This window comes from Coregonus clupeaformis, unplaced genomic scaffold (assembly GCF_020615455.1).
Source record: "Coregonus clupeaformis isolate EN_2021a unplaced genomic scaffold, ASM2061545v1 scaf0011, whole genome shotgun sequence".
Classification (NCBI taxonomy): Eukaryota; Metazoa; Chordata; class Actinopteri; order Salmoniformes; family Salmonidae; genus Coregonus; species Coregonus clupeaformis.
The window spans coordinates 1-288,358 of record NW_025533466.1 but is presented as its reverse complement, the minus strand read 5'-3'; the positions used below and the strand labels follow the sequence as shown (position 1 = coordinate 288,358).

Sequence of the window (288,358 nt, the reverse complement as noted above, 5' to 3'; positions counted from 1 at the left end):
CATTTGGTGATGGTAAATCACTGCTTAATCATACGTGTAATGGACAGTGTCCATCATAACATGTTAAGACTGGCAATATATCTAATGGCAAATGGATACTGTCCATTTGCTGTACATTTGCAATATTAAAATGCACCTAACTAATTGAAGATGGACACATTTCATACAGAAAATCACATAAAATCACAGAGATCACGTAGAGCTCCGAAACCTGCCTTAACGGATCCGCCTTAACACGCCTCAACTGGACCTATAACTTTTTTCTACAAAAAACTTTTTTTTTTATCATCACGAAGATGACGTTCTACGATTTCTCGTAAACTATGATAAATAAATTGCTGGTTCTGTCATGAGCCCTCTCACTCCACCGGGTTACCACCTTAATGTGTTTCCACTATCTTCCACTCTGCTCATCTCTCTCTCTCTACTCAGCCTAACGAGCTCCACCTGTCCCTGCTCTGCTCGGCTCTAATTACTCTGCCAGCTGCGCTGCATTACCCACTAACCTCTCCCAGTATTTAAAGTCCCGTCTCTCAGCTCTCCTTTGTCAGATCGTCTGCAAAGCTCACACCCGAACCTGTGTGCTCGCGCTTCTGGCTCACCCTTGTTTTGTGACCCCGGACCTGCCTGATTCTTGGATACTCTTCTGCCCCAGGAAAACCAGACCTGCTTTCTGCCATTACGACTCCTGACTACTCTTCGACCCCGGTAACTCTGACCAGCCTTCTGCCTTGCTACAACGTATTTGGATTTCCCTTGAACTGTACTTCTGCCTTGTTTCATCCGCCCGTTGTGTCTGTGTTTCCTCCCCCCAGGACTTCTGGACCACCAACCACCGGCGTCATCGGACGCATCGCTGCCACTGGGGGAGGGCACAGACCCAGCACATTGGACGGGATAACCCCTGGAGCCTTCACTCACTCCCTACTTCCCTTTCCCCTTAAGTTTTAATAAACTTTCTGGTGTGACGCAATTGTGGTCCTCTTGTCGTCTGTCTGAACCGTGACAGTACGATCTGACCATCATGGACTCAGCGCACACTTCCCCCGACATGGAAACCGAAGAACCTGAGCAACCCACCGCCATGCTACGCCTGGAAAACACTGAGAGAGAGCTAGGCCGCATGAGCGGCGACATCACCTCTCTGCTTCAGGTCGGCCACCAACAGCATCAGCAGTTCCAGCAGCACCAGCAGCAGTCCCAGCAGCAGCAACAACAACTCGCCAGGATCATCCAACTCCTCACCAACCTTACCCCAGCCAGTCTGCCCACCAGCCCTGCCTCCGAGTCACCTGCCCCGGTCATTTCAGCCGCTGCCCCGGAACCCAAGATTGGAAACCCCGAGCGGTTCAACGGCGATTCTACCCAGGTCCGGCCATTCCTGACTAGCTGCCGACTTCAGTTCTCCTTGCAGCCAAGGACCTTCGCCACGGAGGGGGCTAGGGTCGGGTATGCCATCACTCACCTGACGGGCCGAGCTCGACTCTGGGGAACAGCAGAGTTCGAACGTCAAACCCCCGCATGTGCAACCTTCGACCTGTTTGCTGAGGAGATGCTGAAGGTGTTTGACCTGGATTCACCAACCGCAGAGGCGTCTCGGGAACTGTTCAGTATTCGACAAGGCAGACGTACAGTCGCAGACCATTCCATCGACTTCCGAACCCTGGCAAGACGAAGTTCTTGGAACACACCATCGTTGGTGGACGCGTTCTTCCATAGCTTGGCTGACTATATCAAGGACGAGTTGGTCTCCCATGAACTGCCTTCCACTCTTGATGAAGCCATCGCACTGACTGTCCGGATCGACAGAAGGATACAGACCCGTCGCCGTGAGAGGGGGCGCCAAGGTCCACCAACTACCGGCATTCGGAGAGATCCGACTGGGCTCCTGTCAGCTACTGCCACTCACCCAAGTCAGCTTGATCAGTCTGAGCCTATGGAGATTGGGCGAGCCTCTCTCACTCCTGCAGAGCGCCAGCGCCGCTCACCTCAAACCTCTGCCTCTATTGTGGAGGTGATGGACATCGTGTGGTAACCTGCCCTTTAAAAGCCGAAGCTCACCGGGCATAGGGGGAGTCCGGGTTGAGCTCAATGACCATCCAGTCCTCCGACCGCAAACCCTTGCTGCAAGTTCACCTCCGCCTCTCTGACTCTACTCACACCCTGGCTGCTCTGGTGGATTCTGGCGCCCGAAGCCAACATAATGGACATCAAGCTGGCACGCCAACTGGGACTGGAGAACCTCCGTTTGACACCTCCTATTCCTGCCCGGGCACTGGACGGACACTTACTCGGATCGGTCACTCATGTCACGGCCCCGGTCTTGATGGGTCTGTCCGAAACCATCAAGAAACTATCCAGTTTCACCTGCTCCCCTCTCCAGGCCAACCTCATCCTGGGTTACCCATGGCTCCGCCCGGCACAACCCTCAGCTCGACTGGGTGACCGGGGTGATCAGGGGGTGGGGAGAGGACTGCCACCGAACCTGCCTGCTTGCTGCCGCACTACCCCCTCGGCCAGTACCTACTAACTCCGCCCCTGACCTCTCCCATGTCCCAGAATGCTACCATGGTCTCAGAGAAGTGTTTAACAAAGCAAGAGCCACATCTCTGCCCCCTCACCGACCGCACGACTGTGCCATCGACCTCCTCCCTGGAACAGCCCCTCCAAGGGGCCGTCTTTATTCGTTGTCTGCTCCTGAAAGAAGGTCCATGGAGGACTACATCAATGACTCTCTGTCCACAGGATTGATCCGTTCATCTTCATCTCCGGCTGGTGCTGGCTTCTTCTTTGTGGGGAAGAGGGACGGATCTCTTCGCCCCTGCATCGACTACAGGGGACTCAACGACATCACAGTGAAAAACCGTTACCCTCTCCCTCTGCTCACCTCTGCTTTTGAGTTGCTCCAGGGAGCCACTGTTTTTACCAAGTTGGATCTCAGAAACGCTTACCACCTAGTGCGGATCCGGGAGGGAGATGAATGGAAGACCGCATTCAATACACCAACAGGCCACTACGAGTATCTGGTTATGCCTTTTGGCCTCACCAATGCTCCTGCTGTGTTCCAGGCTCTAGTGAATGATGTACTGCGGGACATGTTAAACAAGTTTGTCTTCGTTTACCTGGATGACATCTTAATCTACTCCAGAAACCTGTCTGAACACACCCGCCATGTCCAGCAAGTCCTTCATCGTCTTCTGGAGAATTCCCTCTACGCCAAGGCAGAGAAGTGTGAGTTTCACGTCAAGACAGTGGCCTTCCTGGGGTACATAGTGGCAGAGGGAAGTATCCAAATGGATCCTGCCAAAGTATCAGCAGTCACGTCATGGCCAGTTCCGGAGAACAGAAAGAAGCTGCAACAGTTTCTGGGGTTTGCTAACTTCTATAGAAAGTTTATCCGGAACTACAGTACCGTTGCTGCCCCTCTCACTGCTCTAACCAGCACCAAGCAACCCTTCACCTGGACCCCAGCAGCCGACAAGGCCTTCAGTACCCTCAAGGTAAGGTTCACCTCCGCTCCCATCCTCCAGATGCCTGACGTGGACCGGCAATTCATTGTGGAGGTGGACGCCTCGGATGTGGGAGTTGGTGCTGTGATTTCTCAGTGGGCTGCGGAGGATAGGAAGCTCCATCCCTGTGCCTTTTTCTCACGTCGGTTGTCCCCCTCTGAGTGCAATTACGACATAGGGAACCGAGAGCTGCTGGCTGTGAAGCTTGCCTTGGAGGAGTGGCGTCACTGGCTGGAGGGGTCCACCATTCCATTTCTCGTTTGGACCGATCATAAGAACTTGGAGTACATCCGCACGGCCAAACGGTTGAACTCCAGGCAGTCCCGCTGGGCCCTGTTCTTCACCAGGTTTAATTTCACTCTGTCATACCGGCCTGGATCACGCAACACCAAGCCAGACGCCCTCTCCCGTCAATTCCAGAAGGATGACAACCCCCTCCAAGGATCCTGTGTCGATTCTGCCAAGTCCCTGCATCGTAGCAGCTCTGACCTGGGCTGTTGAGGAACAGGTGCTGGAAGCTCTCCGTAACCAGCCCGGTCCCAGCACTTGCCCAGCTGACCGCCTTTTTGTCCCCGAAAACCTAAGGTCCCAGGTCGTTCAGTGGGGACATGACTCCCGCCTAGCTTGTCACCCTGGCTCCACCCGCACTTACAACCTGCTCGCCCAGAGGTTCTGGTGGCCCGCTCTGAGAAAGGGGATGTACGGGAATTCGTCCAAGCCTGCCCCATCTGCAACCAACACAAGTCGTCCTGCCAGCCCCCAGCCGGATTGCTGCAGCCCCTGCCTGTGCCCAGACGTCCCTGGTCTCACATCGCCCTTGACTTTGTCACGGGGCTGCCCCCTTCTAGGGGCAAGACCGTCATTCTCACCATAGTTGACCGATTCAGCAAGATGGCACACTTCATTCCCCTCCCCAAGCTCCCAACCGCCAAGGAGACCGCCCAGGTGGTCCTGGAACACGTCTTCCGGATCCACGGACTGCCAAAGGATGTAGTTTCTGACCGTGGTCCACAATTCTCCTCCGCTTTTTGGAAGGAGTTCTGTCACCTGCTGGGAGCCACAGTCAGTCTGACTTCCGGATTCCATCCCCAATCCAATGGGCAGTCAGAGCGGGCTAATCAGGAGCTCGAGAAGGCACTGCGATGCATGACTTCACGCAACCCCCACTCCTGGTCGCAGCAATTGACATGGGTGGAGTACGCACACAATTCTCTGACCTGCTCTGCCATCGGTATGTCCCCTTTCCAATGTGTTTATGGATACCAGCCTCCTCTATTTGCCAGTCAGGAAGGGGAGGTTACTTGCCCATCTGCACTTGCGTTTGCCCGTCGATGTCGCCGCACCTGGTCACAGGCCCGAGCCACACTTCTCAGATCCGTTGCCAGCTACACTACCGGGGCCAACCGTCGGAGAATCCCTGCTCCCACCTACCATGTTGGTCAAAGGGTGTGGTTGTCGTCAAGGAACCTGCCACTCAGGGTGGAGTCGCAGAAGTTGGCACCTCGGTTCATTGGCCCATTCCCTATCTTAAGAGTGATTAGCCCAACTGCTGTCCGGCTCCAACTGCCTAATTCCATGAGGGTGCACCCCACTTTCCATGTGTCTAAGATTAAGCCCATTCATGAGAGTCCGCTGGTCCCTGCTGCGCCTTGTCCTCCTCCTCCACGGCTCGTCGATGGTGGTCTGGTTTACACCGTCCGCCGCCTGCTTCGGTCCAGACGAAGGGGTAGGGGTCTCCAGTACCTCATTGACTGGGAGGGCTATGGACCTGAGGAAAGGACCTGGGTGCCAGCTAGTCGGATTGTGGATAGGACTCTCATCACCGCCTTCCACCAACGGCATCCTGATCAACCTGCAATCCGTAGGGGCCGCCCCAGAGGGATCCCTAACCGTCCTGCCCGCCCGGCTTCCTGTCCTGTGCCTGATCCTGTCTCGGGACCTGTCCCATCTCCCGACCACGGCCCTCCGGCTTCCTCCGAGGATGAGGGCGTTCGCTCGGGACCGTTCGGAGGAGTTCTAGCCCTCCTCCGGCTCCCCTCCTCCCGCCCGGCGTGGTGTTGCTCTTGGGACTTCTGGGGCCGTCCCCTTGGGGGGTTCTGTCATGAGCCCTCTCACTCCACCGGGTTACCACCTTAATGTGTTTCCACTATCTTCCACTCTGCTCATCTCTCTCTCTCTACTCAGCCTAACGAGCTCCACCTGTCCCTGCTCTGCTCGGCTCTAATTACTCTGCCAGCTGCGCTGCATTACCCACTAACCTCTCCCAGTATTTAAAGTCCCGTCTCTCAGCTCTCCTTTGTCAGATCGTCTGCAAAGCTCACACCCGGAACCTGTGTGCTCGCGCTTCTGGCTCACCCTTGTTTTGTGACCCCGGACCTGCCTGATTCTTGGATACTCTTCTGCCCCAGGAAAACCAGACCTGCTTTCTGCCATTACGACTCCTGACTACTCTTCGACCCCGGTAACTCTGACCAGCCTTCTGCCTTGCTACAACGTATTTGGATTTCCCTTGAACTGTACTTCTGCCTTGTTTCATCCGCCCCGTTGTGTCTGTGTTTCCTCCCCCCCCCAGGACTTCTGGACCACCAACCACCGGCGTCATCGGACGCATCGCTGCCACTGGGGGAGGGCACAGACCCAGCACATTGGACGGGATAACCCCTGGAGCCTTCACTCACTCCCTACTTCCCTTTCCCCTTAAGTTTTAATAAACTTTCTGGTGTGACGCAATTGTGGTCCTCTTGTCGTCTGTCTGAACCGTGACAGGTTCCATTTTTCCTTACACCGTAGGTTTATATACTTTGACGTGCAGCGGTCAAATTAGTGCTGTATTACTGTTTTTGACCTTTAATCACAGAAAATGTGCAGTAACTCAAAGAGCATTGTTGCCTCGGCGCCATCTTGTTTTGAGGCTAAAAGTACATCTGGCCACCCCTCTGCTCACCGAGTCTCGTCTTTGAAGTCTGTTCCGTTTACGTTTGGTGATGAAATGTCCATTTGCAATATACAGTGGATCGCCACCCTGTGGAATTTGTCGGTAGAGCAGTAAAAATGACCCAACAAAGAAAAATTTATATCTCGGAAACCGAGTGTCCTGGAAACGTTATTTCGTGACTTCCCACAAGAACGGGCCTCGGCGGGCGACCCGAGGCCGTCAGCCTAAATGTAGCGCACCCGCAGACGTCTAGTTAGGGACCGTACATTTGCCATATGAAAGATCTCACCGATCATACGGCCACTGCCGATACGGGCCCTTATGTAGGGAAGACCCAGATGCAGACAGTGTCGAAGTAACAAAGTTTATTACTAGAACAGGGGGCAGACAAAACGACAGGTCAATGGCAGGCAGAGGTCAGAATTCCAGATCAGAGTCCAAAAGGTACAGAACGGCAAGCAGTCTCAGGGCAGGCAGAGGTCAGTAATCCAGTGTGGTGGGACAAGATAACAGGACGGCAGGCAGGCTCAGGGTCAGGGCAGGCAGAATAGTCAAAACCAGGAAAACTAGAAAACAGGAACTTTAGAAAAGACAGGAGCAAGGGGAAAAACACTGGTAGGCTTGACGAACAAAACGAACTGGCAACAGCCAAACAGAGAACACAGGTATAAATACACTGGGGATAATGGGGAAGATGGGCGACACTTGGAGGGGGGTGGAGACAATCACAAAGACAGGTGAAACAGATCAGGGTGTGACAGCTATCTACTGTATCTAATAGAACACAGAGGGTTTTCTTTAATGGAAGCTTCTCTAATGTTAAACTTGTAAACTATGGTGTATTGCAGGGCAGCTCTCTTGGCCCTCTACTCTTTTTTATTTTTACCAATGACCTGCCACTGGCATTTAACAAAGCCTGTTTGTCCATGTATGCTGATGATTCAACTCTATACGTGTCAGCAACCACAGCTAGTGAAATCACTGCAACCCTAAACAAAGAGCTGCAATCAGTTTTAGAATGGGTGGCCAGTAATAAACTGGTCCTGAACATCTCTAAAACTAAGAGCATTGTATTTGGTCCAAATCTTTCTCGACCTCAGCTGAATCTGGTAATGAATGGTGTTGCTGTTGAGCAAGTTGAGGTGACTAAATTATTTGGTGTTACCTTAGATTGTAAACTGTCATGGTCAAAACATATTGATTCAATGGTTGTAAAGATGGAGATAAGTCTGTCCGTGATAAAGAGATGCTCTGCTTTTTTGACACCACGCTCCACAAAGCAAGTCCTGCATGCTCTAGTTTTATCTTATCTTGATTATTGTCTAGTCATATGGTCAAGTGCTGCAAAGAATGACCTAGTTAAGTTGCAGCTGGCCCAGAACAGAGCAGCATATTTTGCTCTGTATTGTAAACAGAGGGCTAATATCAATAATATGCATGCCAGTCTCTCAAGAGTTGAGGAAAGATTGATTGCATCACTTCTTGTTTTTATTAGAAACAATGTGTTGGAATTTCCAAATTGTTTGCATGGTCAACTTACACACAGCACTGACACACACACTTACCCCACCAGACATGCCACCAGGGGTATTTTCACAGTCCCCAGGTCCAGAACAAATTCAAGGAAACGTACAGTATTATACAAGTAATTGATTGCATGGAACTCCCTTCCAAGTGAACAGAAAACCTGGTTTAAAAAAAGAATAAAGCAACACCTCACGGCACAACGCCTCTCCCCCATGTGACCTACTTGTTTTGTGTATGTACTGACATGTATGTGTAACTGAGATGCAAACACACACGCACACTACATGTTAATGTTTTTAAATGTATGTAAATTGTTAAATATTTTGTCTGTAATGTCACCACTGGGTGTCCTCCTGAGTGGTGCAGTGGTCTAAGGCACTGCATCGCAGTGCTAGCTGTGCCACTAGAGATCCTGGTTCGTATCCAGGCTCTGTCGTAGCCGGCCGCGACCGGGAGACCCATGGGGCGGCGCACAATTGGCCCAGCGTTGTCCAGGGTAGGGGAGGGAATGGCCGGCAGGGATGTAGAGCATGGCGTTTGCAACGCCAGGGTTGTGGGTTCGATTCACACGGGGGTCCAGTATGAAAAAAAAAGAAAAAAAAGAAAAACAACAACAACAAAAAATCATCATGTATGCACTCGCTCTGGATAAGAATTAATAAATAAAAAAGCTAATGGAAATCCTTACAAAATCAAAAACAAACAGGTGGATGGGCTTTCACCTTATTTGGGTATGTCATCAAATGAAACTCAAGGTTACTTTCGTAACCCCGATTCTCTGAGAATATGAGTGAGATGTATCACTCATGAGCTGGAGGTGGATCAATAACAAGAAGGACCAATCACACAACATCTGTCGGAGAACGACAGGTTGAGTGGCGAATGAACCAGAAAGTATAAGTAATTAAATACTATACTGACTGTTCTCTTGCTCGATAGAGAAGGTTCTCCATCAATTGAGCTGAGTTGCCTTTGGCTTGCCGAAATCAATCCCAAAAACCAAGTGGGCTAAGGGAGTTTCGTAGTGAGCCAAGAAAGCCTGTTCTCCTGGGAAACCAAACACATGAAGCCTCAGGGATGAATCGCGCGAGAGCGACAGGACTTCACCAAGAGAAAAGGGAAGTGTTATCAGGTTTTATTCCCTGCCTCGCTCAGCTAGAGTGATGGCACCCCCTGGTGGTGTTCCGATGAGGTGCACTCGTAAACCTGTTCTACTGTGTTAATGCAATAAACAGTTTTGAGGCAAATTACTGCTGGGCATGATAGATTCCAACTGACAATCTGTCATCCTGCTCCGTTGTCCGATGAGTCCGGAAGGAAAGCGGACATGCTGACTTCCACCCTTAGCTGGAACCTGAAAAGGCGCCGAGGGGGGAGTCTAGGAGAGGAGAGCTCTTGGGGGTAAAGTGCAGCTCCTCCCTTTTCCTGTGTGAGCAAGGCCATGAAAGTGAGATGCTGCACAGGGAATATATATATTTTTACGTTAAACCCGACAGAGAGGATAGGGCAGGGAGCCGTAGGCTTTGTACACTCTCCTCCTCTGTCGCCAGGGCTGCACCCTAGATTGGCCGGACCCTCTTGTTCCCCTTAGGGGCGATAGGAGGGCGTAACCTTGCTGCGGCTGCAGCAAAGGACTGTTTATCTCTAGGTTTGCTCTGGTTCGAAGGTTTAACCTGGGTATTAGCAGTCTGCTGCGTAGCCGGAGGTTTGGGTCCCCCCCCCCCAAAGCCAGCTTGTTGCCCCCTCCCAGCTGTGGGGCCCGGGTCTGCGGGGCTGGCAGAAGTTGAAGGCTCCACACGGCGGAGACAGCGGGCCCGAACAACTCCTTTGGTGTCACAGGGGCATCCACCATCACCAGGCTCATGGTACAACCACAGCCTTGGATGGCATTATGAGAGGTGCAGAGTAGGAGTGTGACCGTTTAAATGCTAAAACTTTTAAACATTTGGCTCCTTAAATCCCAAAAAACTATGATTCACCCTCTATTTCATTCACAAAGTCAAGGAGACCCATAAGATTAATCCTGTTGTCATCCTCTTCATCCCCTAGCTCGCTGGTGGGAGGAGCTATAGAAGTACAGGCTCATTGTAATGGCTGGAATGGAATTCATGGAACGGAGTCTAACATGTGGTTTCCATATGTTTGATGTGTTTGATACCGTTCCATTAATTCCATTCCAGCCATTACAATAAGCCTGTCCTCCTATAGCTCCCCCCACCAGCCTCCTCTGAGCCTCTTCCTCAAACCCGCCCTAGTCAGCATTTTGCACTGCTCAAAAGACTCTGGGTTGTCGAGTGTTGCCTGAGCATGTTCCTTTCCCAGGCAGTTGACGCATAGAAGGTGAAAATCCTTCCCCGCAATCATGGAACCGCAAGCGCAAGAACGTGTGGGTTCAACCGCTTGGCTTGGCTTGGCTCGCTCTGGGACGGACTGGCAGTGGCCATTGTATAGAACAGGGCTTGCTAATACAGAGACGCCTGTTGTAAAAACAACGTGGTAGCACGGAGGCTTTGAATAGGCGTAAGCTAGCTTGTTAGAAGCCTTGCAGCTAATGGCTAGCTAGAGTGAGCACAGTATGAACGCTATAGCCACAAGGCTAGTAAGGCGTTAGCTAGCTAGCAGCTACCATGCGTGGCTAAGGTGCGCAGTAGCTAGCACAGTGCTAGCCGAAGGAACCGGTTAATATTCTCCCACGACCGTAGAGCTGTGAGGATAAAACGGATGTTCTAGTTAACACAAACGAGTGAACGTACAGTGCATTCGGAAAGTATTCAGACTCCTTTACTTTTTCCACATTTTACGTTACAGCCTTATTCTAAAATTGATTAAAAACATTTTTCCCTCATCAATCTACACACAATAACCCATAATGACAAAGCGAAAACAGATCTTTAGACATTTTTGCAAATGTATAAAAAACAGAAATACCTTATTTACATAAGTATCCAAACCCTTTGCTATGAGACTTGAAATTGAGCTCAGGTGCATCCTGTTTCTATTGATCATCCTTAAGATGTTTCTACAACTTGATTGGAGTCCACCTGTGGTAAATTCAATTGATTGGACATGATTTGGAAAGGCACACACCTGTCTATCTAAGGTCCCACAGTTGACAGTACATGTCTGAGCAAAGGAATTGTCCGTAGAGCTCCGAGACAGGATTGTGTCGAGGGACAGATCTGGGGAAGGGTACCAAAACATTTCTGCAGCATTGAAGGTCCCCAAGAACGCAGTGGCCTCCATCATTCTTAAATGGAAGAAGTTTGGAACCACCAAGACTCTTCCTAGAACTGGCAACCCGGCCAAACTGAGCAATTGGGGGAGAAGGGCCTTGGTCAAGGAGGTGACCAAGAACTCGATGGTCACTCTGACAGAGCTCCAGACTTCCTCTGTGGAGATGGGAGAACCTTCCAGAAGGACAACCATCTCTGCAGCACTCCACCAATCAGGCCTTTATGGTAGAGTGGCCAGATGGAAGCCACTCCTCAGTAAAAGGCACATGACAGACCGCTTGGAGTTTGCCAAAAGGCACATAAAGGACTCTCAGACCATGAGAAACAAGATTCTTTGGCCTGATGAAACCAAGATTGAACTCTTTGGCCTGAATGACAAGCATCACGTCTGGAGGAAACCTGGCACCAAATGTGTAGACCTCCACAAGTCTGCTTCATCCTTGGGAGCAATTTCCAAACGCCTGAAGGTACCACGTTCATCTGTACAAACAATAGTACGCAAGTATAAACACCATGGGACCACGCAGCCGTCATACCGCTCAGGAAGGAGATGCGTTCTGTCTCCTAGAGATCAACGTACTTTGGTGCGAAAAGTGCAAATCAATCCCAGAAAAACAGCAAAGGACCTTGTGAAGATGCTGGAGGAAACAGGTACAAAAGTATCTATATCCACAGTAAAACAAGTCCTATATCGACATAACCTGAAAGGCCGCTCAGCAAGGAAGAAGCCACTGCTCCAAAACCACCATAAAAAAGCCAGACTACGGTTTGCAACTGCACATGGGGACAAAGATCATACTTTTTGGAGAAATGTCCTCTGGTCTGATGAAACAAAAACAGAACTGTTTGGCCATAATGACCATCGTTATGTTTGGAGGAAAAATGGGGTTGCTTGCAAGCCGAAGAACACCATCCCAACCGTGAAGCACGGGGGTGGCAGCATCATGCTGTGGGGGTACTTCGCTGCAGGAGGGTCTGGTGCACTTCACAAAAAAGATGGCATCATGAGGAAGGAAAATGATGTGGATATATTGAAGCAATATCTCAAGACATCAGTCAGGAAGTTAAAGCTTGATCGCAAATGGGTCTTCCAAATGGACAATGACCCCAAGCATACTTCCAAAGTTGTGGCAAAATGGCTTAAGGACAACAAAGTCAAGAAATTGGAGTGGCCATCACAAAGCCCTGACCTCAAGCCTATAGAAAATGTGTGGGCAGAATTGAAAAAGGAGGCCTACAAACCTGACTCAGTTACACCAGCTCTGTCAGGAGGAATGGGCCAAAATTCACCCAACTTATTGTGGGAAGCTTGTGGAAGGCTACCTGAAACATTTGACCCAAGTCCAACAATTGAAAGGCAATGCTACCAAATACTAATTGAGTGTATGTAAACTTCTGACCCACTGGGAATGTGATGAAATAAATAAAAGCTTAAATAAATCATTCTCTCTACTATTAATCTGACATTTCACATTCTTCAAATAAAGTGGTGATCCTAACTGACCTAAAACAGGGAATTTGTACTAGGATTAAATGTCAGGAATTGTGAAAAACTGAGTTTAAATATATTTGGCTAAGGTGTATGTAAACTTCCGACTTCAACTGTAAGTATGAGCCCAATCATGTACATTACATTATTGTCACCCTGATAAGCCTCAACGCTGACAATATGCCTGCCTGCCTGCCGTGCACACACACATACAGCATATGTGTTACTATACTTGTGGGGACCTAAAACTGACTTCCATTCAAAATCCTGTTTTCCCTAACCTCAACCCCTAACCCTAAACCTAACCCTAATTGTAACACTAACCCCTCATGCCTAAAATAGCCTTTGTCCTCGTGGGGACCTGTGAAATGTCCAGACGAGGGAGAATTTTCCTTGTTTTACTATCCTTGTGGGGACTTTGGGGGATATCTGGTATCCACAAGGATAATAATACAAGCCCACACACACACACACACATTCACGCACACATACACAAACACAGTGTGTGAATGGATGTTATCAAGTAGACAGACAAAGTTTGCCTTGAACATTATTGCCTGAGTGAAAATAACTTATGGTCGGAAATGAACAAGGCAGACTCTCAGACCTTGAGTGAATCTTTGGCTTTGATAAACACAAGAGAGGAAATGCTGTACATTCACTGTCCATATGGCTATTCCAAGCAATCACACACTCCCTAATCAGTCTTACTCTCCTTTCTCCCCCCCATCCATCCTCTATCTTTCTAGGAACTGCTTCTCCATCCCAATCATCTGTAATCTAAATTCCACCTTTAGTGGTGAGGCGGGGGAAATCAGTGGTCCTCGACTGGACTGGACACACACGCTCACGCTCACACGCGCTTACTCACACACATTTACAGTACACACAAAGCAGAGATGCAACCAGACAGTAGGTCCTTTAGATGTGATCACTGTGGACCTTATTATCTGCATGATATGGATTGTAATTACTCTTCATGCAACTCCTAAAGCTTTCCAGATACATTGCGTGTGTTCTGTTTGTTTATTCAGCCACTTATTTCACAGTAAGTAGGTGTGTCATAGTGGAAACAGAGAAATGTTCCTTCCTGAAATTTCAAAGAAGATACATTCACGATAAAGCATTTTCCTTAGCTTTGCGAAATTTTTTTATAAAGAAAAGTAACCTTCAGCAAAACTTTCATTTTCTCCTTACTCTGAAGACTTTGTTTATTATTCATTGAGATAAATTATAGACAGCATTGGTCCCCCATGTATTTGGCTTACACTCTGTCTACCCATCCACATCACTCTGGCCAACTGATATTTCTTCTCCATGATGAGTCTGGATTTGTCTCCGTCTCAAGGATCTTTATAATGCGAATACATTCTGACTGGTCTGATTGGTCCCAGAAACGGATTGATGGGTTACATTTCTTGGTTTACTCGTATCCCTATTAGCTTTTGCGAAGCAGCAGCTATTCTTCCTGGGGTCCACACAAAAGCATAAAACACAAGAAGTAACAAAACACTGATACACTGCTAGACAAGAACAGTCACACAAATATAAAACATAACAATATACAAACAATACAACTAAAGAATAATGTGTGTGTAGATTGTGTGTGTTAGAGTGTGATAGTGTGTTTGTGTCATTTCACAGTCCCTATTGTGCCATGAGATGTTGTTTTATAAAAACAAATGTAAGGTAATTTTGCGGTTTGCTTGACTAATTGGAGATGGGAGTTCCATGCGATCATGGCTCTGTATAATACTGTGCGTTGCCGTGAATTAGTTTTGGACTTGGGGACTGTTAAGAGACCCATGGTGGCATGTCTTGTGGGGTATGTATGGGTGTCTCGGCTGTAGGTTATTTGATTATGCAGGCAATATAGCATTTTCATCACAGTATAATTTCTCATAAAAACTAGACAAGAACTAGTCTCTTGTCAACCCTCAACAGAAAAGACTGGCATGCATGTTGTTGATGTAGTTCTGTATGTGCAGTTAAGGGCAAGGCGTGCTGCTCTGTTTTGAGGTCTTTCTTTGCTGCACTTGACCATATTACCGAACAGTAATCAAGATGGGACAAGACAAGAGACTGAACAACTAGTACAGTTGATTTTTGTGTAAAAAAACGCAGAACATATTTTTATAACAGATCCAACTCCAACAACTTTGTCAATTTGACTTGACCATGATAATTGACGTTCCAATGTTATACCTTGGAGTTTAGCTTCCTCAATTTGCTCAATGGTCACACCCTTTATGCACAACTACAGTTGAGGTTTAGGTCTTAGAGAATGTTTTGAACCAAATACAATTTAGTTTTAGATGCATTTAAGACCAGTTTATTATGAATCACCCATTCTGATACTGACAGTAACTCCTTATTTAGAATTTCAGTGAGCTCACAGGCTTTGGGTGCTGCATGTAGAGTGTGGAATCATCCACATAATGTGTCAATAAAGTATCATTTTGGAGTCACTTTTATTGTAAATAAGAATAGAATATGTTTCTAAACACTTCTACATGAATCTGGATGCTACCATGATTACGGATAATCCTGAATGAATCGTGAATAATGATTAGTGAAAAACCTACAGACGCACAAATATCATAACACCTCCTAAAAATGCTAACCTCCCCTGTTAATGGTGAGAGGTTTGCATGTCTTGGGGGTATGATATTTGTGCGTCTATTGGACAAATTCAGGTATGTTTATCCCCATTTCGTTCTGTTTGCTTCTGTTTAAGGAATGTTTTTCAATAGAATTGGAGGAATGAATACACCCCTGATCACACACAAACACAGTTCACTTTCATTGCAGCTACATACAAACAGTATGATCACTTTGCTCGTTGTAATTCCATCTCATATCTACGTGCTCTCCTCCTCTCTCACCTTTTCCCTTCGCTTGTGGACTTCAGCGCACAACACATCAGCTGTCTGTGACCAGGCGAAAAAACCTTTCCAAGCAAAACCTTCATATCATAACCGCTAACCGCTACACACAGCCTACATCGTTGTCTCCATATTACGTAACGTCATAGCCAACATACTGTCGCTATTAGAACTAATGCATTAGCAAACCTGCTACAATCATGCAGTACAGTGTACAGTCAGCAAGCACTTTATCCATTACACCGGCGGGCCCCAGTGGCAATACATTTATAAAACCAAAAGCTTACCTTGACTTGGAAGACTTCCAGTGTTGGATAGCCATAGCCCGCTAGCTAACATAGTATCCCTCTCTGTTTGAGCCGGGTGTTTGAGTAGGCTAAACAAGCTAGTTAGCCAGCGAAGTAAGTGAACGTGACAAAAATACTAAGAAATATAGCTAGCTCTCTCTCCCCCTCTTGCTTCTCCTTCATTTTTGAAGAAATGTATTTGTTCAAAACTGTTCAACTATTGTATTTCTATCTCTTTGAGTCAACTACTCACCACATTTGATGCACTGCAGTGCTAGCTAGCTGTAGCTTATGCTTTAAGTACTAGATTCATTCTCTGATCCTATGATTGGGTATACAAAATGTCAGTTCAGTCTGCAAGAGCTCTGATAGGTTGAAGGATGTCCTCTGGAAGTTGTCATAATTACTGTGTAAGTCTATGGAAAGGGGTGAGAACCATGAGCCTACTAGGTTTTGTATTGAAGTCAATGTACCGAGAGTAGGATGGAAACAAGCTGTTCTCCGGCTATACCATGATGCTACCCTACTGAGTGCTGTTAAGGCTACTGTAGACCTTCTGTTAGGCCTACTGCTGCTAGGTAGCTCTCTCTCTGCTCTCCCCCTCCCCTCTGTCTGTCCTTGATTGCAGGAGTGAAGTCTGGTGTGCGGGAGTCAGGGTTCCAGCTGCAGCTCATTCACCATAATCACCTCAGCCTTTAAGACCCGGTCAAACTTGCCACTCATCGTCAGATCATAGTCAAGACGACCATGTTAGTCTCGCTGTCGACTCAACCTGTTTGTTTTCGCTCTTTGTGTTTTTGGCCTGTTCTATTTACTTTTCTCCTGTGCCACAGATTATTAGAACCTGACTCCTGCCTCCGCTTCACTCCTGCCACCACCATCCTGCTTTCCACTACCGGACCTCCCTTTTGGACTCACCACGGACACTAGGACATTACGGTACCACACCTGCCCCTGACCTGGATCTGTTACCCTCCCTGTAACCTGGACTTGCTCTTCCCCTATTATTGGAAACCTGGACTATTGAACATTGTAAATAAACCTGTTAAACCTTCTCTGGCTTGGTGTAGTTGTCTGCATTTGGGTTCAAATCCAGTTAAATCATGACAGTATGATCTGACCAACATGAACCCAGCAGACAGTAGCTCGGATACCACCCCAGAGTGCACTCAAATTCAGACTGCCATAGCCAATCAGGGCATTTTACTTGGCCAACATGATACCCTGTTTAAGACTATTGCTGAGAACAGTCAGGTGCTGCTTAATCAGGTTCAATTACTCACCAATCAAGTGTCTGCCCTTACTACCCAAGTTAATAATGCACCCCTCGGGCATGGCATACAAACTGCTCCTTCTCCTGCTCCACCTGTGTTTCCTACCCCTTCAGCCCAGATCAGAGAGCCTTTTGTTCCTGCTCCAGAGCGCTATGACGGGAACATGGGAACCTGTGGCGATTTTTTTGACTCAATGCTCGTTAGTGTTTGAACAACAGCCCCTCACCTACGCCTCAGAAAGAGCCCGTATTGCCTACCTTATCAACTCTACTAGCGGTTCCGCTCGTGCCTGGGGATCCGCGGTCTGGGAGAGTCAGTCGGACATTTGCAACGCTTACGTTGCCTTCACCACTGAGATGAGGAAGGTTTTTGACCACCCGTGCACGGGGCAAGGAGTCTGCGAAACGGTTGTTTTCTCTTCGGCAGGGGGCTCGCAGTGTGGCGGAGATGGCAGTGGAGTTTCGGACTTTAGCGGCAGTGAGTGGTTGGAATGACGAGGCATTACAAGGAGTGTTCATCAATGCTTTGTCTGAGACTTTAAAAGATGAATTGGTGTCATATGATGAATCGCCTACGCTGGATAATCTTATTTCACTCACCATCAGGTTGGATAATCGGATTCGGGAGCGCCGCCGGGAGAGGAGTGTTAGTTCCAAGCAACCTGTCTGTCGTCAACAAACTCCTCCCGCATCTTCCCTACGGAGAAAGCCGTGTCTTCCCGAGTCGATACGAGGAGCACTGAACCCGAAGCCATGGAGGTGGGTCGTGCACGGTTGTCCTCAGAGGAGCGTGCACGTCGTATTCAGGCTCGGGTCTGCCTGTATTGTGGAGAAGCTGGTCATTTCATTCCTTCCTGCCCAGTTCGTCCGGGAAAAGGGCCGGCTCATCATTATTGGGAGAAGTTTTGGTGAGCCGAGCAGCGGATTCTTCCTCTTCTCCCCGCATTCTGCTCCAGGCATCCCTCCAGTGGCAGTCCCAGAATTTCTCTGTTAGTGCGCTGGTTGACTCTGGTGCCGATGAAAGCTTTTTGGATAGAGAGTGGGCTCAACAAATGGATTTGGAGACTGTTCCTATGGACTGAAACATCGCTTCGCCTCGGCTCCCATTCTGATGCAGCCGGACCCCGACCGCCAGTTTGTCGTGGAGGTGGATGCATCCGACACTGGGGTAGGTGCGGTGTTGTCACAACGTTCTCCTGAAGATAACAAACTGCATCCCTGTGCTTTTCTTTCAAGGAAACTTTCTCAGGCAGAGAGGAATTATGATGTTGGCAATCGTGAACTGCTCGCCGTTAAGCTGGCTCTCGAGGAGTGGCGACATTGGTTGTAGGGGGCGGAACAACCCTTCATCGTTTGGACGGATCATAAGAATCTGGCTTACATCCAGTCAGCGAAGCAGCTCAACCCCCGTCAAGCCAGGTGGGCACTATTTTTTGGGAGATTCAATTTTTCTCTGTCTTACCGTCCTGGGTCACGCAACGTCAAGCCTGACGCCCTGTCTCGTGTTCATTCGGCTGTTGATACTGGTAGTAACCCTGAACCCATCTTGCCTCCTACCTGCAGTATTGCGGCCATCACATGTGACATCGAAGGGATTGTTAGACAGGCTCAACATCATCAAGCTGACCCTGGGAGGGGTCCTCCTAACCGGTTGTTTGTCCCTGAGTCTGCTCGCTCCCAGGTACTTCAGTGGGCTCACTCGTCTCCCCTTACCTGTCACCGTGGAGTTTCGCGGACCCTTGACTTTGTGCGACGGAAGTTCTGGTGGCCCACGATGGAGGCGGACACTCGAGCCTTCATTGCTGCTTGTACGGTATGTGCACGAAGTAAGAACTCCACCCAGGCCAGCGCTGGTCATCTATGACCTCTACCTATACCCAGCCGGCCCTGGTCGCACATTGCTATGGATTTTGTCACTGGACTTCCCCCTCGTCTGGAAAGACTGTCATTCTTACTGTGATTGATCGTTTTTTCTAAGTTCGCTCATTTTTTGGCCCTACCTAAACTGCCCACTGCCAGAGAGACGGCTGATATTTTGGTTGAACATGTGTTCCGCTCTCATGGTCTACCCACGGATATTGTCTCTGACAGGGGTCCCCAGTTTGTCTCCCAGGTATGGAAAGCTTTCTGTAAAGCTTTGGGCATCACATCCAGCCTGTCCTCTGGATATCACCCCCAGACCAACGGGCAAGCCGAGAGAGCGAACCAGGAGATGGAGACCGCTCTCCGCTGTGTCACAGGGTCTAACCCTGGGTCATGGAGCTCCATGCTCCCCTGGGTGGAATATGCTCATAACACCTTGACTAACGCTTCCTCTGGTTTGTCTCCCTTTCTGTGTGCTCTGGGTTATCAACCTCCCCTGTTCCCTTCTCAAGAGAGGGAACTGGCGGTACCCTCGGTGCAGTCCCACATGCGCCGCTGCTTCAAGGTCTGGAGGAAGGCCAGGGTAGCTCTGTCCCGAGCTTCGCGTACATGCAGAGGCAAGCCAACCGTCACCGGTCCCAGGCTCCCGGTTACTCTCCTGGTCAAGAGGTATGGCTTAAGTCACGTGACCTTCCATTGAAAGTGGAGTCTAAGAAGATGGCGCCTCGTTTTATAGGACCGTTCAAGATACTGTCTATTGTTAACCCCTGTGCGGTTAAGCTACAGCTTCCTGCCTCCCTACGGGTTCATTCCACCTTTCATGTTTCCCATATTAAGCCTGTGTCGGTTAGCCCTCTGTGCCCGCCCTCTCGTCCCCCTCCTCCGCCCAGGATCGTGGGTGGGGTCCGGTCTACACTGTCCGGCGACTTCTGGATGTTCGCCGCCGGGTCGTGGTTTCCAGTACCTGGTGGATTGGGAGGGTTATGGTCCTGAGGAACGTTCCTGGGTGCCCAGGAGCTTCATTGTGGATCCTGCTCTGGTCCGTGAGTTTCATAAGTTACATCCTGATAAACCCTGTCGGCCGCCAGGTGGCGTCCGTAGAGGGGGGGGTACTGTTAGGCCTACTGCTGCTAGGTAGCTCTCTCTCTGCTCTCCCCCTCCCCTCTGTCTGTCCTTGATTGCAGGAGTGAAGTCTGGTGTGCGGGAGTCAGGGTTCCAGCTGCAGCTCATTCACCATAATCACCTCAGCCTTTAAGACCCGGTCAAACTTGCCACTCATCGTCAGATCATAGTCAAGACGACCATGTTAGTCTCGCTGTCGACTCAACCTGTTTGTTTTCGCTCTTTGTGTTTTTGGCCTGTTCTATTTACTTTTCTCCTGTGCCACAGATTATTGGAACCTGACTCCTGCCTCCGCTTCACTCCTGCCACCACCATCCTGCTTTCCACTACCGGACCTCCCTTTTGGACTCACCACGGACACTAGGACATTACGGTACCACACCTGCCCTGACCTGGATCTGTTACCCTCCCTGTAACCTGGACTTGCTCTTCCCCTATTATTGGAAACCTGGACTATTGAACATTGTAAATAAACCTGTTAAACCTTCTCTGGCTTGGTGTAGTTGTCTGCATTTGGGTTCAAATCCAGTTAAATCATGACACCTTCATTGCAAAACACTATATTTTAATCAATTATTTGGTGATGTGAATATATTTAGTATAGTTTTATCAAACAAATGATAGCTTTTTTAATGTTTTCTTTTTATGAAATTCACTGAGGAGGATGGTCCTCCCCTTCCTCCTCTGAGGAGCCTCCACTGACGTGTAGGTATGTATGGCAGGACTAAATCATCGAGATAGGTAGGAGCAAGTCCATGTAATGTTTTGTAGGTTAGCAGTAAAACCTTAAAATCAGCCCTAGCTTTATAATATAATATGCCATTTAGCAGACGCTTTTATCCAAAGCGACTTACAGTCATGCGTGCATGCATTTTTTTTTTTAGGTATGGGTGGTCCCACGCCATGCTCTACCAATTGAGCTACAGAGGACCACCCGTACCTTAACAGGAAGCCACTGGAGTAACATGATCCTCTTTTTTTTCTGATTCTAGCAGCCGTATTTAGCACTAGCTGAAGTTTATTTAGTGCCTTGTCCGGGTAGCCGGAGAGTAGAGCATTGCAGTAGTCTAGGCTTGAAGTGACAAAAGCACAGATGAGCTTTTCTGCCATTTTTTTTATAAAAAGTGTCTGATTTGTGCAATATTACAAAGATGGAAGGCTGCTGTTGAAATATTTGTTATATGTTCGTCAAAAGAGATCATGGTCCAGAGTAACATTTTTATTTGAGACAACTGTATAACCATCGAGATTCATTGTCAGATCCAACAGCAGAACTCTTTGTTTCTTGGGACCTAACTCTGTTTTAAAGTAAAACATTTGCCACCATCCACTTCCTTATGTATGACACAAAGGCTTCCAGGGAATGCAATTTTGGGGCTTCACTATGTTTCATCGAAATGTAAAGCTGTGTGTTGTCTGCATAGCAGTGAAAGTTGACATTGTGTTTCCGAATGACATCACCAACAGGTAGCATATATAGTGAAAACAATAGTGGTCATAGAATGGAAGCTTGAGGAACACTGAACTTACCATTGATTTGTCAGAGGACAAACCATCCACAGAGATGAACTGATATCTTTTTGATAGATAAGATCTAAACCAGGCAAGACTTTTCCGCATAGACCAGTTACGGTTTCCAATCTCTCCAATAGAATGTGGTGATCGATGGTGTCGAAAGCTGCATTAAGGTCTAGGAGCACGAGGACAGATGCAGCGCCTTGGTCTGACACCATTATAAGATAATTTACCACCTTCAAGAATGCGGTCTCAGACTGGAACGTTTCATATACATTATTTGTTTTCAGGAAGGCAGTGAGTTTCTGAGCAACAGCATTTTCAAAAATATTTAGAGGAATGGGAGATTTGATATACAGTGAGGGAAAAAAGTATTTGATCCCCTGCTGATTTTGTAAGTTTTCCCACTGACAAAGACATGATCAGTCTATAATTTTAATGGTAGGTTTATTTGAACAGTGAGAGACAGAATAACAACAAAAAAATCCAGAAAAACGCATGTCAAAAATGTTATAAATTGATTTGCATTTTAATGAGGGAAATAGGTATTTGACCCCTCTGCAAAACATGTCTTAGTACTTGGTGGCAAAACCCTTGTTGGCAATCACAGAGGTCAGACGTTTCTTGTAGTTGGCCACCAGGTTTGCACACATCTCAGGAGAGATTTTGTCCCACTCCTCTTTGCAGATCTTCTCCAAGTCGTTAAGGTTTCGAGGCTGACGTTTGCCAACTCGAACCTTCAGCTCCCTCTACAGATTTTCTATGGGATTAAGGTCTGGAGACTGGCTAGGCCACTCCAGGACCTTAATGTGCTTCTTCTTGAGCCACTCCTTTGTTGCCTTGGCCGTGTGTTTTGGGTCATTGTCATGCTGGAATACCCATCCACGACCCATTTTCAATGCCCTGGCTGAGGGAAGGAGGTTCTCACCCAAGATTTGACGGTACATGGCCCCGTCCATCGTCCCTTTGATGTGGTGAAGTTGTCCTGTCCACTTAGCAGAAAAACACCCCCAAAGCATAATGTTTCCACCTCCATGTTTGACGGTGGGGATGGTGTTCTTGGGGTCATAGGCAGCATTCCTCCTCCTCCAAACATGGCGAGTTGAGTTGATGCCAAAGACCTTGATTTTGGTCTCATCTGACCATAACACTTTCACCCAGTTCTCCTCTGAATCATTCAGATGTTCATTGGCAAATTTCAGACGGGCCTGTATATGTGCTTTCTTGAACAGGGGGACCTTGCGGGCGCTGCAGGATTTCAGTCCTTCACAGCATAGTGTGTTACCAATTGTTTTCTTGGTGACTATGATCCCAGCTGCCTTGAGATCATTGACAATATCCTCCCGTGTAGTTCTGGGCTGATTCCTCACCGTTCTCATGATCATGGCAACTCCACGAGATGAGATCTTGCATGGAGCCCCAGGCCGAGGGAGATTGACAGTCCTTTTGTGTTTCTTCCATTTGCGAATAATCACACCAATTGTTGTCACCTTCTCACCAAGCTGCTTGGCGATGGTCTTGTAGCCCATTCCAGCATTGTGTAGGTCTACAATCTTGTCCCTGACATCCTTGGAGAGCTCTTTGGTCTTGGCCATGGTGGAGAGTTTGGAATCTGATTGATTGATTGCTTCTGTGGACAGGTGTCTTTTATACAGGTAACAAACTGAGATTAGGAGCACTCCCTTTAAGAGTGTGCTCCTAATCTCATCTCGTTACCTGTATAAAAGACACATGGGAGCCAGAAATCTTTCTGATTGAGAGGGGGTCAAATACTTATTTCCCTCATTAAAATGCAAATCAATTAATAACATTTTTGACATGCGTTTTTCTGGATTTCTTTGTTGTTATTCTGTCTCTCACTGTTCAAATAAACCTACCATTAAAATTATAGACTGTTCATTTCGTTGTCAGTGAGCAAACGTACAAAATCAGCAGGGGATCAAATACTTTTTTCCCTCGCTGTAGGCCGATAGTTTCTTTAATTGTCTGGGTAAAGGTTTGGCTTTTTCAAGAAAGGCTTTATTACTGCCACTTTTAGTGAGTTTGGTATACATCCCGAGGATAGGGTGGCGTTTATTATGTTCAACATAGGAGGGCCATGCACAGGAAGTAGCTCTTTCAGTAGTTTAGTTGGAATAGGGTCCAGCAGACAGCTGGAAGGTTTAGAGACCATTACCATTTTTGTGAATGTTTTGAGAAATACAGGATAAATAACTTACGTGTCTCCATTGATCCGAGGTCCTGGCAGACTCAGGACAAATTAATTTAGGAGAAATAGGCATATTCAAAGAGGAGTCTGTAATTTGTTTTTCTAATGATCATGATCTTTTAATCTAAGAAGTTCATGAATGTATCACTGCTGAAGTGAAGAGCATCCTCACTTTGGGGTCTGTGAACCTCTCCATGTGAATATTGAAATCACCAAAAATTGAATATTATCTGCCATGACTACGAGGTCCGATAGGAATTCAGGGAACTCAGTGAAGAACACTGTATACGGCCCAGGAGGCCTGTAAACAGTAGCTATAAAAAGTGATTGAGTAGGCAGCATAGATTTCAGGACTAAAATGCATTCATTAATCTTTTCATAAATATATATTTGCTGTCATAAATGTTAGCAACACCTCCGCCTTTGTGGGATAATAATAATAATAATAATATGCCATTTAGCAGACGCTTTTATCCAAAGCGACTTACAGTCATGTGTGCATACATTGTTACGTATGGGTGGTCCCGGGGATCGAACCCACTACCCTGTCGTTACAAGCGCCATGCTGTACCAATTGAGGGATGTGTGGGGGATATGGTCACTAGCGTAACCAGGAGAGGCCTCATTTAACGCAGCAAATTCATCAGGCTTAAGCCATGTTTCAGTCAGGCCAATCACATCAAGTTTATGATCAGGGATTAGTTCATTGACTATGACTGCCTTGGAAGTCAGGGATCTAACATTAAGAGCCCTATGTTTTTTATTTTATTTTATTTTATTTCACCTGTATTTAACCAGGTAAGCCAGTTGAGAACAAGTTCTCATTTACAACTGCGACCTGGCCAAGATAAAGCAAAGCAGTGCGATAAAAACAACAACACAGAGTTACATATGGGGTAAAAAAAACATGAAGTCAAAAAATACAACAGAAAATATATATACAGTGTGTGCAAATGTAACAAGTTATGGAGGTAAGGCAATAAATAGGCTATAGTGCAAAATAATTACAATTAGTATTAACACTGGAATGCTAGATGTGCAAGAGATTATGTGCAAATAGAGATACTGGGGTGCAAATGAGCAAAATAAATAACAATATAGGGATGAGGTAGTTGGGTGGGCTAATTTCAGATGGGCTGTGTACAGGTGCAGTGATCAGTAAGGTGCTCTGACAACTGATGCTTAAAGTTAGTGAGGGAGATAAGAGTCTCCAGCTTCAGAGATTTTTGCAATTCGTTCCAGTCATTGGCAGCAGAGAACTGGAAGGAATGGCGGCCAAAGGAGGTGTTGGCTTTGGGGATGACCAGTGAGATATACCTGCTGGAGCGCAGACTACGGGTGGGTGCTGCTATGGTGACCAATGAGCTAAGATAAGGCGGGGATTTGCCTAGCAGTGATTTATAGATGGCCTGGAGCCAGTGGGTTTGACGACGAACATGTAGTGAGGACCAGCCAACAACAGCGTACAGGTCACAGTGGTGGGTAGTGTATGGGGCTTTGGAGACAAAACGGATGGCACTGTGATAGACTACATCCAATTTGCTGAGTAGAGTGTTGGAGGCTATTTTGTAAATGACATCGCCGAAGTCAAGGATCGGTAGGATAGTCAGTTTTACGAGGGCATGTTTGGCAGCATGAGTGAAGGAGGCTGTCATGATCGTCGTATGAGTGAGTAGACCAAGGCGCAGCGTGTGAAACAAACATGACTTTAATTAGTTAAAGTATACCAAACAAAACACGACTCGTGAAGTCCACGGTAAACAAATACCGACACGGAACAAAAACCCACAAACCCAAAGTGAAACACAGACAGTTAAATATGGCTCCCAATCAGAGACAACCAGCCGACAGCTGACACTCGTTGCCTCTGATTGGGAGTCACACAGGCAAACATAGAAACAGACAACCTAGAACCCCCAACATAGACATATCACACATAGAATAAACACACCCTGGCTCAACAAATAGAGTCCCAGAGCCAGGGTGTGACAGTACCCCCCCCCCTAAAGGCGCGGACTGCGACCGCGCCTAAATACGAGCAAAACAGGGGAGGGCTGGGTGGGCATTCCTCCTCGGCGGCGGTTCTGGCTCCGGCCTTGCCCACCACCCTCCAACAAACCCCCCATAGCGCCCCTGGTCCGGTCTGGCCCCGCTGGCTGGAGCTGGACTGGACGTAGCAGGGGCGGAAGGCTTCAGCTCCTTAGTGGAGCAGTTGAGCGGTACCTGAATTGGCACCGATGACCCAGGCACGGGTTGTGCCAGACTGACGACTCGCACCCTAGGCTTGGTGCGTGGAGCAGCGACGGGCCTTACCAGGCTGACGACTCGTACCCCGGGCTTGGTGCGAGTAGCAGGAACGGGCTGAACCAGGCTGACGACTCGCACCCCTGGCTTGGTGCGAGTGGCAGGAACGGGCTGGACCAGGCTGACGACTCGCACCCCTGGCTTGGAGCGAGTGGCAGGAACGGGCTGGACCAGGCTGACGACGCACACCGTAGGCTTGGTGCGTGGAGCAGGGACAGGCCGGGCTGGGCTGGCGACGCACACCGTAGGCTTGGTGCGTGGAGCAGGGACAGGCCGGGCTGGGCTGTCGACGCACACCGTAGGCTTGGTGCGTGGAGCAGGGACAGGCCGGGCAGGGCTGGCGACGCACACCGTAGGCTTGGTGCGTGGAGCAGGGACAGGCCGGGCTGGGCTGTCGACGCACACCGTAGGCTTGGTGCGTGGAGCAGGGACAGGCCGGGCTGGGCTGTCGACGCACACCGTAGGCTTGGTGCGTGGAGCAGGGACAGGCCGGGCAGGGCTGGCGACGCACACCGTAGGCTTGGTACGTGGAGCAGGGACAGGCCGGACAGGGCTGGCGACGCACACCGTAGGCTTGGTGCGTGGAGCAGGAACAGGCCGGGCAGGGCTGTCGACGCACACCGTAGGCTTGGTGCGTGGAGCAGGGACAGGCCGGGCTGGGCTGTCGACGCACACCGTAGGCTTGGTGCGTGGAGCAGGGACAGGCCGGGCAGGGCTGGCGACGCACACCGTAGGCTTGGTGCGTGGAGCAGGGACAGGCCGGGCTGGGCTGGCGACGCACACCGTAGGCTTGGTGCGTGGAGCAGGGACAGGCCGGGCTGGGCTGGCAACGCACACCGTAGGCTTGGTGCGTGGAGCAGGGACAGGCCGGGCTGGGCTGTCGACGCACACCGTAGGCTTGGTGCGTGGAGCAGGGACAGGCCGGGCTGGGCTGGCGACGCACACCGTAGGCTTGGTGCGTGGAGCAGGGACAGGCCGGGCTGGGCTGGCGACGCACACCGTAGGCTTGGTGCGTGAAGCAGGGACAGGCCGGACAGGGCTGGCGACGCACACCGTAGGCTTGGTGCGTGGAGCAGGAACAGGCCGGACCGTACTGGGAACACACACCACTGGCCTTAAACGGGGATCAGGAACGGGCCGGACCGGACTGGCAATACACCTCAGTACCTCTCGCCGTGCCTCTACAACTTCCTTCCCTCCTCTCGCCAATGGCTCCCGTAACCCGGTGGCCTTCTCTCCTCGTCTCCCATTTCGCCCCTGTGGCAGCCTCCTGCTGCCCAGTCGCCCATGCCGTGTGCCCCCCCCTAAAAAATTCTTGGGGGTGCCTCTCGTCCGTCCGACGATGGCACTGCTGACGCCGCTGCTCCTCTCTCGCCAGGGCCTTAATCCTACCCCAAGGTCCCTTGCCCCCGAGCATGTCCTCCCAGGACCACGATTTGCCCACCTGGGCCATCGCCAGCCTCTCCATCTCCTTTCCTGGCGCTTCCTCCCATGTCCAGTCTGCCTGCTCCTGGACACGCTGCTTGGTCCTTTTACGGTGGGTTTTTCTGTCACGATCATCGTATGAGTGAGTAGACCAAGGCGCAGCGTGTGAAACAAACATGACTTTAATTAGTTAAAGTATACCAAACAAAACACGACTCGTGAAGTCCACGGTAAACAAATACCGACACGGAACAAAAACCCACAAACCCAAAGTGAAACACAGACAGTTAAATATGGCTCCCAATCAGAGACAACCAGCCGACAGCTGACACTCGTTGCCTCTGATTGGGAGTCACACAGGCAAACATAGAAACAGACAACCTAGAACCCCCAACATAGACATATCACACATAGAATAAACACACCCTGGCTCAACAAATAGAGTCCCAGAGCCAGGGTGTGACAGAGGCTTTGTTGCGAAATAGGAAGCCGATTCTAAATTTAACTTTGGATTGGAGATGCTTAATGTGAGTCTGGAAGGAGAGTTTACAGTCTAACCAGACACCTAGGTATTTGTAGTTGTCCACATACTCTAGGTCAGACCCGTCGAGAGTAGTGATTCTAGTCGGGTGGGCGGGTGCCAGCAGCGTTCGATTGAAGAGCATGGATTTAGTTTTACTAGTATTTAAGAGCAGTTGGAGGCTACTGAAGGAGTGTTGTATGGCATTGAAGCTCGTTTGGAGGTTTGTTAACACAGTGTCCAATGAAGGGCCAGATGTATACAAAATGGTGTCGTCTGCGTAGAGGTGGATCTGAGAGTCACCAGCAGCAAGAGCGACATCGTTGATATACACGGAGAAAAGACTCGGCCCAAGAATTGAACCCTGTGGCACCCCCATAGAGACTGCCATAGGTCCAGACAACAGGCCCTCCGATTTGACACATTGAACTCTATCTGAGAAGTAGTTGGTGAACCAGGCGAGGCAGTCATTTGAGAAAACAAGGCTATTTAGTCTGCCAATAAGAATGCGGTGATTGACAGAGTCGAAAGCCTTGGCCAGGTCGATGAAGACGGCTGCACAGTACTGTCTATTATCGATCGCGGTTATAATATCATTTAGGACCTTGAGCGTGGCTGAAGTGCACCCATGACCAGCTCGGAAACCGGATTGCATAGCGGAGAAGGTACGGTGGGATTCGAAATGGTCGGTGATCTGTTTGTTAACTTGGCTTTCAAATACTTTCGAAAGGCAGGGCAGGATGGAAATAGGTCTGTAACAGTTTGAATCTAGAGTGTCACCCCCTTTGAAGAGGGGGATGACCGCGGCAGCTTTCCAATCTCTGGGGATCTCAGACGTAACGAAAGAGAGGTTGAACAGGCTAGTAATAGGGGTTGCGACAATTTCGGCGGCTAGTTTTAGAAAGAAAGGGTCCAGATTGTCTAGCCCAGCTGATTTGTAGGGGTCCAGATTTTGCAGCTCTTTCAGAACATCAGCTGTCTGAATTTGTGTGAAGGAGAAGCGGGGGGGGAGGGGGGCATGGGCAAGTTGCAGCGGAGGGTGCAGAGTTGGTGGCCGGGGTAGTGGTAGCCAGGTGGAAAGCATGGCCAGCCGTAGCAAAATGCTTGTTGAAATTCTCGATTATTGTAGATTTATCGGTGGTGATAGTGTTTCCTAGCCTCAGTGCAGTGGGCAGCTGGCAGGAAGTGCTCTTATTCTCCATGGACTTTACAGTGTCCCAAAACTTTTTGGAGTTAGTGCTACAGGATGCACATTTCTGTTTGAAAAAGTTAGCCTTTGGTTTCCTGACTGCTTGTGTATATTGGTTCCTAACTTCCCTGAAAAGTTGCATATCGCGGGGGCTATTTGATGCTAATGCAGTACGCCACAGGATGTTTTTGTGCTGGTCAAGGGCAGTCAAGTCTGAGGAGAACCAGGGGCTATATCTGTTCTTAGTTCTGTATTTTTTGAATGGGGCATGTTTATTTAAGATTGAGAGGAAATTACTTTTAAAGAACAACCAGGCATCCTCTACTGATGGAATGAGATCTATATCCATCCAGGATACCTGGGCCAGGTCAATTAGGAAGGCCTGCTCGCTAAAGTGTTTTAGTGATGAGGGGTGGTCGTTTGACCGCGGACCCGTTACAGATGCAGGCAATAAGGCAGTGATCGCTGAGATCCTGGTTGAAGACAGCGGAGGTGTATTTAGAGGGTAAGTTAGTCAGGATGATATCTATGAGGGTACCCATGTTTACGGATTTAGGGTTGTACCTGGTAGGTTCGTTGATAATTTGTGTGAGATTGAGGGCATCTAGTTTGGATTGTAGGATGGCCGGGGTGTTAAGCATATCCCAATTTAGGTCACCAAGCAGTACGAACTCTGAGGATAAATGGGGGGCAATCAATTCACATATGGTGTCCAGGGCACAGCTGGGGACTGAGGGGGGTCTGTAGCAAGCGGCAACAGTGAGAGACTTATTTCTGGAAAGGTGGATTTTTAGAAGTAGAAGCTCAAACTGTTTGGGCACAGACCTGGATAGTATTATAGAGCTCTGCAGGCTATCTCTACAGTAGATTGCAACTCCACCCCCTTTGGCAGTTCTATCTAGATGGAAAATGTTATAGTTGGGGATGGAAATTTCAGAATTTTTGGTGGCCTTCCTAAGCCAGGATTCAGACACTGCTAGAACATCAGGGTTGGCGGAGTGTGCTAACGCAGTGAATAACTCAAATTTAGGAAGGAGACTCCTGATATTAACATGCAAGAAACCAAGGTTTCTTTACGGTTACAGAAGTCAACAAATGATAGCGCCTGGGGAGTAGGAGTGATACTGAGGGCTGCAGGGCCTGGGTTAGCCTCTACATCACCAGAGGAACAGAGGAGGACTAGAATAAGGATACGGCTAAAGGCTTTAAGAACTGGTCTTCTAGTGCGTTGGGTACATAGAATAAAGGGGGCAGATTTCCGGGCGTTGTAGAAAAGATTCAGGGCATTATGTACAGACAAGGGTATGGAAGGATATGAGTAAAGTGGAGGTAAACCTAAGCGTTGGGTAACAATGAAAGAGATAGCATCACTGGAGGCACCGATTGAGTCGGTCTCCGCGTGTATGGGGGGTGGGACAAAGGAGCTATCTAAGGCAGGTTTAGCTGGGCTGGGGGATCTACTGTGAAATAGTACAATAAGAAATAACCGAAACAGCAATAAGCAAACCATATTGACATGGGAGAGAGGCATAAAGCACTCACAGGTGTAATTTGAGAGAGCTAAGACAACAGCTGGTAATGGCGACACAGTTTGGGCTGAGGCTAAACATAAACAGGATGCGGTACCGTAAAAAGGAACAGTCCAGCAGGCATCAGCTGTATAGCTGAGTTATCATAAGGTCTGGTGAACAGCAATAGGAGAGTTTGGAGGTAGTTCGGGGGCTTCTACAGCACTGGCGAGCAAGAGGCCACGGCTAGCGTGTGCTAGCGGGCCGGGGCTAGCAGATGGAATCTTCGTGGTCGACGTCGTAACGGGAAGCCTGTTGTAACCACATCAGACGATTTCGTCGGCAGACCAGTCGTGTTGGATTGGCGGGGCTCCGTGTCAACACTAGGTGGTCCCGTCCGGTTGACAGAGAGGTAGATAGCCGGGAGATGGGCCTAGCTCAGGATGATTAGCCAAACCACAACGTCCATTTTGTTGCAGCTAGCTGGTAGCGATGAATCCGGAGTTAAAGGTCCAGTGATTCAGTGATTCCGGCAGAAAAACTGATATGTTCTGGGTCGATAACGTGCTGTGCAGACAGTGCCGAATAATAGTCCAGGCTAGAGCTGGCTGGTAGGTGGTGCAGGCCACGGACAATGGTGAAAAACCGCTAACGGTAGCTAATAGCAAGTAGCTAGTTAGCTGGCTACTCCCGTCCGGTAGACCGAGAGGTAGATAGCCGTGATATGGGCCTGGCTCTAGGCTAGCTCGAGGCTAACTGGTGCTTGCATCGGGGGCAGTGGTGATTAGCCAAACAGCAACATCCATTCGGTTGTGGCTAGCTAGTTGCGATCCGGTGATTAATGTCCAGTGGTTAAATTATTCCGGCAGAAAAATCCAATGTTCTGGGTGAAATACCGCCAACTGTGGCTAATAGCAAGTAGCTAGTTAGCTGGCTAGCTAGTTTCAACTGGAGATTCTAGATAAAAGGTAAGTCAATAATAGAATCCGTTCCACATTGAGTGAGGCGGGTTGCAGGAAAGTATATTTTGTAGAAGGATGAAAAGTCTGATAGGGAAATATGTATGAAAAATACAAAAAAAAACAGGGTATTTACAGGCTATTTACAGACACACGACAAAAACAGGACTGCACTGCTACGCCATCTTGGATTCAATGTTGGTAGATAAAATGAGAGCACTTCTCCAGCTAGGATGGAGTCTGTCACTCCTCAGCAGGCCAGGCTTGGTCCTGTTTGTGAGTGAGTCCCAGAAAGAGGGCCAATTATCTACAAATTCAAACTTTTGGGAGGGGCAGAAAAACAGTTTTCAACCAGTGATTGAGTTGTGCGGGTCTGCTGTAGAGCTCATCATGCCCTGTAACTGGGAGGGAGCCAGAGACAATTACTCGATGCCGACACATCTTTCTGGCTAAATTACATGCTGAAGCTATGTTGCGCTTGGTGACCTCTGTCTGTTTCATCCTAACATCGTTGGTGCCGACGTGGATTACAATATCCCTATATCATCTACACTCGCCAGTTTTAGCCTCAGCCAGCACCATCTTCAGATTAGCCTTTACGTCGGTAGCCCTGCCCCCTGGTAAGCAATGTATGATCGCTGGATGATTATTTTTAAGTCTAATATTGCGGGTAATGGAATCGCCAATGACTACGGTTTTCAATTTGTCTGAGCGGCTCAGACCCTGTAAAGGGTGGAGGAGAGACCCGAGAACGCTCAAGCTCTGACTCAGACTCTTTGCCTAGCGGGGAAAACCGGTTGAAAGTTTCTATTTTCTGAATGAGCTACACCGGATGAGAATGCTGACAGCATTTCTTTCCAGAAGCCGTGAGAAAATTGTCCGGCTGCGGGGACTGTGAGGGGGGACTAAGCCTACTACCTGTACTTGCTGGTGGCACAGACACTGTTTCATCCTTTCCTACACTTAAATTGCCCTTGCCTAATGATTGTGTCTGATGCTGGGCTTGCAACGCGGCTATCCTCACCATAAGGTGATAGTTCTGCTGCATATTATCAGTACAGCGACTGCAATTAAAAGGCATAATGTTACTTATGTTTTTAGGCTGGTGGATGCCCTGCAGATCCATGTCCAGAAAAAGCATCCGGGGTGGAAAAGTTCAACGAAAAAAGTTGAGTGAGGACAAAACTAAGACATTGGTAAATTTGTTAACTACAGAGTTTGTTTAAACAGTTATTAAAAGTAAAAAGCAAAACCAAGTAGCAACAAACATCACAGCAGCACGGAGACAGCGGGGAAGTGTGAGGGAAGTGACGTGTGACTCTTCCTTTTTTGGGGGCGGGGGGGGATCAGCTTTAATATTGCAGATAAATTGTAATTATCTGCATAATATCCAATTCCCCATATATTTTTTTGTAAATATATACAGTGGGGAAAAAAAGTATTTAGTCAGCCACCAATTGTGCAAGTTCTCCCACTTAAAAAGATGAGAGAGGCCTGTAATTTTCATCATAGGTACACGTCAACTATGACAGACAAATTGAGAATTTTTTTTCCAGAAAATCACATTGTAGGATTTCTAATGAATTTATTTACAAATTATGGTGGAAAATAAGTATTTGGTCACCTACAAACAAGCAAGATTTCTGGCTCTCACAGACCTGTAACTTCTTCTTTAAGAGGCTCCTCTGTCCTCCACTCATTACCTGTATTAATGGCACCTGTTTGAACTTGTTATCAGTATAAAAGACACCTGTCCACAACCTCAAACAGTCACACTCCAAACTCCACTATGGCCAAGACCAAAGAGCTGTCAAAGGACACCAGAAACAAAATTGTAGACCTGCACCAGGCTGGGAAGACTGAATCTGCAATAGGTAAGCAGCTTGGTTTGAAGAAATCAACTGTGGGAGCAATTATTAGGAAATGGAAGACATACAAGACCACTGATAATCTCCCTCGATCTGGGGCTCCACGCAACATCTCACCCCGTGGGGTCAAAATGATCACAAGAACGGTGAGCAAAAATCCCAGAACCACACGGGGGGACCTAGTGAATGACCTGCAGAGAACTGGGACCAAAGTAACAAAGCCTACCATCAGTAGCACACTACGCCGCCAGGGACTTAAATCCTGCAGTGCAAGACGTGTCCCCCTGCTTAAGCCAGTACATGTCCAGGCCCGTCTGAAGTTTGCTAGAGTGCATTTGGATGATCCAGAAGAGGATTGGGAGAATGTCATATGGTCAGATGAAACCAAAATAGAACTTTTTGGTAAAAACTCAACTCGTCGTGTTTGGAGGACAAAGAATGCTGAGTTGCATCCAAAGAACACCATACCTACTGTGAAGCATGGGGGTGGAAACATCATGCTTTGGGGCTGTTTTTCTGCATAGGGACCAGGACGACTGATCCGTGTAAAGGAAATAATGAATGGGGCCATGTATCGTGAGATTTTGAGTGAAAACCTCCTTCCATCAGCAAGGGCATTGAAGATGAAACGTGGCTGGGTCTTTCAGCATGACAATGATCCCAAACACACCACCCAGGCAACGAAGGAGTGGCTTCGTAAGAAGCATTTCAAGGTCCTGGAGTGGCCTAGCCAGTCTCCAAATCTCAACCCCATAGAAAATCTTTGGAGGGAGTTGAAAGTCCGTGTTGCCCAGCGACAGCCCCAAAACATCACTGCTCTAGAGGAGATCTGCATGGAGGAATGGGCCAAAATACCAGCAACAGTGTGTGAAAACCTTGTGAAGACTTACAGAAAACGTTTGACCTGTGTCATTGCCAACAAAGGGTATATAACAAAGTATTGAGAAACTTTTGTTATTGACCAAATACTTATTTTCCACCATAATTTGCAAATAAATTCATTAAAAATCCTACAATGTGATTTTCTGGATTTTTTTTCTTCATTTTGTCTGTCATAGTTGACGTGTACCTATGATGAAAATTACAGGCCTCTCTCATCTTTTTAAGTGGGAGAACTTGCACAATTGGTAGCTGACTAAATACTTTTTTTCCCCCACTGTATATCTCACTAGACCAGGATATTTAAGCCTCCATTTACCCACTAATTCCAATATATCCATGATATTTCTGATTTCCTTATGTGCAAGAGGGTGATAGTTTGTAGTGTGATTTCCTTTATGGTCCATTGAGGTATTTAAACCGTATTATAATCTCCCACCATAATAACAGTCTTGTATTGCTAGTAAGCGTGATAAATTACTATATATATTTTCAAAGAAGTATGGATCATCATTATTTAGACCATATAGATTAATGAGCCAAATCTGTTTATAGTCCAATAACATATTTAAAATAATCCATCTACCTTGCGGATCTGTTTGGACAGTTTGCATATTCGGATCAAAATTATTAATTAATATCATCCCTTTTGAGTTTCTTTGCCCATGGGAGTATATTTCGCCCCCCAGTCCTTTTTCCACACAACTTCATCTAAAATTGTTGAATGAGTTTCCTTTAAACATAGATATTATATTCATTATCATTTTAGCGAGGTAAATACTAATTGTCTTTTCTTATTATCTGCTAAGCCATTATAATTATAACTGGCTATACTTATTTCACCATTTACCATACTGACGTTTCTAAACTTACCATTAAAAAGTACCATGATGATTGAGTGTCCATACAGCTGTAACATGATATTTGGACTGCTACTGAGTAAACCTCCAGTTGTTCTCCACTACCCACTAAAACCTCTTCCCCCATCCCAAGTTGGGTTGTCGTCCCAGTGACCGGCAGACCACCTCTGCCCACCCGGATCCCAGGGCCCTCCAGAGACAGGGACCCATCCTTTGAAAAGAGCACACAATGCCACGTACAGAACAGAAGCAGATCAACACCCAAAAGCATTTCTAATGCCCTCACCACGATTAAATTGTATACGGTTATAAAAAACATACATATAATTACAAAAATCTTGCATATCTTTATTTTCACAATTAACTAATAATATCCATAATAATGTAAGCACTTCCTACAAAGGATTGTTACCTATAACCAGGCCTGACATTACAAAAATTATATTTTCGGCGAGCAATTCTTATTTTGGCAAACAATTATTGTGATTCATCCTATACTGTGCCTAACATCATTACCCCATAGCAACAGATGTGGGATACATACAGTGCCTTCAGAAAGCATTCAGACCCCTTGACTTTTTCCACATTTTGTTACGTTACAGCCTTATTCTTAAAAAATTAAATAAAATAAAAAACTTTCCGAAGGCACTCTCCCCACCCCACCCCCACAAAACACCACAAGCTCAGATGTTCAACAGTTGTTCCAACCCCAACCCCAACCCCAGCTCAAGAGAAGACTTGATGTGTGTATGCTGTCGTCAAGGTTCTCATTAGCAGCTTTGAGAGATTCCTTGTATAATATGCTCACCCATCCAGGGGCTTTGGCTTTGTTGGACCAACCCTGCCAGGCAGGCTCAGGCTCTTTAGGGGGCGGTGCTGCTGTAGTGGGTCTCTGACCATGTTTATCTTTCTCTGTCTTGTCTGTGTATAGGCTACTTGCAGTAGGCCTATAAAACAGATAAGGACTACTCCTTAGTGTGTGGGTCGCTCAGGTGGGTGTCTAGGATATAGGATTGGGGACCGTTCCATCATGATAGGACAATAAATAAATATACTATATTTAACAAAAATATAAATATAAAGTGTTGGTCCCATTTTTATGAGCTGAAATAAAAGATCCCAGAAGTTGTCCATACGCACAAAATGCTTATTTCTCAAAAATTGTGTCCACAAATTTGTTTACATCCCTGTTATTGAGCATTTCTCCTTTGCCAAGATAATCCACCTGACAGGTGTGGCATATCAAGAAGCTGATTAAACAGCATGATCATTACACAGGTGCACCTTGTGCTGGGGACAAGAAAAGGCCACTCTAAAATGTGCCGTTTTCTCACACAACACAATGCCACAGATGTCTCAAGTTGAGGGAGCGTGCAATTTACATGCTGACTGCAGGAATGTCCACCAGAGCTGATGCCAGAGAATGTAATGTTAATTTCTCTTCATTTCTCATTTTAGAGAATTTGGCAGTACATCCAACCGGCCTCACAACCGCAAACCACGTGTAACCACGCCAGCCCAGGACCTCCACATCCGGCTTCTTCACATGCGGGATCGTCTGAAGAGGGGGATGGGGGGTGCTGAGGAGTATTTTGGTCTGTAATAAAGCCCTTTTGTTGGGAAAAACTTATTCTGATTGTCTGGGCCTGGCTTCCCACTATGCTCTCCCAGGCCCCACCCATGGCTGCACCCCTGCCCAGTCATGTGAAATCCATAGATTATTGAAAACTCTTCCTCTGTCACAACTCCTGCTCGCAGACACACATTGGCACTGGCTTTTGCAACCATTTTCCTTTTTCACACACTTCACTCATCACACTTCTAATCACACAAACACACACCCCGTGCCTTCTATGTCCCCTCTTTGGTGTGTTTTTATCTCTTCCATGTTGATTCCTGCCTAATTTTGGGCATTTTAGTACTTTTGTGTTCCAGTTCCTTATATTTGAAGATGTATTATTTCAGTAATTGTCCTTTATTCTAATGCTGTCTTTTATCTATTTATAAATACTATAAATAGAAAGTCAAATACAAATTAGGATGGCAGTTTCAGACTGAACGTATGTAGAGATCGATAGAGCAGATGAATTAAATTCAGGGTGAGTCGTCAGGCAACGCTTTAATCCATTCTTTGATTTATTCCATGAGCCCACTCATCTTATTCTGCCTGTCTCATGGGTAATCTTGATTTACTTATCTTATCTTTATTTAAATATTTATATTTGCAATGTTCTTGACTTCATTCTCATCTAAAATAACTTTTTCTCATTGTCCTGCTCCTTGCATAAAGAGTGTGAGGAGAGGATAGGAGAAGTAAGCAGGGCAATGCTGAGAGCACCTCACCCCAGACAGACCGAGATGTGTAAAGTTCTATCCTTTATGAGTCCTTTTAACAAAGCTATTTACGCCTTAGGTCAAACAACCTACCACTTTAAACATTGGAACATGGATCTGTGGATCTGTTTGACATTTTGAGAGTATCTCAAACTCAGCTCAAAAAGAAAATCAAGGAAAATCTCAGTCCCAATTACTGGAGTGTGTCGGTTCAGTTGTTCAACACTCAGAACAGAAAATGTGCTATGCTTGGCAGGCGCTTTTTCTCTTGCTCGTCAATCTCTTTAAAGACTGATGTTCACAGCCCAAATGACTACTCCGACATAAAGTGATTTACAGGCTGGATTGGCATTGTCTGATTTACAGGTTGGCTCACAGGCCCATCTCCAATTATCCTGCTTATAAAACCTAGACAAGATCAGAAGGAAAGAGATGAGGTGTGTGTGCGCGCACGTGTGCGCGTGTATGCATGTGTGTGTGTGTGCAAGCGTGCGTACGATGAGAGAGATGCAAAATTGTTATGTGTCATTTATACAGTAAGGTTAGCTCAACAAATTGGGTCATGGGCTTGATGTGAATTTGATGGAGAGGACGCCTCCTCTACTCTAAAAATGTCAATCTCTCCATTACCTTTGATGATACTAGTTCAAACTATTCAAATGACAACATCAACCTGAAGCCATCCAGGATTTTATAGAGGTCCTAAATATGGCATATACATTTTGTAATTCAAGGCCTTTTTCCCATTCACGTTTGTGCTGTATAATGTCTTTCTTTCAATTTCACATTTGTATTCAAATAGTTCCATGAAATAAGTGGCGCTAGTGTATTCTCAGCAGGACAGCTCCTTTCTCATTAGCCTGTAACGATCCCTGCAGTCTGAGTCGGTTTCTGTCTGGGTATTAGTTTTTCTGCTCGGGATCTCCAGTTTCCCGAGGGTTCTGGAACGCTCCCTACCTGGTTGCCGGGCAACGTTGCTAGGCGGGAGCTCTCTTGATTTCCGCACCTGCATCCCATCAGCAATCTGCACACCTGGTCCTGATCATCACCCTTCTTAGGCTCTGTCCTAACATCCATTCCCTGCCGGATCGTTAGCCATGAACAGTATGTTTGTCCGTGTATCAGCCTTGGAACTTCTAGCGTTAGTTTTGTTGTTTTGCACCTTTTTGACTTGCTGTATACTTACCTCCGTTTTGTTCTATCTGCAGTCACTCACCCGAACCTTCACCCAACCTCTGCCTGATGGTCGGCGGCTGCCGAGCCATTACTGGACCTACCACTGCACCCTCAACAACCCATCCACGCCACCCGCTCTGTTCCCTGGATTATTCAGCCTCACTCGTGGATCTATTAAATAAACACTCACCTTTGTTTCAATTTACCTTGTCCTGGTCTGCTTCTGGGTTCTGGCTTAGTAAACCGTGACATAGCCTTTAAAGGAAGAACGTTAGGACTTGTCTATCTGTGTGTGTCTTACCTACAGCTGTCTCACACACCCCTCTCTGTTTCCTTCCTCCGCACTAACCCTTGTTTCCATGGCTTTATTTCTATGAATATATTGGGATGCAAGGCCACAAACAACCTCAGATGAATGAGTTTCTCTCTGAAATCCAATTACTCATATTTGTTATTATTCTCTGAGAATATTATTCAGAAAGGTAAAGCAATTTCCAATTTCTTATCTGTGTGTGTGTGTGTGTGTGTGTGTATGTGTGTGTTTTGGGTACCTGTTTAATTGTTTGTGGTTGTCTGTGTGTGTTTGTGGTTGCTTTGGGTTGTTTTGGGTACTATGGGGTTGTTTTGTGTGCCTGTTTGTTGTTGTTTGGGGTTGTTTTGTGTACCTGTTTGTGGTTGTTTGGGGTTGTTTTGGGTACTTTTGGGTTGTTTTGTACTTGTTTGTGGTTGTTTTCTACTCGTTTGTGTTTGTTTGGGGATGTTTGTGGTTGTTTTGGGTATTTTTTGGTTGTTTTAAGTTGTTTAGCATTGTGTTGGATACCTGTTTGGGGTTGTTTTGGGTAATTTTGGGTTGTTTGGGGTACCTGTTTGGGGTTGTTTTGGGTTGTTTTGAGTACCTGTTTGTGGTTATTTGTGGTTGTTTTGGGTTGTTTTGGGTACCTGTTTGGGGTTGTTTAGGGTTGTTTGGGGTTGTTTTAGGTACCTGTTTGGGGTTGTTAGTGCTTTTTTGTGGTTGATATGGGTACTTTTGGGTTGCGCCCCTAGTTAAAAGCACAAACACTTGTGGGAAAACACAATTTTTAACTGCTAACTGCAGAGGCTACATTCACTATCACATTGTTACTATTAAAATGTTACAACGTTGCGCTCCCAAAACTCCCAAGAGTCGTATGTCACGATCGTCTGACGAAGGAGCAGACCAATACGCAGCGCGTTGAGTGAACATGATGACTTTAATGATAAAGCACGTAAATACAAAACAAAAGACGATAGTGAAGTCCAACAGTGACTATGACTGAAACGGAACAAAAACCCACAACACCCACAGGAAAACATACAGATAAATATGGCTCCCAATCAGAGATAACGAGCCGACAGCTGACACTCGTTACCTCTGATTGGGAGTCATTGAACCCAACAAAGAAATACAACACATAGAACCACCCAACCAAACAAAACACCACGAAACGAACACACCCTGGCTCAACACACAAAGTCCCGGAGCCAGAGCGTGACAGTACCCCCCCCTAAAGGCGCGGACTGCGACCGCGCCTCAATAAGGCTAAACAAGGGAGGGCTGGGTGGGCATACCTCTTCGGCGGTGGTTCTGGCTCTGGCCGTGGTCCCCACCCCACCAAAGTCACTACCCGCTTACGTAGCCTCCTCCACATGACCACCCCCCAACTAAACCCCACTGGATTAAGGGGCGGCACCGGACTAAAGGGCAGCACCGGACTAAGGGGCAGCACCGGACTAAGGGGCAGCACCGGACTAAGGGGCAGTACCAGGATAAGGGGCAGCACCGGGCTAAGGGACAGCACCGGACTCAATGGCGGATCCTGGCTGGCTGGCTCTGGCGGATCCTGGCTGGACGGCTCATGGCTGGCTGAAGGATCTGGCTGCTCATGGCTGGCTGACGGATCTGGCTGCTCATGGCTGGCTGACGGATCTGGCTGCTCATGGCTGGCCGACGGATCTGGCTGCTCATGGCTGGCCGACGGATCTGGCTGCTCATGGCTGGCTGACGGATCTGGCTGCTCATGGCCGGCTGACGGATCTGGCTGCTCATGGCTGGCGGAAGGCTCTGGCTGATCCTGTCTGGCGGAAGGCTCTGGCTGATCCTGTCTGGCGGAAGGCTCTGGCTGATCCTGTCTGGCGGAAGGCTCTAGCGGCTCCGGTCTGGCGGACGGCTCTGAAGGCTCATGGCAGACGGGCGGCTTTGCAGGCTCCGTACAGACGGGCAGTTCATGCAGCGCTTGGCAGACGGACAGTTCAGACGGCGTTGGGCAGACAGGCAGTTCAGGCGCCGTTGGGCAGACGGGCAGTTCAAGCGCCGTTGGGCAGACGGGCAGTTCAGGCGCTGTTGGGCAGACGGCAGACTCTGGCCGTCTGAGGCGCACCGTAGGCCTGGTGCGTGGTGCCGGAACTGGAGGTACCGGGCTGAGGACACGCATCTCAGGGCTAGTGCGGGGAGAAGGAACAGGCCGGACCGGGCTGGCGACGCGCACCGTAGGTTTGGTGCGAGTGGCAGGAACAGGCTGGGTCGGGCTGGCGACGCGCACCGTAGACTTGGTGCGGGTGGCAGGAACAGGCCGGACCGGGCTGGCGACGCGCACCGTAAGTTTGGTGCGAGTGGCCGGAACAGGCCGGGTCGGGCTGGCGACGCGCACCGTAGGTTTGGTGCGAGTGGCAGGAACAGGCCGGGCTGGGCTGGCGACGCGCACCGTAGACTTGGTGCGGGTGGCAGGAACAGGCCGGACCGGGCTGGCGACGCGCACCGTAAGTTTGGTGCGAGTGGCCGGAACAGGCCGGGTCGGGCTGGCGACGCGCACCGTAGGTTTGGTGCGAGTGGCAGGAACAGGCCGGGCTGGGCTGGCGACGCACACCGTAGGTTCTGTGCGTGGAGCAGGAACAGGCCGGGCTGGGCTGGCGACGCACACCGTAGGTTCTGTGCGTGGAGCAGGAACAGGCCGGGCTGGGCTGGCGACGCACACCGTGGGCTTGATGCGTGGAGTAGGAACAGGCCGGTCCGTACTGGGAACACACACCACTGGCTTTAACTGGGGATCAGGAACGGGCCGGACCGGACTGGTAACACACATCAGTCTCTCACGCCGTGCCGCAACAACTTCCCTTCCTCTACTCGCCAATGGCTCCCGTAATCCGATAGCCTTCTCTCCACGTCTCCCTGTGGCAGCCTCCTGCTGCCCAGCCGCCCTAAGCCATGTGCCCCCCCAAAAACTTTTTGGGGTTGCCTCTCGTCCATCCGACGATGGCCCTGCTGACGCCCGTTGCTCCTCTCCTCCCAGGTTCTCCCCCTTCATCGCCCTCCGGTACCGGACGGCCTCCTCCTGCGTAATATGTCCCCAGCCGAGGAGGACATCCACCAGCGTTCTCTCCTGCGGGTGTTCCTGTGTACGCTGCTTGGTCCTTTTGTGGTGGGTTTTTCTGTCACGATCGTCTGACGAAGGAGCAGACCAATACGCAGCGCGTTGAGTGAACATGATGACTTTAATGATAAAGCACGTAAATACAAAACAAAAGACGATAGTGAAGTCCAACAGTGACTATGACTGAAACGGAACAAAAACCCACAACACCCACAGGAAAACATACAGATAAATATGGCTCCCAATCAGAGATAACGAGCCGACAGCTGACACTCGTTACCTCCGATTGGGAGTCATTGAACCCAACAAAGAAATACAACACATAGAACCACCCAACCAAACAAAACACCACGAAACGAACACACCCTGGCTCAACACACAAAGTCCCGGAGCCAGAGCGTGACATCGTAACAATGTAGAAAACTCTACATCTCTCCTGCGATGTGAGGGGTTTTACAATGTGCCCTTTATGTGATCTAGTATCTTAACTGAAAAACAATGTTCATGACTAAGCTAGCCACACGTCAGGATTCCACATGTTACATTACAGTCAATACCTGTAGCTAGGAAGCTGCTGAGTACTGTTTTGTAAAAGCCACTTTCATCTCCTTCCTACAGACACCTGACCTTACTAAATGGAACAGGACACTCTTACATCATAGCCCCATCACTCACAATTAATTGTACATTACAGGCTCTTAAAGTCTACAGATTGCACTCCTTAGCCGTTATGATCTGTAATCATTCACCTTTATGACAGCTGACAAAAATCCATCCCTTAGGGGCCAATTATAACACACTGCGCATGTACTGCAACTGTACTGCAAGTTAGGTTTATGCCTTAATTGGGGAAATACAGATACAGAGTCGCTACACTGCAATCTCTATGCACAGTGTTGTTCTGTGAAAAAACAAACCACATCAGAGGGAGAGAGAGAGAGAGACTGCTGATGCTTTTAGGGGCCGATTCAGACAAGACTAAATTAATGCCTTTCCTATGCACGCTATTCCTATCTACTTTTCAGTATTTGGTATTCAGACTTACCTTATTCAGTTGCGTAACACACTCTGCAGGTGGGGCTACCTTGCGCACTCTGAATAAATGTCATTTAACAGCTGAAAACGCTCCCACCTGTTGGCCAACACATTCTCTTGTGGAGTTTTCATTCACTAGGGTTTTCAGGATATTTATCTTAAGCCATCCCATACCTTTTAGTTTTAATTTTGTCCACAGACTCACTAGAATATATTGAGAGAACGGGTTCAGAATATTAGGGATAAATGAAAGAAAGCCATCTAAATATATGCATATTCATCTCCGTTTCAGCGCCAATTGGTAGATTTCAAAATACTCTGATCTTGTAGATGATTTAGTTTTAGGAAAGAATTTATGAATCATAAAAAACAGGTTTGGAGAGCCTTTACGCACGAAAGAAAGAAAACTGTGGATTATTTCATTCTGAAAATTGCCACATTGTTCTTCAACCCATGGTAACGTTGGAAGATTAGTGTACATAGAATTATAATAGGGTGAATAGTGTACAATAGTAGGCTATACCCTCGTCTATTGCCTGCATTAAGCATGGAACTGTGTGATGACACAGCCAAGTATTGCGCCATGCGTGGGGTTCAAACTGTTAGGGCTTGGTCTGCGCTCCATAACAATTTAATTAGCCTACATGTATTTGTTCTATATAAAATATATATATATATATATATAATACAAATATATAATTGACAATATAATATTTAAAAAATAATATATATATATATATATATATATATATATATACAGTGGGGGAAAAAAGTATTTAGTCAGCCACCAATTGTGCAAGTTCTCCCACTTAAAAAGATAAGAGAGGCCTGTAATTTTCATCATAGGTACACGTCAACTATGACAGACAAAATTAGAAAAAATAATCCAGGAAATCACATTGTAGGATTTTTAATGAATTTATTTGCAAATTATGGTGGAAAATAAGTATTTTGTCAATAACAAAAGTTTCTCAATACTTTGTTATATACCCTTTGTTGGCAATGACACAGGTCAAACATTTTCTGTAAGTCTTCACAAGGTTTTCACACACTGTTGCTGGTATTTTGGCCCATTCCTCCATGCAGATCTCCTCTAGAGCAGTGATGTTTTGGGGCTGTCGCTGGGCAACACAGACTTTCAACTCCCTCCAAAGATTTTCTATGGGGTTGAGATCTGGAGACTGTCTAGGCCACTCCAGGACCTTGAAATGCTTCTTACGAAGCCACTCCTTCGTTGCCCGGGCGGTGTGTTTGGGATCATTGTCATGCTGAAAGACCCAGCCACGTTTCATCTTCAATGCCCTTGCTGATGGAAGGAGGTTTTCACTCAAAATCTCACGATACATGGCCCCATTCATTCTTTCCTTTACACGGATCAGTCGTCCTGGTCCCTTTGCAGAAAAAACAGCCCCAAAGCATGATGTTTCCACCCCCATGCTTCACAGTAGGTATGGTGTTCTTTGGATGCAACTCAGCATTCTTTGTCCTCCAAACACGACGAGTTGAGTTTTTACCAAAAAGTTCTATTTTGGTTTCATCTGACCATATGACATTCTCCCAATCCTCTTCTGGATCATCCAAATGCACTCTAGCAAACTTCAGATGGGCCTGGACATGTACTGGCTTAAGCAGGGGGACACGTCTGGCACTGCAGGATTTGAGTCCCTGGCGGCGTAGTGTGTTACTGATGGTAGGTTTGTTACTTTGGTGCCAGCTCTCTGCAGGTCATTCACTAGGTCCCCCTGTGTGGTTCTGGGATTTTTGCTCACCGTTCTTGTGATCATTTTGACCCCACGGGGTGAGATCTTGCGTGGAGTCCCAGATCGAGGGAGATTATCAGTGGTCTTGTATGTCTTCCATTTCCTAATAATTGCTCCCACAGTTGATTTCTTCAAACCAAGCTGCTTACCTATTGCAGATTCAGTCTTCCCAGCCTGGTGCAGGTCTACAATTTTGTTTCTGGTGTCCTTTGACAGCTCTTTGGTCTTGGCCATAGTGGAGTTTGGAGTGTGACTGTTTGAGGTTGTGGACAGGTGTCTTTTATACTGATAACAAGTTCAAACAGGTGCCTTTAATACAGGTAACGAGTGGAGGACAGAGGGGCCTCTTAAAGAAGAAGTTACAGGTCTGTGAGAGCCAGAAATCTTGCTTGTTTGTAGGTGACCAAATACTTATTTTCCACCATAATTTGCAAATAAATTCATAAAAAATCCTACAATGTGATTTTCTGGAATTTTTTTCCTCAATTTGTCTGTCATAGTTGACGTGTACCTATTATGAAAATTACAGGCCTCTCTCATCTTTTTACGTGGGAGAACTTGCACAATTGGTGGCTGACTAAATACTTTTTTTCCCCACTGTATATATATACAGTGAGGGAAAAAAGTATTTGATCCCCTGCTGATTTTGTACGTTTGCCCACTGACAAAGAAATTATCAGTCTATCATTTTAATGGTAGGTTTATTTGAACAGTGAGAGACAGAATAACAACAACAAAATCCAGAAAAACGCATGTCAAAAATGTTATAAATTGATTTGCATTTTAATGAGGGAAATAAGTATTTGACCCCCTCTCAATCAGAAAGATTTCTGGCTCCCAGGTGTCTTTTATACAGGTAACGAGCTGATATTAGGAGCACACTCTTAAAGGGAGTGCTCCTAATCTCAGCTTGTTACCTGTATAAAAGACATCTGTCCACAGAAGCAATCAATCAGATTCCAAACTCTCCACCATGGCCAAGACCAAAGAGCTCTCCAAGGATGTCAGGGACAAGATTGTAGACCTACACAAGGCTGGAATGGGCTACAAGACCATCGCCAAGCAGCTTGGTGAGAAGGTGACAACAGTTGGTGCGATTATTCGCAAATGGAAGAAACACAAAAAAACTGTCAATCTCCCTCGGCCTGGGGCTCCATGCAAGATCTCACCTCGTGGAGTTGCAATGATCATGAGAACGGTGAGGAATCAGCCCAGAACTACACGAGAGGATCTTGTCAATGATCTCAAGGCAGCTGGGACCACAGTCACCAAGAAAACAATTGGTAACACACTACGCCGTGAAGGACTGAAATCCTGCAGCGCCCGCAAGGTCCCCCTGCTCAAGAAAGCACATATACAGGGCCGTCTGAAGTTTGCCAATGAACATCTGAATGATTCAGAGGAGAACTGGGTGAAAGTGTTGTGGTCAGATGAGACCAAAATTGAGCTCTTTGGCATCAACTCAACTCGCAGTGTTTGGAGGAGGAGGAATGCTGCCTATGACCCCAAGAACACCATCCCCACCGTCAAACATGGAGGTGGAACCATTATGCTTTGGGGGTGTTTTTCTGCTAAGGGGACAGGACAACTTCACTGCATCAAAGGGACGATGGACGGGGCCATGTACCGTCAAATCTTGGGTGAGAACCTCCTTCCCTCAGCCAGGGCATTGAAAATGGGTTGTGGATGGGTATTCCAGCATGACAATGACCCAAAACACATGGCCAAGGCAACAAAGGAGTGGCTCAAGAAGAAGCACATTAAGGTCCTGGAGTGGCCTAGCCAGTCTCCAGACCTAAATCCCATAGAAAATCTGTGGAGGGAGCTGAAGGTTCGAGTTGCCAAACGTCAGCCTCGAAACCTTAATGACTTGGAGAAGATCTGCAAAGAGGAGTGGAACAAAATCCCTCCTGAGATGTGTGCAAACCTGGTGGCCAACTACAAGAAACATCTGACCTCTGTGATTGCCAACAAGAGTTTTTCCACCAAGTACTAAGTCATGTTTTACAGAGGGGTCAAATACTTATTTCCCTCATTAAAATGCAAATCAATTTATAACATTTTTGACATGCGTTTTTCTGGATTTTGTTGTTGTTATTCTGTCTCTCACTGTTCAAATAAACCTACCATTAAAATTATAGACTGATCATTTCTTTGTCAGTGGGCAAATGTACAAAATCAGCAGGGGATCAAATACCTTTTTCCCTCACTGTATATACAGTGGGGAAAAAAAGTATTTAGTCAGCCACCAATTGTGCAAGTTCTCCCACTTAAAAAGATGAGAGAGGCCTGTAATTTTCATCATAGGTACACGTCAACTATGACAGACAAAATGAGAAAAAAAAATCCAGAAAATCACATTGTAGGATTTTTTATGAATTTATTGGCATATGATGGTGGAAAATAAGTATTTGGTCAATAACAAAAGTTTCTCAATACTTTGTTATATACCCTTTGTTGGCAATGACACAGGTCAAACGTTTTCTGTAAGTCTTCACAAGGTTTTCACACACTGTTGCTGGTATTTTGGCCCATTCCTCCATGCAGATCTCCTCTAGAGCAGTGATGTTTTGGGGCTGTCGCTGGGCAACACAGACTTTCAACTCCCTCCAAAGATTTTCTATGGGGTTGAGATCTGGAGACTGGCTAGGCCACTCCAGGACCTTGAAATGCTTCTTACGAAGCCACTCCTTCGTTGCCCGGGCGGTGTGTTTGGGATCATTGTCATGCTGAAAGACCCAGCCACGTTTCATCTTCAATGCCCTTGCTGATGGAAGGAGGGTTTCACTCAAAATCTCACGATACATGGCCCCATTCATTCTTTCCTTTACACGGATCAGTCGTCCTGGTCCCTTTGCAGAAAAAACAGCCCCAAAGCATGATGTTTCCAACCCCATGCTTCACAGTAGGTATGGTGTTCTTTGGATGCAACTCAGCATTCTTTGTCCTCCAAACATGACGAGTTGAGTTTTTACCAAAAAGTTCTATTTTGGTTTCATCTGACCATATGACATTCTCCCAATCCTCTTCTGGATCATCCAAATGCACTTCAGACGGGCCTGGACATGTACTGGCTTAAGCAGGGGGACACGTCTCGCACTGCAGGATTTGAGTCCCTGGCGGCGTAGTGTGTTACTGATGGTTGGCTTTGTTACTTTGGTCCCAGCTCTCTGCAGGTCATTCACTAGGTCCCCCCGTGTGGTTCTGGGATTTTTGCTCACCGTTCTTGTGATCATTTTGACCCCACGGGGTGAGATCTTGCGTGGAGCCCCAGATCGAGGGAGATTATCAGTGGTCTTGTATGTCTTCCATTTCCTAATAATTGCTCCCACAGTTGATTTCTTCAAACCAAGCTGCTTACCTATTGCAGATTCAGTCTTCCCAGCCTGGTGCAGGTCTACAATTTTGTTTTTGGTGTCCTTTGACAGCTCTTTGGTCTTGGCCATTGTGAAGTTTGGAGTGTGACTGTATGAGGTTGTGGACAGGTGTCTTTTATACTGATAACAAGTTCAAACAGGTGCCATTAATACAGGTAACGAGTGGAGGACAGAGGAGCCTCTTAAAGAAGAAGTTACAGGTCTGTGAGAGCCAGAAATCTTGCTTGTTTGTAGGTGACCAAATACTTATTTTCCACCATAATTTGCAAATAAATTCATTAAAAATCCTACAATGGGATTTTCTGGATTTTTTTTTCTCAATTTGTCTGTCATAGTTGACGTGTACCTATGATGAAAATTACAGGCCTCTCTCATCTTTTTAAGTGGGAGAACTTGCACAATTGGTGGCTGACTGAGTCTGTAATACCAACATGTTTCAAGCAGACCACCATAGTCCCCGTGCCCAAGAACTCTAAGATAACCTGCCTAAATGACTACCGACCCGTGGCACTGACGTCTGTAGCCATGAAGTGCTTTGAAAGACTGGTCATGGCTCACATCAACAGCATAATCCCAGAAACCCTAGACCCACTCCAATTTGCATACCGCCCCAACAGATCCACAGATGATGCAATCTCTATCGCACTCCACACTGCCCTTTCCCACCTGGACAAGAGGAACACCTACGTGAGAATGCTATTTATTGACTACAGCTCAGCATTCAACACCATAGTGCCCTCAAAGCTCATCACTAAGCTAAGGATCCTGGGACTAAACACCTCCCTCTGCAACTGGATCCTGGACTTCCTGACGGGCCGCCCCCCAGGTGGTAAGGGTAGGTAACAACACATCTGCCACACTGATCCTCAACACGGGGGCCCCTCAGGGGTGCGTGCTCAGTCCCCCTCCTGTACTCTCTGTTCACCCATGACTGCATGGCCAGGCACGACTCCAACACCATCATTAAGTTTGCCGACGACACAACAGTGGTAGGCCTGATCACCGACAACGATGAGACAGCCTATAGGGAGGAGGTCAGAGATCTGGCCGTGTGGTGCCAGGACAACAACCTCTCCCTCAACGTGACCAAGACAAAGGAGATGATTGTGGACTACAGGAAAAAAAAGAGGACTGAGCACGCCCCCATTCTCATCGACGGGGCTGTAGTGGAACAGGTTGAGAGCTTCAAGTTCCTTGGTGTCCACATCACCAACGAACTATCATGGTCCAAACACACCAAGACAGTCGTGAAGAGGGCACGACAAAGCCTATTCCCCCTCAGGAGACTAAAAAGATTTGGCATGGGTCCTCAGATCCTCAAAAAATTCTACAGCTGCACCATCGAGAGCATCCTGACTGGTTGCATCACCGCCTGGTATGGCAACTGCTTGGCCTCTGACCGCAAGGCACTACAGAGGGTAGTGCGTACGGCCCAGTACATCACAGGGGCAAAGCTCCCTGCCATCCAGGACCTCTATACCAGGCGGTGTCAGAGGAAGGCCCTCAAAATTGTCAAAGACTCCAGTCACCCTAGTCATAGACTGTTCTCTCTGCTACCGCACGGCAAGCGGTACCGGAGTGCCAAGTCTAGGTCCAAAAGACTTCTCAACAGCTTCTACCCCCCAAGCCATAAGACTCCTGAACAGCTAATCATGGCTACCCGGACTATTTGCACTGCCCCCCACCCCATACTTTTTACGCTGCTGCTACTCTGTTAAGTATTTATGCATAGTCACTTTAACTCTACCCACATGTACATATTACCTCAACTACCTCAACTAGCCGGTGCCCCCGCACATTGACTATGCAACGGTACCCCCCTGTATATATAGCCTCCCTACTGTCACTTTATTCTATTGTATATATAGCCTCCCTACTGTCACTTTATTTTTACTTCTGCTCTTTTTTTCTCAACACTTTTTTGTTGTTGTTTTATTCTTACTTTTTTGTTTAAAATAAATGCACTGTTGGTTAAGGGCTGTAAGTAAGCATTTCACTGTAATGTCTGCACCTGTTGTATTCGGCGCATGTGACCAATAAAATTTGATTTGATTTGATTTGACTAAATACTTTTTTTCCCCACTGTATATATTTATATACACTACCAGTCAAAAGTTTGGACACACCTACTCATTCAAGGGTTTTTCTTTATTTTTACTATTATCTACATTGTAGAATAATAGTGAAGACATCACAACTATGAAATAACACATATGGAATCATGTAGTAACCAAAAAAGTGTTAAACAAATCAAAATATATGTTATATTTGAGATTCTTCAAATAGCCACCCTTTGCCTTGATGACAGCTTTGCACACTCTTGGCATTCACACAATAGCCCATAATGACAAAGCGAAAAAACAGAAATTCTTTATTTACATGAGACCCTTTGCTATGAGACTCGAAATTGAGCTCAGGTGCATCCTGTTTCCCTTGATCATCCTTGAGATGTTTCTACAACTTTGATTGGAGTCCACCTGTGGTACATTCAATTGATTGGACATGATTTGAAAAGGCACACACCGGTCTATATAAGGTCCCACAGTTGACAGTGCATGTCAGAGCAAAAACCAAGCCATGAGATCGAAGGAATTGTCCGTAGAGCTCCGAGACAGGATTGTGTCGAGGCACAGATCTGGAGAAGGCTACCAAAACATTTCTGCAGCATTGAAGGTCCCCAAGAACACAATGGCCTCCATCATTCTTAAATGGAAGAAGTTTGGAACCACCAAGACTCTTCCTAGAGCTGGCCGCACATCCAAACTGAGCAATTGGGGGAGAAGGGCCTTGGTCAGGGAGGTGACCAAGAACCCGATGGTTAGTCTGACAGAGCTCCAGAGTTCATCTGTGGAGATTGGAGAACCTTCCAGAAGGATAACCATCTCTGCAGCACTCCACCAATCAGGCCTTTATGGAAGGAAGCCACTCCTCAGTAAAAGGCACATGACAGCCCGCTTGGAGTTTGCCAAAAGGCACCTAAAGGACTCTCAGACCATGAGAAACAAGATTCTCTGGTCTGATTAAACCAAGATTGAACTCTTTGGCCTGAATGCCAAGCGTCACGTCTGGAGGAAACCAGGCACCGCTCATTACCTGGCCAATACCATCCCTACGGTGAAGCATGGTGGTGGCAGCATCACGATGTGGTGATGTTTTTCAGCAGCAGGAACTAGGAGACTAGTCAGGATCAAGGGAAAGATGAACAGCGTAAAGTACAGAGAGATCATTGATGATAACCTGCTCCAGAGCACTCAGTACCTCAGACAGGACGAAGGTTCACCTTCCAACAGGACAACGACCCTAAGCACACAGCCAAGACAACGCATGAGTAGCTTTGGGACAAGTCTCTGAATTTCCTTTAGTGGCCTAGCCAGAGCCCAGACTTGAACCCGATCGAACATCTCTGGAGAAACCTGAAAATAGCTGTGCAGCGACGCTCCCCATCCAACCTGACAGAGCTTGAGAGGATCTGCAGAGAAGAATGGGAGAAACTCCCCAAATACAGGTGTGCCAAGCTTGTAGCGTCATACCCAAGAAGACTCGAGGCTGTAATCGCTGCCAAAGGTGCTTCAACAAAGTACTGAGTAAAGGGTCTGAATACTTATGTAAATGTCATATTTCCGTTTTTTATATTTAATACATTTGCAAAAATGTCTAAAACCTGTTTTTGCTTTGTCATTATGGGGTATTGTGTGTAGATTAATGAGGGAAAAATCTATTTAATCCATTATATAATAAGGCTGTAACGTAACAACATGTGGAAAAAGTGAAGGAGTTTGAATACTTTCCGAATGCACTGTGTATATATATAACAGATGACTGTTACTAATGATCCTCATCAACAAACACATGGCCCAGACAGCATTTAAAGCGGAAGCAAATGAAGGAAAACGAAGCAATTTAATTAAATTGGCAGTTGAATATGGTTATTATGCCTACTGACAGTCGATACTGATAGTGGTTAATATTTAATATGATAGAATTGGATACACAGAAAGTCAGGGTAGCCTATAATTAAGACATTAAAAAGTGCCCATTCCTGCAAGTTAAAAGGTGATACAATTTAAATTCTGCATAATGGCACAGCATTTCAAAAACTTTACTGTGGGAAAGTTGATACGCTTTAGTTTGCTGCCATATGTCTGGTTTTACATTTGTCTCTTGCGATTATAAGGTAAAATAGATCTAAAACAAGTGTCATTTATATTTGCAATTCCCTTATCCAAACGGACTACTCATTTACCTAGCTCTTATGAATAATGCTTATAAAGTTGTAAATTACAGTGAATGGAGAAGGGTTTTATTTCTATTTGAAAAAATAAAGTAGATGCTTTTTTCACTTGGAACCGGTAGGTTCGCTAGACAATATTTATGGTTTCCTCACGTGTAAAGGTGGTGAAATTATTAGGGAATTAAGTCAAGGTCAGAATACGGCGTATCTGTCGTCACACCTCTACCATTCTTCATTTATTCGATCTCCACCCCCAAACGAATAGCGAGTAAATAGCATGCTATTCTCATGCTTTAATTCAAGGTCAGAATATGCATAGAGAAAAATGTGCATAAAAAGGGAAATAAGTTCAATTTACGCACGCTTAACTCGGGTCGGAATTCCCCCTTTAGTGAAAGAGTGTTGCAATGTCTGGCACAGAAAGAAGGATCAATGGCCAGCTTCAAATGCCACAACCCCATCTTTGTTCTACAGCCCTGTGTTTTGTTTGATGCTCTTTTCATGAAGCATCTCTCTGTCTCCGTCTAAAAGCTCCCACTCAACTCGCTCCTGTTTGATTCCAGGCAGATGCCACTTCACATAATCTATAGAGGGACGAAATGAAAACATGACTGACAGAGGAAGTAGAAGGTCACGTGTTGTCTGTCCCTGAAAGTTTGACTTGTGATCAATGCTTTGCAGAAGTCCTGTGAAGAGAAATATCATATGTGGGTTAGGTACGAGTGGAAAGTTGAGCTTTCTTTTATTATGTGTATGAATAGGCTTAGTGCACATGGGAGATGTGGGCGGACTTGTAGCAAAGAAACAACACATCCATTAATGAATTCCGTAGGTATCAATTAATGATCCCCAAAACTAAGCAATCAACTACAAAAATAACTGAAATAAATGAGTAGCTGAAACAAATTAAGTAATTGAATAAGCATGCAAAGTAGTAAAGAGACAATTAATTACATATTGTAAGAAAACATTTGTCATTATTATTGGCTTTGAAGGACCCACACTAGGCATAATTAAGTGAATGATTGAATCAGGAGCCCAAAAGGGTTTCTATGGGTGTGTATGCAGCAAATGATGCAAATAATAACTTTCCAAATGTCTAAATGAAGCAGAAAAAGGGATTAACACAGAAAGGTTCCCAACTCCGCTCTTTAATCCTTATTTAATTTGCATTTCATAACATTACATATTGAAAGCTGTATGCTTTCCAGTTCAGTTTAATTTTGGGAGGTGATTACCTCTGCAATGATAACTCAGAAATAACTCATTACTTTTCACTACTCTGTCACTGTCAGGTTCAGATTATTCTGAGTGTCATATGCTGCGTTACCTGGGGAAAATAAATTGAATAGTGTGTTTGTTTTTGTTTGTCGAAAAAGCCAAGCTCTTGTCCCTCAGTGCAGCGGGATCAATCAGCAGTGCATTGGTAGAATAGGCTGTGGGGAACTGTGTGTGTGTGTGTGTGTGAGAGTGAGTCTGAGTGTGTGTGAGCATGGACAGAGACGATTAAGGCTGGAGAGAACAGTATGAGTTGTGACGGACATTTAGTTCAGCCAGATGGTCAATCAAGTGTCATTTGCCTAGAGTGGTACAGCGGCCTTATAAAACATCTGATTGATTACCTGACTGGTCAGGGGACTAATACATAATCTTAATCATTTTGAACAACACTCTGGAAGTGTCCAGGCCTTAAATCTGCGACTGAGAGGATGGAGAACACGCCCTAACCTTGAGTTAAAAGTGCTGATTCATGGTGATTTTGGGCTGGCCAGCCCACAGAGTATATTAGGCATGACTTTGATGTTAATCATCAAACATATGTGCGTGAAATTGAGGTTCAAATTAGGTTTTAATGTCTTGGCTGGCAGACAAACTAGCAGCAGTTACAGTCTGTTTCACTCTCTCTTGATGAACAGATTGAAAGAGTTGCAGATTTTCTATTTGAAGAAAATATGTATTTACACACAAATATGAATATCTGTCTATAGGCGATAGGCTGTCTAGTACATCACAGTGGTAGACAACACTCTGAGATAGAAGAAGCTCCTGTCTAAGATTGTAAAAGCAAATTTAGAAGATTAAATCATTACACGGGATTTAAAACATTATAACCCACATCTAAGATCCACAGTAGTCAGAACAGTATATTTAGACCCTTGTAGCATCTTTACAGTTTGCAGGTATATACTCCTTTCTTTTAAAAATGCAGCTTCAAACACTTGCTTGTCTATCATGGCTCATCAGTGGGTGTGGGAGCAAGCAGAGGCACAGAAACATGGTCAAAGGCAATTCTCACCCCATCACTGTCAATCTGACACACACACAGGAGTGTGCAAACACTCAAACATGTGTGTGCACACTGTCAGTCTGGCAAGGCCTCAGGGTCTAACACAGGAGCTGGATTGAGGTTCAAACACCTGTTCCTCCATTCCATCTGACTGAGAAAGGCTGCTGTGGAAGTACTGCGGAAATCAATTGAAGTCAGCCTGTTATAAGGATGTAAAGTCAACCGAGGACATTGACTAAGCCATTCCAGAACTTTAAATGTGTTGCTTTTCAGCCATTCTGATGTAGACTTGCTTGTGTGTTTTGGATCATTGTCTTGCTGCATGACCCAGCTGCGCTTCAGCTTCAGCTCACGGATGGATGGCCTGACATTCTCCTTTAGAATTCTCTGATACAGATCAGAATTCATGGTTCCTGCATGCGACCTGACCGTAATGCCCATGGTCATTTTGGTTTGACATTCAATATCCCTATGGGGCTCGTTAGGGACCATTAGTATATTAAACAATGTACATGGGACAATATTTTTAAAAGGTCAATAACTCCAAATTTCAATGACTTAACCTCAAACCAACTACAACTTGTAGAAATTCATATACAAATCTTGAAAGCATTTAATGAGACAACTAAAAGATGTGAAAAATGAAAATATTGTCCCATTTACATTGTGTAATTTATTGAAGGTCACTAACTAGCCCCAGAGATAGGCTATCCAATGTGAAACCCACTTTGCCACAGTCGCACACCAGCCGGCTGAAGCTAATTGGTGAAAGAAGTTGGCTAGCACTAGCTAGCCTAGACGACTTCAAGACACAAGACCTGGTTAGGCTGTTTCAAGTTATCGAGAAGGGTGAGTGACTAACTGTGTACTGTTTTGGCAGAGTGAATGTACAAACTCTTGCCATGTGCGAACACACACAAGAGACACCTTCATTCAAACCCACCCCCGTTTGGCTTCAGTCATAGCCGCTGCCTTTCTTAATGAGCCGGAAGTTCAGCCCCCCTTTAAAGACGGATCATTATAGTTTCACCAGGAGAGTCATCATACAGCTGTGTGTGTGTGTGTATAATGTCAGTGTTAAAATTATCACCAGAAACGCATTCATCAGTGCTATGTGTGTGTACCTCTCTCTCTCCCCTCTCTCTCTCTCTCTGACCACCTGCTGACTATTGTTAGAGCAGCTCAACTGTGGAGCAGACAGCTTTAATAACCACCAATCCTCCACCAGGTTCACCAAAAGTGAAAAAAATAAGTCTCAACTTTACTGCAGAGAGGATAGAACCGTCTAACCGTGATGTCCCTTATGATTGTACCATTGTCAGACCACTGTCTAAGAGGGGTGATGTCAATATGTCAATATACTTGTCATGTTTTATGCATTGAACATTATATCAATTCAATAGCACACACGACGGCTCTTATTTCTCAATAAATAGAGAAATGGTTGCACGCTATGAGCAGCGTAAAATGTAACCGGGATGATTATAAGTGTACAGCAGGTTGTAGTTCAATTGAGCAGCTGTCTATGAAATGATTAAATGGTATGTGTGTAGTTCTAAGCCCTTAGATCACAATATCTACTGAGCTAACATATGGAAATGTTTTAAGATGGTCATAAAATTGATAATTTAACCATTTGATTTTGAATTCTAGGATCCCTGTAGGTATTAAAAAAATATTTGTAAATGATTTGATGAAATGTTGAATTTGGCCTTTACTGCTATAGCCCATATAAACGCATTGAATAACACATTTGTACATGGCAAAACAGAGTAAAAACACATTCATAAAGAATAAGGTTTTGAAGTGTCTGTCCTCTGAGAGAAGAATTTTGGTCACTTTGTTTGTGGTACTTTCTATCCCCGTTGTGCGGTTTCTACAGCCCGGTACTGGGTTACCTTCAGACCACTCCCCTGAAGCTTGTGTGTGTCGTAGAGCAAAACAACCGACACCTTCGTGTTCGCGAGTCTCCCCTTTCAATATTGGTGACACAAATTTCGATAGCTGAAGTCTACTCCCCTTTGTCGCTGATTGGTCAACAGTAGGGATTCTTCAATGATGTGTTTGTTGTCATTGAACGACAGACGACTAGTTTTCATGCAATGTTTTTCACTTGAGAAATACTGTACCAAACATCTTAGTTAGGTGTAAAATTACACAACTAAGACCTCTGCAAAAAAAATCTAATTAGTTACAGATTTCTTGAGTCATTTTAGATTAATTCTGACCATTTTGAGGAAGTGTACTGGCTATGTTGTTGATACGGCATCTCGATAGCGACAAACAGTAATATTGCCATCGTTTTTCAAGCAAAAGTATTTTAAGGGAGTATGCGAGCACAGACGTTCACCTTGCCTAGCCGAGTTCTGCTAGGAGCAAACCGACCCTATGTATTCGGACACCTTTATTAGTTTGTAACTCAAACAGTTCAGGTTTTCCAGATGATTTTGTGACGATTTTCTTGTCCGGATCCTCTCGTGTAGAAAAAGACCACTTTCACAAGCCCCATTTTATGGAATAGGCGCAAGCTTTATATCGGCGGAAAGAGGGGATATACTGTAGCTGGAGACACTGCAAGAAACGGTAAGTCTCTAGCATATTAGGATCTATTCAATAGTCAACATTTTGTCACTGATTCAGGAGTAACCTCTCAGCTAGCTCATAACGTTCTGAGAACTATATGTTTCTTAAAGCTTGGTGAGAGCATGGTTGTCCTATGGTTATTTTGCATACTACCTTACCACAACTTTCTGGGAATGGTGCAGGATAGTTGCTTGGCTTTGGAACATTGTCAGCACATTTTGGGTAATTCATTACTTTAACAGAACGTTTCCTAAAATGTCAAACGTGGTTACATTTCATTTCAATTTCGATAATATTCTAGGAATGTTCTCCAACTGGTTTGACATTGAGAATGTTCTCAAATAGTTCTGAGAACATTAAGAAACAAAGTTCTTCATTGGGAATTTCAGTACTTCCACAGAACATTCCACACAAGTTCCGATGTGGTTCTATTTAATACTATGATATTCACGTCATAAGAAGGAATTCCCATGACCACGCCCACAAATTGGCAAAAACAAACATTCTTTCCCATTGACCCCCATTGTAAAAGCCGAAAAGCTGCTGTGTTGTTCAATGTACATGTAACCAGGTAAAACATCCCAACCTACAGTTCGCAATGCTCCCATGTGGGGAAATAGAGCCTGTTAGAAGAGCCCTATGGCTTCAAGCAATTTGGTGTGGGAGAGTGGGAAATGTGTCCAAGTAGCTATGTACAGTTGAAGTCGGAAGTTTACATACACTTAGGTTGGAGTCATTAAAACTCGTTTTTCAACCACTCCACAAATTTCTTGTTAATAAACTATAGTTTTGGCAAGTCGGTTAGGACATCTACTTTTGTGCATGACACAAGTAATTTTTCCAACAATTGTTTACAGACAGATTATTTCACTTATAATTCACTGTATCACAATTCCAGTGGGTCAGAAGTTTACATACACTAAGTTGACTGTGCCTTTAAACAGCTTGGAAAATTCCAGAAAATGATGTCATGGCTTTAGAAGCTTCTGATAGGCTAATTGACATAATTTTAGTCAATTGGAGGTGTACCTGTGGATGTATTTCAAGGCCTACCTTCAAACTCAGTGCCTCTTTGCTTGACATCATGGGAAAATCAAAAGAAATCAGCCAAGACCTCAGAAAAATAATTGTAGACCTCCACAAGTCTGGTTCATCCTTGGGAGCAATTTCCAAATGCCTGAAGGTACCATGTTCATCTGTACAAACAATAGTACGCAAGTATAAACACCATGGAACCACGCAGCCGTCATACCGCTCAGGAAGGATACGCGTTCTGTCTCCTAGAGATGAACGTACTTTGGTGCGAAAAGTGCAAATCAATCCTAATCATATTTAGGAAGTAAATTTCCTTGGAAACATACACCACATGGCCAAAGGTATGTGGACACCTGCTTGTCGAACATTTCATTCCAAAATCATGGGCAATAATATTGAGTTGGTCCCCCCTTTGCTGCTATAACAGCCTCCACTCTTCTTGGAAGGCTTTCTACTAGATGTTGGAACATTGCTGCAGGACTTGCTTACATTCAGCCACAAGAGCATTAGTGAAGTCGGGCACTGATGTTGGGCGATTAGGCCTGGCTCGCAGTCGGCGTTCCAATTTATCGCAAAGGTGTTCGATGGGGTTGAGGTGAAGGCTCTGTGTCAACCAGTCAAGTTCTTCCACACCGATCTTGACAAACCATTTCTGTATGGACCTCGCTTTGTGCACGGGGGCATTGTCATGCTGAAACAGGAAACGGCCTTCCCCAAACTGTTGCCACAAAGTCGGAATCACAGAATCGTCTAGAATGTCATTGTATGCTGTAGCGTTAAGATTTCCCTTCACTGGAACTAAGGGGCCTAGCCCAAACCATGAAAAACAGCCCCAGGCCATTATTCCTCCTCCACCAAATTGTACAGTTTTGCACTATGCATTCGGGCAGGTAGCATTCTCCTGGCATCCGTCAGACCCAGATTCAATCGTCAGACTGCCAGATGGTGAAGCGTGATTCACCCCTCCAGAGAACGCGTTTCCACTGAGTCCAATGGCGGCAAGCTTTACACCACTCCAGCCAATACTTGGCATTGCACATAGTTATCTTAGGCTTGTGTGTGGCTGCTCGGCCATGGAAACCCATTTCATGAAGCTCTCGACAAACAGTTTTTGTGCTGACGTTGCTTCCAGAGGCTGTTTGGAACTCGGTAGTGACTGTTGCAACCAAGGACAGATGATAGTTACGCGGTACGCGCTTCAGCACTCGGCAGTCCCGTTCTGTGAGCTTATGTGGCCTACCACTTCGGGGCTGAGCCGTTGTTGCTCCTAGACGTTTCCACTTCACAATAACAGCACTTACAGTTGACCGGGGCAGCTCTAGCAGGGCAGAAATTGGAGATTGCATGGCTGTGTGCTCGATTTTATGCACCTGTCAGCAACGGGTGTGGCTGAAATAGCCAAATCCACTAATTTGAAGGGTATGTAGAGTAACTGCCAGTGATTCTATGCCCATGCATTGGCAGCCTACTCTATTTCAATGAGACCACACATATACGGTGCCTTCAAGAAAGTATTCATGCCCCTTGACTTATTCCACATTTTGTTGTCTTACAGCCTGAATTCAAAATGGATTAAATAAAACAAATGTCTCACCCATTTACACACAATACCCCATAATGACAAAGTGAAAACATGTTTTCAGAAATGTTTGCTAATGAAGTGAAAATTAAATACATAAATATCTAATTTACATAAGTATTCACACCCGAGTCAATACTTTGTAGAAGCACCTTTGGCATCGATTACAGCTGTGAGTCTTTTTGGGTAAGTCTCTAAGAGCTTTGCACACATGGATTGTACTATATTTGACCATTATTCTTTTAAAATGCTTTAAGCTCTGTCAAGTTGATTGTTGATCATTGCAACATTCTATGTCGTCTTGGTAAGCAACTCCAGTGTAGATTTGCAGCCAGGTCACCCGTGATACAAGTCAGTACTTGACTTCCATGTCTGAGGACGTCGGGAGATGACGTGGAAACAGGCCACTGGGGCAACAGTGAGCACTGTTACCTTCAAGGTTTTTCTAGGGCGTTGTGGACGGGGATGGCAGATGGGTGTAAGCATCTGCCTCTGATTCCAAAGGTTGCAAGTTTGAATCCAGCGATAGAAAGTCATTTTTGTTTTAAGCCTATCCCAAACCTTAACACTTACCTTAACCATTCTGAGTTAATGTCTAACCTTAAAATGTCTGAGTTAATGCCCAAGCTTAACCCTAACCTTAACAATGATGAGTTAATGCCTAAAAATATCCTTAAACATTTTGAAATTGGATGTTTGCAACAACTTCGAAATTTGATGTTTGAGCAACATGGATGAACATCTAATTCTGACGTGAGACTGTGAGAGCTAGTTGAGATTTGGCGTTGTGTTTTAGGTTATTGTCCTGTTGAAAGGTGAATTTGTCTCCCAGTGTCTGTTGGAAAGCAGACTGAACCAGGTTTTCCTCTAGGATTCTGCCTGTGCTTATAGCTGTATTCCATTTCTTTTATCCTAAAAAACTCCCTAGTCCTTGCCGATGACAAGTATACCCATAACAAGATACAGCCACCACCATGCTTGAAAATATGAAGAGTGGTACTCAGTGATGTGTTGTTATGTTGGATTTGTCCCAAACAAAAATGCTTTGTATTCAGGACAAAAAGTTCATTTCTTTGCCATATTTTTTTTGCAGTATTACTTAAGTGCCTTGTTGCAAACAGCATGCATGTTTAGGAATATTTGTATTCTGTACAGGCTTCCTTCTTTTCACGCTGCCATTTGAGTTAGTATTATGGAGTAACTACAATGTTGTTGATCCATCCTCAGTTTTGTCATATCACAACCATTAAATTCTGTAACTCTTAAAATCACCAATGGCCTCATGGTGATATCTCTGAGCAGTGTCCTTCCCCTCCGGCAACTGAGTTAGGAAGGACTCCTGTATCTCTGTAGTGACTGTGTGTATTGATACACCATCCAAAGCCTAATTAATAAATTCACTGTCACGCTCTGACTCAGGGGACGCTTAAATGTTGAGTCAGGGTGTGTATGTTCTATGTTGGGTATTTCTATGTTGGTGTTCTATTATGTGTATTTCTATGTTGGCCGGTGTGGTTCTCAATCAGAGGCAGCTGTAGCTCGTTGTCTCTGATTGGGGCCCATACTTAGGCAGCCTATTGGCACTAGTGGGTTGTGGGATCAAATCAAATCAAATACAATTTTATTGGTCACATGCGCCGAATACAACAGGTGCAGACATCACAGTGAAATGCTTACTTACAGCCCTTAACCAACAGTACATTTATTTTTAACAAAAAAGTAAAAATAAAACAACAACAAAAAAAGTGTCGAGAAAAAAAAGAGCAGAAGTAAAATAAAATAACAGTAGGGAGGCTATATATACAGGGGGGTACCGTTGCAGAGTCAATGTGCGGGGGCACCGGCTAGTTGAGGTAATATGTACATGTGGGTAGAGTTAAAGTGACTATGCATAAATAATTAACAGAGTAGCAGCAGCGTAAAAAGGATGGGGGGGGGGCAGTGCAAATAGTCCGGGTAGCCATGATTAGCTGTTCAGGAGTCTTATGGCTTGGGGGTAGAAGCTGTTGAGAAGTCTTTTGGACCTAGACTTGGCACTCCGGTACCGCTTGCCGTGCAGTAGCAGAGAGAACAGTCTATGACTAGGGTGGCTGGAGTCTTTTACAATTTTGAGGGCCTTCCTCTGACACCGCCTGGTATAGAGGTCCTGGATGGCAGGAAGCTTGGCCCCAGTGATGTACTGGGCCGTACACACTACCCTCTGTAGTGCCTTGCGGTCGGAGGCCAAGCAGTTGCCATACCAGGCGGTGATGCAACCAGTCAGGATGCTCTCGATGGTGCAGCTGTAGAATTTTTTGAGGATCTGAGGACCCATGCCAAATCTTTTCAGTCTCCTGAGGGGGAATAGGCTTTGTCGTGCCCTCTTCACGACTGTCTTGGTGTGTTTGGACCATGATAGTTAGTTGGTGATGTGGACACCAAGGAACTTGAAGCTCTCAACCTGTTCCACTACAGCCCCGTCGATGAGAATGGGGGCGTGCTCAGTCCTCTTTTTTTTCCTGTAGTCCACAATCATCTCCTTTGTCTCGGTCACGTTGAGGGAGAGGTTGTTGTCCTGGCACCACACGGCCAGGTCTCTGACCTCCTCCCTATAGGCCAGGGGTGTCAAACTCATTTTAGCTCAGGGGCCACATGGAGGAAAATCTATTCCCAAGTAGGCCAGACCGGTAAAATCATGGTATATATAACTTAAAAACAACAACTTCAGATTGTTTTCTTTGTTTTAATACTATCAACATAAAACATAAAGCTGGAACCTGAGGACAGTGTGTCCAAAATAGTACAAGCACAACATCACTATTAATCATAAAACACCTCAAGTTTATTTGAAAATTCTAAAGAAAAAGAACACACAAACACACAATGCCTCAGTGATTCACAGAACTGTTTCACAGATCACAGAACTATGTCAGGGTGTCATTTCTCAGGCAGAAATGTAGATACAAATAATGAAATCCTGTTCCCCAAACAAGTGCAAGAACCACAGAGTCAAGAATAGGTTAAATATACAAATAAAATCAATTAAAAACAATAGCACATCAACATAAAACCATATAAACATAAAGCTGGAGCAGATCACAGAACTATATCAGGGTGTCTCATGCAGCACTTTAAGTGGGGTTGCATAGTTTATTTGACTCCTGATACCTGGCATCTTTTAGCTTTCACCAGCGCATCAATATCAGGCGTCACATCCTGAGTGGCAGCCAACTTCAGGATGTGATTCAAGTGCTTGTGCGTGAGCCTTGAGCGCAGCTTTGTTTTATTTATGCTCATTACAGAGAACTTGCTCACAAAGATATGTGGTTCCAAACATGCACAAGTTTTGCAGCGAGGGCTGTCAAGTTGGGGTAACCTGGCAAGAGATTCTGATCAAATGTGTCCAAGCCAGCTGCGGCAAATTTGCCCTTCAAATCCGAGTCACACTGCAAGTCTATTATTTCAAGTTGGATGCTGACGGGCAGATCAGAGGGATTCACGGTGAATGGCGAACAAAAAACGTTGAAGTCTTTCTCCAGTTCACCAAAAATCTGAAAGCGTTGCTCAAACTCCCTTAACAGTCCAGTTATTTTATCTTTGAACCGCTTCATGTCTGCCATATGTTGGGTCGCGCACACATTTTTCAGACAGGGGAAGTGAGCTGCATCACCACCGGCGAGTTGCGTCTCCCACAATGACAGCTTCAACTCGAAAGAACGTATGCTGTCATAATACTGCGTGGCAACTTTGTTGCGCCCTTGCAGCTGTTTGTTCAAGTTATTCAGGTGCTCTGTAACATGCACCATAAATGCAAGGTCCTGCATCCATTCTGCGGAATGAAATTCTAACACTGGTTTGCCCTTTTCTTCCATGAACTGTTCAATTTCTTCTCGTAAATCAAAGAAACGCCTCAGCACAGCACCTCGGCTTAACCATCTTACCTCAGTGTGGTATGGCAGGCCATAGATGTGGTCTTTCTCTCTGAGAAGGCTGTCAAACTGACGGTGATTCAGGCTTCTGGATCGGATGAAATTAACAGTTTGGATGACCACCTTCATGACGTTATCCATCTTTAATGACTTGCAACACAAAGCCTCCTGGTGCAAAATACAGTGAAAAGTCCAAAAATCACGTCCTCCATTTGCAGATTGCACTTTCTCTCTGAACTTTGTCACAACGCCTGCTTTTTTCCCGATCATTGAGGGCGCACCATCTGTAGCCAGGCTGACAGCGCGGGACCAGTCCACTCCGACCCTGTCCAGCGCGCCGACGAGTGCAGTGAAAATATCAGCTGCTGTCGTTGTATCTGTCATCGGCATCAACTCCACGAACTCCTCAGTGACGGTCAATGTGTCATCAACTCCGCGGATGAAAATGGCCAGTTGTGCAACATCTGTAATTTCCGTGCTTTCATCAATTGCAACCGAAAACGCAATAAATGACTTTACTTTTGCTTCAACTGGCTGTCCAAATCCACTGAAAGATCGGAAATCCTGTCTGCAACTGTGTTTCTTGTCAGGCTGATATTTGCAAAAGCCTGGTGCTTTTCAGGGCACACAATCTCTGCTGCCTTCATCATGCATGTTTTTACAAATTCACCCTCACTAAATGGTTTTGAAGCCACTGCGATTTCATTAGCAATGAGGTAGCTAGCTTTCACTGCAGCGTCACTGATGTCTCGGTTGTGAGTAAACACAGACTGCTGTTTCTTCAGACCCACCAACAGTTCATTCACCTTCTCTCTTCTCCGCTGTCCTTGAAAGTTGTCATATTTGTCGGCATGAAGACTCACATAGTGGCGACGAAGGTTATATTCTTTCAGCACTGCAACATGCTGTGAACACACCAAACATACAGTTTTCCCATTCAATTCCGTGAATAAATAGAAGGATGACAATTTTTCTTGGAACACTCTGCACTCTGCGTCCACTTTTCTCTTTTTTGACAGAGACATATTGGGGCAATGAGGGTGCCAAAGCACATAATGTTAAAAGTAGAAGCCGTAATAAATATCGCGGGCAAAACAAAGTAGCTCATCCAGACTGGCTGCACTTGCTTGACCTATTTGCTCTGCCCCGGTATAAACAGTTTGCTTGCTTAACACAATTGCTATTGCGCCATCCAGTGGACACAATTGGAACAGCAGTTTCTTTTATTGAAAAATTGCAGCTCATTTTTATACTTTACAAAATCATCTCGCGGGCCGGATTAAACCCGTTTGCGGGCCTGATCCGGCCCGCGGGCCGGACGTTTGACACCCCTGCTTTACAAAATCATCTCGCGGGCCGGATTAAACCCATCCCGCGGGCCGGACGTTTGACACCCCTGCTATAGGCTGTCTCATCGTTGTCGGTGATCAGGCCTACCACTGTTGTGTCGTCTGCAAACTTAATGATGGTGTTGGAGTCGTGCCTGGCCATGCAGTCATGGGTGAACAGAGAGTACAGGAGGGGACTGAGCACGCACCCCTGAGGGGCCCCCGTGTTGAGGATCAGTGTGGCAGATGTGTTGATACCTACCCTTACCACCTGGGGGCGGCCCGTCAGGAAGTCCAGGATCCAGTTGCAGAGGGAGGTGTTTAGTCCCAGGATCCTTAGCTTAGTGATGAGTTTAGAGGGCACTATGGTGTTGAATGCTGAGCTGTAGTCAATGAATAGCATTCTCACGTAGGTGTTCCTCTTGTCCAGGTGAGAAAGGGCAGTGTGGAGTGCAATAGAGATTGCATCATCTGTGGATCTGTTGGGGCGGTATGCAAATTGGAGTGGGTCTAGGGTTTCTGGGATAATGCTGTTGATGTGAGCCATGACCAGCCTTTCAAAGCACTTCATGGCTACAGACGTCAGTGCTACGGGTCGGTAGTCATTTAGGCAGGTTATCTTAGAGTCCTTGGGCACGGGGACTATGGTGGTCTGCTTGAAACATGTTGGTATTACAGACTCAGTCAGGGACATGTTGAAAATGTCAGTGAAGACACTTGCCAGTTGGTCAGCACATGCTCGGAGTACACGTCCTGGTAATCCGTCTGGCCCTGCGGCCTTGTGAATGTTGACCTGCTTAAAAGTCTTACTCACATCGGCTACGGAGAGCGTGATCACATAGTCATCCGGAACAGCTGGTGCTCTCATGCATGCTTCAGTGTTGCTTGCCTCGAAGCGAGCATAGAAGTGGTTTAGCTCGTCTGGTAGGCTTGTGTCACTGGGCAGCTCACGGCTGTGCTTCCCTTTGTAGTCTGTAATAGTTTTCAAGCCCTGCCACATCCGACGAGCGTCAGAGCCAGTGTAGTACGATTCAATCTTAGTCCTGTATTGACTCTTTGCCTGTTTGATGGTTCGTCGGAGGGCATAGCGGGATTTCTTATAAGCGTCCGGGTTAGAGTCCCGTTCCTTGAAAGCGGCAGCTCTACCCTTTAGCTCAGTGCGGATGTTTCCTGTAATCCATGGCTTCTGGTTGGGGTATGTACGTACGGTCACTGTGGGGACGACATCATCGATGCACTTATTGATGAAGCCAGTGACTGATGTGTTGTACTCCTCAATGCTGTCTGAAGAATCCCGGAACATGTTCCAGTCTGTGCTAGCAAAACAGTCCTGTAGCTTAGCATCTGCGTCATCTGACCACTTTTTTATTAACCGAGTCACTGGTGCTTCCTGCTTTAGTTTTTGCTTATAAGCAGGAATCAGGAGGATAGAGTTATGGTCAGATTTGCCAAATGGAGGGCGAGGGAGAGCTTTGTATGCGTCTCTGTGTGTGGAGTAAAGGTGGTCTAGAGTTTTTTTCCTCTGGTTGCACATTTAACATGCTGGTAGAAATTAGGTAGAACGGATTTAAGTTTCCCTGCATTAAAGTCCCCGGCCACTAGGAGCGCTGCATCTGGATGAGCGTTTTCCTGTTGATTTATGGCCTTGTACAACTCATTCAGTGCAATCTTAATGCCAGCATTGGTTTGTGGTGGTAAATAGACAGCTATGAAAAATATAGATGAAAACTCTCTTGGTAAATAGTGTGGTTACAGCTTATCATAAGATACTCTACCTCAGGCGAGCAAAACCTCGAGACTTCCTTAGTATTTGATTTTGTGCACCAGCTGTTGTTTACAAATATACACAGACCGCCACCCCTTGTCTTACCGGAGTCAGCCGTTCTATCCTGCCGATGTAGCGTATAGCCCGCTAGCTGTATGTTATCAATGTCGTCGTTCAGCCACGACTCGGTGAAACATAAGATATTACAGTTTTTAATGTCCCGTTGGTAGGATAACCGTAGTCTTAAATCATCCAATTTATTTTCAAATGATTGAACGTTGGCTAATAGGATTGATGGGAGAGGCAGTTTACTCGCTCGCCGTCGGATCCTTACAAGGCACCCCGATCTACGTCCACGATATCTCCGTCTCTTCCTCACGCGAATGACGGGGATTTGGGCCTTGTCGGGTGTCTGTATGATATCCTTCGCGGTCGCCTCGTTGAAGAAAAAATCTTCGTCCAATACGAGGTGAGTAATCGCTGTCCTGATATCCAGAAGCTCTTTTTGGTTATAAGAGACGATGGCAGAAACATTATGTACAAAATAAATTACAAATAACGCGGAAAAACACACATAATAGTACAATTGGTTAGAGGGCTGTAAAACGGCAGCCATCTTCTCCGGCGCTGTTCCAGTTAAGGTATGTTGTGTTGTGCTGCCTTGGACTTCACGTTTCATTTGTTGTTTTGTCGTTGTGTTTAATACTTAATAAACATGTACCCATATCATGCTGCGCCTTGGTCTGACCCGTCGATGAACGAACGTGACAGAAGATCCCACCAAACGAGGACCAAGCAGCGTGCCCAGGAGGAGCGAATAGCCATGTCCCAGGTGGGCAAATTGTGGTCATGGGAAGAGATATTCGCGGGGAAAGGGCCATGGGCAAAGGTAGATGCCCAGGCAGGAGAGGAGCAACGGCAGCACAGAGGAAGCCGGTCGAGGAAGAAGCCCGAGAGACAGCCCCAATATTTTTTTTGGGGGGGGCTAAGAGGGTGGTTGGCGGAGCCTAGGGTCAGAGCAGAGCCAACTCCCCGTACTCACGCGAGAAGGCGTATGACTGGGCAAGCTCCATGTTATGCGGAGCTACATACTGTGTCGCCAGTGCGCCGGTACAGTCCTGTATGTCCTGTGCTTGCACCACGCATGTGCCGTGCGAAGATGGGCATCCAGCCAGGACGGGGTGTGCCGGCTCAATGCTCCTGGTCTCCAGTACGCCTCCTCGGTCCCACGTATCCTGCGGCAGTTCTACGAGCTGTATCGCCAGTGCGCGTGCACTGGCGATATAGCACGTGTAGTGCGAAAGTGGGCAGCCAGCCAGGACGGGTTGTGCCAGCTCTCCGCTCCAGACCTCCAGTCCGCCTTCGCAGCCCGGCCCGGCCTGTTCCTGCTCCTCGCACCAAACCAGTGGTGCGTGTTCCCAGCCCGGCCCAGCCTGTTCCTGCTCCTCGCACCAAGCCAGTGGTGCGCGTCGCCAGCCCGGTCTGCTCCGGCCCCTCGCACCAAGCCAGTGGTGCGCGTCGCCAGTCCGGCCAGGCCCGTTCCTGCCCCTCGCATCAAGCCAGTGGTGCGCGTCGCCAGTCCGGCCAGGCCCATTCCTGCTCCTCGCATCAAGCCAGTGGTGCGCGTCGCCAGCCCGGCCCGGCCCGTTCCTGCTCCTCGCATTAAGCCGGTGGTACGTGTTCCTAGTCCGGTCCGGACTAGGAACACGTCCAGTCCGGCACGGCCCGTGCCTGTTCCACCGGTGCCTGGTCCGGCACCGGTTAGCTGTTCCACTCCGGAGCCAGAGCAATCCGCTCCACCGGGGTCCAGTCCAGCTCCGGTCAGCGGATCCACTCCGGAGCCAGAGCAGTCCGCTCCACCGGTGCCCAGTTCAGCTCCGGTCAGCTGCTCCACTCCGGAGCCAGAGCAATCCGCTCCACCGGGGTCCAGTCCAGCTCCGGTCAGCGGCTCCACTCCGGAGCCAGAGCAGTCCGCTCCACCGGTGCCTGATCCAGCTACGGTCAGTGGCTCCACTCCGGAGCCAGAGCAGTTCGCTCCACCGTCGTCGGGTCCAGCTCCAGTCAGCGGTTCCAGTCCGGACCCAGACGTCAGCCCCTCTCCAGGTTCGGGGTCTCCCACACCAGGGTCCAGACAGGGCTTGGTACTTCGTGGGAGGAAGGAGAGGGCAAGCAGCGCGCCGAGGTCCAGACCAGACCAGGGGCGCAACAGGGAGGCGGAGAATCGGTGGTTGCCCACCCGGCCCCTACCCTGTTATGTTTATGTTGTGCGGTCGGAGTCCGCACCTTTGGGGGGGGGGGTACTGTCACGCCCTGACCCAGGGGACGCTTAAATGTTGAGTCTGGGTGTGTATGTTCTATGTTGGGTATTTCTATGTTGGTGTTCTATTATGTGTATTTCTATGTTGGCCAGTGTGGTTCCCAATCAGAGGCAGCTGTAGCTCATTGTCTCTGATTGGGGACCATACTTAGGCAGCCTATTGGCACTAGTGGGTTGTGGGATCTTGTTCCAGTTAAGGTATGTTGTGCTGCCTTGGACTGACCCGTCGATGAACGAACGTGACATTCACCATGCTCAAAGGGCTATTCATTGTCGGTTCCCTTCATTGCGGGGCATTGAAAAACGATTAGTTACCGGAGTGTAACTCCAGTTCTATGAGTGGAGCGGAGCCCCATAGGGGAGCTCTGCTCCTATTGGTTTACCCTCTGCCCTAAGGCAGCAACAGCCTGAGACAAAATTATGCACACACCTACAGCCAATAGGAGTACAGGTGTCCCTATAAGAGGGGATGCCTCCCCTCAATCAGCCTCCCGAGATATTTTTCTTCAGCGAGACTAGAGAGGGTCGGCAGGGCCTTAAGTCCTATGGGGCTCCGCTCCACTCATAGAACTGGAGTTACACTCCGGTAACTAATCGTTCTATATCGTGGAGCTCCGCCCCATAGGGGAGCTCTGCTCCTATTGGTTTAAGGCGGAGCGTAGCGCTCCAAAATGTACTCCCTGCCGAGCCCAACACTTCCCATCGAAACGAAAAGATCAGGCCTAGCAATGGCAGGCCTAGCAAAGGTCAGGCCTAGCAATGGCAATGCCAAGTCCCGCAGTACTGCAACTAAAAAAAACCTACGGCCGTCACAATATACCGCGTCATCGGTTAAAGACCCGCCCCACCTAGTCCAATGGCAATGCCAATGACTAGTGGGCAGATCACCAGAATATAAGCCATACTACACTGTACTAGCAGATAGATGTGCCTCAATATCCTGTGAAAACACTACCGACCACTAATGGAATGACACAAAGTGTCACTCTACATTGTGAACGCGGTAGACCGCCCCACTCACTCAATGGAATCCCAAGATTAGTGGGCAGGAACTAAACATGAGTCATACTAAACTGAACAAGCAGATAGATGACCTCACATTCTGTCAATCAACACATGCCTCTACTGTACTGAACCTGTCAGTCAGGAGTCATGCCACAAAATATGTTTTCTTATCCAAAGCGGACCTGATGGTCCATAGTCCTGCTTTTTCCTCTCTTCCTAACTCAAGATCTCCCTTCAGCTATGCTGAGTACAGACCGAGCCAAAGAGTTAGAAAACACATCTGTCAAAAAACACGTCTTCCTAACGAAAGCGGACCTGATGGAAACCTGTGTCCACAGTCCTGCTTCTCCTCTCTTTCTTTCTCAAGATCTCCCTTCAGCCACGCTGAGTACAGATCGAGCCAGAGAGTTAGAAGACATATCTAAGAGATAGAAACGGATAAATGGAGACGGCGTCGACCAGGATGCTGCTCTACAGATATCCTCTACCCCTGTTCCTCTGAAAAGGGCAGTAGAAGCCGCTACTCCACGAGTGGAGTGAGCTCTGATACCCTGAGGCAATTGCCGCCCTGCTGCCTCATAAGCTGTCTCAATGCCTTCACAAAGCCAGTGAGACAACCTCTGTTTTGAAAGTGGTCTACCTAGTGCAGCCGCACCGTGACACACAAACAACTGAGGCGATGACCCTATCGCTGCTGTGCGCTCGACGTAACACGCCAAAGCGCGTACCGGGCACAGGCGATGGAGCTTTTCCTCACTCCTCTCTCTATGAGGAGGAGGAGAAAAAGCCCACAGCTACACGGTCTGTGACCTATATGAACTCTTAATAACCTTTGGCACAAATGCCGGGTTAGGACGTAACACTGCTCTGCTCAGGTCACCATTGATGGCCAAGCAGTCAGGTCTTGTCGAAAGAGCACACAAATCACTGACCCGCTTAGCTGTAGTCAAAGCGAGCAACAGTGCTGTCTTTATAGACAGCATCTTGAGGGGTATTTGATTCAATGGCTCGAACGGCGACTTACATAGCGCTTCGAGTACCAAAGCCAAATCCCACTGAGGAAGCGTGACTCTAGGTGTTGGCCTAAGTCGCCGCGTTCCTAATAGGAAGCGTTTCACTAGAGGGTGGCTAAAGACATTGTCTCTGCCAAAACCCTCATGACAAGCTGAAATCGCTGCTGCAAACAGTCTAATCGTGGCAGGCGATTTTTGCTTATCAAACATGAGCTGTAGAAAAGAGAGAATACTCTCCACCTGACAGCTCATGGGGTCTACACCTTGTGTGACACACCATCGTGAAAACACGTTCCATCTACTGGCATACATCTTAGAAGTGGAACTGGCATGTGAACCCTGTATGGTCCTGATCACTGCATCAGATAACCCACGGCGCTCTAGCCTGTCCCTCTCAGCAGCCAGGCCTTCAGTGGTTGGCCGATTATGGGCAATTTCCCTATCGTGCCAGCCGCCTGAGACAACGCGTCCCGTCGATGTGGAATTGGCCAAGGTGGCGCAATCAACATCTGACTCATCTCCGCAAACCAAGGAGCCCCCGGGCGATCGGGGCGCTATCAGTATCACTGACAGCCCCCCTGACCTCACCCTGGCTAGCAGTGGGAGAATGCAGGACAGCGGAGGGAATGCATACAGAAGAACTCTCGGCCACGGTTGGTGCGCAAGCGTCCCTTCCCAGTGGCGGTTTGTCCTGTTCCCTCAGAGAGACCACAGAGGACATTGCGCGTTCACGCGTGACGCGAATAGGTCCACCTCGGCTCTCCCGAATTGTTCCCAAATCTGGAGAACAATGTCTGGATGCAGACACCACTCGTCGTCTCGAGGACCCCCTCTTGACATGAGGTCTGCTCCTACGTTCAAGTAGCCCGGAATGTGTGCTGCTCTCAATGAGCGAAGGTGCTCGTGAGCCCACAGCCACAATTCCTCTGCCGCCCGATGGAGAGCAGGAGACCTGACTCCTCCCTGGCGATTTATGTGGGCTACTGTGGTCCGGTTGTCTGACCAGACCAGCACATCGCGACCCCGAAGGGTAGACGCGAAGTGGGTCAGAACCAGTCGAACCGTTTCCAACTCCAGGAGGTTGATGTGACGACCTGATTGAGGCCACACACCTCCTATCGCTTGTGTCTGACATGTCCCTCCCCATCCCGTCAGGGACGCATCCGTGAATACTGGGATGTGAGAGGACACCTTTCCTATCGGGACTCCGTGCGTGAGAACGTGCGAGTTTCTCCAATAGTTTAGGTCTGCACTGAGCGAGAGGGGAACCACCACCTACCGATGACGTTGACGCAATGGGTCTAGTCTTAGTTGGGCGAACCATCGCTGCATCCTGCGCATATGCAGGAGTCCCAGCGGAACCACAGAGTGGGCTGACGACATGAGACCCAAAAGTGACATGATCGACAGCGCCTCACCGTGTGATTCGGACGACACTTCCTTAGGGCTAGCAACAAGGCTACCCTTCGGGGGTCCGAAATTCGAGCCCTCATCCTCACAGTGTCTAGCTGTATCCCCAGGTAGACAATCTGATGAGTGGGCCAGGGCGCGCTCTTTTTCCAATTCACAGCAAACCCCAGACTTGTGAGATGCATCACTGTCTGTGTTGTGTGAGTGATCGCCAGCTCTGCTGACGGGGCGAGAACCAGTAGGTCGTCCAGGTAGGCTAGTAGCCGTATTCCCTGACGACGCAGCGGTTCCAATGCCGCCTCCACACACTTGGAAAATGTGCGAGGTGCCAGGGCGTACCCAAATGGCATCCTCGTGTATTCGTACGCCACCCCTTGAAAGGCAAACCGCAGAAACTTCCTGTGGGCGGCTGAACCGGCACATGAAAGTACGCGTCCTTTAGGTCTATGCTCGTACAAAAGTCCCCTCTCTGGACACATTCCAGCAGACGTTTTGTCATTAGCATTCGGAAGGGCCGTTTGGTTATGCTCTCGTTGAGAATGCGTAAATCCAAAATCGGCCTCACTCCCCCCGTCTTTTTGGGCACTAGGAAATAAGGCGAATATAGCCCTTTGTTCCTTTGCTCCCGGGGAACTACTGTCACCGCCTCCTTCGCCAAAAGTTCCGTAATCTCTGTCATCAGAGCGGCCACTGCCGTTTTCATCACCGTCTCCACCACTCCCCTGAACGGGGGTGGGGTCCGGTGGAATTGGAGAGCATAACCCTTCTGCAACGTCTGTTCTAGCCAGCGTGAGAGGGTGCAGCTTCTTCGCCACTGCCAGCAATGCAGAGAAAGCGGCTGGGCCCGAAGCTGTGGTGCATCCAGTAGGAAGGACCTGTATTCCTCTATGGCCCTTACCGCCACTGTTCCCCAACATCGAAGTGGTGGAACAGCCCAAGGTGGGCCTCCCGTGAAAGGGAGAGGAACCATCAATGCGTTCTGAGAGACTTAAACTCGTAACCGTCGTATTCCTGCCCTCCTTGAACGCATCGCGGGTCTGAATTGCGCTGACCGAGGTCACAGCCTGCGGCAGGGCACCATCCCCAGCAAGCGATTGCGTCATCTTAGGTGACTGCAATTCACTATCAGAGCCCTTCACTACAGTACTCCTAGAAGTCTGTAGTATGAGGTCTCTATGAGGTAAAACAAGGCGGCGCCTTGATACCTTCTTAACTTTCACCTTCTGTGTGTGTTCAACTCTGCACCCCTGGTGGGTTGATTCACACTCAGTGTGGTGAGTACTAGCTCGTTCTGTCAGGGGAGCCGATACGTTGGTTATACCCATAACCTTAGTAATCCGCCCCTCCGTGAACGTAGCATGGGTCTGAATCGCATTAACCGAGACCTTGGTCTGCGATAATGCGCCGTCCCCAGATAGCTGCTGTGTTACAATGCCTGGGGGCGCCGATACTATGGACACCTTCGTGACCGCGGTAATCGGGCCCTCCGTGAACGCAGCATGGGTCTGGCTCGTACTAGCGAAGACCTTAGTCTGTGCTAGTGCGCCATCCCCAACAAGCAGCTGCGTCCTCATGTCAGAATCTGACCGGGACTGCTGCCTGCTATGCAAAACACTTCTTATACGTGAAGTGTGATGTGACGACCTGATTGAGGTCTTATGGATACCTACTCTATGTGCCTGTTCAGCAACGCACCCTCGGTGGGCTGAACGGCTCTTAGAGTGGTAAGGAAGAGAGGGTGAGATTTGAACGCTCTCGGACGTATTATGGAAAAGGAGCTCTTTTTTGACAAAGTCAGGTGGAGCCAACTCTTTATTAAATACATCAACAAAGTCATTTACATCAACACCCATCCCTTCAACCGAAGGGGGGAACAGTGGGCGCTTTCGACACCATCGATGCGTCCTCCATCCACTCCCCCGCGTCCCGTCACGTACGCCTCCTCTTGCCTCCCTTGGAGGGCCAGGTCGACGTCCTCGTCACCTCCCTCGCCGGCTGTAGTGGGGCTACCGTAGCTGCTGGGAGGGCAGGGCCCGTTCCCTTGCTGCTCGTGACCGCCGGATGACGCCGCCTCGCCGTAGACCCCGGTCTACTTGGAGGGGCGGAGGTAGATGGCCTTTGAGATGGAGCGGGCCGAGTCGTCCTGCCAACGGCAGGTGCTTGGCCAGCTGTTTCTTCTCCTCCTCTAGCTTAGAGAAACGCTCCGTCGCCTCCTTGACTGCGACCCCAAAGAGGCCGTTGTCAGAGAGGGGGGCGTTCAAAAGAGACGTCCTGTCTGCCTCTTTCATGGATGTCAAGGACAACCAGGGGTGTCGTTCCCCGACCACCGAAGTGGCCATGGACCTCCCCGCGCAGACTGCGGACGCCTGTGTCAGGTAGAGTATGGCGCCAGAAATTCTGGACGCCTCCTCCACCTCCTCCGGTGCCATCTCTGTCTTGCCCGTGGTTAAACGGGACAGAGAGGCCGCCAAGAGGGCAATGTTGTTAGCTGCTGCTACAGCTTGGGCTCCCAAACCAAAGGACTTCTCTAACAGCGACGCTGTGAGTCGGTCCTTGTGGGATGGCAACGTGGCCTTCTTGGAAGAGGGCCAAGGGCTCGAACCCGGTACGAGATACGCCGCCATGGCGCTCTCTAACCTGGGGATTCCTGACCCTGGAACCTTCCTTCCACTCTCGTGAATGGGAGATACGCTTTTACAGGCGAACGCGCCGCTAAAGGTGCCTCCCACGAGCCCTCAACGTATCTAGCCAAAGAAGTCATGGCAGGAGCCACTGGCTCTGCCGCCTTCCTTGGCCTGGAATAAGGACCGCCCTCCATCATATCAACCTCCGGTGCGGAGGGAAGAGGGGGCAGCCGTGTGCCAGCCGTTGAGCAGCTCTCTCAATGAGACCCGGAAAATCCGATCTCAGAGAGGCTGCGGCGAAGAGAGAGCTTCTGATCTCTCAGAGCTCGTATCCCCTTCGCTATAAGGACTACAAGCCCTCTCGCTCTCCAAAGGAAAGGGGGGCTTGAAAATATGAGGGATGGGGTCCGACTGTTCCATAGGAATGCCAGACTCCTCCTCAAAGTCCTTATCTTCCCCGAGTCTGCACCGTCGGACGAGGCCTCTGAAGCAGAGGCTAGTATCGACAGCACGTCCTCAAGGGGGATGTCCTCCCTGAAAAACGCCCAACGCTGCTTCCTCTCCTTTAAAGAAAGGAGGGCGCAGGAGGCGCAATTGGGGGACTGCAGACGCCTTCCTTGGCATGCTGGGACCCCAAACACACGAAACACAGGTCGTGGTGGTCACCGGCCGCCATGGAAGTGCATCTGCACTGAGCTCTGAAAAGAGCTTTTGGGGGTGGAAAATCTCCCGGTGTGCTCATTTAGACGACGTTGATGACTGGAATATCAACGGCGTTTTTCTCGTCCTGAGTCTTGTGCTTCGTCTCTTCTTGGCTCTTCAGTCTAGTCATCCAGTCGCTGAAGAAAAAGGGAGGCTGATTGAGGGGAGGCATCCCCTCTTATAGGGACACCTGTACTCCTATTGGCTGTAGGTGTGTGCATAATTTTGTCTCAGGCTGTTGCTGCCTTAGGGCAGAGGGTAAACCAATAGGAGCAGAGCTCCCCTATGGGGCGGAGCTCCACGATATAGAACCTCCCTGGTCTTTGTGGTTGAATCTGTGCGTGAAATTCACTTCTTCGATTGAGAGACCTTACAGATAATTGTATGTGTGGGGTACAGAGATGGGGTAGTCATTCAAAAATCATGTTAACCGCTATTATTGAACTGCAACTGGCAACTTTATTATGCGATTGGTTCGGGCCATTTGTACTTCTGGACTTATTTAGGCTTGCCATAACAAAGGGGTTGAATACTTATTGACTCAAGACATTTCATCGTTTTATTTTTTATTAATTTCAAAAAAATTCTACAAATAAAATTCCACTATGACGTTTGTGTGTAGATCAGTGACACAAAATCTCAATGTAATATTTTTTTTATTCAGGCTGTAACACAACAAAATGTGGGAAAAGTCAAGGGGGGTGAATACTTTCTGAAGGCACTGTACTAGGCATACTTGATCTCACGAGCCCAACTAGAAGAGCAGATGTAGGCTACTGAAGTTGAAGTAGCAAATTCGGAGTGTGTGAATAATGCGACAAATATGTGCTTTTAACACAATAGGTAGGCTAACGCAAACAAAGCAAAAAGACGACTGTTTCCAAATAATATGCGGGACCACTCCGACCCGCATTTTCCATGAAATGCGCCATCATGATCTCTATCCGGACTCGCAGCCCTCTACACTAAAGTATTAGGCCTACGTCTTTCTAAGTAGTGAGAACGCTAGGGAGCAAGCAATGTTTTAAAAGTAATCTTTAGACATGTTGTACTTTTCTTAAATGTAGTTTTGTAATTGACTAAAACAAGCAGACAGCAAGAAAAATGCGTTTGAAAAAGGTAACGCTTTTCCGCACGCTAACTTCTACTATAGGCCTACCACAGAACAATATAGTCTACATGTCTATCCTGCCCTCTATCCACCATTCATAGTGAAAATAGTGGTAGGTGGATCGTTTGTCCACATCTGCAATAGGCTACCTAGCAATCATACCACACATAAATGCATTCAAAGCTGCATACATTTTCAATAGAACAAATAGGAATAGCTGATAGGCAGCAGAGAGATCAGGTGCACCATTGCGCATGAAATAACAGTGAAGAGATGAGACACGCAGCTGAAAAAGCTCCCCTATTGATCTTGTTTAGGGACAATACAATTATCATACATTGACTAGCCTAACACTACAATGCAATGAATAATTGCATTATTGTTTTCAAGTGAGTACAAAATTCTACTCTAGGCTGCATTGAAAATGTCATTTGAATAACTGCGCAAAAGCCCTGTGATTTGAATGTCTTGTTCCATTTGGATCAGTTGTGGGTCTACTCTCTGACAGTTTATAAGGTCTAGAAAGGCACAATAGCAGGCCAGTCTGGCTGTATTGTACTTCTGATACTGAGATGCGCTGTCTGATGCAGATCATCAATCTCCCAAATCAATCATCCTATGGCCACATATGCTCCTGGCAGGCCCAGTTATTGAGGAAAGCTTAAAGCGCGCTCTGCCTCTTCTCCAATCTGAGCGGCTATTCCTCATGCACCTAGAACCTAACGCTTCAATATAGCCTAAATATTTATCATTTAACTTTTTGAATGTATTACCTTTTATATGTGGCATAAACACAATCAGTCACAATGTTTGAATCTGATTAGGCTACTTCAAAAGACTCCTGTAGTCATGCGCATGTAATTCCACCATCCACAAAATGGCTTGACATTCACCAGGTTTCCATCCAACCTTTTTATACGGGTAAAGTAGGCCTACATGTCGGATAAAAAAGCAAAAAGCATACATGTAGTTTATTAGGCTACAGATTCAATAAATTATGATGAACTTCAAAGGGTGGTGAAAGTGCACGATGATGAGCTTGATGCTCCTTTCAATAAATGTTGAGGGTCTTATTCTGGTGACATGACATGCTTGGCTGCCATTTGACAAATAAAAATAATCTCGCACTTTTGTCCATAATAATCTTATGATGTAGTAGGCAAGGTTATGCCCGCACTGTATCTGCAAACTGTTGGCTAGAGCGCACGTGTTAATAGGCTACCTGAGTGGGCACATTCACTACAGGTCAGGGGCGCAACTTTGGTTTTAGAAGTGGGGGGGGGGGGACATTATATATATTGTAGCGACCCGCACAGACAGCTGTGTGTTATGTGTTAGGCTAGTAGATGGTTGTGTTGTACCTACCAGTACCCAGTGTTCGCGGGGTCCGACATGTCAATCAACCTGCTATCTGCCAATCACGGGAATGCCTGGAATGTTCTGATGCCGGGCATCCTGGCGGTTGGCGGAGTGGCGTGGAGGGGGGTTGGGCAGGGGGATGGAGCATTGGAAGTTAAGACCAGGTTTAGCCTTTGTTCTCTCTCTCTTTACGTCTGGGCTTGACAAGAGAAGGTCACGATTGGCTTGTGGGTTATCTTTCATTTATTTGGCGTGGGCTACGGCCAAACAGTAGCCTGTGTAAAGTTGGTTTAATAAACCGTCCATTCGTAAACTCAATCCTCTGTCTGGACAGTTGTTCTTTTATGATCTAGTCAGGTCATCACATTGGTGTCAGAAGTAAAAACGTTGATAAAAGTTAGCCAGCTAGCTAGCTGACTTCTGTGGCTAGCTACCGTAGGTGAGAACGGGGGTTGAAGATGCTTCGAGGGAATCCGAAAGTGAAGGTGGAGGTAGGGGACGATTATGGCCAAGGAGGTGCGTGTGCATGGACGTCGGGGGGTTCTGGCTGAGGAGATCGCCAGGGCATCGGAGCCCAGAGGCCGCTTGAGGGAGGACGTTAGAGTGATGGCGGCTGAAGCGGGCGTGAGTGCTTCGTCGACTGTGTTTCGCGCGGATTCTGGTGGGCGGACCGAAGGGGTGACGTCGACGCGGCGGGACGAGGAATCTGGGGCTCAGGATGTAAACAAACATGGCGGCGCCCAGTTCCCGGCTGCGTCCGTATCCATTAAGACCCCGAAGTATTCCGGTAAGGCGGATTGGGAAGCTTTTCATGCTCAGTTTGAACTGTTAGCTCATTTTAGGGGGTGGTCGGATGAAGATAGGGCACTGCAGTTGGCTTTATGGCTCACGGATGAAGCTCTGGCCTGTTTGATATTGATTAGCCCCGAGGACAGACGTGATTATGGTGCTTTAGTGGGAGCACTGAGGAGGCGCTATGGACAGTGTGTACAGCCCGGGCTACTGCGCTCCGAACTGAGTAATAGACGCAGGCAGCCTGGAGAGCCTCTACAGGTGCTAGCTAATGACATTGAGAGCCTCTCTCGGCGGGCATATGCTCACATGCCCCCCTCCGTGCAGAGCGAGCTAGCACGGGACCAGTTCATACAGGCGCTCTCTCCTACGGAGCTGCGCATACAGACCCAGCTGGCTCATCCTGAGTCATTGCAGGTAGCCTTGGAGATGGCTTTGGAGAGGGAGCTGGTGTGGGCTGGGGCTTCAGCTGGGGCTTTGGTGGGGGTGCAGGGAGACAGACCCTCTGTGCGAGCTGGGGGCAGAGCAGCCCGGAGCCGGAAAAGCCTGCATGGGTGGCTGAAATGACAGAACTCATTCGTGCTGTGTCGCTACAGGCGGCACGAAACACACGCCCTGGTCCCAGGGTCTGCTGGGGTTGTGGCCAGCCAGGCCATCTGCGCCGAGATTGCCCCATGTCCCCCAGAGCTCAGGGAAACGGCTCGGGGTCCGCATAGACCGGGTAGTGCGGACCCCTGGCTTCTATCCCAACCACCATCTTCTTCAGGAGGAGCCCACCGGCACAGACGGGGAAGCAAGGCTCCACTTCCCCCAGAAGCAGACGAGGGCAAGCGGATGGAGCCTGTTGTTGTGGTGGGCCGGACCTGTGTTGGGGACTTTTGTCATGTCCCTGTCACTGTGGAGGGGGTGCCCTGCTCCGCCCTGGTGGACACTGGGTCCACAGTAACCCTGGTGAGGCCAGATATTGTGCCAGGTTGGACTCAGTGTGAGCCTACAACTGTGCAGCTCCGCACAGTCACAGGTGAGCTGGCACCCTTGAAAGGGAAGGGAATAATGACTCTGACAGTAGGGGGCAGGACTGTGCGTCATCCTGTGTGGGTGGCGGCTGTGCAGGACCCTTGTATCCTGGGGTTGGACTTTCTTAGGAGCACAGGCTGCCAGTTAGACCTAAATAGGGGCACACTGAGCTTCCAGGGAGGGCCGGAGGTCACCATGGCCCCTAATGTCACATTCACTCAACCCAACAAACCCTTTACTCCAACAGTTAAAGCAGCAGAGACTCATGGCTGCCCCCCTCCCCCACATCTGGGTGTGACTTTTCCCCAGCCCCCTGTCACCTACGGCGTTGCGTTACATTCCCCCAGCTACCTCCACGACACAGTCCTCTGTGAGCCCGGGCGCGCCCCCCAGCCCAGCTACCCCAGATGGGAGGGGAGAGGACACTGTCTGCAGTGAGGGAGATATGGGGGAGGAACTGTGTTGGTCTTGACCCCGAGCAGCAGGAACGGTTGAGGCAGTTGCTGTTTGAATTCAGAGACAGCTTTGCGCTGAGTGAGGAAGAGGTGGGTCAGACTCATCTGGTGCAGCATGAGATCGACACAGGTGATGCTCGACCTATCAAGATGCGTCCCCGCCGTATCCCGCTGGCACGCCAGGAGGCGGCAGACAAGGCTGTGTTGGAGATGCAGCGGGCAGACTTCATTGAGCCCTCAGACAGCCCCTGGGCGGCGCCAGTCGTCATGGTTCCGAAGAAGGGGGCAAGCTGAGGTTCTGTGCGGACTACAGGCGGCTGAATGAGGTAACCAGGAAGGACTCATACCCCATACCACGTATCGATGAGTCGCTGGACCTGGTTAGGGGGTCCTCCTGGTTCTCCTCACTAGACCTCCGCAGTGGCTACTGGCAGGTGCCCCTCTCCCCAGAGGCCAGAGCCAAAACTGCGTTCTCCACTAACAGAGGACACTGGCATTTCAAGGTCCTGTGCTTTGGCCTGTGCAACGCTCCAGCTACTTTTGAGCGTTTGATGGACAGGGTGCTGGATGGCATCCCCCGACAGCAGTGTCTGGTATACCTCGATGACATCCTGGCCCATGGCAGCTCCTTCCAGTCAGCCCTGGGGGCGCTACGGTGTGTGCTGGAGAGGGTGGCTGCCGCAGGTCTGAAGCTCCACCCCGAGAAGTGCCACTTCATGAGGAGAGAGGTGTCCTTCTTGGGCCACCGAGTGGGGAAGGAGGGGATCAGCACCATGGAGGACAAGGTAGCGGCTGTCAGAGACTGGCCCACCCCCACCGACCAGCGTCAGCTGAAGAGCTTCCTGGGCCTGGCCTCGTACTACAGGAGGTTTGTACGGGGCTTCTCAAGCGTTGCTGCTCCACTGAACCGTCTGCTGCCGAAGGACAAGGCTTTCACTTGGACAGTGGAGTGTGAGGAGGCGTTCAACACCCTCAAACGTGCACTGATCGAGGCCCCGTGCTCGCCCCTGACCTCACATTGCCCTTTATCCTGGACACAGACGCGAGCAATGTGGGCATGGGTGGGGTGCTGGCCCAGGTGGGGCCAGAGGGGGAGAGAGCGGTGGCGTACTTCAGCAAAACATTTGACAAACATGAGCGCCGCTACTGTGTCACCCGGCGGGAGCTCTTGGCTGTTGTGGCTTCCGTCAAACACTTCAAGTACTACCTGGGTGGTCTGCCCTTTACTGTAAGGACTGACCACTCTGCTCTCCAGTGGCTCATGTCTTTCAGAGAGCCAGAGGGGCAGGTGGCACGCTGGTTGGAGGAGCTTCAGCCGTATGACTTCACGGTGGTGCACAGGGCAGGGGCACGCCACTCCAACGCCGACGCCATGTCCCGTCGGCCCTGTACTGCAGACGGCTGCCGCCACTGTGAACGGAGAGAGGGACGGGAGAGAGAGCTGTGTGCAGAGGAGGGGGTCTGTGCCACAGTGTGTCGGGCGAGTGGGCCTGTCTGCTGTGAGCTGCAGACTGTCGACGTGGCTGAATGGGGGCAGCAGCAGGGACGGGACACAGACCTACAGCCAGTGCTACAGTGGGTAGAGGCGCAGGTGAGGCCACCATGGGAAGACGTGACAGCGCTCTCACTCGCGACCAAAGGGTTGTGGTCAAAGTTTGAGCGACTGCGGCTGGCTGATGGCATGTTACAGCGGGCATGGAAGGAGTCAGCTACGGGGGAGGAGAGGTGGCAGGTGGTGGTCCCAAAAGCATTGCGGGAGGCTGTGCTCCAGAGTACTCATGGGGGGGTGGGGACTGGACACTTTGGGGTCACAAAAACACTGCGCCGCCTCCGTCAGGGCTTTTACTGGGGGCAGCACAAGAGGGATGTGGAAGACTTTTGCCGCCGCTGTGACAACTGCACAGCGAGAAAGGGCCCCCCAGGCCGCTCTCATGCTCAGCTCCAACAGTTCCCAGTGGGGGCTCCCATGGAGAGGGTGGGAGTGGATGTAGTTGGGCCGTTCCCCACCACAGACAGTGGAAACCGCTGGGTGCTCACTGCCATGGACTATTTCACAAAATGGCCAGAGGCCTATGCTCTGCCTGACCAGGAGGCAGAGACCATCGTCGACGCCCTGACAGCGGGGATGTTCAGCAGGTTTGGAGCTGCAGAGTCCATCCACAGCGACCAAGGCAGAAACTTTGAGTCCCGTGTGTTCGCCACCATGTGTGAGAGGCTGGGTATGCACAAGACCCGCACTACTCCTCTCCATCCTCAAAGTGATGGCCTTGTGGAGCGCTTCAACAAAACGCTTGGACAGCAGCTTGCCATCGTCTCTTCCAAACACCAGCGTGACTGGGACAAGCACCTGCCTATGGTCCTCATGACATGCCGCTCCGCTGTCCAAGACTCCACCTCCTGCACGCCTGCCCTCCTCATGCTGGGGAGAGAGATCCGTACCCCTGCGGAGATGGCGTTTGGTCGGCCCCTGGATAGCCCTCATGTTTCCCCGGGGCCGGAGTATGCCCGGAGACTCCAGGACCGCCTGGAGACAGCCCACACCTTCGCCAGAGAGCAGCTGCTGAATGCAGGTGTGAGGCAGAAGAGGAACTATGACGTGCACACCCGGGGAAGGCACTTTGTGGCTGGGGAGCTGGTCTGGGTCTACAGCCCGCTAAGGAAAAAAGGCAGATGCCCCAAGTTGGACAGTCACTGGGTGGGACCCTGCAGTGTCCTGGAGAGGGTAGGGGAGGTTGTTTACCGGGTGCAGCTTCCTCCCACGGGGAGAAAGGTGACACTGCACCGGGACAGGTTAGCCCCATATAGAGGGGCCTCTTCTCCCCAAACCCCAGGAACCCCCACAATTCCCCTCTCTGGCAATGACATTCTCCAGGCACCCACCCCCAGGTGCCGCAGACAAGGCTCCAGACAGCCCACTCCCCCTGTGTCACCGCGTGGTTCCCCAGAGCCACGGACTGTATCTACCCGTTCCCGCTTCCTTGTCCCCCATGTCCTTGCCTTCATCCCCTGGTTCCCAGAGGGGCACTCTGCGGCCATCACAGCCACGCAGGCAAAGGAGACCTCCGGGTCGCTTCAGAGACTTTGTTTGTTCCCTCGGGGACGAGGGACTTTGTGGTGGGGGGCTGTGTAGCGACCCGCACAGACAGCTGTGTGTTATGTGTTAGGCTAGTAGATGGTTGTGTTGTACCTACCAGTACCCAGTGTTCGCGGGGTCCGACATGTCAATCAACCTGCTATCTGCCAATCACGGGAATGCCTGGAATGTTCTGATGCCGGGCATCCTGGCGGTTGGCGGAGTGGCGTGGAGGGGGGTTGGGCAGGGGATGGAGCATTGGAAGTTAAGACCAGGTTTAGCCTTTGTTCTCTCTCTCTTTACGTCTGGGCTTCACAAGAGAAGGTCACGATTGGCTTGTGGGTTATCTTTCATTTATTTGGCGTGGGCTACGGCCAAACAGTAGCCTGTGTAAAGTTGGTTTAATAAACTGTCCATTCGTAAACTCAATCCTCTGTCTGGACAGTTGTTCTTTTATGATCTAGTCAGGTCATCACAATATATATATATATATATATATATATTATTATTATTACATGTTTTTTTTTTATAAACACTACAAACAACCTACCCGACCACTCGGAGGCGTCCGCATGGTCCTAAAGCATACCATTGCAATGATAAAACTGGGGGGGGGGGGACACAAATGCAATTTCAGAGTGTGGGGGGGACATGTCCGCAGTTTTAGAATATTCATATGAAAATCTGTCCCCATTTGGGTGGAAACCTACCTATAGACACCCTAAAGACTCTGGCAAGTTTGCTAGTCCAGTGTCACTTTGATTAGGCCTATGCCTGCACATCATGGTTCACCAGCAGCCCCAAAATATCTAAAGAATAGGCTAAGCTACAGACCAGCCAAAACAAGCTTGTAAGAATTGTACTTAAACTCCCCCCTCATACTCATTGGCTGGCAGCACAGTTGGTCTTAAAAAAGTTGGTCTTAAATGCAAGGTCAGTGTAGCTACAGCCAACATTGTGATTAGAATTTACACCTGTTGCACCAACCAAAAATAATACTAGTCATTGCTAAATCCAGCCTCAGGAATGCGCGTTCATGATATTAGAAGATCCCTTAGTGCCGGTTGCTAGGCAGCGCTCGTTGCTTAGTTACAATTAGTTTCCAAAAGTAAATAACGGAAAAATGGCTAGATACCATATTTGGCTGAATGCGGGGCTGCCAACTCTCACGCCTTGCAGGTGAGACACACGCTTTTGACCCTCTTCTCATGCTCTCACGGGACACCTCTTATATCTCACGCATTGAAAAGTACTGTTTATTTTATTTGTCCATTGTATAGTCAGCAGGTTAACTTTTCAAATGTGCTCCAAATCGATTTGAAATTGGAGCATCTGCACCTGCAATTTAACATCAGGAGCGGAACCTCTATCATTGTCCTGTCTTGCCACAGCACTGTGAATCGCGGCACATGGAAGCATATGATTGGTCTAGTTATGTAAGAGATCAAAGGGATTGGACGCATGTTTTAAAGAACGCCCCTCAAGATTAGTGGCGTTCTCCGCGGAGTTTATACAACTGTAAAAAGAGCAGCACGGTAGCGCTGTTTTATGTATGCTGCAATGTTATCAACAAATTGTTGCTTTTACTCCACTCCCTATTGCAGAATGCAGCCTGTTAACAGCGTGTACTAAAATCGATCTCATCCACACGTGCATTAGTCCATCCTTTGGTGATTGGCATTTAGGCTGTGACAAGCAGAGAAGTTTGGTAGGGTGACCTGATTTGTAACTATGAAAATAATTTTGTCAAACAGATTGTGAACCCAAATGTGTACGTTTGATTCTAGAGGGGGTACAATAGATAGACAAATAATTTGGTTAGGGTGTAAGGGCAGATTTATATAATCTTGTCTTCAGGCGATTTTATGAGGCTATCTATTGACTTTATTTAGTCTGATCAGTGGAACAATTCTCATTCTTAACAATGGATAAAAATATAGCCTAGGGTAATTACTGTGGTTGTCAGTAAAAACACTTATTTTATTATTCCACTTCTTCCCAATTTTGCCAGTGTAATCACATATTTGAAATCTGATATGCCTACATGTGTCTTTAAAAAATATTTTTATGAGGCTATGTATTTTTGCTGCCATTCATGGACAATTTGAATAAGTCATACATATAAGCATTGGATCGTAAATGCTCCAGGAATCAAATATAATTTTTAAATGCTACAGGAATCAAATATAATTTGACAGTTCAGTATTGTGCACATGCTAGGCAAAGATGGTGGAGGGACTCACAACTCATAAACACATCACATTTAGTCTATGTAGAGTAAGATGATGGCAAGGATTTTCAACTAGTAGGCATAAATCACCTAATTATTGATATTTATTAGATTTTTCTTGAAGGTTGAGTGATTTTGAGAAATCAGCCCTATTTTAAAGAGATAGTTCACCCAAATTACAAACTACAAATTGCTTGTGTCCTTACCTTCAAAGCAGTCTATGGACAAGGACACTGCGATCTATGATTTGGTTACCCACTGCCATCAACCATTAATATAAAAATGTCCTGTGCAGAGCCTTGGTGTAGTGGTAACACTCCCCAGCACGTTTCGCATACAACTTTCCACCTGAGAACCGGGATCAATCCCTGCTTCCAACCTTCCTACTGTTTCTAGCATTTGCCTGTCTCCCTATCTAATTTAATTACTGTCTGAATAAAGTGTCAAACCACCTAAAAAATATGTTACAAATATTAGCATACTTTAAATTTCATCCCCCCAAAATGTTTAAGTAACAAAGTCTTCGAATTTTGAGTGTTCATTTCATTTTCAAAGCATCCTGAATATACCTTCATTTGTGGTTCTTCTTTTTCTATTTTCCACCCTGGTCATAGGCCTAAGCCATGTCAAAATACGTAGAATTGCAGGAAAAGAGCTATAAAACAGTAAAATGTTCTTGATGGAGGACCCCCAGTCCCCCGTCTAGGGGTTATGCCAGCGGGCAATGAAATTCAAATAGCAAATCTCACTCCAAGCTTTCTTAAAAAGTTGTCAGCCAAGAAAATGAAAATTTACTTTTCAGACTCAGAAATTAGAAAGACAATATAGTTGTATAGCAAACGTGAAATTTTGACGTGAAATTTTGACAGCTAAATTCAACAGCACCGCTACAAACAGAGAAAAAAAATGAAACCTGGAAGCATAAAACTGATAAAGTAAATGAGCAGAGTGGGGAGCTTGGCTTCAGGACAGTGGTGAGAAAGAAATGGAAAGAGCTAATGACAAGAGCAAGAAAATATGCAGGTGCCCTGAAAACCCGACCTAGGGGAGGAGGTCCTGCTCCTACAAGATAGGCCCTTTTCACGATGACGTCATCTAACTTCCGCCTTTCCGCGTAGCAGGTTAACTTCACTTCCGTTCGCCCGTAACCTGAGACTTCTCTTCTGAGGTACGTTTAAGTTAAATTAGTAAAGTTAAGAGTAATAATGTTTACGTATATGCAATGGTTTGTAACTTGCTAACGTTATTGTTAATTCATAATTGTTCACTGCCTTAGTTACTTAAAAGTGGGCTAACGTTAGCTAACAACAACTTAGTACCAGATACCGATAACGTTAAAAGGTAGCGTTACATTTCTGCCTGGCTGTAATGTAACAAGTTTACTTAGCTAGCTATCTAACCCTTTGTTAGGCAGTTAGTTTATTCATGAATGTATAGTAACTCACCTATTCAAATACTGTTGTGCATGATAGCTAGATAAATATTGATTCCTGGTCAAAGCTGAATGTTAATTTAGCTGTTTCTTTTCTCCCGGTGTCTGTATCGCAACAGTATCCCATCCAACACCGAAGCATGGCACAATCTTCGAGAAGATGCTATTGCAGTGTACCATTTTGTTCAAACAACAAACAGAAATTCCCGTATCTTCCCGTAAAAATCTCCTCAGCTCAGCAGGGAGGACACTCTTAAGACCCAGGCCATCGCCCGGCTGAGGATTTTAGTCGAGAGGGCCATACGGAGGGTGAAGGAGTACCATATCTGGGATGGGCTTGTTCCTCTTTCCACAGTGGGTTCAGTGAATCAGCTGTGGGCCATCTGCTGCCTCATGTCGAACTATCAGGGACCTCTTGACATTAAAGGAGACAAACCAGTCTGATGTTTTTGTCAACTGGAAGTTGTATATTTCCTGAGTAAGCTAGATGGGCTGTAAATAGAAGTACTTTTATATTACTGTATTGTATGTACAAAAAAATGTAAATATGAATTAACTTTGTTGGTAATTTAATTGATCTAATGTTATACTGTATGTTTTTGTTAAGGGTAATAACTTTTTCATAGCTATTAATGAACCTAATGTGATATATTGTAAAAATATCCAACTATTAACCATGTTATGTGCTTATGTGTCATGGCACTGATGGAACTATTAAATATATGTTTGCAAGCAACTGCTTCCAATCCTTTTTGATTTTGGTAAGAGCATTTACAACATCGCAATCCTTTTCAAAATTTGTATTTCAATACATAGATATACAGTATATAACACAATTAAGTTCATTTGCAGTTAAAGAAAAACATGTCGACATTTACATCACAATCCTTTTCAAAATGTGTGTTTCAGTACATAGGAGATATACAGTATATGACAAGTTAATTTGCAGTCCCGTGCAGCAATTTGCAAATCCCTGGTTGTGGACGGATGTCTTTCAGTTTCTCAGCACTGGCCATGACGTGAGGATCCGGAATAGGCCCTGGCATGAAAGTGAGATATGTCAAGTTTAGATTTCATTAAATGCCACCTTATCTTTTTCACTAAAAAAGACAACCACACTCATCCAGTCTCGTACATGCTTCTAATACAAATAAAAAAATATCCACTGAAAGTCTATATAAAAAGTAACAAATAATAATCACTTTTATGTTTGTATTATTTTAGAAATGCACTAAAGTCTTTGTGCTCTAGTACAGGCGGGGGCTCATTCAGACTCACCATCATAGGCTCGGTACAGTGTGCAGTTCACACCAGCTCTGACACTTGTTTTTTTCTTAGCCGCTGGTTTACACACCGCCATATCATTGGTGGCCTCTGGTACAATTCCCTGTGATATAATAATGATGAACAATACATTGTCAAAAGTCAATACAAACTGCAAAGTTCTGCATCAGTGTAACAAATAATGTCTGACCTGTGTCCTAGGCCGGTGCCAGGTCTGCAGTGCGCTGGTGCATGACAGAGGCAATGGCACTGTCTTAAAGCCCATGGTAACATAGTGAGCACTTTGAAAAGAAGTGCTACTATGTGATTACATAGTGCTTTCCCAGCAGAGCAGGAACATGACATGTGATTGAGTACCACAGGAACCTCTGCAGAGTCTAGTGTAACCTGTTCATAGAGACATAACAATTAGTGCTGTACTTACAAAACATTTTTTCTGCGTTTCATTATAAACTACTGTACACAATTTTCAAAACCCAATTTCTTTTTTTAATTAAGAAAAATTGGCTGTTCTGAAACCTTTGACAAGTAGTGCCAACACTTATCGAAAATTTGAACATTTTGAGTTATCACAGAATCTTTCCCAGTCTTTATTGCCGTCAACAACCCACATCGGTTTGTTAGAATTTCGTTGTGTATTAAGTTTAATGATACAAAATCAGAGCTCAGACTGAGAAACAAACTGATCCACAGTGGAACATTGTGGAATCATTCTTATTAAATCTGCAACCGCAGCAAAACACAACAAAAAGAAAACTTATCTATCTTAACCTATCTTATCATAATGTTAGAGAACTGTTTATCTGAGAAACCTGAAGCCGATGAGCCTCCTCATTTTTCTTCATGGACCTGTAACATCGCCCTCTCACTGTCACCTCACCGTTAACTACACTTGAGACTGTTTCAATACAGTGATTGGGAGAAAGGGCGCAGCATTAGCCATTAATACATTACTGACTCTTATCTTACGGTCGATACAAACAGCAGTAATATTAAAAAGAGGCTGCAAAACAGAAACTCGTCAGCTCATAACCTTCGCTAACATAGGGCTAATTTAAGCTAAATAAAGATAAACACGTACCTTCATAATCAAACAGGTAACCTTCAACGAAGAACTTGTAGCCTTTATCAAGCTTCGATCTTGAAGTAAGGGACCACTTGTCAGCAAGTCGTTCTACGTCGTTAAGTCGTATTGGTGGCAGATGTGAAAGGGACTGGGTGAACTCCATAATGATGTGCTACTAGCTAAGCGTTCCTAAGCGACACCGGATGTAAACATAACCTGCATCGCGGCAGAACGGAAGTTGTCTGACGTCACGTGAAAAGGGCCTATTCCCCTGCATTCACCGGACTGAAAGGTGTGGACAGCACAGCATCACACCGCGCATCCACCCAGCAGAATGACAAAGATAATGACAGCTCAGCATCCACTAACAGCAGCCTAGTAGTGGAGATCAATAACGAAGGTAAAAACTGCAACCATTCATTTATCATCGACTGCTAGGTGTAGGCTATATGTGCTGGATATTTCAAGGCACTACAGTCCTCTTTCTTGGGCTTCTTTAGGTTTTTTCATTTATTGTGACCACTGTCTGCACGCAACAAGTTGTCCACCACTCTCTTATTTACTTGATATAATTTACTTGTTATATTTTACACGTTTGTTATCTCTTTTAGATACAAACTCGAGCTCCCCGAACACATCGTTTACAACCAGAACGCAGAGCCAGAGCCAGAGCAGGGTGCGTTGGGCAACGATACAAGATCTGCTGAATGAGATGCAGCTGACGCTCATGGAGAAGGAGATAGTGAGAGTGGAGATGGAGACTGAGAAATTGGGGGTGGAGAAATAAAAATTACAGCAAGATAAAAATAAATTAAATGTAGAGATTAGGTTCCTCAAGCCGCAGAAGCAGATCATTGTAGAGCGAGAGGGAGCAACATACACTAAACTGTAGCCAATAGATCATACGAAATATTGAATATTGATTATTAATTCCTAATCAATGATATATTTTACAATAATTCAAATGTCTTTCAATACCGGAAAGAAAGACAAGTATATGCTTTTTAATCTTTATAATATATATTTATGAATTTATTGTTTATTGATTATACTGGTTATAGAAGTTTTGACGTTGATATCTCATATAGCCTAGACCTATTATAGTAGGCTACATTTGATGGATGATCTGATTCCGGACCAGTCGACCTTCGATGTCCGCTGGAACAGCAAAAGGTTCCGTTTTGTTCTCCACTCTGGCCATGCGCTCTGGCTCAATCATTCAACCTGGTCTCAGAGCATTTCACATGATCCTGTATGTAAATTCGAGACACTCCATTTAGTGTGATATGTTACGTTTCATATGGTATGTACAGTGGGGGAAAAAAGTATTTAGTCAGCCACCAATTGTGCAAGTTCTCCCACTTAAAAAGATGAGAGAGGCCTGTAATTTTTATCATAGGTACACGTCAACTATGACAGACATATTGAGAAAAAAAAATCCAGAAAATCACATTGTAGGATTTTAAATGAATTTATTTGCAAATTATGGTGGAAAATAAGTATTTGGTCACCTACAAACAAGCAAGATTTCTGGCTCTCACAGACCTGTAACTTCTTCTTTAAGAGGCTCCTCTGTCCTCCACTCGTTACCTGTATTAATGGCATCTGTTTGAACTTGTTATCAGTATAAAAGACACCTGTCCACAACCTCAAAGAGTCACACTCCAAACTCCACTATGGCCAAGACCAAAGAGCTGTCAAAGGACACCAGAAACAAAATTGTAGACCTGCACCAGGCTGGGAAGACTGAATCTGCAATAGGTAAGCAGCTTGGTTTGAAGAAATCAACTGTGGGAGCAATTATTAGGAAATGGAAGACATACAAGACCACTGATAATCTCCCTCGATCTGGGGCTCCACGCAAGATCTCACCCCGTGGGGTCAAAATGATAACAAGAACGGTGAGCAGAAATCCCAGAACCACACGGGGGGACCTAGTGAATGACCTGCAGAGAGCTGGGACCAAAGTAACAAAGCCTACCATCAGTAACACACTACGCCGCCAGGGACTCAAATCCTGCAGTGCCAGACGTGTCCCCCTGCTTAAGCCAGTACATGTCCAGGCCCGTCTGAAGTTTGCTAGAGTGCATTTGGATGATCCAGAAGAGGATTGGGAGAATGTCATATGGTCAGATGAAACCAAAATAGAACTTTTTGGTAAAAACTCAACTCGTCGTGTTTGGAGGACAAAGAATGCTGAGTTGCATCCAAAGAACACCATACCTACTGTGAAGCATGGGGGTGGAAACATCATGCTTTGGGGCTGTTTTTCTGCAAAGGGACCAGGACGACTGATCCGTGTAAAGGAAAGAATGAATGGGGCCATGTATCGTGAGATTTTGAGTGAAAACCTCCTTCCATCAGCAAGGGCATTGAAGATGAAACGTGGCTGGGTCTTTCAGCATGACAATGATCCCAAACACACCGCCCGGGCAACGAACGAGTGGCTTCGTAAGAAGCATTTCAGGGTCCTGGAGTGGCCTAGCCAGTCTCCAGATCTCAACCCCATAGAAAATCTTTGGAGGGAGTTGAAAGTCCGTGTTGCCCAGCGACAGCCCCAAAACATCACTGTTCTAGAGCAGATCTGCATGGAGGAATGGGCCAAAATACCAGCAACAGTGTGTGAAAACCTTGTGAAGACTTACAGAAAACGTTTGACCTGTGTCATTGCCAACAAAGGGTATATAACAAAGTATTGAGAAACTTTTTGTTATTGACCAAATACTTATTTTCCACCATAATTTGCAAATAAATTCATAAAAATCCTACAATGTGATTTTCAGGATTTTTTTTCTCTTTTTGTCTGTCATAGTTGACGTGTACCTATGATGAAAATTACAGGCCTCTCTCATCTTTTTAAGTGGGAGAACTTGCACAATTGGTGGCTGACTAAATACTTTTTTTCCCCACTGTATTAATTTGTGGATGTCCATCACCCATTTCATATGAAATGTTATGAATTTGCAAAACATACTATATGTTACGAATTTGCAAACTTATGATAAGTTACAAATTCTAGCTAGGTGGCTAACATCAGCTAGCTGGCTAATGTTAGCTAGGCTAGGGGTTAGGGTTAGGTGTTAGGGTTCAGTTTAGGAGTTAGGTTAAAGGGTTAAGGTTAGGGGAAGGGTTAGCTAACATGCTAGTAGCTAAAAAGTAGTAAGTACTTGAATAGTTGCTATTTGGCTAAAATGCAAAAGTTGTCTGTGATGAGATTCGAACTCACAACCTCTTTGTTGCAAGATGTTCGCATTATATGCCCACCCATCCACCCCTACATCTTATGTAGGTCAGTTAGGATCACCACTTCATTTTAAGAATGTGAAATGTCCGAATAATAGTAGAGGGAATGATTTATTTAAGCTTTTATTTATTTCATCACATTCCCAGTGGGTCAGAAGTTTACATACACTCAATTAGTATTCGGTAGCATTGCCTTTAAATTGTTTAACTTGGGTCAAACGTTTTGGGTAGCCTTCCACAAGCTTCCCACAATAAGTTGGGTGACTTTTGGCCCATTCCTCCTGACAGAGTTGGTGTAACTGAGTCAGGTTTGTAGGCCTCCTTGCTCGCACACACTTTTTCAGTTCTGCCCACAAATTTTCTATAGGATTGAGGTCAGGGCTTTGTGATGGCCACTCAAATACCTTGACTTTGTTGTCCTTAAGCCATTTTGCCACAACTTTGGAAGTATGCTTGGGGTCATTGTCCATTTGGAAGACCCATTTGCGACCACGCTTTAACTTCCTGACTGATGTCTTGAGATTTTGCTTCAATATATCCACATAATTTTCCTTCCTCATGATGCCATCTATTTTGTGAAGTGCACCAGTCCCTCCTGCAGCAAAGTACCCCCACAGCATGATGCTGCCACCCCCGTGCTTCATGGTTGGGATGGTGTTCTTCGGCTTGCAAGCATCCCCCTTTTTCCTCCAAACATAACGATGGTCATTATGGCCAAACAGTTCTATTTTTGTTTCATCAGACCAGAGGACATTTCTCCAAAAAGTACGATCTTTGTCCCCATGTGCAGTTGCAAACCGTAGTCTGGCTTTTTTATGGCGGTTTTGGAGCATTGGCTTTTTCCTAGCTGAGTGGCCTTTCAGGTTATGTCGATATAGGACTCGTTTTACTGTGGATATAGATACTTTTGTACCCGTTTCCTCCAGTATCTTCACAAGGTCCTTTGCTGTTGTTCTGGGATTGATTTGCACTTTTCGCACCAAAGTACGTTAATCTCTAGGAAACAGAATGCGTCTCCTTCCTGAGCAGTATGACGGCTGCGTGGTCCCATGGTGTTTATACTTGCGTATTATTGTTTGTACAGATGAACGTGGTACCTTCAGGCGTTTGGAAATTGCTCCCAAGGATGAAGCAGACTTGTGGAGGACTACAATATTTTTCTGAGGTCTTGGCTGATTTCTTTTGATTTTCCCATGATGTCAAGCAAAGCGGCACTGAGTTTGAAGGTAGGCCTTGAAATACATCCACAGGTACACCTCCAATTGACTCAAATGATGTCAATTAGCCTAGCAGAAGCTTCTAAAGCCATGACATCATTTTCTGGAATTTTCCAAGCTGTTTAAAGGCACAGTCAACTTAGTGTATGTAAACGTCTTACCCACTGGAATTGTTATACAGTGAATTTTAAGTGAAATAATCTGTCTGTAAACAATTGTTGGAAAAATTACTTGGTCATGCACAAAAGTAGATGTCCTAACCGACTTGCCAAAACTATAGTTTGTTAACAAGAAATTTGTGGAGTGGTTGAAAAATGAGTTTTAATGACTCCTACCTAAGTGTATGTAAACTTCCGACTTTAACTGCATTTATTTAAGAAAATAAGGACCACAATGGAAATAAGTCCCCGACTTTGTGCAAATCCCGTCACATAAAAATAAATTGTACTGTGTGTACATATGTATTTGTTTTAACTGACAAATAAAATACATGAATCAATCCAAATGAATCAATGGCTATTTGATGAATGGAAAGAGATTAACAAAACACCAAAAAGTGTAATGATTATAAATACGGCATCAAAATTTTGAAAATCAATATCCTCCTAGCTGATCATTGTCTGCAGCCGGATGGTAGTGTAATGAAACAGGCAGAGAGAGAGTGAGCACGTCTGTGGTGGTCGGCGAACCCTCAACCTTTTGGCCCGTAGCCCGCCGTGGCATCGGATGTGCCACAAAAGCATGATGAAGTGAGAAATTCGCTATCCATATTTAAAAACTCAGGGTCGCTACAGTTATTGTTATTTGTGGTTGTAAACATTATTTTGAGTTAATTCTATGAGGGGGGAGGCTGTGCAATTTATTTTACAGTACAAGGGGAGCAGTGGCAATGGGTGCCGTTTAAGATGAGAGGGGACGATAATTTATGAGCATGGCCTTATTTTTATTACAGCATATTGGATGACTGTCATTCATATTCCATTCACCCAGCTCAATGTAACATCGATAGGTTTAGGTTACTACATGATACTCAAATGTTCCCTATACTCATCATGAGCTTGCTACAACCTAGCCTATGAATTAAAGTTTACAACATAGTTGCACAGGTCCAGAGAAACATTTGAGTAATCAAGGTCACAGACAGTGACACATTCAATACCGCCTTGCACACTGTTGCCTACATCTAGCTGATCTAGGGTGTACTCATTAGTCCAAAGGTTGCAAACTAGAGTTTCTATTGTACACATTCAGGTATGTTTATCCCTGTTTCAGTCATTTTGTGTCTGTTTAAGAAACACTTTTCAACAGGATCGGCAGAATGAATACACCCCTGTTCACACGCAAACACAGTTCACTTTCATAGCAGCCACATACAAACAGCATGATCACTTTGGTCGTTAATTCCTTCTCGCATCTATGCGCTTTCCTCCACTCACATTTTCCCATCGCTTGTAGACTTCATTGCACAACACATCAGCTGTCTCTGACCATGCAAAATAACTTTCCAAGCAAAACCTTCATATCATAACCGCTAACAGCTACACACAGTTGTTGTCACCATATTAGCTAATGTCATAGTCAACATAGCTATAACAACTAACAGGTTAGTAAACCCGCTACAATCATGCAGTACAGTGTACAGTCAGCAAGCAGTTTAGCAGTTACACGTGCAGGCCTGGTGGCAATAAATTAATAAAACCAAAAGCTTACCTTGACTTGGAAAAGTTCCAGTGTTGGATAGCCATAGCCAGCTAGCTAACATGGCCTCCCTCTCTGTTTGAGTAGGCTAAACTAGCTAGCTGTATTTGCTAGCTAAGTAAGTGAAAGTGGAAAAAAATAATATTACGAAATATAGCTCTCTCTTGTTTCTTCATTTTTGAAGAAATTAATTTGTTAAAAACTGTTCAACTATTGTCTTTCTCTCTCTTTGAGTCAACTACTCACCACATTCTATGCACTGCAGTGTTAGCTAGCTGTAGCTTATGCTTTCAGTACTAGATTAATTCTCTGATCCTTTAATTGTGTGGACAACATGTCAGTCCATGCTGCAAGAGCTCTGAGAGGTTGGAGGATGTCCTCCGAGAGTTGTCATAATTACTTTGTAAGGGGTGAGAACCTGGAGCCTCCTAGGTTTTGTATTGAAGTCAACGTACCCAGAGAAGGACGGAAAGTAGCTGTCCTCTGGCTCATGGTGCTACCCTACAGAGTGCTGTTGAGGCTACTGTATACTTTCATTGCAAAACAGTGTGTTTTATCTAAAAAGGATAACTTTTTTAATGTTTTAAAACATTTATTTTTATGAAATTCACTGAGGGCCTCCACTGAAGGGGAGAATCATGTGAAAATATTTTTGGGGAGTGGGGTGCATTTCTTTTAATTATATCCTTGATCCTCTAGCCAATATCCGTGACAGCGCTGGACATTATCTCCAACAGAAACACTTTGATCTCTGCGCTATCCATGCTATGAGCCGCTACAATACACTGATGTGGCCAATAAAGAGTGTGTGTTTCTGGGGTGGGGGGTGGCAGACAGAGAGACATAGAGAGATGAGGGAGAGAAAATTAGATATACAGTGAGGGAAAAAAGTATTTGATCCCCTGCTGATTTTGTACGTTTGCCCACTGACAAAGAAATGATCAGTCTATAATCTTAATGGTAGGTTTATTTGAACAGTGAGAGACAGAATAACAACAAAAAAATCCAGAAAAACGCATGTCAAAAATGTTATAAATTGATTTGCATTTTAATGAGGGAAATAAGTATTTGACCCCCTCTCAATCAGAAAGATATCTGGCTCCCAGGTGTCTTTTATACAGGTAACGAGCTGAGATTAGGAGCACACTCTTAAAGGGAGTGCTCCTAATCTCAGTTTGTTACCTGTATAAAAGACATCTGTCCACAGAAGCAATCAATCAATCAGATTCCAAACTCTCCAAGGATGTCAGGGACAAGATTGTAGACCTACACAAGGCTGGAATGGGCTACAAGACCATCGCCAAACAGCTTGGTGAGAAGGTGACAAAAGTTGGTGCGATTATTCACAAATGAAAGAAACACAAAAGAACTGTCAGTCTCCCTCGGCCTGGGGCTCCATGCAAGATCTCATCTCGTGGAGTTGCAATGATCATGAGAACGGTGAGGAAATCAGCCCAGAACTACACGGGAGGATCTTGTCAATGATCTCAAGGCAGCTGGGACCATAGTCACCAAGAAAACAATTGGTAACACACTACGCCGTGAAGGACTGAAATCCTGCAGCGCCCGCAAGGTCCCCCTGCTTAAGAAAGCACATATACATGCCCGTCTGAAGTTTGCCAATGAACATCTGAATGATTCAGAGGAGAACTGGGTGAAAGTGTTGTGGTCAGATGAGACCAAAATCGAGGTCTTTGGCATCAACTCAACTCGCCGTGTTTGGAGGAGGAGGAATACTGCCTATGACCCCAAGAACACCATCCCCACCATCAAACATGGAGGTGGAAACATTATGCTTTGGGGGTGTTTTTCTGCTAAGGGGACAGGACAACTTCACCGCATCAAAGGGACTATGGACAGGGCCATGTACCATCAAATCTTGGGTGAAACCTCCTTCCCTCAGCCAGGGCATTGAAAATGGGTCGTGGATGGGTATTCCAGCATGACAATGACCCAAAACACACGGCCAAGGCAACAAAGGAGTGGCTCAAGAAGTATCACATTAAGGTCCTGGAGTGGCCAAGCCAGTCTGGAGTGGCCTAGCCAAATCTGTGGAGGGAGCTGAAGGTTCGAGTTGCCAAACATCAGCCATGAAACCTTAATGACTTGGAGAAGATCTGCAAAGAGGAGTGGGAAAAAATCCCTCCTGAGATGTGTGCAAACCTGGTGGCCAACTACAAAAAACATCTGACCTCTGTGATTGCAAACAAGGGTTTTGCCACCAAGTACTAAGTCATGTTTTGCAGAGGGGTCAAATACTTATTTCCCTCATTAAAATGCAAATCAATTTATAACATTTTTGACATGCGTTTTTCTGGATATTTTTGTTGTTATTCTGTCTCTCACTGTTCAAATAAACCTACCCTTAAAATGATAGACTGATCATTTCTTTGTCAGTGGGCAAACGTACAAAATCAGCAGGGGATCAAATACTTTTTTCCCTCACTGTATATTGAGAGATGAGAGAGAAAGTGGCGCGAATGTGAGTGAGAACCTGTAGGAGAGGCTGAAGAACTGATTGCTGATCTCTGTTGGGGATGGTATGTGTTTGTGCAGAGGTGTCATGCTCATTAGGGGCACAAGGGCACGTGCCCCCTCAGATTTGTCCTGTTTTTTATATATATTTTATGTTAAATTAATTACTAAACTTATATTTTTTAATTCCACGTTTTATAATTATTTATAAAAACATATGTCAGCTGTATTTTGTGGCGGGGGCACACTGACTGCACCAGGCAAATAGTAGCCTATTGATTCCTTCTTGATGAATAAATACAATGAAAATGGTCTGATGTTTCTCTGTAATACACTGCTCAAAAAAATTAAGGGAACACTTAAACAACACAATGTAACTCCAAGTCAATCACACTTCTGTGAAATCAAACTGTCCACTTAGGAAGCAACACTGATTGACAATAAATGTCACATGCTGTTGTGCAAATGGAATAGACAACAGGTGGAAATTATAGGCAATTAGCAAGACACCCCCAATAAAGAAGTGGTTTTGCAGGTGGTGACCACAGACCACTTCTCAGTTCCTATGCTTCCTGGCTGATGTTTTGGTCACTTTTGAATGCTGGCGGTGCTTTCACTCTAGTGGTAGCATGAGACGGAGTCTACAACCCACACAAGTGGCTCAGGAAGTGCAGCTCATCCATGATGGCACATCAACGAGCTGTGGCAAGGAGGTTTGCTGTGTCTGTCAGCGTAGTGTCCAGAGCATGGAGGCGCTACCAGGAGACAGGCCAGTACATCAGGAGACGTGGAGGAGACCGTAGGAGGGCAACAACCCAGCAGCAGGACCGCTACCTCCGCCTTTGTGCAAGGAGGAGCAGGAGGAGCACTACCAGAGCCCTGCAAAATGACCTCCAGCAGGCCACAAATGTGCATGTGTCTGCTCAAACGGTCAGAAACAGACTCCATGAGGGTGGTATGAGGGCCCGACGTCCACAGGTGGGGGGTTGTGCTTACAGCCCAACACCGTGCAGGACGTTTGGCATTTGCCAGAGAACACCAAGATTGGCAAATTCGCCACTGGTGCCCTGTGCTCTTCACAGATGAAAGCAGGTTCACACTGAGCACATGTGACAGACGTGACAGAGTCTGGAGACGCCGTGGAGAACGTTCTGCTGCCTGCAACATCCTCCAGCATGACCGGTTTGGCGGTGGGTCAGTCATGGTGTGGGGTGGCATTTCTTTGGGGGGCCGCACAGCCCTCCATGTGCTCGCCAGAGGTAGCCTGACTGCCATTAGGTACCGAGATGAGATTCTCAGACCCCTTGTGAGACCATATGCTGGTGCGGTTGGTCCTGGGTTCCTCCTAATGCAAGACTATGCTAGACCTCATGTGGCTGGAGTGTGTCAGCAGTTCCTGCAAGAGGAAGGCATTGATGCTATGGACTGGCCCGCCCGTTCCCCAGACCTGAATCCAATTGAGCACATCTGGGACATCATGTCTCGCTCCATCCACCAACGCCACGTTGCACCACAGACTGTCCAGGAGTTGGCGGATGCTTTAGTCCAGGTCTGGGAGGAGATCCCTCAGGAGACCATCCGCCACCTCATCAGGAGCATGCCCAGGCGTTGTAGGGAGGTCATACAAGCACGTGGAGGCCACACACACTACTGAGCCTCATTTTGACTTGTTTTAAGGACATTACATCAAAGTTGGATCAGCCTGTAGTGTGGTTTTCCACTTTAATTTTGAGGGTGACTCCAAATCCAGACCTCCATGGGTTGATAAATTATATTTCCATTGATCATTTTTGTGTGATTTTGTTGTCAGCACATTCAACTATGTAAAGAAGAAAGTATTTAATAAGATTATTTCATTCATTCAGGATAGGATGTGTTGTTTAAGTGTTCCCTTTATTTTTTTGAGCAGTGTACTAGCCAACTAACAATTTTATGAAGTTGGCTTTAGCTAGCCAGATAGATAGGTATGAGGTTGGGAGATTGGGAACCTATCTACCAAATCATTTCAGGCTATCAATCAAGTAAGTAGCTTGTCTAACAGAGGAGGCTGGTGGGAGGAACTATAAGAGGATGGGCTCATTGTAATGGCTGAAATGGAATCAAAACATATTTAGGTTCTTTAAAAAAAGAACCAACACTCAGGAGGATACAGACAGCTCCAGAGGTATGCTTAGATATGCAGAAAAATACTTTGTTTAAAAGTAATCTGACACCTTATGATAATATCATGATATATGTGTAATATTTATGATGCCATGATATGTGCCTGTATTGATGTCTGTTCAATGTATGCACTCACTAACTGTAAGTCGCTCTGGATAAGAGCGTCTGCTAAATGACTAAAATGTAAAGTTCCCATGTACTGTGTTGTAATTTGGATGTAATATCTTAGGCATGTTAGTGCAGTATATTGAAATGTGTGATTTACAACAGTCAGAATGACACCCTCATTAAAATGACAATTGAACAGGTAAAGATGTATGCTTAGATATCCTATGCAGAAAAATAGACATATTTTTGACATAGAAATAGGCATAATGATTATGGCTCTAGATTGCAGGAAAAAGCTGTTTCAGGTGAAAAATTAGAAATTCTCCAACTTCCGGAAGGGGGCACGGACTCCCCCTCCATCCTCACGTACTTTGTGCCACCTCTAAAAAAAATAGCTGCATGACGCCCCTGTCACGATCGTCTAGTAGCGAAGTAGACCAAGGCGCAGCGTGTGAAAGAAACATGACTTTATTATATTAAAGTACTGAACAAAACAAAACACGATCGTGAAGTCCACAGTAACACTGACTGAACACGGAACAAAAACCCACAACCACAAGGTGAAAACAGACAGTTTAAATATGGCTCCCAATCAGAGACAACGAGCCAACAGCTGACACTCGTTACCTCTGATTGGGAGTCACTCATTCCAACAAAGAAATACAACCACATAGAACAACCCAACCAAACAGAACACCACGAAACGAACACACCCTGGCTCAACATACAAAGTCCCAGAGCCAGAGCGTGACAGTACCCCCCTAAAGGCGCGGACTGCGACCGCGCCTCAAAACCCCCAAACAGGGGGGCTGGGTGGGCATTTCTCCTCGGAGGCGGCTCCGGCTCGGGCTTGACCACCACCCTTCCACAATCCCCCCGTAGCGCCCCCGGTCCGGGTCTGACCCCGCTGGCTGGATCTGGACCGGACATAGACGGAGCGGATTGCTCAAACTCCGTAGTGGAGTAGCTGACCTGATCAGGCACCGGACTGACGACGCGCACCCCTGGCTTGGCGCGTGAGGCAGGAACGGACCGGACCTGGCTGACGATACGCACCCTTGGCTTGGTGCGTGGGCCGAACGGACCTCACCAGGCTGACGACTCGCATCCTTGGCTTGGTGCGAGTAGCAGGAATGGGCTGGATCAGGCTGACGACTCGCACCCTTGGCTTGGTGCGAGTAGCAGGAACGAGCTGGACCAGGCCGACGACGCACCCCGTAGGCTTGGTGCGTGGAGCAGGAACAGGCCGGGCTGGGCTGGCGACGCACACCGTAGGCTTAGTGCGTGGAGCAGGAACAGGCCGGGCAGGGCTGGCGACGCACACCGTAGGTTTGGTGCGTGGAGCAGGGACAGGCCGGGCCGGGCTGTCGACGCACACCGTAGACTTGGTGCGTGGAGCAGGAACAGGCCGGGCAGGGCTGTCGACGCACACCGTAGACTTGGTGCGTGGAGCAGGAACAGGCCGGGCAGGGCTGTCGACGCACACCGTAGACTTGGTGCGTGGAGCAGGAACAGGCCGGGCAGGGCTGACGACGCACACCGTAGACTTGGTGCGTGGAGCAGGAACAGGCCGGGCAGGGCTGTCGACGCACACCGTAGACTTGGTGCGTGGAGCAGGAACAGGCCGGGCAGGGCTGTCGACGCACACCGTAGACTTGGTGCGTGGAGCAGGAACAGGCCGGGCAGGGCTGTCGACGCACACCGTAGACTTGGTGCGTGGAGCAGGAACAGGCCGGGCAGGGCTGTCGACGCACACCGTAGACTTGGTGCGTGGAGCAGGAACAGGCCGGGCAGGGCTGTCGACGCACACCGTAGACTTGATGCGTGATTCTGTCAGAGTGGTGTGTGTGGATGAGTGAAAGGAATCAAGCGCAGGAACCAGGATGACTTCAACCGTCTTTAGTAATGTGCAACACATGAACAATGAGCCGCCAACCCAACCGGGTGGCGCAAACAAATTACGCACAAACACAGTGCGTATAACCAAGAAAAGCGCACGCAGTGCGAACTCTCGGAAAAAGCAACCACGAGAGATACAAACTCCTCTGAAGCAGGCTGACAAACAATCACGCATAACACCTGACCCAAACAAACGAAACTAAATAGGGAACATAATCAAACACAAACAAGGGACAGGTGTTACAAAGAGACAAAACCAAATGAACATGAAACATAGAACGGTGGCAGCTAGTACTCCGGAGACGACGACCGCCGAAGCCTGCCCGAACAAGGAAGAGGAGCAGCCTCGGCCGAAACCGTGACAGCCCCTGCGTGCATCTGTGTGCGTTTTGTGTATTCAGTCAATATTGAGCATAGAAGAGTCCCTCTCTCCCCTGTGAAGCAAGGTGATAGTGAGAGAATCCACTGCACCTGGTCTGGTACCCAGCAAGGCATTCACAACAGCATGGATAAATATCTATATGAATTGACACACCAGGCACGGCTCAATAAATAGCAATATCACATACCAGCTACATACAGTGCCTTCAGAAAGTATTCTCACCCCTTGACTTTTCCCACATTTTGTTGTGTAACAGCCTGAATTTAAAATAGATTAAATAGCGATTTTTTTTGTCACTGGCCTACACACAATATCTCATAATGTCAAAGTGGAATTATGTTTTTCGAAATGTTTACAAATTATCCTTATTAAAAATAATAAGCTGAAATGTCTTGAGTAAATAAGTATTCAACCCCTTTGTTATGGCAAGCCTAAAGACGTTCAGGAGTAAATATGTGCTTAACAAGTCACATAATAAGCTAATTTACCTCAACAGTTTGCCACAAAATTAATTAGCATGTGAAAATATGAGCTTGACACAAATTGCCCAAAGGTTTGCCACAACTGTTTGTCAGGAGCCTGTCTTTTTCAGTAAGGGGGTCTTAATTGCAGAGAAAACAAAGCTAATGGCCAATTCCACGCCAGTGGATTGTTCTGAAAATTCTAACATAGTAACTTCATTGGGAGGAAGGATGTATGACATGATGAGAATCATGATGAAAGTGGCCATTTTAGGCTCTTTTTAGACCTGTACATGACTCCTGTAAGACCCTATGATCTGTGAACCATTCATGATACAGACGACATCTTGGTGTCATTGATTTTTCAGCTATTCCTGAACCTGTGACCAGAAACAAGCTACAGTGCATTCGGAAAGTATTCAGACCCCTTGACTTTTTCCACATTTTGTCACGTTACAAGCCTTATTCTAAAATTGATTAAATTATATTTTCCCCCCATCAATCTACACACAATACCCCATAATGACAAAGCGAAAATAGGTTTTTAAAAATGTTGGCTAATTTACAAAAAAACAAAAACACCTTATTTACATAAGTATTCAGACCCTTTGCTATGAGACTCGAAATTGAGCTCAGGTGCATGCATCCTGTTTCCATTGATCATCCTTGAGATGTTTCTACAACTTGATTGCGGTCCACCTGTGGTAAATTCAATTGATTGGACATGATTTGGAAAGCACACCTGTCTATATAAGGTCCCACAGTTGACAGTGCAGGTCAGAGCAAAAACCAAGCCATGAGGTCAAAGGAATTGTCTGTAGAGCTCCGAGACAGGATTGTGTCGAGCCACAGATCTGGGGAAGGGTACAAAAAAAATTTATGCAGCATTGAAGGTCCCTAAGAACACAGCGGCCTCCATCATTCTTAAATGGAAGAAGTTTGGAACCACCAAGACTCTTCCTAGAGTTGGCCACCCGGCCAAACTGAGCTATCGGGGGAGATGGGCCTTGGCCAGGGAGGTGACCAAGAACCTGATGGTCACACTGACAGAGCTCCAGAGTTCCTCTGTGGAGATGGGAGAACCTTCCAGAACGACAACAATCTCTGCAGCACTCCACCAATCAGGCCTTTATGGTAGAGTGGCCAGACGGAAGCCACTCTTCAGTAAAAGGCACATGACAGCCCGGTTGGAGTTTGCCAAAAGGCACCTAAAGGACTCTGACCATGAGAAACAAGATTCTCTGGTCTGATGAAACCAAGTTTTAACTCTATGGCCTGAATGCCAAGCATCACGTCTGGAGGAAACCTAGCACCATCCCTACGGTGAAGCATGGTGGTGGCAGCATCATGCTGTGGGGATGTTTTTCAGCGGCAGGGACTGGGAGACTAGTCAGGATTGAGGGAAAGATGAACGGAGCAAAGTACAGAGAGATCCTTGATGAAAACCTGCTCCAGAGCACTAAGGACATCAGACTGGGGTGAAGGTACACCTTCCAACATGACAACGACCCTAAGCACACCGCCAAGACAATGCAGGAGTGGCTTCGGGACAAGTCTCTGAATGTCCTTGAGTGGCCCAGCCAGAACCCAATCGAACATCTCTGGAGAAACCGGAAAATAGCTTTGCAGCGACGCTCCCCATCCAACCTGACCGAGCCTGAGAGGATCTGCAGAGAAGAATGGGAGAAACTCCCCAAATACAGATGTGCCAAGCTTGTAGCGTCATACCCAAGAAGACTCAAGGCTGTAATCGCTGCCAAAGGTGCTTCAACAAAGTACTGAGTAAAGGGTATGAATACTTATCTAAATGTGATTTTCGGTTTTTCTAAAAACCTGTTTTTGCTTTGTCATTATGGGGTATTGTGTGTAGATTTGCATGTGCATAGCTCAATTACATTTCTTTTTTATCCTGAAAAACTCCCCAGTCCTTAACAAGCATACCCATAACACGATGCAGCCACCACTATGCTTGAAAATACAGAGAGAGGTACTCAGTAATGTGTTGTGTTGGATTTGCCCCAAACATAACACTTTGTGGGAGAGTTATATTTGGGAGTTTTGGTTTTTACTCTCTCCTTTCCCAGATGTTCAGTTCATTTCATTCCGATCTCCTCTGCATTATTGTAGCCATTTGCTACAGCCTGTCAACTATGCCTCTGCCTATCCCTGTTCTCTCCTCTCCGCACAGGCTACACAAACGCCTCACACCGCGTGGCTGCTGCCTCTCTAACCTGGTGGTCCCTGCACGCACCCCACACCTGGAGTTCCAGGTCTCAGGCAGCCTCTGGAACTGCCGTTCTGCTGCCAACAAGGCTGACTTCATCCCAGCCTATGCTACCCTCCAGTCCCTCGACTTCCTGGCGCTGACGGAAACATGGATTACCACTGAAAACACTGCTACTCCTACTGCTCTCTCCTCGTCTGACCATGTGTTCTCGCATACCCCGAGAGCATCTGGTCAGAGGGGTGGTGGCACAGGAATCCTCATCTCTCCCAAGTGGACATTCTCAATTTTTCCCCCTAACCCATCTGTCTATCTCCTCATTTGAATTCCATGCTGTCACAGTCACTAGCCCATTTAAGCTTAATATCCTTGTCATCTATCGCCCTCCAGGTTCCCTTGGAGAGTTCATCAATGAGCTTGACGCCTTGATAAGTTCCTTTCCTGAGGATGGCTCACCCCTCACAGTTTTGGGGGATTTCAACCTCCCTACGTCTACATTTGACTCATTTCTCTCTGCCTCCTTCTTTCCACTCCTCTCCTCTTCTGACCTCACCCTCTCACCGTCCCCCTACTCACAAGGCAGGCAATACGCTTGACCTCATCTTTACTAGATGCTGCTCTTCTACTAATCTCACTGCAACTCCCCTCCATGTCTCCGACCACTACTTTGTATCCTTTTCTCTCTCGCTCTCCTCCAACACTACTCACTCTGCCCCTACACAGATGGTAATGCGCCGCCGCAACCTTCGCTCTCTCTCTCCCACTACTCTCTCCTCTTCCATCCTATCATCTCTTCCCTCTGCTCAATCCTTCTCCCTCCAATCTCCTGATTCTGCCTCCTCAACCCTCCTCTCCTCCCTTTCTGCATCCTTTGACTCTCTGTGTCCCCTATCCTCCCGGCCGGCTCGGTCCTCCCCTCCAGCTCCGTGGCTTGATGACTCATTGCGAGCTCACAGAACAGAGCTCCGGGCAGCGGAGCGGAAATGGAAGAAAACTAAACTCCCTGCCGACCTGGCATCTTTTCACTCCCTCCTCTCTACATTTTCTTCATCTGTTTCTGCTGCTAAGGCCACTTTCTACCACTCTAAATTCCAAGCATCTGCCTCTAACCCTAGGAAGCTCTTTGCCACATTCTCCTCCCTGCTGAATCCCCCCTCTCTCTCTGTGGATGACTTCGTCAACCACTTTGAAAAGAAGGTTGACGACATCCGATCCTCGTTTGTTAAGTCTAATGACACTGCTGGTCCTGCTCACACTGCCCTACCCTATGCTTTGACTTCTTTCTCCCCTCTCTCTCCAGATAAAATCTTGCGACTTGTGACTGCAGGCCGCCCAACAACCTGCCCGCTTGACCCCATCCCCTCCTCTCTTCTCCAGACCATCTCCGGTGACCTTCTCCCCTACCTCACCTCGCTGATCAACTCATCCTTGACCGCTGGCTATGTCCCTTCCGTCTTCAAGAGAGCGAGAGTTGCACCCCCTTCTCAAAAAACCAACACTCGATCCCACTGATGTCAACAACTACAGACCAGTATCCCTTCTTTCTTTTCTTTCCAAAACTATTGAGCGTGCCGTCTTTAGCCAACTCTCTTTCTATCTCTCTCAGAATGACCTTCTTGATCCAAACCAGTCAGGTTTCAGGACTGGTCATTCAACTGAGACTGCTCTTCTCTGTGTCACGGAGGCTCTCCGCACTGCTAAAGCTAACTCTCTCTCCTCTGCTCTTGTCCTTCTAGACCTGTCTGCTGCCTTTGATACTGTGAACCATCAGATCCTCCTCTCCACCCTCTCCGAGCTGGGCATCTCCGGCGCGGCTCACTCCTGGATCGCGTCCTACCTGACCGGTCGCTCCTACCAAGTGGCGTGGCGAGAAGCTGTCTCCGCACCACGTGCTCTCACCACTGGTGTCCCCCAGGGCTCAGTTCTAGGCCCTCTCCTATTCTCCCTATACACCAAGTCACTTGGCTCTGTCATATCCTCACATGGCCTCTCCTATCATTGCTACGCTGACGATACACAACTAATCTTCTCCTTTCCCCCCTCTGATAACCAGGTGGCGAATCACATCTCTGCATGTCTGGCAGACATATCAGTATGGATGACGGATCACCACCTCAAGCTGAACCTTGGCAAGACGGAGCTGCTCTTCCTCCCGGGGAAGGACTGCCCGTTCCATGATCTCGCCATCACGGTTGACAACTCCGTTGTGTCCTCCTCCCAGAGTGCGAAGAGCCTTGGCGTGACCCTGGACAACACCCTGTCGTTCTCCGCTAACATCAAGGCAGTGACCCGATCCTGCAGGTTCATGCTCTACAACATTCGGAGAGTACGACCCTGCCTTACACAGGAAGCGGCACAGGTCCTAATCCAGGCACTTATCATCTCCCGTCTGGATTACTGCAACTCGCTGTTGGCTGGGCTCCCTGCCTGTGCCATTAAACCCCTACAACTCATCCAGAATGCCGCAGCCCGTCTGGTGTTCAACCTTCCCAAGTTCTCTCACGTCACCCCGCTCCTCCGCACACTCCTCTGGCTTCCAGTTGAAGCTCGCATCTGTTACAAGACCATGGTGCTTGCCTATGGAGCTGTGAGGGGATCGGCACCTCTGTACCTTCAGGCTCTGATCAGTCCCTACATCCAAACGAGGGCATTGCGTTCATCCACCTCTGGCCTGCTGGCTCCCCTTCCTCTGCGGAAGCATAGTTCCCGCTCAGCCCAGTCAAAACTGTTCGCTGCTCTGGCACCCCAATGGTGGAACAAGCTCCCTCACGACGCCAGGACAGCGGAGTCACTCACCACCTTCCGGAGACATTTGAAACCCCACCTCTTTAAGGAATACCTGGGATAGGATAAAGTAATCCTTCTACCCCCCCCTAAAAAAAAAAAAAAAAAAAAAAAGATATTGTAAAGTGGTTATCCCACTGGCTTTAGGGTGAATGCACCTATTTGTAAGTCGCTCTGGATAAGAGCGTCTGCTAAATGACGTAAATGTAAATGTAATGTATTCAGGATAAAAAGTTAATTGCTTTGCCAAATTTATTGCAGTATTACTTTAGTGCCTTGTTGCAAACATGATGCATGTTTTGGAATATTTGTATTCTGTACAGGTTTCCTTCTTTTCACTCTGTCAATTAGGTTAGTATTGTGGAGTAAGTACAATGTTGCTTATCCATCCTCAGTTTTCTCCTATCACAGCCCTTAAACTCTGTAACTGATTTAAAGTCACCATTGGCCTCATGGTGGAATCCCCTCTCCGGCAATTGACTTAGGAAGGACGCCTGTATCTTTGTAAAGATTGGGTGTATTGATACACTACCCAAAGTGTAATTAATAACTTCACCGTGCTCAAAGGTAGTTCAATGTCTGCTTTTATCATTTTAAGCCATCTACCAATTGGTGCCCTTCTTTGCGAGGCATTGGAAAACCTCCCTGGTCTTTGTGGTTGAATCTGTGTTTGAAATTCCCTGCTCGACTGAGGGACCTTACAGATAATTGTATGTGTTGGGTACAGAGTTGAGGTAGTCATTCAAAAATCATGTTAAACACTATTATTGCACACAGAGTGAGTCCATGCAACTTATTATGTGACTTGTTAAGCAAATTTTTACTCCTGAACATATTTAGGCTTGCCATAACAAAGGGGTTGAATAATTATTGACTCAAGACATTTCAGCTTTTCATTATAAATTAAATTGTAAACATTTCGAAAAACCTAATTCCACTTTGACTTTATGGGGTATTGTATGTAGGCCAGTGACAAAAAATCTAAATTAAATCAATTTTAAATTCAGGCTGTAACACAACAAAATGTGGAAAAAGTCAAGGGGTGTGAATACTTTCTGAAGGCACTGTAACCGAAAATGAGAAGTTGGAATCTGTATAAAGGCAAAAAGGCAATTTTTGAACAAAGGATGAGCCTTTCTTAGTAACCTACTGGAGAACCAGTTCGGGTTTAAGCAGAACTTACATATGAGTGAAGCGTTTATTGAGGTTTAATGGTTTATTATGTAATCATTTCAGCACCCCCAAACTCATATTCATGATATACAGTAAATAGGTATGTTTAACTTTGTCTGGCTTAGCGTTACAAATAAATATACATATTTTTTGCTTATATGATTTTAAAAAGAAGTCGTCTGGGGTAGGCAGCGCCATAAGTAAATAAGTAAAATATGATATGACTAAAGAGTTAACCAGTGTCATTTTCCGTAGACAGGTATTTACCTCTCCATGGTTGCAGGATCTTGCCTATTTTTGCTAACTTTCTATTGAAATGTGTTCTGGTAAGTTCATTTATATCTTTAGGGATATGAATAGCAATTATATCTACTTCACCATCAGCCCATTATATTGGTAAACTACAGGGTCATGTAAAAGTTGTTTATTTTAACAATCCAATACGGAATATGATATTAGTATAACTTCACCGGTATGGTATAATACTTATATGGTTTTAGTCCAGAGAGGCTAGAGAAGTGATCTAAATCTTCAATGAGACAATGCAGGGATCCAGATTACGGATTTAAGAGGAAACTTCAGTCATTGGCATAGATGGACACTTATTTTTAAGCCCTGGATTTCTAACCCTTTGATGTACTTGTTGGATCTGATTTTAATAGCTAGCATTTCGATGGCCATAACAAATAGATATGGAGACAGTCGAGACAGTATTCTGTGGTACTTTTAATGAGTCATACCTATTTGTAAGTCGCTCTGGATAAGAGCGTCTGCTAAATGACGTAAATGTAAATGTAAATGACTATCCTGTGTGAGGATCCAATGGCTCAGATCAGCTTGGCAATGGTTGACAATAACCAGACCTTCTCTCATCCACAGAAGAGGGGAGGAGGGCACTGGGCCGGTTTTGACACCTCACACCCGGTCGTAAATTTAACCCTCTGTGATTTTCGTTTTCTAATGAGATAATTGTTTTTCATATAAGCTTTGCACAAGTAAGTAGCCACGCCCTGAGGGAGCTCTGAGAGTGTGTCAGCATGACGGAACACCCTTTGGCCAGAGTGCATAAAAAGCCTTGGTAACGAAATTAACATTAGACCAGAAAGACGTGAGCGATGGCTACACGTCTGAAAATGGTTGGAACGATGAACCTCAACACGAGGTGAAAAATATCAACTCTCAGACTAGACCCGAACATTGCCAGGCTGCAGCTGTGTGTGAATACATTCATGATTTCTTACTCCAAACGGGCGGTGGTTCGTGAGCAAAGCATTATGATTACTTTGAGGGCAGTTTCCAAATGTATCAACGATAAGTGTCTCCTTCTCTTTGTCTCTCTCTCTACCCCTCCCTCTTTTGGTAACCAAGCAGTCATGTTGTTGTTAGTCCGCTTGGGACTTTTTCTCATGTATTAAGTGTGTATGTTATTCTGTGTTATTTAGTTAGCTAGTAAATAAATAATTAAACCAATTTGCGTAGTGCTGAATCATAAGTAAAGCTGGGGTTCTTACAGATCCAATAAGTCTACAACCATTCAGAATGACAACTGATAAGAGGTCATGATTAATACGTTGACTGTTTTATACATATTGATAGGTAAAGACATTTAGACTTTAATTCGGGAGATGGTAACTCTATAAAACAACTTCTTCCGTGGTGCCCCAAATCCTAATGAGTTAATTGTTACATGATTAATTTAAATCGAGTAACAATTAAACATAGTTAGTTGATTCGATAAATAACAGTCATCATATTAATGAAAGTCATGTCACGACAAATGATTTGACCCATTTTATACATAGACATTGACATTAGAGGTCATTAACCAATCACTGCACTCCTTTATGATTGCACATTCAGCAAGTCATCAGCAGAGGGAGTTCCCTTTGAATCAATTTTCCCATTCACTGCGTTGGTGGTGCTCATAAAATGTATCATACCTTCAGAATTTGCAGAGAGCCCACTCTGGAAATTTGATGTACTTGTAGAACAGGGGTATTCAACCGGGGAGGTCCTTGGCCTCTACGGGTCTGCGGAGGTACTGCATGGGTCTGCGAAAATATATACACTACATTTACATTTTAGTCATTTAGCAGACACTCTTATCCAGAGCGACTTACAGTTTAGTGAGTGCATACATTTTTCATACTGGTCCCCCGTGGGAATCGAACCCACAACCCTGGCGTTGCAAGTACCATGCTCTACCAACTGAGCTACACGGGACTACCGGTCAAAAGTTTTAAAACAACTACTCATTCAAGGGTTTTTCTTTTTTTTGGACTATTTTCTACATTGTAGAAAAATAGTGAAGACATCTAAACTATGAAATAACACATATGGAACCAAGTAGTAACCAAAAAAAGTGTTAAACAAATATATGCCAATAGTGTGCAAAGCTGTCATCAAGGCAAAGGGTGGCTATTTGAAGAATCTCGAATATTAAATATATTTTGATTTGTTTAACAGTTTTTTGGTTGCTACATGATTCCATATGTGTTATTTCATAGTTTTGATGTCTTCACTATTATTCTACAATGTAGAAAAAAAGAAAAAAAAGAAAAGAAAAACCCTTGAATGAGTAGGTGTTCTAAAACTTTTGACCGGTAGTGTAAATATATATTATATATATTTTTATATTCACTGAGTGTACAAAACATTAAGGACACCTGCTCTTTCCATGACATAGACTGACCAGGTGAATGCTATGATCCCTTATTTGATGTCACTTGTTAAATCCACGTCAATCAGTGTAGATGAAGGGGAGGAGACAGGTTAAAGAAGGATTCTTAAGCCTTGAGACAATTGAGACAACGTTTGTGTACAGTGAGGGAAAAAAGCATTTGATCCCCTGCTGATTTTGTACGTTTGCCCACTGACAAAGACATGATCAGTCTATAATTTTAATGGTAGGTTTATTTGAACAGTGAGAGACAGAATAACAAAAAAATCCAGAAAACCGCATGTCAAAAATGTTATAAATTGATTTGCATTTTAATGAGGGAAATAAGTATTTGACCCCTCTGCAAAACATGACTTAGTACTTGGTGGCAAAACCCTTGTTGGCAATCACAGAGGTCAGACATTTCTTGTAGTTGGCCACCAGGTTTGCACACATCTCAGGAGGGATTTTTTTTCCCGCTCCTCTTTGCAGATCTTCTCCAAGTCATTAAGGTTTTGAGGCTGACGTTTGGCAACTCGAACCTTCAGCTCCCTCCACAGATTTTCTATGGGATTAAGGTCTGGAGACTGGCTAGGCCACTCCAGGACCTTAATGTTCTTCTTCTTGAGCCACTCCTTTGTTGCCTTGTCCGTGTGTTTTGGGTCATTGTCATGCTGGAATACACATCCACAACCCATTTTCAATGCCCTGGCTGAGGGAAGGAGGTTCTCACCCAAGATTTGATGGTACATGGTCCCGTCCATCGTCCTTTTGATGCGGTGAAGTTGTCCTGTCCCCTTAGCAGAAAAACACCCCCAAAGCATAATGTTTCCACCTCCATGTTTGACGGTGGGGATGGTGTTCTTGGGGTCATAGGCAGCATTCCTCCTCCTCCAAACACGGCGAGTTGAGTTGATGCCAAAGAGCTCGATTTTGGTCTCATCTGACCACAACACTTTCACCCAGTTCTCCTCTTAATCATTCAGATGTTCATTGGCAAACTTCAGACGGCCCTGTATATGTGCTTTCTTAAGCAGGGGGATAGTGCGCGGCGCTGCAGGATTTCAGTCCTTCACGGCGTAGTGTGTTACCAATTGTTTTCTTGGTGACTATGGTCCCAGCTGCCTTGAGATCATTGACAAGATCCTCCCGTGTAGTTCTGGGCTGATTCCTCACCGTTCTCATGATCATTGCAACTCCACGAGGTGAGATCTTGCATGGAGCCCCAGGCCGAGGCAGTTATTTTGTGTTTCTTCCATTTGCGAATAATCACACCAACTGTTATCACCTTCTCACCAAGCTGCTTGGCAATGGTCTTGTAGCCCATTCCAGCCTTCTGTAGGTCTACAATCTTGTCCCTGACATCCTTGGAGAGCTCTTTGGTCTTGGCCATGGTGGAGAGTTTGGAATCTGATTGATTGATTGCTTCTGTGGACAGGTGTCTTTTATACAGGTAACAAGCTGAGATTAGGAGCACTCCCTTTAAGAGTGTGCTCCTAATCTCAGCTCGTTACCTGTATAAAAGACACCTGGGAGCCAGATATCTTTCTGATTGAGAGGGGGTCAAATACTTATTTCCCTCATTAAAATGCAAATCAATTTATAACATTTTTGACATGCGTTTTTCTGGATTTTGTTGTTATTCTGTCTCTCACTGTTCAAATAAACCTACCATTAAAATTATAGACTGATCATGTCTTTGTCAGTGGGCAAACGTACAAAATCAGAAGGGGATCAAATACTTTTTCCCTCACTGTATGTGTGCCATTCAGAGGGTAAATGGTCAAGACAAAATATTTAAGTGTTTGAATGGGGTATGGTAGTAGTTGCCAGGTGCACCAGTTGTGACAAGAACTGCAACGCTGCTGTGTTTTTCACGCTCAACAGTTTCCCGTGTGTATCAAGAATGGTCCACCACCCAAAGGACATCCAGCCAACTTGACACAACTGTGGGAAGCATTGGAGTCAAAATGGGCCAGCATCCCTGCGGAATGCTTTCGACACCTTGTAAATCCATGCCAATTTATTGAGGCTGTTCTGAGGGCACTCAGTATATATCGCTAGCAACAAAAGAATAAAACACATTTTGAATTACATACCTACTGTAGAAAAGAGGAGAAAATCTTACCCTATATTTCTCAACTCCTAATATTGAACAAATTATACTCAGTGGAGTATCTGACATAGGGCACCCGCAAATAGGCTACCAGTGCGGTAAGTGCTGCTGGTAAGCTTTCTTGACTTGGACATTATTTTATAATTTATTTTTGCCAACACAACTTGTTTAACTAGATAAACAGCTACACTTAGTGAAACTGTGGTTTGGACTTACCTTTCTTGCTAATAGGCTATGTTAGTGTGGGAAGGTCAAACTAATGAAAAACTATCTACCAAATCTATTCATTTTGAAATGTTGATTACTTCTGCTTGCCATTATCATTCACGTGATAAGATTTTTTTGTTTGTTGCTAATGTATGATGGGGGTCCCAGGGTTGCCGGTTTTCCTGGGAGGGGGTCCCTGGGCAAGAAAATGTTGAAGATCCCTGTTGTAGAATATATTGTTCCAAACAATATGTCTTAAAATGAAAATAATCATAAAGGGCAGTTTTAAATTCACTAGTTTCATCATGATAAAATAAAAAATAAATGGTTTGTGAGAATTGCCAGAACAATCTGAGATACAAAAAATATTTCCAGTCTACACTGGCATGGAATCACCCTAATGGTATTCTCAAGATCAAGAAAACAACCTCCTACTCTGCCTCAGATAGTTACTTTGCAAAACAAGCCAATACAGGTGGTGTCATCATACAAAGTACTTGGGATTTCACCTTGATGAAACCTGTCTTTTAAGCTCTGCGTTCAACACCTAACTAAAAAGTTTAAACTTAAGCTGGGTTATTTCTTTAGGAACAAGTCTGCAGCCACTGTTTGTCTTTGTTGGACTATGGTGACATTCTGTTCATGAATGCACCAGGGTCTTACCTGCACCCACTAGACACATTTTACCATGCTGCTCTGAGATCAGTAACCAACACCTCTTACACATCCCTGTACCTTATATCAGTTAGCCAGATGGCCATCTTTAACTGTAAGGCGACAGACTTATTGGTACAGTCTATAAGGCCATTTTAGGGCAGTTGTTTTCACACCCCTTACATTTGACATTTTAGTCATTTAGCAGACACTCTTATCCAGAGCGACTTACAGTAGTGAGTGCACACATTTCATACCTTTTTTCCCGCCGTACTGGTCCCCCGTGGGAATCGAACCCACAACCCTGGTTTTGCAAGCACCATGCTCTACCAACTGAGCCACACAGGACCAAAACCCTTTGACTTTTTCCATATTTTGTTGTTACAGCCTAAATTGATTAAATATATATTTTGTACAGTTTTTACAAATTAATAATAAATGAAAAGCTGAAATGTCTTCAGTCAATAAGTATTCAACCCCTTTGTTATGGTAAGCCTAAATAAGTTCAGGAGTAAACATTTGCTTAACAAGTCACATAATAAGTTGCATGGACTCACGCTGCGTGCAATAACAGTGTTTAACATGATTATTTTAATGACTACCTCATCTCTGTACCCCACACATACAATTATCTCTAAGGTCCCTCAGTCAAGCAGTGAATTTCAAACACAGATTCAACCACAAAGACCAGGGAGGTTTTCCAATGCCTCGCAAAGAAGGGCACCTATTGGCAGATGGGTGTAAAAAAAAAATATAAAACAAATAAAAATAAGGCTGACATTGAATATCCCTTTGAGCATGATGAAGTTATCAATTACACTTTGGATGGTGTATCAATACAGCCAGTCACTACAAAGATACAGGCGTCCTTCCTAACTCAGTTGCTGGAGAGGAAAGAAACCGCTCAGGGATTTCACCATGAGGCTAATGGTGACTTTAAAACAGTTACAGAGTTTAATGGCTGTGATAGGAGAAAACTGAGGATGGATCAACATTGTAGTTATTCCAAAATAATAACCTAATTAACAGAGTGAAAATAAGGAATCCAGTACAGAATACCAAATATTCCAAAACATGCATCCAAAAAGGCACTAAAGTAATACTGCAAAAAATGTGGCAAAGCAATTCGCTTTTTGTCCTGAATACAAAGCGTTATGTTTGGGGCAAATCCAATACAACACATCACCGACTACCACACATCATATTTTCAAGCATAGTGGTGGCTGCATCATGTTAAGGGTATGCTTGTCATTGTTAAGGACTAGGGAGTTTTTCAAGATAAAAAATAAATGGAATGGAGCTAAGCACAGGCAAAATCCTAGAGGAAAACCTGGTTCAGCTTGCTTTCCACCAGACACTGGGAGATTAATTCACCTTTCAGCAGGACAATAACCTAAAACACAAGGCCAAATCTACACTGGAGTTGCTTACCAAGAAGACAGTGAATGTTCCTGAGTGGCCGAGTTACAGTTTTTACTTAAATCTACTTCAAAATCTATGGCAAGACCTGCAAATGGTTCTCTAGCATTGATCAACAACCAATTTGACAGAACTTGAAGAGTTTTGAAAAGAATAATGGGCAACTGTTGCACAATCCAGGTATCCAAAGCTCTTAGAGACTTACCCAGAAAGAATCACAGCTGTAATCGCTGCCAAAGGTGCGTGGCGCAGTGGTCTAAGGCACTGCATCGCAGTGCTAACTGTGCCACTAGATCCTGGTTCGAATCCAGGCTCTGTCGCAGCCGGCCGCGACCGGGAGACTCATGGGCGGCGCACAATTGGCCAAGCGTCGTCCAGGGTAGGGGAGGGAATGGCCGGCAGGGATGTAGCTCAGTTGATAGAGCATGGCGTTTGCAACGCCAGGGTTGTGGGTTCGATTCCCACGGGGGGCCAGTATAAAAAAAATATGTATTCACTAACTGTAAGTCGCTCTGGATAAGAGCGTCTGCTAAATGACTAAAATGTAAATGAGATATTTTTGTATTTCATTTTCAATACATTTGCAAATATTTCTAAAAACATGTTTTCACCTTGTCCTTATTGGGTATTGTGTGTAGATGGGAAAGAAAAACAAATCTATTTAATCTATTTTGAATTCAGGCTGTAACGCCACATAATGTGGAATAAGTGAAGGGGTATAAATACTTTCTGAAGGCACTGCATTTAAGTGCTTTACTCACCCTATAGAGTCAATGACATTACCGTCTGAGATCACAGTATTTAGTATTTAGTATTTTATTAGGATCCCCATTAGCTACTGCTAAAGAAGCAGCTACTCTTCCTGGGGTCCACACAAAACATGACATGATACATAACATTAATAGACAAGTACATCCCAAGGACAGAACTACATACATTTAAAATAAGAACAGATGCTTTCATACATTTAAGCCTTCATAAGACACTACTGAATGCAAATGCAACACACAAAAAAGAAAAAGGAAATGCAATAAGGAGGTGTCTTGCAAATAGGCTGACACTTTTCACTAAATTCCCCTGACATGAATAAAGCTACCTTGTTTCTATAGTTACCACCAGTAATGGGTATAGACTTTTACAGTTACCACTAGGGTGTGAACGTTTAAACAACATTGGGCTTTATTTGTATTTTTTAAATTAAAATCACAGTGCAGTTATCACAAAACTACCACTGACAGGTCCCGATCATCATCATAAAGGGAAAAATAAAAAAATTAAATACACAATGCAATAATGCTGTAACATTAGTAGGAGGAGATATTCATCTTTCAAATGATTTGCCAAGGATATAAAGCTCTCCACGTCATCGTCGTTAACAGTTGGAAAAATGGCAGAGTGAGACAGGGAAGCGACAGCAGCGAAGTCCTGTTTGGCAATACTTTGAGAACTTAAATGAGAAGGTGGTGAAATAAATGCAAACTTTGCAAGGTGGAATTGAGCTACAGTGGCAGTGCAGGTGCAATGCTTAACCATCTGAAAGGGAGGCACCGTGACTCAACCCGTTGCTGGCAGCAGTACAATAAAGGGACGGAGTGAGAAAATCACTGTGCTGATTACAGAAATGATTGCAGTTGATATGCAGCCATTGTCAAATGGTAGAGGATGTCAGCTTCACTGCCCTGATGGCATCTCTAGAACCAGACAGACTACAAGATGCCATGTCGAAACCGTGACGGCCTGGATGGAGAAATTGTACAATGACTGCTCTGCAAGTACAACGTGCAAGCTCTCAAACACCCCATACGCGGCATTAACAACAGATTGTTGGACGTCTATGAACACGCTGTCATTCATCACTGGAACGAGCCATCACATTGATGAGAAGTGGGACATGAAGGCCCATGTACTGACAACTAATTTGTTACAGAACTGTATTTTATAAAATGTTCCCGATACACAAACCAAGTTTGTTAAAAGATCATTTAGATTTGCTGCCACATCATCTTGGAACACTTTGCAAAAGGACTTTTGGACTTTTCAAGATCATTTTAAATCCCAGATTGGAGGGCTGTTGACCACAAATTGCACATATTCTTTAACCTGATCTTATAGTTTTATTATGCACCTTGTACTGTTATATCTTGGTGTTGTGTCTCATATATGTGGAACTGAGGCAGGGCTCACTTGAAAAAGAGATGGACATTTCAATATGACTTCTCTGGTTAAATAAAGGATATACAGTGGGGAGAACAAGTATTTGATACACTGCCGATTTTGCAGGTTTTCCTACTTACAAAGCATGTAGAGGTCTGTAATTTTTATCATAGGTACACTTCAACTGTGAGAGACGGAATCTAAAACAAAAATCCAGAAAATCACATTGTATGATTTTTAAGTAATTAATTTGCATTTTATTGCATGACATAAGTATTTGATACATCAGAAAAGCAGAACTTAATATTTGGTACAGAAACCTTTGTTTGCAATTACAGAGATCATACGTTTCCTGTAGGTCTTGACCAGGTTTGCACACACTGCAGCAGGGATTTTGGCCCACTCCTCCATACAGACCTTCTCCAGATCCTTCAGGTTTCGGGGCTGTCGATGGGCAATACGGACTTTCAGCTCCCTCCAAAGATGTTCTATTGGGTTCAGGTCTGGAGACTGGCTAGGCCACTCCAGGACCTTGAGATGCTTCTTACGGAGCCACTCCTTAGTTGCCCTGGCTGTGTGTTTTGGGTCGTTGTCATGCTGGAAGAACCAGCCACGACACATCTTCAATGCTCTTACTGAGGGAAGGAGGTTGTTGGCCAAGATCTCACGATACATGGCCCCATCCATCCTCCCCTCAATACGGTGCAGTCGTCCTGTCCCCTTTGCAGAAAAGCATCCCCAAAGAATGATGTTTCCACCTCCATGCTTCACGGTTGGGATGGTGTTCTTGGGGTTGTACTCGTCCTTCTTCTTCCTCCAAACACAGCGAGTGGAGTTTAGACCAAAAACCTATATTTTTGTCTCATCAGACCACATGACCTTCTCCCATTCCTCCTCTTGATCATCCAGATGGTCATTGGCAAACTTCAGACAGGCCTGGACATGCGCTGGCTTGAGCAGGGGGACCTTGCGTGCACTGCAGGATTTTAATGCATGACGGCGTAGTGTGTTACTAATGGTTTTCTTTGAGACTGTGGTCCCAGCTCTCTTCAGGTCATTGACCAGGTCCTGCCGTGTAGTTCTGGGCTGATCCCTCACCTTCCTCATGATCATTGATGCCCCACGAGGTGAGATCTTGCATGGAGCCCCAGACCGAGGGTGATTGACCGTCATCTTGAACTTCTTCCATTTTCTAATCATTGCGCCAACAGTTGTTGCCTTCTCACCAAGCTGGTTGCCTATTGTCCTGTAGCCCATCCCAGCCTTGTGCAGGTCTACATTTTTATCCCTGATGTCCTTACACAGCTCTCTGGTCTTGGCCATTGTGGAGAGGTTGGAGTCTGTTGGATTGAGTGTGTGGACAGGTGTCTTTTATACAGGTAACGAGTTCAAACAGGTGCAGTTAATACAGATAATGAGGGGAGAACAGGAGGGCTTCTTAAAGAAAAACTAACAGGTCTGTGAGAGCCGGAATTCTTACTGGTTGGTAGGTGATCAAATACTTATGTCATGCAATAAAATGCAAATTAATTACTTAAAAATCATACAATGTGATTTTCTGGATTTTTGTTTTAGATTCCGTCTCTCACAGTTGAAGTGTACCTATGATAAAAAATTACAGACCTCTACATGCTTTGTAAGTAGGAAAACCTGCAAAATCGGCAGTGTATCAAATACTTGTTCTCCCCACTGTATATATACACACATTACAAGTCAAAGGTTTGGACACACCTACTCATTCAAGGGTTTTTCTTTATTTTTACTATTTTCTATATTGTAGAATAATACTGAAGACATCTAAACTATGAAATAACACATATGGAATCATGTAGTAACCAAAAAAGTGTTCAACAAATCTAAAATACATTTCATATTTGAGATTCTTCAAATAGCCACCCTTTGCCTTGACAGCTTTGCACACTCTTGGCATTCTCTCAACCAGCTTCACCTGGAATGCTTTTCCAACAGTCTTGAAGGAGTTCCCACATATGCTGAGCACTTGTTGGCTGCTTTTCCTTCACCCTGCTGTCCGACTCATCCCAAACCATCTAATTTGGGTTGAGGGGGATTGTGGAGGCCAGGACATCTGATGCAGCACTCCATCACTCTCCTTCTTGGTAAAATAGCCCTTACACAGCCTGGAGGTGTGTTGTGTCATTGTCCTGTTGAAAAACAAATGACAGTCCCACTAAGCCCAAACCAGATGGGATGGCATATTGCTGCAGAATGCTTTGATAGCCATTCTGGTTAAGTGTGCTTTGAATTCTAAATAAATCACAGACAGTGTCACCAGCAAAGCACCCCAACACCTCCTCCATGCTTTACGGTGGGAACTACACATGCGGAGATCATCCGTTCACCCACACCGCGTCTCACAAAGGCACGGCGGTTGGATCCAAAAATCTCAAATTTGGACTCCAGACCAAAGGACAAATGTCCACCTGTCTAATGTCCATTGCTCGTGTTTCTTGACCCAAGCAGGTCTCTTCTTAATAAAATGACAAACTAAAATATATTTTGATTTGTTTAACACTTTTTGGGTTCCTACATGATTCCATATGTGTTATTTCATAGTTTTGATGTCTTCACTACTTTTCTACAATAGTAAAAATAAATAAAAACCCTTGAATGAGTAGGTGTGTCCAAACTTTTGACTGGTACTAATATATATAAAACATGTGGTTCAGGTTTACTAAGGCAAGCAAATAGCTGACAAACACGTAATACATAAAGTTAATCGCCTAGTTATATTTACCTCCAATATTCAAGGGAAAATACAATTTCAAAGAGGCCTGTTTGATTCACTGCACCTCAAAGGCTGTTTATTTGTTGAACTTGTAGTGTGGAAAACTTTATTCTAAATGATTCCACGTCTGAGGTGTTCACAGCAGAGACTGCCTCTCATTTCCCCAAACTCTCCTCCCCCGCCTTCGTTCGCTGACAAATCACAAATGACTGTCAATTAGCGAGCATCTCCTAAGTTTCCCCGCATCCCCCACGAGAGACAACGGCAGAATTTCCGTCCTTCTCGGAGAGGAGGAGAGTGTGATGAATTCTTCTAGAGATAAAGTATAATCAGTGAGAGGCCTTCCGCCTGCTAATTAAGGAGGCTAAAGCTTAGAGGTGATTTGGAGAATCGTTACGTTATCCCCCATCACCTCTCCCCAAGATACCATGTAAATCCCAGACACAAATCACACAGACACCATTCAAACCTTAGCACTGACAAACACACACAAGAGAGCGTGTGAGTGGGAGGGAGTCGAGAAGAGAATTACCATTTCTGCAATCAAAATATTTAAATCGACGGCACACCCCACTAAAAAAATGTAGAATGATAATAACAGAAGAAGAAAGGAATCAATGAACCGCGCTCAAATTAGACCAACTGCATATGCATCCTTTCCACGCCAAATCCACAACTGGGGTACATTGCCAAAGACCTCTATTTTCGTGTCAGCTGACCATGGCACCAGTTCCAATCCAAGTGCCAATGCAGTTAAAACCGTTATAGTTCAAAATGGTATCAAAAAGCTGTATACAAGCAACCTATTTCAGACCGGTCTGCAAGTTTTCAAGTTTGAATGGCTTTCTAGCTTAAACGATTGAAGACTAGTTATGGGCTACATTTTCACAATTCAAGTCTATCGACATTGAAATGCATTGGGATTTATGCAAATATGGTTGTAATGTGAAAAGTATTTATAGTATCAAAACGTTTTTGTTTTTTTTAAGCAACCTGAAGACAGTCAGCCTTTGAAGTTGTTTTGGTGTTGGTATGTTTTTTTTGTGCCACAGGTGGCAGCGGAAGGCAAATAATAATAAGAAGAAGTATGAACAGTTGCTAAAGTTGTGCTTTGCTTTCAGAAAGCACACCTACAGTGGGGAAAAAAATGATTTAGTCAGCCACCAATTGTGCAAGTTCTCCCACTTAAAAATATGAGAGAGGCCTGTAATTTTCATCATAGGTACACGTCAAATATGACAGACAAAATGTGGAAAAAATATCCAGAAAATCACATTGTAGGATTTTTAATGAATTTATGTGCAAATTATGGTGGAAAATAAGTATTTGGTTAATAACAAAAGTTTCTCAATACTTTGTTATATACCCTTCGTTGGCAATGACACAGGTCAAATGTTTTCTGTAAGTCTTCACAAGGTTTTCACACACTGTTGCTGGTATTTTGGCCCATTCCTCCATGCAGATCTCCTCTAGAGCAGTGATGTTTTGGGGCTGTCGCTGGGCAACACGGACTTTCAACTCCCTCCAAAGATTTTCTATGGTGTTGAGATCTGGAGACCGGCTAGGCCACTCCAGGACCTTGAAATGCTTCTTACGAAGCCACTCCTTCGTTGCCCGGGCGGTGTGTTTGGGATCATTGTCATGCTGAAAGACCCAGCCACGTTTCATCTTCAATGCCCTTGCTGATGGAAGGAGGTTTTCACTCAAAATCTCACGATACATGGCCCCATTCATTCTTTCCTTTACACGGATCAGTCGTCCTGGTCCCTTTGCAGAAAAACAGCCCCAAAGCATGATGTTTCCACCCCCATGCTTCACAGTAGGTATGGTGTTCTTTGGATGCAACTCAGCATTCTTTGTCCTCCAAACACGACGAGTTGAGTTTTTACCAAAAAGTTCTATTTTGGTTTCATCTGACCATATGACATTCTCCCAATCCTCTTCTGGATCATGCAAATGCACTCTAGCAAACTTCAGATGGGCCTGGACATGTACTGGCTTAAGCAGGGGGACACGTCTGGACTGCAGGATTTGAGTCCCTGGCGGCGTAGTGTGTTACTGATGGCAGGCTTTGTTACTTTGGTCCCAGCTCTCTGCAGGTCATTCACTAGGTCCCCCCGTGTGATTCTGGGATTTTTGCTCACCGTTCTTGTGATCATTTTGACCCCACGGGGTGAGAGCCCCAGATCGAGGGAGATTATCAGTGGTCTTGTATGTCTTCCATTTCCTAATAATTGCTAAGCATTCAAAATGTAACGACTACTTTTGGGTGTCAGGGAAAATGTATTGAGTAAAAAGTACATTATTTTCTTTTGGAATGTAGTGAAGTAAAAGTAGTCAAAAATATAAATAGTAAAGTACAGATGCCCAAAAAAACTACTTAAGTAGTACTTTAAAGTATTTTTAATTAAGTATTTTACACCACTGCCAATCAGCATTCAGGATTAGACCCACCTGTTGTATAATCCCAACTAATCAACTCTGCTGGCACACAGACAGACAATCAGACAGGTCTGGATAGGCCAGCACGGTCTAGGTTGCATTGTTCAAGGAGTTCTCTATGTGCAAGTCGAGGACATTCTCTGCATGCACAGGGGGAAGAACATACACTGCTCAAAAAAATAAAAGGAACACTTAAACAACACAATGTAACTCCAAGTCAATCACACTTCTGTGAAATCAAACTGTCCACTTAGGAAGCAACACTGATTGACAATACATTTCACATGCTGCTGTGCAAATGGAATAGACAACCGGTGGAAATTATAGGCAATTAGCAAGACACCCCCAATAAAGGACTGGTTTTGCAGGTGGTGACCACAGACCACTTCTCAGTTCCTATGCTTCCTAGCTGATGTTTTGGTCACTTTTGAATGCTGGCGGTGCTTTCACTCTAGTGGTAGCATGAGACGGAGTCTACAACCCACACAAGTGGCTCAGGTAGTGCAGCTCATCCAGGATGGCACATCAACGCGAGCTGTGGCAAGAAGGTTTGCTGTGTCTGTCAGCGTAGTGTCCAGAGCATGGAGGCGCTACCAGGAGACAGGCCAGTACATCAGGAGACGTGGAGGAGGCCGTAGGAGGGCAACAACCCAGCAGCAGGACTGCTACCTCCGCCTTTGTGCAAGGAGGAGCAGGAGGAGCACTGCCAGAGCCCTGCAAAATGACCTCCAGCAGGCCACAAATGTGCATGTGTCTGCTCAAACGGTCAGAAACAAACTCCATGAGGGTGGTATGAGGGCCGACGTCCACAGGTGGGGGTTGTGCTTACAGCCCAACACCATGCAGGACGTTTGGCATTTGCCAGAGAACACCAAGATTGGCAAATTCGCCACTGGCGCCCTGTGCTCTTCACAGATGAAAGCAGGTTCACACTGAGCACATGTGACAGAGTCTGGAGACGCTGTGGAGAACGTTCTGCTGCCTGCAACATCCTCCAGCATGACCGGTTTGGCGGTGGGTCAGTCATGGTGTGGGGTGGCATTTCTTTGGGGGGCCGCACAGCCCTCCATGTGCTCGCCAGAGGTAGCCTGACTGCCATTAGGTACCGAGATGAGATCCCCAGACCCCTTGTGAGACCATATGCTGGTGCGGTTGGCCCTGGGTTCCTCCTAATGCAAGACTATGCTAGACCTCATGTGGCTGGAGTGTGTCAGCAGTTCCTGCAAGAGGAAGGCATTGATGCTATGGACTGGCCCGCCCGTTCCACAGACCTGAATCCAATTGAGCACATCTGGGACATCATGTCTCGCTCCATCCACCAATGCCACGTTGCACCACAGACTGTCCAGGAGTTGGCGGATGCTGTAGTCCAGGTCTGGGAGGAGATCCCTCAGGAGACCATCCGCCACCTCATTAGGAGCATGCCCAGGCGTTGTAGGGAGGTCATACAGGCACGTGGAGGCCACACACACTACTGAGCCTCATTTTGACTTGTTTTAAGGACATTACATCAAAGTTGGATCAGCCTGTAGTGTGGTTTTCCACTTTAATTTTGAGGGTGACTCCAAATCCAGACCTCCATGGGTTGATAAATTTGATTTCCATTGATAATTTTTGTGTGATTTTGTTGTCAGCACATTCAACTATGTAAAGAAAAAAGTATTTAATAAAGATTATTTCATTCATTCAGATCTAGGATGTGTTATTTTAGTGTTCCCTTTATTTTTTTGAGCAGTGTATTTACGCTGACAAAGCTACCAGGGACAAGAAGGAACACCTGACAGCAGGACGTTTAACATCCTGTAACAACAAGACAATACATTGAACAGTTGTGAATCCCAGTAGTACAGGCTCACTCCAGGCCCATACTGATGTTCTGTGACTTGATGGATGGAGAACAGGAGACAAGGTTAAGAGGGCGGCACCAGGCAGCCAACACATTCTGCCGATCTAATTGAGATGCTTCATATGCACCACATGTTGGGCTCAGATTCACCACGCAGTGTGAGTGTGTTGTGTGATGCAACACCACGCAATGTGTGTGTTGTCTTAGTTTGTGTTGGATACAGTACGTCTGTTTTCTGCCTGTTCAGTGGCGGGGAGTGTGACTTCCCTCTGTGGAGAATGGGATCTGAGAAGTTATGCCGCTGGGTACACATTCTTCCAAATGGATTTCAAGCACTGTGTTTTCTCTCTGTGGGCTCGCAGTGTTGCAATTGTTCTGCCCTCACACAGAGAGTGCTTTCATTAAAGGCTCAATGTAATCAAAATTCAGTTTTTCCTGTGTTTTGTATTGTATTGTACTACAACTTCCTAATCAGCAGGTTTTAGGATAACAAACGGTCGAGCTATATAACAAATAGAGTTCCAAACTTCTCTGCCAATAACAGCTAGTTTTCAGTTTACCCCTCTCCACTCAGACCACTTCCAGACAGTCTTAGCAGAATGTTTGCTTGAGAAAGTATTTTGCTAAAAAGCTATTTTTGCCTATTTTAATGGAAATCTATTACAGTAAGTTACTTAATTGTTACCCAGAAATGATTTAATATTGATATAAAACGACTGCAATGGGCCTTTAAAGTCTTCAAGTGCTTTTTTTTCCCTCCTCCAAGCTGTGCTCCCTCTGTTTACTTAGGAGACGCCTAGAGTGTAGCACACATGCAGACACGCTTCCACACACTTTTCCCTTTTTAGAACCGGTCAAAATGTCCTCACTTGTTCGAATTCTCCTTGGTTTACTATTCTTTTGAGGACTTCTTGTTCTCACAAGTATAGTAAAACAAAACACCCACACACACAGGGGGTGTTGACCCAAACTATTCATGTCATGTTCCCAGTGCAGGTGTGCAGCTCTCAGGATTACAATGCATGACCTTCAGACTGAACCTTCCCATCACCACTCACACACAACCTCATGTTTTCTTCTGTTCCTTTTCTTCCCTTCACCTTGCTTTAAGCTGAATAAAAAAATAGAAGACAAGAGACATTTTTGTCTTTTTGTACAGGCCTTATCTTTCTTCCTTCATGGTCAAGTTATGATTTCTTATCAATGTTAGGCGTTTCCAGACATTGTAAAATATGAGATCTACAGTAGGATTATTTCTCCTCTTCCATATCATCCTTAAATTATCATGTCAGGAGCACACATACCAACAGTAACCAGACGGGCACGACAGGCCTATGGAAACACCAAATTTGTCAGTTAACTTTCCAAATGTCGACAAAAACAAATACGCTAGACAAGGTGGGATCTTTTTGTGTCGGTAAAATGAGTTATGCGAGAAATGGCAGTGGAAATGACTTTATGCGCAAATATTGATATAATAACCATCATATCGAAGTAACCTTGGAGTCACGCGATGATATGTTGTGTGGTCCTCCCGCTACGACTCCGGAAAGCATGCCGTTTATTAGGCTACAGATGAAATAAGTTATGATGGGTGGTGAATGTGCAAGGTGATGAGATTGATGCTCCTTTCCAATAAATATCGAGGGTCTTATTCTGGTGACATGATGAACGATGCTTGGCTGCAGTTTGACAAATAAAAATAATATCGCTCTTTTGCTATAACCAAACTGTATCTGCGAGCTGTTGGCTAGAGCGCACGTGCCAAGACATGAGTGGGCACATTCTCTATACAGCCATCAGTAGAGTTGAAAATGCGATGGAAACCATTCAACTAGTTTTTTTTATTCGGTACATGGGAATATAACAGCAAAAGTTATTTTATGTGCACTGTCGTCACGCACAGTAAGTTTGAAAAGACAGCATGTAATTATCTTTCAGAAAAATTACTTTAATTTCTATATGATCATCATTTAAGTGATATTTACTCAATCCCTTTAGGCTGTAATCCGATGAATGATTTGGTTGAGACATCATGCCCTAGATCAGATGGATACGACAAGAAAGGATGAGAGAACATTCAGGACGACTTCAGTTCTGGAGAAAGAGAGAGTATGTATAATGACAGTGAGACGGTTCTTTCAGTTCAAGTTAAAACGGTGCACACGGTTATTCTCCCCCTGGGTCACCATAATCACACCATTCTTCAACTGGTTGTTCAGTACAATACGGTTTCCGTTCAATTAAACATTGAACACCAGTCTGTTGTACTGAACGCACCCCTGGACTGCCCTCAGAGAGATACAAAAGCAGAATGTCTTGCCTGGTTGGTTCAGTGGACCTGTAGGATCCAGTACCTACTTGCCTGTCTGTCTGTCTGTCTGCCACAACCAAACCATCTCACACAGGGAAAACCATGACTAGTCCTGTTGAAATACGGTTTGAAATGCATATTTTCCCATACAGTACAGGCAAACCCAGTCCTTAGACTACAGGAAGAGAGCCAACACACGCCTGCACTTCAACGACAGTGGCGTGTAACCAGAGCATATAGAATCAGCCCTGTCCATCCTTATAACCATTACACTCTGCTGCTGTTAAAACCACGTAAGTATCTAGAGGGTTTCTTGTCACTATATCCATTACCTGATTGTCCTGCACAGGGACAAAATGTTCCTTCACTAACATGTGCATAGCACACACACACACACACACACACACACAGTGTTATCCATCTTTTTATCTGGGTGGTCGAAGGTAATTGAATTGAGTGTGTTGGTATAATAGAGATTAAGTAGCGTAGGTGCCGCTTCCACAGTAGTGACCAACTTGCCATTTAAAAACCATTAGTCCCATAGGCCACAGCTTGCCGCTTTCATTGCTGAAGCAACTCCACCTTTGTGACTTGTGTGTGTCTGTGCATGTGTGACTGTAATTGTAGGTGAGGGTGTGTGTGTGTGTGTGTGTGTCACCATGCACATTTAAATCCCACTAGCACATGCTCAAGTACACCTTCGAGAGACAGATGCAACATGACTGGTAGGGTAGAGCAGAGACATGGAGAAACCCTGATACTAATTACACCTTTCACATAGCGGTAGAGAACAGTCTGATCACAATCAATACGCACGCACGCACACACACATTATACAGTTGTAGACAACCCTTCCACTGGTCTATTTGTATGTTAATAGGAAATCAGCTGAGCTGATGGAGGCAGAGAGCAGGTGAAAGTTCAATGAAAGAAAGCTGTTCAAATTCAGTTTATAATGACATGCCAGTGCAGTGACTATGTACAGTGCCTTCAGAAAGTATTCACACCCCTTGACTTTTTCCACATTTTGTTGTGTTACAGCCTGAATTTAAAATGGATTAAATAGAGATTTTTTTCCCCGCTGGCCTACACACAACACCCCATAATGTCAATGTGGAATTATGTTTTTAGAAATGTTTACAAATTAATTAAAAATGAAAAGCTGAAATGTCTTGAGTCAGTAAGTATTCAACCCCTTTGTTAAGGCAAGCCTAAATAAGTTCAGAAGCAAAAATGTGCTTAACAAGTCACAGAATAAGTTGCATGGACTCTGTGTGTAATAATAGATAAGTGTTTAACATAATTTTTTTATGACTACCTCATCTCTGTACACCACCTAAACAATTATCTGTAAGGTCCCTCAGTCGAGCAGTGAATTTCAAGCACAGATTCAACCAAAGACCAGGGAGGTTTTCCAATGCCTCGCAAAGAAGGGCACCTATTGACAGATACAGTAGGTTAATAAAAAGCAGACATTGAATATCCCTTTGACCATGGTGAATTTATAGATTACACTTTGGATGGTGTTTCAGTACACCCAGTCAATACAAAGACACAGGCGTCCTTCCTAACTCAGTTGCCGGAGAAGAAGGAAACCGATCAGGAATTTCACCATGACGCCAACGGTGACTTTAAAACAGTTACTGAGTTTAATGGCTGTAATAGGAGAAAACTGAGGATGGATCAACAACATTGTAGTTATTCCACAATACTAACTTTATTGACAGAGTGAAAAGAAGGAAGCCTGTACAGAACAAAAATATTCCAAAACATGCATCCTGTTTGCAACAAGGCACTAAAGTATTACTGCAAGAAATGTGGCAAAGCAATTTACTTTTTGTCCTGAATACAAAGTGTTATGTTTGGGGCAAACCCAATACAACATGTTACGGAGTACCACTCCCCATATTTTCAAGCATAGTGGTGGCTGCATCATGTTATGGGTATGCGTGTAATCGTTAAGGACTGGGGAGTTTTTCAGGATAAAAAAGAAACGGAATGGAGCTAAGCACTGGCAAAATCCTAGAGGAAAACCTGGTTCAGTCTGCTCTCCACCAGAAACTGGGAAATGAATTCACCTTTCAGCAGGGCAATAACCTAAAACACAAGGCCAAATCTACACTGGAGTTGCTTACCAAGAAGACAGTGAATGTTCCTGAGTGGCCGAGTTACAGTTTTGACTTAAATATACTTGAAAATGACAAGACCTGAAAATGGTTGGCTAAGCAATTAACAACAAATTTGACAGAGCTTGAAGAATTTTAAAAGGAATAAATGGGAAACTTGCACAATCCAGGTGTGGAAAGCTCTTAGAGACTTACCCAGAAAGACTCACAACTGTAATCGCTGCCAAAGGTGTGTCTACAAAGTATGGACTCAGGGGTGTGAATACTTATGTAAATCAGTTATTTCTGTATTTCATTTTCAATAAATGTGCTAAAATTTCTAATAACATGTTTTCACTTTGTCATTATGGTGTATTGTGTGTAGATGGGTGAGAAAACAAATCAATTTAATCCATTTTGAATTCAGGCTGTAACACAACAATGTGAAATAAGTCAAGGTATGAATACTTTCTGAAGGCACTGTACTGTTACTCAAATACACCATGAAGCTGATATCTGTTAAAGTGGCATGCAGTTTTGTTCCTGAGATAAATATCCATGGCTCGACTTATAGTAAGATACATTTTTGTCATCAAGCACAATAAATGTTCCAGTTCATAAAATGGCAAGTGTTAAACATACATTGGAGATTCAACAGGGATTCAGTAAATAGGAAATAATGTCACAGACTACTGCAGCAGCTACACTATAATAATGGGTGATGATAAACCAGCAGTGCTATGGAGATGAATGCAGGACCACCTCCTCACCATTCAACAGCAGTCAAGCTGTGGGAAGTGAACACCAGTAAACCTCCATACATCGATTAAAAGTGCAGCAGGCAGAGGCTGATCCTATTACAGTACAGCTGTAGATGGGAGAGGGATAGGCACCCACTGCCATTCAGCTAATCCCTACAGTAGGCCTGATCCAGGGGAGTTTTAGGGAAGATAAGATTTACAGCTAATCCTCCCCATCCATGGCTTCCCAAGATCATTAACCACATACACTGTACAGTACCTGCAGCCATCTTACCTGGGGCCTATTGGTGCATCTATAATGGAAAAATACTGGGAGAGCTGTTTACCCCATATGCTGCTATGAAACTATTGGCACTGTCTGGGATAACGGTTGACTATGTTGTGTTAGGACTAGTAATACTGGAGGTAAACACATAGTGGTGCCATGAAACTACCACAAAGCACAGGGAAGTACAGTGCTATGAAAAAGTATTTGCCCCCTTTCTAATTTTCTCTACTTTTGCATATTTGTGATACTGAATGTTATCAGATCTTCAACCAAAACCTAATATTAGATAAAGGGAACATAAGTGAACAAATAACACAACAATTACATATTTATTTCATAAACAAAGTTATGAAACACCCAATTCCCCTGTGTGAAAAAGTAATTGCACCCTTACACTCAATAACTGGTTGTGCCACCTTTAGCTGCAATGACTCCAAACAAATGCTTCCTGTAGTTGTTGATCAGTCTCTCACGTCGCAGTGGAGTAATTTTGGCCCACTCTTCCATGCAGAACTGCTTTAACTCAGTGACGTGTGGGTTTTCAAGCATGAACTGCTCGTTTCAAGTCCTGCCACAACATCTCAATTGGGATTAGGTCTGGACTTTGACTAGGCCATTCCAAAACTTCCAATTTGGTGTGTCTGTCAGCGTAGTGTCCAGAGCATGGAGGCGCTACCAGGAGACAGGCCAGTGCATCAGGAGACGTGGAGGAGGCCGTAGGAGGGCAACAACCCAGCAGCAGGACTGCTACCTCCGCCTTTGTGCAAGGAGGAGTAGGAGGAGCACTGCCAGAGCCCTGCAAAATGACCTCCAGCAGGCCACAAATGTGCATGTGTCTGCTCAAACGGTCAGAAACAGACTCCATGAGGGTGGTATGAGGGCCCAACGTCCACAGGTGGGGGTTGTGCTTACAGCCCAACACCGTGCAGGACGTTTGGCATTTGCCAGAGAACACCAAGATTGGCAAATTCGCCACTGGCGCCCTGTGCTCTTCACAGATGAAAGCAGGTTCACACTGAGCACGCGACAGACGTGACAGAGTCTGGAGACGCCGTGGAGAACGTTCTGCTGCCTGCAACATCCTCCAGCATGACCGGTTTGGCGGTGGGTCAGTCATGGTGTGGGGTGGCATTTCTTTGGGGGCCGCACAGCCCTCCATGTGCTCGCCAGAGGTAGCCTGACTGCCATTAGGTACTGAGATGAGATCCTCAGACCCCTTGTGAGACCATATGCTGGTGCGGTTGGCCCTGGGTTCCTCCTAATGCAAGACAATGCTAGACCTCATGTGGCTGGAGTGTGTCAGCAGTTCCTGCAAGAGGAAGGCATTGATGCTATGGACTGGCCCGCCCGTTCCCCAGACCTGAATCCAATTGAGCACATCTGGGACATCATGTCTCGCTCCATCCACCAACGCCACATTGCACCACAGACTGTCCAGGAGTTGGCGGATGCTTTAGTCCAGGTCTGGGAGGAGATCCCTCAGGAGACCATCCGCCACCTCATCAGGAGCATGCCCAGGCATTGTAGGGAGGTCATACAAGCACGTGGAGGCCACACACACTACTGAGCCTCATTTTGACTTGTTTTAAGGACATTACATCAAAGGTGGATCAGCCTGTAGTGTGGTTTTCCACTTTAATTTTGAGGGTGACTCCAAATCCAGACCTTCATGGGTTAATAAATTTGATTTCCATTGATAATTTTTGTCTGATTTTGTTGTCAGCACATTAAACTATGTAAAGAAAAAAGTATTTAATAAGATTATTTCATTCATTCAGATCTAGGATGTGTTCTTTTAGTGTTCCCTTAATTCTTTTGAGCAGTGTATGTAATTGTTGTGTTATTTGTTCACTTATGTTCACTTTATCGAATATTAGGTTTTGGTTGAAGATCTGATAACATTCAGTATCACAAATATGCAAAAGTAGAGAAAATTAGAAAGGGGGCAAATACTTTTTCATAGCACTGTATGTTCATTTCATGTAAAAATGCTGAAACTAAAGTGTGAGAGCAACAGGTAAATTTATAGTTGACTTACACCACTGTCTCCTATAAGAAGTATAGGCTGTTGAAAAATTTCCTCCGCTCATTCTCACTCAGTTCGGGGGCAAGTTTTCGAAGTTACACCAGTTGAGGACGCTCTCAGTCATTTCTGCCTGGATGCCTCTCCTCCAAATGTGTCTGGGTCACTCTCATTTCCCCTGGGACTTCCATTTCAGGGACTGGCGAGTGATGTTGGTGGACCGTTTCCGAATGGTGTGTCTAATCCAACTGCAAATCTCTGATGGGAAAGACTGGGATATCAGGTGCTTCAACGTCAGATAGAGGGCCTTAAGGTTTGGGTAGTGACTGAAGAGAACTCTAACCGTACATTACCTGATCTGAACTTGTAAAGAAAATACTTTTTAACAACAGGCCTGGGGGGTTTCTGTGGTAAAACATTAACAAGAGGAGCATAAAGGTTAATCGAAAAATAAGTTTGTAAACGTTTCAGCCATGTACTGCATTTTATTGAAGCTGTTGAAAAAAATAACAAGGTCTTTCTATTAGAACTTGTTGACTGAAAACAAGCTAAATATATATTTTCTACTGCTGTTGTGTTGAAAATGTCACCATTGCTCCTATTATCATTCTAATACCAGTACAGAATTCAGCTAATATTGAACTAAAAAAAAATAAAAACATTGGAAAGAAAGAGAAAGGATATTAGAGTTAAGGTAAGGCTGAAAGCATAAGGCCTTTGTTTTGCTTGACTGCTACTGAACTCAAATCACAGTGTCTATGGAACTAGGGGAAGAGACTTGGATAACACTTTATTTTACAGTCCAGTTTCCACTGTATTTACTAGGAAATGATGTGGTAACAATGGCTACTTTCTGGTACTTATTTCAAATAATTCAACACAATTTGCATCTGGCTGGTACCAAATGGTAGTGGTGCTTGTTTGAATGAATATCAAAGAAAAGTAATTCCTAGCTTATTGTATAAATGTTATGTCAAAACCTGGACATTTCTCTACCATTAAATGAAGTGCAACCAATTCTTTAGTCCACTGTCATCAATGTGAAAAACTATATTTCTGTCCAAAACATCCCTCAAATCATGCTTCGGTTATGTATGTCCTCAATATGATTATATGGCATTTCATACACAACAGGGAGTAGGATCAAGTTGCCCCAAGATGCTGATTTGAGGTCAGTTTTGCTTTTCCTAATGGGTAGGATTAGAGTGGGGTTAGCTGATCCTAGATCTGTGCCTAAGAGTAACTTCCATCCTGCTTCAATGTCCTGAGTTCTTCTACTGTCATGCTACAACCATGAGACATGAAGAACCATGACATTTTAGAAAGAAAATAAAACAAATGGAGAAAAAAAGAAAAGTTTGTTTTTAAAGTGCTTTGACACACCTTGTGACACACTGTAAAATAGCAGCAGCATTCATATAGAAATGTGGTTCAACACTTTTACAAATCACTTGTTAAAAATTGCTTTAATCTCGCATTCATTTTAATTCATAGTCCGATGATATGAAAATATACACACCCCAAAAACCGTGTCTGCATCTCTCAATAGTCCTGTCAACTTGATGACCTCAGGGTGTGAGAAACAATACAGAACACAAACAACCATGAAGAGAAATAAACTAGCTAAACTAAAAAGTTAAATATCTTCATGCAGAGTCATCCATACTTTACATACATACAAAGCACACTTCTGCTCGCTATTTGCCTTTAAGAATAGATCTGTAAACACTGCTTGGATCCTTCGGTCGGTGAAGTCATATTCCCATCACGCCACACACGCTTTTCCAGTAGAAAAAAAAAGTCCAAGGCTCCTGCTCTTGCCTCTTTAGCAGGTTGTCTTTGCGTCGTATTGTTGTATTCCCTCACTCCCCCCTCTCTTTTAACATCCCTCCTAAGTATTTACCTCATGCTAAAACTAGAGAAGCAGAAGAACTGTTAGAATGGAAGCTCTATTTAAGTTTCTATGTATGTGTTTTTTTAAAAAGTGGTTTGTGGGTAAAGGAAGCTTCTAGGTAGGTTGTAGTTAGGATAGGGTTTGGTAGAGAAGAGGGGGGTTGTGGGTAAAGGACAAGTGAATTATGGGTTAGGAGAGGAAAAGTAGACATGGGTAGTAGAGGTACATGTTGCAGTCCTCTCTCTCTTCTGTGCCCAATAGGGGGTAGAGGAGAGGAAAGGTAGGCTACGGATAAGGTACAGCGGAGATGTATGGTAGGGGCTAGAGGTTGAGGTCTTCTGTCTCCTGTGCTCAAAGGCCTATCAGGAGAGATAGATAGTATAGGTCTGGAGATGGATGCATTGAGGGTAGAGGAGGGAAAGGGTAGAGGCTGTCCTCTCTCGCGCTCCAGCTCTCTCAGAGGCCCTGTAGGAACTCCTGGAGCTGCCTGACGATCTCTGTGTCCACCGTCTCCATCAGAGCCCCGAAGCCCTGGTCCCCCATCAGAGCCTGCTGGGCCTTCAGCTTCTCATACGCATACTGCTGTAAGGAGACACTGTGCACCGGATCCTCCAGGGCCAACTATAGGAAGACACACAGAGAGACAGGCAGTTAGCAGGACGCCTAAGACAGATTCTCATAGATATACTGCTGTAAGGTCACATCTAGCTGGACACTCCTCTAGCTGTAGGAGGTAGAGAGAAATGTAGGAAGTCAGCAAGACACGTAACACAAATAGAGAATGCCGCAACACATACTTTGCACTGTGTGATCGAAGACTAGCTACGAGAGAGAGAGAGAACAGGTAGTGAGTGTGTGTTTGTGTCCTGACCTGGTTGCAGATGAGAAATAGTTGTGGGACTGTGAAGCTTCATCACATAATCACACTAATTAGTCTACAGGGGAAATCAGGGGAAACTGTGCCAGAGAGAAATGTGGGCTTCTTTCGAGAGGCAGGTAATGACATTCTTGACTCCTAAGCCAATCAGTGAAGGTATACTCTGTATGGTAATTCCCTGTCATTACTGTGTAATCAAACCACCAGGGTTGAGCATGGACTTAATAGAGAGAATGCCATCAACGTTACACAATTACAATCCTAATCAGAGTGCCCTAATGTGACGTGTTTGTGTGTGTGTTATGGTTCACACTCAATGATTTCCAAGAGGGGAAAGTGATAAGCAATGCTGAGGTAAATCACGGTCAATATCACACATGTAGTGAAGTGAAATTATGAGCAAGGGACATGCAATTAAAGATATGTCTGTGGTGAGTGTGTGTGTGTCATGGTTGAGTGAGACAGTAGCCAATTGTGGAAGCTAGCACATAGCGTGCATATTGAGTGTGGTTCCACACAATGCACTGGAATGGAATAGAAAAGCGCTAAGCAGAGATACTGCATACTGGGCACAACAGAGAGAACATATGATGAAGAGAAAAAAGGAGAGAGACAGAGAGATGTGAAGAGACAATCGAGTGCGAGCTAAAGAGCGAGGGGTGGAGAGAGTGAGAGAGCCGAGTCGGCGCTTGAGAGAAATGTCCAAAAAAAGGCCACAGATTAGGGGGTGGGATGGGTATTTGGGGTACCTGCTGTGTCTACCGGCTGAGGTAAAAACCTGACACAGCGCTAAAATAATTGAACAAACACAGGGGTATTACGATCCCCTGGAGAGAGAGAGAGAGAGAGGAACAGGAGAAACAGACTACTGTAACTGTTCAACACTGGGTTTCAAAGACCACATGGGAGACAGCGGGAGAGCATTCGGGAGAGAGAGGGAGAGAGACAGCGAAAGAGAGCTCGAGAGCGCGCAAGCGAGAGATAGAGTAGGGCCAAAACGATATCACGATGCAAGGAAACAAAATTGATGTATCTTCTTTAGGAAAACAGCCCTAATGTTGGAAACAAACATGTTGTCATCCAGAGTCACATTTATTTATTTTCCACGCTTTAGCACACAATATTTTAAAGGACCGAAGAGTTTGGTCTGCTTCATGTTTTAATTTTTGCCATGGAAGAAATATCGTCACAGATGGTATCGAGAGAGAGAGTTAAAAGCACTCTCATACAACATACATTGAATGTGTCTGCGGCTGCCTTTACCAAAACAAACAAAGCGAAAGCGCCCTGTCAGTTCTTCCTGTGAACTGCATTGTTACAGGCACACTGACAGATTAAACCATTACGTACACTGGCCTAAGCCCTCTAACACATGTAACCCATGAAGTACATAACACATGTAGTACACTATTCCCTATGGGCCCTGGTCAAAAGTAGTGTACTATACAGGGAATAAGATCCCATTTGGGATGCAACCACACCGTCTGCTCGCTTAACATCCAAATGCAGTACAGGCACACACTCTCTAGATGTTGAACAACAGGTCACAGACAGGTATTTCAGAACACTTGCCCTCCATAAGGGCATCATCATCAGCATGCCTCCACAATAGATTTGTTTACTTGACCGTGTAGACACACCTCTTTAACACTAGCCTCCTTAAATAAGCAGTTTACCGCAGACAGGTGCTGAGCCCCTGCTAGCTCTGTAGTGAGGGAGAGAGGGAGTGCGTGAGGGGGAGAACAAAAGAGAGGGAGGGAGAGAGAGAGACAGGGCCATCCTGACTGACCTCCACTAAACAGCAGGCAGAGGCAGCAGGACAGAATTTCAGGGGTATCTCCCTCTCGGCCAGTCCCATTATCATATAGAGCTGGTCTTAAACTTCCACACCAGTAGAAACCCACTTTTCGAGCTGAAAGACTAAGGCCAGAGCATACCCATGATGTTGCACAACAATTTAAGTAATCATTTTAGTCAAAGTATGATATATTTGGACTTGAAGTGACAAATGCGAACTGGCCACTTTGTGCAAATCAGTGTGAATGCGGTGTCTTTTCTCATAATAATGGCGCCGGAAGGGATGACTGCAATTTTACGGCCTCCTAACCAATTGTGCTATTTTGTGTTTTTTCGCATTGTTTGTAACTTATTTTGTACATAATGTTGCTGCTACCGTCTCTTATGACCGAAAAGAGCTTCTGGACATCAGAACAGCGATTACTCACCTCGAACTGGACAAAGATTTTTTCTTTAATGAGTCTGACGCGAAGGATATACTGTTTCTCCCGGACCAGGCCCAAATCCCTGTCATTCGCATGAAGAAAAGACGGAGATACAGGGGGCGCAGATCCGGGTGCCTTGTGAGAATTTGTCGGCGAGTGGGTAACCCGCCTCTACCATCTGTTCTATTGGCCAACGTGCAATCACTGGAGAATAAACTGGATGAGCTACGTTCGAGACTATCCTACCAATAGAACATTAAAAACTGTAATATCTTATGTTTCACAGAGTCGTAGCTGAACGACGACACGGATAAAATACAGTTGGCTGGGTTTTCCGTGCATTGGCAGGACAGAACAGCTATGTCCGGTAAGACGAGGGGTGGGGGTGTGTGTCTATTTGTCAATAACAGCTGGTGCGCGATGTCTAATATTAAGGAAGTCTCTAGGTATTGCTCACCTGAGGTAGAGTACCTCATGACAATATATATGGTAAAAAAATGTAAGTTTACAAGAAGAGAAAGGGGTATGACAGAGGAGGGTAAAGGAGAGATGATGGTAAAGAGAGAAAAGAGGGAAGCGGACAGAAGGGAATGGTTGACAGATAGCCAGGAGCCTAAGGAGCGCAGGGCTGTTTAGTCAGAGAGAGAATAAAACAGAGGGAAAAGAGAGTGAAGCGTTGAGGAGAACGCTGCGGTTAGAGAAGCATTAACCTGTGGATACGCCACTGTTCTGTCAGGAAGAGAGGGAGAGGAGGGGGGTAGAAGAGAGATGAGGGGAAGGGACAGATGAAGGGAGAGGTCAGGGAAAGATATGAAACGTAGGGAAAGGGAGAAATGCTGGCTGTGGGTTGTTAAGTGGCAGTAGCCTGGTGAGAAGAGGAGAGAGGCAGGGGAGAGATGAGAGGAAAAGAGAGATGAAGAGAGACGCATGTAAGGGAAAAAAGAGGGAAGAGGGAAGAGGAGAGGAGGTTGTTGCTGGCAGAGAGGCGGAAGCCTGGGGGGTACAGAGCTGTTTTATCAGAGAGAAAAAGGAGAGGAGAGAGGAGAAGAGCAAAGGTACTGTAGCTGTTAGAGGCCTGGTGGGCGGAGGGCAATTGTGTTGAAGGCTGAGTGCCAACTGGCACTCTATTCACTACTTTTGACCAGAATAGTGCACTATAATTTCGAACGCAGCCTAAATATCTAATCCTGTTGCCTACACTCTCTGCAGGTACTATCTGCTGTTGATTCTGTACACAGTATATAGAGAAAAACAAGACAACTTACAGGCAATTATTTTTGCTCCAGTTTTGTTAGCAGGTTTATGGTGAGGCCTGCTAGGAAAGACTTGAGAAACAAACCAGTGTAATAACACCAACTCCCTGTCTGAGGGTGGATGCACAGCTTCCTGGGTAATATCATCTGTACTACGATTTAACACATGTAACCGGTATCCCGCGATTTTCTGACCAAGCTCCTTCCCGTTTCCAGAGAAAAAATATTACGGGTACCATGGACCAAAAATATACAAATTTGTATGACGTACTAATGCAAAAATACAAAATAGGTACGTGCGAATAGCTGCAGTAAACAGACATATCAACTCTGACTTTATTCATACATTAGACCAGTTATCACAACACTAGCAGCCTACCATATTCTACTCAACATAAAGTCCCCAATAGAAAACATAACTTGACTGCCTTCTATAAATTGAATTGCTGACTATCATGTGTAGGCTACATGCGACGCGGTTACGGTATACTATCTCCACAGGGCTTGACATTAACTTTTTTAGCCACTTGTCCTTCGGAAAAGTAGGAATGATTGTTTACTTGTCTGAAACCTCAAGTCACTTGTTCCAAAAAATAAAATGGTCTGTAACAATATGGGCCAAAGAATTTAACAAAAATGGTGTTGTGATGCAAGAAACTACTTCACAAAATAACATTCATTATTGTCACTGGTATTGACAATGGAAGGCTGTTGGTCTCTGATCCCATGTATTATATATCCTGCCGTTGTGGCCTTGAGCAAGGCATTTAACCCCCCACAAAGTAAAATAATGCACCAATAGGCTACTGTATAAAACGTGGTCCGTCAACCCTCCATCTGGAGAGCTACTGGATGTGCAGGCTTTTTATCCAGCCCTGCTCAAACACACCAGTCAGCGTTGTCGGAATTACATGGCCAGTATTGAATAGAGGAGAATCCTAGCCAATTTCGTGTGCTTGAGAGACGGTTTTACAACCAGAGTATGCAGAATTGGTTTCATCAACTGCGCACCCGTATCAACTGCGGGTATTGCTCATTTGCGGTTACACACGAGTGCCGGTGGAAAGATATTTTAGGACATCGGACATGACAATGACATAAATGCACGCTAATAGCTAAATAGTTAACTAGCGAGATAGCCAATTCAAAACATATTGTGTAGTTTGGCAGGTTATCTAGTTAGTCTGTTGTATATAATTTCTCCCCCTCTCTCGCTCCTCCCCCCTCCTCTGACAACGACCCACTGGCACATACGCAGGTGGTGCACACACCATGATTTCTCCAGGATTTCCATTGCTATAACTGGGCAAATAACTCAATAGCAATTATCATCAACAAATGTGCAAATGCGGATAGGCTCGCTTTGATCTAAAAAACGCATCTGGCGACTGCATGATTGAAAGACAGCTCGTGCCTGTCAATGCAGGCCTACAATAATTAATTATATGCGCTCGGCAGAGATTGGAGGACAGTGAGCAAAACATCACATGCGGAGGACACTTTGATCCAATTATGAGCGGAGTAGCCTAATTGTTTGATTCTGTGTGCGAGATTTTTTTTACTTGTCCATTCGGACAACAAATCTATAATCCGCTTGTCCAATTTTAAAAATGTATTTATTTATTTATTTAACTTGCCCCGGGCATGTCGAGCATTGCTCCATGACACATACACACATTTCCAAACTAGCTGTGTGCCACTGACGGAGGCTCAACATATGTGCTACTCACTGTTAACCAAACAATTGATACACTGGATTCCGAAATAGACATTTGCAACATTGTTCCATGATGTTACGCTACCAAAGTGAGGGCACAGCAGGCTTACTAGACAGATGTGCAGGCAATTGATCAACCGCTGCGCTATTCATAGTGCTGAATCTCCGCTACTTGCTTATTTGTTTGTTTAGCAAAGAATCGGATATGTTCCCTGTGACAAAGTCCACACAATAAGTGGGTTATCATGAAGTTAAAAAAAGCCACAACCTTCCCTTATTCCCCTGATAGCCAGGTGCAAGGTGAGAGAAGAGGACCAACAAGCTGTCTGACATCTTTCATCAAAGGTAGGCTAAAACAAATGGAACTTTCTAGGCTGTAATAACCTCATAATATTTTACTTGTCAGCCAACAGTGCTTCATAGGACTACAATAGAACTAGGCTACATCAATGAAATAGGGTGGTCACTTTCAGGAGAACTTAAAAGTTAATTAAATGATAACAAATTGCCTACATCAAGAAACCGTTCGATTAATGTGCATATTTCTAAATTTACAGGGGTATAATCACGTCAGATTTTTTTCCGCTGGTATTATATTATTTTAAATAGCATTTCCAGTTTGAACGAGAATACCTGGATGTCCAGGAAAGCCTTGCAAATCTCTCAGTAAGGAAAAGTAGTAGATTTTCGGGAGAATTTTCAACCCTAATCTGTAGCTAACGTAATCCCTATGACCTCTGAACCCGCTCTATCCGTACCTAGTGTGTGTGGAGAGAAACAAAGGTTCATTGACACGTTACTCATAACCAAATGGATTGTGGATTGTAATTGAATTCCATCACCTCTCATGTCAGACCGTTTTATGTTCTCTTAAAAAGAGAAATATGGGTTTTCAACTGAACCTCTGACCCTGTTCATCTCCACGCACGCACACACGTCATTCTCAATCTCCTCCCACACAGACGCACACGTCATTCTCAACCGCTTCACACACAGGCAGTATACATGAGCCTACACCCACACTCACATCGTGTGCACACTTCACATGCTTATATGATTGTTCAGTTGCGGTCTTCGGTAAATTGTGGTAACTTCACCTCCTCCCGGTTCCCTTTGTTCTCCAGGCTTTATACAGAAAGTAACAAACAGATATACACTGAGTGTACAAAACATTAGGAACACCTGCTCTTTCCATGACAGACTGACCAGGTGAATCCAGGTGAAAGCTATGATCCCTTATTGATGTCACTTGTTAAATCCACTTCAAATCAGTGTAGATGAAGTGGAGGAGAGACAAGTTAAAGAAGGATTTTTAAGCCTTGAGACAAATGAGACATGGATTGTGTATGTGTGCCATTCAGAGGGTGATGGGCGAGACAAAATATTTAAGTGTCTTTGAACGGGGTATGTTAGTAGGTGCCAGGCGCACCGGTTTGAGTGTGTCAAGAACTGCAATGCTGCTGTGTTTTTCACGCTCAACAGTTTCCCTTGTGTTTCAAGAATGATCCACCACCCAAAGGACATCCAGCCAACTTGACACAACTGTGGGAAGCATTGGAGTCAACATGGGCCAGCATCCCTGTGGAACGCTTGCGACACCTTGTCGAATCCATGCCCCGACGAATTGAGGCCGTTTTGAGGGCAAAAGGGGGTGCAACTCAATATTAGGAAGGTGTTCCTAATGTTTTGTACACTCGGAGTGTGAGTTATACGTCAAACATATTAGAGGAAGAAGAAAAGGAGGGAGGTCAGAAGAGGAATACAGAAAACAGAGAAAGAAGATACATAGGCAGGTATTCTACACGAGCACACGCATGCACACACACATCCACTTTAGCAGTCTTGCTGAGTGTGGTGCGAAACCTTGAAAAGATGCACACACACACACATCTGATACTGAATAATGAGAAACAATAGCAACTGTCCACCTCAAAACACCAGTTTGAACAAGTTTTACCTCACACAGATGGCGAGCCCAGCTCCCCTGTGTATGTTGCCGTCTTCTCTGCCCGGTAACGAGCGCTGCTTTTAGTAGATGTTGTTGTTGTCTTGCATAAACTAATTTGCGCTATACTGTAGACAATCCTCCCTGATTGGAGATCCAGCCATTCCTCAACAGAACCACACTGGTCCTGCTCTCATCTGGACTGGGCCTCTCAGGGCATACACCAATTCAACTAAGCCTATCAGCTGGCTGTGACCATTACCATACAGCTAATAGCCAGTCTTTTCACATTGACACTAGTCCTGGAGAGCTGCAATGTGTGCAGACTGGTGTTTCAGCCTGCTCTTAACCCAAGTTCACAGTGAGTCACTGGAGCCAAGCCGTGGAAACACAAAAGCCTGTGGTCTAATGGAAACAGCCTTTAAGTCTCCCTTAACACTACACTACACTTAGCCCAATTAAAATATGCCTCTCTTGTCCCCGATGACAACATTACTCAGCACTTTTAAATTACTCCCTTGATACCCAATTTTTACTGTCCTCTTTAATAAGGCAGTCATTAAGACTATATGAAGGTGCTTAAAAAGTTGACAGGACACATTTACCTTGGGTAAAAGTATCTGGAGTGTGTGTGTGTGTGTGTTTGGCTGTAAAACGCTGTGTTGCCCTCTGATCGATACAGAGAGAATGTCTAACTGGCACGTCTAGACCAGGTCAATAACCCAACATTAAAACTCCTCAGTTGAAACAATAAAGTGCTGTCCCCGCCTCTGTTTTGGTAAAATGCTGTGGGATGGACCTAGAGAAATGTAACCACTCAAATTCAGAGCCAGCGCTATGGATGCAAGGACCATCCAAGATATCAAAAGTATAGTTCCAAGCACGTTTTGAGGCTATACAGGGTTTGTTTACATTTACGATCTTTAGAAACATTGAAGTGAGGCATTTATACGTGCATTCTTCAAAAATCAATGACTATATGTAATTAATTTAAAAGTCCAAAAATGGATGTAGCAATCCCGGATTGCCTTTTTAAGTATGAGACTGTAAATCTGATCAAACTCACACAGACATAAGAGGTTGTGGAAACGTCTTAGAGGTAATATTTAAGGCTAAACTACTCACAATATTAAAATTATTCTGAAATTCAGAGTTGATGTTATTAACTAACACAATATGCACACACGCACACAAGAGGACATGTTTTCCCTGTAAGCTGCAGGCAGGTATGATAAACGGAGACCACTTAGGCAGTGACAGGTGGTTATTGAAACAGCACTAATGAGTGTTATCTGTATTCATAATGATCTTCATTACGCCAGTCAGTAGAGTTGCTACAGCAACAGGAGATGGGCTGGGGGACCTTGGTGCTCCAACTGAGGACGGGAGGAATTTAAGCTTTTCGGACCGTAGGAAAGCCATGTGTGTGCATAGATGCTGGCATGAAAACGCAAGCGGGCAAAAAGGCAGGCGGGCAAAAAGGCAGGCAGGCAGGCATGCACACACAGTCACACACGCACAGTCCCTGTACCCACTCACTGCTAACGAGACGCCATTAGCAGTGACCTCTGGGTCAATTAGTGACCCGGGTCTCGCTGGGGAGCCCAGGTGTCAGAGAGGAAAACAAGTTACTGTATTGACTACAGGGAAGAGGTCATTGTCACTGATACGGGAATAGGGATGTGTGATGTGTGTGTGTATGTGATGTGTGTGTGTTTGTGTATGTGATGTGTGTGTTCCTGCATGTTTTGCAAGACTGCGAGGAGAGAAAAGCGAGTCAGAGGAAAGGGAAAGAATGGGGGCAGAGAGACATGCGTATGATGAGAAGAACTATGAGAGAGAGAGAGAGATGAGATGGCGAGAGATGGAGGGAAAACTGGTGAAAGAGGGGGAATAAAAGAGTAAAAACAGAGATGGAGAATTAAAAACCAGAAAACGAGTCTCTGCTCTCATTTCCCTGTCTCTCTCCTGTGTGTGATGTATTGACTAGGTTCATGATCCCTAAGCTCGTCAGAGGATTAAGCCTTGATTATAGTAATTTCCAAACTAAATGAAGCAGTACAAATTAAATTGCCCTGAATAGCATTGGGCGAAAGGGCGTAATTAGTTATACCACACAAACCCGCACACACGCGTACGCAAACCCCCACCCCACACACACCAATCAGACAACACCAACTGTCCAACTTAACCCTGCTGATGATTTCAGTAAAATAACAGAGTGCATAAAGCTATAGGCACAATCATTTCTGATCAATTAACAACATCCAATAACTAAACAAAGCCACATCAACACAGAGGGCATTGTGTGTGTGCGTGCATAGGGCGGCAGGTAGCCTAGCTGTTAAGAGCGTTGGGCCAGTAACCGAAAGGTCGCTGGATCGAATCCCCGCGCCAACTAGGTGAAAAATCTGTCGATGTGCCTTTGAGCAAGGCGCTTAACCCTAATTGCTCCTTAACTGAAGGACTATGGTGTGCCTGTGCTTAATATCTAGTGAATGTGAAGCCAACGATACAGATACTAATCAAAAGACCAGCCTCCTCTGTTCTTTTGAGCCAGTAATAGAGTGTTGGCTGGAGCTCTTGGGAGGCATAACAGGGGCTATAAAAGATCAATAAGCCCAAAGGGACCTGCCTCTGTGAATTACTCTGTATGTGTGTGGGTGTGAGATGCCCAGGAGCTACTGATTGAAGACAGGAATGAGACAAGCCATCAGGGGAGATGAGATTAGACGAAAATCAGTTTTATTGTGTTCTCCAGAGATGGAAGAGAGGTGTTAAAAACGACCACAGTAAATAGCTGATGTGGCAAGCAATCACAGGACTGATTGGTGGCATGGACTGAGGATACACAGCTGAGCATGTGTGAGGAATTGTGCGTGCGTATGTCTGTCTGTCTCAGATGAGGATAACTCACGGGGAATCAATAACAGAATGATGTCAACCGGACCATTGGTCTTCGGGTGCCCTTTTTTTCCTTTTACACTGTATAGGGTAATACACTATAGTTACAGTTTAACATAATTACTGGTGACACACATCTTCAGTCAATTCACTACTGTGATTGTCTGCATTGGGTCTGTCTGTTGCTAGCAAATGGCCAGTCCCTTTTTTAGTGTACAGCCTACAGCCAGTGAGTGGAAATGAGACTGACAGTCAGCCTCTAGCTACAAGGTTCAACAATGGAACACCACGAAGAGTAATGTGCTGAAGAATGAGGAACAACGGTTCCAATTACATTTCCGCAGTAGTGCAAACTTTAGTAAAAAACATTTAAAAAGCAGGAGATGAGCATTGTGTCCTTCCATTTCCAATCACCAGACTGTGGAGTGACTGACCCTGAACAAGCCATGAAGAACCATCTGACCAAGAGACCCAATCATACCATTCAATTATCCCTCTCAGCCTTGAGGCCTCCTGCCGGCACACAACAATCAATCCATGTATCAATGCACCAAAGAGACCTATCACACACAACTCCACCAATCAATCCATGTATCAATGCATCAAAAATAAAGGGAACTGAGAAGCTAGCAAGCACGCACGCACGTATGTACACACATCCACCAATTGATTGACGTATCAATGCCCATAAGTGCCAGGAAAGGGAACAGTCCGATCCATGTCATCAGATAACTGGTTCAATAGCTCCATCAACTCTATGATTTATAAAATAAATCCAGATAACATTACTTCAACTCCTGTCAACAATGCTTTACGGTGGAGCCCTTGAGAAGATGGCCACTTTCATATCGCTCTACAGCAGGGTTCCCCAACTGGCGGCTGTGGTTTTATCTGACTATCTAGCGTTTCTTCTGCCTCCGGGGGCTTGTATTCATGCAAACACATTCAGTACGTGTGGATAGTTTGATCAGCAGAGGTGATGTGAAGGACACGTCTATAAACCCATTTCATAGCCTACTAATCTTTTTAGCTTTAGGAGGTTACAATGTAACATGCTGCACCATTTCCCTCTGTAATTTTATCTGGATCCCCAATTAAATCCCCACTGCATTCCCCACCAGCCTCCATAAATCAAACAACGCCATTAAAGCAGCTAAAATAAACTACTTAAAAATCACAAACATAGGCAAACAGTGGACCACAGCACAAACTGTGACAAATCCCAGGCAGGCAGCACAGTCCAATGCCCAGGGTACGGGCGGGAAGAGACTCAAATCAACTGGGTTCAAAGCCCAGTTTATTTCATTTTTGAATGTTTGAGAGATTAACCATCCCTCCATCCCTCGCTACCTCTGTAGTAACGTACCAGAGAGAACACGCAAATCCCTTTTTGAAAAATTAAGTGACCAAATGCTCACGGTCTCACTCGCTCTCCTTTGCATTAAAATAACTCTATAGCTCCTTCAGAAAGTTTCGAGGTCTTTCCTGGACTGGGGAAGTACTGAGACACTTATGAGTACCAGACCAGACTCCAAACAGCTGAAGTAATTGATATTGACTTTGCCCTAAAATACAGTTCAGATTGGCGTATCAGAGCCACCAATTTCCTGGCCATTTTTCTTTCTACCTCCTTATCCTCTTGGGACTGTTTTCATGGTTTCGATTTTTTGAGCCTGAAGGTGTTCTGGAAATCGTCGACCCTGCCAGACAACATCAAAGTGCGCCTGTTCGTCTCTGCAGTGGAGAGCGTTCTACTGTATGGATGTGAGTTGTGGACACTGGGCAAGATGTTACAAATGCAACTGGATGGCTGATTATGATTTCAGTTTTGGCATTAGAACACCATACAACTATGATTCATCATGAAACAATTATATAGTTAAATTAAGTAATTACATGTATAAGGCCTGCTGTTCATGATTTATAGATGACTACAGGTCCTCCTAAGAGACGGTTAGAAATGTATGGAATGGGGACATGGAGGAAAATGCGGGAGGGTCATGTTTTTTTAAATGTCAGTCAGGGCGGAGGGTTTAGTATTTTTTTTATGATGTAATTTGTAATTGATGACATTTTAATATTTTTCATTGTTTTAGAATGAGTTGCTTATTTTATCTTAATGTGTGTCTGATGCCACCCCTCATCTCTGATTCTCCGCTGGGCACGCAATATGAAGTGCACCTATAGGCTTTTAGTGTGGTAATCAATTATCCATAGGCTATAGGCCTAGGCTATACGAAGTGCATGCTCGGATAAGCACAGGGCAAAGTTAAATTTCTAAGAAAACAAACTTCCTTCCCGAGTCTTTTACATGACAGCTTTGTGGTGCTGAAACTTGAAGAGGCAGCCTCGGCACAATATATAAGAGACGGACAGCGCATGGTGCTGAAAGTAGGCTAATTCAGGACAATTCGAGTAGGCCTAATTCATTTCAACAAGTCTTCATTTTAATTAGACTTTTCGAACAACAAGAGAGCTTTGTGTTGGAGCCTATTTCTTCCTATTTAAGAAATAAGATGAAATTATAGACTGCTATCCATAGATTTTCTGGACCAATTCCTCCAACCACTCTTTAAATACTTCAGTGTCATATTTAGTTAGTCTCTATGACATTTAGACGCTGAGCTACAACCTTTTATAGCCAAAAAGACAAAAAAATGTGACATCTAATATGTGTGATTCTGTCGCTATCAATTGAGCTATTCACTTTCTGTAAACTCGGACAGCTTTTAAGGAAATACTTGTGACCTCCTTTCTCCTTGGGTTAAGCCATGGAAGTGCAGCCAGCAGTTAAAGTTTAAATGTTTCTGCGTCAGGCCTGCTCTGTCTGGGGTGGAAAGCTAGGCCTAACTTTTGAAAGTACCATGCTTAGATTCATAATTATTTAATTATTTGCAAACAAGACACACTGATATGGCATTGGATAAATATGATAAGATGAACACATGGGCCTATCTCTTTGTCCATTCTTAGGCTGTCATTTCGGTAATTTGTGAGGTATTGGAAAAATATTCTGCTAAGGTCTCCAATCATGTATAATTCGTAGAATTGCATGAAATGCGTTTATACTGTGGCTTGCGAAAGTATTTACCACCCTTGGCATTTTCCCTATTTTGTTGCCTTACAACCTGGAATTAAAATGGATTTTTTGGGGGGTTTGTATCATTTGATTTACACAACATGCCTACCACTTTGAAGATGCAAAATATTTTTTATTGTGAAACAAACAAGAAATAAGACAAAAAAACAGAAAACTTGAGCATGCATAACTATTCACCCCCCAAAGACAATACTTTGTAGAGCCACCTTTTGCAGCAAATACAGCTGTAAGTCTCTTGGGGTGAATGTCTCTATAAGCTTGGCACATCTAGCCACTGGGATTTTTGACCATTCTTCAAGGAAAAACTGCTCAAGCTCCTTCAAGTTGGATGGGTTCTGCTGGTGTACAGCAATCTTTAAGTCATACCACAGATTCTCAATTGGATTGAGCTGGGCTTTGACTAGGCCATTCCAAGACATTTAAATGTTCCCCCTTAAACCACTCAAGTGTTGCTTTAGCAGTATGCTTAGGGTCATTGTCCTGCTGGAAGATGAACCTCTGTCCCAGTCTCAAAAAAGAATTTCCCTGTATTTAGCGCCATCCATCATTCCTTCAATTCTGACCAGTTTCCCAGTCCCTGCCAATGAAAAACATCCCCACAGCAGGATGCTGCCACCACCATGCTTCACTGTGGGGATGGTGTTCTCAGGGTGATGAGAGGTGTTGGGTTTGGCCAGACATAGCGTTTTCCTTGATGGCCAAAAAGCGCAATTTTAGTCTCATCTGACCAGAGTAGTTTCTTCCATATGTTTGGGGAGTCTCCCACATGCCTTTTGGCGAACACCAAGCGTGTTTGCTTGTTTTTTCCTGTAAGCAATGGCTTTTTTCTGGCCACTCTTCCGTAAAGCCCCGCTCTGTGGAGTATACGGCTTAAAGTGGTCCTATGGACATATACTCCAATCTCCGCTGTGGAGCTTTGCAGCTCCTTCAGGGTTATCTTTGGTCTCTTTGTTGCCTCTGATGAATGCCCTCCTTGCCTGGTCCGTGAGTTTTGGTGGGCGGCCCTCTCTTGGCAGGTTTGTTGTGGTGCCATATTCTTTCAATTTTTTAATAAATGGAGCTCCGTGGGATGTTCAAAGTTTCTGATATTTTTTTATATCCCAACCCTGATCTGTACTTCTCCACAACTTTGTCCCTGACCTGTTTGGAGAGCTCCTTGGTCTTCATGGTACTGCTTGCTTGGTGGTGCCCTTTGCTTAGTGGTGTTGCAGACTCTGGGGCCTTTCAGAACAGGTGTATATATACACTGAGATCATGTGACACTTAGATTGCACAAAGTTGGACTTTATTTAACTAATTATGTGACTTCTGAAGGTAATTGGTTGCACCAGATCTTATTTAGGGGGTCATAGCAAAGGGGTTGAATACATATGCACGCACCACTTTTCCGTTATTTATTTTTTTGAATCTTTTGAAACAAGTTATTTTTTTCATTCCACTACACCAATTTGGACTATTTTCTGTATGTCCATTACATGAAATCCACATAAAAATCCATTTAAATTATAGGTTGTAATGCAACAAAATAGGAAAAACGCCAAGGGGGATGAATACTTTTGCAAGGCACTGTAAAAGGCTACTTTTTCTCGGACCCTCAAATACGATGATAGATTTCTGCAATTATTTTTATTAAAGGACATCTTTTCACCCCTACCCTTGAATCGACAACCTTCTGGCATAAAAATGGCCACGTTGCCATGCAATGCTTACTTGATGGAGAACAGTTTCTAAAACTGCATATCAAAGGCTCTGGTCTGTCCTAGGAGTGAGGGTAAATGGTAGGAATGTTCTTTGCTATCCTCATTGTTTTAATTATTATTGTGGGTATAGGGGAGGGTTGGGTGAAAATATATTTTGCTGAATTGAGGGCCATCTATTTTCATTTCAGAGGTCCCATTTTCTCCAAGTACCCCTTATTATAAATAATGTACAGTCCCTTATAAATAGTTGATATGCTATATAAACAAATTATGATTTACATCAACTATCATCCCTCCACTGAGATTAATGCCGTTCCCAAGACAACTGGGAACTCGAGAAAAAAAAAAAGAGATCCGACTGGGAAAAAACGTTTTGAACGGTGCTCTAACGGAATTACAAGTTGGAAACTCGGGTATCTTTCTAGAGCACCGACTTTCCAACCTGAAGATCACAGACGTCATGATTTCACCTCGTTCCCAGTTGTCTTGAAAGCACCATGACCATCAGATGCAGGTACCATCAGTCCAGTAAAATAAATAAGCTAATTATTTCAATTTATGGTCCGCAGTGCCTCACCAACTGATCTATTTTGTTATCAAAGCTCGAGTTTTGAAATATAATATGGTCTGAGAATAACAATATTGGCAGGCCAGGCATATAGCCAATATGCTGGGATAATGTATTAGCCCTACTGCCCAAACATAATTCCTACAGAACAGTTTTTATTAGGTTAATGTTAATTTGAGCGGTAGAACTCTGCTTTTTTACTGTTAAATTGATCTTGACTTAGAAAAGGTTGGTGACCACTGAACTAATGGGTTGTAAGCAAAGCTTCAAATGAAGAGTTAAACCAACATGAAACCCACAGAGCTCTCTGCTCTTATCTATTCAACAGTAAATTCACACCCCTGGCTGCGTGAAGTAAATCCAACTTTTCATGAGTATCATATAGATAGATCATGGATGTGTTATGTCACATTTAAATAATTGATAATGGAAAGAGAGATAGATGACAGCAGACGCGAGTTAGATTCACACCACTCATTTCCTCCAACCCCGTCGCACTCCCTTCGTCTCAGTTTCTCTCCCTCTTTCTATCTCTGAAAGATACAGCAATTTATTTGATCATGTCTCCTAGGCCATTAGCTTCACCCCTCTATCACTCTCTGTAAAGTATCTCATGCAGGAAGGAATGAGAGTTAAACTTGATTTGAGACAATACACACTGACTAACGCTGTTATCGCATTGTTGTTTTATGTCTTTAATGTCTTTGCACTGACAAGCACTTTAGAGTCATATTTCAAACCGAGAATTTAAAAGTCTGAAAGCTCTTCTCCAGTGGGAAAATATAAATATAATCTGCTGCAGTTTAAAATGGATGTCTGTGTCACATAGAAATACAGCCCTCATATTTTATTTCCATATTACCACAAACTTCCATATGAATGTTTTCCCTTGTATGGAGGTCACTGGTGCAACAAACATGATTAATACATGTAACCAGGGTTTCTAGGATTTGCTTCTGGCCAAATAACTACACCAAAATACCAATGGTGTAGCACATTGAAAAATGATTGTCCTTGCTATGTCCACTGTCAGTCAGTGGCCTTTGCTGGTCTGAGGTCCCTCTCTTCTGCCTAGTCAATAATACATTCCTTTCTCCACACTTTCCCAGCTATCTGTTAATCTTACACAGGGTCTAGAAATGTTGGACTGATACAGATCTCTCCGGAATCTCTCAGTCCCTCTACATGTTCATGAGGAAGTGCTGTGGCCTTATGAGAGAGCAGGCCACCAATGCTAGGTTATCGATTCGACAACGCCTAAAAGCGTGAAATGCTCTTTCTCATTCTCACTTCAGTGGTGGAAGGATGGATTCTCTTAGCATAGCTTTTTGTGCATCACTACAACTCAGGGGTGGGCTAACTTTTTGGCTCAGAGAGAGATTGTAATCCCTCAAGTCAACGGCAGACTTTAATGCCTACACACGATCCTCTTTACTCTCCCAAACGCACACAATGTACTATTTATACATAGCACTTGGGTGAAAGCAGGGAATTTATATAAAGATCGATCGATTGTGTCGAAGGGTGAGACCGCGGTATTTCATGGATATATTTCAAGCATAAAAATGTCTGGATTTCATGCATTGGAAATAAGTTGTGTTGACATCTCTGCCAGCTGGCACTCGATTTATATGTACATGACATTGCATTAAGTGGGTGGGACAGATTGCGGAACCTGATGTATTGTGTTTTATTCACATAACTCTGAGGGGACTGAGACAGCAGGTCTTCAAACTCCACAGAGACACACAGATCTCCCGGATTCCTCTACACCCTGTTGGAAAGCATGAAGCAAATCAAGACGCTGGTGTCACAGTTCATTTGCACAGATCTGCATCGATAACCCATTTGTAAAAAGCCTCACAGTTCATATGGATGCTGGGTAGTTTGTCTTGCTTCATTACGACAGTCAAACTTCTAAAGAATGCTCAGTCACTGTGGAGTCAGTCAGAGCTTCTAACTATGGTATGATGCTATCCAACTCTTCCACAACTTGTCAAGGCTGAGCTTCATCTGTAGCTGATGGTGTAGAAGTGCAAACTTCAGCACAGCAATCTTTTCTAACTTCTTTGAAAGGTTCAGTTAACCTTTGTCCGCTAATTCATTTATACCCTCAAACTTCACTGTCGCTGAGGCGGCTGCTAACTTAGATATGACCCTCACCCCAATGTCTTCAAAAAGTTTTAGTCAGAAGTCAATAGCTCTTTCAAAAAGTTTGGATATCTTTTCTGGACTGGCGAGTAATCGTTTTGAGTATTAGGACGCACTCTTTGAACAATGAGAAAGTCCCAGAAAATTATCTTCAGGATTCAGCCACCCTCTGTGCTGATGGAACTTCTACCGCAATGTATAACTTCTCGAAGTTCAACTAGAGGACTTCTCAGCTGCATCTGACCACTTCAGACTTCAAGTCTTAAAGACTCAGCCACTTCAGGCCGATTGGTGAAGCTCACTTTGGTGTGACAGTCCCCCAAACACCCACGGACGGTTCATCCACTGTCTGCTTGCTTACACAGCATCTGCTCTGCCAATTCACCCCCTTCCGTCTCCGGTCTCTCTTCTGATCTTAGAAAAAGCTCTAAGTCATGTGTCAAACTCATTCCCCGGAGGGCCGAGTGTCTGCGGGTTTTCACTCCTACCTTGTCTAGGTCTTAATTGAAAGGAAAAACTCAAGCCAGCAGCCACTAGGCCCTCCAGGGAATGAGTTTGACACCCCTGCTCTAAATGATATTAACGGGATGCTTTACATCCAGTTCGCAGAGCTGTAATGATAGGGAACATCCCGAGGAGAGCGTCCAGGGAACACTACGCTCCAGGAATCTCTTACCAGACCACCTCGGCACTCTGCCAGCGGGACAGCGGGAAGCTACACAGGTGACCTTAAACTATGCTTACTCAGGACCAAATCACAGGTAGTTCTTTAAATCGATCAATCAATCATCTGTTCCGGATCAACGACAATCGGTCAAAGGATCATTAAGTAACTGGATGGACGAGCCATGAATGTGACCCAGCATGTTCATAATGTCCATAATCAGGACAGGAGGTGAAATCATCATTTAGGATGCTTCATTCTCTAAGTGGGCCCATCACCAGGACAGGATGACATCTTCAGCTGAAATGGCCTACGTGCCGTGTTAGTAGACTACATAGAAGTAGTCAAACAAATTCAATCAATTTTGGATCAATTACAAGAGCCATCAGCGTTGGGTCATTACTTGAAACCAGACAATTTACTCTAAGAAACAAACCAGGGATCCGATGAATCCATCAGACTGAAGATATTTAAGATGTTACGTCTGGCTTATCACCGATCTGCACAGTAGGAGTTTTAAATACAGAGACGGCATATAAATCATATACACAACGGGCACATTACATACTACAGTAAGTGGGCTAAATGACTATGCTGGCGTCCGCCGGAGAGGCTGCATTATAATTTATTACCTGCTGGCTCATTAAGACAGGCACAACAATACTCCCTTCGCCTTCGTTAAGATACTCCCGCTGTTCTAATTAGGCTGTGTGGGACCAGATAAGAGAGAAACGAACACGGAATATGAACACTAATGATTCATGTTTACATACATCAGTCTAGGACTATTCCACCGACGTAAATAAGAAGCAATAAAATAAAATGCAGACCCACATTGCAAAAGAACCAACCCCTTCTAAATTAGGGAAGGGAGTTTGTGAATACTAAATCACTATTGGCAATTGGGAGACTTCCAGGTCTCAAACTTCTGTGATCCGACTTTAACTAGAGCAGGAGAAGTATGGTACAAGCTGTACTTCCATCCAGCACAAGTCTACAGTATCCATCGGCTCAGGTGTATTTCAACAGTAAATGTTCAAGCATTTCCAACTTGCCTTACATTGATTTTGACATTTGCTTAGTTTGTTGTTTTCCCTATAGTCTCTGTGAGTTGAAGAGAAGCTTTACATAAATAAAACAAAGAAAAAACATTCCATTACTCCCATTTTCAAGCAGGAAATAGGTCTGACCCCAAGTGTGACAATCACCCAGCATTCAGTTCTCTAATGGGCTACATGACCTGAAGCAATGAAGCAGATGCCAAGAGAAGCCCGGCACTGAATGCCTGCTGAACTGAACAGGAAGCCTTTCCGTTAGTGTCACAAACACAAGGAAGAGCAGGATGAGGTTAGGATAATGGTGATCCAGTGACAGCAGAATCAGATGAGATCAACTTTTTTTTTTAAACAGCACAAACTTAAAAGCATGACAGAGCTTGAGTTTCTTTGCACTATTGACTTCCAACATTTCTAAGTACTGTAGCTATGACCTTAGAAAAGTGGATGAATTGTTCTCTGCATGGATCACAAAATCTCAATGGGTTTGGTGAGAATGAAATCGTAATGAGAAATTTGTACTATCAGACATGAACATTAACAAGGTAGAAATGGCCTTGAGCAATGCAATTGTTATCACAATGCTTCTACACACAGTGACATACACAATGATTGGCTATTGATTCCATTCTTCACATCATTGCCATTACTTGCTTTGTGTGTGAGTGCATGAGTAGCACGCATGTGAGTTGAGAACTATACAATCTGGCGCGCCACGTGTGTTTAGAGGTTGAGAAATAGGCTATTAATTTTGTAAATGAAATCAAGGGTTGTGAGTGGATGGAACACAGCTACAGACGAGATCTACAATTGAACTACTGCAAGAGTTGGACTTAACGTTTTGAAGCCAGAGAATGTGTTGGAGTCGTATTTCACTGTTAGTTTTACACAAAATATTAGTACATTTTAAAATGTACGATTGTTTATTTTCAATGAAAGTACTGATGATGGTGTACTGTTGCTTGTACAGTGGCTTGCGAAAGTATTCACCCCCCTTGGCATTTTTACTACTTTGTTGCCTTACAACCTGGAATTAAAATAGATTTTTGGGGGGTTTGTATCAAATGATTTACAGAACATGCCTACTACTTTGAAGATGCAAAATAATTTTGGGGGGCAAAACAAACATGAAATAAGACAAAAAAAGAAATACAAATTGAGCGTGCATAACTATTCACTCCGTGGGATGTTCAAAGTTTCTGATATTTTTTTATAACCCAACTCTGATCTGTACTTCTCCACAACTTTGTCCCTGACCTGGGACAGCTCCTTGGTCTTCATGGTGCTGCTTGCTTGGTGGTGCCCCTTGCTTAGTGGTGTTGCAGACTCTGGGGCCATTCAGAACACTGAGATCATGTGACAGATCATGTGACAGATCATGTGACACTTAGATTGCACACAGGTGGACTTTATTTAACTAATTATGTGACTTCTGAAGGTAATTGGTTGCAACTGATCTTATTTAGGGGCTTCATAGCAAAGGGGGTGAATACATATGCACACACCACTTTTCCGTTTTTTTTTTTTTTTTTTTTTTTGAAGCAAGTAATTTTTTTCATTTCACTTCACCAATTTCGACTATTTTGTGTATGTCCATTACATGAAATCCAAATAAAAATCCATTTAAATTACAGGTAATTGGCTACACTAGCCCAGCTACTTCCCACACCGTTGTGGGACCGCAGTGATTGACAAGCGGGATCGAAGACACTGTGTCCCGGTGTTGATGCCGTTCATGCTTGTATCAAGGTGACATCTAGACGGTTATCAATATATATATATTTTTTTTTGTGTAGGCTACTATCCTACTTAAAATAAAATCATGGGAGGGGAGAAAATAGGGTATGTTGGCTACCACCAGCGACACCGTGAATACAGCTACCCAGTAGGAAGCACCTCACATCGGCAAGCACCTCAATACAACACCTGTGCATTAGTCATTTACACCAGCTTGTCGTCGTGCTTCCCAAGGGCAGTGACGTTAGCAAATTTAACTGGCATGTCACTGTGACATCCATATGAATACTAGCTAGCTGTCAGCTCAGATGGATGAGGAAACCTATCATGGTTAAAAGTATGTTTTCTGTCATCGCCGAGAGACTCTAGCTAGCTAAACTAACCTAACTCAAGGTAGCTATCGCCATAGCAACGGAAAGCACCATGTCGCTGTCTGGCTTAAAAACATCCAAAGGTTCAAAGTCCAAACTCTCATTGAAATTCCATGGTAAATCTCGTCTGTAGCTATATTCCATCTAGTACCAACCGAAGTCAAGCTGTCACAATAAATACAGTCCATCTCTCATCGGCCAAATAACACATCAGCTTGCATGTATTTTCTGGTCTAGCTCTGGCTTGTAGCCCCTAGTTATCCCAGATAGGAGAATACATCCCCATTTCTCTTCACCTTGCTTCTATTCAAAAGGTGCAAATTGAAACTCATCTGTCAAAATATCATTCGGTTATCCGATTGTCCCTGTCTTAAATACAGTACTGGTAGAGAGGAGAGCTACAGTGACAGATACTCAGGCTGATGGCTCACTACGCCGCAAGCGCCACACTAGAATTTCTCAGCTTTCAGAATACATCAGAGGGTTATTCTTTAATACAACTAGATTATAGTGACAGTGGCAGTAATAGCCTGAAAGGGCAAAGATAAGAGAAATAAAGCAGGTTTTTCTTTTTAAACGATGACAGATGATTATTATCCGGGGCTTATGAAAGAGAGAAAAATGATCACACCATAAAACACATTTCCGATGTGCTTCCATAATAAGTCTTCCTATTCTTCAAACAAATGACAATCCAAAATGCATGAAGTGGGATCATGAACTGATGAGTAATAAGCCTAATATCTCATCTTCTAATACAAAAAATAAAATGTTTAAAAAAAGGAATTTGGTCCAAGCTTCCACATGACCTATAGCAATGTCGCAGTCTGCATGAGGCTCTTTAGGGGAAACAAATGCAGAGACCTCTTCAGCTCTGGTATTGGATTTCAGACTAAGGGATGGGCATGAGTAATCGAGTACTTGAACGAACGTCAAAATTCTATCTTACCAAAAACAATAATCAAATACTGTGTGGCGAACAAAGGGGGGGTCAAAATTAAAAGTAAGTGTCAGTATCTGGTGTGGCCACCAGCTGCATTAAGTACTGCAGTGCATCTCCTCCTCATGGACTGCACCAGATTTCCAGTTCTTGCTGTGAGATGTTACCCCACTCTTCCACCAAGATCCGGGCTCTTCGCTGGCCATGGCAGAACACTGATATTTCTGTCTCGCAGGAAATCACGCACAGAACGAGCAGTATGGCTGGTGGCATTGTCATGCTGGAGGGATGAGCCTGCAGGAAGGGTACCATATGAGGGAGGAGGATGTCTTTCCTGTAACACACAGCGTTGAGATTGCCCGCAATGACAACAAGCTCAGTCCGATGATGCTGTGACACACCTCCCCAGACCATGACGGACCCCCCACGTCCAAATTGATCCCGCTCCAGAGTACAGGCCTCGGTGTAACGCTCATTCCTTCGACGATAAACGCGAATCCGACCATCACCCCTGGTGAGACAAAACCGCGACTCGTCAGTGAAGAGCACTTTTTACCAGTCCTGTCTGGTCCAGCGACGGTGGGTTTGTGCCCATAGGCGACGTTGTTGCCGGTGATGTCTGGTGAGGACCTGCCTTACAACAGGCCTACAAGCCCTCAGTCTAGCCTCTCTCAGCCTATTGCAGACAGTCTGAGCACTGATGGAGGGATTGTGCGTTCCTGGTGTAACTCGGGCAGTTGTTGTTGCCATCCTGTATCTGTCCCGCAGGTGTGATGTTCGGATGTACCGATCCTGTGCAGGTGCTGTTACACGCGGTCTGCCACTGCGAGGACGATCAGCTGTCCTTCCTGTCTCCCTGCAGCGCTGTCTTAGGCGTCTCACAGTACGGACATTGCAATTTATTGCCCTGGCCACATCTGCAGTCCTCATGCCTCCTTGCAGCATGCCTAAGGCACGTTCACGCAGATGAGCAGGGACCCTGGGCATCTTTCTTTTGGTGTTTTTCCAGAGTCAGTAGAAAGGCCTCTTTAGTGTCCTAAGTTTTCATAACTGTGACCTTAATTGCCTACCGTCTGTAAGCTGTTAGTGTCTTAACGATCATTCCACAGGTGCATGTTCATTAATTGTTTATGGTTAATTGAACAAGCATGGGAAACAGTGTTTAAACCCTTTACAATGAAGATCTGTGAAGTTATTTGGATTTTTACGAATTATCTTTGAAAGATAGGGTCCTGAAAAAGGGACGTTTCAGGACCCTAAATGCGCAACATATCATGTGAGTACTCCAACAGTCAAAACATTTCAAATGCCCATCCCTGTTTTCGACACGGCCCCACTGTGTGCGCCAGTGGTTCTGAGGGTTTCACTTGAGGGCCTGCTAAACGGCGTGACGGCGAAGGGGAGCCTAAGCTGTCTGAGCGAGCAAACACGAACACACACGGGCTGAAAGCCCTCCATTACGGTGGGAAAAGGTCAGAGCATTCTCACTGGAGCCTGAGCACACATGCTTACACAAGGACCAAGACAAGCACACAGTTTTAAAGCGTGAAACCATGATTAAACTGGTTAGCATGAGATATAGAAAACCCTTTTTTGACTAAAACTAAATATTTTGACCAGGGCAGTAGCCATACCACCCCACACCAGAGGTGATTGAGAGCACTGGGTAATATTCTTTATCACTCCCCTATTCCCTCTGCATATCATATTTGACGCACAGATATGCATGCAGGCACATAATACACTTTGCATCTACAATAACTACAGCAGTGCATCTTCATAGACCTACAGAATACAAATCTGAAAGTTAACAAATACAGACATCTCAATTCCAATACAAGCACATCCACTATGCAGCTAAATGTCTGCAATTTAGATGTTTCGATCGTAATGAAGCAAAACCTTCCACAAATATAACAATCGACGCAGAATGGCTGTTCTGTGGCTCAGTGGGTTACTGTGTGTGTCTTTGCCTGACGATACCTGCTATGCTGCCAGACATCTTTATCATAGAGAATAAGCAGTATTGTTTCGGACCAGTATGGCTTCAGTAATTTAGCGCCAAAAGGCTGTATTACAGTGTAAATCCCTGGCAAAGCCTATCCTATCCTAGTCACTGTAAAGACTTAGTGAGAAAGTGAGAAAGTGGGAGGGGAGAGAGAGGGGGAAAGAGAGATTGACCCCCTGTAGAAAAGAGAGGACGATATCCTCTATACGTGGAGCTGTTAGGGTGCCAGAACATGAAACCCTTTCTCCTTCGTTCTTTTCTCTGAAACTAAAATCAGTCCTCCTTTCACTTTTCATCATCTTTCTGCCCTCTTTGTTTCTTCCCTCCTTACATAAGGAACACAACCTGCACCTTAGTGCTTTCTTTTCTTCCCAATCCCATAACACTTCTCTTCCTTGCCATCTTTGTCCCTCTCCCACCCCCTCTACCATCTTCCTGTACAAATCATGTCTTCCATTTCATTCAATCCCAATACCAGCACATCCACTATACGGCCAAATGTCAGCAATTTACCTCTTGAGTGCTTTATCTTTTTTTTTTCTTTCTTTTTTTTCGTAACACCTCTCTTTGTCTCTCTCCCACCCCCTCTACCTTCTTCCTGTACAAATCATGTCTTCCATTCAATTACAATACCAGCACATCCACTATATGGCCAAATGTCAGCAATTTACCTCTGAGTGCTTTTTTTCCCTATAACATTTCTTCCTCGCCAGCAGTCTCTCTGCCACCCCCTGTACAAATGTCTTTCATTCTGCACTCCTTTTCTGTCTTCCTCTAGATATCCATTTCCCGTCATCTCCCTCGTTCACCATCCTGCTCCTTGCCCTCCTAAACATAAAGATAGCGCTATACATCCTACACCTCTCCTCTGCTCCTTCCTCTTTCTGATCCCTAACACATCTTCTACTCCACCTCCCAAGCTCTCTCGCTCTTTTCACTCATTCCTATAAAGACACTGCCTTCAATCCCTTACCCCTGACTGATACTACGAGTCTCTCCTCCCGACCTCCACATAAAGACCATGCCTAACAGTTTGACCTCTTATCTTCCTTTCTTTTCTCTGTATCCTTCTCTGGTTCCCAGACAGACACCTCTCTCGCACCTTCCCCCCTCCAGAACGTCATATGAAGACCAGGCTTTACATCTCTAACCCTTCCTCTCATATTAACCCATAAGAGTCTAAGCCCTGTCTAAGCTGGGGAGGAGGGGGTAATACTAAGCTATATGGAATTGTTTTAAGAATGTCATACCAAGGATCATTTTGCTATTTGATATAGAATTTTAAGACCCCTTGAAGTAAAAAAAATATATATACACAATTATTTGATGACATTTTTTATTTGGCCTTACTGCTATTAGCCCATACAAACGCATTGAATAACAGATTCACTACATGGAACAACAGTTAGCTGTACCTTAAACGAGGCCAGAGACTCTGCAGCCCTGACAGTGACCAGAAGCGCGTACCACAGCTGAGGAGCAACACAACTGAAAGCCCTGTCACCCATAGTTTTTAGTCTGCTGTGGAGCTGCTGAAGGGAGCTGGACCTGGAGGCCGGAAGGGTGCGTGAGGCAGGAGGGTAGGATGAGGTCAGACAGGTAATTGGGCCTAGAGTTGTGGATAGCTTGACAGGTGTGAACCAGAATTGTAAGCATATGGGGAGCCAGTGGAGGTTGAACAGCAATGGAGTGACGTGCTCATGGGGGGAGGTGTGGGTGAGGATACGTGCACCACAGTTCTGGACATATTGTAGCCTTCATAAGCACTTGGCAGATGTGCCAACAAACAGGGCATTAAAATAGTCCAGATAGAATGAGATAAAGGCGTGGATGAGTCGCTCAGCTGCAGGTTGTCACAGCATAGGTCATAACCAGGCAACGTTCCGTAGATGGAAAAATATACTTTATTCACACTTTTAATGTGGGCCTCAAACAAGTGCCAATTGTCAATGATCAGACCCAGGTTGCGAACCTCAATAGAGGGGAGGACCTTGACACCATCAATATTGAGGCTGTAGCTGCTGATGTTAATTATGGTGTGAGAGCCAATTAGGAAGACCTCAGTCTTTGTGCAGTTTAACTGCAGAAAACTCTGCTGGATCCATGCTTTGATGTCCTGCAGGCAACTGACCCGGAGTGCAGTGGCATTGGCAGTGTCAGTGTTTGTGGAGACATACAGCTGAGTGTCGTATGCATAAAAGTGAAAGCCCAGTCCGTGTTTCCTCAAGATGTTTACCAGTGGCAGATAGGAAACCGTGTTGGCTCTAGGACCGAGCCTTGAAGGACCTCCTGGCGGATCGTCACTGTGTCTGACCTACTAGGACCGATGGCTACAAACTGGGAGTGATCAGTGAGATAGAAACTTTGAACATCCCACGGAGCACCATTAAATCCATTATTAGAAAATGGAAAGAATATGGCACCACAACAAACCTGCCAAGAGAGGGCCACCCACCAAAACTCACGGACCAGGCAAGGAGGGCATTAATCAGAGAGGCAACAAAGAGACCAAAGATAACCCAGAAGGAGCTGCAAAGCTCCATAGCGGAGATTGGAGTATCTGTCCATAGGACCACTTTAAGCCATACACTCCACAGAGCTGGGCTTTATGGAAGAGTGGCCAGAAAAAAGCCATTGCTTAAAGAAAAAAATAAGCAAACACGTTTGGTGTTCGCCAAAAGCCATTTGGGAGACTCCCCAAACATATGGAAGAAGGTACTCTGGTCAGATGAGACTAAAATGTAGCTTTTTGGCCATCAAGGAAAACGCTATGTCTGGCGCAAACCCAACACCTCTGATCACCCCGAGAACACCATCCCCACGGGGGATATTTTCCATCTTCAAAGTGGTAGGCATGTTGTTTAAATCAAATGATACAAACCCCAAAAAAATCAATTTTAATTCCAGGCTGTAAGGCAACAAAATAGGAAAAATGCCAAGGGGGGTGAATACTTTCGCAAGCCACTGTAGTTCTGGATGTTGTCAGGGTCAGATCCAGGCTTTCTTTCTCTTCATCATCTGCCCTCCTTCACATGGAGACCATGCTCTCCTCTTCTCTCTCTCTGTTCTCTCCATACTGAGAGAGATGAAAGGGTCACCATGTTCCCACTTCAAAGAGCCCCAAATTAGACCTTTCTCCTGATGGCTTCAGCAGCCTCTGTTTGTGTGTGCGTATATGTTTGTGCTCTCTCTAATAGCATGAGTGGGGGTGGAGGAGCCTCTACCCACCATCACGCACACTAAATGCCCCCCCTCCTGCTTCCCAGCCAAAACGGTTTGGAAGTGTTTGTGCATATATTATGACAATATTTTGTAAAGTTTTTGTTAGTTTTGGACTTCGTGAGGGTTTTTTCCAGAGGCAAGCCGAAGTCGGTAGCCCAAGTCTACGCCCCTTCATCAGTGATTGGACAAACAATAGGGATTCTTCAATAAAGTCTGTTGTCATTCAACGAGAGCTGACTTGTTTTCATGCACATTATTTCCATTGAGAAATACTGCACCAAACATCTTAGCTGGATGTAGAATTGCGCGACTAAGATCCCCTCAGCAAAAACGTCAAAATGTATGACCGATTTCTTGAGTTATCTTAGATTAATTCTGACTATTTTGAGGAAGTGTATACTGGCTACGGCGTCTCAAAATGGACATGCAGTACTATTGCCGCTTTTGATTTGTTTTTCATGCGAAGGTCTTTTAAGGGTGTATACGAGCACACTTGTTCGGTTTGCCTAGCCGAGTTCGGCTAAGCGCCAGCTGAACTGAAGCATGCTGACGCCTTAATGGGCACCTCTGTTGGAAGCTGAGGTATCACAGTACTGGCGGGAGCCAAAGATAAGATACACCATGAAACAATGCTGTGAGATCTGGGCTGTATGTATCAAGCGTCTCAGAGTAGAAGTGCTGATCTAGGATCAGCTTTGTCTTTTAGATCAAAATGAATACAATTATGTAGACAATGGGGACCGATTCCTAGATCTTACTTTGAGATGCTTCATACATATGACCCCTGGGCTGTATTTCAAAGGGGCTGGAACTGTGGTTTAATATGGTAAATTAAGTCAGGGAGATGGAGAGGTTAAGATCAAGAGGTGAGCATAGTTTGAATAATATCCTTCATGTTTTTCTATTCTCTATGGGTCCATTCTTAACCTCATAAGCGTGAGCAATGAGAACTTTCCTGCAAGTCTGTGATTGATGTCAATGCATTATTTGTGCAATGGTTTGAGTTCCACGCTCGTAAAGTATCAAACGCTTGACATGAGTATGAAAAAGATTTCTCCCTATGGGATGATGTCCATCCCCTACAGCCAACTAAATACTAGACTATATCTGAATTGTGTGTAGAGCCTAGTGAACGTTTAAAGTGATAGGGTGTGTAGTTGGAGCTGTGTATACAGTTCAATGGTTGGCAGTAGCTAGCTATATAAATTCAAACTGGACACAAACACTCCATTCTCAGACCCATAGCTATATGTGTAACGTATCTACATTACGAGAGGGAAGCGGGTATTATAGGGTATTAAATAGATCATTATGATGATTTATTCATTAAAACGTCCTCTTCATGCTTAATGGTATTCATTTAAAATGTGAATGTGCAAATTTCCCATTGTGCACACAAAGACCCAGTTCTTACACTACAGTGAGGTCCGAAATTATTGACACCCTTGATAAAGATGAGCAAAAATGACTGTATAAATTAAGAATTCAAATAACTGAGCTATATTGTATGCAAAACATTTTGTTAAATTATATTATTTCATGCTAATACAATTGCTCAGAGAAAAAGAGGGATCTTAGACCATTCCTCCATACAGAATCCAGGATTCAGTTACAGAGGGAGGTGTTCAGCCCAGGGTCCTTAGCTTAATGATGAGCTTGGAGGGCACAATGCTGTTGAACGCTGAGCTCTGGTTAATGAACAGCATTCTCACGTAGGTGTTTCTTTTGTCCAGGTGGGAAAGGGCAGTGTGGAGTGCAACAGAGATTGCGTCATCTGTGGATCTGTTGGGGCGGTATGCAAATATGAGTGGGTCCAGGGTGCCTGGGATGATGATGTTGATGTGAGCCTTGACCAGCCTTTCAAAGAATTTCATGGCTACAGATGGTCTGCTTGAAACATGTAGGTGTTACAGACTGGGTCAGGGAGAGGTTGAAAATGTCAGTGAAGACACTTGCCAACTGGTCAGCGCATGCTCCGAGTACGCATCCTGGTAAACCGTATGGCACTGCGGCCTTGTGAATGTTAACTTGTTTAAAAGGTCTTCCTCACATCGGCTACGGAATGTGTCATCACACAGTAGTCCAGAACAGCTGGTGCTCTCATGCATGGTTCAGTGTTGTTCACCTCGAAGTGAGCATAGAAGGGATTTGGCTCGTCTGGTAGGCTCGCGGCTGTGTTTCCTTTTGTAATCCGGGATAGTTTGCAAGCCCTGCCACATCCGACGAGAGTCAGAGCTGGTGTAGTAGTATTCTATCTTAGTCTTGTATTGACGCTTTGCCTGTCTGATGGTTCGTCAGCGGGTGCAACGGGATTTCATATAAGTGTCCGGATTAGTGTCCCGCTCCTTGAAAGCGGCAGCTCTAGCCTTTAGCTCAGTGCAGATGTTGCCTGTAATCCATGGCTTCTGGTTGATATATGTACGTATGGTCACTGTAGGGACAACGTCCTCGATGCACATATTAATGAAGCCGGTGACTGATGTGATAAACTACTCAATGCCATTGGATGAATCCTGGAACATATTCCAGTCTGTGCTAGCGAAACAGTCCTGTAGCTTCGCATCCGCTTCATCGGACCACTTCCGTATTGAGGGTGTCACTGTTACTTCCTGTTTTAGTTTTTGCTTGTAAGCAGGAATCAGGAGGATAGTTATGGTCAGATTTGCCAAATGGAGGGCAACTCTGTGTGTGGAGTAAAGGTGATCTAGAGTTTTTTAGCCTCTAGTTGCACAGGTGACATGCTGGTTGAAATGAGGTAGGACGGATTTAAGTTTTCCTGCATTAAAATCACCGGCCACTAGCAGCACTGCCTCTGGGTGAGTATTTTCTTGTTTGTTTATGGCCCTATACAGCTTGTTCGTTCATAGTGCCAGCATCGGTTTGTGGTGGTAAGTAGACAGCTAAGAAAATGATAGATGAAAACTAATTTGGTCAATAGTATGGTCTACAGCTTATCATGATGTATTCTAACTCTGGCGAGCTGAACCTTGAGACTCATGTTAGCAAGAGGGTTATTAACAATTACTGTGTTACTTGCAACAATTAAAGTATTTTATTTAGTCGATGTTTCCTTTATCTGTCATAACAACAAGTTAGGGCGTTCATAAATCCCTCAATTAGTTTGCGCTCTGGCACTCTCAAACCAGAGTGCTCTGAAATCAGAGTAGGTTGCCAGGGTGAATTTACAAACACACCTTTAGTTAGATGCAAAATTACACAGAACAAAAATATGAATGCAACATTGTTTCATGTGCTGAAATAAAATCCCAGACATTTTCCATACGCACAAAACATTTATTTCTCGCAAATGTTGTGCACAAATTTGTTTACATCCCTGTTAGTGTGCATTTCTCCTTTGCCAAGATAATCCATCCTCCTCACAGGTGTGGCATATCAAGAAGCTGATTAAACAGCATAATCATTACACAGGTGCACCTTGTGCTGGGGACAATAAAATGCCACTATAAAATGTGCAGATTTTCACAACACAATGCCACAGATGTCTCAAGTTGAGGGAGCGTGCAATTGGCATGCTGACTGCAGGAATGTCCACCAGAGCTGTTGCCAGCTAATTGAATGTTAATTTCTCTACCATAAGCCGCCTCGGTAATTTTACAGAATTTGGCCCATCTGGCTTCCACATCTGGCTTCATCACCTGCGGGATCGTCTGAGACCAACCACCTGGACAGCTGAAACGGTGGGTTTGCACAACCGAATAATTTCTGCACAAACTGTCAGAAACCGTCTCTGGAAAGCTCATCTGCGTGCGTCGTCCTCACCAGGATCTTGACCTGACTGCAGTTCGGCGTCGTAACCGACTTCATTGGTGGTCCTCTGTAGCTCAGCTGGTAGAGCACGGCGCTTGTAACGCCAAGGTAGTGGGTTCGATCCCCGGGACCACCCATACACAAAAATGTATGCACGCATGACTGTAAGTCGCTTTGGATAAAAGCGTCTGCTAAATGGCATATTATTATTATTATTGGGCTAATGCTCAACTTCGATGGCCACTGGCACGCCAGAGAAGTGTGCTCCTCACGGATGAATACCGGTTTCAACTGTACCGGGCCGATGGCAGAAAGCGTGTATGGCATTGTGTGGGCGAGCGGTTTGCTGATGTCAACGTTGTGAACAGAGTGCCCCATGGTGGTGGTGGGGTTATGGTATGGGCAGGCATAAGTTATAGACAACGAACACAATATAATTTTATCAATGGCAATTTGAATGCACAGAGATACCGTGATGAGATGCTGAGGCCCATTGTCGTGCCATTCATCCGCCACCCTCACCCCATGTGGAAACAGGAAGCTGAAAAGGTTCCAGTTCTTCCATGGCCTGCATATTCACCACACATGCTACCCATTGAGCATGTTTGGGATGCTCTGGATCGACGTGCATGACAGCGTGTTCCAGTTCGCGCCAATATCCAGCAACTTTGCACAGTCATTGAAGAGGAGTGGGACAACATTCCACAGGCCACATTCAACAGCCTGACCAACTCTATGCGAAGGGGATGTGTCGCGCTGCATGAGGCAAATGATGGTCACACCAGATACTGGCTGGTTTTCTGATCCACGCCTCTCCCTTTGTTTTTTAAGGTATCTGTGACCAACAGATGCATATTTGTATTCCCAGTCATGTGAAATCCATAGATTAGGGCCTAATGTATTTATTTAAATTGACTGATTTCCTTATTTAACTTTAACTCAGTAAAATCTTCGAAATTGTTGCATGTCGCGTTTATATTTTTGTTAAGCGTAATTACAGATTTCTTGATTTATCCGATTAATTCTGACTATTTTGAGGAAGTGTATACTGACTATGTTGTTACTACCGAGTCTTAAGAGGGACAAACAGTAATTTTGCTGCTTTTTGAAGGTCTTTTAAGGGAGTATGTGAGGCACAGATGTTCGCTTCCATTTGCCGAGTTCTGCAAGGAGCAAACCAAACCTAGTATGCAGACGCCTTTAGCCTATCAGCTGGGGAGTAGTGGAAAGCAATACCAGGCTACTAGTGGATGATGCTTAGAGTATAAGATTTTATGGGTGCTCTGCAAGACAAAATCCTTGTCATTCACATTATGGTTCATAAAGGGGATTATTTGGGGAGGTCAATGATCAGGGGCAAGTTCATCTCTTGAGGACAGAATACGTTAATGTAAATGGTACCATAGATCTGTCTTCATACTATGGGCACCGATTGATAACAAGCAGCAATAGTTTTGGTGCTTGGGTTTTTCATCACTGGTTACTTGGACAAATCAGGATTGGGCGAATGCGGTACTTGTGGTTGTCAAGGAGAGTCTGTGAAAGGGCTGTCATAATTTAATCTCTCGTAAACAGACTATGTAAACATTCTGGTACCGTAGATGTCATCATGCTATGGGATGCGTGCGATAACAAGCAGCATTAGTTCAGGTGTTTAGGTTTTTTAGTTACTGTTTATTTGGACATCACAATTTCACAGGTGTTAACATCTTTCGAATTTCGGAAGGGGACGGGACACTTGCCCGTAACTTGCAAAGAGAGAGGGTGGAGCTCCGGTTCCACTCGTTCTAGCATCTCTTCTTTTAACATGTATGGACCCAGAACTTAATCGAGCATCTGACCAATTATGCAAGACATTAGTTCAGGGCTAAAAGAGATCATGGATAAATTGAACAAACAAGACATTTCCAGTTAAAGTAGTGCCCTATTTCTTCTGCTATTGAGAAGTAACGCATGGTAGTTAGGACAAGCTGAACCCTTGAGAAACTCTTGAGAATTATGAGAGACAAAAAGTCATTTCAGGATCATTCCTCTTCATTTTGAAGCGTACACAGTGGTGTTTGGGCCAAAACAAAATCAGCGGTGCATCTCTTTCACTCCGTCATCTGTTTGAGGACAGTAAATCCACAGAGGAAGTGTGAGGATGGAATGATTGATGAGAGCCATCACAACCACTCAGAACCAAAACAATCCCCAACTGAACACACTGAAAAAGTCCTGCTCAGACCCATTACGACTGGGTTTCAACCATATTGTTTTTCTTCACTTCTTCTACTGTAGGGTTGGGTATTGCCAGGGACCTCACGATACGATGATATTACGATACTTAGGTGCCGATACGATATGTATTGCGATTCTCACATTTCGATATGTATTGCGATTCTATATTGTGATTTTATTGCAATTCGATGTTCCAAACATATTGCTCAACATATGTCTTCTGCAGAGGGCCAACAGAGAGCCATGAGAACGAGCTTTGATCAGTCAGGGAAATAAAAGTGCTAAAAACATATTGGCTCCGTATTTAAAAAGAATATGGAGAACAAGCTATGAAAGTACATTACTGGAGTTTTGGTGCATATACAGCCAACTAGCGCAAAAATAATATTGCGATAGTCAAAACGATACATCGTCAGAAATAATATCCCGATATGCAACTATCGATTTTCCCCCATCACTATTCTACTGTTGTATTTTTCATAACATGGGTAATGTGTAAACTAAATGCTTTTAGCTGTGGTGACAGATTGATAGTTTATATGTCAGAGTGTTTCAAGTTGTTCTTTAGTGAGCGTCCCCTTTCCACTCCACTTCATACTTGATACCATCTTTAATAATATCAACTTGAAGCTGATTTAGAGGACTGACTGTCTTTACCTCCAACATGCTCCGGGGGACATTTCCTGCCAGACACATACATTGTACTAAAAAATGAAAAGTCTGGAGGAGACTGTGACAACCAAGCTCCAACTTTCCTTTGGAGGCTACACACATACAGTTAGACACGCCAGTCAAAACACTGATAGCAAACACCGGTGGACGAGCCAAAATCACTCCATCTGCAGGTCACTCCAAAAACAGATACACATACAATCGCGTTCACAAATCAAATCCAGCTTTATTTCAACCCTACATTTATAGCAGTTACCCTGGCCTAAACCCCCAAAAGAGGCAAACAATTGTGTCCTGCACGGGGGTGCCATGCCTGAACAGTAAATATCAAATCAAAAATACAAAATAGCATATGAACCAAACCAACCATCCATCCCACCTCGTCACTCCACATTCTGACTTCAGCACCCTCTGTCACTCAGCATCCATCCTCCACTCCATCTTCCACACTCTGCCCATCACACCATTGCCTCTGCTCCTAGTCAATTCTTCATCCCCTTCTTTTTGTTCCCCTCTTCTCTCGCCTCCTCCACCTATCCCTGATGCTCTCATCTCAAAGTGCTGCCCCACCCCCATTGATGTTCCTATGCCTTCCTCAATCCCTTCTTTATATGCAGTTTTTTTCCCCTCTGTCCACCCCCTATCATCAATGCTCTCGCCATCTTGCTCAAAGTGCTGTCCAGTGTCTCTGTCTGGAGTTTGTGTATATGGGTATAGTGTTTGTGAGAGACTGTGTGTATCTAGGACTATGTGTGTTTGTAAGACACAGTGTGCATTTCAGTTGGATAATGGCCTAGCTCTGAGTCCTGGTTTTCTTTACCTCATACTCTATAATGAGCAAGCGTTATCCAAATTGCCTTGATCACACACACAGCCCTTGTATAGAGTCCCCTGAGGGTAGAGGTAGTAGAAACAAGGGATCCAGAAGTCTGGACATACACATACCCCACTAGTACACACGCACGTGCACACAACACACACACAGTGAACACCCACACCCCGCTAGTACACACACACATATAGTAGACTGATGGCAGGACACACTAAGGAAGCTCTCCACCAGGAGTTGTCTGTCAGTGAAAGAGAGGGCACAGAAACAGCAGAAGTCTGAGGGAACAACACAACACAGCCTAACTTCACATGTATCCCTCTGTTATTCTGTTAATCTTTTATTCAGACAGCAGAGCCGTGGGAAATCTCTTCATCCAAAAAGATACAGCAACCATCATCTGCAAGCAGAGGGACCTCCAGGCATGAATAAAACATTTTCCAAGAAAAATTGTGTGACTTGCTTCAGCTGTCCAAATTAATTTTAGTGTTTAAAATGTGAAGCTAGTGTAGAGGTAGGGACTGTATTATAAATAGTAATGGGATAATATATTTTAGTTGTTTATTAATAGTCGAATTAGTGACTTCAGTAGTGGTGGAGGGAGGACAGACGGCGGGAAGGAGGGAGAAAAGAAGGTATGGGCAAGGAGGTATAGAGGAATGGAGAGAGATAAATCCAGAGGTAGATTGAGAGCGGAAGGGAGTGATGGAGCTATGGAGGGCGAGAGGGAAGGGAGGTATGATAGAGCTCACTCCTTGGTCTTCCTGGCTGTTGTCTGTACATTAGTGAGGTTCTACAGTGAGAGATGAAGTATATGTAATTAATATGAGAGGAGACTGACAAGGAAAGTTGAGGATATTTCACCACACACACCAGTGAGAGTTCAACCTCGGGCCAAGTTACCCTCTTGACAACACACACACAGGGTTGTGAGGGTCATGGAATTTTGGATGACTAATTGGCCAGCCAAATTTTTGACACGGTTAAACAGTAATTGTGCCAGCCCTACACATACAAACACTGTTACAACTGCTGCTGTAACCTCTGCTCCTTCTACACCCACCCAGACTTCAAACACACACTACATCGGAAGAGATGTTCATATCTTACACTTCAAGGGCCAAACCCCGACATGAAATGTGTGCATGTTACCCGAATTCCACAAAATGCATCTATTGACATCCATTCATGATTGACAAAGCCAGTCAGTGTTGCATCTCAGGATAGGATCATTTCCATCCTAGGCCCACTGATTTAATTAGTTGGCACTTTACGGCACTAATATAGAGTTCAGAGTTGATAACAGCAAAAAAAAAAAAAAAAAAAAAAAAATCCACACTTTGGGAGCATATGAGAGTTGCAGATGATCCATTTTCTGCACTATTTTGTGCAGCACCTGAACACAGGGGATACAAATATGGATATACTGTCACACAGACACAAACGCACGCACACACTTCGAGTGTTTAATAAGTGAAGGAACACTTGAAGCACAACCAGGAATCGTGGCTTATAGAGTGGTCACGGGGAGCCCCGGACGTCACTTAGCCAAAGGTCACTGTTGACACAGTAGCAACACACAAACATGACTTAGAAACAGATACACTGTTACACACACACAGACGCCAAATGTTACCTCACAGACTACATTTCCTACAATTTCGCCAGGTGACACACAGGACACAAACAGGGTACACTTGCATGCACATACACAAGCACACACACAACTTTTATTCAACTGCGCAGGTGAGACACTCACTGGCATGCTAATGTGTTCATTGTGCAGTCTGATGAGGTCTGGAAACATCATTTAATTAAATATTTAATCTAAAGAGCGACTGAGGAGCAAGAGACTAGTGTTAGACTAGTGTTAGTCTAGACAGTTTAGTGCAGTTTGTCCAGTCTACCTCAGAGGTTTATTCATTGTCCCCCTGTTGATGTCTGTCTGCTGCTTTTAAACAGAATCCATGGAAGAAGCTTGAGGCCTTTCAGGATAGCTGAAATGTCTGCGCCTGTTTTCTCCTGAGGAGACTAAATATGTGAAGTGCAACATAAAAGGTAAAGTGAAGGTTAAAAATGAGCAGTCTTCAAAAATATGGTTTTGTTGCTTATTTCTAAGCCCTTCTGAGAAAAGGAGTTGAAATGGTACACAGAACGGTGCATATTCGCAGTTATTCTGTCTCTTTAATGGAGGCTAGGGAAAGGGTTTCTGCCCTGCGACGAGCAGCACTAGAGATGTGAGAAGGAGTGTGTGTTTTGCTACACTCTAGAGCGCTCCGACTGGGCCTTGTTCCACACAGGTGGTAGAGGCCTGTGCCCCAGATCACACAACTACTGAAGCAAACCCATCTGCTAGAAACAGTCTCTGAGTGCACACAGCGGCTGTGCAGGTGTGAGATATCTCTGTGTTGGACTGGGGATCTAAGGCAGAACATTTAGCGCTCTTCTACAGTTAAAACGAGTATGTTTGCACCTTGCTGGCTAGCATGCAGATCAACAATGAGTGAGAGAGAGTGAGAGTGAGAGTGAGAGTGAGAGAGAGAGAGAGAGAGAGAGAGAGAGAGAGAGAGAGAGAGAGAGAGAGAGAGAGAGAGAGAGAGAGAGAGAGAGAGAGAGAGAGAGAGAGAGAGAGAGAGAGAGAGAGAGAGAGAGAGAGAGAGGTCAGATTGTGAACCCAGCGACCATCCTTCAAGGGAGCTGCGCTGGAACAAACAGTGCCAGCTGTGTGTGTGTGTTATAGTGCTGCTGTCTCTTTGTGCTCTGCTGTTTAACCCTCAGGGGAAAAATCAGGGCTGAGGTGATAAGTGCTGTGGGACACTGCCACAGTGCCGACATAAACAAACATGCAAACAAAACCATGCGCGCGCGCACACACACACACACACACACACTATCTCACGTATACACTTATTCCCACACACCCATGTGTGTAGATGTGCACCAACACACCACCAACTTATCCAATCTGTTTATGAGAGTAATCTCATACTTTAATATATAGCATACTTTAATATATAGCGTTATTATTTTACCCACTGTGAACCACCTGTGGAGTCTGCAGAGGAACCATGATTGTCCATACAGAGACACAGCAGGAGGGACACACGTAAAACGAGAATCATAGCTCAGAAAGTTGTCAATGCTATGAAACAAAACCAAATTACAACATGCTCTGCAGTGGGGAGAAAATGTTGTGGTTGTAATTTAACAGGAGGCACTGTCCTCTGTGTGTATGTACAGACTCACCAGTTTCTTCCTCTTGTCCTGTTCTGTGGGAGGCTCCTCATCGTCAGTCAGCTTGGGTTCCTCGAAATGGCTCATCAGCATACAGCTAGCAGAGAGAAACACACACAGTTACACATGGACAGACACATGTACCAACATACCCTACGCACGCATACATGCACCACACACATTAACATGTACAATGCGCCAACGCATATGGCCCAACGGTAGGCCCATGAATCATGCAGACGTATGATTGATAATGCAGTAGTGAATGTATCAGAGATGGTGACTGTGATGAAGAGTCATCGAGGGGAGAGAACCTTAGGGCATGACATCTCATCTAAAACTTATGATGCACTGACAGCACTGAGGCTTCACTCTCCTATATCATACACACATCGCTGCACACACAAACATACTCACACACATTAATTTACATTTACACAAAAGTATCACACGGGGGATTCTCATGAAACCAGTTTTAAACATGTCTGTAGCAAATAGAGTTACAAAACCATAATGCATCTGCAAATATCAACTATAATTATGAGGACTAAGATGTCTAGTGTCTTATTTTAAATACATTTTAGCCCAAATCTTTAAAATATTCATCCAAAATTCTCATTACCAAAATGCGTCCGGATTAAATTCTCTGGTCATTTTTTATAAAATGTTACATTAGAAAAACCTAACTTGCATGGATAAAACACAAAATATGTTGTTTGTCATAAATCCCAAAAAATGGTTATACTAGTTGAAGTTGACATTAAACTATAATATTTATTTACAAACAGTGTCTTTGGACATCTCATTACCGTAACACTTTTTCAAGTTCCTGTAAAAACACCAATCATCTAGAGAATTAGTAGAATTTAAGTAAATGTATTCGCTTACTGTATATGCATTCAGAATGAGGATTTTATTCTCAAACACACCCTTTACCCCACTTCACCTTCTCATTACCGAAACAGCTAAAAAGCTCAAATTGGGTAAAAATGTAAAATTTTACTATAATTTTAAAATGTAATTTCAAATATTTTTATTTTGAATGTTGTTTAACTCAGGCCTTTAATTAGTGGAGCAACATCAAAAATATGTTTTAAATTGATAACTTTTTTGGACTGTTACGGTAATGAGAATTTTGTGGAGATTGTGGTAAAATGCATAATATCTGATCAAAAAACATAATAATAATTCTGAAATAGATAAGTACAGATCTAATCTCAGTGATCCAAGAGGGAATGTCGTGAAAAAGTTTTTTGGGGTCAAATGTCAGTTTCGTGACAATGACCTACACATGGATAGTTGACGCAAACAAATACACAAGCATGGTGGTGACAAACTACCCAGTAATCTCTAACTATTTGCGTCAACTTTTTATTTACATCAGTATGTCAGTTTATTGCATTAGCAAACAATAAAAGCAATTTGCTAGGATGCGCAGAGCTGATTCCTAACAACTTTCAACAACAGCCAAAGTAAGAGAAAATAACTTGAGGAGTTGAAGTGTGAACTCCGCATGCCAGATTGCTGTCTGGGCGGGGATCGGTAGGGCTAGGGCTGCTATCATATGTCTGGGGTAAACACTATTACGGCGTGCACCATTGTTCCATGTGCCATTTCACACACCATTAAATCCCCAGATTGGCACAGCCACAGAGATATGTCATGTTGAACCACCACACCCCCTCCTTATGGGATTACGTTACTTTCTCTTTAGGCTTTTGGGTTTGATGTCGTTCAGATTCCTCCCGCTGATTCCTATTTAATTGAGGTGCCCTCAGATTCTAAACATAGTCACTGTGGTTCTTGCTTTCTGTTTCTCACATTCACAGACTTTCAATGATCTTTTCAGACTAAATCCGTTTTGCATCTCATGCTTTTCCGTTTCTGTCATCAGTTCTATTGACAGTCGCTGTGGTCATGCTATGGGCAAGCTATGGTCATATTGTGGTTGTGTTGTGGTTGCGTTCAGGTCAGACGTACTCTTTGAGGGTTCCTGTGTCGGAGTCTTCTGTCATCACATCATGCAGCGCCTCCACACAGATGTTGATGATGCCACAGAACTTCTCCTGGACCACACTGGAACACAAAAACTCACATTAAAGACAAACTGCAACACAACAACAAGACCATGAACACCAACCACAGAGTTAACACAGAACATCTCCACAGTGGGACACAATAAGAGACAGTTTATTCTGGATCATGATGCAGTGAAGTAGACAGAGCACACAGTGTCTCTCATCCACAGTGTCAGGGATCACACAGGTGGATCCCTTTGAGAATTGTGTGTTCCCGTGTGGCTCAGTTGGTAGAGTATTGCACTTGCAACACCAGGGTTGTGGGTTCGATTCCCACGGGGGACCAGTACGAACAAATATGAAAATGTATGCACTCACTACTGTAAGTCGCTCTGGATAGGAGCATCTGCTAAATTACAAAAATGTAAAATGTTTCAATTATATAGTGCACGTGTGTGTGGCAGGGTTTCCGTTAGCCTGTAATAACTGGCTTTTGGACAAAAAACAATTATATATAGAAAAGCCGAAAAATAGAATTGGCACTGACCAATTATCTGGAAGAAGAAGAGAAAATCCCATTGTGAAATAATGCTTTTAGCCTATTCATTGATGGAAATACCAGTCGATGGAAATACGTGACTGTTAATGCTTATTTTACTATGGGTTAATTTGCATAATTTAGTGGACTTAAATTGGCGCGTGTAGACTACAGTATATTCGTTATGTATCTTATTTATCACACGTACAGCATACTGAAAATCTCATCAGAGCTGCAGCATCTCAAACGGCAACGGAAGGTTGGCTTCATCACTTTGCAATGAGCTGGAGGCAGCAGGCAATGCATTTAATAAATATATAAAAAAAGATTTTACCTGAACGTTTTAATACATACAGTATTATGAGGCACGTCTTACATTACTTCAAAGTAGCCAATTAGATCTCCTCTCTTCCAACATTTCTAATGGATATTTTCATCTCCACAACATGAAACCACTCACATGTGCGGTGCTCTTTAGACACTGGTGTTTTCCCGATAATTACATTACGGAACCAACATTCGCACGTAGCCTACTGCCTTGTGTGTATTGCTGCGCTTATAATGTGAAGAAATAATAGTTTATCAACATTTTAAGCTAAACGTTCTGATCTGTTGTATCAGACTCATTGCTTTAAAAAAAAATATATAATAATGTAGCCTAGGCCTACTGGTTGTATGAACTTGGGATCTATCGTCCCACAACTGTCCCAGAGTCAGTTTGGGCTATTTCTTTCTCGACACGCTGACCAATAGAATAGGTAAACCTTTCTACTATGGGGGATAGTAGATTGACATAGGCTAGTGATGTTGCTGTTCGTTATCTGTCTTGTTGGTTGAGGAAAAGTAAATGTGGACAGTTATTTTAACTTCTTCAAAGTGCACATTGTTAAGTTTATTAATTCGACCATTTAAGAAAAACAAGCATACATAAAATTTGAAAAAGCCATACATGCACACAAGTAAAATCATAGAGGATAAGACACAATAAAGTCTGTGACTTATTTCCATTGTGGTCCTCAGAATTCGGTAAGAAAGACTGCACATCGTTGCATCCTCGACTTGGATTACTGTTCATGACCATAATCTAAATGTCATTTCTGTCATTCTGAGCACTGTGGGTGGATGCCCTAATCAGCTTACACAACCAATGCATATGGGTCCGGCAAATTTCTCAAACGTCCAGTAAATTAAAATATTGCCGATCAAATGTCCTGCGCCACATTTTCCTAACGCAAACCCTGGTGTGTGGCTATATCTCACAGCAATGATTTTGGTGTCACGTGTGTGCCAAACATGTACAGTGCATTCGGAAAGTATTCAGTCCCCTTCCGACCAAACTGAGCAATTGGGGGAGAAGGGCCTTGGTCAGGGAGGTGACCAAGAACCCGATGGTCACTGACTGAGCTCCAGAGTTACCCTGTGGAGATGGGAGAACCTTCCAGAAGGACAACCATCTGTGCAGCACTCCACCAATCAGGCCTTTATGTTAGAGTGGCCAGACGGAAGCCACTCCCGAGAGTTTGCCAAAAGGCACCTTAAGGACTCTCAGACCATGAGAAACAAGATTCTCTGGTCTGATGAAACCAAGATTGAACTCTTTGGCCTGAATGCCAAGCGTCACATCTGGAGGAAACCTGGCACTATTCCTACGGTGAAGCATGGTGGTGGCAGCATCATGCTGTGGGGATGTTTTTCAGCGGCAGGGACTGGGAGACTAGTCAGAATTGAGAGAAAGATGAACAGAGCAAAGTACAGAGAGATCCTTGATGAAAACCTGCTCCATAGTGCTCAGGGCCTCAGACTGGGGTGAAGGTTCACCGTCCAATAGGACAACGACCCTAAACACAGCCATGACGACGCAGGAGAGGCTTCGGGACAAGTCTCTGAATGTCCTTGAGTGGCCCAGCCAGAGCCCGGACTTGAACCCGATCGAACATCTCTGGAGAAACCTGGAAATAGCTGTGCAGCGAAGCTCCCCATCCAACCTGACAGAGCTTGAGAGAATATGCAGAGTAGAATGGGAGAAACTCCCCAAATACAGGTGTACCAAGCTTATAGCATCATACCCAAGAAGACTCGAGGCTGTAATCGCTGGCAAAGGTGCTTCAACAAAGTACTGAGTAAAGGGTCTGAATAGTTAAGTAAATGTTATTATTTTTTATACATTTGCAACAATTTCTAAAAACCTGTTTTCTTTGTCATTATGGGGTATTGTGTGTAGATTGATGAGGGAAAAAAACAATTTAAATCAATTTTAGAATAAGGCTGTAATGTAACAAAATGAGGAAAAAGTCAAGGGGTCTGAATACCTTCCGAATGCACTGTATGTGTGCAAACATGGAGAGAAGTGACATCCCCGGGGACCATGGGACATATGTCAGACAACCCTGGAGCAGAAGATCAAATAACATATATAACACCTATCCCGTTGGGCCTCAACTTCCATTACAACACACTTTTCTCTTTCCCGCTCACCCTCCTTCCCTCCCTCTTGGTCTTTCTAATTGCTTTGTTTCTCTGTCCGGCTGTCTGTTGGTTTCACTCATCTACCACTCATCTACCACTCACCTACTTTTGTTTTCAAGAACCCAATACTTGGAGGGCATAAAAACACATAGGCCTATTGTGAAATTGCAGTATGAACTAACAAAACTAATACATGAAAGGGAATGAAGAGAACATCTTTCAAAGATCCAAAACTGCTCTAGTCTACACATGTACTAGGACATTACAATGGAAAACATGATCTATGGTTCAAAGGCTAATAGCACGGTCTGAGACAGCGAAATGCCTCACAAAAGTAGAGTATCCATAACATTCTAAACACATCCCTATCAACTTTCCAGTGCTGTGTATGAAAGGGATAATAATGTAACGATAAATTACTAATAAGCTATCAGCGGTCTAAATGGGGGCTATAATAATAATAAATAATATATGTCATTTTGCAGATACTTTTATCCAAAGCGACTTAGTCATGCGTGCATACATTTTACGTGTGGGTAGTCCCAGGAATCAAACCCACTATCCTGGCATTGCAAGCGCCATGCTATACCAAGTGAGCTACAGAGGACCACAAAGCTATGTGTGAGTAGCGAAGGCCAAGCTTGTATTTCAGACATTGATTTGGAGAGACAGGCCAGTCGATTCCATTCTGGTGACGAGGATTTAAGTTTGGCTGGAGAGAGGAGATGGAGAGAGGTAAAGTGAATTCATTGATTATATCCATGTGTAGTAATAATCTGTAGAGTGTATGTGTAGATAGATATTGGATTTAGAAGGAGTTGGGCAAAACCATTTATTTGGGATTTGATGGTACTTTAACTGTATGCCTTTTTTTGAGGCACAATGATGGTACCTCGACATCTGCTGAAGTACAAGTGTTTTATTTGTTTTTTTGTGGGGTGGGGTGGGGGGATTCTTGCTAAACTAGCCCACTGGTAGTGCTTTATTTGACAGTCATGTATTAGTGATAACATGACGTTATTACTATATGTTAGGTGGTAACCACTGGTGCTATCTTGGCGGGAGAGAGACCGGGTGAGACATGAAGTGAGGGAGGGAAAAGAGAGTGAACAAGAAAGAGAGGGTAAAAGAAGATTTAGATAAGAAAATTCTACTAATAAGACAAGCAAAGAGAGCATATTAGAAAGTGGGGAATGAGGGGGGAGTGATTGGAAATGGAGGAGAGAGGAAGAAAACTTTTCTCTAATGTGGTGAGAAACTATGGGGAAGACAAGCTCCAGCCACCATTTGACAGCAGAGTTCAGTGCATCGAAGATACACTATCAGTGCTTGACTTTGGCAGGAGCTCACCGGAGCTGAGTGCCGGCACCTAAAATGTTCTACTGCTTAAGCTCCTGTTGCTCCTGCACCTAAATATAAACAGTACCGGCACCCAAATTGAGTACCGGCACCTATTTCAGACCAAGTCAAGCACTACAATCTATTAAAAATCTGATGAAACATTCACCAGAGTTTGTTACATGTTGGATGTTCAAGCATTCTCCATAGCAACATGGTGAATTCTATCAGTTCTCTGCATGTCATCCTACATTTTGTATTTATTCAAAGGTTCCAACAGTTCCTATAGGTTGAATTACTGAAGGCACACATCTGTGAAAACATGAAGCTGGCTGGTTCCATTTCAACTTCAAACCCTGTTCCCCTAGCTAGCTAGCTTTCTCCCAAGTTATTTGCTAGCTAACTAGCTTACTAACTAACTAACGTTATCTAACTAACTAGCTTACTAACCAGCTTCCTAACCGACTAACAAACATTAGATAACTAACTAGCTAACTAAATAACAGATCTGAAAGGACTATGCTGTCAAAACTACACTTCCTTCAGAAAGCTGAAGATACAGAATTTCAGTTACTTTAATGTTTTCCATTGAACACCCCATGCCTATGAAAAAAAAACTATTTCATAGATTAATTATTTGAGTCTTTCTTTGAAAGGGTGAGAACAGAGTGGGTTGGCCATACCAATGGAACAAAACGAGAGGGGAAAATAACTTGAGATAAAGAGAGCAGTGGAGCATCAAACTCAGCATCAAACTTGTGAGTGGCTGGATAGTCGAGCCAAATATTTTTATAACTAACCCAAGATAGACCACAGCCTGTCGTTTCCAATGGGAGCAAATGAATCATAGTGGGCAGAACAAGCAAGGAGGTGGGCAGAGCCAAGCACGAGGTAGCGCAATCCTATTGGCGCGTTCTAGCAGGTATTAGCATATTTTTGTTAGGGAACGCCTACTCTGTGAAGCGCACATGTGCAATAGCTCAATGCACCCATGTACTCCTAAACAATGCAATTTTTTGAAACTTTGGCGAAGGGTAAAGTCTAGAGATCGAATGTAGAGATCATTGATGAGAAAATTAGCAGACAAAATCCATCTCGCTCCATCTTCTCCCACTGGGCTTCCTCTCATCACCATATTTGGTGGTGAGTGGAAATGCCAACCGGATGCTTAAGATTTATACATCCGGTGAAACATCTGGCTCATTGTTTGATCTGTGGTCGAGCCGGCCAGAGTCAAAGTCAGTTTGTATGAAAAATGAAAGAGAAAAAAACAATTTCTTACTCAGTCAAAGTGCATACTGATCCACAGCCAATACGTTTTTATTTTGTAGAATGAGTAGCTTTTTCATATTCATGACAAAATGTCTGTCAATAGTTGGCAATTGTCAGTTGTTATACATATGCTGTCGTTTTGCCATAGTAGTAATGTACAGCTACCCCTTAGGTACAAAAATTCTACCCTCAAGTCAAAACATGCATTGCTGTATCCATATTAACATAGCCATTGATTCAAGCAACAATTTTCAAAGAGAAAACAACCGTATTGAAAGAAGCCTCAAACTGCCAGAGTACACAGAATGCAAAGCCCTATCTTAAAAACTGACAATAGCCTAAAGAAAAACTATTCTGATGCCACCTCACATAACAGTCTGAACAAGGTGCATGAAAAGTAGAGGCAAACAATTATACAAATGACATTCAGCCACTTTTGGAGGCCAACAGACAAACTTGTCTCGGATACTTTCCTATTTCCAGTCATGCGTTTAATAACATTTTCCTACTTTAATAACCTTGCTGTGTAACACGCACTATTGGACACCCCTACCCTTAATCCCCTGATATTAGTGTCAGGCTTGGCTGTCATGGCAACCGATTGAAGTAAGCGTCTGGCATCATATTAAAGATCTCTTATCACAAGTGAGGCTGTGTCAGTTCGAATTCCCTCCTGCTCGACACCTCGTCCTACATTCCAGAGCAGATAAAAACATAGACGTGTCAGGGAAGCCAAAGTGTCCGAGGAGCAAGGTAAGATCCATTCTTACTGTATGTAGCTAGTTGCAATGCTTCTTAGTGCTAGGGCCAGGCAGGGTATTTTTCTTCTCCATTCATTCTTTAACAGTGTCATACGCATATCTATCGATGACGCATATCAGTGTCGTACAAAGAAACTTCCGGTTTTGTACATTTCCGGTTCTGTGGTGGAATTTGGGTTGATAAGATTGAACTAAACCTGTATTTTTGATGTATTCTGTGACTTGAGGACATTACCAGCTGGGAAACTTCTATCTCCCTCTTGAGATATCAAACTGAAACAAAAGCAACAGTATAAATGCCACAATGGAGTAACTTCTTTAGAACTGATTCCCTCTTTATCTGTCTGACCACATTGCAGCAGCAAAGCAGTAACTCACTCACTTTAGTTTCATTGTAATGCCATACAATCCTTGTAGTTCCACACATATGTCTGGAAGAATGGCATGCCAATTTACCAGGCCAAACAAACTACAAATGCCCATGGACTGACGGAGCAACAATTAAGATGAGCATTTCTGATGACCAGGGCGCTCTTCCATGAAACTGACCACGCAATTAATGCATGTTAAATAGAGGATAAAATGACCTAAAAGAGCTAGGATTCCAAAAGGTGTACTTTACTTATTTAAAGACCTGCAAAAGTCCTTTCAAAGTTGACCAAGTAGGTGATAATACTACGACCAAAAAACAGGAGGACAGACAGTCCAATAACCTCTCCTCTGCTGATAAGGAATAAAAGCTACGTTTCCTTCGATGGCTTAGAGATTAACACAAACCCGTTGTAAAACAGTACATTTATTTTACAGTAAAAGAATGAAAGAAATATGTTAAGGGTTTTAGTGATGGACTGAATAAGTAAGCATTTCACCGTTTGTCTACAGTACACCTGTTGTTTACGAAGCACGTGACAAATACAAATTGATTTAGATTGTTTTTTTTGTTGAATAGTTTATGGTGAGCTAAATGCTCACTTTTAAAAGAAAATGAAGGGAGATTCTAGTGGTACCGCACTCAGACCAACACCTCTCTAGCCTCTTCAAACCAGAACACTGATTTCACATTCAGTGACAGAAGATAAACTAGTCATCCAACATCATTATCATAAGATAGGACTGCAAAAGAGGAGGCTGCAAAATTAAACAATAAACCATTTAAATATAAATGGCAAGGAACAGTTAGTGAGTGGAATAATTGCATATTAAGTGAGACGAGTCGGTATCTGAAGCCACCGTGTTATCAGATATTTACATTAAATTACTGGCAAAGCAGAAGCTGTTATCCCCATCTGACACACACGACAGCCAATTTACACAACACAATTATTTTTAATCTCCATTTATTAATGGATTGCACTGACTAAGTCGCTGTGGATAAGAGCATCTGCTAAATAAGCGTTTCCCAAACTTAGCCATTGTAGTAGTTGGAATTCGGTTCAATCACGGTGAATCAAATAATGTGAATCAAAATAATAATTTGTGAATCGCGAACAGAAGGCTAATTTTAGGGGGAAATATTTGCTGTAGACTTCCTTTTGGATTATTTGGTTGCAAACTTGTTTTATAGATACTTCAAGTTGGGTATTCAATTTATGGGATATTGCAACTAAATAGATAGTAGTCAGCCAGCAAAGTAAACACTACTAAGGTAAGAAAAATATGACTAAACTACGAAAGGTACATTTCCAGAAGAACATTTGTGTGTGTGTGATTCAGCTGTCTAAAAATATTTGTATGGTAGTTGGAGATGTGTTAAATGTAGAATTCAAGCTGAATAGAAGCTGAAGCAGTTCATTACTAAGAATAATAAGAATAGGTCTGATTACTTTAGTAGACTGCTATATATTTCAGCTAGCACATTAATTATATAAAACAGCAGAATATGCCTCTGAAAAATGAAACTGTGGTCCCTGTGAGTCATTTCAAAACAATTATACCAAAAGTCTAAAATCTTTTGGTAAGGTTGCTAGGTGTATTTGCTCGCTCGCCAACAAAAAATGTAATCCATTAAACAGTAAATCAACTGTGTATGGACTAATACTCAGTCACCGTACGATTCGATTTTGAGGTGACATCTACAAAATTCATCAAACTATAGCATTTCAGCTGTGACTGTATGAAATAGGGGTTTGGTGGTAGTTTGGAGATGCAACACAGCCAGCAAAGGCTGTCATTTGAAATTGCTGATGCATAGCAATGGAGGGGGTGTACAAAAGAACTCCCACTTGCCTACAGTACGATTGTCACATCAAAACAAAAGAAAACTCAACCCCCAGAATCTGGATAAGGAATTTACCGCCATACAACACAAGACTTCCAGAGGAGAAATTAACCCTGAATCCATTGCAAATCTTTCCAAAAAGATTCAATAATATGCTTTACCTCCCACTCGGCTATCTCCCACAGTATAATAATTTCAGTGCTTGTAATTCAGCGCTCATTCTGTCTGGCTCACATAAAACAGAATAAGAAAATAGAATATCAAATGAATTATTTATCGACCATCAGTCGTAAAAAATATTTGTTGTCTTAGTAAGTCCTGAGACTCATACACAAAGCTCCTGCTCCAGCTGTTCGGTTCGACATTACGGTTGTATCCTATGACACCACCCACCATCAGTACCGTAGCACATTTATTTTGTCAATATTTTGAGTCAAGTTGATCAATATCTCGACAAAGCAGTAACAGGTTTTGCTTTCAGGACGAGGACAGTCCTGAATTGACCCTGGCAATGTTTGCACTCTGTTTGGCGTCAGAGAGAGGTGTGAGTGACCCTTTTATATGAGAGCCAGGGAGATGTTTTTTGATCTAGTCAAGACTACTGCAACGGTCACCTCACACACACAAAAACAAACATTCCATTCCGTGAAAAAAATCACTTTTCTCTCAGAAGTGTTGTCTAAAGCATATATAAAACACATAAATATCACCATTTGATTAGAGCTTTGATCGGCATGAAATTCAAGCCTGATGCTACCTGATCCTGATGAGCCATACATATTAATTATATTTCATGAGCCCTACATTAAAGACATTTTATGAGCCCAAGCAAGACCAAATGACCGTGCTGGTATCCAATACATAGCCTACAATATACTGTGCATTCGGAAAGTATTCAGGCACATTTTGTTACGTTACAGCCTTATTCTAAAATGGATTACATTAATGTTTTCCTCATCAATCTACACACAATACCCCCATAATGACAAAGCGAAAACAGGTTTTTAGAAATGTTTGCAAATGTATTAAAAATAAAAAACTGAAATACCTTATTTACAGAAGTATTCAGACCCTTTGCTTTGAGACTCGAAATTGAGCTCAGGTGAATCCTGTTTCCATTGATCATCCTTGAGATGTTTCTACAACTTGATTTCGAGTCTCAAATCAAAGGGTCTGAATACTTCTGCATTGTCTTGGCTGTGTGCTTAGGGTTGTTGTCCTGTTGGAAGGTGAACCTTCGCCCAATTCTGAGGTCCTGAGCACTCGGGAGCAGGTTTTCATCAAGGATCTCTCTGTACTTTGCTCCGTTCATCTTTCCCTCAATCCTGACTAGTCTCCCAGTGCCGCTGAAAAACATCCACACAGCATGATGCTGCCACCACCATGCTTCACCTAGGGACAGTGCCAGGTTTCCTCCAGACGTGACACTTGGCATTCAGGCCAAAGAGTTCAATCTTGGTTTCATCAGATCAGAGAATGTTGTTCCTCATGGTCAGAGTCCTTTAGGTGCCTTTTCGCAAACTCCAAGAGGGTCATGTGCCTTTTCACTCTACCATAAAGGCCTGATTGGTGGAGTGCTGCAGTGATGGTTGTCCTTCTGGAAGGTTCTCCCATCTCCACAGAGGAACTCTGGAGAGCTGTCAGAGTGACCATCGGGTTCTTGGTCACCTCCCTGACCAAGGCCCTTCTCTCCTGATTGCTCAGTTTGGCCGGGCGGCCAGTTCTAGGAAGAGTCTTGGTGGTTCCAAACTTCTTCCATTTAAGAATGATGGAGGCCACTGCGTTTCTGGGGGACATTCAATGCTGCAGACATTTTTTGGTACCCTTTCCCTGATCTGTGCCTCAACACAATCCTGTCTCGGAGCTCTACGGACAATTCCTTCGACCTCTTGGCTTGGTTTTTGCTCTGACATGCACTGTCAACTGTGGGACCTTATATAGACAGGTGTGTGCCTTTCCAAATCATGTCCAATCAATTGAATTTACCACAGGTGGACACAAATCAAGTTGTAGAAACATCTCAAGGATGATCAATGGAAACAGGATGCACCTGAGCTCAATTTTGAGTCTCATAGCAAAGGGTCTGATACTTATGTAAATAAGGTATTACCGTTCTTTATTTTTAATACATTTGCAAACATTTCTAAAAACCTGTTTCGCTTTGTCATTATGGGGTATTGTGTGTAGATTGATGAGGAGTATTTTTTATATAATAAATTTTAGAATAAGGCTGTAACGTAACAAAATGTGGAAAAAGTCAAGGGGTATGAATACTTTCCGAATTCACTGTATACATATATATTTATATATTTTTGGGGAGGGGCAATACTTTTTTATATATACATTTTTTTTACTGTTTGGACATAGGCGGCCCAAAAAAAGACAGACGGCCCGCCCAAGACATTTCTATGCAGAAAAAACCCTGGTGTGTGTGTCAGACTGAGTGTGTTTTTTTGTCTGCCAGTGGGAGTCAGGGTATGGAAATAAACAGAACTGAAACTCTCCAACTAAATTGCTAGGTGTGTGTCCTCACCTGTTGTCTGACGGTAAGAGGGAGAGCAGAGCCAGAGACGACAGTTTCCTCCTCTCAGGCTGTGTGATGTTGTCCATGCGGTCTACCCACATCTCTATCACACCCCCTAACAACTGGCCAATCTGACGAGAGAGAGAGAGAGAGAGAGAGAGAGAGGACAAGGTTCAAGCATATCAATCATCTGAAGTGGCCTCCCCTCCCCTCATGTCTTTCAAAGTCACAGAAAATAAGTGGACAGGTGAAAGCATAACAGATGTTAGTCTTCCGCCACATTGCTCTCACCTATCCTGTCACATCAGTACTGACAGAGGAGTAGAGCTTCTGAGATACACCCTACTGTATGCAGTGCATTCGGAAAGTATTCAGAACCCTTGACTTTTTCCACATTTTGTTACGTTACAGCCTTATATTAAAATGGATTAAATAAATAAAAATGTCCTCATCAATCTACACACAATACCCCATAATGACAAAGCGAAAACAGGTCCTTAGAAATACCTTATTTAAGTATTCAGACCCATTTCTATGAGACTCGAAATTGAGCTCAGGTGAATCCTGTTTCCATTGATCATCCTTGAGATGTTTCTACAACTTGATTGGAGTCCACCTGTGGTAAATTCAATTGATTGGACATCATTTAGAAAAGGCACACACCTGTCGATATAAGGTCCAAGAGTTGACAGTGCATGTCAGAACAAAAACCAAGCCATGAGGTCGAAGGAATTGTCCATAGCGCTCCGAAAGGATTGTGTCGAGGCACAGATCTATGGAAGGGTACCAAAAAATGTATGCCGCATTGAAGGTCCCAAGAACACAGTGGCCTCCATAATTCTTAAATGGAAGAAGTTTGGAACCACCAAGACTCTTCCTAGAGCTGACCGGCCGGCCAAACTGAGCAATTGGGAGAGAAGGGCCGTGGTCAGGGAGGTGACCAAGAACCCGATGGTCACTCTGACAGAGCTCCAGAGTTCCTCTGTGGAGATGGGAGAACCTTCCAGAAGGACAACCATCTCTGCAGCACTCCACCAATCAGGCCTTTATGGAAGGAAACCACTCCTCAGTAAAAGGCACATGACAGCCCGCTTGGAGTTTGCCAAAAGGCACCTAAAGGACTCTCAGACCATGTGAAACAACATTCTCTGGTCTGATAAAACCAAGATTGAATTCTTTGGCCTGAATGCCAAGCGTCCCGTCAGGAGGAAACCTGGCACCATCCCTAAGGTGAAGCATGGTGGTGGCAGAATCATGCTGTGGGGATGTTTTTCAGCGGCAGGGACTGGGAGACTAGTCAGGATCGAGGGAAAAATGAATGGTGCAAAGTACAGAGAGATCCTTGATGAAAACGTGCTCCAGAGCGCTCAGGACCTCAGACTAGGGCGAAGGTTCACCTTCCAACAGGACAACGACCCTAAGCACACAGCCAAGAGAACGCAGGAGTGGCTTTGGGACAAGTCTCTGAATGTCCTTGAGTGGCCCAGCCAGAGCCCGGACTTGAACCCAATCTAACATCTCTGGAGAGACTTGAAAATAACCTGACAGAGCTTGAGAGGATCTGCAGAGAAGAATGGGAGTAACTCCACAAATACAGGTGTGCCAAGCTTGTAGCGTCATACCAAAGAAGACTCGAGGCTGTAATCGCTGCCAAAGGTGCTTCAACAAAGTACTGAGTGAAGGGTCTGAATACTTATGTAAATGTGATATTTAATTTGTTTTTATTATTAGCAAACATTTCTAAAAACCTGTTTTTGCTTTGTCATTATGGGGTATTGTGTGTAGATTGATGAGGGGAAAAAACTATTTAATCAATTTTAGAATAAGGCTGTAACGTAACAAAATGTGGAAAAAGGTCAAGGGGTCTGAATACTTTCCAAATGCACTGTATATGCATGTTTGTCTGCTATGCGAAGTGTTTTGAGATGTCTGTGGGTTAACTAGCTCTGCTAATGCTCAAGTCACCACAGGGGTGAAAAAGGCCCTGACCAGACCACAGGAACACAACGTACAGATCAGGCCCTGTTGGGTACATAGGCTATCCAGTTTGGAGCCAGTCAGCAGGGACCGAGATTTAGTATAGGTGCCAGTCTTTTGACTTGAGCCAACACCTTGATTGTTTTAGCTTCTTGTTTGGCTAAGAAACAGCAGATGAGACGGCAGAGGCAGAAGCAGAGGGAGAAACAGGTTGCAGCCCAGGTTACTAGCATAAACCTGTATAAACATCCACAGGTCTGTTAGTCACTACGACCTGTTGGCCTACTCTGATCAGGGGATCAGTTCGCCAAACCCTGCTACTGGTTCCCAAAGATAGGCACAAGGGAGTTCCAGGAGGCTCTCTGAGAAGCAATATGTGAGGGAGGAATAAGGGTCAGATTGTATTTTTATATGGAGCCTATACTTTCAGCTCTGTGGATTTATATCCAAAAAACTAAGAAAGTGGGATTGAGGGGAATATTTTCATTGTTGATACTGAGGCTTGTCCACAAGTCTCGACTTGTAAAAGGCCTTGTAGTTGAAATGTCGACCTTCAAAATTATCCTTGCAATCCCCTTGTCTATGTTTTCCAACAGTATATGCCCCCAGGGTCTTCGTGCAACTTTATTTCACTAGTTAGGGGATTACAGCCAAACTTTCTGGGCTTGTTTGAGTAGAATATGAAAAGCTAATGGATTGGGAGATAATGGTTTGGACGATTGATTCCTGACCAGGGGATAAACACAGTTAGGTCTCATTAGGCTGTTTGTCTTTCCTCTGGGTACCCCTTTCCCTGATGAAGATGGGGATGGAGTTCGGAGGGAAACCCAAACTAGACAACCTCGATGTCCACCAGGGACCAAATTATAGATGCGCTCAGAGACAAATCAGCACAACAGATATATATACACACACACAAGTAGAAAGAAATGTGGACTGAACGTGATTTAATAATTTAGGCTGCTGTGGGGGGAGTAGAATTTCTTTCTAATTTATTCTCTGTGGCTAAAGAAAAGTTGTACAGACAATAGAGGGTAAATAGAAATAAAAATGTAAAAACAAAAAGGCATCTTGGGAAAATATGTTTGTGCTTTAAGTACTACTGAGGTAACAAAGTTAAATTACGGGAGAGGGGGGTTAAATGATGTAACCTCCTGGTTAGAGTTACAGGCCATATGGTACATTCAATACGGCTGCCGTTCCACCACTCTACTAGTTGGCATGGTGTCTCACCTCCTGGTTGTACTCGCTGGCCATCTGTGTGAGGAGAGAGGAGAAGAAACTAGCGTTCTGCAGCAGGACTCTTCCCATGATGCCCAGGTAGGTGGACATCACCACCGGGTACCTCTGCAGACACACACACAGGAAGGAACAGTGTTAATGCTGAAAAGATGATGTGGAGAAGAGTATGTACGTATGTATTACTGTCAACAGGTAAATACAGTATATGGCATAACATGCCAAGGTAACTGATGAAGGCATAAAACCTTGGGCGCTTTCAGAACAAAAAAGTCAAGGTAATTGCATGAGTTTGACAATCGCTGGGCGATTAGTGCTTTTTGAGGTTGGTTTGTTTTCGGTTCGATTATTAAAAAAGAATCACGGATTTCAGTTTCGATATTTGTTTTAAACAAGAAATGTATCATACATTTTGTGAGTTCAATGCTGTTAAACAGAATAAAACAATGAATAAAAGTCCCATAATGGTAGTGACAGCCCATTACTGCTCATCCCTTATTAACCATCATTTATTCATATTACTTTACTTAAAATATTTCAGTTGTTGTGTAAACACTTTTGTTTAATTTGATGACTATTATTTAATTCCAAGTCATCATCTCATTTCTATAGAGCTGCTGCCTATGCTGTCTGACAAAATCACTATTTTAGTAGTTCTTCAAAGTAAATAAGACATACTTTTATGACTGCTGAATATCAACTATCAATCGCTTAGATCATGTATTTTCAGGTAGAGAAACCTCTGATCTCTATCCCTCTCGATCACGCGTTCTTCTCTCCCTCTCAGTGTCTGCCACATAAAGACTGGACAAGGCGCGCAATGGATTATGGTCATTGTAGTTACGTTTTCTGCACTAAACTATGTAGAATGTTGTCTGATGGAAACTACAACTCCCTAATACTTCGCACAGTTCGGGCTTGATCTGATTTATCTCTAGAGACACTGTGCATTGAGCTCAAAGAAAAAACCAGACCGAAATGGATTTTTTTATTTTAAACCAAAAAATAACATACACTGAGTGTACAAAACATTAAGAACACCTTCCTAATATTGAGTTGCACCCTCCTTTTGCCCTCAGAACAGCCTCAATTAGTCGGGGCATGGACTCTACAAGGTGTCGAAAACGTTCCACAGGGATGCTGGCACATATTGACGTCAACGCTTACATACACTGCTCAAAATAATTAAGGGAACACTTAAACAACACAATGTAACTCCAAGTCAATCACACTTCTGTGAAATTAAACTGTCCACTTAGGAAACAACACTGATTGACAATACATTTCACATGCTGTTGTGCAAATGGAATAGACAACAGGTGGAAATTATAGGCAATTAGCAAGACACCCCCAATAAAGGACTGGTTTTGTAGGTGGTGACCACAGACCACTTCTCAGTTCCTATGCTTCCTGGCTGATGTTTTGGTCACTTTTGAATGCTGGCGGTGCTTTCACTCTAGTGGTAGCATGAGACGGAGTCTACAACCCACACAAGTGGCTCAGGTAGTGCAGCTCATCCAGGATGGCACATCAATGCGAGCTGTGGCAAGAAGGTTTGCTGTGTCTGTCAGCGTAGTGTCCAGAGCATGGAGGCGCTACTAGGAGACAGGCCAGTACATCAGGAGACGTGGAGGAGGCCGTAGGAGGGCAACAACCCAGCAGCAGGACTGCTACCTCCACCTTTGTGCAAGGAGGAGCAGGAGGAGCACTGCCAGAGCCCTGCAAAATGACCTCCAGCAGGCCACAAATGTGCATGTGTCTGCTCAAACGGTCAGAAACAGACTCCATGAGGGTGGTATGAGGGCCCGACGTCCACAGGTGGGGGTTGTGCTTACAGCCCAACACCGTGCAGGACTTTTGACATTTGCCAGAGAACACCAAGATTGGCAAATTCGCCTCTGGCGCCCTGTGCTCTTCACAGATGAAAGCAGGTTCACACTGAGCACATGTGACAGACGTGACAGAGTCTGGAGACGCCGTGGAGAACGTTCTGTTGCGTTGCCTGCAACATCCTCCAGCATGACCGGTTTGGCGGTGGGTCAGTCATGGTGTGGGGTGGCATTTCTTTGGGGGGCCGCACAGCCCTCCATGTGCTCGCCAGAGGTAGCCTGACTGCCATTAGGTACTGAGATGAGATCCTCAGACCCCTTGTGAGACCATATGCTGGTGCGGTTGGCCCTGGGTTCCACCTAATGCAAGACAATGCTAGACCTCATGTGGCTGGAGTGTGTCAGCAGTTCCTGCAAGAGGAAGGCATTGATGCTATGGACTGGCCCGCCCGTTCCTCAGACCTGAATCCAATTGAGCACATCTGGGACATCATGTCTCGCTCCATCCACCAACGCAACATTGCACCACAGACTGTCCAGGAGTTGGCGGATGCCTTAGTCCAGGTCTGGGAGGAGATCCCTCAGGAGACCATCCGCCACCTCATCAGGAGCATGCCCAGGCGTTGTAGGGAGGTCATACAGGCACGTGGCGGCCACACACACTCTACTGAGCCTCATTTTGACTTGTTTTAAGGACATTACATCAAAGTTGGATCAGCCTGTAGTGTGGTTTTCCACTTTAATTTTGAGGGTGACTCCAAATCCAGACCTCCATGGGTTGATACATTTGATTTCCATTGATCATTTTTGTGTGATTTTGTTGTCAGCACATTCAACTATGTAAAGAAAAAAGTATTTAATAAGAATATTTCATTCATTCAGATCTAGGATGTTTTATTTTAGTGTTCCCTTAATTTTTTTGAGCAGTGTAGTTGTGTCAAGTTGGCTGGATGTCCTTTGGGAGGCGGACCATTCTTGATACACACGGGAAACTGTTGCGCGTGAAAAACCCAGTAGCGTTGCCGTCCTTGACATAAACTGGAGCGCCTGGCACCTACTACATACCCTGTTCAAATGCACTTAAATCTTTTGTCTTGCCCATTCAGCCTCTGAATGGCACACATTCATACACAATCCATGTCTCAAGGCTTAGAAATCCTTCTTTAGCATGTCTCCTCCCCTTCATCTACACTGATTGAAGTGGATTTAACAAGTGACATCAAAGAGGGATTATAGCTTTCACCTGAATTCACCTGATCAGTCTGTCATGGAAAGAGCATACAGTGGGGAAAAAAGTATTTAGTCAGCCACCAATTGTGCAAGTTCTCCCACTTAAAAAGATGAGAGGCCTGTAATTTTCATCATAGGTACACGTCAACTATGACAGACAAAATGAGAAAAAAAATTCCAGAAAATCACATTGTAGGATTTTTTATGAATTTATTTGCAAATTATGGTGGAAAATAAGTATTTGGTCAATAACAAAAGTTTCTCAATACTTTGTTATATACCCTTTGTTGGCAATGACACAGGTCAAACGTTTTCTGTAAGTCTTCACAAGGTTTTCACACACTGTTGCTGGTATTTTGGCCCATTCCTCCATGCAGATCTCCTCTAGAGCAGTGATGTTTTGGGGCTGTCGCTGGGCAACACGAACTTTCAACTCCCTCCAAAGATTTTCTATGGGGTTGAGATCTGGAGACTGGCTAGGCCATTCCAGGACCTTGAAATGCTTCTTACGAAGCCACTCCTTCATTGCCCGGGCGGTGTGTTTGGGATCATTGTCATGCTGAAAGACCCAGCCACGTTTCAACTTCAATGCTCTTGCTGATGGAAGGAGGTTTTCACTCAAAATCTCACGATACATGGCCCCATTCATTCTTTCCTTTACACGGATCAGTCGTCCTGGTCCCTTTGCAGAAAAACAGCCCCAAAGCATGATGTTTCCACCCCCATGCTTCACAGTAGGCATGGTGTTCTTTGGATGCAACTCAGCATTCTTTGTCCTCCAAACACGACGAGTTGAGTTTTTACCAAAAAGTTCTATTTTGGTTTCATCTGACCATATGACATTCTCCCAATCCTCTTCTGGATCATCCAAATGCACTCTAGCAAACTTCAGACGGGCCTGGACATGTACTGGCTTAAGCAGGGGGACACGTCTAGCACTGCAGGATTTGAGTCCCTGGCAGCGTAGTGTGTTACTGATGGTAGGCTTTGTTACTTTGGTCCCAGCTCTCTGCAGGTCATTCAATAGGTCCCCCCGTGTGGTTCTGGGATTTTTGCTCACCGTTCTTGTGTTCATTTTGACCCCACGGGGTGAGATCTTGCGTGGAGCCCCAGATCGAGGGAGATTATCAGTGGTCTTGTATGTCTTCCATTTCCTAATAATTGCTCCCACAGTTGATTTCTTCAAACCAAGCTGCTTACCTATTGCAGATTCAGTCTTCCCAGCCTGGTGCAGGTCTACAATTTTGTTTCTGGTGTCCTTTGACAGCTCTTTGGTCTTGGCCATAGTGGAGGTTGGAGTGTGACTGTTTGAGGTTGTGGACAGGTGTCTTTTATACTGATAACAAGTTCAAACAGGTGCCATTAATACAGGTAACGAGCGGAGGGCAGAGGAGCCTCTTAAAGAAGAAGTTACAGGTCTGTGAGAGCCAGAAATCTTGCTTGTTTGTAGGTGACCAAATACTTATTTTCCACCATAATTTGCAAATAAATTCATAAAAAATCCAACGTGATTTTCTGGAATTATTTTTCTCAATTTGTCTGTCATAGTTGACGTGTACCTATGATGAAAATTACAGGCCTATCTCATCTTTTTAAGTGGGAGAACTTGCACAATTGGTGGCTGACTAAATACTTTTTTTCCCCACTAATGTTTTGTACACTCAGTTTACAGTGACCTATAGAGGCTAAATGGCTTCTACTGTCATTCAATTCAGTCCTTATAGTCAGGGAAGGACATAAAGAGAACCCAGAGTGAGTGAATGAATGAGTGAGTGAGTGATAGAGACAGAGTGAGTGAGTTATAGAGACAGTGAGTGAGTGATAGAGACAGAGTGAGTGAGTGAGTGAGTGATAGAGACAGAGTGAGTGAGTGAGTGAGTGAGTGATAGAGACAGAGTGAGTGAGTTATAGAGACAGTGAGTGAGTGATAGAGACAGAGTGAGTGAGTGAGTGAGTGAGTGAGTGAGTGAGACTAAAAGTTTCCTATGGAAAGTTCTGGCAGGGTGCCATGTCAGTTAAAGCTGAGCTCTCATAAAAGACAAATGGAGAGAGAAAAAGAGCAAGACAGAGACAGACAGACCGGTAACTTTCTCCAAATCCCCAGAAAACCTGGTTGGAAGATTCCTGGAATTAGCAGGGAATAAGCAGGAAATCCGGAATCCTCCAACAAGGATTTCTGGAAAACCTGTGAATTTAAGGAAAGCTACGGGAATTTAGCTACACCTGGTTGCACCAAAGCCCAGCTCCAGAACAGGTACAAAGCATTAACAGGTAGCTCACCTCTCCATCCACGGTCCCTCTGAAGACAGAAGGCAGCAGGGGCTGGAACATGTGGGCTCCTAACACGGGGCTAACCTTTAGAGCTACCTCTACCACCTACAGAGAGAGCGAAAGAGACAGCTATTAGTCTACAATAACGCGAGTCTGCTTGGTTGGTTGATCTCTCGTTGTCCTACTAGAACGGCACCTCCCTCTCTCCCTCCTCTCATGCTTTATCAGCTCAATTTAATAAAGTAACTTTAAAAAATGACTTTTCTGCTGCTTCCCTCACTCGGATCAGACCGGGTGTGGCTCTGACAAGGTCTATACAGAACGGGTCTAGTTGTCCTCGGGTCCGTTCGGAACGGGACTGTATATTAAAAATAAATAAATATGCTTAAGTCACATAATAAGTTGCATGGACTCACTGTGTGCAATAATAGTGTTTAACATTATTTTTGAATGACTACATCATCTCTGTACCCCACACATACAATGATCTGTAAGGTCCCCTCAGTCGAGCAGTGAATTTCAAACACAGATTCAACCACAAAGACCAGGGAGGTTTACCAATGACTCCCAAAGAAGGGCACCTATTGGTAGATGGGTAAAAAAAATAAGCAGACATTGAATATCCTTTTGAGCATGCTGAAGTTATTAATTACACTTTGGATGGTGTAGCAATACACCCAGTCACTACAAATACAGGCATCCTTCCTAACTCAGTTGCCGGAGAGGAAGGAAACCGCTCAGGGATTTCACCATGAGGCCAATGGTGATTTTAAAACAGTTACAGAACTGAATGGCTGTGATAGGAGAAATCTGAGGATGGATAAACATTGTATTTACTCCACAATACTACCTAATTGACAGAGTGAAAAGGAAGCCTGTACAGAATGAAAATATTCCAGAACATGCATCCTGTTTGCAACAAAGCACTAAAGTAAAACAGCAAAGATGTTGGCAAAGCAATTACCTTTTTATCCTGAATATAAAGTGTTAGGTTTGGGGCAAATCCAATACAACACATTACGTACCACTCTTACCCAGTAAAGAATCACAACTATTATCGCTGTCAAAAGTGATTCTAACCTGTATTGACTCAGGGGTATTGACTCAGGGGTGTGAAAACTTAACTAAATGAGATATCTGTATTTCATTTTCAATACATTTGTGTGTAGATGGGTGAGAAAAAACATCAATTTAATTCATTTTCAATTCAGGCTGTAAAACAACAAAATGTGGAATAAGGGGTACGAATACTTTCTGAAGGCACTGTAGTGAGCAATATGTTTGGAACATCAAATCGCAATAAAATCGGTGTATCGAATGGTAATACATAGAACAGTGAAAATCACAATACACATCGAATCGGCATCCAAGTATCGTGATAATATTGTATTGTGAGGTCCCTGGCAATTCCCAGCCCTAGATCAAATCAAATGTTATTTGCCACTTGCGCCGAATACAACAGGTGTAGGTAGACCTTACAGTGAAATGCTTACTTACAAGCCCTTAACCAACAATGCAGATTTAAGAAAATAAAAAAAGTGTCCGTCAGGAAGAACCAGGATCCAGTTGCAGAGGGAGGTGTTTAGTCACAGGGTCCTTAGCTTAGTGATGAGCTTTGAGGGCACTATGGTGTTGAACGCTGAACTGTAGTCAATGAATAGCATTCTAACATAGGATAGTGGAGAAATGATGTGAGTGAGTGTATGTGTGTAAGTATGTGCTTGTTTTGTGTGTGTGTGGTTGTGTGTGTGTGTGTGTGTGTGTGTGTGTTATGGACATGAATAGCAGGGCATCAGATCTAAAGACTCCTCTCCTCATCCTTCTGCCCACAGCACCATGATCAAAGACACATAATCAGGACATAACCCCTGACCTCTCCACAGTTTAACATCTTCTTAGAATTTTATATACCGATAGCCTCTCCCTCTAATAGTTTACAACATTTCACTTCGTTTGATCTTTCAACTTCAAACGTTTGACACCATGGCCAATGACTAAATCTCAGTTAGAAGATGATACAAAATAACTTTATGGAACATTTCAGCCAGGGCTCAACATTAACTCTTGTCCTCTTGTCTGGGACAACTCAAAAAAAGTCTGACAAGAAGAATATCAATTTCAGTTGTCAGAATGGACAAGTAAAAAAAAGAAAAACAGTAAATCACAATATCATACAATTACTCAGATCAGAATTGTAGGTTATATGCATATTGGCAGCAACCTCAAGTCCAAACCGATGCTGACATGAGGCACCAGAAAATGTAGCCAAACTTTAATGAGACTTTAATTACATAAATATAGGCTAAACGCCAGTCATATTTGATAAATATAATGAAGGATAATTAACGTCTAAAGGCTTGATTCTGTACACATACTCGAGGCACGGTTAGTTCAGATCAAATGGTCACCGGAGAGTGAAGGACAGTGCCTGTTGTGCACAGCACATCACCCACCTTGAATCTGAGCTGAGGCGGTCAGCATTCTGAAACTATTTAACCATATATTTAATTGTTTAAAACCTGGACTTTTTATGTCATTTTATGAAGCATGTCTTACCTCGTTTCAAAGTAACCTAGCCCAAAATACGACCATAGAAATGTTAAGGAAATAATTGTATAAACACTTTACATGCCATTGAAACCAGCATTTTCTATTGGTTTTCAAAATCAACATAATTGCATTGTCCAGCAGCCAAAGGCATAATCCTAGTCATACAAATTACTCATGCTAGTTGATACATCTTTAGATCTCCCCTCTTTCTTAGTTTCTAACAGATATTTTCGTCTCTGTCACATGAAACCGCTCATGCATGCTGTGCACTTTTGAGAATGGTGTTTTCCCGGTAATTCCCTTTTGGAACCGTCGCTGTAGACTGCATTATTGCACTTATAATATGAAGAACTAAAAGCTTATCGACATTTTAAGTTAAACAGTCTGATCTGTTGCATCAGCCTTGTTGCTTTTTTACATTTTGAATTGTGCATTGGTTGTATGAATGTTGGATCTGTCCCAGAACCTATTTTTGAATATTGTTTTATTGTCCAAGGCACGACAGGACACCCTTAATTTCGAGCCCTGGAGGGAATTATTTTATAAAGACAAACAGTATTTGGTTGGAATTGTAATGTTGCAATATTTTATAGGCTACAAAGGGTGACCAACCATCCCTCCTGGAGAGCCTTAAAGGGGCAGTTTTGTATATTGAGACAGGCTTGAATATGCAAAGGAGTCAATGGGCAGAGTGTAGACAACATGTTTATCTGATTCTCTATGGTAAAACATATAATAATGCATTTTTTGTAAAGTGGTTCCTTGCATCATACAATTTTTTTTGAGGGGGGGACAAGTGACTTGAGAAAAGCAGTCCTACCTGTCCAAAGGGTAAGTGGCTAAAAAAGTGAATGTCAAGCCCTGTCAGCACTAAAATAATCTGCTGTTGTGTAGGGCCCGGTTATTGTATGTATACATAGAGTGTGACGCCGAGAAATATCAACGTTAAAAGTGACCATAACAGCTGATGACTGGTGATGCAATCAACAGTGGATGGGAGGAGAAACCATCCTGATTGCTAGCTCACTGTTCTGTTCCAGGTGAAGCCGAATGGGAGCTTTCACACCATCAGGGTGGTTCCACCATGGCAAACGGGCCAAAACAGGGAAGGGCCTACCTGAATTTGTCCAATAAGAAACGCTTGTTTTTGTTTTCCATTGCAAAACGTTCTGCTACGGTGTGCACTAATGAATAAAACCGAGGCTATTGGGGACTGGGAGGGTGAAAACGTTCTCTGAGCTGTGTCTTCTTCACTCTGTTGTTCTGCTTCTGTCCTCAAAACAAAAGATTAGGGAGCCAGATGTGCAGTAATGCCACTGAACTTTAAGATGCTAAAGCCCCAAGATCTGACTGTCGCTATGCATAAATAAACATCCAAACATAGCCAACTGTGTCTTCTCCAGTAGCGAACTAAGCATGTCATTAAATTGATAGTGATTGATCTTCAAGTCATTTGCATGCCGAAAAACCCCAGTGCCTTCGGAAAGTATTCAGACCCCTTGACTTTTTCCACATTTTGTTACGTTACAGCCTTATTCTAAAATTGATTAAATATATACAAATCCTCAGCAATCTACACACAATACCCCATAATGACAAAGTGAAAAAAAGTGTTGTACATTTTTGCTAATTTATAAAAAACAAAAAACAGAAAAACCTTATTTACATAAGTATTCAGACCCTTTGCTATGAGACTCGAAATTGAGGTCAGGTGCATCCTGTTGCCATTGATCATCCTTGAGATGTTTCTACAACTTGATTGGAGTCCACCTGTGGTAAATTATATTGATTGGACATGATTTGGAAAGGTCCCAAAGTTGACAAGTGTATGTAAGAGCAAAACCAAGCCATGAGGTTGAAGGAATTATCCGTAGAGCTCTGAGACAGGATTGTGTCGAGGCACAGACCTGGAGAAGGGTACCAAAAAATGTCTGCAGCATTGAAGGTCTCCAAGAACACAGTGGCTTCCATCATTCTTGAATGGAAGAAGTTTGGGACCACCAAGACTCGTCCTAGAGCTGGGCGCCCAGCCAAACTGAGCAATCGGGGGAGAAAAGCCTTTGTCAGGGAGGTGACCAAAAATCCGATGGTCATTCTGACAGAGCTCTAGAGTTCTAAAATCTATTTTGATTTGTTTAACACCTTTTTGGTTAATACATGATTCCATGTGTTATTTCATAGCTTTGATGTCTTCACTATTATTCTACAATGTAGAAAATAGTAAAACATTTATAAAAACCCTTGAATGAGTAGGTGTGTCCAAATTTTTGACTGGTATTTCATTATAGTGATTGTGTTCCCCATACTCTATATAATACACAGTACCAGTCAAAAGTTTGGACACACCTACTCATTCAAGGGTTTTCTTTATTTGTACAATTTTTTACATTGTAGAATAATAGTGAAGACATCAAAACGATGAAATAACACATATGGAATCATGTATTAACCAAAAAAGTGTTAAACAAATCAAAATATATTTTATATTTGAGATTCTTCAAATAGCCACCCTTTGCCTTGATGAAAGCTTTGCACACTCTTGGCATTCTCAACCAGCTTCACCTGGAATACTTTTCCAACAGTCTTGAAGGAGTTCCCACATATGCTGAGCACTTGTTGGCTGCTTTCCCTTCACTCTGCCATCCGACTCATCCCAAACCATCTCAATTGGGTTGAGGTCAGGTCATCTGATGCAGCACTCCATCACTCTCCTTGGTAAAATAACCCTTACACAGCCTGGAGGTGTGTTGCGTCATTGTCCTGTTGAAAAACAAATTATAGTCCCATTAAGCCCAAACCAGATGGGATGGCGTATCGCTGCAGAATGCTGTGGTAGCCATGCTGGTTAAGTGTTGCTTGAATTCTAAATAAATCACAGACAGTGTCAACAGCAAAGCACCCCCACACCATAACACCTCCTCCTCCATGCTTTACGGTGGGAACTACACATGCGGAGATTGTCCGTTCACCCACACTGCGTCTCACAAAGACACAGTGGTTTAAACCAAACATTTCAAATTTGGACTCCAGACCAAAGGACACATTTCCACCGGTCTAATGTCCATTGCTCGTGTTTCTTGGCCCAAGCAGATCTCTTCTTATTATTGTGTCCTTTAGTAGTGGTTTCTTTGCAGCAATTCGACCATGAAGGCCTGATTCACACGGTTCCCTCTGAACAGTTGCTGTCAAGATGTGTCTGTTACTTGAACTCTGTGATGCATTTATTTGGGCTGCAATTTCTGAGGCTGGTAACTCTAATGAACTTATCCTCTGCAGCAGAGGTAACTCTGGGTCTTCAATTCCTGTGGTGGTCCTCATGAGAGCCAGTTTCATCACAGCGCTTGATGGTTTTTGCGACTGCACTTAAAAAATTTCAAAGTTCTTGAAATGTTGCATATTGACTGACCTTCATGTCTTAAAGTAATGATGGACTGTTGTTTCTCTTTGCTTATTTGAGCTGTTCTTGCCATATTATGGACTTGGTATTTTACCAAATAGGGCTATCTTCTGTATAACACCCCTACCTTGTCACAACACAACTGATTGGCTCAAACGCATTAAGATGGAAATAAATTCCACAAATTAACAAGGCACACCTGTTAACTGAAATGCATTCCAGGTGACTACCTCATGAAGCTGGTTGAGAGAATGCCAAGAGTGTGCAAAGCTGTCATCAAGTATGAAAAATGTATGCACTCTAACTGTAAGTCGCTCTGGATAAGAGCTTCTGCTAAATGACTCAAATGTAAAATGTATTAGAAGAATCTCAAATCTATATAGATTTGTTTAACACTTTTTTGGTTACTACATGATTCCATGTGTTATTTCATAGTTTTGATGTCTTTTTTATTTTACAATGTAAAAAATAGTGAAAAATAAAGAAAAACCCTTGAATGAGTAGGTGTGTCCAAACTTTTGACTGGTAGTGTATATGTTTATAGATACAGTGGGGGGAAAAAGTATTTAGTCAGCCACCAATTGTGCAAGTTCTCCCACTTAAAAAGATGTGAGAGGCCTGTAATTTTCATCATAGGTACACGTCAACTATGACAGACAAATTGAGGGGGAAAAAATCCAGAAATTCACATTGTAGGATTTTTTATGAATCTATTTGCAAATTATGGTGGAAAATAAGTATTTGGTCACCTACAAACAAGCAAGATTTCTGGCTCTCACAGACCTGTAACTTCTTCATTAAGAGGCTCCTCTGTCCTCCACTCGTTACCTGTATTAATGGCACCTGTTTGAACTTGTTATCAGTATAAAAGACACCTGTCCACAACCTCAAACAGTCACACTCCAAACTCCACTATGGCCAAGACCAAAGAGCTGTCAAAGGACACCAGAAACAAAATTGTAGACCTGCACCAGGCTGGGAAGACTGAATCTGCAATAGGTAAGCAGCTTGGTTTGAAGAAATCAACTGTGGGAGCAATTATTAGGAAATGGAAGACATACAAGACCACTGATAATCTCCCTCGATCTGGGGCTCCACGCAAGATCTCACCCTGTGGGGTCAAAATGATCACAAGAACGGTGAGCAAAAATACCAGAACCACACGGGGGACCTAGTGAATGACCTGCAGAGAGCTGGGACCAAAGTAACAAAGCCTACCATCAGTAACACACTACGCCGCCAGGGACTCAAATCCTGCAGTGCCAGACGTGTCCCCCTGCTTAAGCCAGTACATGTCCAGGCCCGTCTGAAGTTTGCTAGAGTGCATTTGGATGATCCAGAAGAGGATTGGGAGAATGTTATATGGTCAGATGAAACCAAAATATAACTTTTTGGTAAAAACTCAACTCGTCGTGTTTGGAGGACAAAGAATGCTGAGTTGCATCCAAAGAACACCATACCTACTGTGAAGCATGGGGGTGGAACCATCATGCTTTGGGGCTGTTTTTCTGCAAAGGGACCAGGACGACTGATCCGTGTAAAGGAAAGAATGAGTGGGGCCATGTATCGTGAGATTTTGAGTGAAAACCTCCTTCCATCAGCAAGGGCATTGAAGATGAAACGTGGCAGGGTCTTTCAGCATGACAATGATCCCAAACACACCGCCCGGGCAACGAAGGAGTGGCTTCGTAAGAAGCATTTCAAGGTCCTGGAGTGGCCTAGCCAGTCTCCAGATCTCAACCCCATAGAACATCTTTGGAGGGAGTTGAAAGTCCGTGTTGCCCAGCGACAGCCCCAAAACATCACTGCTCTAGAGGAGATCTTCATGGAGGAATGGGCCAAAATACCAGCAACAGTGTGTGAAAACCTTGAAGACTTACAGAAAACGTTTGACCTGTGTTATTGCCAACAAAGGGTATATAACAAAGTATTGAGAAACTTTTGTTATTGACCAAATACTTATTTTCCACCATAATTTGCAAATAAATGCATAAAAAATCCTACAATGTGATTTTCTGGATTTTCTCATTTTGTCTGTCATAGTTGACGTGTACCTATGATGAAAATTACAGGCCTCTCATCTTTTTAAGTGGGAGAACTTGCACAATTGGTGGCTGACTAAATACTTTTTTCCTCCACTGTATGTGTTGTGTATTTGATGTATTGATGCAGGTATCATCCGTAAAAGTATTGATGCAGGGCTCACCCCCTGCTAAAATAAATTTTAAATAAAATAAGTAATAGTAAACTAACTTAATTTTTTTAAATCCTCAAAAGTAGAAGAGACTGACTCAGATGACCTCTGGGAGCTAACTCCAAAGAGACCACATTCAAGTCCTCCATCCCCCTCTCATTGAAACGTAGGAACTGGTTCATGCAGTCTGATCCCTGCTGCTGTCCCTGGCTCCACACCCACCCCCACCCGACCATCTAGAGGTGTGAAGAGGCCAGCCCAGAAGCGGAGGAGAGCCAGTGCACCAGCGGCAACTACCACCGAGGGAGAGTACCGTTGGCACACTGTGCTAGAGGATGATGTGGAGCCACTTCCACCAACATTTCGACCTAAAAGGCAGCCAGGACCTCAGCTAGACATGACAGGAAAGTACTGACCCCTTCATCTTTTCCAGATGTTGTTTTCCTTGTCAGTTCTTGGTTCACTGGTGTAACACCAACAAGTATGGGGCTAAGAAGCAAGCAGGCAAGAAAGAGGCATGGAAACCCATTTCCATCCAAGACCTATACTATTACATCTCACTGGTCATTTATATGGGGCTTGTGAAGTTGAAAAATCTGAAGGACTACTGGAGAAGCTCAAGACTATAAACTGCCTTTCCTCACCACTGTCATGTCTTTAACAGGTTTCTGACTAGCTCGCGAGCGCCTCATATCAGTGACCCACAAGCTAACAACGACAATAAGAAGAGGCACAGCAAGCTTTGATAGGCTCTGCAAAATCAAACCTCTCTACTCCAGCATTGTTGAGGCCGGCAAGACCCATTTTCCACGCGCCCAGAACCTGTCCATAGATGAGAGGATGGTAGCCTCAAAAGCTAGAATTGGCCTCAAACAATATATGTGTAACAAGCCAACAAAATGCGGTAAAAAACTGTTTGTTTTGGCCGATTCTGTGTGTGCCTACACTTGGAATTTTTTTAGTTTACGAGGGGAAATCCATCTTAGCCACCGGTAAGGGACTTAGTTATGATTCCGTTATGGAATTATTGGATTTTCCACTGCTGGGGACGGGCTACAAACTGTATTGTGGACAATTTTTACACAAGCCCTACCCTGTTTACAGACCCAAGGAAGCTGGATGTATGGTCTTGTGGCACCATTCGTCCCAACAGAGTGGGTTTTCCAAAAATAAAAGTAAACGACATGCCTAACAGGGCTGATAGGAGTAACCATGCAATGGATTCATAAAGATGAGCTGCTCTTTGTAAAGTGGATGGATACCAGAGGTGGTCATGTGCTCCAGTATCCACAAATCGTTCAGTGGCGATCACGTCAGCAGGCGTGTGAAGGACGCTAATGGGGCATGGACCAAGAAAAATGTCCCCATTCCAGCTGCTGTAAAGGATTCCAACAAGAGCATGGGAGGTGTGGACCTGTCAGACGCGCTGATAGGCTACTACAATGTTCTCCACAAGACAATGAAATGGTACAAGACATTGTTCTATTACTTCATCGACATTGCTGTGGTGAATGCATTCATCCTCCAGAAGGAAATGGCTAAGAGTTGTGGACCCCCATGACACAGCTATCCTTCAGAGAGCTGCTCATCCATGAGCTTGCTGACTACGGCACAAAGTCCACAACAGCACCTTCTGTCCCCTCTACTCCTGCCAACAGTGTTGTTCACCTGCTAAAATAAATAACTGCAGACCTGAATGCGCCTCAGGGCCAAAAGAGCACAGCAGGGAGGCGTCATTGTACTCTGTGCCACAATAAATTCCCCATCAGCTGCACTACTTGTGCCGTTACCCTCTGCTTCACAGCAGAAAGAGACTGCTATGGGACTTGGCATCAGCAGCACAATCCTGTGTAGAGGACTGTGGGTGTTCTAAATACTCTAATTGTAAATAGTGTGTAAATAGTTTTTTTTCTCACTTTGTGTGCGGTTTGTGGTGTGTGCACTTATGACATTAGATCAATGTTGGCTGCTAATTTGGCTCTTATCTTAAATAGTTCACTTCTGTGTTGGGAGGCATTGGATCAGCGTTCTAGTCGCGTCTCCTGTTAGTACCTTTTATGTAGGGAAGCTAATGATCCATCATGTATGACATTCCTGGGTGTATGTAAACTTACATTTTTATTAACATAGCATTTGATGTTCTCTATAGTGATGTACTTTAGCAATTGACCAATTGGGCCACTTGGGTAGATTTGGGCAAACTCGTGAGGGACACCTGGAAGACATCATACTAAATATTCTGTAGCTCTCTCATTCTTGAATGTATCAGTCTGACACTTTGCACACACACTGTTGCCCTGTTGTGGACGACATCTAAATTATCCCCAGCTTCCCATCACAATGTATGGCCTTTTATTGCATTTCAAAGATGATGCAACAAAAATAGAAAACACATGTTTTTTTGTTTGTTTTATCTTTTACCAGATCTATTGTGTTATATTCTCCTACATTAATTCACATCTCCACAAACTTCAAAGTGTTGCCTTTCAAATAGCATCAAGAATATGCATATCCTTGCTTCAGGTCCTGAGCTACAGGCAGTTAGATTTGAGTATGTCATTTTACGCTGAAATTGAGATGAAGGGTCCTATCCAGAAGAGGTTAATCAGCTTTTTGATATGCCACACCTGTCAGGTGAATGGATTATCTTGGCAAAGGAGAAATGCTCACTCACAGGGATGTAAACAGATTTTTGCACAACAGTTTAGAGAAATAAGCTTTTTGTGTGTATGGAACATTTCTGGGAATTTTTATTTCAGCTCATGAAACATGGGACCAAGACTTTATATGTTGCGTTTATATTTTTGTTCAGTGTATATACATACATATACACTGAACAAAAATATAAAACGCAACATGTAAAGTGTTGGGCCCATTATGAACACTTGCGCTTTCCATCACATACTGACCAGTTGAATCCAGGTGAAAGCTATGATCCCTCCACTTCAATCAGTGTAGATCAGGGTTCTTCAATTCCGGTCCTGGAGGGCCGAAACACTTCTGTTTTTTATTTCTACCTGGTAGTTAATTGCACTCACCTGGTGTCCCAGGTCTGAATTAGCCCCTGATTAAAAGGAGAGGAGGAAAAACAGAGCTGTTTCAGCCCTCCAGGACCGGAATTGAAGAACCCTGGTGTAGATGAAGGGGAGGAGACAGGTTAAAGAAGGATTTTTAAGCCTTGAGACAATTGAGACATGGATTGTGTATGTGTGCCATTCAGAGGGTGAATGGGCAAGACAAGATTGAAGTGCCTTTGAACGGGGTATGGTAGTAGGTGCCAGGTGCACCGGTTTGAGTGTTAAGAACTGCAGCGCTGCTGGTTTTTCACACTCAACAGTTTCCTGTGTGTATCAAGAATGGTCCACCACCCAAGACATCCAGCCAACTTGACACAGCTGGGAAGCATTGGAGTCAATATGGGCCAGCATCCCTGTGGAACGCTTGACACCTTGTAGAGTCCATGCCCCGACGAATTGAGGCTGTTATTAAGGCAAAAGGGTGGTGCAACTCAATAGTAAGAAAGGTGTTCCTAATGTTTTGTACAATCGGTGTATGTCTGCTGAAGAGAGACGAGAGCATGAGAAAATTAGTTTTGATCAGTCATGGAAATAAGTGCTGAAAACATGTTGGCTCACTATTTTAAAAGATAATGGAGAACAAGCTATAGGATTAAAAATACAAGACAGATACAGATGACTAGCGCTAGCTAATGCTACCTAGAAAAAAGATGAAATCAATATCGTATCAATATAATATCATCAAAAATAATATTGAGATACGTAACTATAGATTTTTTCCCCCATCACTAATTCAGTCCAGACAGATTATTTCGGTTTACACGCAGAATCTTTCCACGAGAGATTATACAAACACAACACAAATTCACACCCAACCAGGTAATGGAATTCCCATATGGATCCTGCATGGCCAGTGTACTAATGCACTTTCCCAGTCTTTCCAAGGGGGGCTTAACTTTTCTAACAATAACATTGTTTTTTCATGTTGTCAGAACAAAACAAGAACGACCTCCCGAGTGGCGCAGTGGTCTAAGGCACTGCATCGCAGTGCTAGCTGTGCCACTAGAGATCCTGGTTCGAATCCAGGCTCTGTCGTAGCCGGCCGCGACCGGGAGACCCACGGGGGGCCAGTATGAAAAATAAATAAATATGTATGCACTCACTAACTGTAAGTCGCTCTGGATAAGAGCGTCTGCTAAATGACTAAAATGTAAAATGTATAACATGCCAGACATACGAGGGAGGCATATCAAAATCATCAAGAAAAAATATTCCATGCCATCAGTCTTTTAAAGTTCCCTTTTTGCGTTTGAAGTTAGTCAGAGAGAAATGACAGTTAGCAAGCTGATTTTTTTTTTTTTAAAGGTAATAAATGACAATGTAGGTTGAGCGGCTAAGAGCTTTTCCAAGGAAACTAATTGCATGTGTGTATGTATGCAGCACTTTGGAGGCAAGACCTCAAAATAAATTATAGGCTCCTGTATATTGGTAAAGGTCAAAGCTATTACTAAAATGCATAGAAATGGGAAACATTATTAAACATACATTAATACACACAATATTCAACTCCAAACCCATGGAAAGTGGAAGATAAAGAGGCAAAATGGATGTCCCTTCACTAAGAAGAAAGTAGAGTATTTCTACACATTATATTCCAATATGGATAAAAATCTAGAATCATATGTTTATCGACCCTTACTGATCTCTAAATGACATCTCATCTATCAACTATTTAGGAGTAACATCAAATTAAAGCTATTACCAAGACCAAAGTAAATGCTATTATCGAGACTACAGTCAACAAACTGATCTTTTAAACAATCTACAGGTGATGACTTCACCAACAAGTCACTGAATGTGCAACTTTTGGTACAATACAGACAGGCTGCACCTCAACTCAGTGCTCCATAGATGTGACGTCAGTAGAAAGCTAACAGCACGACAGCATCAACTAGCTAACCTATAGAATGATCTAGAGGCAACACCAACGACAACGACTACACAGGATGAGATTTTTTTATTTATTAAACCAGAGCCATATACAGTGGGGAAAAAAAGTATTTAGTCAGCCACCAATTGTGCAAGTTCTCCCACTTAAAAAGATGAGCGAGGCCTGTAATTTTCATCATAGGTACACATCAACTATGACAGACAAAATGAGAAAAAAAAATCCAGAAAATCACATTGTAGGATTTTTAATGAATTTATTTGCAAATTATGGTGGAAAATAAGTATTTGGTCAATAACAAAAGTTTCTCAATACTTTGTTATATATCCTTTGTTGGCAATGACACAGGTCAAACATTTTCTGTAAGTCTTCACAAAGTTTTCACACACTCCATGCAGATCTCCTCTAGAGCAGTGATGTTTTGGGGCTGTCGCTGGGCAACACGGACTTTCAACTCCCTCCAAAGATTTTCTATGGGGTTGAGATCTGGAGACTGGCTAGGCCACTCCAGGACCTTGAAATGCTTCTTACGAAGCCACTCCTTCGTTGCCTGGGCGGTGTGTTTGGGATCATTGTCATGCTGAAAGACCCAGCCACGTTTCAACTTCAATGCCCTTGCTGATGGAAGGAGGTTTTCACTCAAAATCTCACAATACATGGCCCCATTCATTCTTTCCTTTACACGGATCAGTCATCCTGGTCCCTTTGCAGAAAAACAGCCCCAAAGCATGATGTTTCCACCCCCATGCTTCACAGTAGGTATGGTGTTCTTTGGATGCAACTCAGCATTCTTTGTCCTCCAAACACGACGAGTTGAGTTTTTACCAAAAAAGTTCTATTTTGGTTTCATCTGACCATATGACATTCTCCCAATCCTCTTCTGGATCATCCAAATGCACTTTAGCAAACTTCAGACGGGCCTGGACATGTACTGGCTTAAGCAGGGGGACACGTCTGGCACTGCAGGATTTGAGTTCATGGCGGCGTAGTGTGTTACTGATGGTAGGCTTTGTTACTTTGGTCCCAGCTCTCTGCAGGTCATTCACTAGGTCCCCCCGTGTGGTTCTGGGATTTTTGCTCACCGTTCTTGTGATCATTTTGACCCCACGGGGTGAGATCTTGCGTGGAGCCCCAGATCGAGGGAGATTATCAGTGGTCTTGTATGTCTTCCATTTCCTAATAATTGCTCCCACAGTTGATTTCTTCAAACCAAGCTGCTTACCTATTGCAGATTCAGTCTTCCCAGCCTGGTGCAGGTCTACAATTTTGTTTCTGGTGTCCTTTGACAGCTCTTTGGTCTTGGCCATAGTGGAGTTTGGAGTGTGACTGTTTGAGGTTGTGGACAGGTGTCTTTTATACTGATAACAAGTTCAAACAGGTGCCATTAATACAGGTAACGAGTGGAGGACAGAGGAGCCTCTTAAAGAAGAAGTTACAGGTCTGTGAGATCCAGAAATCTTGCTTGTTTGTAGGTGACCAAATACTTATTTTCCACCATAATTTGCAAATAAATTCATAAAAAATCCTACAATGTGATTTTCTGGATTTTCTCTCTCTCAATTTGTCTGTCATAGTTGACGTGCACCTATGAAGAAAATTACAGGCCTCTCTCATCTTTTTAAGTGGGAGAACTTGCACAATTGGTGGCTGACTAAATACTTTTTTCCCCCACTGTATTTAGACATATTTATAAATATGTCTCTGACCTCAATCTGTTGCCTCAGTTCCCCTCATTTACTGAGAAAAACACAGCAGCGTCTCTGTTTATCAATTTGTGTGTCAATTAGCAGCGAGAGGCGTCACCTCTTTGCTCTGTTGCTAGCGACAACCGCACTGGAGGAGTAACAAGTTAATTAGAGTCACTAAGAGTCACTTCCTGTAGCTACCCTACCCTCCCTCCGAAATGGTGTGTGGGTGTGTGACTGTGGCGGCCAGTGCTGTTTAAGATGAGGGAGAACGATATTTTTTTTTTATGGGCCTTATTTCTATGACAGCATATTGGATGACTGTCACTCATATTCCATTCACTCAGCTTAATGTAACATCGATAGGTTTAGGTTACTACATGATACTCATTTATCCTATTCCCATCATGAGGTTGCTAAAACCTAGCCTATGAATTAAAGTTTACCACGTAGGTGCACAGGTCAAGAGAAAGATCAATAACGCCTTGCACACTCTTGCCTGCAGCGAGCTGATCTAGGGTGTAATCATTAGTCCAACAGTTGCAAAAGAGAGTTTCTATTGGACCAATTTAGGTATGTTTATCCCCGTTTCATTTCATTTGCTTCCGTTTAAGAAACTTTATTCAACATAAATCGCCGGATTGAATACACCCCTGGTCACACACAAACACAGTTCACTTTCATAGCAGCCACATACAAACAGCATGATCACTTTGCTCGTTAATTCCTTCTAACATCTACGCACTCTCCTCCTCACACCTTTTCCCTTCGCTTGTGGACTTCAGTGTCCAACACATCTGCTGTCTGTGACCTGGCAAAAACCTTATTATCATAACTGCTAACCGCTACACACAGCCTACATCGTTGTCACCATATTAGCTAACGTCATAGTCAACATAGCTACTAGAACTAATGCATTAGTAAACCCACTACAATCATGCAGTGAGCATGCAAGCAGTTTAGCAGTTACACATGCAGGCCCAGTGGCAAATTAATAAAACCAAAAGCTTAACTTGACTTGAAAAGTTCCATTGTTGGATAGCCATAGCCAGCTAGCTAACATAGCATCCCTCTCTGTTTAAGCTGGGTGTTTGAGTAGGCTAAACTAGCTAGCTGCATTCGAAAGCTAAGTAAGTGAAAGTAAAAAAACAAAAAACAAATATAGCTAGCTCTGCTCTATTGCCTTTATCTGAGTCAACTACTCACCACATTTTATGCACTGCAGTGCTAGCTAGCTTTAGCTTATGCTTTCAGTACTAGACTCATTCTCTGATCCTTTGATTGGGTGGACAACCTGTCAGTTCATGCTGCAAGAGCTCTGATAGGTTGGAGGATGTCCTCTGGAAGTTGTCAATTAATGTGTAAGTCTATGGAAAGGGCTGAGAACCATGGTTTTTATTGAAGTCAATGTACCCAGAGGAGGATGGAAACTAGCTTTTCTCCGGATACACCATGGTGTACCCTACAGAGTGCTGTTGAGAATGCTGTTGAGGGTACTGTAGACCATTGTAAAAACAGTGTGTTTTTATAAATAATTTGGAGACGTGAATATATTCATTATGTTTCACTATTTTTTATATTCACGGAGGATGGTCCTCCCCATCCTCCTCTGAGGAGCCTCCACTGGTGTGTGTATGTGTAATAATAATTTGGTAGGTGCTTATATTTGTCTTATTTCACACATTTATAAGTGTGTATTAATATGCATGTGTGAATTGGAAGAGTTTTTGCATATCCCACTCAGACATCCCAGCTCTTCTACGTAAATATACAGAGTTTACAAAACATTAGGAACACCTTTCTAATATTTAGTTGCACCCCCTTTTGCCCTCAGAACAGCCTCAATTCGTCGGGGCATGGACTCTACAAGGTGTCGAAAGCTTTCCACAGGGATGCTGGCCCATGCTGACTCCAATGCATTTCCACAGTTGTGTCAAGTTGGCTGAAAGTCCTTTGGGTGGTGGACCATTCTTGATACACACAGGAAAACTGTTGAGTGTGAAAAACCCAGCAGCATTACAGTTCTTGACACAAACCGGTGCGCCTGGCACCAACTACCATACCCTGTTCAAAGGCACTTAAATATTTTGTCTTGCCCATTCACCCTCTGAATGGCACACATACACAATCCATGTCATAATTGTCTCAAGGCTTAAGAATCCTTCTTTAATCATCTACACTGATTGAAATGGATTTAACAAGTGACATCAATAACGGATCATAGCTTTCACCTGGATTCACATTGTCCGTATGTCATGGAAAGAGCAGTGTTTTGTAGACTCAGTGTAATGGCTTGTTATAGTGCTTGATGAAGGACATATGGGGAATGGAGGGAGTGTGAGAAAAAGGAGGGGAGGGAGAGAGAGAAGCTTTTCACAGAATAGTACTGTGCTTCATACATTTTAAAACATTTTTAATCTAGAACTATCCACACACTCAATAAAAAATGTTTACTGGACAGGTGCTACCTTGTCTCTCTTCACTCCCACTCTATTGCCAAATGGCCACTGAGGCAACAAACTTAGGTAAGACAGAAATATGTGGGCCTTCTTCTGAATCCAAGCATTGTCTGGTTCCACAATCTAGGTCCAAGATGGCAGTGGATTCAAACAGGTGGCTGTAATCTGACACAGAGACTGAGGAACAGAAGTCTTATGTCTTTCTCGCTCATGTTCTCTAAATCTCCCTCTCCCCGACTTTCTCTCTTTTACTCTCTCTCACCCCCACTTCCTCTCCCCATTACTTTCTACTGCTTTCTCCCTCTCTCTCAGGGGCCAGCGGGACACAGCAGCACTGTGCCTCAGCCTCTCTCTGTCGGTCACACTGGCAACGCAGACTTGAGCTGCTTTCTCTCCTCAGTCATCCTCTTCAACAGGGAGGCAAGTGGCTGACACTGTCCCCACAGAAAAAACACAGACACTCACAACTCTGCCCCTCAGAGCCCACCACACACCACCCTTCCCCTCCTCTCACTCCCTCCTTCCCTCCCACTCTCCTCTGTTGCTCCTAGGGGCGTGACTCCCAAATCGACAGTGCTGACGAAAGTCTGTACACATCTCCACCTCATCTCACCCTTTATCCCTCTCCTACTCTCTCTTCTTCCCTCTAATCCTCCCCTCACATTCTGTTCTCGTCAGCCTCCTAAACCCACTTAACAAGCGACAGCAGCTCTGAACACCACATCAATCACTTAGAAACTAGATCACCATAAAATATGTACAGAACAAAAATATAAAACCAACACGTAAAGTGTTGGTCCCATGTTTCATGAGCAGAGATAAGGGCCCAGAAATGTTCCATACTCACAAAATGTCTCTCAAATTTTGTGGACAAATTTGTTTACATCCCTGTTAGTGAGCATTTCTCCTTTGCCAAGAATCTATCCACCTGACAGGTGTGGCATATCAAGAAGCTGATTAAACAGCATGATCAGGTGCACCTTGTGCTGGGGACAATAAAATGTGCAGTTTTGTCACACAACACAATGCCATAGATGTCTTAAGGTTTGAGGGAGCATACAATTGGCATGCTGACTGCAGGAATCTCCACCAGAGCTGTTGCCAGATAATTGAATGTTCATTTCTCTACCATAAGCCACCTCCAACGTTGTTTTAGAGAATTTGGCAGTACGTCCAACCGACCTCACAACCGCAGACCATGTGTAACCACGCCAGCCCAGGACCTTCACATCCAGCTTCTTCACCTGCGGGATCGTCTGAGGGGGTGCTGCACATTATTCCTGTCTATAATAAAGCCCTTTTGTGGGGAAAAACTCATTCTGATTGGCTGGGTCTGGCTCCCCAGTGGGTGGGCCAGGCTGCCAAAAGGGTGGTCCTATGCCCTCCCAGGCCCACCCATGGCTGCGCCCTTGCCCAGTCATGTGAAATCCACAGATTAGCGCCTAATGAATTTATTTCAATTGACTGATTTCCTTATATGAACTGTAACTCAGTAAAATCTTTGAAATTGTTGCATTTACATTTTTGTTCAGTATACATGGAGACCAGTGGTATCTGGTGGGACTTTAAATCGGAAGACGGGCTGATGGTAATGGCTGGAACAGATTGGAATAAATGGAATCAAACACTTGTATCATGGTTTCCATGTTTGATACCATTGAATTCTCTCCATTCCAGACATTACTATGAGCAATCCTCCCTTCACCAGCCTCATCTGATCACTGATGGAGACGTAGAGAGTCCAAATATGTCCTACCAGCAGGAAAGAGTGAGGGGGGGATGGATGGATGGAAGCAAATATGGAGAGGGGAAGGAGGGAGACAAAGGAAAGAGAAAGAGCGAGAAAGCGGAGGTAAGTAGGGAGGGAGATAGCTATCAGGGTGAACCACTAAAGCAATGCAGTATTAAAAGAGCACACAGCCTTGTTATTCCCTCCTCTTTGATTTAATCAAATCAAATGTTATTTGTCACATGCTTCGTAAACAGCAGGTGGCTGACTCCTGGTACAGGGAGAGGATTTTCCCCTCACTGCCCTGTTACACTGATGGACAGACGCACAGGGTGGGGGGAGGCAAGGAGTAGGGGAACGGTGCTGAAAAGATGTAGATAGAACTAATTTGTTTGTTTCTTTGTAAAATATGTGGTCCTATTTAGTCTTTGGCCCACCGAGATGTCAAGAGGAAATCAAACATAGTCCTCATCCACAGCTATTAGTGTGAACTTGAGTACAGAGTTAACTGCCTGCTGATATAGCCCCATAACCTTGCCCAGTTACTAGTGCAGTACACTACCATTGGCTCATACTGCCTCCAAATCAAATCAAATTGTATTAGTCACATGCTTAGTAAACAACAGGTGTAGACTAACAGTGAGATGCTTACTTACGGGCCTTTCCCAACAATGCAGAGAGAAAAGAAAGAGAAAATAATAACACAAGGAATAAATACACAATGAGTAACTTGGCTGTATAAACGGGGTACCAGTACAGAGTCGATGTGCAGGGGTACGATGTAATTGAGGTAGATATGTACATATAGGCAGGGATAAAGTGACTAGGCAACAAGATAGATAATTAACAGTAGCAGCAGAGTCTGTGAATAAACAAAAGAGTTAATGCAAAAAGAGTCAATTCAGATTGTCCGGGTAGCTATTGGTTAACTATTTAACTTATAGCTTGAGGGTACAAGCTGTTCAGGGTCCTGTTGGTTCCAGACTTGGTGCATCGGTACCGCTTGCCTTGTGGTAACAGAGAGAACAGTCTATAACTGGGGTGGCTGGAGTAGCTGACAATATTTAGGGCCTTCCTCTGACACCGCCTGGTATAGAGGACCTGGATGGCAGGAAGCTTGGCCCCAGTGATGTACTGGGCTGTACGCACTACCCTCTGTATCGCCTTGCGGTCGGATGCCAAGCAGTTGCCATACCAAGCTGTGATGCTTGGTATGAGAGCGCCTTTGAGATGCTCTCAAAGGTGCAGCTATATAACTTTTTGAGGATCTTAGGGCCCATGCCATATCTTCTCAGCCTCCTAAGGGGGAAGAGGCACTGTCGTGCCTTCTTCAGGACTGTGTTGGTGTGTGTGGACCATGATAATTCCTTAGTGATGTGGACAAGCTCTCGACCTGCTCCACTCCAGCCCCGTACTGTATTGGGGAAGAGAGGGATGCAGGGACCACAGAATGGATGCAAGAACCGCAAATCTCTTTCCCTCTAGAGCAGGGTTTCCCAAACTTGGTCCTGCCCCCCCTGGGGTGCACATTTAGATTTTTGCCCTAGCACTACACACCTAATTCAAATAACCAACTCTTCATCAAGCTTATTATTTGAATCAGCTGTGTAGTGCTAGGGCAAAAACCAAAACGTGTACCCAGGGGGGGCCCCAGGACCGAGTTTCAGAAACCCTACTCTAGAGCACGCACTTCTCGCACCCCCTCCTCTCCCTCTTTGGGCTCAGCATATTCGAGTTAGTAGTGGAGTTTTCCCAGAAATACAATTCTCAGAGTGACAATGATTAAATTCCTAAAGCCGACCGGCGCATCGATAAAACAGAAGGTAAACAATTGTACAAAAGGGTGCAAGCGCGGGCACACACGCACCGACACACACACACACACACTACCTTCAACACTTGGACTTGTCCCTCATTGGTGATATCTTTGAGTAGATTACAGAAGGATCTGCACAGGCCCTCAGCATAGTTCTGTAGGAAGTCAGTAGCTGACAGGTAGATGTAGGCGTTGACTATCTGGAGGCATGTCCTCAGGTTCTCTGAGCTCAGCTCTGAAACAGACAAACACATCATCACATTAGAGGGAGGGAGAGATGAGCCAGACAAACTCCTACTCTTTGTGAGCTTTACAGTGTGCCAAGGTCCTATCTCACCAGGCAGTAAGAGGCTGGCCTGGCACTAAGGGATGGATGCCCTTGAGGAAGCCACCCCTCAGCAGGCCCAGGGAATATCAACATCCACTGCCAAGATGGATGTTTCAGTGCTATGAACCAAGTGATATGGTGAGTCAATGCTTTGACTCACGAGCACATTTTGAACAGCTAAGGGCTTGAACAAACTAAGCCGTCATGCAGTCCACGATACAACATTAGTCAAGAGCACTTGGATAAACTCAAACCTTCCTGGTTAAATAAAGGTTAAATAAATCCAAATAAAATATCTGTTGCTAAGTCTAGCAAAACAACACACTCCTACAAGCCTACCTAACTACAGCACCATGGGGGTTAATATGATAAATACATTCTCCAACATAACATCTAAATTATTCAAACTCACCCTCTACTTACATTTGCAGCATAACTAACATCTCTCTGTATTATTAGCATTGAATCACTCCTGGAGTGATATATAGCCGTTAGGCCTGAGTCCCTGGTGTTTTCCCACGTCTACAGTGCCTTACAAAAGTATTCATCCCCCTTGGCGTTTTTCCTATTTTGTTGCATTATAACCTGCAATTTAAATGGATTTTTATTTGGATTTCATGTAACGGACATACACAAAATAGTCCAAATTGGTGAAGTGAAAAAAATAACGGAAAAGTGGTGCGTGCATATGTATTCACCCCCTTTGCTATGAAGCCCCTAAATAAGATCTGGTGCAACCAATTACCTTCAGAAGTCAAATAATTAGTTAAATTAAGTCCACCTGTGTGCAATCTAAGTGTCACATGATCTGTCACATTATCTCAGTATATACACACACCTGTTCTGAAAGGCCCCAGAGACTGCAACACCACTAAGCAAGGGGCACCACCAAGCAAGGGGCACCACCAAGCAAGCCAAATCCATTATAAAACAATTGAAAGAATTTGGCACCACAACAAACCTGCCAAGAGAGGGCCGCCCACCAAAACTCACAGACCAGGCAAGGGGACTGGGAAACTGGTCAAAATTGAAGGAATGATGGATGGCGCTAAATACAGGGAAATTCTTGAGGGAAACCTGTTTCAGTATTCCAGAGATTTGAGACTGGGACGGAGGTTCACCTTCCAGCAGGACAATGACCCTAAGCATACTGCTAAAGCAACAATCGAGTGGTTTAAGGGGAAACATGAAAATGTCTTGGAATGGACTAGTCAAAGCCCAGACCTCAATCCAATTGAGAATCTGTGGTATGACTCAAAGCAGTTTTGCCTTGAAGAATGGGCAAAAATCCCAGTGGCTAGATGTGCCAAGCTTATAGAGACATACCCCAAGAGACTTGCAGCTGTAATTGCTGCAAAAGGTTGCTTGGGGGGGGGGGTTTAGTCTTATTTCTTGTTTGTTTCACCCCCCAAAATATTTTGCATTTTCAAAGCGGTAGGCATGTTGTATAAATCAAAATGATACAAACCCCCCCAAAAAAATCAATTTTAATTCCAGGTTGTCAGGCAACAAAATAGGAAAGATGCCAAGGGGGATGAATACTTTCGCAAGCCACTGTACCTGATTAGTAATGGAGTTTTGCAGTTCAGTGATTGAAGCAAACAATCCATCAAGAGGTAGAGACTCTAGCTGTGTGTTTGTATTTCTGGATTATTAGTGCTGATAAATGATGTGTAACAAACTTGTCTAATCACCAACAATCTTATTTTTATGTCTCAATTTCTTTTTTTACTCTGTTCACCCCTTAGTGTTAATCTGCCCAGAAAGGTATAGTAGAACTGGGTTGAGTCCCAGTATAAAGTAGTGCATTTATAGGGAATAGGGTGCCTATTGGGACGGACACTAGGAGCCTTAATCCTATGAAGAGAATCTACATCTCACCACAGAGAAGGAGAAAACGAAAGAACATTGAGGCAAAGTAGAAAGCTATACAACAAAGCAATCAATACATCTCATTTAAATGTATACGGAAATCTGCATTTTTAAAAATTTATTCAAGCCACTAGGGAACTAAAATGTAAAATACATGAAGGGATTAACGTTGAACCTTTACTAATCATTATGGAACCTAGCTACTCCCTGATACAATTCAACCCACTAGGGAGCTAACATGTAAATGAGAAATACATGATGAAGGGATTAATGACGAACCTTTACTAATCATTATGGAACATAGCTACTGTAACCCTGTTGTTTATCATGTGACTCACTGTGGGCTTATAAAAGCTGCTTTTGACAGGGTTTCCTTCCATAGATGTGCAATAACTAAACTGACCACAGCCACAGAGCCATACTGGTGTGTGTGCGTATGTCAGCAAACTCTTCCTAGATGGCCGCGAGGAGCTCAATTTAACAGTGATGTGGAGTGTCATGGTGGCTGATCCAAACCCCACCAACACACACACACAAACACAGAGGAAGCTTGTGTCTAATAGTAATATGAAGTGGCAGGGTTACCGCTCCTAACGTCTGGAATAGCAGTCTGCTTCCATCCCCAGAAACACACACACACACCTTACCCTTTCAAATCCCCTCCCGCTCCTCTCCCTTCCCATAATTTGTCCTCTCTAACGTATATAACATTAGGATATTTTTGTGCCACAAAGCTAACACCGCCAGACATTCTCTATTACCAATTTCAGACAGAAGACCTGGTATGTTACCTAAAAAAATATAAGGCAATGTTTGTATGAACCCCTTTCAAAAATCCCCTTTCTTGCAGTATACCCCTTTCATACATATCAGTAGGCATGGTAATATAGTGGGATATTGGTCTGTGTATGAAAGGGATTTATGAGTGAACATATATTTCAAATTCTGTGCACGTTATTTAATAGTTATGACAAATATTTGTATTTAACGACATTTTGCTCATTTGTGAATGGACCGGAAGGAGGAAAATAATCGCAACAAATTGGATGCGCCCTTGTTGCTAGGCGTCATGAGGTGAATTAACTAAGAAATTAACCTCCCCTGCACTTTGTAGGTGATTGTTGTTGGATGCATTAGCCTACTTCTCTGACTCTCTCTTACAGAGGTGTAGTATAGTCCAGTTTAATCTTCTACTAGCTCTGAGCTAGTGGACTACCTCTATTCTCAAAGCAGTGAGCGACAGACAAAATGCACTTCTAACCTGGATAAAAACGGAAATTGATATGTGAATATACAAATCCTACATGTCCTGTAAGAGAGAGGGGTAAAAGTCCTGACTAAAATCAGATATATTGCCATTGCATCCGATGCTCATTCCCATTCAAGCTACAAGTAATAAATGGTAGTAATGTATGCGATGTGCATTCGTAGTGTATGTGACCAATCGGGATTTCAAAATTCAGCGGAGGGCCGCACAGATTTTTTTTCAGACAGATTTGTTTGTCAAAAGCTAGTTGCGGGCCAGAAAAAAGGCAGTTGTTTGTATTTAAAATAAAATAATAATAATAATAATAATAATAATAATAATAATAATAATAAATATCCCAATCGTTTGTTTTGAACTCAAACCTCCCCAGGACTGGTTTGAATGGGCTCGCGGGCTATGCACAGGCTGTTAATGTGGGCAATATATTTAATAGCATCTGCACAGGTAGTTAATGATAATGTATGCAAGGCATCTCAACCCTGCTAGCTTCATGAATATTTAAAGTGTCTTCAGAAAGTATTCACAAACCTTGAATTTAACATTTTGTTGTGTTACAGCCGGAATTGTAAATTGATTAAATTAAGATTTGTGTCACTGGCCTACACACAATACCCCATAATGTCAAAGTGGAATTAAGTTCAAGCGTACAAATGTGCTTAAAAAGTCACAAGAAGTTGCATGGACAAAAACAGTGTTTAACATGATTTTGAAAGACTACCTCCTCTCTGTGCCCCACACATACAATTATCTGTAAGGTCCCTCAATCGAGCAGTGAATTTCAAACACAGATTCAGCCACAAATAATAATATGCCATTTAGCAGACGCTTTTATCCAAAGCGACTTACAGTCATGTGTGCATACATTTTTACGTATGGGTGGTCCCGGGGATCGAACCCACTACCCTGGCGTTACAAGCGTCATGCTCTACCAATTGAGCTACAGAGGACCACAAAGACCAGGGAGGTTTTCCAATGCCTGCAAAGAAGGGCACCTATTGGTAGATGTGTAAAAAAATAAAAAAGTAGACATTGAATATCCATTGGAGCATGGCAAAGTTATTAATTACATTTGGATGGTGCATCAACACAACCAGTCAATACAAAGATACAGGCGTCCTTCCTTACTCAGTTGCCGGAGAGGAAGGAAACTGCTCAGGAATTTCACCATGAGGCCAATGGTGACTTTAAAACAGTTACAGAGTTTAATGGCTGTGATAGGAGAAAACTGAGGATGGATAAACATTGTAGTTACTCCACAATAATAACCTAAAATGACAACGTGAAAAGGAAGGATGTACAGAATACAAATATTCCAAAACATGCATCCTGTTTGCAATAAGGCACTAAATTAAACTGCAAAAATAGGGGCAAATAAATTAACTTTATGTCCTGGATACAAAGCATCATGTTTGGGGCAAATCCAACACATCACGGAGTACCCACTGTTCATATTTTCAAGCATGGTGGTGGCTGAATCATGTTATGGATATGCTTGTCATCGGCAAGGACTAGGGAGTTTTTTGGGGGGATAAAATCGAAACGGAATAGAGCTAAGCACAAGCAAAATCATAGAGGAAAAGCTGGTTCAGTCTGCTTTCCAACAGACACTAAATATACACTGGAGTTGCTTACCAAGACGATATTACATGTTTCTGAGTGGCCAAGTTACAGTTTTGACTTAAATCTGCTTGAAAATCTATGGCAAGACTTGAAAATGGCTGTCTAGCAATGATCAACAACCAATTTGCACTGCTTGCTATGAATGATATCTAATGATGTTTGCATGTTTAGGTAAAAATACAAATAATGTCACATTTGGAACAATGACAAGTAAAGAGCGTTTGTTTATTTTTTTCACAATCTGAGTGGGTGGGTCTGGCTATTTTTCAAGCAGTGCCGTCGTTGCAGGGACGTAGGCACAGGTGGGCCCAGACCCACCCATTGGGATTAAAATTGATTTAATTATTTGTCACAATCTACACAAAACATTAAATGTCAAAGTGGAATAAAAATTCTAACATTAAAAAAAGACACTAATATACCTAGATTTGATACGTTTTCACCCCCGAGTCAATTAAGTGATAATGCCCAAGAAGCCGGTGTTTGGAGGATATATTGGCATGGGTGTTGTTAGGACCGAGACTAAATCGGCAAACCGTGCCAATATATCCTCAAAATACCGGCTTCGAGGGGATTATCACTTTAATACAACGGGTTACCAACATATCAAAATAAAGATTGACATATTTTAATTAAAAACATTATTTTGGGCCTCCCGAGTGGCGCAGCGGTCTAGGGCACCACATCGCAGTGCTTGAGGCGTCACTACAGACCCGGGTTCGATCCCAGGCTGTGTCGCAGCCGGCAGCGACAGGGAGACACATGAGGCAGCGCACAATTGGCCCAACGTCATCCAGGTTAGTGGAGGGTTTGGCCAGCTGGGATGTCCTTGTCCCATCACGCTCTCGCGACTCCTTGTGACAGGCCGGGCGCATTCACGCTGACTTCCTCCGACACATTGGTGCGGCTGGCTTCCGGGTGTAGCGAGCAGTGTGTCAAGAAGCAGTGCGGCTTGGCAGGGTCGTGTTTCGGAGGACGCATGACTCAGAACCTTTGCCTCTCCTGAGTCCGTACGGGAGTTGCAGCGATGGAACATACCAATTGGATATCAAATAAATAAAAAAGATTACCTTATTTTGATGAATTTATTCATACTATTTCAGTCTTCCACAAAATATAGTCCCTAAACAAATCGAGGGTTGCTACCCAAGCCGGCTGGTCATTCGTTCTATCGGTTCAGTTGCCAGAGACATGACCCAGTTGTTCAGTCTTTTTATTTTGTATCTATGGACGCGACCCAGTCGTTCGTTCGAAATGTTCTATTGCCATACTGGCTGGCAACGTTCTTATCCCTTGCTTGGTAGCTAGCCAACTACGGCTAACTTACAGTCACGTCAAAAAGTGCAGCCAGAATAACAGCAAAGTGTCCTCATTGGCATTTGTTCAAGCGGTTTTCTAGTGACATTTATTTGGATACATCCATAACAATGAGCTAATGAGGCGTGATTTTGCCTGGCATAGAAAATATGCTCACTCGTCAGGACACACTGTTGTTCACAGGAGCTAGCCAACAACACAGCTAACACTCACTTCAAACTGAAGCTGGAAAGACTGCAAACGTTTCGTTTTACCTGTTTTCAATTGACATTTCTTTGTATAGTTCCATAAAAATTATGCCAGCTGATGCATGATTTCGACTGGCTGAGAAGCGCTGCCTGTCTGTCTCGTCCCGACACGTTCATTACTATGGGACAGCTGGAGGTCGAATTTGAATATTGAAACAATGTTGTAAATGCCGGAGAGACAGACGCCAAGGTTTATGCAAATCTCCTTTGTTGAAAACTAAATGTTAGTCTAAAAGAAATATCTAGATGCTTTTTATAGTGGAGATCAAGCTAATAAATTGCCTGGCTGGGCTGATGAGACAGTGGATTGCACAGTCAGATGGAACAGAGTAAATAGGCATTTTAACGTCATAGATTTAACCGGTGGTAACTTGTGGAATATACATCGGCTGGAATGCGGTTTTAATCAATCAGCATTCAGGATTAGACCCACCCGTTGTATAATTCATGTTAGAAACACATTTGGCAGTGATTACAGCTGTGAGTCTTCTTGCGTAAGTCTCTAAGAGCTTTGCACACCTGGATTGTGCAATATGTTATTTTCCTGCTGAAAGGTAAATTCCTCTCCCAGTTGCTGGTGTAAAGCAGACTGAAGCAGGTTATCCTCAAAGGTTTTGCCTATGCTTAGCTCCATCATGTTTATTTTAGTCTTTGCCGAAGTCAAGCATACCCATACCATGATGCAACCACCACCATGCTTGAAAATAAGGAGGCAGTTACTCAGTGATGTGTTGTGTTTGCATTAAGGCCAAAAAGTGTATTCCTTTGCCTTGTTTTTTCGTAGTACAACTTTAGTGCCTTGTTGCATACAGGACGCATGTCTTGGAAATATTTTAGTCTTTATATTTGTATTCTTCTCTGTCATTTAGTACATTATTGTGGAGTCACTACTATGTTGTTGATCCATCCTCAGTTTTCTCCCATCACAGCCATTGAACTCCGTAGCTATGTTAAAATCACCAATGACCTCATGGTGACATCCCTGAGCAGTTTCTTTCCTGTCCTGCAGCTTAGTTCAGAAGGACGACCATCTTTGATGCGTCTGGTTGGTTTAATACATCATCCACAGCATACAGCGCATTTGGAAAGTATTCAGACCCCTTCCCTTCTTCCACATTTTGCTACTTTACAGCCTTATTCTAAAATGGATTAAATAAATATAAAACTCCTTAATCTACACACAATAACCCATAATGACAAAGTGAAAACAGGTTTGTAGAAATGTTCGCAAATGTATTACAAATAATAAACAGAAATAGCTAATTTACATAAGTATTCAGACCCTTTGCTATGAGACTCAAAATTGAGCTCAGGTGCATCCTATTTCCATTGATCATCCTTGAGATGTTTCTACAACTTCATTGGAGTCCACCTGTGGTAAATTCAACTGATTTGACATGATCTGGAAAGGCACACAAACATATATATATATATATATATATATATACACACATATATATACACATATATATATATGTATATATATAAATCAATAAGGTCCCACAGTTGATAGTGTATTTCAGAGCAAAAACCAAGCCAAGGAATTGTCCGTAGAGCTCCGAGACAAGATTGTGTCGAGGCACAGATCTGGGGAAGGGTACCATAAAATGTCTGCAGCATTGAAGGTCCCCAAGAACACAGTGGCCTCCATCATTCCTAAATGGGAGAAGTTCGGAACCATCAAGACTCTTCTTAGAGCTGGCCGCCTGGCCAAACTGAGCAATCAGGGTATAAGGGCCTTGATCAGGGAGGTGACTAAGAACCCAAAGGGAGAACCTTCCAGAAGGACAACCATCTCTGCAGCACTCCACCAATTAGGCCTTTATGGTAGAGTGGCCAGATGGAAGCCACTCCTCAGTAAAAGGCACATGAGAGCCCACTTGGAGTTTGCCAAAAGGCACCTAAAGGACTCTCAGACCATGAGAAATAAGATTCTCTGGTCTGATGAAACCAAGATTGAACTCTTTGGCCTGAATATCAAGCGTCGTCTGGAGGAAACCTGGCACCATCCCTATGGTGAAGCATGGTGGTGGCAGCATCATGCTGTGGGGATGTTTTTCAGTGGCAGGGACTGTGAGACTAGTCTGGATCGAGGGAAAGATGAAAGGAGCAAAGTACAGAGAGATCATTGATAAAAACCTGCTCCAGAGCCCTCAGGACCTCAGACTGGGGGCGAAGGTTCACCTTCCAACAGGACAACGACCCAAAGTACACAGCCAAGACAATGCAGGAGTGGCTTTGGGACAAGTCTCAATGTCCTTGAGTGGCCCAGCCAGAGCCGGGACTTGAACTCGATCGAACATCTCTGGAGAGACGTGAAAACAGCTGTGCAGCGACGCTCCCCATCCAACCTGACAGAGTTTGAGAGGATCTGCAGAGAAGAATGAGAGAAGCTCGCAAATACAGGTGTGCCAAGCTTGTAGCGTCATACCCAAGAAGACTTGAGGCTGTAATCGCTGCCAAAGGTGCTTCAACAAAGTACTGAGTAAAGGATCTGAACACTTACGTAAATGTGATAGTTATTTTTTTAATATACAAATTAGCTACAATTTCAAAAAAACTGATTTTGCTTTGTCATTATGGGGTATTGTATGTAGATTGATGAGAGGCGAAAAATACAATTTAATTAATTTTAGAATAAGGCTGTAATGTAACAACATTTGGAAAGTCTAGGGGTCTGAAAACCTTCCGAATGCAGTGTAATTATTAACAACCATGCTTAAAGTGATATTCAATGTCTGATTTGTTATTGTTACCCATCTACCCATCACTGCTCTTCTTTATGAGGCTTTTGAAAAGTTCGCTGGTCTTCGTAGTTGAATCTGTGCTTTAAATTCAATACTTGACTGAGAGACCTTACAGATATTGTATGTATGGGGGACAGAGGAAGGGGTAGTCATTCAAAAACCAAGTCAACTCCTATTATTTCAAACAGAGTCCATGTAACTTAATGTGATTAGCCAAATTTTACTCCTGAACTAATTTAGGCTTGCCTAAACAAAGGGGGTGAATACTTATGCAACGACTATATTTGAGTTTGTTTTTATTAATTTGCCAAATTTGTAGAATTTGCTTTTCGCTTTCAAATTATGGAGTGTTTAGTGTAGATCAATGACAAAAAAAATATATTCAATCACCCTCGACCAGCAACATGTGCCAGTGTCGTGGAAAAACTCAACTATACCCATTGCTAAAGCATCTAATCCCTTTGTGCTGAATGACTACTGCCCTGTTGCCTTGACATCCTTAGTAATGAAATGCGTTGAGAAAATTGTTTTAAAGTCATATCTTCGGTGCCACCCAGCAGTTCCTCAACCCCTTTCAGTTTGCCTAATCAGCCCAGCAGAGGAGTTGATGATGCCATTCTTACTCTCCACAACATGGTCTATAGACATCTAGAGGGCACCAAATCCCATGTCAAAACCTTCAGTTCATTAGCAATGTTCTGCCCCTAATGTCTCCCAAGGTCAGCACTGTCTTTTCCCCTGCCTGTGTGGGTCACTAGCCATGGATTGTATCCCTTGCCAGGCCACCTTGAGTTTCCTGAGGAGAGGATCCTCTCCACCCTTTGCTTGTTTGCCTCCTTGTCCACCAGTATCAGACTTTAAATCTCACGTTGTACATCTCTTAAAGCCTGTCTAATCACCCTCAGCATAAACTGCCTTCTTCCAATTAAGTAGTGATTTTAGATGTTTTGATACCTAGGGAAGATGTTACAGGTCTTGGTAGGCACAACTGACTCAACACAGAAGTTTACATAGTCTGAAACAACATCTGTGAGTTCATTAAGAGCAGAGCGGCTGTCCTCAAATAACTCCCACATAGTACAAATCAAAACACCCTTGGAGACGAGTGATACTGGTCTCGTTTTAACTGTAGGTTTCTCCCTTTCCAGGAACCGATAGAAGGTTGGCTGGAGGTACACAACATTGTGGTCTGATGTCCCCAGGGAAGGTTTGGTGGTGGCAGAGAAAGCATTTGGTATTGTCCCATGGCACAAATCAAGAGTCCTATTTTCCTCGCATGGCATTTCACATTATGGTGGTATGTGAACAGGACCTTGCGCAACGTGCAGTTTCTAAAATCCCCTAAAATAAATGTGGGTGTGTCAGAGGAGATGGAGTCCAGTTTCTGTGACAGATTATAAATAATCTCTGATGCCTTTGCTAGATTAGCTTTTGTTTGAATGTACACAACGGTAACAAACAATTGGGGGAACGCACAGGGCAAATAGTAGGGTCGCAGTGACACAGAAAGCAATTCGATGTTGGGGGTACCAAGTCGCCCTCTTACCAGGACTGATTTATACCACTGATCCCTGACAAGCAGGCAGACTACCCCGCCGTGATGTTTCCTTGTAGCAGTCAGATCACGGTCCACTCTGACCAGTGTGAAGCCGGCAGGCTGCACCTCACTGTCCACGACTCTGTCATCCAGCTCATCCGCTTTCCCCCTCAGTGACTGGGCGTTGATCAGCAAGGTGGTGTGTAAGGAACGTTTTTTCTTAAATGTTTTAAGTCTGTCTGATTCCCCATTTTTTCCACATTTGCATTTGGGCTGGTAATCCACTCGCAGACAATCAGATATGGGCCCTTGGGATATCGATCGCGTTCGAGTTGCTTTGTTGTAGTAGGAACAGCAACGGTTTGGAAGCTAAAAAGAAGAATTTACTTTCAAATGAGCTAATTCCAAAGTGTTTAAAGGTCCAATGCAGCATTTTCTTTTTTTCTCAATATCAAATAATTTCTGGCTAACAATTAAGTACCTTACTGTGATTTTTGACCATTTTAATTGAAAACAAACAAACAAAAATAGCTTCTTAGCAAAGATACATGTGGGGAGGGAAAACTGAAAACTAGTTATTGGCAGAGAGGTTTGAAACTATCTTTCTTATTGGTCTATTAAGTAATTAGGCCAAAACTCCATCCCACCAAAACAGGATGACACTTTAAGGGCATTGCCATTTTCACAGTATTATTCCAATCTCATAGTGTGGAAATATACATGTATATAAAACACAGGAAAACCGTTTTTTTTTTTTTTTTTACTGGACAGGGCCTTTAAAAAAGAGAGTCACATGCAGAGCAGAAAATGCTGCTTTACTCAAGTAGCCTAGATGCTTCAAATGAATTATTGGATATTTCACCGTACACTAGCCATTGACAGAGACGGAATCTAAAAGTTGTGCCCAGGTGAAAATTATCCTGTGAATATCTCTATTTCAGCACAATGCCAGATAAGGTTAAGGTGAGAAATGAGACTTCTACAGGTTTGAATTGTTCCCTGAGGGATGGAAGAATGGAGTAAGTGCAAGTAAACTAATAGAACGCTTTGATAAAGCTCCCTTTCAATTCCGTTGAGAATCCTTTCACAGAGGGAAATTCACTTTGGAACGTTGGAATGCACTGGGAACGTGTTAGAGGAGGATGATGGAAGTTTGTCTGAATAAGGATCCTTCTAACTACTAATGGATGAAATTATGGTATTAAACAATGAAGAGGAAGAAGCGGGGAGAGAGAAGAGAGAACCGAGAAAGGGCCACGCAAAGAGGCGAGAGAGAATGTGAACGATAATCTCCATATAGACTGTTTCTAAATAAACAATTATAAGTGCAGTATGATCCTCACAGGTCCAGAGATGTGCTCCCAGCATGATACACTCTAGGCCTATAGCAGTCCAGGCATGTGTCCCATCAAGTGATTTCACGCTCCAACGAGCACAATCCATCCTTCAATTTCGAAATGCATTGCCATAATATGTGATACAGTCAGTATAGTACACTGTGTTTGTATAAGTAGAAGTTATGATTCTGCCTACAGCGGCAGAAATCTATTTTCTATGCTACAGTAAAAGTAATTTTATATCCATATTTCAGCAGGGGTCATGAACTAGATTCAGTTGCGGGCAATTTTTTGTTGAGTGGATGGTCAGGGGACCGGCCCGGAACATAATTAAAAATAATTTGCAAACTGCACATTGATAGCAGGAAGCCCAAACAGATATAATATTTGACTAAAACAATCCTCTCAAACCTTGCTTACATTTGTATACGATCACATCTCTATTATGCGTGGGAATACTCTGGAACAGCTTTCCAATGTTAAAACCACTTGGAGCTGATTTGCTGGTGTTTTACAGTCTTATGTCCAACAATAAAAAATAAAATAATTTGCTCAGAAAACTTTCTGGTAACCTGCGGAGTTAGAGATAAAAAGTCTGTGGCATTTTACTGTACCTTAGTCCATGCCACTCTGACATCGCTCATCCATATATGTACAGTGAGGGGAAAAAAGTATTTGATCCCCTGCTGATTTTGTACATTTGCCCACTGACAAAGACATGATCAGTCTATAATTTTAATGGTAGAATTATTTGAACAGTGAGAGACAGAATAACAAAAAAATCCAGAAAAACACATGTCAAAAATGTTATAAATTGATTTGCAATTTAATGAGGGAAATAAGTATTTGACCCCTCTCAATCAGAAAGATTTCTGGCTCCCAGGTGTCTTTTATACAGGTAACGAACTGAGATTAGGAGCACACTCTTAAAGGTAGTGCTCCTAATCTCAGTTTGTTACCAGTATAAAATACACCTGTCCACAGAAGCAATCAATCAATCAGATTCCAAACTCTCCACCATGGCAAAGACCAAAGAGCTCTCCAAGGATGTCAGGGACAAGATTGTAGACCTACACAATGCTGGAATGGGCTACAAGACCATCGCCAAGCAGCTTGGTGAGAAGGTGACAACAGTTGGTGCGATTATTCGCAAATGGAAGAAACACAAAATAACTGTCAATCTCCCTCAGCCTGGGGCTCCATGCAAGATCTCACCTCGTGGAGTTGCAATGATCATGAGAACGGTGAGGAATCAGCCCAGAACTACACGGGAGGATCTTGTCAATGATCTCAAGGCAGCTGGGACCATAGTCACCAAGAAAACAATTGGTAACACACTACGCCGTGAAGGACTGAAATCCTGCAGCGCCCGCAAGGTCCCCCTGCTCAAGAAAGCACATATACAGGCCCGTCTGAAGTTTGCCAATGAACATCTGAATGATTCAGAGGAGAACTGGGTGAAAGTGTTGTGGTCAGATGAGACCAAAATCGAGCTCTTTGCCATCAACTCAACTCGCCATGTTTGGAGAAGGAGGAATGCTGCCTATAACCCCAAGAACACCATCCCCACCGTCAAACATGGTGGAAACATTATGCTTTGGGGGTGTTTTTCTGCTAAGGGGACAGGACAACTTCACTGCATCAAAGGGACGATGGACGGGCCATGTACCGTCAAATCTTGGGTGAGAACCTCCTTCCCTCAGCCAGGGCATTGAAAATGGGTCGTGGATGGGTATTCCAGCATGACAATGACCCAAAACACACGGCCAAGGCAACAAAGGAGTGGCTCAAGAAGAAGCACATTAAGGTCCTGGAGTGGCCTAGCCAGTCTCCAGACCTTAATCCCATAGAAAATCTGTGGAGGGAGCTGAAGGTTTGAGTTACCAAACGTCAGCCTCGAAACCTTAATGACTTGGAGAAGATCTGCAAAGAGGAGTGGGACAAAATCCCTCCTGAGATGTGTGCAAACCTGGTGGCCAACTACAAGAAACGTCTGACCTCTGTGATTGCCAACAAGGGTTTTGCCACCAAGTACTAAGTCATGTTTTGCAGAGGGGTCAAATACTTATTTCCCTAATTAAAATGCAAATCAATTTATAACATTTTTGGCATACATTTTTCTGGATTTTGTTGTTGTTATTCTGTCTCTCACTGTTCAAATAAACCTACCATTAAAATTATAGACTGATCATGTCTTTGTCAGTGGGCAAATGTACAAAATCAGCAGGGGATCAAATACTTTTTTCCCTCTCTGTATATATTCTTAATTCATTCCTTACTTAGATTTGTGTGTATTGGGTATATGTCGTGAAATTGTTAGATATTACTTGTTAGATATTACTGCACTGTCGGAGCTAGAAGCACAAGCACTTTGCTACACCCGCAATAACATCTGCTAAACACGTGTATGTGACCAATAGAATTTGATTTTCTTTTATTTTAATGACCTCTGTGGTATAGTAGAAGTCATTCTCTCTCTGACTCATCCTCCTGCCTTTCCCTCTCCTCCTCAGCACCATCAAAGTGAAGGTAAGACAGGGGCATATCATAGGCCCAGCAAAGACCCCGTGAAGATATTCCTTTTGGGCCTAGAAGTAACTTGAAAATAAAAAAATATATGTGATCCAGAATTGATCCAAATCAAACTAATGGCTGCTATAAAACATCACTGAGCTGGATTGATAAACTAGGCCTTAGCATTACCGACAACAGCTGCAAAGGTACTGATAAAAACATTCACAGAAGATACCAGTCTGGCGCTGGGCATATGGTGGAGACTGGCAAGACTGGGAATTAACGGACAAAACAAAGTGTGTGTTCAACGCTGTGCTTGTATTTCTGTGAGATAACCGTTCCCGAAACAGCTTTAATGTCTGTTGGGAACACTGGGAGGGTGTAAGGCTGTCGCGGTGACCGTATTACCGCCAGTCATGACCTCAGTCAAATTCCCTGTGACCGTTGGTAATCCCATCCAAAACTGCACAAATTAATGGCGCTGATGGTTAGCCTACCAAACTTGCTAATGGCCTGGTACTCAGCGCTCAATTGTCCCTCTAATCACTCTCTAAACACATCATGATCTGTCATTTTAGAGAATTTGGCAGTACGTCCTACCGACCTCAAAACCTCAGACTACATGTAACCACGCCAGCCCAGGACCTCCACGTCCGGCTTCTTCACCTGCAAGATCAACCCCCCCACACCCTCAGAGGATCCTGCAGATTAAGAAACCGGATGTGGAGGTCCTGGGCTGGCGTGATTACATGTGGTCTGCGGTTGTGAGGCCGGTAAGACGTACTGCCAAATTCTCTAAAACGACGTTGGAGGCGGCTTATGGTAGAGAAATGAACATTAAATCTCTGGCAACAACTCTGGTGGATATTCCTGCAGTCAGCATGCCAATTGCATGGTGTTGTGTGACTTTTATTATCCCCAGCACAAGGTGCAACTGGGTAATGATCATGCTGTTTACTCAGCTTCTTGATATGCCACACCTGTCAGGTGGATAGATTATCTTGACAAAGGATAACATACTCACTAATAGGGAGGGATCTTAACAAATTTGTGCACAAAATTAGAGCGGAATCAGCTTTTATTCCAGCTCATGAAACATGGGACCAACACTTTACATGTTGTGTTTATATTTTTGTTAAGTATACATTTAGTGAGAGACTGTCCCATTAGGTTGTAAGGGAGACCAGACTGTCTGTATAAGCCGTTAGACTAATTGAAAGTGAAGACAGAGGGCTGCTTCTTGAGCTTTCACAGCAATCGCACATAAACCACAGAGAATAGAATTCAAAATGAAGCATCATTGGATGAGGTCCCATGGTGAACAGACTTTTCTAAACTACAGAAGAACAATGACCATCCTCTATTGAACTTCAATCACATCATTAAACATGGTTATGTAAAACCTTAGGCTGCGCAATCTAATACTCATCCTGGGACAATACCCGAAGATAATGATTTGCCTCGCCAAATTTAAATAATGGGTTATAGCAAGCCATGGATATTTGCATGTATTGTTGTGTACACAGAAGGACAAGGACAATGCATCATTTAACAAAGGGAGGATTAACTTTTAAAAACTAGGAAAGCCCTTGGTTCCACAGAGCACTGTGAGCAGTCCATGCCTTTGTGCAACAACCCCAGCGGAACAGCCATGGCCTGATAACACAGTGGGCACAAAGATCAAAGCGGTTACAGCATGAACATGCTGATACATCACTGTGTCCTTAGACCACCAACACGCCAACTCTGCATTAGGTAGCTAGTTATGGTCGTGAGAGAATGCTAGCTAGAGACCCCAACAGCTTCATAACAACCAAGTAGCGCTTTTGTTCATTACCAAGCCCCCTAACACAGCATTAACAAGAAAATGGCCTAAGGAGCTTCAGCGTTAGTGAAAAGGAGAGGGTGCCCTGCGGTGGAGGCAGGCTTTGTAAAGTAATGTCTGAGCAGAATCCTCAGAGAGAAGAGAAGAGAAAGGCTCAGCATAGGAACGGAGAGGCCAAAAGCAAGCTTATAGGGCACCCTCCATAGGCCCTAAACGTTAATGATGAGAAGGCCAAAAACATTTATCTCACTGCAGAGTATGCATTCTGGAACAGGCCTAGAGTAGAGAGACAGACAAAATACAGTAGAGGGAATAGAGCAGTGTTCACCAACCTTGTCTGAGTCAAGATCACTTTCGCAGTCTAAAAGCAAGCCGAGATCTACCGCTCAGATTTGTTTTAAACATTACTTTAATTTAACATTAATCTAATAAAAACAGTTCTGTAGGAATGAGGTTTGGGCAGTAGGCCTAATACATTATCACAGCATATTGGCTATATGCCTGGCCTGACACTATTGTTCTTCTCAGACCACATTATATTTCAAAAACGCAAGCTTTGATAACAAAATAGATCAGTTGGTGTAGTAATTGCGAGGCACAGCTGAGCATAAATTGAAATAATTAGCAAATAATTTGCTTTGTATTTTACTGGACTGATGGTTCCTGCATCTGATGGTCATGGTGCTTTCAAGACAACTGGGAACTCCCCCCAAAAAAGGACAAATGACGAATGTCTTCCACCTGAAGGCAAAACTCGAATCGCAACGCATCTGCATCTGCACAAATGTTATTCCTATGACCAGAGAAAGCTATATATTCCTCTATATTAAAATAGACACGACGAGCTGCTACTAATAATAAAAATGCAGGCCTATCGATACACTTGGCTACTAATTCATTGCAGCTGCAGCGTGACTGGCCATAGTACCACTCGCACTGCAGCGAATTAGTAGCCAAGTGTATCAACAGGCGCGTATTATGGTTTGTAATAGCGTTGAATAAAAAGTGTTGACAGTTCTGAATAAAAACTTAAGTATGAACTCAAACAGCAGCTCTTTACTGTATTCTTTGACAGTCTCTCTCTGGTCATGGTTTTTAAAAGTTATGAAATCTCATGTAGGCTAGTATCAAAGTTTGATGGAAGCTGTAGCCACGGTGATATGAGCTATCCGATTGGCCAGCACAGGGCTTCTGAATCAAGTGCACCTATCGCCAACTGCGCAACACAAAACAACGAAAGGAAAGGAATGGTGCGCAAGCCTTTATCGTTGGGTTTTCTACAGAAATGTTTGGTGATCGACTAGGAATGCCTTGAAGATCGAGCAGTCGATCATGATAGACCGGCTGATGACCACTGGAATAGAGTATAAGCTCTAATGGAAACGCTATGACATCATGTGAAAAGATGTGTTGCAGCAGATGCCGAACAGTCCATGTTCATCCATTTAGAAAGCAAAGTCCTCCAGAGCTACTGCAGATCCCATCCAAAGTAGAGAGATTCAGTGTTAAATACAGAGATCCAACTAATTAGAGTAAATGGACTGGAGACATTTATCCCATTGTCTGGTAACCTTTGTCGTTCTGTAATGTCTAAAATTCCCCTCTGCAATCACTGCCATTTGGCATAAGATATCTCTTATCTGAATGTGATAAACCAGGCAGATAAAGGTTAGAGCAAGACGTGTCAATCTCCTGTGTGGGCCACCATACAAGACGTCCGACGAGATTAATGTGTCAAAAGAAAGAGAATACAAAATGGAGTCAAGCTCCTGCCATGTAGAGTTCCCTCCTCTGGGTGTGTTGGTGTGGAGGTCAGCTGTCAGAATACATCAGATTAGCATTAGAGTAGGAAATTGGAGTCTTCACTGAACAACACCAGGCAGAGAGACAAGGCATGAAGGTGTAGCTCAGTTGGTAGAGCATGGCGTTTGCAACGACAGGGTTGTGGGTTCGATTCCCACGGGGGGCCAGTATGAAAACATTTATGCACTCAATAACTGTCAATCGCTCTGGATAAGAGCGCCTGCTAAATGACTCAAATGTAAAAATGTAAATGTATTAATTAGGGCTGGAAATTGCCAGGGACCTGAATATACAATATTTTCATGATACTTAGGTGCCGATATGTATTGCAAGTTTATAAATTGCTTGGCTGATGAGACAGAGTAAATAGTCATTTTAAAGTCAGAGATTTAGCTGGTGGTAACTTGTGGAATAGACACTGGCTGGAATGCGGTTTTAACCAATCAGCATTCAGGATTAAACCCACCCGTTGTATAATTGTCTGTAAAGGAATGCCGCTTCTGAAGCGGGACTAACGTCCATCACTAGGCGACCAGAATTGTCAATCAAATAATCTCAATCTGCCTGCACGCAGCCTGCCTGCCTGTGCGCAGGTCACTCTCCTAAAAAAGTACTTTAAAGTTAGTTAAATACCGTGACTTACCAAGACATTTAGTAGAAAGAAAACACGTCTTCCGCTAGGAATCGACTCCTAAGATTCAGTATCTTTGGAACGGAAGAGACCGATTAGTTGACATATTTCCGAGAACACAAACACTCACAGCTTTCAAAGCGAGCTAGCGAAGGACGGTGAGAGAGGGGAGGGACACAGTGTAGGCAGGTTGGCCACCATGCAGACAGAACCGTGCAATATGCCTATCTATCAGCAATCAAAAGCTGTATCCCACGATGGAATGCTATATTTTGCAATTTCTTGGCTTGCAATGTCTCGCAACTTCAGTAAAGCAGGGCCTATCATCAATGAATAGGCTAGGATATTCTACACACAACAGACCGAAGACTGAACACACACTCGCATCATTAGAGAAGAGAAAGAGCAGGCGAGCCAGCTGCACTATGATTTTAATTTTGTGGGGGGAAAATAAAAAAAGTCAACATTAAGGATCCTAATTTCGTTTAAACATTTTAAACGTTTAAATGTTCACACCCCTAATTCTCACACACACAATCATGTCGTATCGAACCAAATCACATCGATTCGTTCCACTAATCAAATCGCACCGAATCATTTCAAACTAAAAGTATCGTTCCTGTATCGGATCCCATGTATGGAGATGCGTATCGAATTGTGCTTGTAAGAAGAGATGCACATCCCTACAGACTACGCTAGACCAGGCGAGACCAGACCAGGGCCTGTATCCACAAAGTGTCTCAGAATAGAAAATTGGTCGTAAGTGCTGAGAAGAGACACATTTTACTCCTACCTTTATGGGTTAAAATAAATATAGTCATAAGAGTCCCACCTAGTGGACAGATATTTAGGACACCTTATGAGCTGTCCTAACCAGCTAAGTTACCAGCAGGTGTCTTGATAAAAGAAAAATGCAGCGAGCCAGTGGTTCCTGCACCACATGCAGTTGTTGGAGTTGTTAAAATAATGTTTTGATATTTCTATATGATCAATCCATAAATAATCTAGATCTACATGCAACAGTATATTTTGTGCCTTTGACAATGATTTTAAATGAGGCCTATTTCACATGATTTGCCTAAATACTTGTAACCACTAGGCTAACAAATAAACACATTTTTATTTTTATTATTTAATTACCTACATCACGTTGTTAAAAAAGATGACTAAATTGGGCATGCCTATAAATTGGGCAATTGAAGGCATCTAGTGCTTACGCTAACTTTGATTGTGTTCGATGAAAATGATAGACCTTTCAAATGTTGTATGCAACATTATCGGCAAGTGACTTGATGCCTACTGTGCCAAAGTGATTTAGTTGTTAAATGGGAGTGACGAGTGTGTTGATATAACAGTAATAGTCAAAATTCTGCTTTTAACAAACATCAGAATTGAAAAAAAAAAGGTTATGCATGACAACATATTAGGCAATAAGTGAAGGCAAAGTGTGTCAGATGAAAATTATATCAAATGTTTTACCATTGCAACATTTGAAGTACAGTCACATTCACCATGGTTGTCTGAAGCGTGCTATAGAGGTCACAGCTGGCAACGCCTCATTGCAATTGGTTATTCCCCATCATTTGCAACAATGTCAATGAGCGTCATCACCATCTTTCCTTTACAGTACCTCAAACTGTCATGATTTTCAGCTGAGATAAACATTTATGAGTTGATTTTACTCCTGGCTTAGAGTTTGTCTGGACAGTATCTTTACATCATCCTAAAACCAACACTGAGCTGAGAGATGTTTTTGTCTTAAAACAATAACTGCATGTACATGAATGCATGAGGAGTGAGGACAGGCTTGGAAGTGGTGCTCCGCCTGTATTCATGTTGGTATGAAAGGGTTGAAGAAGTTCAGGCTTTGATATTGTGTGCCAATTTGTTTTCACCACTGACTTCACTTGAGACCCTTATTCCTTTTACACTTCACCTTACAGGAATCATATGGGATGAGTCAGGCGTTACATTCAGGCAAAGCCACAAACAGTACTGTATACTTAATATAACCTACGCCAAGAATTTCTAATACTTTTTTTTTTTTTCATACCCCCCGTGGGAATCGAATCCACAACCCTGGCGTTGCAAACGCCATGCTCTACCAACTGAGCTACATCCCTGCCGGCCATTCCCTCCCCTACCCTGGACGACGCACAATTGGCCCAGCGTCGTCCAGGGTAGGGGAGGGAATGGCCAGCAGGGATGTAGCTCAGTTGGTAGAGCATGGCGTTTGCAACGCCAGGGTTGTGGGTTCGATTCCCACGGGGGGTATGAAATATAAAATAATTATGTATGTACTCACTAACTAAGTCGCTCTGGATAAGAGTGTTTTCTAAATGACTAAAATGTAAAATGTATAAAAACATGATCTGCCAGAGATGACACTTTACTTATTTTTCTGCATATGAAATATGATATAAACACTGACAAATAGCTTATGTAAATGTGAGGCGAAAAGAGAGGGGGGACAATTCAATATCCAACCAAACACCAGTGCTAACATGCAAACTGCAAACAGGAGCGACAACTCTGGGGAATCACATTAATTCATACCAGTTATTGCCACCGCACTACTGAATACGTCTGACATTTTAAAAACAGAATTAAAATCCCAAGGTCTATTTCTTCTATTAATAAATGCATTCCCTAAAATGAGGCCTACTAACAGAGGCGCTTCCCTCCTAAACCGACGTGCGGCTTGTCATATGACTAATGAGAAGGAGCTGTCACCGGTCGTGAAATTGATTACATCTGTGGAAAACCTCGTTAAGAGAAGTGTCACACTTTCAATTAAGCCAGAATAGGCAAGTGGGAGAAGGATGAGAGGAGAGAGGGCGAGAGATGAAAGGAGGGAGTGACGGATGTGGCTGTTCCTTAACGCACCTCGCCGATGGAAGGAGGGAAGCAGAGTTTAGAGCACTGAGCTAATTTCACGGAGGTTTCCTGAGGTCATTAAGTAGGGGATGGGGTGTTAACACTGAATAAGGACACCCTTTCTGAGGACATCAAAGGTCCTTCTGCATGTATAGTTGATAGAAGGGTTAGTAGGTGGATCAACCTAGAGCAGCAGCAACATCGCTCATCTTTATGTACTGTCTAGTCTAGGTCCCACAAGAGACCAATTTCCATTAGAAACCATTTTAATCAGGACAGACATTATATTGGTGTCAACGCGGGCACATCATCACCATTGGGGACAGCCATTCTGGGGACACTGAGGTGTGTACAGGGAGAAAGGGGGTGAGAGGCTAATCAGCTGATGTTAATAGAGATATTAAAGCCATCTGCCTGGGAGACAGTTTGATGGGCGTTCGGGAGCTTAAATAAGCTTCATAACTAAATGAGCCCGTGGGGATGACGAGGCTGTGAATGGATGACGACTGACTGGGAGTGTCATCCCATTCCCAACATGCTGTAAGAGCAGGATCGGGAGGCATAGCCACAGAGATACAAACATGTAGACATGTTACATCATATGCCTGTCTCTTCATGCTTTTCTACATGACTGAGAACATAAAAAAGGTACCCAGCGGAAAAATGGGATGTTACAAAAAAAATACCATTATTCACAAGAAGGCCTATTTTAGCTACATTTATTCAAAAACCTCTCTTTTTATGTTGTTTGTGAGAATGTATTGGGACTGAAAGTCTATGGAGCTGCTTTAGACCTGGTTGCTGACACACAAATCTGGGCAGTAGCTACAGCTGCCAGGTTTGACAAGAGGGAGAGGTTATTTACAGCATGGAATTCATAAAACATGAGACTTCTGTATGTGAGTTAATGCTGGGACCACACTTTGCTATTAGGTCTACTCATCGCTATTCAATAGCAACTACAGCACACCCCACTCAAGACTATCAGACTAAGACTACATGGATAGACAATGCCATTTGCAACTGTCCTCAAGAGCCCATCTAGATAGATTGACAGATTGATCTAAGACTGTATTAGGACTGAAAGTAAGGTGGTACGGTGCAGTACGGCGTCCCGGAAAAATAAATAGTGGGGGTACGCCATACCGGTAAAACATCAGTAATCATCACAGTAATTAAAACAAAATGTCAAGAAAACTGTAGGCTATTATACCACTTTTTATCATTACCGCATGTAGAGGCATGAAAAATGAGCGTATGGACTTGAGAACGGGTGGACAGTATCCCGTGGACAGTATCCATATATCCCTGGAGTTATAGCGTGAGCCTATGCCAATCTTCCCCAAACTACACTAATGTTTACACCCACCTGACTCCCTACAGCACTGAATCAATCCCTTCTCTTCAATCCCTTCTCTGTACTCGGTCTTCACACCACGGGCCTGGAGATTTACTACTGACCACAAGTCACCCAGCCACTAGCCCCACACTCAATCAAGCACCAGTGAATTCAACATCATGATTCCTCTGGCCTTGAAGCAACAAGTTATACTACGGAGACACATAGCTATAGGATTACATTTTCCAAAAAAGAAAACTACATAATACTGTTTTCATTTTCTGAGATCATACCTTTCATAACAAAGACATTTAGCATTTAGTACATGCTCTTAACCAGAATAACTTACAATAAGTGTATGTCAATATGGAAATGAAACAATTCGTTTTTACTGCTTCTGCCTACTTCCACAGAATGATGATGGATGTGCTTTTTAGGGTTGCCAACGTGTGTTCGTGGCTATGGCTGTTAGGCTTGGGTGGTCTACTGTATGTGCTGTATACCGGGGTATTTGGAAATAGCCAAGGGATGGTTTTTCAATACCGTTGAAACTATTTATTTGAAGTTTTTCAATACATTTTAATATTTGTAGCTACTTTAAGTAAATACCTGCAGTCAACTTGTGTAATAGGTTAGGAGATAAGGCAGATCGCATTCTTCATTTCACCGGTCACATTATTTTACATTATGAAGCTTACCATAGTTCCCCAGAACAGTTGAGCCAGTCATGTATTTGTTTGTAAATAGTACAATGGGAGAAAGCGGCAGCAGGTGAGTCCAGCTGTGTATTGACAGTGGACAAATCTTATTTTCAAGTCAACTGTGTTTTGCTTCAACAGAGTGATCAGGGACATGCATCTATAGGTTTTCCTTCACAGAAAATACATTAGTGCAACACATTCGGCAGAAAATGGCTTCATTTTCATCAGATGACAACAGAAGTGCAACACTATTTGGCTGGCAGCCACACAAGTAAATGAGCTTCCAATGAAAAAGTAAGGTCTTTTTAGCAAGAACGATGCATGACCATCATATTTATAATGTTTATCATAGAAAGAATGTAGCCAGCTACATTTCCTAATGTTTTGCTTAAAGTTAATCTTGCATTTTACCTGAGAAAAGTAGGCTGGCTACACAGAGAAAAGTACAGGAGAAAAGTAGCTAGTCAGAGCACTTTCTGCTGATAGAAAGCCAATTCCTGAGTGGAGAAGTGCAACTGTCTGAAGCACGAAATTAGTCTGATGCTGAGCAGAAATTACAATAACAAGTATTTTACATCTGCGTTTACAAAACGCAGCAAGACATTTCTTATGCATTTTATATATTTTTTCCCTGTGTGAAAAACGCAGAATTCTGTATTATGAGACCCTTAATATAAAATATAAGCTAGTTAATATAAGTGGCTGAATGAATAAGATGACGGGGCATTCTATTGTTTTCGATTTCTGCAATGTTTGAGAAGTCAAAGCCCGTCTTCTCCTCTCCCTTCATCTCCGAGCAGAGCAGTCAGGCCCGTTGCCCTAGCGACACCAGACTCCACACAGACACAGCGTGTACACATGCTGCTCCAGAGACAGTACTGTTCTTCCTTCAGACAAGCATGCATCAAAACTTAATTAATTTGCACAATGTCTCTCGTTCACATTTGCTTGTAAATGTCCAAACTCACCAAAAATGATATTCGGAAGTTCCTACACACACACACACACACACACACACACACATACAGTGGGGAGAACAAGTATTTGATTCACTGCTGATTTTGCAGGTTTTCCTACTTACAAAGCATGTAGAGGTCTGTATATTTTTTTTCATAGGTACACTTCAACTGTGAGAGACGGAATCTAAAACAAAAATCCAGACAATTACATTGTATGATTTTTAAGTAATTAATTTGCATTTTATTGCATGACATAAGTATTTGATACATCAGAAAAGCAGAACTTAATATTTGGTACAGAAACCAATTACAGAGATCATACGTTTCCTGTAGGTCTTGACCAGGTTTGCACACACTGCAGCAGGGATTTTGGCCCACTCCTCCATACAGACCTTCTCCAGATCCTTCAGGTTTCGGGGCTGTCGCTGGGCAATACGGACTTTCAGCTCCCTCCAAAGATTTTCTATTGGGTTCAGGTCTGGAGACTGGCTAGGCCACTCTAGGACCTTGAGATGCTTCTTACGGAGCCACTCAGTTGCCCTGGCTGTGTGTTTCGGGTCGTTGTCATGCTGGAAGACCCAGCCACGACCCATCTTCAATGCTCTTACTGAGGGAAGGAGGTTGTTGGCCAAGATCTCGCGATACATGGCCCCATCCATCCTCCTCTTAATACGGTGCAGTCGTCCTGTCCCCTTTGCAGAAAAGCATCCCTAAAGAATGATGTTTTCACCTCCATGCTTCACGGTTGGGATGGTGTTCTTGGGGTTGTACTCATCCTTCTTCCTCCAAACACGGCGAGTGGAGTTTAGACCAAAAAGCAAAATTTTTGTCTCATCAGACCACATGACCTTCTCCCATTCCTCCTCTGGATCATCCAGATGGTCATTGGCAAACTTCAGACATGCGCTGGCTTGAGCAGGGGGACCTTTCGTGCGCTGCAGGATTTTAATCCATGACGGCGTAGCGTGTTACTAATGGTTCTTTGAGACTGTGGTCCCAGCTCTCTTCAGGTCATTGACCAGGTCCTGCCGTGTAGTTCTGGGCTGATCGCTCACCTTCCTCGTGATCATTGATGCCCCACGAGGTGAGATCTTGCATGGAGCCCCAGACCGAGGGTGATTGACCGTCATCTTGAACTTCTTCCATTTTCTAATAATTGCGCCAACAGTTGTTGCCTTCTCACCAAGCTGCTTGCCTATTGACCTGTAGCCCATCCCAGCCTTGTGCAGGTCTACAATTTTATCCCTGATGTCCTTACACAGCTCTCTGGTCTTGGCCATTGTGGAGAGGTTGGAGTCTGTTTGATTGAGTGTGTGGACAGGTGTCTTTTATACAGGTAACGAGTTCAAACAGGTGCAGTTAATACAGGTAATGAGTGGAGAACAGGAGGGCTTCTTAAAGAGAAACTAACAGGTCTGTGAGAGCCGGAATTTTTACTGGTTGGTAGGTGATCAAATACTTATGTCATGCAATAAAATGCAAATTAATTACTAAAAAAATCATACAATGTGATTTTCTGGATTTTTGTTTTAGATTCCGTCTCTCACAGTTGAAGTGTACCTATGATAAAAATTACAGACCTCTACATGCTTTGTAAGTAGGAAAACCTGCAAATACTTGTTCTCCCCACTGTGTGTGTGTGTGTGTGTGTGTGTGTGTGTGTGTGTGTGTGTGTTATATATATATAAATACAACTTTATGAGCTGGATTACCGGATTTTGCCATTTGTTAGCATATTTAGCTAGCAGTCTCCATTGAAATTCACTATTACTTGTTGCATTCTGGTAATGCATTCTGGTAATGGACGCCCATTCTGATTTTTTTTTTTTGCTTGTTTGGTACCCCCTTGTGTACTAAGCCGGTAATACCGTATATCCCGGTATAAGAGAAGGACAGTATGAAGATGTGAAAATCTAGATACCACCCAACCCTATTTCTTGACGTTCACTCTGCAGTCTGCATGGTCAGATGGATGCATGAAGATGGTGACATGGTGATTTTCACAAGCATTCTATAATTACACTATTAGATTGTGTATCTTACGGTCTGCAAACTACTGACTGCTAATTTGTATTTTCTTAGCAAGTTGTTGCTAAAATAAATTGTGTTAGCTAATGCTAATCACTAGTTAGTTGGCTAGCTAATTTGCTAAATGTACTAAGAGTCCGAGCAAACATAGCCAGCTAATATAGCATGGTACTAGTGCTTGTGTAGGCATGTTGTTTGTGCAATGGTATCTTCTAAATCAGAGAGGAAATGTTACACCTGCCAGTGACTCTTAGCACACCATCTCATTCTCACAGTTTTCTCTCAGGGACAAAAACTCTGCAACTTCCTAACTCCAGCATTAGGCTCCCCTCCCCTTCTGGAGCCTAGCAGGCTAGGCTATGGGTCGTACACTGGCCCTACACACCTCTTTCCCTAGCCAAACCGATTGGTTGCTAGGGGTCATGGTTGCCAGGAGCCTTATGACACCGTGGGGGGTCAGCCAATCACAGGCAGTCATCTTGGGTCCCAGATCCCCAATTTCTGCTTCACCCTTTCAGTCTCCTTCAAGCTGTCACAGAGAGAGCAGCAAGCTCATCTCTGGCCTGCACAACAACAGCTGGACTCATATCTGGACATGGTGTGCGTGCACAAAGTGAGTTGTGTGACATTTGTATGCATATTCTTCGTAGTTAGCTGTTACCATTGTTGTATGCTGCCTCTGTGTATAGCTGTATTGTAATATGTGCATGTAGCAAATACATTTTCATACAGTCCTTCCCTTGTTAATAGCCTTGTTGCTCTATCAGTTTTAGTATTGTGTACAGTGCATTCATTACCTATTTTTGTTTGGAGTTGGATTAAACAGTATAAAACCATCAGAATGGAGAAAGCCGCATTGAAATCCCTTATAATTTGTGTTGCCACTCTAGGGTCATGAACTACTCCCACAATCATCCACAACTGCATCGTCAACATCGAAGTCATCCTCAACATCAATAATGTAAAACTCACCCAGGAGAGCTGACATGTTCTGGAAGATTCTCAGCAGCTCTGGGGTGATTGCCGGACTATTCTCCAACGTCACCAACCTGTAGGTTGATAGTGGGATGGAGAAGGGGAGAGAAAGGAGGGTGGAGAGAGAGAGAGGGAGACCGAGGGGGTATGAGGGGGTGGATGTGAAAGGGAGAAAGAGGACCAGAGTTAGCATCACAGAAGCATTTAAAGCTGCTGACCAGACGGTAACAGAGCCCTAGATTTACAGTTTACATTAGTAATTTAGCAGATGCTCTTATCCAGAGCGACTTAAAAGTAGTGAGTGCATACATTTTCATACTGGTCACCTGTGGGAATCGAACCCACAACCCTGGCGTTGCAAGCGCCATGCTCTACCAACTGAGCCACACGGGACAGAACAACAGATAACGCTACAAAAACTCTGTTTGAGATTCAGAATATGTACATATCTATGGCTGGAGAAGAAACGTCAATGTGTGGCTGAACCATAAAAGAAGAATCTGTCTGAATGAGTCGATCAAACTCAAACCACAAAAATGGTTCATCACAGTCAACTGAGTAAGTCTATTGAGAGCAACTCAAGCTCATTCTAGCACGTCACTGCAGATGTTCTGCCCTTTGAGATGAGACTTTAAAAGCCGACAATGTGCTTGTTCAAAGACCATGTTTAACTAGGCCGCCGTCATCGAAAGGCACAAAAGATGAGCCACACTAAGGCTTCAGCGGTCAAGCTTTTGCAAGCCAGACAGGCCTCCCACAATAGGATATTTTACTACAAAATGGCTCTGTAAGGAGAAGCATTTTGAAAAAATGTAAATGTCTTCTTTTCAGAGCTCTATTCGCACATGAAAATGGCCATTGTGTGTTACGCCTACTTTGAACTTATCGTCATCACCCATCAGAGAGGGCATGAATGAACATTCAAGAGAAAGAGAGTGATTGAAGGAAATAGAGAGAAGAATAGAGCCAGAAAGACAGGAGAGGGAAAGAACGCTAAATAGAGTGCGAGACAGCAGTTGAAAAAAGAGAAGCTGTTGACACAAAATGACTCAGTAAATGAGGTAAACACGTACTTCAGTCACGACTGTTTATCTGGGAGGAAGCAAAGGCAAAGCCAAAAGCAACGTCACTTGTACATTTTTACATTTTAGTCATTTAGAGCGACTTACAGTTCGTGAGTGCATACATTTTCATACTGGCCCCCCGTGGGAAACGAACCCACAAACTTAAGCTGCGAAAAACACCCTCCTGAATATTCTATAGGCTCAAATTCGCCTGGAGGGAGAGAGAGAGGGGAAGAGAGAGAGAGATGGGAGTGAAGAAGAACAAAAGGTGTGTGTGTGTGTGTGTGTGTGTGTGTGTGTGTGTGTGTTCTTAGCCGTAGGGAGCAGATGAGTGATCATCAGAATGTGGTCTGACTCCTGAATGCTTATCTCCTATATGAGGGTAAAGTTCTCATTAAAACAGCCATCAGATTACTGACACAACATTGGCAACTTAACAAGGCAGTGTACTGTCTGTGTGTGTTTGGTCCAGCGCTAACCTCCCCTAAGGCTGTATACTGTCACCTTACCTCATGACACATCACCACCAACTGCCTCAGAGAGAGAGAAAGAGGGCCTACCGCAGCACCTAGATCTTCTGCACAGATTCTGTCAGACCTGGGCCCTGACAGTAAATCTCAGTAAGACAAAAATAATGGTGTTCCAAAAAAGGTCCAGTTGACAGGACCACAAATACAAATTCCATCTAGACACTGTTGCCCTAGAGTATACATACCTCGGCCTAAACATCAGCGCCACAGGGAACTTCCACAAAGCTGTGAACGATCTGAGAGACAAGGCAAGAAGGGCCTTCTATGCCATCAAAAGGAACATACAATTTGACATACCAATTAGGATCTGGCTAAAAATACTTGAATCAGTTATAGAACCCATTGGCCTTTATGGTTGTGAGGTCTGGGGTCCGCTCACCAACCAAGAATTCACAAAATGGGACAAACACCAAATTGAGACTCTGCATGCAGAATTCTGCAAAAATATCCTGTGTATAACGAAAAACACAAAATAACGCATGCAGAGCGGAATTAGGCCGATACCCGCTAATTATCAAAATCCAGAAAAGAGCCGTTAAATTCTATAACCACTTAAAAGGAAGCGATTCCCAATCCTTCCATAACAAAGCCATCACCTACAGAGAGATTAACTTGGAGAAGAGTCCCCTAAGTAAGCTGGTCCTGGGGCTCTGTTCACAAACACAAACAGACCCCACAGAGCCCCAGGACAACAACAACAACAACACAATTAGACCAAACCAAATCATGAGAAAACAAAAAGAGAATTACTTGACACATTGGAAAGAATTAACAACAAAACAGAGCAAACTAGAATGCTATTTGGCTCTAAACAGAGAGTACACAGTGGCAGAATACCTGACCACTGTGACTGACCCAAACTTAAGGAAAGCTTTGTACAGACTCAGACTCAGTGAGCATAGCCTTGCTATTGAGAAAGGCCGCCGTAGGCAGACCTGGCTCTCAAGAGAAGACAGGCTATGTGCACACTGCCCACAAAATGAGGTGGAAACTGAGCTGCAATTCATAACCTCCTGCCAAATGTATGACCATATTAGAGACACATATTTCCCTCAGATTACAGAGATCCACAAAGAATTAGAAAACAAACCCAATTTTGATAATTATTTATTTCACTTTTGTTTACTATCTACTTCACTTGCGTTGGAAATGTTAACATACGTTTCCCATGCCAATAAAGCCCTTAAATTGAATTGAGTGAGTGAGTGAGTGAGTGAGTGAGTGAGTGAGTGAGTGAGTGAGTGAGTGAGTGAGTGAGTGAGTGAGTGAGTGAGTGAGAGTGAGTGAGTGAGTGAGTGAGTGAGTGAGAGAGAGAGAGAGAGAGAGAGAGAGAGAGAGAGAGAGAGAGAGAGAGAGAGAGAGAGAGAGAGAGAGAGAGAGAGAGAGAGAGGAGAGGAGAGGAGAGGAGAGAGAGAGAGAGAGAGAGAGAGGAGAGAGAGCATAATGGGAGAGAGATGGATGAGAGAAAGCAAAGTGAAGAAAAAGAGGGGAAAATCTGAGAGGGGAATGAGAGAGAGAGCTACAGAGGGTGGGATGGAAGAAAGGCGAGTGCTGTATGTGCCTGATAAACGTCTGCCTTTAGAAGAGTGACAGAAGCTGTTAGTATCAGTCTGCTCTCAGGGTTGAGTGTGTGTGTGTGTGTGTGTGTGTGTGTGTGTGTGTGTGTGTACGTACCACAGCTCCAGGCCGTCCTCTAGCAGGTAGACATGCGGTGGTTGCGAGACATCTGTACTCAGCTGGATCACAGGAAGCAGGAAGGGATACAGGTTCTTACTCTCCGCCCCCAGGCCCTGTGATGACATCACACAGGAAATGACATCGGCACACCACATTATGAGGGGGTAAAGATTACGATGGGGTGTATGTGTCCATGGCACAGGCACTTTACTACACGGTATATTGACACAGACCCTGGTTAAGATTACTTCTGGGTCGTATTCACTAGACACCAAATGGAAGAAAAAGGACAGAAACTGAAGGACTACCTGGACTTGTCCAATAACACTTGGTTCCTTTCTAAAAAGTTTTCAGTTGCAAAGAGTTTTACTACGATTTGCACTAATGAATATGAGCCTAGACTAAAAAGCAGAGCTTTTACGGTATTGAAAATCATAGTGTCTGCATTTCAAAATACCCCAGTATACGGTATATACTGCCCAAGCCTACACACTGGGAGAAGCGATGAGAAGCTTATCCAGGCTGCGGCAACGAACGGCTAAGGGGTGTGTGTGTCATACCTGTACCAGGTGAATCAGTGTGGTGAGTATGGCACAGCGCAGCATGTTGTGTTCTTCTGATTGTTTCCATAGCAGTGGCAGGTACTGGACCAGACAGCCTACATGTGGCCGGATCTAAGCGAAAACACAATACAATTAACAACAAACACCAGAGCATTACATTCAATAGAAACACAAAGGCCTTCATACAATATGAATGTGTAAGCCCAAATCAATCAATCAATATCTTTTTTGTCCCATTTGGGAAGTGCGTACAGGTCCAGGTGCCAGTTACTAGTTAGGGCGTACATCTAGTACTAACACAAGGTCTAACGTGGAAAGTATTCTGAGCCAGACCTAACCATTCTACCTGTTGGATAATGTCCTGGGTGTAAATCGTAGGGTTGGTAGGGAGCAGGTCAAGATATTCTTTGTGGTAACACGATTTCTAAATATCAAGAATTACTCATACAGCTTACTTTTCACACCTGCATCGTCTCTGTGTACGTTCTCTCCTAGGCAGCCGTACCAATGTATTCATCCGAACTACCCAACACAGACAAACTCTTTTCACTGGCTGCTAATGTTCCATGAAATGTGCTCATTTGCTGCTCGGCAATAAAAGCAAAATGAGGAAATATCAAATGAAGCCCCACTCCTGTAACAGACTCATACACTAATCTTGTACTGTAGAGCTCAGAGTGAGTTTACCATAGCGCACACTCCTTTCTCTCCCCCTCTCCCATGCTCCTGCTCTTCCTCTGGCAGATTTTCTGTCATTTATTAGATTGAGTCAGAGGCATGGCGACTGAGATCAGTCGCTCTCTTTCGTCTGTGAAACTGGGAAAGATGTCAGCACCTGGGGCCGCTGATTTACAACTACTTAAGTGCAATGGGCCAAAACTAAGACTCTTTGTGGACTTGATATTTAAATTATATAATTTTTTTTACAGAAAATAGAAAAAAAATCTCTTTATCTCCAAGCAATGGATTCATTACGCCTTTTCTACCCCATTATTTCTTTATTTTATGCCTTTAAGAATTCTCTGTGAGGTGTAATAAAATATTCATGTGACTGGGCTCTCGCTCACAGGCAGTTATGACAGGCGATTTAACTAATGACAGTTGACTGGAGTGGAAGCCATGTACGAGGGAGTGAAGTCAAGGAGACATAGACTACCCCACTGAATGAGACGGAGGTCAAAGAATAAAGGTCATCAACGGTTGTCTGAGTAGATTTAGCAAAACAATTTGATTGTACATGACGGATCATAACACAAAAGAAAAACCCAAAAATGGCGAGTAAGAGCTTTCGTTGTGCACAATTGAACTCAGAGTTCACTTTATGATTTGTGATGACTGACAAACACTCATCAATGGAAGGAAATCAGAAACCTGCAGTTGAATGCGACTGTGTGAGAAAGTGATGAGTGACTGGTTTCTTTTGCTCTTAGACAGTTGCTTTGTTTCCTCTAGCCTGAGGGAGAGCAGGCTAAGAAATGTGGCATATCAGTTACATGATGGCTGTTCTTAACAGCAAGGGCTGTCCCTTGATGAATGAAAGGCAATGGATGCCACTGTATTTCATTTAATTCTGTGGCGTTTTTTAACCCAGCTACGTGCATATCCTAATGTGTATCCTACCATGACATTTACCATGACCTTAGTAGAAGAAACCTTTTTTAGGCAATGAGCTCTTTGGGATTTGACCCCTCACCTGGATGTTGACCCTCTCGATGACACAGGAGATAACATGGAGGACCTGCATCTTAGTGTCACATTCTGTCACCTGCTGCAACAGCTGGAACAGCAGGCTGAATATAGACTCCAGATACTGAAGTTTGAGAGAGGTGGGAGGTAGAGAGAGAGAGGTGGGAGGTAGAGAGAGAGAGGTGGGAGGTAGAGAGAGAGAGGTGGGAGGTAGAGAGAGAGGTAGAGAGAGCGGGAGAGCGAGAGAGAGAGAAAGATAGGTAGAGAGAGAAAGATAGGTAGAGAGAGCGGGAGAGAGAGAGAAAGATAGGTAGAGAGAGAGCGGGAGAGCGAGAGGTAGAGAGAGCGGGAGAGCGAGAAAGATAGGTAGAGAGAGCGGGAGAGCGAGAGAGCATTTTAACATCCCATTATCACATACCACGCATTTTACGCCAAAAAATATTATCAAAAAAAAAAGCAAGGCCAGAATAAAAGACGATTACAACTTTCTTTGAAAACATTTCTCCCCTAGAAAAGGCACTTACCGGTAAAAACTGTTCTGTCCGGAACTCAAAGTCGTCGACAGGTGATGACACGTTAAGGAAGAGAAACTGACAGGTCTTACAAAAGGGTCATCTTCACAGAGTGACTTCACAGTGACAGGAAGAGAGAGGTACATAACAACATGGTCTTTTGAAAGAAGCAAAACATTTGTATTTCAGCAAAATAGTTAGATTAAATGAGAAGGATATTGAGTTTCAGAGTTGTGGCCGTCTCAATCCGCACCTTTAGAACAAAAACAAAAACATGAGTATTCTGCCAAATATCTCCGGGATGGGGTTGAATACGGAGCTGTGTTCACAGTTGAGAGAAGACCGATTAAGACTAAGAGACACAGAGTCAGATGAACTTAAGATTTCTCTTCTGGGGGATTGTGATGAGCCACTTCTGCTTTACCTCCGGATCATGTCTCAATCTCTTGAAGCCCATTCAAGAGATTATTATCAAACTCATGAAAAAATTGTTATTTATTAGATACAGTACCAGTCAAAAGTTTGGACACGCCTACTCATTCAAGGGTTTCTTTATTTTTGTTATTTTCTACATTGTCGAATAATAGTGAAGACCTCAAACCTATGAAATAACACATATGGAATCATGTAGTAACCAAAAAAGTGTTAAACAAATCAAAATATATTAGAGATTTGAGATTCTTTAAAGTAGCCACCCTTTGCCTTGATGACAGCTTTGCACACTCTTGGCATTCTCTCAACCAGCTTCATGAGGTAGTCACATGGAATGCATTGCAATTAACAGGTGTGCCTTCTTAAAAGTTAATTTGCGGAATTTCTTTCCTTCTTAATGCGTTTGAGCCAATCAGTTGTGTTGTGACAAGGTAGGTATACAGAAGATCGCCCTATTTGGTAAAAGATCAAGTCCATATTATGGCAAGAACAGCTCAAATAAGCAACGAGAAATGACAGTCCGTCATTACTTTAAGACATGAATGTCAGTCAATCCGGAACATTTCAAGAACTTTGAAAGTTTCTTAAAGTGCAGTCGCAAAAACCATTAAGCACTATGATGAAACTGGCTCTCATGAGGACCGCCACAGGAAAGGAAGACCCCAGAGTTACCTCTGCTGCAGAGGATAAGTTCATTAGACTTAACTGCACCTCAGATTGCAGCCCAAATAAATGCTTCACAGAGTTCAAGTAACAGATACATCTCAACATCAACTGTTCAGAGCAGACTGCGTGAATCAGGCCTTCATGGTCGAATTGCTGCAAAGAAAACACTACTAAAGGACACCAATAAGAAGAAGAGACTTGCTTGGGCCAAGAAACACGATCAATGGACATTAGACATGTGGAAATCTGTCCTTTGTGTCTGATGAGTCCAAATGTGAGATTTTTGGTTCCAACCGCTGTGTCTTTGTGAGACGCAGAGTAGGTGAACGGACGATCTCCGCATGTGTGGTTCCCACCGTGAAGCACGCATTCTGCAGTGATACGCCGTCCCATCTGGTTTGTGCTTAGTGGGACTATCCTTTGTTTTTCAACAGGACAATGACCCAACACACCTCCAGGCTGAGTAAGGGCTATTTGACCAAGAAGGAGAGTGATGGAGTGCTACATCAGATGACATGGCCTCCACAATCACCTGACCTCAACCCAATTGAGATGGTTTGGGATGAGTTGGACCGCAGAGTGAAGGAAAAGCAGCCAACAAGTGCTCGGCATATGTGGGAACTCCATCAAGACTGTTGGAAAAGCATTCCTCATGAAGCTGGTTGAGAGAATGCCCAGCTGCACAGCTGTCATCAAGGCAAAGGGTGGCTATTTGAAGAATCTCAAATATAAAATATATTATGATTTGTTTAATACTTTTTTGTTACTACATGATTCCATATGTGTTATTTCATAGTTTTGATGTCTTCACTATTATTCTACAATGTAGAAAATAGTAAAAATAAAGAAAAACCCTTGAATGAGTAGGTGTCCAAACTTTTGACAGGTACCGTATATATAAAATTATATTGATGTCTTTTATCAAAATATTTGACGCTGAGGAAGTAAGACACATTGCCGAAAACTACAAATAATATTTTTAAGTATGCTTGATCGTGCCTGTTCAAGCTAAGGACTCACAGGACGTTAAGAACCCAACAGTTACAGGTCGTTTTATGTATTTTATATTCGATTTCGTGCTTGTTTTTTTTACACTGAATGTTGCCAGCCAGTAATTTTTGAAAATGCTAAAAAAATAAAATACACCGGCAAGCTGTCAAAAGAGCGACATACAAAAACCAGCATATGGTAAGTAAATTCATACGAAAACACATTCAATTCAATATATACTGTGTATTTAAAGATTGAATTTCATGAATTTGAAAATGAAAATGTAAAGCCCATTCTTAGCCTACAAAATGAGAACACCAATTCTGAGCGATTAACCGAAATGTTGGGTTTTTAAACAAATCATTTGCAGACATCGGTTCAATTACTTCAATTCCATTTCGTTCATATTTATTATTTGAGCTAAATGGGCACATTGCGCAGTTTCTCTAGAGATAAATCAGATCAAGCCTGAACTGTGCGATATAGTAGGGAGTTGTAGTTTCCAAGAGGCCAATATTATATAGAGCAGAAAATCAAGTCAAACGTGGTAATTAACTACAATGACCATAATCCATTGCGCCTACTTGTCCGGTCTGAGCATTTCTTTTATACCTGCTATGAGAAGAGACAGAATAATGCGCGATCAAGAGGGATAGACAGCAGTTGCTTCACGAGGTACACCAAATGACCAAAAGTATGTGGACACCTGCTCGTCAAACATCTAACTCCAAAATCATGGGCATTAACATTGAGTTGGTCCTCCCTTTGCTGCTATAACAGCCTTCACTCTTCTGGGAAGGCTTTCCACTATATGTTGGAACATTCCTGCGGGGACTTACTTCCATTCAGCCACAAGAGCATTAGTTTAGTGAGGTCGGGCACTGATGTTGGGCGATTAGGCCTGGCTCGCAGTTGGCATTCCAATTCATCCCAAAGGTGTTTGATGGTGTGGAGGTCAGGGTTCTGTGCAGGCCAGTCAATCTTAGGCTTGTGTGTGGCTGCTTTGCCATGGAAACCCATTTCATGAAGTTCCTGACAAACAGTTATTGTGTCGACGTTGCTTCCAGAGGCAGTTTGGAACTCGGTAGTGAGTTTTGCAATGGTGGACAGATGATTTTTAAGTGCTACCTGCTTCAGCACTCGGCGGTCCCGTTCTGTGAGCTTGTGTGGCCTACCACTTCACAGCTGAGCCGTTGTTGCTCCTAGATGTTTCCACTTCCCAATAACAGCACTTACAGTTGACCGGGGCAGCTCTAGCAGGGCAGAAATTTGACGCTCTGACTTGTTGGAAAGGTGGCATCCTATAACGGTGCCACGTTGAAAGTCACTGAGCGCTTCAGTAAGGCCATTCTACTGCCAATGTTTGTCTATGGAGATTGCATGGCGGTGTGTTCGATTTTATACACCCGTCACCAACGGGTGTGGCTGAAATAGCCGAAAAAACTAATTTGAAGGGGTGTCCACATACTTTTGCATATATAGTGTATCTCTACCTGAAAATAGATTATCTACAGTTGAAGTCGGAAGTTTACATACACTTAGGTTGGAGTCATTAAAACTCGTTTTTCAACCACTCCACAAATTTCTTTTTAACAAACTATAGTTTTGGCAAGTCGGTTAGGACATCTACTTTGTGCTTGACACAAGTAATTTTTCCAACAATTGTTTACAGAGATTATTTCACTTATAATTCATTGTATCACAATTCCAGGGGGTCAGAAGTTTACATACACTAAGTTGACTGTGCCTTTAAACAGCTTGGAAAATTCCAGAAAATGATGTCATGGCTTTAGAAGCTTCTGATATGCTAATTGACATCATTTGAGTCAATTGGAGGTGTACCTGTGGATGTATTTCAAGGCCTAACTTCAAACTCAGTGCCTCTTTGCTTGACATCATGGTAAAATCAAAAGAAAATCAGCCAAGACTTCAGAAAAAAAAATTGTAGACCTCCACAAGTCTGGTTCATCCTTGGGAGCAATTTCCAAACGCCTGAAGGTAGCACGTTCATCTGTACAAACAATAGTACGCAAGTATAAACACCATGGGACCACGCAGCCATCATACCACTCAGGAAGGAGACGCGTTCTATCTCCTAGAGATGAACATACTTTGATGCGAAAAGTGCAAATCAATCCCAGAACAACAGCAAAGGACCTTGTGAAGATGCTGGAGGAAACAGGTACAAAAGTATCTGTATCCACAGTAAAACAAGTCCTATATCGACATAACCTGAAAGGCCACTCAGCAAGGAAGAAGCCACTGCTCCAAAACCGCAATAAAAAAGCCAGACTACGGTTTGCAACTGCACATGGGGACAAAGATCGTACTTTTGGGGGGAAAGTCGTCTGGTCTGAGAACTGTTTGGCCATAATGACCATCGTTATGTTTGGAGGAAAAAGGGGAAGGCTTGCAAGCCGAAGAACACCATCCCAACGTGAAGCACGGGGGTGGCAGCATCATGCAAGGAGGCCTACAAACTTGACTCAGTTACACCAGCTCTGTCAGGAGGAATGGGCCAAAATTCACCCAACTTATTGTGGGAAGCTTGTGGAAGGCTACCCGAAACGTTTGACCAAAGTTTTAAAAAATGTAAGGCAATGCTACCAAATACTAATTGAGTGTATGTAAACTTCTGACCCACAGGGAATGTGATGAAAGAAATAAAAGCTGAAATAAATCATTACTAGGATTAAATGTCAGGAATTGTGAAAAACTGAGTTTAAATGTATTTGTCTAAGGTGTATGTAAACTTCCGACTTCAAGCAGTCATTAAAGTATGCCTTATTTACTTTGAAGAACTACTAAAATAGTGATTTTGTCAGACAGCATAGGCAGCAGCTCTATAGTGATGAGATGATGACTTGGAATTAAATGTCATCAAATAAAACAAATGTAATATACACAATACAAATATTTTATTAAAGTAAAGTGAATAAGTGATGGTTAATAAGTGATAAGCAGTAATGGGCAGTCACTACCATCATGGATCTTTTTATTACATTTTTTATTCTGTGTTACAGCATTCAACCCACATAATGCATAGCGCATTTAATATTTAAAACTAAAATAATCGAAACTAAAATTGAAAAGAGAAGACTTTAGAACACAGAAGTAAAATTGCTGTGTCACTTTCATGGGGTATTGTAAGACGTCCAGTGTTATTGAGTGTCTTCCTCCCCTCATCGCCTCTGTGTAATCTACCACTGCCACTGTGATGAAGCTCATATCTACCACAGGAACAAATTATTCGACCGAGGAGAGGAAAACAAGTCCGGGCCGGAGTGGAGCAATGGAGTGTGCGTGTTTGAAAGTGTGTGAGAGAGAGTGTGTGTAGGGCCTTTTTCTCACTGCTAATGTTCAACCAAGTACGGAGGAGGGTACAGTCAATAACAGCTGTGATGCAGTATCGGCCCAGCAGTTGCATAGCTTAGTCCAAAAGTCATCAACATAAACCATTATGTGAAAGCACCACTTTGAAACCCTGCCTTGACAATCATTCAAGTGTATCTTTTTTCTATCTGTGTGAACTGTATATTGGGCATATATTGCACGTTTTTGATGAATTAATACTAGTCAGCGCCTATATGGGCCGACAATTTGACACTAAGGCAGTAAGTGAAAAGAATGAATGTGTTTGGTGCGTATAACTTGTAGTAATAACTATGGTGCTCTGCTGCTTTAGAAACACTGAATGTCACCCTTAGTGAAATTCCATTCAACTGATAAGAATAAACTGCATTTCCTTTCATTCCTATGATATCTGCCAGATGGGAGAACCAATAAACCTAGAGCTTTTGCATTCTGGGATTGGCTAGCACTGGTCTAAAGGTGAGCATCTAAAAGCCAGCCATTTGACCCTGTTACTCGGCAGAAGCAGACAAGGACATTTAAATAAGCACATCTCTATCTCTGTTCAGTTTAAATACCTCGGAAGATCCATTTCCTGTGCGTCTGTTCTCTTTCTGCAGTCAAGGCAATCACCGCCATTTCTTTCATTTGTCGTGGGCAAGCGATACCAACTCAGACATCCCACAGCATGGATAATAACTATGATGCTCACTAAAGAAGTCAGTAAAATCTGGTTTTTAGATGTTCTACAGCCCTTCTCTAGGTTCCCCCTGCTAGTCTATAGAGCTCACATGACAAACAGCCTAGCTGGAGTGACAGAAAGTGGGACACAGCGGGCTGAAGAGTGCCACCGCCACAGCGTGAAGCAGCCTTAATGGTTATGGGAACTTTCTTTCCGCTGAGCCGAGGCAGGCCTTGCAAAATTGAAGGAATCAGAAATGTCACCAAGAAGTATTTTTAGCAGAGGTTTTGGTAAACAGGGCAGAACTCAGATGGGTCTGAAAAGCGAGGACAAGGACTGAGGAATTGGCACATTGGCAGCCAGCTGAGCTGTCTACAGGGATGGGTATCTATGACTAGTGTGACTCACCTCATAAATATCACTGATAAACGCCCAGTGTCTGGACCAGTGTGTGTATGTGTATGTTGATCTTTCTCATGCAAAATCCCTCTTTTCCTCATCATCTCTCACTCTTTTTCTCTCTAAACATTTCCCTAAATACACAAACATACACCAGAATTTAAAATACACTTTTTGATCATGGTCTACCAAACTATGCAAATGACAGAACTTGCACACTTAAAAGGCAGTAATATTACACTTATTACAGGGCAGTATTTATAATATTATTTCATAATATTTACTTTGGAATAATGTATAATACTGTTAAGTGTTTCCTAACTGAATACAGTAGTGGTGTACTTCCGTTCTGAATGACGAGGTGACAAAACATTAATGCTACTGGACAGGGGACCAGGTTATTGGTGACTGGAGTTACTGATAACCAGTATCTGGTTTGATTAATTCATTTTCAGAGTCAGACCGTGATTGGCTATCATCAATTACTCTGACGGTAATACCACCAATCAGGGCCCAAGCAGCCCCTAATTGGTGGAGGCAGTATTGATCAGAAGGTATAAATAATTTGGATGGTTAGCCCATGAGTAATCAATAGAGAACCATTCCATGTGCAAAGCAGAGGGATTGTGACGGTGATGCATGAGTGTTGTCCAACTACTTTACATAGAGTAAGGTCAGTACTGTATGTAGACCAGACACAACTCATCCCACGCTGGGAACAGTCCTTCATGTGAGTATTGAGTAGTAAAAGCCCAACACAGAAGTAGAGCGTGGCTCGCTGGCTAAAGTTTGCAACTCTCTACAAACAGCACGTTAATGAACGCTCCCCAACCACCCACCCTCTTCACTGGAAATGCTGGTATGTAATTCTCTCTATGGTGAGAGATCTACAGTGAGGGAAAAAAGTATTTGATCCCCTGCTGATTTTGTACGTTTGCCCACTGACAAAGACATGATCAGTCTATCATTTTAATGGTAGGTTTATTTGAACAGTGAGAGACAGAATAACAAAAAAATCCAGAAAAACGCATGTCAAAAATGTTATGAATTGATTTGCATTTTAATGAGGGAAATAAGTATTTGACCCCTCTGCAAAACATGACTTAGTACTTGGTGGCAAAACCCTTGTTGGCAATCACAGAGGTCAGACGTTTCTTGTAGTTGGCCACCAGGTTTGCACACATCTCAAGAGGGATTTTTTTCCACTCCTCTTTGCAGATCTTCTCCAAGTCATTAAGGTTTTGAGGCTGACGTTTGGCAACTCGAACCTTCAGCTCCCTCCACAGATTTTCTATGGGATTAAGGTCTGGAGACTGGCTAGGCCACTCCAGGACCTTAATGTGCTTCTTCTTGAGCCACTCCTTTGTTGCCTTGGCCGTGTGTTTTGGGTCATTGTCATGCTGGAATACCCATCCACGACCCATTTTCAATGCCCTGGCTGAAAATTTTCATGGCCCCGTCCATCGTCCCTTTGATGCGTTGAAGTTGTCCTGTCCCCTTAGCAGAAAAACACCCCCAAAGCATAATGTTTCCACCTCCATGTTTAACGGTGGGGATGGTGTTCTTAGGGTCATAGGCAGCATTCCTCCTCCTCCAAACACGGCGAGTTGAGTTGATGGCAAAGAGCTCGATTTTGGTCTCATCTGACCACAACACTTTCACCCAGTTCTCCTCTGAATCATTCAGATGTTCATTGGCAAACTTCAGACGGGCCTGTATATGTGCTTTCTTGAGCAGGGGGACCTTGCGGGCGCTGCAGGATTTCAGTCCTTCACGGCGTAGTGTGTTACCAATTGTTTTCTTGGTGACTATGGTCCCAGCTGCCTTGAGATCATTGACAAGATCCTCCCGTGTAGTTCTGGGCTGATTCCTCACCGTTCTCATGATCATTGCAACTCCACAAGGTGAGATCTTGCATGGAGCCCCAGGCCGAGGGAGATTGACAGTTATTTTGTGTTTCTTCCATTTTCGAATAATCGCACCAACTGTTGTCACCTTCACAACAAGCTGCTTGGCGATGGTCTTGTAGCCCATTCCAACCTTGTGTAGGTCTACAATCTTGTCCCTGACATCCTTGGAGAGCTCTTTGGTCTTGGCCATGGTGGAGAGTTTGGAATCTGATCGATTGATTGCTTCTGTGGACAGGTGTCTTTTATACAGGTAACGAGCTGAGATTAGGAACACTCCCTTTAAGAGTGTGCTCCTAATCTCAGCTCATTACCTGTATAAAAGACACCTGGGAGCCAGAAATCTTTCTGATTGAGAGAGGGTCAAATACTTATTTCCCTCATCAAAATGTAAATCCATTTATAACATTTTTGACATGCGTTTTTCTGGATTTTTGTTGTTGTTATTCTGTCTCTCACTGTTCAAATAAACCTACCATTAAAATTATAGACTGATAATTTCTTTGTCAGTGGGCAAACGTACAAAATCAGCAGGGGATCAAATACTTTTTTCCCCTCACTGTATGTGTGATTGGGCACTGTGGGTGATGGAGGCAAACTCTTTTTAGGGCAAATATCGGTTCTGAATATCATTCAGCAGACTGTTTAGAAGCAGACTACCAAACAGTGTTTCTGTTACAGAGCAGACTTGACTCTAGGCCACTGTTTGTGTATAGTAAGCTATCATGGATGCAAAGTTTATTAGAAGCAGCTTAGAAATCAGCGTACTACAAGTACATCACGTTAGCATGGAGTTAATGTCCTGAAGCTCACACAACATAGTATTCCAATTAACAAGCTCTGGCATCTCGGCAGAACTAACTGGCCATTTGTCCTGCCTTGTAAAGTGTGTGATTAACCCTTGTTGCTACTAAGGGACCAGTAATCACTATATTAACTGTGTCTTACAGCCTAATCATGGCGTTCATTACTCTCCAGTGTGTGTGTGTGTGTGTGTGTGTGTGTGTGTGTGTGTGTGTGTGTGTGTGTGTGTCTCACCACTAGGTCTGGGTCCTGCATGAGGTTAAGGACGACCTCGTAGAGCAGCGGCCGTAGGTCGGATTTAAACTTCACTGATATCCACTGACCTATGAGCCAGATCACCCGCCGACGAATCAGCTTGTACCTGGACAACAGAGGGAGGGGGAGAACCAATCAGCTTGTAACTGGACAGCAGAGGGAGGGGGAGAACCAATCAGCTTGTACCAGGGTTGCGTTCAGTACGTTTTTACATTCTGGAACGTTCAATTGAACGGAAACGGTGCTGTACTGAACGACCAGTTGAAAAACGGGGAGGGATCGGGTTGTGGGTTGGGGAACGCTGTCAGCATGGCAAATGCCCTTTAATTACGTCACTCATTGCTTCAAGCCACACCTCGCCACACCCACCAAACGGGAGCAAACATACTTCAAAGTTCAAGAATGTACAATAACGTTTTGGAGAAACATGTCGTTCAGTACAAACCGTTCCGCAACGTACAGTAGCAAGCATTCAAGCGAACTTAACGCACCTCTGGACAACAGAGGGAGGAGGAGAACCAATCAGCTTGTACCTGGACAACAAACAGAGTGAGGAGGAGAAGACATTGAGGCGTTGATACACATTCATATAGTGTAACATAACGATAGCCAGGTTGCAGATTGGGAGAGCTACACTACAGAGAGAGAGAGAGCAGGTAGCAAAGCCCCATCCCTTAAACCACCTCTACTCATTCTGTAGGTTGAAAGACACTGAACATGTTACGCATCTGTTTTTAACACAGGGAACTGGTGAATTAGCACCAATTGAATTAGGCTTATATATAATATTAACGCACAAAAAGATAAAGGCAAATTCATCTCCACTGAACAAGAACATCTGAAAATTCTGAAGCCGTGTAGTATTTAAAAAAATTAAAATAAACATATACACATACATACAGTGCATTCGGAAAGTTTTCAGACCCCTTGACTTTTTCCACATTTTGTTACGTTATAGTCGTTACAGTCTTATTCTACATTTTTTGGTACCCTTCCCCAGATCTGTGCCTCGACACAATCCTGTCTCGGAGCTCTACGGACAATTCCTTCGGCCTCATGTCTTGGTTTTTGCTCTGACATGCAGTGTCAACTCTGGGACCTTAGACAGGTGTATGCCTTTCCAAATCATGTCCAATCAATTGAATTTACCACAGGTTGACTCCAATCAACTTGTAGAAACATCAAGGATGATCAATGTAAACAGGATGCAACTGAGCTCAATTTTGAGTCCCATAGCAAAGGGTCTGAATACTTATGTAAATAAGGTATTTCAGTTTTTGTTTTTAAGGGGTATTGTGTGTAGATTGCTGAGGATATTTCTTTATTTAATCAATTTTAGAATAAGGCTGTAATGTAACAAAATGTGGAAAAAGTAAAGGGGTCTGAACACTTTCCGAATGCACTGTATAGCTTAAGCGTCAACCCAAAATGTATATAATTCACTGGATTAAGTTGCATATCAAAATATTTTGAGTCATGCATTCCTGCTTGGACATGTTGGATTTAACAACTTATTTATTGAATACCATCTCTGTAGTCTATTACACATCTTAATAAAGCATTGTGAATTACTTCATAAGATGACTGAATTTATTGCTATTGCAGATTTATTTTTTTGGGTGCGGGGGGGGTGCCACCAAATCATGGGCTGGTGCCACCAATTGAAAAATGTTGTTGCACCAGTGCCACCAGGGGAAAATGTTTAGTCCAGAGCCCTGTAGTAGTAGTAGATAACGGATGTGGTGTCATCACAGTGATTGAGAACAAACTTAACTTTATATCAGAACATATCATCAATTTATTTATTGAACTATGGTGTTCCGTCTTTATTGTGTGTTAGTGTGTGCACACGAGAGTGCGTGTTTGTGCGCACATAAAAGTGTGTTAGTGTCAGATGCAACCCTAGATAACCCTCCATGCTACAATGCCACCTCTTAGTGAGTGATTTCATCTGTCAGTACTGTGATTACTCACTACCAGTCACCACAGCCATTTGGCTTAAAGGGGAGGAGGCCAGTGGTGACAGTAAGTCCATCAGCCCGCTGGACAAAACAGTGACAATCCCTTTAATCGCTGGAGCTTACGGGAGCCTGGGGCGGGCAGCATAGTGAAGTGTCAGTCACACTCGATACAGTCCCTGTCAGACTGACAGATGCACCTACTCATATATTTAAACTGTGTGTCACTGTGGAGACAGACAGGTCATCAATCACACACTGACTCACCTTAAATCATAAAAATGTATGAAGGCAGACAGTATCAAAGAGCTTTGCAGCAGAATACCAAGTAGAACACAGTCAATAAAAAATACATGTCATGAAGGATCTTTTTCTGTCGTTCAGGTTGGTGTCAAGACAGGCTTTGGCATAAAGCAGACAACGCTAAGTCTCTTTACACACGTACGACTCCAGGTCAGAACATTGCTTAATGCTCAATTCAAATGCTCATGAATCCATTCTCATCCATGTGCCTTTTTAATGTCCCTATGTAGTACCTTTAATGAGGGAGAAAGAGAGGAGAAGGGCTATGTGTGAGTGTTTACAGTGGGGGAAAAAAGTATTTAGTCAGCCACCAATTGTGCAAGTTCTCCCACTTAAAAAGATGAGAGAGGCCTGTAATTTTCATCATAGGTACACGTCAACTATGACAGACAAAATGAGGAAAAAAATCCAGAAAATCACATTGTAGGATCTTTTATGAATTTATTTGCAAATTATGGTGGAAAATAAGTATTTGGTCACCTACAAACAAGCAAGATTTCTGGCTCTCACAGACCTGTAACTTCTTCTTTAAGAGGCTCCTCTGTCCTCCACTCGTTACCTGTATTAATGGCACCTGTTTGAACTTGTTATCAGTATAAAAGACACCTGTCCACAACCTCAAACAGTCACACTCCAAACTCCACTATGGCCAAGACCAAAGAGCTGTCAAAGGACACCAGAAACAAAATTGTAGACCTGCACCAGGCTGGGAAGACTGAATCTGCAATAGGTAAGCAGCTTGGTTTGAAGAAATCAACTGTGGGAGCAATTATTAGGAAATGGAAGACATACAAGACCACTGATAATCTCCCCTCGATCTGGGGCTCCACGCAAGATCTCACCCCCGTGGGGTCAAAATGATCACAAGAACGGTGAGCAAAAATCCCAAAACCACACGGGGGGACCTAGTGAATGACCTGCAGAGAGCTGGGACCAAAGTAACAAAGCCTACCATCAGTAACACACTACGCCGCCAGGGACACAAATCCTGCAGTGCCAGACGTGTCCCCCTGCTTAAGCCAGTACATGTCCAGGCCCGTCTGAAGTTTGCTAGAGTGCATTTGGATGATCCAGAAGAGGATTGGGAGAATGTCATATGGTCAGATGAAACCAAAATAGAACTTTTTGGTAAAAACTAAACTCGTCGTGTTTGGAGGACAAAGAATGCTGAGTTGCATCCAAAGAACACCATACCTACTGTGAAGCATGGGGGTGGAAACATCATGCTTTGGGGCTGTTTTTCTGCAAAGGGACCAGGACGACTGATCCGTGTAAAGGAAAGAATGAATGGGGCCATGTATCGTGAGATTTTGAGTGAAAACCTCCTTCCATCAGCAAGGGCATTGAAGATGAAACGTGGCTGGGTCTTTCAGCATGACAATGATCCCAAACACACCGCCCGGGCAACGAAGGAGTGGCTTCGTAAGAAGCATTTCAAGGTCCTGGAATGGCCTAGCCAGTCTCCAGATCTCAACCCCATAGAAAATCTTTGGAGGGAGTTGAAAGTCCGTGTTGCCCAGCGACAGCCCCAAAACATCACTGCTCTAGAGGAGATCTGCATGGAGGAATGGGCCAAAATACCAGCAACAGTGTGTGAAAACCTTGTGAAGACTTACAGAAAACGTTTGACCTGTGTCATTGCCAACAAAGGGTATATAACAAAGTATTGAGAAACTATTTTCCACCATAATTTGCAAATAATTCATAAAAAAATCCTACAATGTGATTTTCTGGATATTTTTTTCTCATTTTGTATGTCATAGTTGACGTGTACCTATGATGAAAATTACAGGCCTCTCTCATCTTTTTAAGTGGGAGAACTTGCACAATTGGTGGCTGACTAAATCCTTTTTTCCCCACTGTAGGTGAGGGGGGGATAAAGAGGGGGTCTATGGGGGTCAGAGGGAGGGTCTGGGCCTGCTCTTCATGGCTCACTACAGACTGAGTCATCTTCCTGCAGCTGACCACACACCACCGCAGCCAGATTCAGAGTACCAGACCCGCCACAGGCTCCCAGGCCGATTAGCACTCGCCTAATGCATTGTAAACTACCGGAACATCAGAACACTGGCCCTGGAGAACAGAGAGTTGGCACTAGTCTTTTATAGAAGCACAAATCCTGTCGTGAACCCAGGCAGGCAGGCAGGCACATCATGTAAGCACTGACTACCACAGTCATTTAAAAACCAACTGCCTCTCTCAGAGGCCTTTTGGCACTCTGCTAACGCGCTGTAAACTAGCTGTAGGAAAAGACACAGATCTGGGATGTATTCAATTATTTTGGAGAGGAGAAAATGGCTGGTGCTTTGTACCCCCCATGTCTCTTGCGGTCTCCCTCCCTCACCCCTAGCAGTGGGTATTAAGAGCAGGCTAGCAGGTGACGGGTGCAAGTGGGCCACATGTGGTGCCCTTTCAGAACACGCCGATCCCTCTGCAGCATCATTCCTCTCTCTCCCTCCCGCTGAATGCAGGTATGCCACATGTGGTGGCCTTTACTACAACACAATTCAGTCTTATCCATCCCCTACCATCAGCCATTACCCAGAGGGCCGAGCAGCACGGGCGGGGGGAAATGCCAAAAGCAAGGTTAGGGCAGACACGCGCACACCTGGTTGTCTTTGCGTGTACCAAACCACTGCCTGTCTGACAGTGTCCACACAAGAAGGTCAGCAGTGAAAGCAGCAGATGCCTTTTAGCAACTGCCCTGGCTGGATCAGTCTCTCTCGGTATCTGTCGCTCTATCGGTCTCTCGCTCTCTCCTATCCGTCTCGCTCTCCCGGTCTCTCGCTTCTCTCTTTTTTTCTTCTTCTTACGTCCGTATACTTCCGCCCGGTAGGGATGGCGGATAATGAATGGCTTGATTCCAAATGCCTTCTTCCATAATTCTCTGGCTCTGCTTTTCACCATACAAATACCCACACGGAATAACAAACTATTCAGCAACACACACTAAGGATGCATCCCAAATGGCACCCTAATCCTTATATAGTGCTGTGGTGGCAGAATGCACTATAAAAGATAATAGAGTACCATTTAGGTTGCATCCTAACTATCTGGGATGAGATCCAGACAAGAGCACGTTAAACCACTAAAACGGAACAGTACTAGGGTTGGGCGGTATCCAGAGTTTTATATTGTCATTTCGTCCTTCTCTCACCCCAGGATTTACGGTATTACTGGTTTAGTACACAAGGGGTTGCCAAAAAAGCCCATGTGACGTCTATTACCAGAATCCTAACAGAATTTGCACAAGTAATAGCACATTTCTATTAAATATGCTAACGAGCGCGAATGAAAATATATATATATATTTTTTTAAAGACAGTCAATCCAGCTCATAAAGTTATACATACACTACCGTTCAAAAGTTTGGGGTCACTTAGAAATGTCCTTGTTTTCAAAAGAAAAGCATTTTTTTTGTCCATTAAAATAACATCAAATTGATCAGAAATACAGTGTAGACATTGATAATGTTGTAAATGGCTATTGTAGTTGGAAACGGCTGATTTTAAATGGAATATCTACATAGGCGTACAGCAACCATCAGTCCTGTGTTCCAATGGCACGTTGTGTTTGCTAATCCAAGTTCATCATTTTAAAAGGCTAATTGATCATTTGAAAACCCTTTTGCAATTATATTAGCACAGCTGAAAACTGTTGTGCTGATTAAAGAAGCAATAAAACTGTCCTTCTTGAGACTAGTTGAGTATCTGGAGCAAGAAAATTGCCAAAAAACTGAAGATCTCGTACAACGCTGTGTACTACTCCCTTCACAGAACAGCGCAAACTGGCTCTAACCAGAATAGAAAGAGGAGTGTGAGGCCCCGGTGCACAACTGCGCAAGAGGACAAATACATGAGTGTCTAGTTTTAGAAACAGGCGCCTCACAGGTCCTGAACTGGCAGCTTCATTAAATAGTACCCGCAAAACACCAGTCTCAATGTCAACAGTGAAGAGGCGACTCCAGGATGCTAACCTTCTAGGCAGAGTTGCAAAGAAAAAGCCATCTCAGACTGGCCAATAAAAATAAAAGATTAAGATGGGCAAAAGAACACTGGACAGAGGAAGATTGGAAAAAAGTGTTATGGACAGACAAATCAAAGTTTGAGGTGTTCAGATCACAAAGAAGAACATTTGTGAGACGCAGACCAAATGAAAAGATGCTGGAGGCATGGTGGAAGCAATGTGATGGTCTGGGGATGCTTTGGTGGTGGTAAAGTGGGAGATTTGTACAGGGTAAAAGGGATCTTGAAGAAGGAAGGCTTTCACTCCATTTTGCATCACCATGCCATACCCTGTGGACGGCGCTTGATTGGAGGCAATTTCCTCCTACAACAGGACAATGACCCAAAGCATAGCTCCAAACTATGCAAGACCTATTTAGGGAAGAAGCAGTCAGCAGGTATTCTGTCTGCACAGTCACCGGATCTCAACCCTATTGAGCTGTTGTGGGAGCAGCTTGACTGTATGGTACGTAAGAAGTGCCCATCAAGCCAATCCAACTTGTGGAAGGTTACCTCAACAAATTCACAACTAGAATGCCAAAGGTCTGCAAAGCTGTAATTGCTGCAAATTGAGGATTCTTTGACGAAAGCAAAGTTTGAAGGACAATTATTATTTCTATTAAAAATCATTATTTCTATCCTTGTCAAAACAAAAACAAAAATTTCACCTTTATTTAACCAGGTAAGCCAGTTGAGAACAAGTTCTCATTTACAACTGCGACCTGGCCAAGATAAAGCAAAGCAGTGCAATAAAAACAACACAGAGTTACATATGGGGTAAAAAAAAACTTTGTCAATAACACAATAGAAAATAGAACATCTATATACAGTGTGTGCAAATGTAGTAAGTTATGGAGGTAAGGCAATAAATAGGCAATAGTGCAAAATAATTACTATTTAGTATTAACACTGGAGTGATAGATGTGCAGAAGATGATGTGCAAATAGAGACACTGGGGTGCAAATGAGAAAAATAAATAACAATGTAAATAACAATATGGGGATGAGGTAGTTGGGTGGGCTAATTACAGATGGGCTGTGTACAGGTACAGTGATTGGTAAGCTGCTCTGACAACTGATGCTTAAAGTTAATGAGGGAGATAAGTGTCTCCAGCTTCAGAGATTTTTGTAGTTTGTTCCAAGTCATTTGCAGCAGAGAACTCAAAGGAATGGCGGCCTAAGGAGGTGTTGGCTTTGGGGATGACCAGTGAGATATACAGTGGGGGAAAAAAGTATTTAGTCAGCCACCAATTGTGCAAGTTCTCCCACTTAAAAAGATGAGAGAGGCCTGTAATTTTCATCATAGGTACACGTCAACTATGACAGACAAATGGAGGAAAAAAAATCCGGAAAATCACATTGTAGGATTTTTAATGAATTTATTTGCAAATTATGGTGGAAAATAAGTATTTGGTCACCTACAAACAAGCAAGATTTCTTGCTCTCACAGACCTGTAACTTCTTCTTTAACAGGCTCCTCTGTCCTCCACTCGTTATCTGTATTAATGGCACCTGTTTGAACTTGTTATCAGTATAAAAGACACCTGTCCACAAACTCAAACAGTCACACTCCATACTCCACTATGGCCAAGACCAAAGAGCTGGCAAAGGACACCAGAAACAAAATTGTAGACCTGCACCAGGCTGGGAAGACTGAATCTGCAATAGGTAAGCAGCTTGGTTTGAAGAAATCAACTGTGGGAGCAATTATTAGGAAATGGAAGACGTACAAGACCACTGATAATCTCCCTTGATCTGGGGCTCCACGCAAGATCTCACCCCGTGGGGTCAAAATGATCACAAGAACGGTGAGGAAAAATCCCAGAACCACACGGGGGACCTAGTGAATGACCTGCAGAGAGCTGGGACCAAAGTAACAAAGCCTACCATCAGTAACACAGTACGCCGCCAGGGACTCAAATCCTGTGTCCCCTGCTGAAGCCAGTACATGTCCAGGCCCGTCTGAAGTTTGCTAGAGTGCATTTGGATGATCCAGAAGAGGATTGGGAGAATGTCATATGGTCAGATGAAACCAAAATATAACTTTTTGGTAAAAACTCAACTCGTCGTGTTTGGAGGACAAAGAATGCTGAGTTGCATCCAAAGAACACCATACCTACTATGAAGCATGGGGGTGGAAACATCATGCTTTGGGGCTGTTTTTCTGCAAAGGGACCAGGACGACTGATCCGTGTAAAGGAAAGAATGAATGGGGCCATGTATCGTGAGATTTTGAGTGAAAACCTCCTTCCATCAGCAAGGGCATTGCAGATGAAACGTGGCTGGGTCTTTCAGCATGACAATGATCCCAAACACACCGCCCGGGCAACGAAGGAGTGGCTTCGTAAGATGCATTCAAGGTCCTGGAGTGGCCTAGCCAGTCTCCAGATCTCAACCCCATAGAAAATCTTTGGAGGGAGTTGAAAGTCCGTGTTGCCCAGTGACAGCCCCAAAACATCACTGCTCTAGAGGAGATCTGCATGGAGGAATGGGCCAAAATACCAGCAACAGTGTGTGAAAACCTTGTGAAGACTTACAGAAAACGTTTGACCTGTGTCATTGCCAACAAAGGGTATATAACAAAGTATTGAGAAACTTTTGTTATTGACCAAATACTTATTTTCCACCATAATTTGCAAATAAATTCATAAAAAATCCTACAATGTGATTTTCTGGATTTTTTTTCCTCATTTTGTCTGTCATAGTTGACGTGTACCTATGGTGAAAATTACAGGCCTCTCTCATCTTTTTAAGTGGGAGAACTTGCACAATTGGTGGCTGACTAAATACTTTTTTTCCCCACTGTACCTGCTGGAGCGCATACTACGGGTGGGTGTTGCTATGGTGACCAATGAGCTAAGATAAGGCCTAGAACTGATTTATAGATGACCTGGAGCCAGTGGGTTTGGCGACGAATATGTAGTGAGGGCCAGCCAACGAGAGCGTACAGGTCACAATGGTGGAAGGTATATGGGACTTTGGTGACAAAACGGATGGCACTGTGATAGACTACATCCACTTTGCTGAGTTGAGTGTTGTAAGCTATTTTGTAAATGACATCGCCGAAGTCAAGGATCGGTAGGATAGTCAGTTTTACGAGGGCATGTTTAGCAGCATGAGTGAAGGAGGCTTTGTTGCGAAACAGGAAGCCGATTCTAGATTTAACTTTGGATTGGAGATGCTTAATGTGAGTCTAGAAGGAGAGTTTACGGTCTAACCAGACACCTAGGTATTTGTAGTTGTCCACATATTCTAAGTCAGACCCGTCGAGAGTAGTGATTCTAGTCGGGCGGGCGGGTGGGTGCAAGCAGCATTCGATTGAAGAGCATGCATTTAGTTTTACTAGCGTTTAAGAGCAGTTGGAGGCTACTGAAGGAGTGTTTTATGGCATTGAAGCTCGTTTGGAGGTTTGTTAACACAGTGTCCAATGAAGGGCCAGATGTATACAAAATGGTGTCGTCTCGTAGAGGTGGATCTGAGAGTCACCAGCAGCAAGAGCGACATCATTGATATACACAGAGAATAGAGTCGGCCCGAGAATTGAACCCTGTGGCACCCCCATAGAGACTGCCATAGGTCCAGACAACAGGCCCTCCGATTTGACACATTGAACTCTATCTGAGAAGTAGTTGGTGAACCAGGCGAGGCAGTCAGTTGAGAAACCAAGGCTATTTAGTCTGCCAATAAGAATGCGGTGATTGACAGAGTCAGAAGCCTTGGCCAGGTCGATGAAGACGGCTGCACAGTACTGTCTTTTATCAATCACAGTTATTATATCGTTTAGGACCTTGAGCGTGGCATGGGCAAGTTGCAGCGGAGGGTGCAGAGCTGGTGGCCGGGGTAGGGGTAGCCAGGTGGAAAGCATGGCCAGCCGTAGCAAAAATGCTTATTGAAATTCTCGATTATCGTAGATTTATCAGTGGTGACAGTGTTTCCTAGCCTCAGTGCAGTGGGCAGCTGGGAGGAGGTGCTTTTATTCTCCATGGACTTTACAGTGTCCCAAAACGTTTTGGAGTTAGTGCTACAGGATGCACATTTCTGTTTGAAAAAGTTAGCCTTTGGTTTCCTGACTGCTTGTGTATATTGGTTCCTGACTTCCCTGAAAAGTTGCATATCGCGGGGGCTGTTCGATGCTAATGCAGTACGCCACAGGATGTTTTTGTGCTGGTCAAGCGCAGTCAAGTTTGGGGTGAACCAGGGGCTATATCTGTTCTTAGTTCTGCATTTTTTTGAATGGGGCATGCTTATTTAAGATGGAGAGGAAAGCACTTTTGAAGAACACCCAGGCATCCTCTACTGACGGAATGAGGTCAATATCCATCTAGGATACCCGGGCCAGGTCAATTAGAAAGGCCTGCTCGCTGAAGTGTTTTAGGGACTACATTTCCTATGCATTTTCGTATATTTCCTATTCAAACTCATGTCATGTATGTTTTCATGGATAACAAGGACATTTCTAAGTGAACCCAAACTTTTGAATGGTAGTGTGTGTATATACAGTGAGGGAAAAAAGTATTTGATCCGCTACTGATTTTGTATGTTTGCCCACTGACAAAGACATGATCAGTCTATCATTTTAATGGTAGGTTTATTTGAACAGTGAGAGACAGAATAACAACAACAAAATCCAGAAAAACGCATGTCAAAAATGTTATAAATTGATTTGCATTTTAATGAGGGGGATGGTGTTCTTGGGGTCATAGGCAGCATTCCTCCTCCTCCAAACACGGCGTAGTGTATTACCAATTGTTTTCTTGGTGACTATGGTCCCAGCTGCCTTGAGATCATTGACAAGATCCTCCCGTGTAGTTCTGAGCTGATTCCTCACCGTTCTCATGATCATTGCAACTCCACGAGGTGAGATCTTGCATGGAGCCCCAGGCCGAGGGAGATTGACAGGTCTTTTGTGTTTCTTTAATTTGCGAATAATCGCACCAACTGTTGTCACCTTCTCACCAAGCTGCTTGGCGATGGTCTTTTAGCCCATTCCAGCCTTGTGTAGGTCTACAATCTTGTCCCTGACATCCTTGGAGAGCTCTTTGGTCTTGGCCTTAGTGGAGAGTTTGGAATCTGATTGATTGATTGCTTCTGTGGACAGGTGTCTTTTATACAGGTAACAAACTGCGATTAGGAGCACTCCCTTTAAGAGTGTGCTCCTAATCTCAGCTCGTTACCTGTATAAAAGACACCTGAGAGCCAGAAATCTTTCTGATTGAGAGGGGGTCAAATACTTATTTCTGCTTTTCTGATGTATCAAATACTTATGTCATGCAATAAAATGCAAATGAATTACAATGTGATTTTATGGATTTTTGTTTTAGATTCCGTCTCTCACAGTTGAAGTGTACCTATGATAAAAATTACAGACCTCTACATGCTTTGTAAGTAGGAAAACCTGCAAAATTGGCAGTGTATCAAATATTTGTTCTCCCCACTGTATATGTAGCAAAAAAGGGTGGTGGTGGCAAGCCTAAATAAGTTAAGGAGTAAAAATGTGCTTAATTGCTGTGATAGGAGAAAACTGAGGATGGGTCAACAACACTGTAGTGACTCCACAATACTAACCTAAATGACAGAGTGAAAAGAAGGAAGCCTGTACAGAATAAAAATATTCCAAAACATGCACCCTGTTTGCAATAAGGCACTAAAGTAAAACGGCAAAAAAAAAAGTTTACTTAAATTGGCTTGAAAATCTATGGCAAGACTTGAAAATATCTGTCTAGCAACGATTAACAACCAACTTCACAGATTGAATACTTTTTTTAAGAATGTGAAAATATTGTACAATCCAGGTGTGCAAAGCTCTTATAGGGGTGTGTGTGAATACTTATGTAAATTTCAATGAATTTGCAAAAATGTCTAAAAACATGTTTTCACTATCATTATGGGGTAGTGTGTATAGATGGGTGAGAAAGAAAATCTATTTAATCCATTTTGAATTCAGGCTGTAACAACAAAATGTGGAATAATTCAAAGAGTGTGAATACTTTCTGAAGGCAATGTACCTAGGTAACTGTTTGGGATGGGCATTTGATATTATTTCACTATTCGAATAATATCATGAATTTATAGTTGAAATTCAAAAACTATAATTGCTCTACTCTCTTGACCAATCAGAATGATGCAACATGCCACAACAGCAGACAGTGTGCAGTTGTTTTCAGGGTACTATATCGGTAGTTTTTGGCTAACAGTAGACTAGGCTAATAGCAACAGTGGAAGACAAGTCTGATGTTCTCCATCATAGAACTGACTCTCATCTTTCTGGTGAGTGTTTTGCATTGATCTGTGTCAGGTCTTGTAGACCCTGCCTGTAGGCTAATTGCTATTTGAAGTGGGGGACATACCATACTGTTGTCACGGGCTGACCGGAGGGCTAAATGCGTTATGATAATAAAATACCTTTCCATGTAAAACGCAACCCATAACACATGAGAGAAAATAAAACAATCACGTTGTGCGTCCTCAGAACTGTAAGCTACATTTACAGTGTGCAACTGTAAACAATGTTCAGTCAAAGCCACGTGACATCTGAAGCGCCAGTAGCTCAAAGAAAGACAAAGTTCAAAAGTGTATCAGAGCACATATTGTATATCAACCTGACTTTATTCTCTGAATAGACTACAACAAAGAAGTTGAATGGTGTAGCAGGTGAATGGCTCAGCCTAACACTCTCTTTGAAGAGCAGCAGCCCACCCACCATAGACAGATGATAAGGCCAGATGGAGCTACTTTAACACAAGTAAGTCTGTGTGCTTTGATGTGTCAGAGAGGCTGAGAGAGGCTGGAGCCATTTTCATTCCGTGGATAGAACACCCCCATCAAAGCCCCATTGTGACATCACCACACCTGCACTGTGACATCACACCGTCGTTGGGACATCACTTCCTTTGTGTGTTTGACCACTCAAGTGTCGAGAGGGTTCCATTGTACTGCATGAGATCACACATTCCACCTTTACCCTCTCCTCCTCCTCTCCTTCCAAAACACTGGCTCTCCCTCGCTCTTCTTTTAGCAGAGTCATCACAGCCTGAGTCTGGATGTTTGTACTGACACCAACTACTAACCAAGTGACAGTCGTTTTTGGCTAAAGGAGTGATTTGCATTGATTGATGGGGAAACAGTGGATGGAGGTTACATAAATGAAGCTCAATTGAGTCAACATTAACTCCAACTGTCATTGGGTGGCGATAGAGGAAACCAGTTCACGGATTGGGTAACAGGATAGTTGTCACGCCCTACTGAAAGCACTTCAAGTTCTTGGAAAAGCATTACACCTACACAAATGCAATCCATCATTGTTAATAATGCATCATTATGACACAGTTATGACATACCTGTGGTGGCTAACTTGTAGCTCGCCCAGAAGCTGATTGTTGAACCACTGGTCAAAGTCAATGTTGTCAAACAGCTCGTATGCAGCCAGCCCCACTGCATTGTACACTGTGGACAGATAGCAACACATAAATGAGCCTTTTTTCAACGATGAAATACTGTTACGACTGAAAGATACCATCCATTTCTATTTTCTTGCCATCCGATATCTAATAGCCTGAGCTGTACATTTGGAGTTTTGTCATTTTATATTGAAGAAAACGCGGGGCATAAGGAACAAAACAGAAACACATTAAAGTGATGTTATATTGCTATTCTCATCCATAAAGCCCATTTGAGTAACTACACTAAAATAACCCACTGACACTACATGTGGATTTTAGTGAGACACAGTCAACTATAAACAATGTGGACAACTGATGACACCATAGTGGTGGTGTGTTGGACAAACGTTGTCATTAACAGCGCTGGGAGAACCTGTGGTGCGCTAACGACCACAGAGGGAGAAGGATACATACTGGAAGCAACATCAGGACAAGGACAGGCTTTCTACCAAATGAGACCCAGAGAGAGGGAGTTATAGTCTGTCTAAGGAGTGATCAAACTAGAGTCGGGGGAGCAAGGATGAGAGAGGGGGGCAGGGGAAAAAAATAAGGTGTCTCTCTAGGGAGTAAATCACAGGAGGCAGGGAACAGGAACATCAGTGTGTCCTGTATACCGGTATGACTCATCTAGACATTCTGTGTTCCAAAACACTACCTGGACTTCCAGGTAAGACCCAGTGGTGAATAATATCCCCAGGAAATGTGCCTGTTTTATCTTATTTTCAAACCCTGATTGAGATCTATTAAGGATCCAGTGAGATTTACGGTATACAGTGCCTTCGGAAAGTATTCAGACCCCTTGACTTTATCCACATTTTGTTACATTACCGCCTTATTCTAAAATGGATTAAATAAATAAAAAATCCTCAGCAATCTACACACAACCCTCAGACCCTTTGCTATGAGATTCAAAAATGAGCTCAGGTGCATCCTGTTTCCATTGGTCGTCCTTGAGATGTTTCTACAACTTGATTGGAGTCCACCAGTCGTAAACTCAATTGATTGGACATTATTTGGAAAGGCACACAACTGGCTATATAAGGTCCCACAGTTGACAGTGCATGTCAGAGCAAAAACCAAGCCATGATGTCGAAGGAATTGTCCGTAGAGCTCCGAGACAGGATTGTGTCGAGGCTCAGATCTGGGGAAGGGTCCCAAAAAATGTCTGCAGCATTGAAGGTCCCCAAGAACACAGTGGCCTCCATCATTCTTAAATGGAAGAAGTTTGGATCCACCAAGACTCTTCCTAGAGCTGGCCGCCCGGCCGGCCAAACTGAGCAATCGGGGGAGAAGGGCCTTGGTCAGGGAGCTGACCAAGAACCCGATGGTCCCTCTGACAGAGTTCTAGAGTTCCTCGGTGGAGATGGTTGTCCTTCTGGAAGGACAACGATCTCTGCAGCACTCCACCAATCAGGCCTTTATGGTAGAGTGGCCAGACGGAAGCCACTCCTCAGTAAAAGGCACATGACAGCCAAAAGGCACCTAAAGACTCTCAGACCGTGAGAAACAAGATTCTCTGGTCTGATGAAACCAAGATTGAACTCTTTGGCCTGAATGCCAAGTGCCACGTCTGGGGGAAACCTGGCACCATCCCTACAGTGAAGCATGGTGGTGGCAGCATCATGCTGTGGGGATGTTTTTCAGTGGAATGGACTGGGAGACTAGTCAGGATCGAGGTAAAGATGAACGGAGCAAAGTACAGAGAGATCCTTGATGAAAACCTGCTCCAGGGCGCTCAGGTCCTCAGACTGGGGGCGAAGGTTCACCTTCCAACAGTACAACGACCCTAAGCACACAGCCAAGACAACGCAGGAGTGGCTTCGAATCCTTGAGTGGCCCAGCCAGAGCCCGGACTTAAACCCAATCGAACATCTCTGGAGAGACCTGAAAATAGCTGTGCAGCAACGCTCCCCATCCAACCTGACAGAGCTCAAGAGGATCTGCAGAGAAGAATGGGAGAAACTCCCCAAATACAGGTGTGCCAAGCTTGTAGTGTCATACCCATGAAGAATCAATGCTGTAATCACTGCCAAAGGTGCTTCAACAAAGTACTGAGTAAAGGGTATGAATACTTATGTTTTTTTATTTTATATAATTTAGCAAAAATGTATTTAAAAATATGTTTTTGCTTTGTCATTATGGGGTATTGTGTCTAGATTGATGAGGGGGAAAAAAGAATTTAATAAATTTTAGAATAAGGCTGTAACGTAACAAAATGTGGAAAAAGTAAAGGGTTCTGAATACTTTCCGAAGGCACTGTATGAGAACGTACGTCAAAATCCTGTGATGTCAGAGCTGTTAGGCACTTAAGACCGTCAGACTATAGTCACTGCAAAAATGCGGCAGCTGATCATATACAGACTTTTTACAGCCTCTGGACAAGGGAATAATCTGCAGCCATTTCTTATCTGGATGTCTCAGCTTCAGATCTGAGGAACAGAGGTACCGCTGACCTTGCAGAGAGCCCTGACCTCTGACCTTACTGCAGTGAGACCGCAAGAACTCATGATTACCCACCTGCATCCTTCATCAGCAGCTGAACAGAGTCCTCCACATTGGTTGGTCCTGCAATCACACACATACACCAAGTTAAACCTACACACAGACGATAATAAGCGAGACATGGAAAATGATGGAATGCTCTGTCCCTCTCACTTACACCCCTGTTGTTGGAGCCGGAGTGGCTTCTCACAATCAATATTTGGGCTCTCAGTTAAATTGTTCCAATCTAGTGTTATCCTATTTCTCCTCACTCCGACAGTCCTCTATTATATAACAGTCAGAGACGAACACTGGCCTAAAGACACCCTGTAATTGTCCTGTGTTTGTGTGCACTGACAACTCACTCTGGAAACTAATGACTTATCACAGGGGAAATCTCATATTGTAATCTAAAGAATGTGTTTCTAAATACTTGAATGGTTATGTTGTACAGCACGTGTTCTGAGCCATTTAAGTGGACAACTCCACAACCAAAGCTGTGGTTGGACAAGACAAGGTTAGAAAGGAATCATGCTCCATTCTGTGAAACATGTTTCTATTTGACCTTTATTGAGATCAGAAATGACTGTCTTACAGAGCAATACAATGACAGACTTACCTTGTAGATTCAGCACCATCTCCAGCAGCACTGGTGTCAGGGTCTGACTGTAGTTGTGGAATATGTCCAAGAACAACACTTCCGTACAAGGCTGGTGAAAGGGGGGGGGGGATAAGTAAACAACAACACAAACACACAGACAGACAAAAGACATACACACACTCCCTCTCCATCAGTTCTACTGGCACTAAATCAATGAGCAGGGGAGCCACGTGGTATGCATCGCATGAGACTCATCACTGACAGCAACAGCCAGGTATCACTCACAGAGTTAAAGGTTAGTCATCACCTATACAACACCTGTCAAGCTTTATTAGATCAAGCCACAAACACAACCCACCCATCAAACATGTTATTCTCCCACAGGGAGCAACAACACTGACATGATCAACACCAGTGGGAATCAATAACCAGGTGATAGTATTGCTGCCCATGACAGACCATTGATAATAAAGCCATACTGACACACAGCTCATTAGATGACCACGATGGAGAGGGCAGGAGACATCAAGGACACATCACCCACTGTACTGGGAAGGAAGATCTATTTTCCTCCCAACAGCATACTTTAGTGGGGACTGGAGCATGCATGTCCAGATGAGTTAATTTATATGCAAGGCCCTGAGTTTGCAATGACCACATGACCTGACTAGAATAAACTGTTGGCCCTAGTTATCAGTGTCTGTGTAGTTGAAAGCCAAGCAGGGTTGATGGGGGAGGGGTGGTAGCAGATTTGAGACAGTTGTGATTGGGAGTAAACAGGAGTGCGCGGATATCCTCAGCGAGTCAAATTAATTAATTTAAATTGGGTCTCACCTAAAAGGAGTTGGCACCAATTACATAATCCACTGTGACCTAATCAGCGGTAGACTACACTACACTGGTGTACTTCAAAAGAAGTTTGGATCCTAAACCAGAGAGCTATGGAAGTAAGCAAAGTGGGGCTTAACTGAGGACAGAGGGAAGATCAGAGAAAGAGAGGTGGAGAGAAGAAGCAAGGTAGGGAGGGAGAGGGAGGAAGGCGTCTGATAGCAGTAAGGAGATGATACAGGCAGCAGCCAAAACCCCACAAAGCTTACCCCACTTCGTTGAGAAACAGACAGACGTCAGAGACGTCACTAAAACATCCTCCCTGTACCATGCTACCCACTGGTCCTAACTTACATACATATACACAATATCAATACCATATCAAACACATTTCCTTGTATCAGCTCAATACTATGAGGGCAGACTTCTCCTTTTTCTAATCATGGCCTGTTTTTGGTTGAGAGTAGTGCTGAGCGATTAGTGCTTTTTGAGGTCGGTTCGGTAAAAAAATAAGGTTTCAATTATTTAAAAAAAACATGAAATGCACTAGTTGGTTTGAATGCTGTAACACAGAATAAAACTATATATAAAAGTCCTATGATGGTGGTGACTGCTTAGCACTTATTAACCATCATTTATTCACATCACTTTAATAAAATAGTTCAGTTAAATTTGTTTAATTCGATGACTTTATTATGTCACTCCAAGTCATCATCTCATCTCTATAGAGATAAGATGACAAAATCACAATTTTAGTAGTTATTTAGTAGGAGAAAAAATCCCATTGCGAAATAATGCTTTTTAGCCTGTTTATTGATGGAAATACCAGTCGATGGAAATACTTTTGACTGGTCATGCTTATCGGTCTATAGGTTCATTTCCATAATTTAGTGGAATTAAATTGGCGCGTGTACATTATATTCATTATGCATCTTATTTATCACACGCGTACAACATACAGATACAGAACCTTTGAGCAGAAAATCTGTGAGACAGTACGAGAGCTGCTGCTACTGCATCTCAAACAGGAAATGAATACATACAGTGGGGGAAAAAGTATTTAGTCAGCCACCAATTGTGCAAGTTCTCCCACTTAAAAAGATGAGAGGCCTGTAATTTTCATCATAGGTACACGTCAACTATGACAGACAAAATGAGGAAAAAAATCCAGAAAATCACAGTGTAGGATTTTTAATGAATTTATTTGCAAATTATGGTGGAAAATAAGTATTTGGTCAATAACAAAAGTTTCTCAATACTTTGTTATATACCCTTTGTTGGCAATGACACAGGTCAAACGTTTTCTGTAAGTCTTCACAAGGTTTTCACACACTGTTGCTGGTATTTTGGCCCATTCCTCCTTGCAGATCTCCTCTAGAGCAGTGATGTTTTGGGGGCTGTCGCTGGGCAACACAGACTTTCAACTCCCTCCAAAGATTTTCTATGGGGTTGAGATCTGGAGACTGGCTAGGCCATTCCAGGACCTTGAAATGCTTCTACGAAGCCACTCCTTCGTTGCCCGGGCGGTGTGTTTGGGATCATTGTCATGCTGAAAGACCCAGCCACGTTTCATCTTCAATGCCCTTGCTGATGGAAGGAGGTTTTCACTCAAAATCTCACGATACATGGCCCCATTAATTCTTTCCCTTTACACGGATCAGTCGTCCTGGTCCCTTTGCAGAAAAAACAGCCCCAAAGCATGATGTTTCCACCCCCATGCTTCACAGTAGGTATGGTGGTCTTTGGATGCAACTCAGCATTCTTTGTCCTCCAAACACGACGAGTTGAGTTTTTACCAAAAAGTTCTATTTTGGTTTCATCTCTGACCATATGACATTCTCCCAATCCTCTTCTGGATCATCCAAATGCACTCTAGCAAACTTCAGACGGGCCTGGACATGTACTGGCTTAAGCAGGGGGACATGTCTGGCAATGCAGGATTTGAGTCCCTGGCGGCGTAGTGTGTTACTGATGGTAGGCTTTGTTACTTTGGTCCCAGCTCTCTGCAGGTCATTCACTAGGTCCCCCCGTGTGGTTCTGGGATTTTTGCTCACCGTTCTTGTGATCATTTTGACCCCACGGGGTGAGATCTTGCGTGGAGCCCCAGATCGAGGGGAGATTATCAGTGGTCTTGTATGTCTTCCATTTCCTAATAATTGCTCCCACAGTTGATTTCTTCTAACCAAGCTGCTTACCTATTGCAGATTCAGTCTTCCCAGCCTGGTGCAGGTCTACAATTTTGTTTCTGGTGTCCTTTGACAGCTCTTTGGTCTTGGCCATAGTGGAGTTTGGAGTGTGACTGTTTGAGGTTGTGGACAGGTGTCTTTTATACTGATAACAAGTTCAAACAGGTGCCATTAATACAGGTAACGAGTGGAGGACAGAGGAGCCTCTTAAAGAAGAAGTTACAGGTCTGTGAGAGCCAGAATTCTTGCTTGTTTGTAGGTGACCAAATACTTATTTTCCACCATAATTTGCAAATAAATTCATAAAAAATCCTACAATGTGATTTTCTGGATTTTTTTTTCTCAATTTGTCTGTCATAGTTGACGTGTACCTATGATGAAAATTACAGGCCTCTCATCTTTTTAAGTGGGAGAACTTGCACAATTGGTGGCTGACTAAATACTTTTTTTCCCCACTGTAGGCAATGGAAGACAGGCTTCATCAGCGTGTCCCACAACAACTTGCAATGAGCTGGAGGCAGTATGCATTTTGAAAACATAATTGTTTGAAACCTGAACATTTTAATACATATTATGAGGCATGTCTTACCTTGCTTCAAAGTAGCCTAGCAAGAATCTGACCATATCCGTAGAGGCAATTATTTTATATCAACTTTATTTTATTGTCCAGTAGCCAAAGTCACAATCCTAGTCACATTAGCAACCCATGCTAGTTGTTGCATATTAGATCCTTCTTTCTACATTTCTAACGTATATTGTCATCTGTCACATGAAACCGCTTGCATGTGCGGTGCCCTTTTGATGTATGGTCTTAGTAGATAACCACACACACCATTACCAGTACTATTCTCCACACACAAGAGCAACAATATTCTCCCTACCAGAGGGAAGAATGAGAGCAGTCTTTAGCTGAACTGTTAAATGAAAGTCGTCTTTAGCAACTTTTCTACTATGGGGGTAGTAGATTGACATAGGCAAGTCATTTTGCTGTTAGTTACTTGTCTTGTTGGCTGAGGAAAAGTAAATGTGGACAGTTATTCTAACTTCTTCAAAGTGCACATACAAAATCGGTAAGGACCGAACATCGTTGCATCCTCAACTTGCATGTTCAGTTAAGATGCATTACCATAATCTAAATGCGATTTCAGGTTACGCACCCATTGCATATTTCTCACATTTCTCACATGTCCGGTAAATTCAAATGCTGCTGGTCAAATTTATGGTGCCACATTTTCCTAACGGAAACCCTGTTTCAGCAAGAGATACCTCGAAGCAACTGCTCTCTTTCCCTCTGGATCATGCATTCTCTTTACCTCTCGATCATGCATTCTCACTGTCCGTGTCTGCCCCACACTAACCTAATGTAGCAGGCATAAAAGAAACATACAGACCGGACAAATGCTTGTGCAATGGATTATGGTCATTGTAGTTAATTACCATGTCTTGTGCGCTAAACTATGTAGAATATTGGCCTGTTGGAAACTACCCTACTACATCGCACAGTTCGGGATTGATCGGATTTATCTCTAGAGAAACTATGCAATGTGTGCATTAAGCTAAAAAAAGTAATACAATAATTTTTATTGAATAAATAATTGAACCTACGTTAGTTGCTAAAAAACTGAAAAATAACAGAACGGTCGCTCAGCTAGTGTAAGTCTAATTGATAGTGTAACTGATTGACCAGCACTGCAATAAGACACTTTGTTACTGTGTTTTGGGGGACAGAACAGTTTATTTTGCTTAAGACGACTGAAATATGTGTCTTCCTTTTCCTGTATGACAGTTCAGCTAAAGACTACTCTCATGCTTCCCTCTGGTAGGGAGAATATTGTTGCTCTTGTGTGTGGAGAATAGTACTGGTAATGGTGTGTGTGGTTATCTACTAAGACCATACATCACAGGCCATGGGTAGAAACACTATCTCCTCTCCACCCTTATCCTATAACACACTTTCTGTCTCACAAATCTCTAGGAATTCTCTGGTTCCTGGTTGTATGTGGCTGTGCTGTGGTATCCTTTTGCACCCCAGTCAAGGACCCCAGTCAAGGACTCCCAAACAATACAGGAGAAGAGGGATATGATGAAATGGAGGGGAAATAATCAGCTTCAGTGTGACTGTGAATATATTGTTGAAATAAAAATCAGCAAAGCTGTTAGTGAGAGGAGTCACAGGGAGAGCATGGCTGCTTCTAAGGCTTGGCCTGCGCTGAGCAAGTCTGTCTGTCTGTCTGGTATCTGTGCACTGGCATCTTTGCGTGTGCACATGTGTGTGTGTGTGTGCACGTGTGTCATTCACTCACCCGTAGACTGTATTTCCAGGAGTCACCCCCGGTTTCTTCAACAGCTGTGAATACAAAAAAAGAGCAACAATGAGATAAGGAGGGTGTATGTGTGTGTACTCCAGCATGGTGTGGAGATTCAGATGGACGCATTAGCTGAGTTAACATGAGAGAAAAGCTGGCAAGGTGACAGGTTAACACATTAGTAGCAGTATGTATTTGTGAGCGTACCGAAGCCCTCTGGGTCCTCCTCCCACATGGCCAGTTCTTCCGCTGTCAACAGAAAGTAGTGGGAGACGAGACGCCGTCCGATCTCCGTGAGGGTGGGGTGTGTGAAGAACGCCGTCTTGATCTTGTGGGCCTCCAGACTCTCCGGCTTACTGTCTGAGAGGGGCGCCCCAGACAGCAGGTTAGAACTATTCAAAACTAACCACAACCTTCGACAACTAAGTCTCGACAGCTCAGAGAGAAACTAAACTGTGGCGCATCCAAACCCATTATATTATTAGAATGGTACATTAATGATGCTTGCAATCTGTCTGCCAAATAAGTGCAGTTATTTGTGGTTAGCTGTATTAACGATGCTACGCCATGCTGATTTTGCCTGCTGTATCCATTTGTCTCTGTCTCTTTCTATTCTCTCTCCTCTCCCTAATTGTAATCTCTCTCTCTCCCTCCCTCCCTCCCACTCCCCTGCCCCCACTAGGGCAGGCACAATTACATATAACCGTGTCACCGACTCTTATGGATCTTTTTATTTAACCTTTATTTAACTAGGCAAATCAGTTAAGAACAAATTCTTATTTACAATGACGGCCTACATGAAGACCGTCGTGAAAATAAAATAACCCCCATAACTGAAAGGAAAAAAAAATTACATCGTTTTTTACGGTGACTGCATCATTTGGATGACCAATAACCGTCATCCAAAATTCCATCACATTGACAGCCCTAGCCCCCACCCTCCTCCTACCCTCGATGTTCTTGCAGGGTTTGTAGGCATCGTTCTTGACGATGGTTTTGATGAGGTTCATGCACTGGACGGTGAAGCGCTCGAAGACCAGGCCCTCGCCGGCCGGCGTGAACACGTAGCTGACAGCAAATTCCAGAGAGCGCTGGATCAGTGGGATGAACGCACACGGATGGACCTCCAGGAAATCTAACAACTAGAGAGAGAGAGGGGGGGTAGAAGTGAAAGAGAAAGAGGGGGAAGGAATGGTTAAGGAAAAACATGAGAAACAGAGAAGGTGGAGAAAATTAACAAGAGAGTAAAGTAGAAAAAAAGATGGGTAAGGAGAGGATGGCAGAAAAGGAGAAGGGAAAGCAGAACAAAATAAAATAAGCGGAGATAACAAAGAAGAGGGTCAGAAAAGAGGAAGGCAGAAATAGAAAGGACGGTAGAATAGGAGAGAAAGAGAGAGAAGAATGTAGAAAAAGAGAGCAAGTAAGACAGATGAAGTTGAAGCATTTGGCGCTGGGATATCAGCCTTTGTCAACAGTACCTGGTACGCTGGTATGCAAGCAAGACTACTGAGAAACTAACTAGTGTACATTTGTAGCAACACATAGGCCTACATGGTTGTAGACTCATCCGTTTGACTCACCACTTTAGTGTACAGTATGATAGTCTTCTCAAGTTTCTCTCGACATGGGCTTTCTGGGCCTACCTGCCGGCCTGGAAGAAATAAAACCAAAACAAATATGAACAACAGTACGTTATATGACAACAGTATGAACAACAACAAGCCATATGACAACACTATAAAACAACAATACAAAACATGACAAGTGGACATGGCACTTTCCTTCAGCTCTTGCCAACATTAAGTGCATCACTTTCAACAAGGGGCTACATTAGAAAATGTTACTCTGATGTCAACCACTTTTTCCCCCACTGATCACCAATGCCAGACATCGGAGTCTATCTCCCTGCCCGGTTGCCAATAAATCAGGGAGGGGAGGAGAGAAGATGGGGAGGAAATTGTAAGGTATACACTGATCTTTTCTGTGTAATACAATCATAACAGCGCTCGAGTTGAAGGGAGAAGGAATGAAGGCAGTGAAACCATAATGCACTTCACTATGGATGGATATTTTAATTCCCCTAGTGTATTCAATTCAAATAACTTATTTCCTGGTAGGGAAGTTCATGTGTGGTGACGAATGGTACATACAAGTCATGAGGCCCAACACACACTCTGGGATAGTGAATGAAACCGCCACCTGGGAAAAGAGGGCCTTTGTTTCTGTAATACAATAAAGTAGACTAATAAAGACGGTGCCGTGTCAGGAATAACTCAGTCGGACGATCAAATTGAATCTATAAAAACAATATGCTGTGGCCAATAAAAAAAACGCCCTGGGAGGTTTACTTCCTCTTCACCGTTCCTGATGACATCCTCAAGAACAGGAGGCGACGGTCCTGTTCCCTAGCCTCGCAAAGCCTCTGATCCTGCAAGCTGATATCAGTCTGGTAAGGTTGCGCAGGCCTGAGCCCCGCCTTTTCTTTCACCATTGCGTCGGACCAATCAGCTTCCTCTGATGAACTATGGGGGTGGTTTAGTTGCTGACAGGCAGTAGACAACAGGCCAATAACACATGTAAAGTCATAGTTAGGTTGTGACAGCTAAATATAAAGCTTTACATGACAGTCTGAACTCTGCAAAATAAACTGTAGACTATCGGAGGTTACTGTATCAAGACAATCTCTGTATTGAATCCTATGCAGTAGACTAATATCCATCGCTACGGTATGGCAAAATCATTAGATACACCCCTGGCTGATGTTATATTTCTGCTATTATATAGCCTAAGCCTATTGTCCTGGTGTTCGATATGCCTTTCTCTTGAAAGACGGCAAGTGCTTGTGTTACTTCCGAAAAATGCAGCGCTGTGGCTTCTGTTTTCTGATTGGTTGAAGGTGATCCAATCACCTTCTAATTTGTTTTGGGCAATGCCTATCGGCCCAAACGACTTCAATGAAATCCCTTCCAGACTGATAGCGCAGCGGTAATCAATCTGGTAATTACGAGGCTACCTGTTCCCATACCTAAAAACACATCCTTCCACAGACAGTGACACCTGTAATAACATGGCATATCCAGACGGCTGACCTCAGTGGAAGGATCACACACAGGAAAAGGAGAGAGAAAATAGAGGATGGGCAACTCAATGGACAGGCTGGGGGGTAGAAGGATTATTTGTCTCCGGGAAGGTGGTGAGTGACTCCACTGTCCTGGCGTCGTGAGGGGGCGCTTGTTCCACCATTGGGGGTGCCAGGAGCAGCGAACAGTTTTGACTGGGCTGAGCCCGGGAACTATGCTTCCGCAGAGGAAGGGGAGCCAGCAGGCCAGAGGTGGATGAACGCAATGCCCTCGTTTGGGGTTAGGGACTGATCAGAGCCTGAAGGTGCGGGTGCCGTTCCCCTCACTGCTCCATAGGCAAGCACCATGGTCTTGTAGCGGATGCGAGCTTCCTAACTGGGGCCAGTGGAGTCTGCTTGGGAGGAGGGGGTGACGTGAGAGAACTTGGGAAGGTTGAACACCAGACGGGCTGCGGCATTCTGGATGAGTTGTAGGGTTAATGGCACAGGCAGGGAGGCCAGCCAACAGCGAGTTGCAGTGCGTCAACCAGCGAGATGACAAGTGCCTGGATTAGGACCTGTGCCGCTTCCTGTGTAAGGCAGGGTCGTACTCTCCGAATGTTGTAGAGCATGAACCTGCAGGGATCGGGTCACCGCCCATTTGGCGGAGAACGACAGGGTGTTGTCCAGGGTCACGCTGGCTCTCGCACTCTGGGGGAGGAGGACACTGCGGAGTGTCAACTTACGTGATGGCGAGATCATGGAACGGGCAGTCCTTCCGCGGAGGAAGAGCAGCTCCGTCTTGCCAGGGAGTTCAGCCCGGAGTGGTGATCCGTCATCCATGATGTCTTGCCAGACATGCAGAGATGACGGTTCTGCCACCTGGTTGGTCAGAAGGGGGAAAGGAGAAGATTAGTTGTGTATCGTCAGCGCTGCAATGATAGGAAAGGCCATGTGAGGATACTGACAGAGCCATTGACTTGTTGTATAGAGAAAAGGAGAGGGCCTAGAGACTGAGCCCTGGGGACACCAGTGGTGAGAGCACGTGGTGCGGGAGACAGCTTCGCCACGCCACTTGGTAGGAGCACCGGGTCAGGTAGGACGCAATCAGAGTGAGCCGCGCCGGAGATGCCCAGCTCGGAGAGGGTGAGAGTCTGATGGTTCCGGTATCAAAGGCAGCAGACAGGTCTAGAGAGGGACAAGAGCAGAGGAGAGAGTTAGCTTTTAGCGAGTGCCGGGAGAGTCTCCGTGACACGAGAAGAGCAAGTCTCAGTTGAATGACTCAGTCCTGAAACCTGATTGGTTTGGATCAAGAAGGTCATTCTGAGAGAGATAGCAAGAGAGTTGTCAAAGATCGACACGCTCAATAGTTTTGGAAAGAAAAGAAAGAAGGGATACTGGTCTGTAGTTGTTGACATCAGGTGCAGATCGAGTGTTGGTTTTTTTGAGAAGGGGCAACTCTCGCTCTCTTGAAGACGGAAGGGACATGGCCAGCCGGTCAAGGATGAGTTGATCAGCGAGGTGAGGAGTGGGAGAAGGTCACCGGAGATGGTCTGGAGAAGGAGGAGGGGATGGGGTCAAGCGGGCAGGTTGTTGGGCGCTGGTGCACAATGTAGGGATTTTATCTGAGAGAGAGGGGAGAAAGAAGTCAAAGCATAGGGTAGGGCAGTGTGAGCAGGACCAGCAGTGTCATTAGACTTAACAAAACGAGGATCGGATAACGTCAACCTTCTTTCAAAGTGGTTGTGAAGGTCATCTACAGAGAGAGAGGAGGGGGAGGATTCAGGAGGGAAAATGTGGCAAAGAGCTTCCCTAGGGTTAGAGGCAGATGCTTGGAATTTAGATTGTAGAAGGCGGCCTTAGCAGCAGAAACAGATGAAGAAAATGTAGAGAGGAGGGTAGGAAAAGATGCCAGGTCGGCAGGAGTCTAGTTTTCTTCCATTTCCGCTCGCTTTGCCGGAGCTCTGTTCTGTGAGCTACTTATGAGTCATCCAAGCCACGGAGCTGGGAGGGGAGGGGACCGGCGAGGCCGGGAGGATAGGGGACACAGAGAGTCAAAGGATGCAGAAAGGGAGAGAGGAGGGTTGAGGAGGCAGAATCAGGAGATTGGAGGGGAGAAGGATTGGAGCAGAGGGAAGAGAGATATGGATGGAAGAGGAGAGAGTAGTGGGGAGAGAGAGAGCGAAGGTTGCGGCGGCGCATTACCATCTGTGTTAGGGGCAGAGTGAGTAGTGTGGGAGGAGAGCGAGAGCGAAAAGGAAACAAAGTAGTGGTCGGAGACATGGAGGGGAGTTGCAGTGATCAGTAGAGGAGAAGCATCTAGTGAAGATGAGGTTCAGCGTATTGCCTGCCTTGCTAGTAGGGGGACGGTGAGAGGGTGAGGTCAAAAGAGGAGAGGAGTGGAAAGAAGGAGGAGCAGAGAAATGAGTCAAATGTCGGCACAAAGGGAGGTTGAAATCCCCCAAAACTGTTGAGGGGTGAGCCATTCCTCAGGGGAAGGAACTTATCAAGGCGTCAAGCTCATTTGATGAACTCTCCAAGGGAACCTGGAGCGCGATAGATGCAGGGATATTAAAAGCTTAAATGGGCTAGTGACTGTGACAGCATGGGAATTCAAATGAGGAGATAGACAGATGGGTTAGGGGAAA

General features: G+C 44.2%; 1 protein-coding gene across 1 annotated transcript; it reads right to left on the bottom strand.

Annotated features, from left to right (window-relative positions):
- Nucleotides 1-135,024: 135,024 nt before the first annotated feature.
- ipo11 (importin 11) lies at nt 135,025-284,303 on the bottom strand (the record flags this gene model as incomplete). Its single annotated transcript, XM_045212406.1, is given in 21 exon segments — nt 135,025-136,092; nt 174,641-174,725; nt 176,609-176,704; nt 187,773-187,894; nt 190,974-191,087; nt 196,319-196,414; nt 217,179-217,339; nt 245,027-245,103; nt 248,298-248,413; nt 248,861-248,974; nt 250,557-250,673; nt 251,074-251,114; nt 251,281-251,314; nt 260,527-260,653; nt 274,149-274,254; nt 276,768-276,815; nt 277,351-277,441; nt 282,650-282,693; nt 282,860-283,012; nt 283,602-283,794; nt 284,233-284,303. Coding segments are annotated over 21 exon segments (2,171 nt in total), but the record flags the coding sequence as incomplete, so codon positions are not given.
- Between the last annotated feature and the right edge of the window lie 4,055 nt (nt 284,304-288,358).